This window comes from Pan troglodytes, chromosome 14 (assembly GCF_028858775.2).
Source record: "Pan troglodytes isolate AG18354 chromosome 14, NHGRI_mPanTro3-v2.0_pri, whole genome shotgun sequence".
In the NCBI taxonomy this organism is placed as follows: Eukaryota; Metazoa; Chordata; class Mammalia; order Primates; family Hominidae; genus Pan; species Pan troglodytes.
The window spans coordinates 62,949,623-63,237,980 of record NC_072412.2 but is presented as its reverse complement, the minus strand read 5'-3'; the positions used below and the strand labels follow the sequence as shown (position 1 = coordinate 63,237,980).

Here is a 288,358-nt window from a genome sequence, read left to right as displayed (position 1 = left end):
TTCAATGATTGTTCTATCACTTGCCATGCATTTTTTCCAGAGTTCCACCTGAGAAGAGCTGTATTATGATGTCAACTTGGATCTTCCCTGAAGTTCAACTACTGAATTATTTTTAACTAAAGAATATTTTAAATACATAGAAAAAACCCCAGAAAATATAAGATGGGCTGTTGCATACATTTTAAAATTATATGTGTGTCAATGCATGGGCTTCTCTGTGCATCCCCTTCTTTTACTGTTGCCTGAAGAATATTTTCTGATGAGGTCACTTTGTTTTCTTCATCCAATTGCTCAGGCAAAGATCACTCTCAAATTTTTTTGAAGCATCTCTCCTGTACCTTCCAAGCCTCCAAAACAATAATAAGAATGAAACCCCTATAATAATAGCAACTCATCTATTTGATTCACTAATGTATGTCCAGGACATAAACAATGGTGATACTAGATAAATGAATGACAGAATCATGTCTGTTTCTTTCTGGCTTCTCTCACACTTCTCAGTACAATTAAAAATTGTCTAGTTATAAAATATAATCTTTCTGACTGTTTTTGGTAGCTGAATTTTGGATCTGATTAACAAGAAGTAACATTAACTGAGTAGTCATAGTGTCCCAGGCATGGTGCTACCAGTGAACAATTTACCACTATTATCTTACTTAATTATCCCTATTCCATAGGTTAGGTACTGGTGTTATATCCGCCTGCAGAGGTTTAAACTAAATAAATTCCCTTTTTGCCTGGAGACTAGACTGCCTTTGTGGGACTAACAAATTAACGAAAGGATTAGAAATTATGGTCTAGGAGTCATGCAACTGGAGGCTACAAGGTTCTGACCCGCCCCAAATTGCTCCTGGGGATAACATCACTATTGTAAAGCCTAAAATCAGTGCTTGAGATATTTTGCACACCCTGCACTTGAGGGATCTGCTGGCATCACCCAGATTGATAAACTGGCTCATCTGATCCTGTGACGCCCAGCCAGGAAATGATTTATTGCAAAAAGACAGATTTACTCCCTAAAATTTCATCTCTGCTCATCACCTCATCAATTCCTACTCCTATCTAACTGGTCTCCCGCAACACACCAAGGTGTCCTTAAAAACCCTGGTCCCTGAGTACTAAGGAAGGCTGATTTGAGTAATAATAAAGCTCCATTCTTCTGCACACACACACACACACAAAAATAAAAAATAAAAAATAAAAAGAAAAGAGACTTAATGGGTGACTTACGTAAGGTCATAAAGCAGCACACAATTTGAAACTAGCAAGTTCAAATACAATATGATTGACTTTTAGACCTGGGTTCCCACTACACTATTCTACCACCCTAATTTGCATACAGTGTATTATTTTATTTTCATGGAGTCTGTGTGGCATCTTGAGCACTATTTTATAGATAAAGAAATGAAAGTCCAAAAGGTTAAGTAACTTGATAAAATCCAAAACGAATTGATGGTTTGGTTTGTTTTCCTATTTTTTGATTTCTACTCACACTATCTGCTTGGGTTAGTAATGGGACCCTCACAAAGTGGCTAAACATTTTTAGTCACAGGTAAGTGAATTCTGTCAACTCAGTATCACACTTCTGCTCATCTCAGTTCAGGATGATAAGATGATGCAAATTTGCCCTCGTCTGGGTAAGAGGGCACAGAAAAGTAAGACTAGAGGAATTTTACCGTTTTGAGTGCAGAACTAATTGCCTAGAAGATAGTTCTTATTTAAGGCTTCACTTAGCGCATAGGAGGCAAGAATACTGATGGAAAGAAGGGCCAAGAAAAAGAAACTGCTGGGATGTGTGCAGAAAATTATTGAAGAGAAGGAGAAACCCCAAGGAACTCAAAGGTAGGTAAGGGAAACTACTCCATCCTAGGGAGCACAGAAATTGCTTTCATTTCAGCTTGATAAAGAATGGTAAGTATATATCAGAATAAAACTCGTCCTAAATAATGGCAAAGTTCCCCTTTCACCCTGCATCACAGAACAAACTTCTCGTTCACTCTATGTTAAAATGATTTTTTTATTGTAAAGTTTTGTACTTTATAAGTTTTAAGATCTCTATTAGGACTCAGAAATAAGGACTGGGTAGATCTTATATCTAAGTAGAAAATCTGGGCTGTAGATCTCTGTGGATACTGAAAAAATGCTAATTGATGGTGGTAATTCAGATTTTGATCATCTTTTGGTGGTTGTAATGTAATCTGGAATTCTATTTCTGATACAGTTCATGCTTCTGGCTGCATATCAAAGGAAGTCTATGAGTAAGAGAGCACTAAATGATTAAAAAGGAAAGAAACTAAGCACTCTAGGCTATAGATAAAATTAAGTATTGCACATACATGAAAAGATTTCCACCCTATAATTTGAGAGTATATTTACCTTTATTTTTTATTTTATGAAATTTAATAAAATAAACTACTTTAAAAATACTAGTGTTTTGATCAAACTATGTCTACAGAATAAAATATCATGATTCATTAGTAAGTAGATTCCAAATGACTTTTTTATAACAGATTTTTTTTGCACTGCTTGTCATGAAATCAGAAATGATATAGGCAGACAAGAAGATAATGTGCTAAATAATTTTAGTTTATTTTATTTGAATAGAAGATAAGCCTTCTTTAATTCTTTTCAAAATCAAAGAGAAAATAAATATAGATTATGGAGTCCCAGTTTGGTAATACCTCCTCTGTTTGCACATCCTACCAAAAGTATTGGCTAATTATATTTTACATGAAACAACAACATAATTTCCAATGTTTTGACAAGTAGCAAATTGCACATTAGTTAGTTGTAAATAAATTTATTAGAAAGATTTGTCCTTGTTCATAGATTCTCTTTTGAAAGGGTAAATTAATTTAAGGCTCATCATTCTGAAGAAATGTATTACAATATCAAAGGAATAGTTATAAACAACAGACACCAAAGCATACCTACTAAACAGCAGAAGAAATCTGATATTGCAACAAGATGAAAGAAGAAAGTGTATGAGGTCTATGATATCAGCATGGTGCCGTCTGGTAATCAGATTTTCAGTCATGATTCATTTGGCTCGATTATTCTGCTAATAATGTTATCTGTGCTATAATATAAACATAATGCTGGTTTCCACTGAGAAATGTAAATTACAGATTGTTAAGCATTTTTTTTTCTTGAGGATTCTTTCATTGTCAATTAATCGGGGGAAATGTCAGCTTCAAGATGTAGTACTATGGTTTTTGAAGTATATTCACAACAATGAGTAAATGAGGATCCTAATATGTCTACAATGAGATTTGAATAACCTAACTAAAACAGAAAGTTTACCTGGTAACTGCCAATTTAAGTATGCAATTATTTAGCTTATGCAAAATTCTGTCATAAATATTATCTTCTCTCCGTGAGAGGATGAGTCAAAATTTGTCTGATTTTCCCGAAGGTATTTACTAATTGTTTTCCATTTGCCAGGAATTGAGTTGTCTATTTTACATGCATCTTCCCAGTTAATCGTCTAATTACCTTCAGAAGTAGGATTAATGAATCCTATGTTAAGAATGAGGAAACTGTGGCTTTGGGAAGGTAAGTAACTTACCTAACTTCCCAAGAGATAGTACACGTATAAATTTCAAATGGGAAGGAAAGGTGGATAGATGTATTCAGTTTCATTGGTTAGGTACCTCAAGAAGGAAACTCTGGCACAGAGATCAGCACATAATAAGTATATTAGGACATACTTGTGAGATCACCACCTATGGAGGAGAAGGGGAAAAAGCAAGACTGTCCAGAAAATAAATTTGGGCTAAAATTCATGCTCAAGAAGGCCTTACTTCACTCCCCAGGGATCTTTGAAGTTAGGGTAGACTTTTAGAACTTCCTAAATTTAGGAGAGGGGATCTGCCCATTATATCCTGGTATTACTTAGCCATTGGATATGGGGTGACCTGGAAAGGGGCATAGCCTGGAGCAAGCAAGGATCTTCAACCGAGGTAATTCCCAAAGAAGACTGGATGTTGAGTGGTCTCTAAAGGCAGAACTCTCCTAGAGGAGGAATAAACTTTCACTCCTGAAAAGGGATTTGAGTCTCATAAAAACTGCTGTTAAGCAGACAGAAATGTCTGCTTAAAACTCTTGTGCTGGTAATACTGTAGTTCATATTAGGAATTAATGTGTAAGGATGGGAAAATAATTGTATTAAAATGGACTGATTCTATAGTCATGACTGGAAGATAATTGCCCAGTAGTGTACTCTCTCAAGATTAGACTTTGAAATAAAGACAGTGGCTTTTATGTATTAAAAAAGTGAAAGATTGGTATAGGCAGTAAGACCTAATGGAATTCTATCTTTAAAAGTAAACATTGAGCAACTACAACTAACTACAAGTCACTGTATTTCTGCTTTTGTTACTTTCTCATTCACGAAATAATAAATGATAAGAATTGTCTTAGATTACATGTCTGAGTGAGTATATATTCATGGATTACATATAACACAAAATATTGACAAATACTTAAATTTAACTTTAATTGCAAACTATTAAAGGAAATAGTATTTTTAAATATGAAGGAAAATTTTTATGATAGTCAAACCATTATTCAATCTAAAGGAAGAAATGTATTTATAATGTATATTATACACACATACACATGCACACCTATATATAACATATATTATATATACAGTAGTTCCTTTTATCCATGGGGGATATGTTCCAAGACCTTCAGCAAATGCCTGAAACAATGGATAGTATTGAATTCTATATATATTATGTTTTTTTAAAACATACTTACCTGTTGTAAAGTTTATAAATTAGGGATAGTAAGAGAGTAATAATAATAACTAATAATAAAATAGAAAAGCTGTAACAATATACTACAATAAAAATTAGGCAAATGTGTTTTCTCTCTCTCAAAATATCTTATTGTAACGTACTAACCTATTTTAAGACAGTGGTTTATCACGGGTGGCAAACTGTGGAAGCCAAATTGTGGATTGGGAGAACTATTGTATGTGTGTGTATGGGTGTGTGTGTGTGATTAATTTCAAAGTAATAGTGTGATATTAAGGGATATAAATTTATGTAATATTGATATCTCTGATGTAATCTGTATTCTGGAAATGTCCTTAGATAATAATGACAGGTGACTAACAACAAAAATTATTTTAACTATAATGACTTATAATGGGAGGTCACAATAATAAAAAATGGTTCTTCCTGCTTGCTATTTCCAGTTCAAAATATTATATGCCCCCTATAGAAAAGCTAAAGAAAACAAATTTACCTATTGTCAAGCGATCATATTTTCAAAGTAGAATACGGGACTTGAAAATTTGAAAATATGTCCAAAAGCAAAGAGGAAATATTGTAAAACAGAGTAATGTTTTATAAATAGAAATTATAGATCACACTCCGGATAATGTAAAGTGTTTACTTTAAAATCTTAATAAATTCTTGCATTAATATATATCACACATATTTTATCTTTGCCCCAGAAATCAGCACAGTGCAATAGAACTTTCTGGCTATTGAAGCTTTAATTTTAATTTAATAATTCACATGTGAATTGTGGCTACTGTATTGGAGAACACATTTATAGATCCTTTTCTGTTTAAGATAAATGTAGACACTGTAATTGCAGTGGAAACAGGAGAGTGACTAATGTACTCAAGAAACTATTAAGTGAGTAAAGTATTGTGAGTCCTAGATTAGCCATGTTTATCTAAATTACTTCTCTTTTGGTGAGAAGGCTCATCAAGTGCGCTTTAGTGTGGCAATGCAAGAAATCATGTTATTACTTTTATTGACCACGAGGAGGCACTGATTTGATAACACACGAGGAACACCGAAAGAAAAACCACTGTGTAAAATAAACATGCCAGGTTAAAGCATCCTGACATTGATCAAGCAAGAATAAAGATAAGTAGAGCTTGTTTGACCATTCACTCTATGTTTCAGTGAATACTGTAAGTGAGCCAGAAATAAAGGCCTTAAATAACATGTGTGTTCAGACAAGCAATCCTCCTACAGTATTTCTGCTTTGAATGCTTGTCATGAACATGATAGGCAGGAAGCCATGGCAACTAGAAAGATGTAAAAGGCATCAGACAGCAAAGCTAAGCCACTCCTCGGCTATGACAATTACTATATTTGCATTTTCCTCATTTACCGAAATTAAAGCCTTTCAAATTCATTTGTGTAGCCTTTTTTTTATTAGTACCTTTTTTTTAAAAAAAAAAAAAAAAGAGCACAACCCTGGAAGACTGGGGGAAAGAAAAAAAGAAAAAAAAAGGCATATACCAATTCGGTCTTACTTTATATTCTGTTTTCACAAATAATTCCTAAAGGAAAAGAAAGCCATTGAACAAATACTATTTTAGTTGATACTAGTTTCTAAAAGTAATGCATATTTTGCACAAAATGCTATTCATAATAATAAACATTAAAATGTCTGTTAACTATAGTTTGGAATTGTTTTAATTCTTTCTTCACATAATTTAACAAATGTTGATTGGCCATAAACTCAGACTTATAAAACTAAACCTAGCAAAGAAAATAAATCAAAGATGTAGAATATTATAGAAATGTTTATCTTCTATCTCCAGTCTTTACTTTTCCCCACTCAATTCATAATTCAAAGCAACATATTGACCTACCCAACCCCTATTTTAGATAAGGCTGATTTCTGACACAGTAGAAGCCCAAATTAATTTATTTTGGAAAGATTTTGTTCTATATTATATATTATATTTGAAGATTACTACTATAGTATTCTCAGTTTAGAACAGAAATAAACGAATGGCATACAAATTAAAAACTACAATCTTTGCTCCAAATGTGAAAGGAGCCAGCTGCTGGTGTGAAGATTGTTGACCCTAGCTTTTTCATTCTTCCTTAACTGAAGGACCATTTACCATTGCCCATTGTTAATTAATTATAATTTCCTGTTCTCATCAGAAATAATAGAAATGTATCTTTGATGAAGAACTTTAATATATGATCCAATACCCTGAAAGTTTTTACCTGAGGAAGAACCCAGATTTTGTCTGTTTCAAGGGTAAATATAGTAGAGTAATTAAAATCTGATCTTTGAATTCAGTTTGCCGAGGTCTGCTACCAGCACACTTTGTTTAGTTATACTAGCTTTCCCTGTACATAATGAAGGCTCTAATCTCATCCACTTTATAAGTTTCTAGATGAGAATTCACCTGGATTGTCTGGCACACAGTAAGCCCTTGAGAAGTGTTAGCTGCTGTCTGCATCATATCCCTGTCATTATATTGTCATCATCCTCATCTTCATCAAAGTAATTTTCAGTCACTTTAGTTTATAAAAAGGGTCTCATTGACTATCTCAGTTATTTTCAGTAATTTGGCATTAGTACAATAGAAAGAAATTTATATAAGTACTTTTACAAAAAAGTAACAAAAATTGCGTACTTAAGTTTTCTAAAACATTGTGTTTATTTTTTAATGGAGTAGCATCATGTTAACAACAGAGGCCCTATGAATAGCCTGTGGTACAAACATCTTTCTTATTTTTCTCAGTTAGTTTTGCGTAAGTATTTTTCTCACTCAAATAGATTTTTTCACTCAGTGTTTGAGTTTATCTCAAACATCAAAACAGCCTTTTGGGGAAGTTTGACAAGCTTATATCTAAACATTGTTGTCTGCAAACTAGCACCATGCAGGATAAAATGTCCCCTCATAAGAACGATAAAATGTTTTTCCAGAAAATTTAAGAGGTTAATTAAAGAATGTACATTAAAAATATCATTCGGGCTGGGCATGGAGGCTAAGCCTGTAATCTCAGCACGTTGGGAGGCTGAGGAGGGCGGATCACCTGAGGTCAGGAGTTCGAGACCAGCCTGGCCAACATGGAGAAACCCCGTCTCTACTAGAAATAATAATTTAAAAAAGCCAGGAGTGGTGGTGCGTGATTGTAATTCCAGCTACTCGGGAGGCTTAGGCATGAGAATCGCTTGAACCTGGGAGGTGGAGGTTGCAGTGAGCTGAGATGGTGCCACTGCACTCCAGTCTGGGGGACACAGTGAGACTGCCTCTCAAAAAAAAAAAATACGTCATTTGTAAAATCAAGAAAGGCAGTACAGCACAGTAGCTACAAACTCAGGCTCAGGAGCTAGACTGGCTTGGCTCTATTAGCTCTCTTACTTACTGTACCAGTTAGGATAGGGTAAATTTTGCTGTACTAACAAACACATTTCAAATTTTTGTTGGATTATGATAATTCAGTTTCTTTCTCATTCATGCCTCACTTATCTTTTTGTGTTTACAAAGGGCCTCTACTCTACATATTCTTTATTCCTGACCCAGGCTGATGAAAGTTCTGCTTAACACAACAATCATGATCACAGAAGCACGTAAAACAAAGCATGATCATCAACCATGATCACAGAAGCAGGTAAAAGACAACACGATGAATTTTAAACTGGTTCTGAAAGCTTATGCACAGAAGTGACAGATACTTCTTATACTTCATTGGCTAAACAAACATTGCCATATCTGAATTCAAGAAGAAGTTGTGTAATTCTTCTGAAGGAAGAAGTCTCAAATATTTATAAAGTAAAATGCAGTCTACCAGTTTGGGTTCTATCTAGCAACAACTAGAATTCTAACAGGTGAATTTTTATCCTTTAATAATCTTATGAGTAATGTGGAAATCATTATAAAACCCAGCTCATAGTTTTGCTGTGAAGACAAAAATAAGACGATGCTTTAAAAAAATTTAAGAGATTTAGGCCGGGTGCGGTGGCTCAGGCCTACAATCCCAGCACTTTGGGAGGCCAAGGCGGGCGGATTATGAGGTCAGAAGATTAAGACCATCCTGGCTAACATGGTGAAACCCTGTCTCAACTAAAAATACAAAAAAATTAGCCGGGCGTGGTGGTGGGCGCCTGTAGTCCCAGCTACTCAGGAGGCTGAGGCAGGAGAATGGCGTGAACAGGGGAGGCGGAGCTTGCAGTGAGCCGAGATCACGCCACTGCACTCCAGCCTGGGCGAGACCCCGTCTCAAAAATAACTAACTAAATAATAATAAAAAATTAAGAGATTTATTGGCACATGACAAGTGGTTAATAAGTAGTTACTGTAATTCAGATCCCATGTGAGAAAAATCACAATTTAAAAATAATGGCTTCTAAAAATAACTAATATCTTAATAGTTATTTCACAAGGAATAACTTACATTCAGAGCATTCTTTTTAAGGTAGAATAGACTGTAGTATTGTCCTCATTCAACAATGAGAAAATTGTTTAAGATTGACTAAATCACTTGTTTAAATCATGACTCAAATATAGCTTTCTGATTCTAGACAAATGAGACATAAAATTTTGAAGGATCTCCAAATATATTGTGGACAAAAACTGAAAAAAGAGCTATCTTCTCAGAAAAAATATGTATATTCTCAAAAATTTGCTTACAATTTCAAAAGTTCACTGACTCCCCAGAATTCAGGGAGGTTAGGAAAAGGGGTTGATTAATGGGTACAAATATACAGTTTGAGAGAAGAAATAAGACCTAGTGTTTTATAGATCAATAGGGTGACTATAGTTTACAATAATCTATTGTATACTTAAAAATAGCTAGAAGAGAATGATTGAAATGTTTTTAGCATAAAGAAAAGATAAATGTTTAAAATAATGGATATATTAATTACAGGGATTTGATCTTTACAAATTATACGAATGTATTAAATTATCACATATATCCTGAAAATATTTACATCAATTATGCATCTATAAAAAAATTAAAAAGAACCTTTTTTCTAGAGTATATTATTTCTTTTTGGTGGAATCTAGTCCTACAGTCAACCTGTATTTTGGACTATGAAGAAAATAATTGCTCAATGTAGTAGTTTATGCATGTAATCCTAACTGTTTCATAGGTCAAGGTGGGAGGATCTCTTGAGGCCAGGAGTTATGTGGACAGGTCTGTAGAAGAACATTGAGGTGTCAGACCTGTGTGTGAACCTGTCTTGGATCTTTTAATAAAGCCTGGATCCAGAAGAGCCACCCAGCAGAGCACAGTCAATGTGTAAAATGTTAAGAAACACAAATGCATGTTGTTTCAAGCCAAGAAGTTTTAGAGTGGCTTATTATGCAGCAATATATAATTGAAAGATCTATTAAATATATACAACTTATACAGTATAATCTTATTTATAGGGATTTCTTAGTTATTTAAAAAATTATGCCAGGAAATAAAAAGCTTATGTTGATTGTTTAATAAGATAGCTGATTTATTTCATATTGTTGCAATATATGTATTATGGGTGGGGCACATTTTTAAACATATATAAATAATTATTTCCTAGTATTTACAGAGTTAAAAGTGTTTTAAAAAGATGCTGGCTACTAAAATAAAACCTGAAAACTATGCATATATATATATATATATATATATATATATTTTTTTTTTTTTTTAGACCGAGTAAAAGAATGGCTTTTGTATCTCTTTCATCATTCTAATCAAGTCACTCATTTACTTCAAATTCTTCCATGTCACTTTCACACGAATTCTATGGAGATTTCTGCCTACACTTCCTGTCTCATTTCCTTGTATGTATTCATTTTATTCTAGCAATATTGACTACTTCTAGCTCCTTCCACACTTAGGCTTTCACACTTCTGTGCCTGCTATAACTCCCTTTCCTTCCGTTCTTGGCTTTCTTACATTTTCCTACTTATTTTCTGCAAATGTTCTTAGATACAGTCTAGTGAGACAGACACTTTCTTAAGTCAAGAAAAGCAGATTCATTATTCATTACTTACAGATAGGCAACAAAAATAATCAGAATTCTAGGATCCATGGCCCTCCAGCCCCTTAAGGCTCAGTAAAGCTGCCCAGGGTGGATGAACTCTCCTCTGCATGAGCTTCATGTCACATGGGAGTGGAGGGACCACAAAAGCACTCTACTCTAGGTTTATATAACCTGGAAGACATTTGGATTGCTGAGCTGAAATGTTACAGAATATCCTGTTCTTGGAGGAAGAAGAACATAGCCTAAATTGATCTGGACATTTCCTCCATACCTCAAGATGTTGCAATTTCAATGCATTGTGACTAAAAATTACAAGAGAAGGAAGAGCTGGGTGAGCCAAGGACATCTAGGGACCTCTATTCCTGCAGTCTTGAAATTGTGCTTAGGCTTAATCCTATCTTTGAAGGCTTCCATGAAATCCCCTATCAAAAATTAATCATTTCATCATCCATACTTGTATTATGGACTTATTGCTGTGTAACAACATTACCACAAATAAAGTGGCTTGAAACAACCCACATTTATTGCCTCACAGTTTCTGTAAGTCTGGAGTTTGGTCATGGCTTAGCTGAGTCTCCTACTTCAGGATCACAATGTGCTGCAATCAAGGTGTTGACCAGAGCTGCATTTGTGTCTAATGCTAGCCTGGGGAAAGATCTGCTTCGAAGCACATGTGGTTGTTGGTAACACTCACTTCCTTGTCAGACTGAGAACCTCACTTTCTTTCTTGTCCAGAGATCACCCTTAGTTACTTGCCCTGTGGCCATTTGTATAAGCCAGCTCACAACAACATGGCAGTTTGCTTTGTCAAAGCCACAAAGGGAGTCTTTCAGCAAGAGAGGCATTACAGTGCTATGTTGCATTACCACTAAAGTGACAACCATCATTGCTATGGACTGAATGTTTTTGTCCGCCTCAAATTCGTGTGTTGAAATTCCAACCCCTAGTGTGGCTATTTTTGGAGACAGAGCATTTCAGAATATAGTTAATGTTAAATAAGGGCAAAAGAGTGGAACCTAATGCAATAGGATTAATGTTTTTGTAAGAACAGATACTAGAAAGTGCTCTCTCCCACCCTTGCATGTTCTTTTTCTCTTTTCTCTCTCTTTCTCCCACCCCTGCCATCCTACCCCAAGTGCATGAGCTGGTATAAGACCATGTGAGGATATAGTAAAAAGTCAGCTGCCTGTAAGCCAGGAAAAGAACCCTCACCAGAATTTGTACTGGACTCTTCAGCCTCCAGAATTGTAAAAAATAAACTTATATAACTTAAGCAACTCCATTTATAGTATTTTGTTATAACAGCCCAAGCAGACAAAGATAATCATCATCTTTGTAATATTATTTGGTTAGAAGCAAGTCACAGGTCCCACTCACACTCAAGGGGAGGGGATTTATACAAGGCATGAATACCAGGAGGTGGAAATCATGGGGGCCATCATGGGGGCCACAATAAGGTCTTGCTACTTGCTACTAGTACTCCTGTTTTTTGTTTGTTTGTTTTCCCAAGCTGGAGTGCAGTGACATAATCATAGCTCACTGCAGCCTTCTACTTCTGGGTTCAGCAATCCCCTGGCCTCAGTCTCCCAAGTATCTGGGACTACAGGTATGCTTCTCCATGCCAGGTTAATTGTTTTTAATTTCTTAGACATGATGTTTTGCTATGTTGCCCATGCTTGTCTCAAACTCCTGATCTCAAGTGATCCTTTCAATTCAGCCTCCAGATTAGCTGGGATTATAGGAACAAGCCATTGTATCAGGCCCACTACTCCTTTTTTACTTTGTGTTAATTTAGTATGCATGCATCCCGCTTCAGGGCCTACAGTAATCTTTAGAAGTATTCACATATATTTCCCCTGTATTATACTTCTTGAAACCTGGCAAGTTTGTGTCAAACAGAAGGCCCTGTTTGAAGTTGGTTATGGTCATATGACTTGTTTTGAGCAATGAAGTGTCAGTGGAAGGTATTGTGTTATTTCTGAATGAAGCTTTAAAAGCCAATCAGTGTTTTACCTTGTTCTTTCCCTTTGCTGTGGTGATCATGGAATCATTAACACAAAATGGAGCCTCTCTCAGCCTGGGTCCTTGAGCCACGATGTTGAGAAGAACCTCACTCCCAAATTCTATCGGACACATAGCATCAACAAGGAAAGTATTGGGTAAACTTATGGAATGTTAGAGATGTTTTTTAGTGCAGCATAAATCAGGTTATTCTGATACAGGGTTTTGTACATAATTTTTACTCTCGTGTCTACGGTGCTAGATTCTAAGCTCTGTTGGAATAGAAACCATGCCTGCATTGTTTACCGCATAATAACCAGTTTTAGTAAGTATTTGGCATATAGTGGGCTCTTCACTAGTATTTGTTAAATGAATCATGAAAAATGCATCTGACTCAATTTCACTAATTCTTTCACATATTGTCTCTTTTTTCCTGGAATATAGTAGATATTACATAATTTTTATTGAATTATACAATTTATCTTAATGAACTCAGCACTCTGTTAATCCTTTTCAAACATTAGCATATGGTCCCTTGACTTACACTTCAAAGTCATTTACCTTATAGTTTGTTAAGCAACTCCTTTACATGCTCATACCCAGAACACACTCATTGTTTGAATTCTTAAATGTTTAATTTCTCCTGCTGCCCTCTTCTCTTCTTCTGTACTTTAATTGAAAACATCCGATCAGCTTGATCATGACCTCTAGCTATTTAAGCTCTCCTTTGTTTAACAGTCCATTAATAATTCTTGCCACCAATTCCACCATCACCACTGCTGTGGGTTTACTCTCTTTTCTGTCTGTCATGGACATCTCAGCCAAAAAGCATAGTATCCCTCCCCTGGGTCCTTCTGTTTCTAAACTTTTGTGACTTTTATAAATTTATTATAAATGTGTGTTTCTAAAATGGCCAGTTTTTTTTCTCTTCTCCTGCTTCTGATATGTAGAATTCAATGGAGGCAACTCTTGAGTGGCATGATTAGCTTCTACATAACCTTATAGGACCTACCTTATTATATTGTGATTGGACGTTACTATGTCACCTCTTACTTTAGACGGACCTTATGAAGGAAGTTTATCTTTTTTATTCATCTATAGGATTTTTTTTGCCATAATCTAACATAGCAGGTAAACATAATCAATCAATAATGATCTATAAATAAATATTAAAAACTAAAGTGAAATAATGTTAAATAAAACCACCAATTTTTTTAGTCCTTCTTTTGATGGCTTTACATGTACAAGTTTAAAAGGTAAATCTAAGCACACTTCTTTAAAGATGCATGATATGCTGTTTTCTTTCAGTGAGTGGAACTATGTAGTGAAGAGAGAACTTTGTAATCAAGTATTCGGAACATGCTATTTAAGGACATTGCTTCACTTTATTTCTAAGGCTTCATTTTGTTTGGCATAAACCTACATAAGTTTATATATATAGGTGAATAATAAGGTGAATCTAAGTATGCTTCTTTTTAAAATTTTATTATCAATAAATGAATAAAGAAAATGTGGTATAGCTGGGCACGGTGGCTCATGCTTGTAATACCAGCACTTTGGAAGGCTGAGGAGGGCGAACTTCTTTGAGCTCAGGAGTTCGAAACCAGCCTGGGCAACATGGTGAAACCTCATCTCTACAAAAAATACAAAAATTATCCAGGTATTGGTGGCTCACACCTGTAGTCCCAGCTACTCATGAGGCTGAGGCAGGAGAATCGCTTGAGCCCAGGAAGCGGAGGTTGCAGTGAGCTGAGATCACACCACTGCACTCCAGCATGGGTGACAGAATAAGACTCTATCTCAAAAAGAAAAAAGAAAATGAAGAAGAAAATAAAATGTGGTACAAACATACAATAGAATATTATTCAACCATAAAAAGAATAAAATTCTGTCATTTGCAACAACATAGATGGAACTGGAGGACGTTAAATGAAATAAACCAGGCATAGAAATACAAATATCACATGTTCTCACTCACATGTGGGATCTATAAAAGTCAGTCTTATGATGGCAGAGAGTAATGATAGTTACTAGAGGCAAGGAAAGGTAGTGCCAGAGGAATAAAAAGGGGTTGGTTAATGTATACAAAGGTACAATCGAATGGTAGGAATGAAATCTAGTGTTTGGTAACACAATAGGGTGACTATAGTCAACAATAGTTTATGGTGTATTTCAAAATAACTACATGAGTGAATTTAGAATGTTCCAAGACAAATAAATGATAAATGTGAGGCTATGGATATCCCAATTATCCAGATTTGATCATTACACATTGTATACATGTATATAAATATCACATGTACCTGATTAAATATGTATAACTATTATGTACCCCCCAAAATACAAAATACAAATAAATTTGTACTGACATGTTAACTACTATGAAAAGACATATCTTCAGATGCTCATAATAGTTTGCTAAAGCTGGATGCAAATTTAAGCAGCAGAGGGTGAGCTACTTTTTTTTAAACTTAAGAACATATTATGACGACCTAGGTTAATATGCTTAATTAATGTGAAGTTCAGTTTTCTTTTAAATTAAATAGAAGAAAGTAATATTAAATATGCCATTCAGTTGATGTAAGGATTAAATGAGATAATATGTTTGCACATACTGTTTGCACATACTGTTAAGTCCCATGCAAACGTGAAGTAATAGAAACCAACTTTTTAACATTCTGCAGAAACCAACTGCCTCCTGAGTTTAGGTATTATTGTTATTGCCATTGTTCTAAAACCTATGTATTTTCTGCCATGTTTTCTTGTTGCTGAAGGGAAGACGCAAATACTAGATACTTAGAGTGTTTTCCCCCAAAGTTTTGAAGACCTGTGGGCAGAATTCTAAGAAAATATATACAGAAAACAAAATATGACAGGATAATTACATGCCTTCTAATACTGGCTTCAAAAATATGTCAGAAAAATAAGCTCAGGAAAATAAGCCTGTAAGTTCAAAGAGGTGGTTATTTTGATACCATATTTTGAAAAATTGTTTAGGAATAGCTCATTTGTGAGACAACGTAATCCCTCTTATGCTACAAAATCCCTGTTATTCTCTAGCAAAGGTTATAGAATTGTTACACAATGTTGTGTCAAAAGCAGTTTTATTTCTTGGAGCTCCAGAGGACTATTTTTATGTTCCTGATTATCTAAAACCCATAAAATATAATAACATATTCATTTCTAACTATCCTATATTTTCTAAGTTACAAACAAAAGCAACTATCTTTGTTTCAGGGCTAAATAAATTTTCCATGCCATATACAAGAATTTTAAAATAAAATACTAATTCAGTTGCTGATGTGATAAAATTGCAAAGTTTTATTTTGATGTATTTCATTATATCTAAGCGATAAAATCTGCTTAAGAATACAACCACCATTTCATGCTGTCAAGAATTTTGAAGAGGCTATTGTATTAAGTTCTTAATAGCTTCTTGTAAAATATGTTAAGGAAATTCAGTTTAGGCAAAAATTTGATGAGCAATATGATAAATTATATATTTTATTTATATATTTATATGTAATTCACCAGTACAAGTTCTGTAGTGATGCAGTTGTTTAAAAAAAGATCATATTCATATAATGCATTATTTCTTATAGTTTAGTTGAAAGATGAAAATATAATGTCCTCACCATATTGATATAATTCTCAGGTCCCTTGTTTACCCTTTAGGGTACTCCAAAATAACCATACTACATGCAAACCGAAAAGGTAAAGAATATTTAAAGGAAAGCATAGTAAATCACTTCTGTAGTAACCAACACTTGTGTTAGCTTACAAAATTTTATCTAAAAAGTTTAAATATATCATACTTTGTCAAAGTCTAAGTCAGCCCAATTTCCTGTGACCTTTATGGTTTTGTAGTAGCAGAACTTATACTGATGTTAGGATAGATGTCTTAACACAATGTAGATAAAATACCTCAAAAGAATAAGAAAAGAGTCAAGCACACTCATTTCTGCTTTGTCACTATCTGTGAGAGTTTAGGCAAAAATATACCTGGCCATATTTTTTCAATAACAAATGAAAGAGGTTATTTATATTCTTAATATAATTCTTGTTCTAAAATTCTATCAATATTTTGGTAAATATAAACTACGGAAAGTTTCATGGTTGTCAAAAACATACACCTAGTTTTATCTCTGTTCATTATAGTATAAGGTCATAATATGGTATATGTGTAAAGAAAAGGAATATGAAGGTAGAGACAATAGAGATAGAAGAGAAATTCACCGTTAAGGAGTCCGGGGAAAGATAGTCTTTGGCAACCAGTACACCTAACCTCAATTAGTATAATGAGTTTCAACAGATAACTAATTAACCTCTCTGAGCTTTATTTTCCTCATTTAAAAATATAGTCAATATGATGGTATATGATATGGTTTGGCTCTGTGTTCCCACCCAAACCTCATGTTGAATTATACTCCCGTGTTGCCAAAATGACCTGGTGGGAGGTGACTGGATCATGGGGGCAGATTTCCCCTTTGCTGTTCTCATGATAGTGAGTTCTTACGAGACCTGGTTGTCTAAAAGTGGGTAGCATGTCCTCCTTTGCTCTCTCCTGTCATGATGTGAAGATGTGCTTGCTTCCCCTCCACCCTTCCGCCATGAATATGTTTCCTGAGGCCTCCCCAGCCATGCCTCCTGTTTAGCCTGTGGAACGGTGAGTCAGTTAAACCTCTTCTTTTTCTTCTTCTTCCTCCTCTTCTTTTTTTTTTTTTTTTTTTTTTTTTTTTGAGACGGAATCTTGCTCTGTTGCCCAGGCTGGAGTGCAGTGGCACAATCTCGGCTCATTGCAAGCTCCACCTCCCTGGTTCATGCCATTCGCCTGCCTCAGCCTCCTGAATAGCTGAGATTACAGGCACCCACCACCACGCCTGGCTAATTTTTTATATTTTTAGTAGAGACAAGGTTTCACTGTGTTAGCCAGGATGGTCTTGATCTCCTGACCTCGTGATCTGACTGCCTTGACCACCCAAAGTGCTGGGATTACACGCGTGTAAACCTCTTTTCTTTATAAATTATCCAGTCTCAGGCAGTTCTTTATAGCAGTGTGAGAGTGGACTAATACAGTATCTATGGAGTTTTATTGAGAAAATATACATATGTGTATTTACATGTGCTAAAGATGTTGCTTCTAAGCATGTACTGTTCTCGTTTTGCTCTATTGCAGGCTAGCAATTAAAAGTTTTAGAATTTTAGTTTGGATATTATGTGATAAAATGTGGTAAATGTAGAAGGAAGGGAGTCATTTTTTATGTCATGAATGCATTAATTTTTATTTTAAAGACAAATGTTTCTAATACTTTTGTACAAAAATAACTCCTTAAATTATAGAAGTCACATAAGCTGTCCCTAGTAGATTTTTACTGTATTTGAGACTAAAATGTTGTAAGGGTCTCCTAAAGTAGGTTGTTAAATAGCAAGCTACTTCTGGATTAACTATTGAGAGAGTCAGCACCTTAAAGAATGGGATAATTACGGTTGCAAGTGACTTGAGATATGTAGACTCATTGAGCATTAATAATGACCACTGAGATAATTATTATTTCATATACTACTTCATTAGCTATAATTTGACATATAAATGAGGTATTTGAAAGATGAAAGATGGAAGTGAGTCGTGACACTGAGGTTATGTCAAAATTGAGCCTTCATGCCCTTCATTATTCCATCCTTTCAGGCACTGATCACTCTTCAGGGCTGGCATTCCCTATGCAATTTATACACTACTCTATTTTTTAGATTTATTTTTAAAAGGCCTTGCATGAAGCCACATAAATTTGGTCTCCTTAGAAGCCAGTCAGATTGAGGAGGGTAGTTAAAGGGATAAATGTCATGTGGTAAGTTTTAGAAGGCATTGTCCCTGAGAACAAATAATTTTTAAATTTATGGTTATAACCATGCTTTCCTCTGAAGGTTAGCTTTTTTCTCCCTCTCACCTTTGTAAACTCAGTCACAGTTTGCAAATATTTGCTAAGAACTGCTGTTTATGTGCAGAGTTTGGAGGGACCTTTCACCTGATCTACCACCTCAAAAACATTTGCCTTCTTGTTTACTTGACTCAAAAATGTTAAGAAAACTGGAAGGTCTACCTAAATTTCAAAAATCAAATACTAGGGTGAGGAGTGGGGCTCAAGACAATCTGTATTGTTTTTATTGACTGGGGCAAGGCATAGCATGTATATAGATTTACATTGACCATTTTCAAAAACTTTATCCATTTTTCCACCAAATCCAAACTGGCCAGTGTGGGGTTTTTAGAAAGAAATGTATAAACAAAAATCAAAGTAAAACGAAAGAGACTTGTAGGAGCAAGAACCAGCATATTTCAGGCTCTGTATCCTTAATGGGATTTTGAATAAAACTTTAAAAAGTATATGTCTGGACAATGCAAAAGGAGGGAATATGGTATCATAAGCATTTTTTTGAAATAAGCTAATTTCTGTAAGTGAAAAGATTTTAATGTTATTTTAAAAATTAATATTCATTTTCCTTTTTTGAATAAGCAAAATTTATTATTTAGTACCTATACACAACCAAATCCAATGTTGTGAGACATTATTGGGCTCTTATTTTCATTATTGTGCGAACTTGTAAATGTTATATATATATATATATATATATATATATATATATATATATATATCTTTATTATAATTCTTGGAGAATATGTGGTTTTATATAATGTTTGTTGTCCATATATTCTCAGAATTGTATATATTGGACAAATGAACAGACTTGGTGTTTTCCTTAAAGCATAATTATTATTCTGGGTAACAGCTAAATGGTAATAGCTTTTTTCTTTTTAAAAATTCATGTTTGTGATGGTGGCTTGCTGAAATATAAAAGTTTTTTATAATATTCACATGACTCTTGCTTTATTTACATATTTCTATTAGATTGTTTTATAAACTATAGTAAAAATTATTAGAGAAAGTTCTAACAGACTCATAAAATTAGACAATACATAATCACATGCATCATTGCATTCTGACTCCCACCACTGCATGGATTAGAAAACTTGGAGTCATAGTGTACTAACTGAACTTAAGTGCATAACCATTGCACTATTTCACTAGAATATAGGAAGAAAAACAATCAAGAAAGAGGAGACATAGTTAAGGTAGAAATACATTTTTTTGTATTCACTGAATACACTGACTACTTTTTCATTTTCTGTATTGACCAAGTTCCTTTCAATATTAGGAAACTTGGCAAAACCCTGTCTCTACTAAACATACAAAATTAGCCAGTCATGGTGGTGCATGCCTGTAGTCCCAGCTACTTGGGAGGCTGAGGCAGGAGAATTGCTTGAACCTGGGAGGTGGAGGTTGCAGTGAGCCGAGATTGTGCCACTGCACTCCAGTCTGGGTGACAGAGTGAGACTCCATCTCAAAAAACAAAAAACAAACAAACAAACAAAAATCTTAGGAATCTTGTTTATTCCGTTCACTAGTTGGATGAGTTTAATCTCTTTCCTGGATCCCAACCCTTTCGGTTTGACAATTCCTTCAAGTCTCAACTTAAATATAACTTTATAGGAGAGCTTTGACTGACATGTCAACCTAAATTAGATGTTTTTTAAACTCTGCCCTAATAGGTTTTCGCTACGTATCTTTTATAGCCAGAATCACCCTTATATTTGTTGAATACATAATTATCACTGTAATTATCAATGCTATTGTGCCTTAAATTTTAAGGGTTTTCATGTATCTTTAAAACAGTAAAGAACTCATGAAAGTTCCAAACACAAACAACAAATGCCAGTAAAATTATATTACTCAGTTTTCTGAGAGATAGTATGAAACCATACGTTTCTTTTTTTATCTGAAAATAGTAGTACATTCCTTTTAGAGTTAGAGGCACATCTAATTAAGTCTATGTTTAAATATAATTATTTTAAGACTTTGTGTTGTGTCTTAGGTTGTGTTCCCTCAAAGCAGACCCTAAGGCAAGGATTCCTGGGCAAATGGTTTATTAGGGAAGTGTTCCTAGGCATATCCAGTGAAGGAGTGGTGGAAGCAGGACAGAGGTGGAGAAGAAATGTAGGAAGAAGACAAGAGTGCAATCTGAGGCCAAATCTCACAGAGTGTAACTTCAGCCTGATATGTCAGGGACACTCCAGAGTGTAAATTATGATTCACTGGCTGTCTCAAACAAACTAGTGAGCTGGCCTTTCCTATAACTAACCCATCAATTCCTGGCCCAGGACTGCCAGGATTGTGCATGGAGGGGGATAAACTATTATCCCCTAAGCAATTCTGGCTATTGGGTTCTAACAGACCAATGTCAGCACACTAATCAGTTCCAGCTGTGGGTTATTGGAAGCAAAAGCAAAAGAATAGCAAAGTTCCCAGAAGGAAACCAGTGATGCTACAGTGGATCTGAAAATACCTGGGTAGAGCAACAAAAGTATTCTCTCCAACGAGGTTGACGTAACAGTTCCATTTGCAGTTATAGGTAAGAATCTAAACCATGAGAAAATAGTGATGTGCTCAAAATCATAGCCTCATAAGTACTTGAGCAGATATTGAAACATGAGCCTTCTGACTCCTTTTTTTTCATAATACCTAAAATTGTACCTTTTAGGTATTCGACTAGGTGTCATATGTCCATGCATAGGGACAAAGAACTAGGTTTATTAACGAAGCCCACCATTAAGACCAGAAGTTCTCTACATCAGACTCGAAGACTCAGTTCACTATGCTGGCTATTAATAATGTAGATCCCTGATCTGTATCTATAGTCTTGAATTCCCCAGGCTGAGAAGATAGTTGCAGAAACCACTTACTATCCCTATGGGTCTGTGGAGGGCTTCAGACTTACATCCACTTTTTTCTTCAGAATTCCTAGTTTTCACATGGTATCCTAATTCCTGTAGTTCATGCTTTCTGGTCATACATATAGGTCAAGTCAAAGAAGTTTTCAATAACTTGTGAGCTGGAAATTTCAGTAACTTTTTTTTTACTAGGCAAAATTGATATGCATTTTACTTATCCAGTGAGTAAGGAAAATCATCATGTTATTACCAAGATTAATCAAGTCTTTATTCGATCTGGCATTTGTACAAATTTACTTGAATATCAGAATATCAACCCTTACCCAAACACATCAACAAGTTTTAAATTGTGAAGTTTTAAAATGGCTACATTTGACATAGAACATTTTCTGATTATACTGACCCTTTTTTTCATCCCCTGCCCCTAGAAACCTGTAATTTTTATATTTACTATTGGTTCCAAGTTTGAAGTTAAATTTACAGGTTTCATACTATCTCTGATATCATTAGGATATACAGTTTGATTTGTATCTTTCTTTCACAAACCTTCCTGAGTTTGGCTACGACTCATTCATTTCAGTCCTATTATCATCTGCAGAATGAAGCAGGAGTGATTTACAGGGTGACTGCCAGGTTTGTGGCCTTCCTCACAGTTTTCTTGTCCCTGCTATGTGCGTATATATAGATCACATTGACACTTTTTACAAGGCTAGACATTTGTTTATTAACACGTTGTTCAGAATCTCTGTGATGCTTCCACAGTAAGATTGAATTAATTAGAATTTTTCTTTTACCATTGGCATAGAAAAAGGGTATTGGAAATTTGCTGCTGCTTTTTAATGTCCTTAAAATTATTCTCTGCTCGTTTTGGAAGGTGAAACAAAAATGAGTAAGCTAATTGTCAGGTACCTAAATTTACTCATTTTGCTTCTGCAAACCTAATAATTCAATATACTTTGGTTTTATTTACATTTGAAGAATAAGGTCTTCTGACATTTGATAGTTGTAAAATACTGTTGTTTCTAAAGTAGGATTTTAGTTATAACCATTCATTATTTAAGAGATCAATGGAAGTCAAAAGTTATTTGAAAACATCTTTATGTGCATAATTTCTTACTCTACAAAGATATAAAATATGAAATAATAACTTTGGTATGATTTAAAATAATGTGAATAGAAATAATGGTTCTTACCACAGACTTCTTAAATTCTTCATTTCAGATCAGAAAGCAACAGTATTGGATTAATACAAAAATTGAAGTGTTATATTCTCCCTAGATGTTCAAATACAGTTTTAATAATTGCTCCAAATGAATACAAAGAGATTTTTAATTCAAAAGAACAAATTAAAAATGATTAGTAATCATTTCACTTTTCTTCATTAATAAAATGTAAGAGTATATATATAAAATATCTTAGTCTATGGTAGACTAGTTCTACCTAATTTCTAAAAATAAAATGTTCAGTAATAGCAATAAGGTAAGAAGAAATAGTTGAAGTTCTTTGTTAGTTTTTGTTTGTCTTTGTCTTTTAGAGACTGAACTAAAAAAAGGAAAGATAATTACTAAATTTAACTGTATATTTATCTTCTATATGTTCTTGCTTTCTCCTGATCTGTTTTATTTAATGACTTAAAAATTTTTATTTTTAATTTTAATTTTTAATGAATTAATCAACAAATTAATTTTTTATTTAAAAAAAATGTCATATACCACATACTGTCTTGTAATATGCACATGCTGTTGAATGGCTAAGTTGGGCTAATTAACATGAGGTAATATATATTACCTCATATTGATTTTTTGGTGTGTTGCAAGAACATTTAAAATCTAAGCTCTTAGCAGCTTTCAATAGTGTAATACATTATTATTAACTATCATCACCATGGTGTACAATAGACCTCTTGAACTTCACCTATGTAGGTGAAATTTTATATCCTTTAACCAACAACTCCCCAAGCTCCTGAACCCCCAGTTCCTGGTAACCCCCATTCCACTCTCTCTGCTTCCCTGAGTTCAACTTTTAGTTTCACAGAGATAATGGGGTACTTGTCTTTCTCTGCCTAGCTTATTTCACTTAATACAAAGTTCTCCAGGTTCATCCAATTTGGTACAAATGACGGGATTTCCTTCTTTTTTAAGGATGAACAGTATTTCATTGTGTATATATTCCATATTTTCTTTATCCATTACTTGTGCACACAGGTTGATTTCATATCATAGCTATTATGAGTAATGCTGCAATAATTATGAAAGTGCAGATATCTCTTTGACATGCTGATTTCATTTTCTTTGAGTAAACACCCAGTAGTGGGATTGCTGGATAACATAGTAGTTAAATTTTAATATTTTTGAGGCCCCTCCTTGCTGTTTTCCATAATGGCTGTACTAATTTATATTCCCATCCACAGTGTGCAAGGCTTCCCTTCCTCTACATCCTTGCCAACACTTCTTTTTGTCTTTATGATAATAGCCATTCTAACAAGCATAAAGTGATAACTCATTGTGATTTTAATTTGCATTTCTTGGATTAGTGATGTTGAACATTTTTTTGACATACTTTTGGCCATTTGTATGTCTTCTTCTGAGAATGTCTATTCAGGAACTTTGTTCATGTTTTTAATTGGGTTGTTATATTACTATTGAGTTTTTTGAATTCCTTATATATTTTGGACATTAATTAACTCCTTAACAGATATGTGATTTGCAAATATTTCCCCCATTCCACAGTCTGTGTCTCCATTTTGTTGTTTTCTTTGCTGTGCAGAAGCTTTTTAGTCTATGTAATTCCATTTGTCTATTTTTTGCTTTTGTTGCCCCTGCTTTTGGCATCATCCAAAAAATCATTGCCCAGATCTATGTCATGGAGCCTATTCCCTGTGTTTTCTTCAAGTGGTTTTACAGGTTCCGGTCTTACATTTAAGTCTTTAATCCATTTTGAGTTGGTTGTGGTGTAAGATAAGGGTATAATATTATTCTTCTGCATGTGGATATTTAGTTGTTCCAACACCATTTATTAAGGAGATTGTCTTTTTCCTATTTTGGCACCTTTGTCAAAAATAAATTGGCTGTAAAGGCATGAATTTATTTCTGTGCTTTTTATTCCATTCCATTGGTTTGTCTGCTTTTATGCCAGTACCATGCTGTTTTGATTAAAATCACTTCATAAAATGCTTTGAAATCAGGGAATGTGGTGTCTCCAGCCTTGTTCTTTCTATTTAAGATTGCTTTGGTTACTTGGAATTTTTTGTGGTTCCATATACATTTTAGAGTTGTTTTTTCTATTTTTAAAAAAATGATATTGAAATATTGATAAGGATTGCATTAACTTTGCAGATTCCTTTGAGTAGCTATAACAGAATGCCACATTCTAGGTAATTTAAAAAGAAAATAAATTTGTTTCTCATAGTTCTAGAGGCTAGGAAGCCAAATATAAAAGTGCCAGTATCTGGCAAGAGCATTCTTGCCATATTATCCCATGATGAAAGGCATCACATGGTGAGAAAGCATGAGAGAGAAGGATGGAAGGGCCTGAACGCATCCCTTCATCAGAAACCCACTCCCACAATACTAATCTACTTTTTTGACAACAGATTTAATTCATTCTTGAAGGTGTCCATCTCCCAATCATCTGAACCTCTTAACACTGATCTACAGGAGATTAATTTTCCAACACCTGAACTTTGGGGGACACATTTAAATCACAGCAGGTAGTATGGATGTTTTCAGAATGTTGATTCTTACAATCCATGAAGATGGGATATCTTTTTATTTATTTGACTCTTCTATTTATTTTCAATATTTTATAGTTTTCAGTGTAGCAACCATCTCCTTGGATAAATTTATTTCCTTTTTTATTTGTAGCTATTGTAATTGGGATCGTTGCTTGATTTTATTTTCAGATTGTTGTTAGTGTAGAGAAACAGTATAGATTTTTGTATGTTTTGCATACATGATTCTATGTCCTGCAATTTTATTGAATTTGTTTTTTAGTTCTAATTATATTTGATGAGATTTTAATGGTTTTTTAAATATAAAATTATGTTGTCTGCAGACACAATTTAATTTTATCTTTTCCAATTTGGATGTCTTCTCTTTTTTTATCTTGACTAATTTCTCTGGCTAGGACTTTTAGTACAGATTGAATAGAAGGCAAGAGTGGCATATTTGTCTTGTTCCAGATCTTAGAAAAAAAGCTTTCAGCTGTTCCCCATTCAGCATGATGTTAGCTGTGAGTTTATCATATATGACCTTTAAGTCCAATGCCTTTTAAAGGCTTCTCAAAAAACCTGACTTCTAAAGTCACCTCTATATAGCAGCAGTTTTCAAATTTTGTGAACAAAAATCACTTTGGAATCTTCCTAAAAGTTTACCAGGCAGTATTCCCCAAGTTCTCATTCAACAGGTGGGAAGAGTCCCAGTGATCTATATAATTAACAATCAGTCAAAGCATTTGTATATAAGTGATCAAAAATGATACTTACTGGAATACTAAGATAGAAGCTGATAAAAATTTAGAATTCTGGGTACTATAATCTGAACATTGAGTTTTTAGCTTTTAGATCCTCTAAAGGAGGGGAAGCTAGGAGATCAGTAGGATATAAATAGAGGTGGCTCTGCCAGTCTTTGGTCTCTGAAGCAGATATCTGGGGATTTCTTCACATATCCACCCATCATAATGTTGTGTGAGCCCTTCAGATTTGCAGTGATGTAGGCAATTTTCAAGGCCTACTCCTAAATGTTGTCTCAGTTATATCTGTTTCCTTTCTTACTCTTTTGTTGACTAATTCTGGGTTGGCATTTTAGCAGATATGGCAACCAGAATAATGTCCCTCTAAAGGTGTCCATGTCCCAGTCACCTGAACCTGTGACCAAGTTACCTTCCATAGCCAAAAAACAAACAAACAAACAGCAGATGTAATTAAGGTTACAGACCTTGAGATGGTGAGATTAACCCTGGTTATCCACAGAGGTACACTCTATCACAGTATTCTGTGATAAAGAAAAAAAAAAAAACTTTTACCAACAGGGATAGAGCAAAGAGACTGAAGAAGAAAGTACTTGCTGCTTTGAAGGTGGAAGAAAGGGACCACAAGCCAAGAAATGTAAGTGGTCTCTAAAGGCTAGGAATGACCCTTATCTAATAGCCATAAGGAACGGAATGCTGTCAATGATCCAAATGAACAGGAAATAGATTCTCCCCTAAAGCCTCCAGAAAGAAACACAATTCTGCCAACACCTTGATTTTAGTCTAGATCCTTATCAGACTTCTGACCTGCAAAAAGTAGGGAATAAATTATGGTATTTTTAGCCACCTGGTTTGTGGTAATTTGTACTGCAGCAGTAGAAATATGGAAGGCAAACATATCTGTTTTTCCTTGAAATATGTTTGCGTATTTTTTTTTCTGGACAAATTTTCCAGACTAACTTCTCTTTTCATCTGATTTTACTTGATTATTTGAGGATCTAATAGGCTTTTCACAGCTTATTCCAATTCTAATATAGAATACTATGATACACTTATCTTTCAACTATTAAATGCAAGTTATTCAAAAAAGATTCTGGCCACTAAACTGGCAGCTAACAATGATTTTCTATGAAGTAATTTCAGCAATGTATTCACTAAGTTTGTTGGTGATTGTTTTTGGTGCAGGGTTCACAGTTCTGACTGCCACATAAATAAACCATGATGACTTAATTGTACAGCTCCTGTTGTCTTTCACCTTAGCGTACAAACCCATCTTCAGTATGTCGACTGTTGATTTAACATATTCCAGGCTTTGACCAGTGTTCTTATTTTGAAGTCCTCTTTGCACACATTCTTTCTTCTTGTATTCCTCTAGTTCTTCACAGAAGTCTTATTATTCTTTGCTGTAAATATTTCCCAATAGAAAACTCAGAAGGTTAATAATCTTACTCGTACTGTTGCTTAAATATGTGACCATAAATATCTGTTGAAACTTTTATGTCAGGTTTTAGAGCTCAGCATCATTAAGAAGTTACTTTTCTTAGAAGTAAATAAGACTTTACTTGTAAGATGTTGGAATAATACTATCAATTTTCTCCGGAGACAGATATAAAACAGATGGTAAGGAGGCTTTGTTTGTCCTCACTTATCAAAAATACAAGGCCTATTACTCATACTATTATAATTATTTTCAAAAACAAGTAAGTTAATCTTTCTATGGTTAAAAAAAGAAAAAGACAGTGGCTTATCACAACTTGTCAGTTTCAGGTATCTGTGTCTGTATTACACTTATCTTTCTCACAACCATAACCCAGACTGAAGGATCCACCTTTGTTTTGGATAAGATGTTCTTGTGATGCAGCTCTGGACAGAATGGTAACTTTTGAAATGTAATTCCATTTCATCCACATTTTCCTGGTCAAATCAAGTCATCTGCCAAGCTATAAGAGCAATGGACTGGGAAAGATCCCTCCCACAGAAAGCACTGAAGGTTTCAAGGCAATGGTTTGGATGTTACAAAGAAAGGAATAAATAATTTGGTACAGCAATACAATCTAGTGTCTTCATAATATGTTAAATATATTTCTATATCATGCCTTGTTTTCCCCTGTCATCTACGGGCAAGGAATGAAACACTTCTTGCTTTCTGAAATGAATAAACCCTGTGGTAACCCAGTTTATTCTTCTCTCAGATAAGGTATAAGCAAATACTTCTAATCCACTTTTCTAAATTTCTTAAAATCTATAGAGTGGGACTTACAAATATGAAATACAGCATTACATTAATGAATGCCGTTCTTAGCTATTATTAATTATTAAGATTTTCACTGTGTCCACTATGTAGATTGTTTTTGCATTTGTTGTTAATAAAATTCAAATCCCAAGTTTCGAGGACTGCTGATGGGAGTGGGGAAGGATAGAGAGAAAGTTATATCTTCATTTTATAGAGGAAGAAAGATGAGCAACTGAGCAGTGTGCAGGAAATTAAGATACATAGACATTTGGAAAAGCAGAAAACTACTATTTTTGGTTTAATAGGTATGAGAAGCTTGGGGTAAAAATACGTCATTTGGCTCTGAAGTTTAGGGTTTATCCTGAAGTCTAGTTCATTTTCTCCATCAGACTGGGAGGTCTGAAAGAGAAATATATATATATTTGTGTGTGCATGTGTGTGTGTGTGTGTGTGCGCATACGTGTGTGTGTATCAGAAAGCTGGAAATATTTCCTGATAAGGGTTTTATTTTTCCATTTTGTTTTTCTTTATTGGAACCATGAGGACAAGTACTTATGCTCTCAAAATATCCTTCATGTGCAGCCCAACCAAAATTCTTCTAATTACTACCTCACAAATATAAACAAATATATGCTGCTGTTGGGGCTCAGAAAACAGCACCCCCAAAATGAAGGCCTCAGCAGCAGCCTCAGAAGCAAGCTTTTCTCTGACCTTTACCTGCCCTCCCGTCTCTCACTCTCATTCTTCCCTGAGGCTAGCCACAGAAACTAGAATCTCTCTTCTGCAAGGCGAGTCATAGAAAACAGAATTCTTTCTCCCCAAAGCGAGTCATAAAACTTAAACCATTACTCTAATTTTCTCTCCACCTTTCTGTGTAAAAATTTTCTATAAAGAAATTATCTGATGTACCTTGTATGACTGTAGATCAAAAGACCCCCATTCCAGAGAGGGTACTGCCCCATACCCAGAAGGAAGAAACGCTGCTGAAAGAGGCCAAGAAGAATCCAGGCGGACAGGCCTCGCTGGGTTTCTCACTCAGTTCGTTCGCAACAGATCATACCCTTTCAGTCCAATCATATTTCTACATGGCTGCTTGTACTTTGTTGAACCTAAGCATAAACATGGAAAATTCCCTTTGCATTTTTGGGTCTTCTTTCTGAAGGCTCATGTGATTAGAAGTTAAACATATCTGTGTGCCTTTTCTATTATTAATTAATCTTCCTCATGTCAGTAACTTGCAGCAAAACACTAGGCCCTTGGCCCCCACACTGCACAGCTCAGAAATACTTACCAACTTCTTAATTTCTTAAATATATTATCTTTGGATTAATAAGACACATAAATAGCATCGCTGTTACATAATAAGATTATATGATGTAGACTTGTTAAGAATAAATATTTAAAATGTTATAACATTGTTCATTTGCTTGTTTTTGTTTGTATAATTTTTTATGGGAGAACAGTACTATATCAGTCTGGTATATGATTACACTATTATTTAGTGTGAAAAAAAGCATTAAAGCAAGATGACAATCCTGTCACATAATCTAATTATGAGATAGCTCTTTTTTAACCTAATAAACTTAATATTACATTAATACTCTTCAGTTACTTCCTTTACTTTAAAAAAATTCAAGAAAAGAAAAATGAAAGAGAAAAGGAAATTAAAATGAGTAAATCATACTTAAATTCACATCTCGTGATAAATATTGTAAAGAAGATAAAAAATTATTTTTGTATTTTTTGGGGATAATTCACACTCAAGTTTAAATTACATTCTAGTGACTATAAATTTGAAGCCAAAAACTGAAAATAAGTAAATAGACCAAGTGTGGTGGGCTGATTACTTGAACTCAGGAGTTTGAGACCACCCTGGACAACATGGTGAATCCCCATCTCTACCAAAAATATGAAAAAAATAGCCAGGCGTGATGGTGTGCGCCTGTGTGATCCCAGCTACTCAGGAGGTTGAAATGGGAGGATCGCTTGAGCCTGCAAGGCAGAGGTTGCAGTGAGCCAAAATTGCACCACTGTACTACAGCCCAGGTGATAGAGTAAGACCCTGTCTCAAATAAATAAATAAAGTTGAAAATAACTCCCTAAGATTTTATACCATACGGATAATATTGTCCAGGTATTCTTCTTCACTCTGAATATTTCTCTCTTCTTTTATCAACCATATATTTAGTGAGTAGTTGACTATGTGTTTTAATGATGTACAGAGGCGAAAGGTCCTGGTTTGTTCAGAAATCATAAGGAGAAGTGGTTTTAGATATTGATGAAACAAGAGTTGCCATGAGTTGTTAATTTTTGAATATGAGTGACAGATGCATAAAGGTTTATAACAATTTCCTTTCTACATTTGTATATGTTTGAAATTCTACATAATAATCTTAAAGTGGTACAGAATTGAAATAGGCTTTGCAAAAATTATGACAACATAAGAAGTCTAGCATGGCTGAAGCCATATTCCCTCTCACCCAGCAGGCTGCCTGTCCTCGCTCATTCCTGGGTATAGGCCAAGCTAACCATGAGAAGAATTTAGTTTATAATTTAACTTTGAAACAAGGATAATAGTGCCTTCCTAAAACTGACCCCCTCCTTGTTCAGGGATGGAAATTGCCTTTGTAAGACTAATGGAAGGCCACAAGATTAGGATTACGAGAAAGGCCTGAATTCTGCTAAAATGTAGACACAGTTAAATGATAAGCAGCCATTGTTCCCTAGCTTGCTTTTCTATAATCCCTTCCTATTCAGGAGTCATGTGGCCAGAGGTCACAAGATTTGTGACTTCCTCAGTGGCTCCTATAGAAAACATTACTATTGTAGAACCTGATTTGTCTTTTGAGAGGTTTTCAGACTTTTGCATGCTGGTGACTGACTGACTTCAAGCAGATCTGTGACTCATGACTCAGTTGGTCCTCTGGCCTCCATCCACAGGCTGATTTAGTGTATGAAGACCATTTTCCATATGCCTATGATTTCAATCCCAACCATTCAGCAGCACCCACTTCCTAGACTCCTGCTCACCAAATTATCCATAAAAACCTTTGCTTCTGAATTCTCAGGTAGGCTGATTTGAGTAATAAACTCCTGTCCTTCCAAGTGGCTAGACTTATATTAAACTCATTCTCTACTGCAATACCGCTGTCTCAGTGAGTTGGTTTACCTGTGTAGTAAGCAAGAAGAACCTGTCAAGTGATTACAAATTTGAGAACTCACCCAGTATTCCTCTTGCAAGGCACCTGCTGGCAGTTCAGCAGTCTCTCACTGGTACAGCAGACTTCGACAGAGTCCTGGTGGCTGCTCATTTCTCTCGAACAGAGGGCCATCTCTAGGGCTGTCCCTGCTTGTAAGGCACTGTCAACCCATAGTGGTTGTGCCCGCTTACAGTAGAGAATGGGTTCAATTGGTCTAGTGAGTATTCTAAGTGTAACCAACATTCCCTTCCTTCTCCTGATCTGGTTGGTCCCTTTTGCAGGTTCTGGTTGGCCCCACTGTTGGTTGTGTTTCCTCCCCTTTGAAGCTTCTGGTTGGCCCCTTTTGTAGCTTCTGGGTGGCTCCTTTGTGGGTTCTGGTTAGCTCTCCCTAGGTTGTGGGAAGAGTCATGGTTTGGGTAGATTTATCCTCCCTTGAAGCGAGAACAGGATTTTTTTGTTAGTTTGTTTCTGGATTTTTTGTTGTTATTGTTTGTTTGTTTTTTTGGAAGAACATGCTTTCCTTGTTTGGAATCTGGTTCTGGAAGGCCTCTGGCTTGTCTTTGATGTCTGCATTTCATTGTGTGTATTTCACTGTGTCTGATATGAGAAATTTTAATACAGTTCCCCCCATGCAGCTTGTTGGACAGAATCTTGCAAAATTGGGAGTCTGTTGCCTATGGTTTCATGAAATGAAAAAGGATGATTTTTCTTTTGTAACACAGCATGGCCCCCACAGCTATGATGCAGTGGGCAGGGTCATCAAAAGCTGCTCCATTCTTCTGGAAGCCACAAAGAGAGGAAACCCAGGAACCTGACAAGCCAGCAAAATAGTAAAAATTTCTTACCACCTAGGCTTATGTCCTCTCTCTGTGCACAAACTAGTTGAGTGGACGGTAAAAATCACTGCCTCCTCTGCAAAGTTTTGATTAATGACAGAAAGGATTTGTGTGACTAGTCTTAGGTTGTAGCAACTCTGATGTACTTTCAGTACTTTGTGCTATGAATGTTCATATTCTTTGACCCTCTTTCCTCTCAGAAATAGCCCATATTTGACTATTATCCTTTGTTTTTGTCTTTCTCCATTGTTCTTTCATAAAGAGGGGTACTATAGAATAGAACACAGGCCTAGGATTCCTATAAGCTCACTATTCAAGCCAGCCCTGCAGATTGGTCAGTTAAGAACTTTGCTGTGGGTCCCTGAAACAAAAATCAGATGAGGCTTCCCTCTTATCTTGCTTTATAACCTTGAGAGTTTGACTTTATGACCATGTGAGGGTATGCTATCTTTTATCTGGAGGGCATGAATTTTGGGGTTTATATCAAAGAGACCAGTCTGAAAGGACTGGGAGTCTGAGGACCATCAGCATATTTTTTGTTTCAAATGTCTTAAGCCCTTAAATGAGTTTTGTCTTTCCAATCCCTACAGGGCTTTTGTCATCTTTTTCTATTCTAAGCCCATTCCTGAAAATGAAGTTTTGGGGATCATGAGGATGCCTCCTCTATGCTTGCTCTAGGAATATTTCCTATTTATATGGTAAAAACTTAGAAAATTAGCATTTGGTCTTTAAAAAAGATTTTGGATTGAGTCACTATTTGAACTAAGTACACCATTAGAAGAAAAAGAATTTTAGAGATCTTTTATTCTAAACAACTGGAAAAATGGTTAAGTTAAAGAAGAGCACATAATAATGTCTTGGCTAGCCTTAAATATTATCTTGAGAGTTGAAATCCTTTGCAAAGTCAAAAAACTCCTTTAGATTCCTTCTGGGAAGAGAAATGGCAGGCATCCCAAGCTGTAGCTCAGGAGCTAAGTCTTTCACTGTGGTGGCTTGGGTTTGATTCCTGGCTTTGAGAATGAGTCCTTTCTGGTTTGATATTTGTGTGACTTTTGCCACTTATTGCCACTTACTGATTCTTTTCCCCTTCCTGGACAACTTCCAATGTCCTATCTTGAATTTTCTATTCCCTGAGCCACCTTTGTGGTAATTCTAGATCTTGCAAAAACTGCTTACTTTGGAGACATCTCTTGCAACCATGGTTAAGTCATAACCTTAGGACTTAATTGGTTTCCTGTGGGAGGTTACCTCTGATAAAGAAGTTTAAAAGCCAGAAATACTGTTTGTCTTGGCTAAAATTTGGTAATAAAATATCTGGAAAAATTTCCTTTAAGAGCTCCATTGTTAAAATCAATTTAACTGAAAAGGTTATTTAGGCTATGTATGTACGTATATTGTCTTAAAGCCTCTCCTCTCTTTCTCTGTAAAAACCTAGTCAATTGAATTCTGCCTGTTTCTCCATTTGCTTCTGTCCATCCTTCCTTCATCTTTTCACTATTGATGCCCACATGAAAGGATCTAAAATAATTTCTAACAGACTGGGACCCCCTGGGGAAAACAGAAAAAGCAGAAAAAGACTCTGTTTTGGGAGGAATCTCTGTTTTCCTCATGGAACCCCCAGAGTTCTAAGTGGGCAGATTTCTATGAAAATCTAAAACTCTGCTCTCTATTGCATTGCTTTTCCTGATGTTTTTGACTTTGAGGGGGCATTAGAAATTATATTATGAGAAAATTTTAACCTTGGTGTGTAATAAGTAGGTAAGCGATATGCTTTTAGAAATGGCTAATGGCAGTTGCTTACAGTGAGTGATTATTACTACAGGGCAATACTCTCTTCTTTGTGTGTTTATGTAAGAGAAGTGTGCTCTTGGGCACTTAGAAGGTATGGAATGAGGGATAAGACTCCAGTGGGGGATGGGCTGATTGGCTTTCTGTTGTCCACCAGAATGTCCTTGCAATAAAGTGTACTGTAAAAGCATTTTCATGTCTCATCCCATAGTGTTTCCCTCTTTTGTGATCCAGGATTCAGTATAAAAATAGGATCCTTGATTTTGGGGAATTTCTTCTGTCTTCCATCTGTGCCTGCATATTAGGCCCTAAAAATCACATGTTTTCCTGGTCCTGTTCTTTAAAGGGTTCCACCCTAAAGCCAGTAATCCAATTAAGAAACATATCTTTAAGGAAATCTCCATGTGTAAGACAGTCTGCTTTTCCTGGCTATCTAACTGAGCTTTTACTCACACCATTTTTCCTTGGTTTGAGTAAAATATAAATTCTCTATTTCATACCACTTAAGAGTTGTCCCTTTAGAAATGCAAACTCGGAGATGCCTACTGGACAATTGTTTAGGGCAGAGAACAGGTGATCAAGAGAATACTAACCAAAAATGAGGAAGAGATACTTTAGGAAATGATACATGAAGACTTTTATAAATCTACAAAATCTGCTTCTGTCTGTGTGTATGTCTATGTGATATTTCACTATAAAATGTATAGAAGAGCTCTAATTGATTGGATTTAATGAAAAGTAAGTGCTTAAACCAAATATTTTATCAGAAAAATAGAAACTCAAATGCTTTTTACTTCATATGACTTTAGTAGTGTTTTGTAAATAAAGGTGGTTTTAAAATTGGTAAAATAAAATAGAAATTTTCAGAATGTAGACATTTAGTCTGAGTTAAGTCTGACACAGTCTGCTGGATGTTTTAAGGTCATAAACTACTTCTATAACATTTTTGATAATTGTATGAATTGTCTGTTTTAGAGCCATTAGATTTTAGATAAGGCCTGGGGATATGTGCTATTAGGCAAGCCCCTTGGCTATGCTGGGAAGATTCAGACATTGTCTGCAGCTCTGTCCTTTTCCTGTGCTCTATAATCTGATATATGATTAAAATGCCTACTTACCAGTTTTTCATTAAAAATAAAAATTGCTAAGAGTAAATGTTGTAACATGTAATTTAGACTATGGGAGAAACAGTTTACATGCAAGTTGTATACAGAAAGTAGAATGTGTATTTGGTAAAAGGTTATAAGAAGGTGTGAAAATATGGTTTTTGTTAAAGGGAAAATGATTTTTAGTTTAGAAGTTTTTAAGAATTGTCTTAAGTTAAAAGAATACTAGGACAAGACTGAAGTTGTAGAAGATTTGCAAATGATTGATCTTTTAAAGGAAGTTCTCCGTATAATCGAGTTGATCAAAATTTGAAGATTTTTTAGTTTTTCTATAAATTAAACATTAAGATAAAAAACACAGTGATTCAAGGCCAGAATCTGGGCCCATGTCTCAGAATAACAGGGTTTCCTTGGAGCACTGATCTGCTCATTGACACAAAATTGTAAAGTGTTATAAATGGCTTATGGAAATCTTACCTTATGATTAAATTGATTAAAATTAGATAGATTTGTTTATAAGATTTTTTTTAAAAATTAGTCTTAATGTCAACAATGCACTAATTTATAGGTGGAATTTGGTTTTCTCTTTTGAGCAAGATTTTTGTGTAATATTGAGAGATAATAAAGATTTTTGTTTGCATTTTGAGTAAACTAAAGAAAAAATAGGAAATTAAAAAAAGGAGGGAGAAGAGAAAAATTCAGTTGGCTTCATGCTGTCTTTATTGGTCTTGTTTGGAAACCTGTTTTCTCTCTATCACAGAGTAAAAGGTTTTGCTTTTTTGAAATTTTTGAGTTGTTATTTCAGCTAAATAAATGACCTGTGATCCTATTTTCTGATATCAAGTGTTTAAAACCTTTGATATTTGACAAACCTCCCAAAATCAAAATTTCAAGTTCTAAATTTAGTCCTTTTGACCTCATTAACTTTTTTTTAGATATCAGAACCTCTGAAGTCTAAAAGAGACATATTTGGCTTATTTGGTAAGTTACAATTATACAGCAAGCATGGTCAAGTATGAAACAATGTTTGGCTTTCTTTGAGTGGTATTTGCATGAATTTGTTATTGGTATGTATTCCAGAATTGTGTGAGACTCATAATTCTGATGACTGGGTGCATGTTATCAGTAAGAATTATTATTGTTATGTTAAATTGTTGTATGCCACAAAGATGAACAGATTTCCTTGTCAATTGTGTGTTTTACCATGGCTATCTTTTGTCATTCACCATTATTATTTTACTTTAATTCCTTCCAAAAGGCAGTTTTGTGATCAGCTATAGGATTCTCATGGGTGTTCATGAATGCTGGTTTCTGATAACTTTGTAAATGGTGTCATTGGAATAGGGAGAAAAGCTTCAAAGTTACTCTTGGAGAGCTAATGTGTTCATGAGTATTGAATAGAGAAAGCATTTACTGCATGGACTGAATAGAATATTGAAATAATCTTTATAAATTTTTGCCTGAAACACCACTGATTCATTTTATTTTGCTTTTCAGAGTTAAGAAAACTTTTTTTTGTTTTGAGCAATTCAGAGTTTTTAACAATTGAATAAAGTATACTCTTGTAAACAACATTGAAAAGTTTCTCTTTACCTGATTTCTCCAGAATTTGAAAACTATTTGTAAGTACTCTAAATTTATAGCAATATCATTATTTGCATAAGTTCAACGAGGCTTTGACTGGAATGGCATGTTTTCAGATATGAGTAGACTGCTTTAAAGAATTGAGGTTGACATATAGAGCTAATAATAACCAACTGGAAAAATTGGCCTCATTTCTTGTCTATGCAGTCTCTTTGCAGAGCTCTAAGTTACTTTCTGACGGGCCCAGGAGCTCCAAGTTATTTTAGAAACTTGAGAGGAGATGAATTCACCTGATTCATACAGGTATATTCAGGCACAGATGAATTCTTGGCTGGGCTCAAGAGGCTTTTAAAAGGCCTAATCAGATACCTTATGAAAATATTCCAGCAAAGCCAATTTAGAAAAAAGAGCCTATATGGCAAGTGATTATTCTTGCTGTACTTTATGCAAATAATCTGGCCAAAAATAATGAGACTGTAATTTATTTTTCAAAGACATTGGTCCTACTATGATTTCTCTTTGGTAAAATGGGGAACCAGAGAGACAAAATATGTTTCAGGAAAAAACTATAGTATACCTCTTATTAGATTCTAGCTTTGTTCATTGTTTTTGATTCTCTACTGATGACCCCATATCTGACTGATTCTCAGTGTCATTCACCTGGATGCCTCAAGATTTTAGGTCAGTTCTACAAGGACTCCGGAAGCTAGTGCTTTCACTCCTAATGTTAGTGCCTATTATTTATCTTATGGTTTGCTGTTGACTGAAGTGCTGTGCTAAAGCTGTGAATACGAGAACTAATGTCTTTGCCATACAAACATTGGGATCTTAGCCAGGCACTTGTTAATAAACACAGACAACTCCAAAGTGGTTTTATTCTTCTCTAGATAGGCCCAACTTCAACCCCAACCATGCCCCTGCCCCTGTCATCAGGTAGAAGTTGGAGTGGTCATCAGCCTTCTACTAGCTTTATAGTTTACACCTTGAAGTATGCTCAAGCCAAAGAGGGGTTAAAGAGGGGTGACTGAAGCTGCATTTGCAAAGAATATGTCAACAGAGAAGTTTAGCATGGTAGACTTCATAATGCTTCTATCCCCACAGGCTGGCTATCTTCATTTATTCCTGGGTGTATGCCAAGTTAGCCATGGAAAAAAATTTCCTTTGTAGTTTAACTTTGAAGCAAGGATAATAATAATTGCCCCCTAAAAATGATCCCCTCCTTGTTCAGGGACCAAAGCTGTCTTTGTAAGATTAACGTAAGACCACAGATTATGATTATGAGAAGGGCCTGGACTCTGCTAAAATGTAGGCATAGTTTAATGATAAGCAGCCATTGTTCCCTAGCTTGCTTTTCTATAATCCCTTGTTGCTCAGGAATCATGTGGCTAGAGGTCACAAGATTTGTGACTTCCCCAGTTGCTCCTATAGATAACATTACTATTGTAGAACCTTAGATGGGTCCTTGAAGAGGTTTTTCAGACTTTTTTCATTCTGGCAATAGGCTGACCTCACCCAAACCCACGACTCATGATGCAAACAATCCTATATTTCCCACTCAAAGGCTAACTCAGTGCATGAGAACCATTTTCCACATCCCTGTGATTTTATCCCCAACCAATCAGCAGCATCTATTCTCTAGCCCCTGCCTGCTACATTATCTATAAAATCCTAGCCTCTGAGTTATCAGGGAAGCAGATTTGAGTAATAAATTCCTTTCATGGCACTTGGATGGCTCTGTGATTATGAAACTCTTCCTCCACTGCAATATTGCTGTCCCAGTGAATTGGTTTTATCTGTGCAGTGGGCAAGAAGAACCTATTGGTGGTTATAGAATTTATCTGTTAGCTTTTATTCTGTGCAAAGTCCAAAATTTGTTGGTTAAAGAACAACCACCAGTTATTATTGCTCATGGGTGTAGAGTCAGTCATATGAGTAGCTCTGCTGCTCTTTGGTAAGAAATAATTAAGACATCTGCCAATGCAAAAATTCCTCTGCAAAACATCCAGAAAAAAACTTCTTTATCAAACCGGCCTTAAATCAGACAAAATTGTGCATCACAGACAATCCACTAAAAGGACTAAAAAGGCAGAATAAAATCTTACTCAGTTACATAGTCAGGAAGATGAAACCCATCACATACATGTTCTCATAATAAACTATAGTCCTCACATTTGCATATTGAAGTAAGGGGACTATTTGTCATATATAGTTAGTTGTATACTCATCTCCTAATTAAAATGCTAATGACTTGCCTTTATCCAAAAGTAAAATAAACTTTAACATCTTGATGACAAGAGGTAGCTTTAACAACTTGCAAACCTAGAGCAGAAGTTAAGCTAGTTAGGCTCCCGCCCACCAGGCTCCTATTCACGACTGGCAGATAGCTGCACAGTCTTTGTTCATGATTACATTTCAAAGAGATGGCTTCTAGGTCCTTACAAAAATCATTCCTGGGTTTTAAAACTGGCAAGAGGCTTATTTAACATTTTAAAAGAGATATTTATATAAATATATATATTTCAAAGGACAGAGAAATAATTTACAAAGAAAAGTTTTCTAAGAATTGCTCTAAGAAAAGGGAGGGGTGTTTGGTTTTTTTTTTTTTTTTTTTTTTTTTTTGAGATGGAGTCTGGAGTCTTGCTCTGTCACCCAGGCTGGAGTACAGTGGCATGATCTCGGCTCACTGCAACCTCTGTCTCCTGGGTTCAAGTGATTCTTGTGCCTCAGCCTCCCGAGTAGCTGGGATTACAGGTGCCCACCACCATGCCTAACTAATTTTTGCATTTGTAGTAGAGACAGGGTTTCACCATGTTGGCCAGGCTGGTCTTGAACTCCTGAACTGAGGCTATCTGCCCACCTTGGCCTCCCAAAATGCTGGGATTACAGGTGTCAGCCACTGAGCCCAGCTGGGAGGGGTATTTTCCTCCCCTTTTTGTCTCATGGTGAATGACATGTTTTTACTTTTGATTTGTATGTATCTTCACAGGATTGAGGCCAGGTTCATCTTGATCTGGAATGGGCTGGCACCTGAGTCTGCCGTAACCTGACAGTTATGTGGACTTTGGCTCATCTAGAGAGTCTTCACCCACGTGTTTAGTGCTTAGCTTGATGTGAGATCCTAACCAGGAATGACATGTGTCACTCTTTATTTATTTGTTTAGCCCAAGGTTTCCACATAGCACTGGTGAGTTTTCAAGAACCAGTAGAAGCATTCAAAACTCCTTGAGGCTTATGTTGAGAACCAGCACAAAACATTTCACCAGCATTTTGTTGGTCAAAGCAAATCATAGTGTCAGTCTAGATTTAAGGGATAGGGAAATAGTTTCTACCTTTTGATACAAAGAGTTCATGGATGCTTGAAATTAAAAAAAATACTGTTTCTTTGTAAGAAAAATCCTAACATATAGAAAATATACAATTTTCAAATACATTCATTGTGGTAGAGAGAGTTCTTAACAGTTCATGTGGTTCTCAGATTTCTTACCTTCCCATGTGATGAGATTGAGATCATTTGCCTAATTCTGGCCAATGGACCACAATAAAGTGACATGTGTTTCTTATTCTCTGAGAGAGTCAAGATGAAGATCTGCCTCCTTCATCATTCTCTTTTCTTACTGTGGCAACTTTGGAGACCACATAGTCCAATTAGCATAAAACTTAGGAAGGCACTTTAGTTACTGTTACTGGTTTATTGCAAGGGATACAAATGAACACACAGGTAAAGAGGTACACAGGGTGAGGTCTATAAGGGTTCCAAAGAGAGAAACATCTGTCCCATAGTATCTCAGTGTGCCACACTCCTGAAATGTGGTATGTTCTTCAACTCAGAAGCTCCCTGAATAGCTTAGCAGTTTTATGGATGTTTCATTAAGTAGACATGATTGACTAAATCATGGCCATTGCTGGATTGCTGGAGCTCAATCTCCAGCCTGTTTCCCATTCCCAGAAGTTAAGGGAGTGGGGCTGAAAATGTCAAGCTTGTAATGAAGGCTAGGTCTTTCTGGAGACCAGCCCCCATTCTGCAAGTATCTAAGAGCGAGCCTTCCAAGAGTCACCTCATTACAAGAAATGATTCTTCTATCACCCTTATCGATCAGAAAATTTCAATGGCTCCAGGTGTTCTGTACCAGAAGCCTGGACAAAGACTAAAGGTCTTTATTAGACCATAGTGCTTTTTCTTTTTTTTAAGATTTGCATGAAAATTTTTCTCTAGCAATGTGTTTTCATTTTTTTGGAGATATACATAGCAGTGGAATTGTTAGTTGTATTTGATAATTCTATGTTTAACAATTTAAGGAACTACACAACTATTTTCCAAGGCTGCTATACCATTTCATAATCACAGCAGTAATGCACAATGATCCCAATTTCTTCACATTTTAACCAACACTAGTTAGTGTCTGTAGTGTCTGTCTTTTTGATTATACTAACCTAGTGATTATGAAGTAGAGTCTTGTTTTTATCTGCATTTCTCTAACAGCTAATGATGTTGAGCATCTTTTCATGAGCTTATTGGCCATTTGCATACTTTTTTGAGGAACATCTATTTGTACATTTTGCCCATTTTGTGTTGAGTTTTTAAATCTTTTGATTATTGAGTTGTAAAGTTCATTATATATTCTGCATATAAGTCTTTTTGCAGGCTTATGATTTGCAAATATTTTATTTCACTTTGTAGGCTGAGATTTTAGTTTCTCATGGGTATAGATTACAGCACAAAAGTGTTTACTTTTGGTGAAGTACAATTTATTTGTAATTTTCTTTTGCATATTTTTTCATATAGTATTAATGAAGCATTGCCCAATCCAAGGTTACAAAGATTTATTCTTATGTTTTCTTCTAGAAATTTCATATTTTTAAATATTAAAACTATGTCTATGATCTATTTTTGTATTAATTTTAGGTTATGGTGTCAGAAAGGAGTCTAATTGCATTTTTGGTATGGATGTATCATGTTGTCTCAATAACATTTGTTAGCATTAGCATTCTTATAAAAATCAATTGTAAAGTATTTGGACTCTCATTCCTAGCCTGTATATATATACAGGTTATATACATATTATATATATATATACTCATATAATGAGTGCAACACTCTCTTGATTCATTGTGCCCATATACACATCCATATGAGTGCAACACTCTGTTGATTAGTGTAGATTTTTAGTAAGCTTGAAAATGAAAAGTGTGAGTCCTCAAACTCTTTCATTTTTTCAAGATTTTTTTTGATAAATAGCTTTCTTTGAAATTCTAAATTAATTTTAAGGTCAGTGTGGGAGTTTCTGTAATTTGTGAAATGTGTGCATCAATATGGAAAGTATTGCTTTCTTAACAAAATTAAGTCTTCTGGTCCATTAAAATTGGATTATTTTCCTAATTTATTTAGATATTAATTTTCTTCAACTATATTTTGTAGTTTTCAGTGTATAAGTTTTGTGCTTTTTTTGTTAAACTTATTCTTAAGTAGGTTATTCATTTGATGCTACTGCAAATGAATTGTTTTCTTCATTTTACTTTTGGATCATTCATTTTTAGTGTATAGCAATACCACTGATTTATTTATTTTATATTATTTTCAATTATAGATGGACAAATAATAGTTGTATACATTTATGTGGTATTTGGGGATGTAATAATTTATAATTACAATGCAAAATAATTAAGTCAAAGTAATTAACATATTTATCACCTCAAATTCTTGTCTTTTTAATAATAGGAACATTTAAAATCTAAATAATTTTGAAATGTACAAGACACTATTATCTACTATATTCCTGGAACAAATTTAAAAAGCTACTAGAACCAGTAAAATAATTTGTAAAGTAAATACCATGGATTTTTATATACTGTTCTTGCATCCTGCATACTTTATAAATTCTCTTATTGATTCTAGTAGCATTTTTGTATATTCTATCAGGTTTTCTGTATAGATAGAATGTTTTCTGAAAATAGATATCTTTGATGAAAGCTGTCACTCTTTCATTAAGTATTTTGCTGTTTTTTTTTTTTGGTAGATGACTGTTTATCATGTTAAGGAATTTCCTTCTATTTCTTTCTGAAAAAAATATTTTTATCATAATCAACTATTAAATTGTAAGATGGTTTTTTCTGTAACTATTGAGATGATTATGTTTTTGTGTCTTTCATTCTGCTAATATGTAATAAATCTGTTTGAATTATCTCATTGTTATTGAGTCATTTTTAGTAGCTTATGCCTTCCTAGGAATTTATTTACTTACAAAGTTACTTAATTTATTAGCATATGTTTTTTTCTTAATAGTACCCCTTTTTAATTCTTTCTTTTTGTCTTGTAAGGTCAATAATAATGCTCTCTCTGTAATTTCTAATTTCAGTAGTATTAAAGTCCTTTTAAATTTTCTAATTTAGTAAAAAACTGTCAATTTTCTTGAACTTTTCAAAGAAGCAGATTTTGGTTTCATTAATTTTCTTGATTGTTCTTTTATTCTCCATTTCATTTGTTTCTTTTGTAATCTTTATTATTTTCATTTTTTAACTTGTTTTAAGTTTTTATTGCTGTTTTTTTCCCCCTGTGTCTCAAGGTGCAAGACTATGATAATGATTGGACATCTATCTTTTTTTTCAACTGAGGTATTTACAGCTATAAATTTTCCTCTAACTGCGGATTTAACTGCATCTCATGAATTTTGCTATGTTATATTTTCATTTTAATTCAGCTCAAAATAATTTCTCTTTTCTCTTTGATTTCTTCTTTGACCCAGTGGTCAAAGAAGTATGTTTATTTAATTTCTATATATTTGTCCAAATTTCTTTCTGCTACTGATTTCTAATTTCATTGCATACAAAGTACAATTCTTTCAAATTTATTGAGGTTCAATTATGGTCTAGAATATTGTCCATCAGAGAATATTTCATGTGCATTTCCGATGACAATACATTTAGCTTTCTTGAGGTAGAATGTTCTGTGGATGTTTGTTAGGTCTGGTTTTACAGTGTTCCTCAAGGATTCTATTCCCTTGCTTCTCTTCTCCCTAGTTGTTCTAGGCATTATTAAAAGTGAGGCATTGGATGTCTCCACTAGTATAACTGAATTGTTCATTTCTTTCCCCTTTATTTCCTCCAAGTATTTTTGTTAAATATTTTAAGCCTCTCTTTTTTGGTGTATTTATATTTATGCTTTTTATGTCTTTCTGATGGATTTATATTTTATTATACAATGCCACTAATTATTTCTCTTAACATTTTTGGTTTTAAAGTCTATTTTGTCTAACATTAGTATAGCTACTTCAGTTTTCTTGTGATTGCTATTTGCATGATCTATCTTTTCTGTTTGTTTTTTATCCTTTTACTTCCGATCTGCCTTTTTTCATCTGACACCTACAACCCAGAGAAAGCATATAGTTGAGTTTTGTTTTTTTTTAATCCAGTCTGATCATTTTTGTTTTTAATCAACTTACTTAATCCAATCACATTTAATTTTATTATTAGTATAGATTTAACTCTACCATTGTCTTTTTGTGTTTTAATTGTCTCATATCTTATTTGTTCCTCTAGTCCTCCTTTATCACTTTCTCTTGCATTAACTAAATGTTTTCTAATGTAACATTTTAATTACTTTAGTGTGTTTTCTTTCTGTTGCATTATATCTTTAGTGGTTGCCATAGGACTTACCCTATTGTCTTAATTTATCAGAATTTACTTCAGATTTATACTAAATCTAATGAGATTATAAAAATGTTACTCCTGCATAGTTCTACTTTCTTCTTTTTGTGCTATTATTGTTACACATAGTCCATTTATGTGTGTTATAAACCCTATAATACATTGTTTTAGATATCAGTTTTATAATTTGATGTCTTTTAAAGAAGCTTAGAGAAGAAAGGAGAGCAAGTATATATTTATAGTGTCTGTTACATTAAACTTATAATTTTCCATTTCTGTATCTTTTCCTTTCTTCCTGAGGATTTAGTTACCATCTGGTATCATTTCCTTACTCCAAAACAGCTTTATTTCTGCATGCTTCCTTTGAGCTCTTAGCACTAAATATGTTACATTCCTGCATGTTATAGGCCAAACACTATACTAATGTACACATTGTTTTATAAATTGTATCTTAAATAAAGATAAAGAAGGCAAAGTAATATTCATTTATACAACCTTGTATAATTACATATAATATACATATATAATTCCCTGTAAATACTTTTGCTTGTGTTCTTTGTTTTATTTGATGTAGGTTTGAACTTTTACCAGTGTTTTCATGCATTCTGCTCAAAGAACTTCCTTCAGGATTTTTTATAAGGTGGGTCTTCTAGGAATGAATTCTCTTAGTTTTTGCTTTTGGAAATGTGTTTACTTCACCTTCATTTTTGCAACATACTTCTCCTGGATATAGGATTCTTGACTTCTTGACATTATTGTTTGTAATGAGAGATCAGCTGTTAATCTTATTGTGGGTTCATTGTAAGCGATGAGTTGTTTTCCTTTGCTGCTTTCAATATTTTCTCTTTGTTTTTTAGCTTAGCAATATATTTATTATGATGTGTCTGAATGCGTCTCTTTGATTTTATTCTACTTAAAGTTAATTGAGCATCTGACATGTGTAGTTTAATCTTTTTCATCCATTTTGAAAAGAATTCAGCCATTATGCTTTAAAGTATTTTTGTCTGATTCTTTTCTCTCTTCAGTCCTTCTTACACTCCCATTACAAGTATGTTAATGTCCTAATGGTTTCTTACATTTCTTTGAGGCTGTGTTTATTTTTCCTTATTCATTTTTCTCTTTGTTCTTTAATATGTGATCACTATTGATATCTTCAAGTTTATTAATTTGCAGGACAGTTCTCTGGGTGGCCTTGGACTGACCTAATTTTCTCCTAACCCCTGTCTCCTCCTTGCTTACAATTCTACAAAATAACCATAGAATGTGCTGGGAATGCAATACCCTGAGACAGGGAGGAACTGTTTGAAACAGCCTGGGCCTTGTTCCTGTTCCCTCCTGGAGAACATAACATTTTGAGATAGATAGGAACTACAGGGACACCGGCGGCTTTCTTCCTCTTTCCTCTGGAAGCCAAGATGTTCTTCAAAACTTTTCCCAATGAGTTTCATGGCCAATGGGATATATATACAACCGCAGGTGGGATGCCTTTTGGGGTCCCTTGGCTGTGATGCAAGTGGAGCATGTGAATCAACATTCTATCTGCCCTGGGAAGCCGTCTTGATACTTGAGGGACCAACTCACAGTGGATCTTAGGCTTCTTTGTCTCTTGCTGCATATCTGTAAGTAATGAATCTATTTCATATAACTTTGTATTTGAGCGTGTTCTGTCTCACTCAAATAAGTGGGTAACAAGTGCATGGTGAATCTGCTTCACAAAATACTTTCTTCTGCCATTTCAAGTCTTCTGTTGAGCAACTGTAGTGTATTTCACCTCAATTATTATACTTTCTAACTCCAGAATTTCCATTTTTTCAATAATTTTTCATCTCTTTATCATTTTCTATTTGATGAGAAATTGTCATTATGCCTTTCTTTAGTTTTTGAAACATAGTTTTCTCCAGATTTTTTAAACATATATATAGTTACTACTTTGTAGTTTTGGTCTCTAAAGCCAACATTTAGGTTACCTCAAATGCAAACAATATTGTCTGCTCTTTGATTCCTGTCTATGGGCAACACTATCTTGTTTCTTTGCATGTCTCATGTATTTTTATTGAAAAAGAGACACTTTTTATTATGTATTTTAGCAACTCATGATATTGATATCCTTCACTCTATTGGATATCAATATCATGAGTTGGATAATATATTGTAGCAACTCTGGACACTTAGTCCTACTCCATGCTCCAGATCTTGGTGGTGGTAGTGTTATATGTATTTTTGATTGTTTATTTGTTTCAGAGCTTGGCTGGACTAAGAACAACCTGGGGTTGTCTGCCTCACTTACACTGGGGACTAGATAGAGAGAAGGCAAGGCAAGTCTTCTCATATGTACCTTCTTGGTATCTTTTGCAACATCAAACTGAGGAGGATGATCACCTCTGATCTTCCCCGCCTGGGGTGAAACTGTACCCGTAGACCGAAAGCTAGAGGAAGAGAAACCTTACTTTCTTGACAGGATCTACACAAAGCAGAGTTTCTTTTATACTCATCTAGTGGGGGAAATGGGACTGGGTGATTGCTCAAATACTATAGATTCACACTGCCCTTCTCAATATTTATTACACCTTCTTAAATACATTTTTATCCATTTCCTGTATGTTATTAGGACACTTCACATAAATTTCGAATGGTTATTTTAATAAAATGTTTATCAGTAAATGGTTGCTCAGCTTGGAAAAGGGTCTGCCAATCTCGTATCAATGCTATTCTGAATGTTCTACTACTTTACTTTCTTATATATTTATATATTATATATAATATATATGTATACAATTCAAAGGTGTCTATACTATCATTATAATTTCTTTTTCTCACTATTCTAAGTTTGCTAACTGCTATTTAAACTGCTCCTTAAATGTTATTAGTTGCTCCATGGCTTATTTAAGTTTGCTAGTCTCTGGCAAATTAATATTTTAATATAGGAAATATTACTGATTTGTAGAGTTGGTATTTAATCCACTCATTCATAGGAATTTTAGAAATTTTTATTATAGTCAATATTTTTTGGTCTTTGGCTAGGTTTTCTATACACTTTCTTTCCTTCCTTTTTTTTATTTTTATTTTTTGAGACAGAATCTCGCTCTGTTGCTCAGGATGGAATGCAGTGGCGCGGTCTTGGCTTACTGCAACCTCCGCCTCTTGGGTTCAAGCGATTGTCCTGCCTCAGTCCCCTGAGTAGCTAGGACTACAGGCATGCACCATCACACCTGGCTAATTTTTGTATTTTTAGTAGAAAATAAATACAATTTATTTATTGTATTCACCATACTGGACAGGCTGGTTGCGTACTCTTGACCTCAGGTAATTCACCAGCCTTGGTCTCCCAAAGTGCTGGTATTGCTGGTATTACAGGTGTGAGCCACCGTGCCCAGCCCACTTTCCTTCCTTTTTTGGCTTTCTTTCTTGCTTGCTTGCTTGCTCAAATTATACAAATATATAGAAAAACGATATTGTTATTTATTAAAAATATTTGGTAAAAAGTTTACATTGTCACTTGCAATATATGTCTATTTTATAAGTAATAGAAAACTCAATAAATAGAATATTATCACAACTACATATGTTAATCATTTCTAGATGTGAATGTCATATGGGAAATAAGTTTTTTAAACTTCTTTAAGAGTGTTCATATTTTAATCTATTTGAAATTAAGAAATAAGCTCCTCCAAGTCTACCTTCAGGGATCACTAACCCTCTCAGGATGTGAATGACAATTTTTTAGGAAAAAAACCATAATTTTCCTAAAGAAAAGCAAGTTGTAATTAATTAAAATGGCTAAGTTATTTGACAACTTGAAAAAGAATTTCAATTAAATTGACAAATTTTTCAGCAATATTAATTTAAAATTAAATGTAATTACTGATACATAGAAATAGAAATTTTGCCTTTGGTGACATTTTAACATAGACTGTTTATGTACTCATTACAGACATGCAATTTAACAAATGAGAATATCTGAAGCATAGAATATTAAAAAACCTAAAGTACAGTAATAAATAAGACTGTGTCCTCAATGGTCACCTCTTTCACAGACTAACCCAGAAATCTCAGTATTCCAACAAAATAGGTGTTTGTTCCTTGTTTATTTGAAAGCCTACAAAACTACTGTTTTGTAAGCCTGTGTTCCTCAAAATTACTATTTTATAAGCCTGTGTTTCTACTTGTGGTTATCTTTCCATGTTATTGTTTTAGTTCCTTTGTCTTTCATGACCCTGCTGCCCTATAGATTGGAGCCCTGTCTGTGCATCATAGAAAAAAGCATGAAGAATCATACTGGGCAGGTCTGATATCACACAAAATGTGACATATTCTATTTGTTTGTAGTCATACCTATATTCAAAAGAGGCTGGGATGTGAGTTCTAGCTGTGTGTCCTGCAGGAAAAGAAAACAGATTTGGGGAACAGTCATTCAGTCGACCACAATATGCCACCCAGTGGCCTGACCTGCAGAAGGGAAATTCCTAAGTTATTCAGAAAATATTTCTAATATTTTACTTAGGAATTTGCAATCCACCAGAGACCGAAAGACAATCACAATATTCCATTTCTGTGTTTTATGTGCTCCTGAATGCTTTACATTAAAATCATTTTCTCATTTTTTGGTAATTAATAATGAGGGGGACATAAAAATAGACAATGTGATAGCTGGAAGGCATGTTTCCTCATTTTGCAGATGTTAACAAGAAGACTTTGAGAGATAAAGTGACTTGATCACATCACAAAACTAATTAGTGGAAGATTGTAATTTTTGAAAAAATTCCTAACTGATGATAAGCAGTGAAACAATATAAGATAATGAATAGAAAATCAGATTAGTTGAAGGAAACATGGATTTTACACTGGATCTACCATAAACTTGGGGTTTGAGTGAGAATTCTTTAAGTTTCTTTTCAGATCACTCATTTTACAAACTCTGAACATAATAGTTCACTTTATGAACCACAAAAATTAAGGCAGAAAGGATTAACAGAAAGTAAAATGTATTTATGTTCTCAAAAGATACCTTCTCATATCCACCCAATTTATTCTGAACTTTTTCTCTGTGTTGATGTCTCCTGAAAGTTGAAAGTATGTTTTAAATGTGCTTCATTCCTCAGTTCTTCCATCACATTTCTCATTGTGAGTGGCCCGGATAACTCTATTCATTGCTCCTGTGATTTGGCAATGCTCAGGCTGTTGCTTTATGAAGTTGCTCCTAGAGGTGAACACTATATTGAGCAGAAGTTAATTTTAAAGCTTCTTTCTAAATGTATCAAAGATAAGCTTCTATTAAGTAACTTTTCTATTCTAAAGGTTGAATTTAAAGACAAGAAACATTTAAAATATTACATAGGAAAATATAGGCATTTAAGTTAAAATGAAACACAAGCTAAAAAACGGACACTGAAGGGATTTTACTATAAAATGTATTCAATAATGATATTTTTCTGATAGTTTTTGTACTGTTTCACATTTAGATTTTAGTATTGGCTATTTGTTCTGGCTTTGAGTAAAATCATATGGGATTAATATCTCCCTGATCTCAGGCTTATGCTTTAAAACTTGAAATTGTATTACCTCATTATTCTTGACTGGTATAATTATAAAAGTGGTTAGCAAGATTAAAATATAATCACACAATATCCCAAATAAAGGGATATTAAAATCTGCATATTGAAGAACTATCTGGCCTCTCATGTTTATTGCAGATATGGGATATGAGTTCTAGCTCATATTCACATATTCACATAAGTAAATGGATCAAGAAAATGTGGTGTGTATACACGATGGAATATTATTTTGCCATCAAAATGAATGAAATTCTGTCATTTGCAATAACATGGATGGAACTGGAGGATATTATGTTAAGTGTAATAAACCAGGCACAGAAAGACAAGTGTTGCATCTTCTCATATGTGGGAACTAAAAAAAGAAATTGATCTCATGGAGGCAGTGAATAGCATGATGGTTACCAGAGGGTTGGAAGGGTAAAGTGGGTTTCATTAATTGGTAGAAAAATACATTTGCATAGCAAGAATAAGATCTAGTGTTTGGTAACACAATAGGGCATCTATAGTTAACAATCATTTATTGTAAATTTCAAAATAACTGGAATAATAGGTTTGGAATATTGCCAACACAAAGAAATGATAAGTGTTTGAACTGATGGTTAGTTCAGTTATCAGATTTGATCATTATACATTGTATGCTTGTGTCACACGTACCCCATAAATATGTACAACTGTATTAATAAATGTTTTAATTGTGGAAAATACAATTATACTGTTCATAAAACTATCCAGTGATTTTTCTACATTGGAAATTCACCAGTTGACACTATGAACAAGACATTGCTTATATTTCTTTTAGTTCTGTCTCTATATTTTTTCAATTATTCATCCTTTTAAAATCCATTAATCACCTTATCACCTCCCTACTGCAACTTCTCTTTCATATATATCAGATCTTGCAATTTTAAATCAATATTGAAATTGCTGGCTCAGTATTACATTAATTCATTATCATCAATTATGAGTTTCACATATAAACATTTAGGTCCCACATTTTTCTATGCTCTGGTAAAATGTAAGATGAATGAAATATAATTCTTGGTGACTCAGTTTAAGATTAAAATAGACATTTAAACAGATATTTGCAATATAATGTGGTAAGTGCTATGAAAGAAACATTTATCCCTAACTACAAAAATCTGAGGCTGTCACTTGAACAATAGCTTCCTGGATGGATTGTGAGTATCTCCAGGAGAAATTAATTGATCAGGCAGACAGAAAATAAAGTTCTGTATATCAGAGAGAGGGAGCAACTAAAGCACAGGTACTAGCAGTAAATAATACATATGAGTAGGAAACTTACAAGCAATTTAGTAGAAGTGGAATCCCCAAGGTACAGTGATATGTTGGAGCTGGTTCCCACCAGTTCACAAGATCTTATTGTGTGCATCTCTTCCCAACACTGTCTCCAAGGACAGTAACTTATTAGGCTGGATATTGGCCATGATGAGAGTATTTACATCATGGAAATTGGCAAATATTACAAATCAAGGTTTCCCCCCCTCCCTCCCTCCCCGCCTCCTTCCTTCCTTCCTTTTTTCTTTCTTTTTTTTTCAATTCATTCTTCTTTTCCTTTCCTTCCTCTTGGAGAATTGGTTTACAAAAACATTTTAAAAAACATCATTGCTTTAGTAGTAAAATATTTCTAATAAAATTATACACTCAAATGTGTGCAAAAACATACGGAACTATAATTAAGCCACTGTGAGGATGGGCCTGAAAATCTCTATTACTCATAAGTATATGTGATATTCCTATGATCTAAGGATTGGAAAACATTGATAAACAGGATGAAAAGCCACTAGGGAATCAGAGTTGTAAAATGAATCTGATGGATTTGTAATGGGAATGAAAATGATGACCAGGAAACCAGTTATTCTTCATGGTTTATATTTTTTTTAAAAAAAGAAGAAGCTTTCCTCTTTTCTGGGAGCTTTCAAATTAATTGCTTGAAAAGGTTTGGAAAAGAAAAGGAACACTGCAAAATCAGATGCAGTGCCCAGGTGTTCTCATGGAGAATTTTAGAGGTTGACGCAAAGTAAATAACGTGTCTGAAGGAGAGTAACTTTTATTTTTCCCTAGGTCCTGCAAAGGGCTTTGGCATAGCATGGGGAATGGAAGCACTTATCTTCTTTATTGTATTATAATGGTGATTAGTGGATATTATTGTCAAAATCTGCAATGATTATATTCAATAGAAGGAGAATTTAGAAGAGAGGCATAGAACACCTTTAAATTATGGATACAGAAACTATCTGAGTGAACTATACAATGTATTGCTTAGGCAATGGGACAAGACTATGCTTAAGTCAGGTTGGTAAAGAGTTATCAACACTTTATAAACTATTGAGATAATGTCTATCAGTAGAACATTGCATTGTCTCACCACTTAACTTTCACAACTTTGTCTTCTTTGAACTATTTAATTTCTTATTATGATCTTGAGTGCTTGGCAGCTAGATGTATATAAAATGACATAATGGACTTTTTATGGGCTATTCAACTAGTGATCTTTGAACTCATATTGCTAAGTAGTCTGCAGAAAATAAGCCATTTTAGCACAATTTTTAAAGCAATCTGCATTTCAAACCACCGTGATAGCGTATTTTTTGGTTCTAGTAAGATATTACACATTGTTAAACTTTAAAATATGATATGAGACTCTGTCAAGTTTAGAAAGGAGCAATTATATTCCTTTCAGGTCACCAATCATAAATTTCATGATTGAGTTCTGGTATATTACCTTTCCCACACTCATTTTGGTTGTATTCTGGAAGTCTGGAAGATTCAATTTAAGTAAACTGTTAATATAAGTATAGTCTACATGAATTATTTTAAATATTAAAGCCATAGTTTCAAGAACCCTTGTATAGGTAAGCATGAGGATGTGAAGTACCAGCTGACAACTGTATTTGTCCTTAAAAATACCAAGTTTCTGAGTGTCTGTAGTAGTAGAGATGGAGATCCTATGTAGTTTGGAAAACTCTATCTCTTGGTCATCCTCTTTCAGTAAAGGGGGAAAATGAGCCAGAATGATATAACCCTAAACTCCTAGTATCTTGTAAATATCCAGGACTGGACTGGGACAAATCATGTTAAGAACTGTAAAAGTTCTGAGATCTTCCCTACTTGCAAGCTAACAAATTGTCCTGCCACTTTTTCATAAATGCTGGCAGAAAACACAGGGATCCTGCGTCAGAGACAAAAGACTTTATTACTCAGCATACCCAGCAGTATGAGCTTCAAGTTTTGCATCAGTTCCTATTGCACACTGTGATGAACAGACCTTAAGGTGGCCTCTTTTTTCCACAAAGGTTTCTATTTCCTGATGTTTATGTATTTGTGTAATCCCCTTCATTTGGGTATTGGTGACAATTATGACTTACTTGTAACAAATACGATATGGCAAAAACTATGTGATAGCACTTTTATTGTTAGATTATCATATACATGAGCAATCAGATGTCACTATTATGATTCTATTTCATTAAGTGACACTCTATCTTAGCAGTTTGGAGATTCTTCCAGTAGGCTTGACCAAAAAACAAAACAAAACAAAGCAAAACAAAACTAAGCAAAGCAAAACAAAAGGCTTGTTGGAGAATCCATATTTCAAGGAACTGCTTGTGGCCTTTAGAAACTCTTGGTACCCGGTAAATTCCAGCCAACTGCTTATAAAACCTGAGGTTCTCAGTCATACAACTACAAACAACTGCCAATAACCTGAATGAGCTTGATAACAGATTTTTCCTCAGTTAGGCCTGAGAGGAGTGGGGACAATAAAAGCATGTTGTTTTAAACAACTATATTTATGGTCATTTGTTACATGACATAGAAAACACTCTCAAGTCCCATGGGAGCAATGAAGCGGCAGACCCAGGTAGATGCTGCACACATCCTGGGTTTGTGTTGTGGCTGAAGAACTCAGACTAGGAAATTTTAATTTTATATACAGGACCATTAGAAAAATTTGCCCAAACTTTATCACTGGAGGGAAACATTAGCTTGATTATCCCAGACAGTAAACAAATTTTCTTTCTGGCTGTGAGGAAGATACTATCTTAATCCTCTAAGGCTGTTTACTATGCAAATATTCTTGCAAAAACAGTCCAGAAAAACTGCTGTCACAAGTTGCATAGAAATGCCATGGAGAGTAGTTGCCCATAGGGCAGAATTTCTTCCAGTACTCTAGGAGAATTTCCATACAGTTAGCTTTATACAGTTGTATGGAAGAGACACTGTTAAATCATATCCATGCCAAAAGTTCCAACTGGGGCTAAAAAAATGGTAGACAAATATCTGAACACATATTAGAAAATCATATGAGGTTACCTATGGTTTATCCTTTATAAAACTTTATTTACAGTCACTGTTACTAATATCATACTTAGGTAATATCATACTTTGGTGTAGAGCAAATCTGGGAGTGCACATGAACTTAAAAAATTCATACAAATACAAAGGAAGAAATAAGCCACACACTGAAAGACAAAAAAGTACTTCCTGATGTTACTTATATGTACAATCTAGAAAATGTTAAACTTACAGTAACAGATGATAAAATGGTAGTTACCAAGACCTGAGGAGTGGGAGAAAAGGGGAGATATTGCTCAAAAAGTACAAATTTTTACTTATAAGATGAATAAGTTCTGGAGATCTAATGGACTGCACAGTCACTAATAATGTATTTTATACTTGAAATTTGCTAAGAGAGTAGATCCCCATATACACATACACAAAAGGTAGCAATGTGAGGTGATGGTATGTTAACTAGCTCAATCATGGTAATAATTTCACAATGTATATGTATATCAAAATGTGTTGTATACCTTCCATATATATCATTTTGATTTGTCAATCATACCTCAACAAAGCTGAAAAAAAGATAAAGGAGAAATTTTCTGCTTTAACTGCTTTAAATATAAAGAAGACATAAATATCATTTCTTTTTTATTACTCAAAATACTGGTATTTTAGGATAAATAAACTTAAGAATCTGAAAATACTACCTAACATTAGTACAATTTAATTGATTAATTTCAAATAATACATTTGATACTATAGTTTTTTTAGTTTTTAATATTTGTAATACAGAGAATAGTGGTTTCATACATGCATGACAGGTGAACTTAAATTCTAGGGTGTTTGATTTTGAAGGCTGAAACATCAGATAAAGGAGCATTTGTTGATTGAGGATTATTAGCTCAAGATACAGCATTTAACATCCCAACAAGGGTCTCAGGAGATGATGTGAATTCTATGTAAATTACTTTTAAAAGGATGAAAAAGTGATGGCCAAAATAAGTGAGTGCTTAAGAATGGTATCACTCAACTTTTACACCAAGAAGACATTTTGAAAACATGATTATCTGGAAACTGAAGGAAGTTGCTTTATTAAAAAGTTAGAATTGTTTTCCTAGTTTCTGAATTTGAGCCACTATTTGATTCAGAACTCACTTGTTAAAGAGGATGGTAGGTCCTTTGGGAGAAAGATTCTGCAACAGCATGGGAAATGTTAAAGATAGCGATTCACCTACTTTTTGCCCAGCCATTTTAGTCAAGTTAATGTACACTGGGAAAAGAGAGATATCCAAACATTTTGAGTTATTGTGAACACTGACATCCAGAGACTAGAAGCATCAGTATGTCTCCTCTTTAAATGTGTTGCATATGTAGGTTAATTAATACCTAGATCACTGGATAATATGCAGCTCATATTAATTCCACAGACCAAACCAAATCTGCTAAGGTAAAGATAGATATACTTGATTGCTAGTGCAACCTTCACACTAAGTTCTTGGTCTATGAGGTAATAACTATTATGGTGGGAAGCCCAAATAGGAGCCCCTGAAACTGCAGTTCCCATCCTAAATAAGATAATCAGCAAAAGTATCACATTCTAGTAGAGGAAGGTAGAAACTCGCATCACTCTTAAACTAGCACCATTTGAAGTGTTGATTTCTTTCAATTGTCCATTTAATTCACCAATATTTCCTTAATAGAAACCTGGAGGGATCAACAGACACTTCTCAAAAGAAGACATTTATGCAGCCAAAAAACACATGAAAAAATGCTCATCATCACTGGCCATCAGAGAAATGCAAATCAAAACCACTATGAGATACCATCTCACACCAGTTAGAATGGCAATCATTAAAAAGTCAGGAAACAACAGGTGCTGGAGAGGATGTGGAGAAATAGGAACACTTTTACACTGTTGGTGGGACTGTAAACTAGTTCAACCATTGTGGAAGTCAGTGTGGCGATTCCTCAGGGATCTAGAACTAGAAATACCATTTGACCCAGCCATCCCATTACTGGGTATATACCCAAAGGACTATAAATCATGCTGCTATAAAGACACATGCACACATATGTTTATTGCGACACTATTCACAATAGCAAAGACTTGGAACCAACCCAAATGTCCAACAATGATAGACTGGATTAAGAAAATGTGGTACATATACACCATGGAATACTATGCAGCCATAAAAAATGATGAGTTCATGTCCTTTGTAGGGACATGGATGAAATTGGAAATCATCATTCTCAGTAAACTATCACAAGAACAAAAAACCAAACACCGCATATTCTCACTCATAGGTGGGAATTGAACAATGAGATCACATGGACACAGGAAGGGGAATATCACACTCTGGGGACTGTGGTGGGGTGGGGGGAGGGGGGAGGGATAGCATTGGGAGATATACCTAATGCTAGATGACGAGTTAGTGGGTGCAGCGCACCAGCATGGCACATGTATACATATGTAACTAACCTGCACAATGTGCACATGTACCCTAAAACTTAAAGTATAATAAAAAAAAAAAAAAGAAATGTGGAGAAAAGAAAAAAAAAAAGAAACCTGGAGGGATCCTAGAGGATGACCTCACACTACCACAAACTCAATTAGTAGCACCCCCAGTGCAGTTGCAATGGTCAGACATGGTACTTGTGCTAGAGCTGAGTTACATGGCCAAAATTCATGACAGCCATCAATAATAGCAAATATGCTATTTTTATCCATATTAAAAAGAGGCTTATAAACAGTGTTTATTAATTTGAGTGGATGTGGTATTTATTTACAGTTTTTTTCAGGTCTATGTTCACTCTTGTGTTCTTTAATATGACACTTCCAAATATTTGGAATTTTGCTATTTTTGGTATATTGGTATTTGCCCACATATGTAGATTGCCCAAAAAATAAAAGGTAAAAAATGCCATCCATTGCATAGAGGACATCTTGCTAATGGAATGGGATGAACAAAAGTACCTAACAATTTGAAGGCTTTGGTAAGACACATATTCCAGGGAGTGGAAGACAAATTCTATGAATTTTTAGGGACTATGTTATCAGTAAAATTTTTAAGGGTCTATTGACCAGAGGTTTTCCAGGATATCCACCCCATCTAAAGTAAAAGCATCCTGCATTTCCTTGCAAGCAATCCTGCAACTTGGACCAAAGAACCTGACAATTCTTATCTTATTAGGTCTATTAGTGAAGTTTATGCCAAGTGTCTGTGGGAAATATCACAAAGCAATTACTGAGGAATCTAAATCAAGGTCATTTGATTTGTAGCAGAAATATACACCTATTGAAAAACAACTCTAGTGAGCCCAGGAAAGAAGTAGCTGAATATGGAAAACGTGATATGTGTCTGGAACTGTCCATAATAAGCTGGGTTCTAAAAGATGCTCTAACTGATATAATTGGTAAAGTTCAGCAAAAATCCACCATCAGTGTGAAGTAGTATAACCAGAATTAAGTATGACCAGGAAAAAGGATGCAAACAAACTTATTGAATGGGTAGCACAGAACCCATGCCATCAACAACATAAGCATCATTGCCGCTTCCTCAGCACACATCTAAGGCTGTATTTGGAATTCCATACATTGAGCTGATGAAGCAGAAAAAAAAGCCTGAGCTGGATTCCTGGATAGTTTCTCTCAGCAAGTTAATATAAGCCAAAAATGGATAGCAGCTACACTAAAAAGCCTAATTCAAGGGTGGCCTTGAAAAACTTTATAAGAGAAGTTCTCCCAACGGGTAGACTTTCAGGCAGTACACGTGGTCTTCCACTTTGTTTGGAAGTAGTTTGAAGTTAGAATATATACTGCCTTGTGAACATGAATAATCACCTGATCTACTACTCAGGGACCTAGGTTGAGAAAAATTGGAAGCCTGGGGACAAAGAAGCTTTACATAGAAGCCTGTGAATGGACACATAGGAGTGGGGAGAAAGTGTAAAGGTTTTTGTATCATATTAACACCCACCAGAAAGCATTCATCACAAAAGGTGACACTAAACCACCAATTAAGCAAAACTGTTTTGTCACCTGTTTATTTCAGCAAGTCTCTTTCATCAGCCACCCAGTCCTGGAACCTTAGGTCTGCCACCATGACCATATTAATGGAGTGGTCATGGTGGCAGAGATGTCATTTCAATGGCCTGATAATATGGGCTCCCACTTAAAGCTAATCAAGCTATTGCAGTGCTGAGTGCTCAACCTGTCAGCAGTAGAAATGCTAAGTCTGCAACGTGGCACTAACCACTGAGGAGACAAACAAGCCACTTTGGTAAGTTGACAACATAAATCTCCTTCCACCCTTCAGGCCAGAGTTCACTCAGACAAGAATAGAGACATATTATGGACATGGATTTGGTTTTTCTGCCCACAGGACCTCAACCAACACCACTGCAGGAGAGGGCTTATAGCATATTTGATCTAATGGTATGGGATGACAAAAAATATTGCTTCCAACAATGATATGATTTTGTCTGAAAGGATATATGTGAATGAGCCATGACTCCAGGTCAACTTATTAAGTCATGTGACCTAGAAGCTGTTGTTCTGATAGAAAATTGGAATGGTATTCTGATGGCAAAGCTGAAGTGGCAACTCAGAAGTGAGACCTTAAGAGGACTGGAAACCATCTTCCAAGATGCAATATACACTTTGAAGTGAAGATATTTATATGAGTCTATGTCATCTTTAGGGGAAATTTATAGAGAAGACATCCACATGGAAAAAGACAAGCCAAAGTGACCATAATTTCCAATAGTCTCTGGAAGAATACAGACAGATGTTGCTTAAAGATGGGGATGCATTCTGATAAATATATCTTAAGACAATTTTGTCATCATGCAAACATTATACAGTACACTCACACAAACTTAGGTGGTGTAGTCTCCTACACACCTAAGATATTTAGTATAGCTTCTTACTTCTGAGCTACAAACTTGTACAGCATATTACTGTGCTGAATACTGTAGGTAATTGTAACACAATGGTAAGCAATTTGCATATCTAATCATATCTAGGTATAAAAAATGTGCATAAACATACAGTATGCACGTATAATCCCATAAGATTATAATCTTATGGGACCACCGTTGTATATGCAGTTTGTCGTTGACCAAAACATCATTATGTAGCACATGAATGTATTTACTTCCTATCCCGGAACATCTAGGCTCTATGGGATTAGAAATTTTAGTTCCCAATGGGGGAAACACTTCAGCAAGGGAAACAGCAAGTCATATTGAAATCTAGGAGACTAATCCTGTTTGGTGAGGAATTCAGCTTCAGGCTAAAATCTGGTATGATTTTTCAGACAGGCAATTAAATAGTCTGCCTATCAGGTGTCATGTGAGAAATCTGTCCCATCCACTGTAGATGTAGTGCAAGGCCACAGCCTTCCAGTGTTCTGGAGGGAGTGCTGCCAAGGACCCAGACCCCCTCCCCAGGCCAGTCATGCTTATATACATATCTGCATTCCTAGGCCAGGCACCACCATTGTAAGGGCTCTTTATTAGGCGGCCTGAGCTGAGGCTTTTTTGCTTTACCTCATCAGGAGCTCTTGACTAAGATATTTCTCCACTCTGACTCAATTCCCCTATCTGTGCTGATCCACCTGACTCTCACTGGGTTCTGTTCCATAGGGGAAAATGGAACATTGAGAAGCCAGTGCTTATTTTGTCTCTTGCTTACACAGTCAGAGCAAGTAACTAAATACTTGATGGTTACTTTAGTTTGACTCATTGTTCTAATTGAGCATCTTGACTCTTGGGTCAAGACTTCATATAAGGGACCAGAAGGCAATAAATGGAGTCACCAATCTGTCACGGATAATTGACCCAGATCATCAGCAGGAGGTGGGCCTACCGGGCACCTAGATAACTCACTGCATGTCTTTTCATACACCTTTGCCCAATTCTGAAATTGGGCAAACTGAAATTCTGAAATTGATGAGTGAATTAATCCTCCAAGGTGACCCCTTGGAGATGAAGGTCTATGTCATGCTAACAGGAAATACTACAAGACTGGCAATAGGTGCTAGCTGATGGGGAGCAGACTCCGGAATAGATAAGAGTGAAAGAAGACAAATATCTGTTGCCACATCGAGGCATTGGGGACTGTACTTTTCTTACTAACCTCCAACTTCTAAGATTCTCTTAGCTCCCCTGGGGTGAAGGAAAAAAAAAGATTCTCCATGAAGACAGGCCAATCTGATACCTGGAAGAACTGCCATCAAAATGCATATGAAATGGATCCAACATTACAAAGGGTGAACTGTAGTGGACACTATCATGTACCCTAAATTCCAGTTAAAGGAAGGAGTGAGAGTCCTGATGGGATTGGTGTTGGAAGGTGGTCCTCTACTCTCAGCTCCTTTAGGGAGTGCCTCTCCTATGGAGAGTTGGCTCTTTCAAGTCACACTGACACCACAACAGCCCATATTCAGTGATTGATCTAGGAACAATATAAGTGTCTGACTGTTTTGGTCCCAAATAGGACAATTCTGATGGTTCATTCTAGATCTGAAGATGACTATAGATTTGCTCTCAAGACTTATCCCTCTGCATAATCCAGCTTCTTTCCCCTACATTCTGTAGTCATTGATTCCAAGCACACTCACTGAGTCGGCACAGCAAACTCCAATGTGTGCCTGATGCCTGACTACCCACCTGTGCCATTACTTATTTTGAAATATGAAAAGTCTGATGACTCATAGGCTGAGAGTGTAATCTACCTTAGTCTAGTTATATTTTCTAAATTCACTTAAATGACAAATATTGAAATACTTAGATATAAGATTGATAGTGGAATTGCATTTACACTTAATACTATAACAAAATGTTTCATCTGTTTGCTTCTGAAAAATTTTGAGCTATGACTATATGAGAACATATATGAACCAATCTGAAAATAGAATTAAATATATTGCCTTGGATTATATATTTGTATAATACTCAAAGTTTCTAGTTTATCTTTTCATAAATGGCAGGTATACTTGTTTATTGAAATGATGAGTTCCAGAAATTTGCTGCAGAACAAATTAATTGCAAATGAAACATGCTTTTGCATTATTAAAATGTTATTCCACTTGGGACCAAGTTTTGCCTGTGGAAAAAAATAAACTTATACTTTACATTTTTTGGTAAATCAAATAAATACAAATTTTAGGAGATGCCGGCATGGCAACACACTTGTATTGTCACACACACAAACAACAATGAAAATGAAAACACTTATAACTGCCTTATTTGTGTCATTTTAATGATGAAACAGCCTGCAGTTCAGATATTCACAAAATAATCATAATTATATGTAATATACAACTTATTTATGTATTAAATATAATTAATCATATAAATATAATTATAATTAGAAAGTATAATTATAATTATGTTATAATTATAATTCATCATAATATGAGTCTTGGCTAATATACAAATTCCCAGGTCTCAAATTATAGACCTACTGGGAATCTGTGTCTTTAATAAGAAACCAAGGTAATTCTTATGTGGAGAAGAGGTTTCTCATTTCCCCATGGCTCCTTGCTATGACAGTCTAGAATTCCACTACTTCCATTCTCCCTTAAGATGATGTTAGTCCCAGTGCTGGGGCCTGAGTAGAAGGGTGACTCAAGGATAATGCCAAATTGTTCTTTTTTCTGTCCCCAAACTGAATTACCCACCATAGTTCACCAGTGTAAATGTGCTATATGTGCAGTAGCCTTTCCTGAAATTGGAGAATTAAAAAGAGAATTATAATTTAGGGGGAAAAGTCTTCAGAATATGTTCCAAACAGACTGCTAAAAATTGGTTCCTCACTATTACCCTTTATTCCTCAGGGTAAACTTACCAGAGGTGAGGTGAAGGAATGTGTAAATAAAACTTGTACATTTTCCTACTAATAGTAGTGCCTTATTTAAGAATTTGCTTTCCAAATGCAACAAAAGCAAAGATAAATAGATGTGACTTAACTAAACTAAAAAGCTTCTGCACAGCAAAAGAAACAATCAGCAGAGTTAACAGACAAGCCACAGAATGGGAGAAAATCTTCACAATCTAGACATTTGACAAAGGACTAATATCCAGAATCTACAAGGAACTCTAACAAATTAGAAAGAAACAAATAAACAATTCCATCAAAAATTGGGCTAAGGACATAAATAGACAATTCTCAAAAAAAGATATACAAATGGCCAAAAATCATACAGAAAAATGCTCAACATCACTAATTGTCAGGGGCAAGTCAAAACCACAATGCCATACCACCTCACTCCTGTAAGAATGACCATAATAAAAAAAAAATTAAAAATAGATGTTGGTGTGGATGTAGAGAAAAGGGAACACTTTTACACTGTTGGTGGGAATGTAAACTAGTACAACCACCATGGAATCTCCATGTGGAGATTCCTTAAAGAACTAAAAGTAGATCTACCATTTGATCCAGCAATCCCACTACTAGGTATCTACCCAGAAGAAAAGATGTTACTGTGTGAAAAAGATACTTGCATACACATGTTTATAGCAGCACAATTTGCAATTGCAAAAATATGGAACCAGCCCAAATGCCCATTAATCAATGAGTGGATAAAGAAAATGTGATATATATATATATATATTCCATTATATATATATTCCATTTTATATAGATATATTCCATTTTTTTTATATATATATATATAAAATGGAGTAATAGGCATAAAAAGGAATGAAATAATGGCACTCGCAGCAACCTGGATGGAACTGGAGACCATTATTCTAATTATTCTAAGTGAAGTAACTCAGGAATGGAAATCCAAACATCGTATGGTCTCACTCATAATAGGGACCTAAGGTATGAAGACGCAAAGGTATAAGAATGATATGATGGACTTTGGGGACTTGGGTGAAAGGGTGGGAGGGGAGTGATGGATAAAAGACTACACATTGTATACAATGTACACTGCTTGGGTGATGGGTACATCAAATCTCAGAAATCACTGCTAAAGAACTTATTCATGTAACCAAACATCACCTGTTCCTGCAAAACCAATTGAAATAAAAAATGCATTAAAAAAAGTTCAAAGTATTTGATATAAAGGTTATATGTCATAAATATTTCAGGATAAAAATATCATTTTAAATAGAATTATATTTAGTAAATTTTTATATATTCAAATTTAAAAACAACTACTCAATTTAAAGCAGCTCTATTAATTTTGAATATTAATCACCTCATTACACATATGTAAACCAGTTTTTAAGACACACATGCTAATGAAACCACACAGGCAAGAAAGACTTAGAAAATTATAAATATGTATAAAATGAACAATTACTTATTTTTTACCTCTAGCATGGTTTGATATGGCCTCTTCAGATTAAGGAAGTACAGATTTCCAATAACTAGCAAATGCCTGGGTCCTGGAGGAGAGTTACTTGGAAGCTTTAGTCATAAATTTTTTTAATATTTAAAATAAAAATAAGAATCAGGACCAGAATTGGAAGTATAGCAGAAGCATCCAACTCATTCATTACCTTTAAGTTGAATTATTAAAACAATAGATATCATTGTGATTGCAATTAAACAAAATTAGCAGCTTCCAATGCAAGTCACAGACATGAAGATGTTGCTAATAGTCTCTTTGCTGTACTCTATAGTCTATCATCTGTTTTATAATTAAAGTGAATTAAACCTTTAAAAAAAATAAAAAATGTGCTCTCCCATCTTTTCATTGCTTTCTGTCTCTACTTTCTAGAGAAACTCCCCTCTTCAATCTTCCATATTTTGATTTTTTCTCCCTAAGTTGAAAAACTTTAGGAGTTTGTCTGGACATCTACTTCATTCACTTTTGCCTACCAAGATTATTAACATACACTACAGTCTATAACAGTATATGACTCCATCTCTGTGCTATTCAAAGCTTGTAGTGTGTAGAGTAGAAAGGTACTTACACATAGACAGAGAATGTTTATCCAGTTGACTAATCATTATCTTACATGCAGCTTGTATATTTGAAGTCCTACATAAGGGTTGCAAACTAAATTTAGCTTTTTGTTTTGTTTTGTTTTGTTACGGCCATACAATTAAAATAAACACATGAATAACAGTTGTCAATCTTTTTCAGCAACAAAACGATGGAAAATTTTCTAAGAAAATGGAAATATCTTCACTCTCATTGTACAGCCATAGTGTTTGGCACACTGATGGGCACCTATTAGGAATTTGGCTGGTGAAGAAAATAATGCAGACTACACAATAAATAAGATGAATGGAGCAAAGAGATTAAAGAAGTAAAGAACAACTTCAAAAAGTCAATTTGAAGACATAATCAAGTATAGAAAATAAGAAATTTTCCTAGATGAGGGAATTTATAATCTGCAGATAGAAAGAACACGCTGTAATTATGACAAAGAATCATCAACATAGGCATGCTTCCAGGTGAAATTCACAATTAAGAAATAATCTTATGGCCAGTAAGACATAAATTGCAGGTCACCACTAAGGGGAATAAATCAAGTTAATTTAATTCTTCCACAACAATATTCAAAGGCTTTGTAACATCTACCAATATCTGAGGAGAAATATAAGTGTTACTCTAGAAATTTACACCCATCCAAATTTAATAAAAGCAGAAAAACAATGAAAATGCAAGGTATACACAAAAGGACTCCAAAGTTATAACAGCTAAGAGCTCTTCTTGAGGATGGAGGAAAGAAAATACTACTTGATAATCAAATATATACAACATAAAATTTAAAAAGTAAACAAAGAAGTTGGGATAAAGGAAGATATTACATGAAAGAATAGTGGGAACCATTTGTTTGGTTAAACATAGACGTAAAGCTAAACATCTGCAGACTGAAAGAACACACTGTTATTATGACAAAGAATAATCATATTCTCTGTGGTGCCTTATAATTATTTAATTGAATGAAAGTGCTCTAAGTTTAAAAGAAAAAATACATTAAGAAAAAAATTATAGCAAAAACATAATGCACCAGAAAAGTGCAAGAACATTTTAGTAAAAATAAGGGATTAGAGATAGATTTCACGGCAGTAGGAAAGAGAATGCTTTTATCATTTTTATTGGGTGTTAAAAGATATGATTTCATCTTTAAAGAAATATATCAGTAAGAATAGTCAATATGTTTTCTTATTTTAAATAAAGAACTTTGTTTAACCTAAACATATTTAGCTGAATAGTTGAGTATCATACTTAATGATGAACCCCTCAAAATAGTTTGATTACTGTCGGGAAAAATCCAAGCATATTGATGATCTTGAATAGTACTTAACATTGTTCTGGAAGTACTGACAAACACAATAAGACATTTTTTAAAAAAAGAAAACACACCTTAAAGGAGGAAGAAAAAATATTATTTAAGGGTATTATACCTTGAGATGCCAATAGACTCAGCTGAGAACCTACTAAAAAGAGGAACAAAATTCAGAAATTTGATCGATTTTTAACATGAACTTACAAAAAATTAACACCAGTTAAAATCAAGTAAAATAAAATATAAGAAAACATCATTCACAATAAAAACTTTAAAAAAAGTGGAATATAAAGATAAAACCTAATAAGAAATATATAGTATCTAAAGGAAAAAAATCAACTGAGAGGTAAAAAGTGCTTTAATAAATAAAGCCGTATCTTTTCCTAAGTGAAAAATAATCAAAATGTTAAGGACTCCAATGGTTGCTAATAGTGTTTCCAGTTCTCCCCAAATTAACAAATAAAAGCAATAAGTGAAGCTAACTGACAAAATATATATTATTCTTACTATGCACAAAAATTCTGATGTTAATTTAGAAGAATAATTGTGATTTTTTTAGCCAATAAAAGTGGAACACTGGTACATTAGTTTCCCATTGCTGCTGCAAAAAATTACCACTAAGTTAGGGGCTAAAACAATACAAACTTATTAGCTCACCATTCTGCAGGTCACAAGATCATATATCTCTCTGGAATGGCTATGTTCTGAAGTTTGTGTCTTTCCCCATTTCATATGTTGAAAACCCAGTCACCAATGTGGTGGTAGGAGGAGGTGGGGCCTTAGGGGTGATAATTAGATTGTAAAGACCAAACTCTCACAAATGGGCTTAGTGCCCTTATAAAATAGGTCCCAAGAGTTGTTAGTCCCACTTACCATGTGAAATGCAGTGAGAAGTTACCTATGAATCAGGAAACAGGCCCTCACCAGAGACCAAATCTGCTAATACCTTGATCGTGTACCTCCCAATCTCAAGAACTATAGGAATAAATTTCTATTGTGTACAAGCCACCCAGTTTATGGTACTTTGTTATTGAAGCACAAATGGACAAAAAACAAGGCTTAAAGGTCAAGGTATCAGCTTGGGTACATTCCTTTCTGAAGGCTCTAGATGGAAATCTGTTTTCTTGCCTTTTCCAGTTTCCAGAGGCTCTCTGCTTTCCTTGGATTATGGTCCCTTCCCTCCATCTTTAAAAAGCCAGCCATAGCTGGTTGGCTCTTCTAACATCACATTATGCTGAACCTCTCCTCTGTCCCCTTCTTCCACATTTAAGGACCCTGGTGCTTACACTGACCCAACTAGAAAGTTCAGGAAAATCTCTCTTTTTAAAATCCAGCTGATCTGCAATATTAATTTTAGATTCAAGCTTAATTCCCCTTTGCCATGTAGCCTAACATATTTACAAGTTCCATGAATTAAAGCATGCATATCCTTGGGAGGACATTATTCTATTTTCCATAACTAAGTAATTTCATTCACTGTTTCTTCATGTTTCCCCTCTACTAACTTCCCCACCCCTGCCCCCAGTTTTCCTTAGTAAGGTCAAAAAGATCATGTGTAAAACTTTATAAACTATGAAGCACTAAGATAACATATAATCAATATTCTGATTGTAGAATTGACATATTCATTTATTCCATATCAGTGATAATCGCTTCCATTTGCATTACTCCTGTAGCATATGCCAACAAGTGTATCAAGCATAGCAGCCATCAAATAAACAACTAAATATGTTTATTTTGTGGTCAGATAAATAAAAAGAGGTGTCCTAATTTGCTAGGACAATATCTCATTAAACTATACTAAACTTCCTTTCAATCAAATCAGTTACAGAAAATAAATTCAAAGTTTTTCAAATGTAATACCATGCAACTCTATCCCATTAAATAAATACATTGATCTTTGGTATATAACTGATCAACATTAATATGCAGAAATCATATTTCTCAATATATTAAGCATACCTTCTTAAAAATTAACACAGTGCAATTATTTGTAAAATAGTAAGTCAATTGGATAAATAAGTCAACATAAAAATTAAGATCCAACATATGTTAAAGCTTAAAGTTAAGAAATTTTGCATTTATGCACTTTTTATCAATAATGTGTGATAGAGAATCTTACCTAACTATATTTACATATGTCCCACAGAGATTGGTTTAATGCCTTTAAATTTTAAATAAAATGATTTCGATGGTTTAATTTCACTTCAATTCTGTTGTGTGAAAGTTATCATCTGCACATTACTCTGAAATTGATATCCTTTTCCAAAGTTAGAATGCCAGAAATATACAGACTGACTAAAGTCCTTTCTTTTTTCCAAAGAATATGTAGAAAGATGTAATCACCCAATTGTTCATCTAGCCTGCTGTTTTGAACTGCTGTCAGGTTATTCAGTAATATTAACTTACTGACACAAAGCAAGCATTTTGAAAAACAGTATGTCATATTTCTGAATGAACTCATAAAATTACATTTCTCAATTCCTCCCCCACAGAAAACAGTGAAGATATGTTGACGATAAAATGAAAAACTGCCTGAAGATCAATTTCATATTTTAGTCATTGCTTATCAAAATTCTTTTTATAACCATATAATTAGTTTTGAAGATTCCCTTGTTACATATTTCATCATTGAAGTAAAATATTGCAAAAGAGTAAAGTCTTAAAGAAAAATATTAAGAAAGAATGCAAGGAAATAAAGGAGGAAGAAAGGAAGGACAGAAAGAAGGAAGTGATGAAGGAGAAAGAAAGGGAGGAAGAAAGATGCAAACTTTTAAACTTCCTATTGCTCTAATGCTTAGTGATAAGAGTACAAGTCTCTCAAGTTTTAGAGCAGGCAATATTTCTCAAATCTCTAAAATCAAATTTTAGAAATTATTTCCTTTGGTGTGCTAAATGTTACCCAATTCCCTCAAAAAAATCAACGAGTAGAACACATACTTGTGTATCTCTATCTCTAGTTGATTTAAAAGTACTAAAAGGAATAATCCTTTTGTAAAAAACTACTTTCTTTATGGTCAGACAAAATTAACTTACATAGAACCATTGAAAAATCAATGTGATTTTAAAAGAATTCCAAGCACCAAATTGTGTGTTTCATGCTTTAACTGCTACCAAATTCAGAAAAGAGATAAATTCCTTTAGAATGGTTTATTCAAATACATTTTTTACACAAAAAAGTGAGGTTTGTCTGACATTTCTAAAAATTTGGTAGCACTTGAGTTGGTAAAGAGGAGACAGAAATGTTTTCCATGTATATGAAATGAGAAGGGCCATTCCCCTCTGGCAAAATGACAGTACAGCGCTAAACTAATTTCTTTATGATGTAGACCAATATCTTAAAATTAAATAACTGATTGAGTTTCTGGTAGGAATTGGAAGCTTTGTGTGTGTGTGTGTGTGTGTGATGGAGATCTGCAGCCATTCTCACCTTTAGTCTGCCTTATGGCATCTTTCATTCAAATTCAGGTAGAATTTCATTATAGTAAATTTCCCTTAAGGGGACAGAGGTTATATAAGATCTACTGTTTTGGTTCTATATGGAATTATTTCTGTGACTTGTTGTAATATTGCTTTTTGATTCTGTGCAATAAATAATAATATATAACAAATATTTTCTTAGCCTTTTTCCATGCCACAATATCTGTGAGGAAAAAGGATCCGACTTAGGCTGCTTAGGATGTAATTTTAAAATAATGTATCAGCAACTGCAAATGTATTAAATCAGCAACAATAAAATTGATATAGATAATTAGAAAATTACTTGGGTTTGCGTTCATCCTTGCTCATCTCAAAGGCAAAGCATCTAAAGCAAAAGAAAATTAATTTATTTTAATAATTGCCCCAGGAGGGACAGAGTCCTGCTGCCATTTACTGAAGAAAATGTATGGAAGAGGAAGGCTAAATGGCATCTATTCCCCTTTCTATAGTATAAGAAAGGAAATTTTCAATGAAGATGAATCAAATAAAAATAAGCTCTTAAATTTGTCTATTGTCCTTTGTAAATCATTTTTATTCAAGTACCTGCTTAAAAACTTGAAATTACAATAGTATATGACAAGAAGATTTTCTTCTTGGCTATAAACCTCATTTTGCAGTTTGCTTTTGCACTTTTCACAAAAGTTCTACAAACATAAAATAAACCTCAGTACCACTGATTAGATAAAATACCATTATGATGAGTATATACAAAAACAAACTAAGTCAAGTCAAAAAATAGAAATATGTTTGAACTTAGTGAAATTTTACAAAATTAATAGAGCTAGTATTAATAGTATTACTCTGGGGCAGTATTACTACCAGAGTACTACTCTAGCTAGTGTTAACCTATCCAAAAATTATATTTACAGTAAAATAATTTTCAAGAATCTTGGTCTCAGCTTTAAAACTGGAATTATGATATACACAATGCATTGTTAGAAAAAAGAAATTGCTTTCTCTCTATTTAACCTGTTCACAAAAGTTACCCTTGAAGAAATAGTTTTAATTCACATTTTTTTAAAGTAAAGGGTAAATAAATGTCAGTGTAAAAGAAACCTCTTTGCAAAGCTTAATGAAGAAAAATAGGGATTTTTATGGCTGCAAAGTGTTCTATGGTGTATATGTATCACATTTTCTTTTTCCAGTCTACCAGTGAGGGGCAATTAGGTTGATTGCATGTCTTTGCTATTGTGAATAGTGCTGCAATGAACATACAGATGCATGTGTCTATGACAGAACCGAACATACAGATGCATGTGTCTATGACAGAACCATTTATATTCCTTCGGGGTGTATACCCAGTACTGGGACTGCTGGGTCACAAGGTATTTCTGTTTTTAGGTTTTCGAGGAATCGCCACACCTCTTTTTGTTAAAATTCTCAATAAGCTAGGTATTGAAGAAACATACCTCAAGATAATAAGAGCCATCTAGACAAACCCACAGCCAACATCCTACTGAATGGGGAAAAGCTGGCAGCATTCCCCTTGGAAACTGACACAAGACAAAGATGCCCACTCTCACCACTCCTATTCAAAGTAGTATTGGAAGTCCTGGCCAGAGCATTCCGGCGAGAAAAAGAAATAAAGGGCATCCAAATAAGAAGAGAGGAAGTTAAACTATTCCTGTTTGCAGATGACATAATTCTGTATCTAGAAAATCCCACAGTCTTGGCTCAAGAGCTTCTTAAGCTGATAAACCACTTCAGCAAAGTCTCAGGAAGAAAATCTAGAACTTAAAGTATATTTTAAAAAATTTGAATGGTTACCTATGGAAAGACATCTGGTAAGTGGCAAAGCCAGGACTCCAAAGCAAGAATTCTCAATATATAGCAGCCGTGTATTTACTTATGTGTTAATTTTGTGATAAGTTCAGTTCTGTAACCTGCTAAATAAGAGATGAAAGTAAAATTGTTCTAATTTCTGCCAATAAAATATTAAGACTTTTATAATGTGTTATTTATCTCTAAGGGGCTGTGCATAGAATGTATCTTTATTGTTTACTATTCTAATTTACAAATTCGATGAATTTTTTTTTGGGGGGGGGGGAAGGGAGTCTCGCTCTGTCGCCCAGGCTGGAGTGCAGTAGCGCCATCTCGGCTCACTGCAAGCTCTCCCGCCCAGGTTCACGCCATTTTCCTGCCTCAGCCTCTCTGAGTAGCTGGGGCTACAAGCGCCCGCCACCACTCCCAGCTAATTTTTTGTATTTTTAGTAGAGACGGGGTTTCAGTGTGTTAGCCAGGATGGTCTGGATCTCCTGACCTCGTGATCCGCCCGCCTCGGCCTCCCAAAGTGCTGGGATTACAAGCGTGAGCCACAGGGCCTGGACACAAATTGGATGAATTTAAAGTAATTTTTGATTATCACATTCAAACATACTGTTATTATAAGAAAAAACAAGTAAAACCTCAAAATAATTAATGCCATTAAATACTCATCAGTTGATAAACGATTTCAATATATTCTCTTATTGCTTTACTAAATTTACTTTTCTGAGCCAGTATCAAACACGTTTAAAAGAAAAATTATATTTTCCTGTCTTTTTCCCAAACAGTAATGGGATCAGACAAAAATAACTTAGCTACACATACCAATAAATATATTACTGAAATTCAAGATGATGAGCAAACTAAACAGTTTTCTTTTTATTTCATTTTATTTTATTATACTTTAAGTTCTAGGGTACATGTGCACAACGTGCAGGCTTGTTACATATATATACATGTGCCACGTTGGTGTGCTGCACCCATTAACTCATCATTTACATGAGGTATATCTCCTAATGCTTTCCCTCCCCACTTCCCCCACCCCACAACAGGCCCCAGTGTGTGATGTTCCCCTTCCTGTGTCCAAGTGTTCTCATTGTTCAATTCCCACCTATGAGTGAGAACATGCAGTGTTTGTTTTTTTGTTCTTGTGATAGTTTGCTGAGAATGATGGTTTCCAGCTTCATCCATGTCCCTACAAAGGATACGAATTCATCTTTTTTTATGGCTGCATACTATTCCATGGTGTATATGTACCACATTTTCTTAATCCAGTCTATCATTGATGGACATTTGTGTTGGTTCCAAGTTTTTGCTATTGTGAACAGTGCCGCAATAAACATACGTGTGCATGTGCCTTTAGAGCAGCATGATTTATAATCCTTTGGGTATATACCCAGTAATGGGATGGCTGGATCAAATGGAATTTCTACTTCTAGATCCCTGAGGAATCGTCACACTGTCTTCCACAATGTTGAACTAGTTTACAGTCCCACCAACAGTGTAAAGTGTTCCTATTTCTCCACATCCTCTCTAGCACCTGTTGGTTCCTGACTTATTAATGATCGCCATTCTAACTGGTGTGAGATGGTATCTCATTGTGGTTTTGATTTGCATTTTTCTGATGGCCAGTGATGATGAGCATTTTTTCATGTGTCTGTTGGCTGCATAAATGTCTTCTTTTGAGAAGTGTCTGATCATATCCTTCACCCACTTTTTGATGGGGTTGTTTGTTTTTTTCTTGTAAATTTGTTTGAGTTCATTGTAGATTCTGGATATTAGCCCTTTGTCAGATGAGTAGGTTGCAAAAATTTTCTCCCATTCTGTAGGTTGCCTGTTCACTCTGATGGTAGTTTCTTTTGCTGTGCAGAAGCTCTTTAGTTTAATTAGATCCCATTTGTCAATTTTGGCTTTTGTTGCCATTGCTTTTGGTGTTTTAGACATGAAGTCCTTGCCCATGCCTATGTCCTGAATGGTATTGCCTGGGTTTTCTTCTAGGGTTTTTATGGTTTTAGGTCTAACATTTAAGTCTTTAATCCATTTTGAATTAATTTTTGTATAAGGTGTAAGGAAGGGATCCAGTTTCAGCTTTCTACATATGACTAGCCAGTTTTCCCAGCACCATTTATTAAATAGGGAATCCTTTCCTCATTTCTTGTTTTTGTCAGGTTTGTCAAAGATCAGATGGTTGTAGATGTGTGGTATTATTTCTGAGGGCTCTGTTCTGTTCCATTGGTCTATATCTCTGTTTTGGTACCAGTACCATGCTGTTTTGGTTACTGTAGCCTTGTAGTATAGTTTGAAGTTAGGTAGCATGATGCCTCCAGCTTTGTTCTTTTGGCTTAGGATTGTCTTAGCAATGCAGGCTCTTTTTTGATTCCATATGAACTTTAAAGTAGTTTAAAGTTCCGCATTTCCAAGACAATCCTAAGCCAAAAGAACAAGCCCATCAGGGCCCGGTGTGCGATGTTCCCCTCTCTGTGTCCATGTGTTCTCACAGTTCAACTCCCACTTAGGAGTGAGAACATACGGTGTTTGGTTTTCGGTTCCTGTGTCAGTTTGCTGAGAATGATGCCTTCCAAGTTCATCCACGTTCCTGCAAAGGACAGGAACTCATCCTTTTTTATGGCTGCCTAGTAATTCCATGGTGTATACGTTCCACAATTTTCTTATCAATACTCTGCTTCAAGATTTAGGCTTTGTTGGAGCCACCAAACCAAAGCTATAAACTCTGTCATAACCTGCCCAATTTCAACCACTTCTCCACCTTATAAGACCCATGAAAAGATGTTCTACATCGTTAGCCTTCAGGTACATGAACATAAAAACCACAATGAGATTTCAAAGCACATTCATTAGGACACTTAAAATATAAAATAGTTATAATACTAAATGCTGATAAGGATGTGGAGAAACTTCAAATCTTTTAAAAATTGCTGATGGAATGATATAGCCATTGCTGAAAATATTTTGAAAGTTTCTTATAAAACTAACCATACTACCCAGAAATGGCACTCATGGGCATTTATCTCAGAGACTTCTGTTCATATAAATACCTGTACACTGATATTCATAGCAACTTTATTTTTAATATCAAAATCTGGGAACAGTCTCATTCTTCAACAGGTGAATAATTAAACAAACTGTGGCACACACATATAGTAGGATTCCACTCATCAATACAAAGAAGGGAGCTATTCACAACTGCAAAAGTCTAATAGTCATGACAACAAGTGTAGGAACTCTCTGTACTACCTTTGCAACTTGTCTCTAAATCTAGAATGATCCCAGAATAGCAAAATTATTTCAGTGAACACAAATTAAAATATGTCTAGAGTTCTTAAGTATTTTTCAATTGTAATATCATAAATGTTTTAAGCTGAAAAACACAGTGGAAGTTGGCTAAGATTCTGCTTTTTGTAAGTGAGAAAACTGAGATACAAAGTGACGAAACAGAAAGCTGCAAAGTCACTGTTAATATTTTAATTCGTGGTAACTACCAATTATAGTATTCTAGGTGATAAATTTATTTAAAGATTATTTTAGAACAATTTTTTATCTTTGGAAACCAGGATTTATTTATAATTTTAATTATTTAGTTTTTTTCTGGTTTCCTACTTATTAATTTGGTCAAAAATATTTACTGAACACCACATTATATGCCAGCTCTTCTCTGGGCACTGAGCATATGATATCTGACTCAGCATTTTGTAAGCGAATGAGGGCTGGAAAATAGTTGTATTAAATACACAAAACATATAATTGTCACATTATTTACATAAGGAAATAACTAATAATTCTTACAAACAGTTAAGGTATCAACATTTTTCTCCAATAAAGGTGGTTTAAATAAAATGTTAGAAAATCTCATAACTTAATACAAATGATTTACCTAAGGATTTTAGAACCAAAACTGACAGGTGAAAAATAGCCTTAAGATGTCCATCAGTGAAATAATATAATTTAAGTATAAAAAAAGGAATGAACTGTTGGTACACACAACTTGGATGGTTCTCAAGGGCATTACACTAGTGAACAAAGTCCATCTGAAAATATTATATAACGTATTATTCCATTTATACAATATTCTCAATATGACAAAATTATAAAGATTGAAAGCAAATTAGTCAGACATTAGTTGGCAGGAGGAATGGGTGTGCCTATAAAGGTATAGCACGAGGGATCCTTGTGGTGATGGAACACTTCTGTATCTTGACTGTGCTTGAATTCACATGAATCTATACATGTGATAAAAGTGCATAGAATTATACACACACACACACGAGTTTTTATAAGAACTAGTGGAATCTGAATAATGTCTGTAGATAGCACCAATGTCAATTTCTGGTTTTAATATTGCACTACAGTTATCTAGATGGTACCATTAGGACAGATGGATGAAAGGTGCATGTAACCTTTCTGTCTTATTTTTACAAATTCCTGTGAACTTATTTTGTTTCAAAATAAAAAAAACAAAAACAAAAACAAACCAAAAAAATGAAAAACATACACAGTCCAGGCCACACAACCCTATAAACATTCTCCCATTATGTCTATCTGAAGCACTGCTAAGGCTCTATTTATGTGCTGTTCTTTTTTCTCATATAAATCAAATAAATTTACCATTGCTTAATCAGAATGTTATTCTGATGATCTTCTGGGTAGTTAACAACAGATACAGGAAGTATTTATTGAGTCTCTACTGTGTGCAAGGAACTGCAATGCAAAGATAAAATTAAAAAAAAAAAGACACTTCTACTTTCATGAAGCTTAGAGTCAAGGAGGAAGAGAAAGTGAAAAATGGATAAATCTACAAATAAATGAATAATTACAAAATATGTTAAGTATCATGAAATAAACAAATACAATATTTTTATTTAGAACAAGGGTTGGCAAACTCCTGTTATATTAAATAAAATTTTATTAGAACACAGCCACATTCATTAGTTTCCATATTGTCTATGGCCACTTTCATGCTATGAAAATAGAATTGAGTAATTGAAACAGAGATGTATGCCGCAAAAAGCCTAAAATTTTTACTAACTAAGGATAAAGTTGTTTTGAGTCTCAAGCAAGGCCTCAGTGCTCTTTTTCTTCTTCTTTTAGCCAGATAATCTCTGTGAAAGCCAGATACAGAGAATTTTTTTTAAATGATTTTTTTACGATTTTCTTAATTCTCACATAACACATCAAGATTTAGGTCTAGTGGTCTATTATATTGTAGAGTTTCTTCTAATTATAGCCAGACTATGAACTTTACTGCCGTATGGTAGGTAGTAGGAGGGTGTGAGAGGACAGTAATTTTTAAACGGTAGGTAGACACTCATTGGTAGATCTTAAAATCAGTTTTCTGGTCACGACTAACATTTTAAAATAGTGAAATTGACTAGGTTATAAAAGCAGAGTGCTATGTACAAAGTAAAAGAAAGATTGCTTATAATATTTTGTTTGTTTGTTTGTTTTCAGTTTGACATGCACACACACTTTTCTGGTTTACCGTTTATGGATACAAGTTTGAAAAAGTTGGAAAGTCTTTGTTTAATGAGATATGAAGCCTGCAGCTCAAAGTATTGTGGACCAATAAAAGTGACAAAAGTAAGGGTTATAATCAGTGTTCCTAACTCACTCATTCAGGCCACAGGTTGGGAGAGGGAAGAGTGGTAGGGAATATTTAATGCAGAAGGACTTTGACACCTCTTCTTTGGATTCTGTAAGGAGATCCCTTTGAAGACTTCCCCATGCAAACATCCAAGGTCATATGCCAGGGAAGGCTGAAAGCCTCTACATGTATTCTGAACACATTCACTTCTACAATGGTGTGGATTATTGTATTGCAGTGTAGTTTGGATTGGGAGGTGAGTCTAAACCAACATTCTTGTTTTCCGAAGGCCCACTCGTGACATATGAACTTACATGATGCAGAGGGAATGTTTCGGATAATTAGGAAACTGATAGGATGACTGAGTTAAAAGCAATTAGCCCATCGTGTGCAGCTACTTTGAGACTGAAAATAAATGATCACAATGTAATTATAACATCCCTTTCCCTGTCCTACAAAGCCAGATGAGAATAGTAATCTCGGAAATGACCAGTGTAAGTTGTAGGCAAGCCATGCCTATGTGAAGACCATTGTGTTTTCAGAGGCTATTAGATGAGTCAAGGACCCTACCTGATTTCTGCTGTAATGAGACTGTGTAATACGTACTCTGTGAAGCATCCAGGTTTCGTGGGCTCTAATGCATATAGAGTCTTGGAAGAAATCTTTGAGGAAAAGAATTTAAAATTGTAAATTGTTGCAAGGGGTTTATGCAGATGAGGGTCCCAGATGTTTTCTTCATGCTAAAGCCACCTTTGCAATTATTTCTAAAATACACACTGAGGAATACTTAGAAATAATGAGGCATGGATAGAGATCTAAAATACTGAGACAGTACCTGAGGTGAGCTAGTAAAAATTACCCAAAAAGAGGGTTTATTTTTCAGGCTAAACTTAACAGAGTTGACAGGATCTTATATTTTGTTTTATTTTCCTTGTACTTTATGCAGCAACAGCTTTAGAGATCAGAAGTTTTAGTAAGAAAAACATAAACCACATTTTATTTTTACATTTTTGGTATATGTAAATTTGGAAACATAGCCTATGGTATAATTAGTAAATCATAAATATTCAAGTATGCTTTGTGGACGATGGTCCAGAGTAAGAAGTGTATAGAATTGGTTGCCAATTCTATTCAATCAATATTACCCTTATCCCTTCTCTCTTTCCTATTCTTTTTGATATTAATTATTTTATTTTAACTATTTTATTGTATCCTATTGATTTGTAGACATCTACCACTATAGAGTCTGAAGTTGGCAGATACTTTCCAAGTCATCCTAGCAGCTGGGACAAAAGCTTATGACATATGGTCCTACACTGGCAAATAGGCATGAGAAATTTGATAAAGACCTTCTAGGAAAATAAAAAGACCTATTGTCAGGTGCCAACTCTCAATGTAATGCCTAAACGTGTGAAAGTCATCATGCAGTCTTAAGGGAACACACAACTAAATTCCAAGTAAGTATGCTGAGAACTGCAGGACCGAAAAAAAAAAAAAAAGTATTAAGAATCTGGGTAATTGTCACAATCTGTAATGGAATAAACAAACTATTGTATTTTAAACATTTGGATATGTAAGTTTTAGTTTTTTCATAGTTTTAGTTATTTTTACTTAGATATTCTCTTTCTTATGGTGGTAAGAAACACATAACATGAAATGTGTTTTCAACAACACTCTGTTACCCTCTTAACAAATTTTTAATTGTACATATGGTATAGTAAACAGTAAGAACAATGTTGTACAACAGATCTCTGGAACTTTTTCATCTTTCATGACAAACTTTTTATGATTGTTATATCATTCTGGTGAATTAACTCTTTTATCAATATATAACATTCTTCCTTGTCCCTTGGGACAGACAGTTTTTGACTTAAATTCTACTTTGTGTAATATAGGTTTAGCTTCCCTTGCTGTATTTTGATTACCACTGCTTAGATTATCACTATCAGCCTATGTGTGTCCTTAAATCTAAAGTGAGTGTCTTGTACAAAACATAGATGGACCTTTCAAAAAATTCATTTAGTCTCTTTTTGTCTTTCCAATGGGGAGTGTAATCCACTTAAAGTGATTAATGATAGCGAAGGACTTTGCCATTTTGTTGATGGCAAAAACATCTGTTTTGTAATTCTGTTCTCTCTCTGTTGGCATTACATATTCTGGTATATTCTAGCATGCATGCTGTTAAGAACACTTAACCAGAGGTATACCCTTTAACAAATAATCAAGTGTACAATACAATATTGATAACTATGGGCGTGGTGTCATATGACAGATATTTAGAACTTGTTTTGAATAACAAAAACTTTATACTTATGAAATAGCAACTCCTTAGGGGGAACCCTTATCCTTAGCCTCTGGCACCCAACATTGTACTTTCTGCTCCTATGAGTTTCACTGTTTTAGTTATGTCATATAAGTAGATCAGTATTTGTCCTTCTGTGACTGGCTTATTCACTTAGTGTAATGTCTTTAGGATTAATTCTATTGTATCACATTGTAGATTTTCATCATTTATAATTATGTATGTCATATTATTCAGCCATATATATGGATAGATATATCACATTTTCTTTATCTAATCACTCATTAATGAATATTTAGTTTCTTTCCACATGTTGGCTAAATATTACTGCAATGAAGATGGAAGTGCAAATATTTCTTAGAAATATTAATTTGGTTTTCTTTATTTGTATACCCAGGAGAGTAATTACTGGATCACATGACACTTCAACTTTTAATTTTTTGAGAGATCTCCCTACTCTTTTCCATAGTGACTGAACCATTTTACATTCCCCTGAACAGTGTACAAGAGCTCAAATTTTTCCATATTTGCCAACATTTATTTTTTTATAGTTAATAGATGTTTTGTTAGGATCATAGGAATAATGACATCAAATTATGGTTTTATTGTTCATTTCTCTGAGGATGAATGTTCTCATAGACATATTGGCTATTTGTATGCTTGCAGAAATGTCTCTTCAAGTCATTTACTCTTTTATTTAATACTTTTTATTTTGCCAATTAAAATTTTTTTAATATTTCTTGGTTTTATTGTTGTCTGCTATTCAGTTGAAGTTCTTTACATATTTTGACTATTAATCCCTTATCAGATAAATAGGTTTGCAAATATTATCTCCCTTTCCATAGATTGCCTTTTTATTCTTTCGATTGTTTCCTTTGCTGTGCAAAAGTTTTTTCAATTTGATGTAGTTTAAATTGTTTATTTTTGGTCTTGTGACCTGTGCTTTTGATGTCATAGCCATGAAATTCCTGCCAAGACCAATTTCATGAAATTTTCTCCAATGTTCTCTTAGAGGAGTTTTACAGTTTCAGATTATACATTCAAGTTTTTAATTCATTTTAAGTTGATTTTTGTGATTGGTGTCAGATGACAGCAATTTCAGTCTTTTGCATGTTGATATTCAGTTTTCCCAATGCCATTTATTGAAGAGACTGTACTTTCCACATTATGTATTATTGGCACTTCTACCAAATTATCAGTTGCCTGTATATGCATAAGTTTATTTCTGGAATTTTTATTTTGTTCCACTGGTCTGTATGTCTGTCTTTATGCCAGTACAATACCGTTTTGATTAATGTAACTTTGTAATACGTTTTGAAATAAAGAAACGTGAGGCCTCCTGATTTGTTCTTCTTTTTCAAGATTGTTTTGGCTATTCAAGGTCCTTTGTGGTTCTATATACATTTTAATACTTTTAAATTTGTGTAAAAAATGTCATTGGGATTTTGTTGAAGATTGCATGGAATCTGTAAATTGCTTTGGGTATTACATACTTTTTAAACAATAACAAGTCTTCCAATCCATGAACAGAAGATGTCTTTCCATTTATTCATGCCTTATTTCATTTCTTTTATCACCTTTTATAGTTTATAGTATACAAATCTTTCACCTTCTTAAGTTTATTCCAAGGCATTTTATTCTTTGGATGCTATTTTAAGTGAGATTTTTAAAATTTTTTTCAGATTGTTAGTCTTTAGTGTATTGAAATGCAGTTGACTTTTAAATGTTAATTTCCATCCTTAAATTTTGCCAAATTTTATTAGATCTAACAAGTTTTTCTGAGGGCACCTTTAGAGTTTTCTACATATCATTCATGTCGTCTACAAACAGATACTTTTACTTCTTTCTTTCCTAATTGGATGCTGCTTTTCTCTTTTTCTTACCTAATTGCTCTGGCCAGAACTTCCAGTACTATGTCAAATAGAAGTGGTGGAAGTGAGAATCCTGGAATTGTTCTGGATGTTAAAGGAAAAGCTTCCAGTTTTTCACCGTTGAGTATGATGTTAGCTGTGAGCTTGTGGTATACAGTCTTTATTATGTCAAAGTAATTTTTCTTAATTCTAGTCTGTTGAGTGATTTTATCATTAATATGTGTTTAATTTTGTCAAAAGCTTTTTCAGCATCTATTGAGATGATCATGTGATTTTTATCCTTCTTTCTGTTAATGTGGTCTATCACATTGACCGATTGTTGCATGTTGAATCACCCTTGAATCTCAAGGATGAATCCCACTTTGTCATGGTGTATGATTTATTAATGTACGATTGACTTTGGTTTGTTAGTATTTTGTTGATAATTTTTGCTTATATAAAGATATATTGGCCTGTATTTTTTTCTTTGTTGTAGCGTTTTTGTCTGGCTTTAATGTCAAGGTGATGCTGGCTTTCTTGGCCCTAAAAATGAGTTGGGAAGTGCTCCCTCCTCTTCTATTTTGTGGAAGAGTTTGAGAAAAAATTCTGTTAATAGTTTTTCTATTCTCTATTTTGTTTACTTCTGTGATTTTCTTCTTTCTGACAACTTTGGGCTCAGTTTGTTTTTTCTTTGTTTTAACTAACTCTTTCAGGTATGGAGTTAGGTTGTTTGAAATTTATCTTTAATGTAGGCATTTATTGTTATGAACTTTGTACTGCTTTTGCTGTATCTCGCTAATTTTGGCATTTTTATCTCAAGGTGTTTTCTAATGTTCTTTTTTATTTCTCCTTTTACCTAGTGGTTGTTCAAGAGTGTTTTATTTAATTTTCACATATTTATAAGTTCATCAGTTTTTAAATCTTCTATTGAGTTCTAATTTCATCTCACGAGGCTGAAAAATATGTTTGATAAAATTAAATCTTACATTTTTTAAGACTTGTTTTGTGACCTGTCATGTGATTTCTCCTGGAAAATGTTCTGTGTGCTCTTGAGAAGAATGTGCGTTCTGCTGTTGTTGGCAGAATGTTCTGTGCATTTATGCTAGGTCCACAAGGTCTACAGTGTTTTTCAAGTCTGCTCTTTCTTCACTGATTTTCTGTCTGGGTGTTCTAGCTATTATTGAAACTGCAGTACTGAAGTCTCCTAGTATTATTTCGTTGTTATCCTTTTCTCTCTTTAGTTCTGTCAATATTTGCTGTATATATTTTGTTGCCCTGATGTTGGGTACATATATACTTACAGCTTTTACATCTTGACTGATAAAATGACACTTTTATCATTATGTAGTATAATTATTTAGCTCTTGTGATAGTGTTTGACTTAAAGTCTATTTTACCTGGTATAAGTATAGCCACATCTGTGCTTTTCTTTTCCTTGACATATTGTTTTTATTTTTATTTTATTTATATTTATATATGCATATATATATATTTATTATACTTTAAGTTCTACGGTACATGTGCACAACTTGCAGGTTTGTTACATATGTATACATGTGCCGTGTTGGTGTGCTGCACCCATTAACTCATCGTTTACATTAGGTATATCTCCTAATGCTATCCCTCCCCCTCCCCCCACCTCACAACAGGCCCCAGTGTGTGATGTTCCCCTTCCTGTGTCCAAGTGTTCTCATTGTTCAATTCCCACCTATGAGTGAGAACATGCAGTGTTTGGTTTTTTGTCCTTGCCATAGTTTGCTGAGAATGATGGTTTCCAGTTTCAACCATGTCCCTACAAAGGACATGAACTTATCATTTTTTATGGCTGCATAGAATTCCCTCGTGTATATGTGCCACATTTTCTTAATCCAGTCTATCATTGTTGGACATTTGGGTTGGTTCCAAGTCGTTGCTATTGTGAGTAGTGCCGCAATAAACATACATGTGCATGTGTCTTTATGGCAGCATGATTTATATTCCTTTGGGTTCAACATACACAAATCAATAAATGTAATTCAGCATATAAACAGAACCAAAGACAAAAACCACAAGATTATCTCAATAGATGCAGAAAAAGCCTTTGACAAAATTAAACAGCCCTTCATGCTAAAAACTCTCAATAAATTAGGTATTGATGGGACGTATCTCAAAATAATAAGAGCTATTTATGACAAACCCACAGCCAATATCATACTGAATGGGCAAAAACTGGAAACATGCCCTTTGAAAACTGGCACAAGACAGGGATGCCCTCTCTCACCACTCCTATTCAACATAGTATTAGAAGTTCTGGCCAGGGCAATCAGGCAGGAGAAAGAAATAAGGGGTATTGAATTAGGAAAAGAGGAAGTCAAATTGTCCCTGTTTGCAGATGACATGATTGTATACCTGGAAAACCCCATCGTCTCAGCCCAAAATCTCCTTAAGCTGATAAGCAACTTCAGCGAAGTCTCACGATACAAAATTAATGTGCAAAAATCACAAGCATTCTTATACACCAATAACAGACAAACAGGGAGCCAAATCATGAGTGAACTCCCATTCATAATTGCTACTAAGAGAATAAAAAACCTAGGAATCCAACTTACAAGGGATGTGAAGGACCTCTTCAAGGGGAACTACAAACCACTGCTCAATGAAATAAAAGAGGACACAAACAAATGGAAGAACATTCCATGGTTATGGATAGGAAGAATCAATATTGTGAAAATGGCCATACTGCCCAAGGTAATTTATAGATTCAATGCCATCGCCATCAAGCTACCAATGACTTTCTTCACAGAATTGGAAAAAACTACTTTAAAGTTCATATGGAACCAAAAAAGAGCCCGCATTGCCAAGTCAATCCTAAGCCAAAAGAATAAAGCTGGAGGCATCACTCTACTTGACTTCAAACTGTACTACAAGGCTACAGTAATCAAAACAACATGGTACTGGTACCAAAACAGAGATATAGACCAATGGAACACAACAGAGCCCTCAGAAATAATACCACACATCTACAACCATCTGATCTTTGACAAACCTGACAAAAACAAGAAATGGGGAAAGGATTCCCCATTGACAAAAACAAGAAATGGGGAAAGGATTCCCTCTTTAACAAATGGTGCTGGGAAAACTGGCTAGTCATATGCAGAAAGCTGAAACTGGATCCCTTCCTTACACCGTATATAAAAATTAATTCAAGATGGATTAAAGACTTAAATGTTAGACCTAAAACCATAAAAACCCTAGAAGAAAACCCAGGCAATACCATTCAGGACATAGGCATGGGCAAGGACTTCATGTCTAAAACACCAAAAGCAATGGCAACAAAAGCCAAAATTGACAAATGGGATCTAATTAAACTAAAGAGCTTCTGCACAGCAAAAGAAACTACCATCAGAGTGAACAGGCAACCTACAGAATGGGAGAAAATTTTTGCAATGTATTCATCTGACAAAGGGCTAATATCCAGAATCCACAATGAACTCAAACAAATTTATAAGAAAAAAACAAACTACCCCATCAAAAAGTGGGTGAAGGAGATGAACAGACACTTCTCAAAAGAAGACATTTATGCAGCCAACAGACACATGAAAAAATGCTCATCATCACTGGCCATCAGAGAAATGCAAATCAAAACCACAATGAGATATCATCTCACACCAGTTAGAATGGTGATCATTAATAATTCAGGAACCAACAGGTTCTAGAGAGGATGTGGAGAAATAGGAACATTTTTACACTGTTGGTGGGACTGTAAACTAGTTCAACCATTGTGGAAGTCAGTGTGGCGATTCCTCAGGGATCTAGAACTGTAAATACCATTTGACCCAGCCATCCCATTACTGGGTATATACCCAAAGGAATATAAATCATCTGTGCTCTTTTGAATGTCATTTGCTTGGAAAGTTTTTTCTATTAATTCACTTTCAGCCTATGTGCAAATGTTAAGTCTCATAAAAAATATTGCTGTTTCTTTTTTTAAAAAAATCTATTTAGCTATTTTCTGTCTTTTGATGGGGGAGTTTATATTATATTTATATTTGAGGTAATTATTGATTGAAAGGGCTTTCCATTACCATTATGTTGTTTCCTACCTTTCTTACAGCTTTTTGAAAAAATCTCTTCACCTTTCTTGATGTCTTTCTTTTTATTTAATTGAATTTTTCCACCAATATGTTTTGATTCCTTTTTCTTTTCTGTATCTTCTATAGGTATTTTCTTCTTGGTTATCATGGGGCTTACATATAACATCCTATTTTTAAAACAGTCCATTTTCATCTGATAACAACTTACTTTAAGGCACATATAAAAACTTTACACTTTTCTTCCCCCTCCCCACTTTATATTATTGTTGCCACAATTTAGATTTTTTGTATTTTTAATCCATTAACATATTTTTATATAGTTATTTAGTACATTTGTCTTTCAACTTTTATTCTAGAATTAAAAGTGATTTATAACAATTTATTGCTACAGGGTGAATATATTAATAGGCATATATTTACTGTAATGAGCCTTTAAAAACGTAACTAAAACCATCAAACCATCAAAACAGTGTAATTTAAAGTACACTGTTGTTTAGGATGAGGTTAGATTTTAAAATTGAGTTTATTTCAAGCTTTTTAAAATAAAGTATTAAAGAAATAATGGTACATATGGAACTTGGTTTGGATTTAAAAAAATATAAAGGTGGGAAATGTAGTACTGAATAGTGGTGGTGATGATAATGATAGTGAACTGTTTTGTAACACTTATTTTGTGACAAGCACTTTGTAATATTAAAGCATTTATTCTCATGACAAAAAGTAATTTAAATGCCACCATTACAATATTACAGTATTCTGTGTTTGTCTAGGTTTACACTTACCAGAAATTTGTATACTTTCATATGCTTTTGCATTGCTGTATAACCTCCTTTTGTTTCAACTTGAAGAACTCCCATTCATTACCTTTTCTTTTGAGGCACGTCTAATGGTAACAAAGTCCTTTGGCCTTTTTTGCTTTATAATAATGTCTTTATCTGTACTTAATTTTTAAAGGATGGTTTTGCTTTGTGGTTGACAGGTTTTCTTTACTTTTTTTTTTTCACTTTGAATTTATCACCCTATTTCCTACTGCCTTCTAGCATGCAAGGGTTCTGCTGAGAAATTCTGTGATAATCTTGTGAAGCTTCCCTTGTATATGACAAGAAACTTTATAGGGAACATGTGCAGAACATGTGGTTTTGTTACATAGGTATGCATGTGCCATGGTGGTTTGCTGCACCCATCAACCCGTCACCTACATTAGATATTTCTCCTAATGTTATCCCTCCCCTAGCCCCCCACCCCCTGACAGGCCCCAGTGTGTGATGTTCACCTCCCTATGTCCATGTGTTCCCATTGTTCAACTCCTACTTATGAGTGAGAACATGTGGTGTTTGGTTTTCTGTTCTTGTGATAGTTTGCTGAGAATGATGGTCTCCGGCTTCATCTGTGTCCCTGCAAAGGACATAAACTCATCCTTTTTTCATGGCTGCACAGTATTCCATGGTGTATATGTGCCACATTTTCTTAATCCAGTCTATTATTGATGGAGATTTGGGTTGGTTCTAAGTCTTTGCTATTGTGAATAGTGCCACAATAAATATATGTGTGCATGTGTCTTTATAGTAGAATAATTTATAATCCTTTGGGTATATACTCAGTAATGGGATTGCTGGATCAAATGATATTTCTATTTCTAGATCCTTGAGAAATCGCCACACTGACTTCCACAATGGTTGAACTAATTTACACTCCCACCAACAGTGTAAAAGCATTCCTATTTCTCCACATCCTCTCCAGCATCTGTTGTTTCCTGACTTTTTAATGATCGCCATCCTAACTGGCATGAGATGGTATCTCATTGTGGTTTTGATTTGCGTTTCTCTAATGACCAGTGATGATGAGCATTTTTTCATGTGTCTGTTGGCTGCATAAATGTCTTCTTTTGAGAAGTGTCTGTTCATATCCTTCACCCACTTGTTGATGGGTTTGTTTTTTTCTTGTAAATTTGTTTGAGTTCTTTGTAGATTCTGGATATTAGCCCTTTGTCAGATGAGTAGATTGCAAAAATTTTCTCCCATTCTGTAGGTTGCCTGTTCACTCTGATGGTAGTTTCTTTTGCTGTGCAGAAGCTCTTTAGTTTAATTAGATCCCATTTGTCAATTTTGGCTTTTGTTGCCACTGCTTTTGGTGTTTTAGACATGAAGTCTTTTCCCATGCCTACATCCTGAATGGTATTGCTCAGGTTTTCTGCTAGGATTTGTATGGCCCTAGGTCTTAGTGGTTTAAGTCTTTGATCCATATTGAGTTGATTTTTGTATAAGGTGTAAGGAAGGGGTCCAGGTTCAGTTTTCTGCATATGGCTAGCCAGTTTTCCCAACAACATTTATTAAATAGGGAATCTTTTCACCATTTCTTGTTTGTGTCAGGTTTGTCAAAGATCAGATGGTTGTAGATGTGTGGTGTTATTTCTGCGGCCTCTGTTTTGTTCCATTGGTCTATATGTCTGTTTTGGTACCAACACCATGCTGTTTTGGTTACTATAGCTTTTAATATAGTTTGAAGTCAGGTAGCATGATGCCTCCAGCTTTTTTCTTCTTGACCAGGATTGTCTGGGCATTGCAGGCTCTTTTTTGGTTCCATATGAAGTTTAAGGTAGTTTTTTCTAATTCTGTGAAGAAAGTCAATGGTAGCTTGATGGGGACAGCACTGAATCTGTAAATTACTCTGGGCAGTATGGCCATTTTCACGATATTGATTCTCCTTATCCCTGAGCATGGAATGTTTTTCCATTTGTTTGTGTCCTCTATTATTTCGTTGAGCAGTGGTTTGTAGTTCTTCTTGAAGAGGTTCTTCTCATTCCCTGTAAGTTGTATTCCTAGGTATTTTATTCTCTTAGTAGCAATTGTGAATCCGAGTTCACTCATGATTTGGCTCTCTGTTATTGGTGTATAGGAGCGCTTGTGATTTTTGCACATCGATTTTGTATCCTGAGACTTTGCTGAAGTTGCTTATCAGCTTAAGGAGATTTTGGGCTGAGACGATGGGGTTTTCTAGGTATACAATCATGTCATCTGCAAACAGAGACAATTTGACTTCCTCTCTTCCCATCTGAATACGCTTTATTTCTTTCTCTTGCCTGATTACCCTGGCCAGAACTTCTAATACTATGTTGAATAGGAGTGGTGAGAGAGGGCTTCCTTGTCTTGTGCTGGTTTTCAAAGGGAATGTTTCCAGCTTTTACCCATTCAGTATGATATTGAATGTGGTTTTGTCATAAGTAGCTCTTATTATTTTGAGATACATTCCATTGATACCCAGTTTATTGAGAGTTTTTAGTATGAAGGGGTGTTGAATTTCGTAAAAGGCCTTTTCTGCATCTATTGAGATAATCATATGGTTTCTGTCATTGGTTCTGTTTATGTAATGGATTCAATTTATTGATTTGCATATGTTGAACCTGCCTTGCATCCCAGGTATGAAGCACACTTGATCGTGGTGGATAAGCTTTTTGATGTGCTGCTAGATTTGGTTTGCCAGTATTTTATTGAGGACTTTTGCACCTGTGTTCATAAGGGATATTTGCCTGAAATTTTCTTTTTTTTTGTTGTGTCTCTGCCAGGTTTTGGTATCAGGATGATGCTGTTCTCTTTCTCTTGTTCATCTTGGATTTTCTTTTTGTGTATACTAGCCGACTTAATGGTGGTCCATAGTTTTTTGGTTTCTTCACTCTTTCTTTTCTTTTTCTCATTGCTTCTTTTTGAGTCCATGAATTCTTTCCTCTGTTTGGTCAACTCTGCTACTGCTGAACCACTTTATATCTTCAAGGTCCTAGGCTCAAAATATCTTTATGATTTCATGTTTTTGGTTGAAGTTATCATTTTTACATGCATTGTTTTCCTGAGCTCATCAATTGTCTTTATAATCATTATTTCGAATTTGTTGTCAGGTAATTTATATACCTCTGTTTTTAAGGATTGGTTTTGGGAGATTTATTTTTCCCTTGGATTGGGCCATTTTATATATATTTTTAACTGATCCTTATAAGTTTGTTTTGAAATCTGGGAGCGGTGGTCTATGCCTGTAGTCCCAACTTCTCAAGAGACTGAGGCAACAGGATCACCTGAGCCTAAGGGTTTGAGTCCAGCCTGGGCAACATAGCTCCATCTCTGAAAATGTTGATATGCACACATTTGAAAAAAATATCTCTTCTCCCAGTCTTTATGGACTGGGTTTGTACAGCAGAAGACCTTTTACTAATTAGCCTAGCTACAAATCCCAAGGTCTTCTTAAAACTTTTCTGTGGGTATGTCTTCTTTGGTCTTGTGCATATATATTTTAACTAAAATAATTTTTTCTAGGAACTTGTAATTTCTTACTCCCTCTGGTGTAAGTCTGCTCTTCCATGTAAACTTGGAAGCAGCAGTATGCCAACCCGCTCTTTTAAAATATTTTTTTCTCAATAGCCCCTTGGAATCTAGTATATGCCAAGTTCCCGTAAGTGTCTTGGGTTGAGCTACATGGAAATTGATCTCTTAGGAAGCCCCCAAAATACTGGCCTTTTGAACATTTGCTACACCCTTCTTTTTCCCCCTGAAGGAGAAGTCACCACACTGTAAAAGCTTCTGTCTGCTGTACTGAAGATTCTATGGAGCAGTAACATGCTGAACAACTTTATTTGTCGTTGTTGCTCTCAGTGTTCTCCAGGCATCTAAAGAATGCTAGGTTATGTCAGTGCTTTGCAACAGGTTGAACAGAAGACAGTACCTTGTACAGCCCCCTCAAAAGCTCAGAACATTGGATGCATATTCTAACCTTCCACTATTCTTCTCCAGGAAAAAGCCAGGACCTGAGTTCCTCTGAATTGTGCATCTTTTTTTTCTGTGAAAGTGACTATAGCCAGAGGGTGCCACAAATTTTTCTTCTGTTTTGATACAACTAGCTTAATGTTTGTTTTTGATGCAGAAGCCTCTTATCTGGTTTTTGGATGTCTCACAAAGGAAACTGGTCTATGGATTGTTGTTGAATGTGTGTCTTCATGAAAAGAAAGAGGGCCTGGAGCTTCCTATTTTAACCATCTCGCTGATGTAACTCGAAGTATCCCTTATAGCTGAAATAGTACTATCTGGTACAGAGACTTCAGTAAATTGGAAAACCAAATATCTCCAGAATAGGTTATAGTTTTATATAAAGACAAGAAATACAATAAAGTGTTGAAGCATGAGGTTAAACAAAAAATATTTTGATACTGAGATAGCTTGACTGGAGACTCCTCTCACAATTTTGTTTTCATTTTGAACTTCCTGATGAATGCAGATAAATCTTTGGAGACTTAGCAACATGAGAAAAAAAATGTTTACCAGCTTCATAATCTCCAAGTAAATAATGTCATAGCATGTTAATTTAAAGTAAAAATGCAAATATGTTGTTCAAGTAGATAGCTTATTTTCCCCAGATAATGTACTTTGAAAAGATATTTTAGCTCAGCTGTATTTTAAGAATTTGTCTACGTGGGGAGATAATGCTCTTTCATAGATGCAACTGGTATGCTATCTGTTTTCATGCATTTTATGAAGTATCTTCTACCTTTGTTATCCTTCTTGGTCTTAAACTATCCTTTCATTGATTGTTCTACTATATTAGCACATCATAATCTTTTTATACACTAGGTTCATGATAAAATTTCTTGCCTGCACCAAATCTATATTATTCTGATTCTCTTTAGAATTCTTTTTTTTACAGTGTCTATCTACATTTTTCCTTTAAACAAGCAACAAAACACTTAACACAGTACCTAAAACATTGTTAAGATGAAATAAATGCTAGAAAATTATTACTATTATTCTTTAAAACTCTATGTCTCAAACTGAAATCTCTGTTTCAGTCAGGTAACTCTGATTGTCTCAAAAACAGACCATACTGTCATTTCTGTAACATCTTTACAGGCTTTTCTCAAGCATATACCCTGTGAATCCTTTGAGTTCACCTCAAACTCCATCTCCTTCGTGAAGCTCCCCATTTTTATTCTGCCCATCAATGAACTTTACTTCCTCTGAATTGTATCATTCATAATGTGCTTCATGGACTTGAGGTATTATATAAAGTACCACATCAGATGTTATTATTCTTATTTCAACTATATTTTCTGATTCTATATTGTAAAGATAATGTCTCATGCTTCTGTGACCCTCTCACATAAATCTATTCACAATTTAAAACATCTACATCAACTTATACAGACCATTCATTCATTTAATAAATATGTCATTCTTTTGTGTTAGGCAATGGATTGACAAACCACTACTTCTATAGTACTTAAAATTTTCCACGGACTGTTTTAAGTGTTTTGTGTTTATTAGCTCACTTTACCCTTATAAAAACTTTATCAAATAGGTGCTATTTTTATTTTACCCAAATGTAAAGTTACAGAGAGCAAAACTGAGGTAATGACAGATTATATGACTTCTCTGCATTGTACACACAGAAAATATATTGTAGAGCCAGCGGTTGAGTTCGAGTAGGAGGTCTCTGCTCTTATTACTATTCTGTACTATATCCTCAGGTGCTAAAAAATATTCATTTCATAAACTTATCTTTTCCCTCAAGGTGCTAATAATTCTATAAGGAGAGAGCCTTACATAACCAAGTAAGTGCAATACAAGTTCTTAAGTGGTAGTATAACAGTCTGTTTAAAGAAGAGGAGGGAGTAATCAATTTTACATGAAGTGGTGTGGGTGGAGCAATGCATCTTGTAGGTAATCTGATAGTTGGGCTGAGACTTGAAAGGTGATTTAGTTACTTGGCAGTTTTATAAAGGCACATAGAAAAAGATGCAGCATGTTGTGTTTGGGAAAATTTCATGTCATTTGGTATGTGGAGATAGTTGCTAACCAATATTTATTCTCTATTTCTTATTCACTTTACAGCACGGATTTTGTTTGTAAGGGCAATGTAGTCAGCCTCCCTTTTGGCTGCTTTTGTCCATATGATTAATTTCTAGTGAATGAAGTGTAAAATAAAGGGTTGTGTAGGGCTCTGATAATACCTTAGAGCAATCAATGTCTAACTTAAAGCTTAAAAAAAAAAAGAAAGATATATTTCTTTTTGGTTTAAGACACTGGTTGGGGATTCTTGTTATATGAAGTGGAACAAAATTCTAATTGATGTAGTGTGACTGAAACATATAGGGAAGGAGGAGTCCTTGTTTAGGAGAGAGATAATAACATGTATTGCACCCTATGTTAAGGAATTTGTACCTTGTACATAACCAAAGTTTTTAATCCTGGCAACATTGTAATCATCAATGAAATTAAAACAAAAACATATACCTTCAAGGTCCCACTCCAAAACAATTAAATTAATCTCTAGGGAAGGAATTTTCAACCCTGGCTACCTATTTAAATTGTGATGCTCAGGACACACCCATACTTAGTATGTCGGAATCTCTGGAGGGTGGTGGGGGCATTCAGACATCACTATTTCTAAAATTTTCCACAAGTTATTAAAATGTTCAGCCATGGGTGAGAGACACTGCTGTAAGCAATAGGTTTAAAGAGTCTCATAAGAATTTTAAGCAAGTTGAAGAGATTTAGTTTATGTCTTATCATTCTGGCTGCAGTGTAGAGGATTGATTAAGAAAAAACATGTTTTAGAATGAAAAGTACTTCTTTTCCCTAAATTGTTCAAAAGAGGTTTCCTTAGAGTAATAAAATCTAAAAATTCTATCTTAGTATGAGTTGGTGAATTTTCCCAGGCATGAAGTGATTTATCTACATATATATATATATATATATATATATATATATATATATATATAAATTTTATTGTAAGTTGGCAAGTTATAATTGTATATATTTACAAAGTGCAAAGTGATATGATGTAATTTTTGAAAGACACTAGACAAGAAATCAAGGTAACCTAGGCTTATCTCAACCATATCAATTGGGGTGCTCATGACTGCAGCTAATGGCAAAACCTATTTAAAAATGACTAACCAGTAAAGGTATTCATTATTTTACATTACAAATTCCATGGGTATGGTGCTTCAAGATTCAGTTTATTCATTCAATTAATGTTGCTGTTAAATCCATCCCTCTCACTCTTCTACCATTCATGGTGTAAGGCTAATGATTTGTTGTAGATCCAGGTGTTAGATGTAGATGGTGCTATCTGGGTGGAGAAAAAGAGAATAGCATGTCTTTTTGTTCTTTATTAAGAGAGTGGACAATTTCAGAGAAAGCCTTCCAGTCAATTTTCTCTAACATCTCATTGGTCATAATTACATTACATGACCATTCTTTAAGCAATCACACTCAAAAGGATGGATTGACACAATTGCCTGTTCTTGATTCTGTCTGCTGTCTGTGGATCTTATTGAAATTTGAGCTTAAAGTCAAGTCAAATTGTAGAAGACCCTCTAGAAAGGAATCTTGCCATGATTGCGATATGGTTCATTTGGCCCTACCAAGTTTTGTGTTGAAATTTGATCCTCAGGTTGGAGGTGGGGCTTGGTAAAAGGAGTTTGTATCATGGATGTGGATTTGTCGTGAATGGTTTGGTAAGTTCTCGCCCATGAGAACTAGTTGTTGAAAAGAGCCTGGCACCTCTTATTCTATCATTACTTTCTCCATGTGACCCGCACACACCAGTTCCTCTTCACCTTCCACCATGAATGGAAGCAGACTGAGTCCTGCAACAGAAGCAGATGCTGGAGCCATGTTTCTTGTACAGCCTGCAGAGCCATGAAGCAAATAAAACCCTTTTCTTATGAATTGCCCAGCCTCAGGTTCCCCTTTATAATAACACAAACAGACTAAGACAAATATCTATGATAAAATATACAAGCAGAAAAAATCCCAACTACAGGAGATTTAAAACATAGAAAGACAATCATAACTGAAACTGTGAATGCCTCAAAAGCAACGAGTGCATGGAGCCTCTTTATCTAGAGTCAGCCAGATGGAGAGCATGTGGAGATAGAAAGCTGAGTGGCAGGGCTTCCAGTCCTAATGTTGTCAGCACAGTGTGGTAACAGAGCACATAAGGGAGTCTATAAAGACCTACATTGACTCGGTTATTAATTATGCTGTGATCCTGAGCAAGTCACTTAACCTTTCTTGATCTCAGTTTCTTCAACATTATGATTATAATACTTTCCAGATTTCTTCATGTGATTTATTTGAAAACACATGAGGAAATTGGGTACTTACACAGTTTATCATCTGTAAATTACAATTATTATACAAGATTTTATGCATGTTTTATAGATAGATACCATAATAATAAGTACTTATAAGTAAAGGTTTATAACATCAAAATATACTCAAACTTTTATCTTTTATGTAAGTTACATTGTTATTTTAACTTGAAAAGGAGGGAAATGGCATTTATGGATTGTCTGCTATGTGGTATAGCACTAGAAACTCCAGGTATGCCACTAGAAACTTTGCTTATTTCAAGTCTATGAAATGGATCTCTAATTTATGAAGTAATTTATTATCCTTCTTTTTTTTAGAGATGATAGGAAAACTGAAACTCAAGTAAAGTTGCATAATTTGCTTAATATTACACAGATAATAAGTGGCAAAAGTTGGATTTAAACATAGCACTGACAAATTACATAGTTCATGTTCTTTTCATTTCTTTTTTTTTAAATGTGTGTATTGGGGGAGATATCTTACTACTTTAACTTACTGCTCTTATACTTTTATATATTTACATTTTTTGTACAAGAAACTTTTTTAGAATGCTAAACATGGTGCTTAATATTAATAATACAAAGCCATCATTTCTTTTCTTATACCAGTATCTATACTATTTCCAGGTAAATATACAGCTCTAACACTCAGAAGAAGGGAAGGGAAGTTTGTAGGAACAGAAGAAGATAATTTTGAAACCTCAGTTTGCAGAAGAGGAGGGCAAGTTCAGTTAATGCAGCACACAATATTGGACAACACATATACGGATAGACAGAATCAATCCAGGCAGAGATAGGCAATACCAGGACATGAGGAGTAGGAAGGTTACAAGAAAAATTTTACCATTTTTCTTTTGTGCCCATCCCTTCTTCACCTCATATCCTTCCTACTCTTTGCTCTGATTTGCATGGTATGGAGATAATAAAGGGGTATAATTCTGTCAAAGCAGGCATGCCTTATGTGGACTGCGGAGACCAGAAGATTCTCAATGCATAGAACCATCTGTTATTCATGATGTGATTCCTCATCACCTGGCATAGTATCCAGCCCACAGGAGATGGAGAAGAAATAGATGTTGAAATAAATCATTATTTCCTAATACTAGTGGTTCACATATAAATAAGCAGGTTGTGTATTAAATATAGAAATTGTGCAAAGAGTGTGTTATGACTACTGGGATTGAACAGAAACTAGTTAATGGCTTCATGCTGAATCAACATTTAGTAAATATATAATACGATCATTTCTCAGCTCTGGATTTGGGCTGATGCAAGATTACAATGATGAGTCAGAAAGACAAAATTGAACATCAGTAGGAGGAAGGGAAAGCAATAAATCTGAGATATCCAACGTAGGCAAATAATTTCCATATGTGAGGCAAAAATTTTGTAAAGAGAGTCCTAAGATTATAGCAATAAGTGAGAAATTCCAAAATTTACAAGTGTGAAAGCTAAATTGTTGTAATAGCTTTGAATCTGGAAGCAATAAGAGAAAATAGACAAAATTTGATCCAGGTTTAGTTATTGGTAGGCCATAGTATTTTTTCTTGGTGGGATGATGTTTGTGTGAGAGCTTCTTGCAAAATATCTTAGAACCCTTTCTGTAAGACACAATTTTATCAACATTAAAGCAGACCTCTTTCTTTGGATTCTTGACATTTTCCATAGTTAGGAATTTTTTTTTAAATGTTAACATCAATTTAGTTCTTACTTCCTATAATGTTTATAGGACATGAGCATCTAATGTTGTATATTTTCTTAAATGATTCATATTATTTAAAGAAAACGGTTTACACTTAGACCCTAAGTAAATGTTTGATTAACCCTTTTGGGCCCCAGTTTTTTCATCTAAAAATTAATGTGTTGACCTCATTTCTCTTAGGATTTGAAGCCTCTCTACAGTTGATAAAAGTAATGCATAATAGGATTATGATGCCCTAAGGTGTTCTGTTAAGTAATCCTTGTTGATTAAACTAGGTTGTTCTTTAACCCTAAATCCTAATCACACTAGAAATTATGTGAGTCTTGGCATAGAAAATGTTACAGTGGAAGCACTATCCTAAATTTATATTTGCATAAAAAGCAGCCTTCTGTAAAAGACTCACATTAACACAGAAGAGAATTCAGATGCCATTTTTAAATTCAAAATTAATAAAAGATTCAGCAAAATGGGTAATGAAGATTGAGCTCTGGCTCTATTTCCATAAGTTCATCTCTGACTTTTAGCTTAAGGTACAGCAACAAAACAGCAAATACTAAAGTAAGTGAATTACTTACATCTTGAAGACAATGCAGCAGTTCTAGCAATTGTAGATGGTTTGACAGTGTTGTGAGACCTCCTGTTGTCTGAGCATGAGCAGGCGGCTCCTGGTGAACACCTATAACCAGGAGCTATAGATACTTAGGGACATCAAGAGGACGGTTGTAGTTCTGCAGAGTGCATGTAGGTCCCGCTACATAAGTTAGAGTACCTAGAACAAATAAAAGTGTGGGATTTTGTTTCATAAACAGAAAAAAGTGTTTTCCTTTCTCTAGCAGTCTCTTGCTCTTTTGGGACTTCTCTCTCTCTTTTTAATTTGCAATTTGATGTGGTGTTCCTTTAGGCACAGGATACTACTCAGTGGGTGAGTGTAGACTCTCACAAGTGTCTGAGGCTCCCCCCTGACACTGTGTGGCGGGCCTTTCTGAGACTCATGTGGAAACACATGTGATTTGAAGCTCCTAGCTCCCAGCACATCCTCAATTGTCCCATTACAAAACTTACAAAACACAAATTCAAAGGTAAAAGTATTAAGAATCCCAAGACAGTAATCACAGGACATTAAAGCCCAAATATGAGGCCATCTCTCTATTTGGAGCCCTGTGTGACTGCACTTGTGGCATGCCCAATGAGGCCAGTTCTGCACACACACCCACAGTTGACAAATCCTAAGTGAGACAAAAAAGAACAGGAAGAAATGTCATTTGTAACATGGTCACCTGTAACATGGTCACCTGTAGAACGGCTTCATAAACATGCCTGCAATACTCATCTGGGGAATCCCAAAACATTTTGGAGGATTTTGATACGGCAGGAATGGAACTTCTAAAAATGAATTACTGTGTTCTGGTTACCACTGGGAAATAACTCAAGAACTTCAAAATTGTGCTTGGAAACAGATAAAATATAAATTGAAGCTAAGGTCAGAATTTATTTATCTGAAGAAACAACACTGATATCCAAAAATTAAAAAAATATTATTACTAAATAAAGATATTTGTTATCTTAGAAAGTATTTGATATTCAAAAATTTCACAAAGTGTATTGTGGTTTTTTTCTGCTGGATCACTTTTCTCCTAAACAGTATTGATATGGTTTGGCTCTGTGTCCCCACCCAAACCTCATCTCGAATTGTAATCCCCATGTGTCCCGGGAGGGAAGTGATTGGATTATGGGGGTGGTTTCCTCCATGCTGTTCTCCTGATAGTAACTGAATCTCAAGAGATCTTATGATTTTGAAAGTGGCGGATTTTCCTGTGCTCTCTCTTATTCTCCCCTGAGGTCTTGTGAAGAAGGTTTCTGCTTCCCCTTCCGCCATGACTGTAAGTTTCCTGAGGCCTCCCCAGCCATATGGAATTGTGAGTCAATTAAACATCTTTCCTTTATAAATTACCTAGTATCAGGGAAGTTTTTTATAGCACTGTGAAAACAAACTATTACAGTATAAAAAATTGGAAACGACATGCGAAATCTTAGAGTGGGGTTTAGAAAGTAATGCTACATTTTAAATGTCTCCCCTTATCACCAACTAAAATGTTAAGTATTTCTACAGTTATTACTGTTATTTTAATGAAATGAAAGGGGAAGTAAAGAGTAAGTAGTAAGTTTTACATTTTTTTTTTTTTTTTTGAGACAGAGTCTCGCTCTGTTGCCCAGGCTGGAGTGTGGTGGCGCAATCTCGGCTCACTGCAAGCTCTGCCTCCTGGGTTTGTGCCATTCTCCTGCCTCACCCTCCCAAGTAGCTGGGACAACAGGCGCCTGCCACCAAGCCCGGCTAAATTTTTGTATTTTTAGTAGAGATGGGGTTTTACCATGTTAGCCAGGATGGTCTCGATCTCCTGACCTCGTGATCCGCCTGCCTCGGCCTCCCAAAGTCCTGGGATTACAGGCGTGAGCCACCGTGCCTGGCCAGTTTTACATTTTTATATTTTTTAAATTTTACTGCATTTAAGATAACATTTTGTGTACAATTCAGCTACTTTTTCCCCATTCTTTAAGAGAGTGTGTGTGTGTGTGTGTGTGTACTTACACAGTTGGCCCTCCATATCTGCAGGTTCCACATTTGTTGATTCAACCAACCATGGATCAAAAATATTTGGAAAAAATTTGCATCTGTTCTGAACACATACAGACTTTTTTAAAACTTATCATTCCTTAAGCAATACACTGTAACAACTATTTAAATAGTATTTACACTGCTTTAGGTATTATAAGTAATCTATTATAATTTAAAGTATACAAGAAGATGTGCACAGGTTATATGCAAATACTATGCCATTTTATATTAGCAACTTGAGCATTCTTGGATTTTGATAACTGCAGAAGTTCCCGGAAACCATTCCCGACAGATACTGAGGAATGACTGTAAATATATGTGTGTATGCATATTTATTTTTTCGTTTTATATCTTAAATCATTTTCAACAATCTCTTTAGTTCATTCATTTGAGGCACTATTTTCATGTCTGTAAGTGTGTATGTGGTAAATATCCTCCCTTTAAATTATAATTGTAAAATTGATTATTTCTGTTTTTTGTATTAAAGAGAAAAAATTTTTCAAATATTTACAATTTTTAAAGAATCAACTCATATACCAATTTGAATTGTATTATTCTTTTTTTGTACATTATCTGGCTAATGCTCATTTTAATTAAGATGTGCACAATACAAGATCAGATGAGGATATAAAAAAAGAAATGTTAGTATTTGCTTTCTTCTAAAATAGGGTGTTAAAAGAGATGGTGAATAACAAATATCTATTATGTTGCTGTTGATCAAACTGTTTAATTTAGAAACTGTTTTGTCAGACTACTTAGAACTTTTCCATGCTATTAGCCTAATAACTTTTATCCTTATTAAACTTCCAAAATTTCTCATAGCAAGCAGCTTACTTTGGATGGCTTCTTTGCATTTCCAATTAATAATTATTAATTTAATTAATAACTCTTTTTAAGAAGAATCAAGTATTAAATTGCAAACAAATCATTTAAAAAAATAAAGAAACATGACATACAAGTACTACTTCTATGTAATAAGACAAAAAAAGAAAAGGAAAATTGGAGGCAAGGATGCTTTACTCTTGGGCTGTATTAGTTTTACATTGCTTCATAACATATTACTACAAATTTAGCTGCTTAAAACAGTACCTATTTATTCTCTGTCAGTTCTGTAGTTCAGAAATTCAGACATGGCATGACTACTAACTCTTCTGCTTAATTTCTTACAAGGCTGAAATTAAGGTGTCAATGCTGTGTTCTCATCTGGAGCTCAAAGTCCTCTTCCAAACTCAGGTGAATGTGGCAGACTTAATTTCCTTGCTGTGTAGACAGAGGTGCCTGTTTCCTTGCTGGATGTTAGCTGTGGGCCTTATAAGGTCCTTGAGGCTGCTCCACATTCCTTGCCATGTGACCCTCTTCATCTTCACAGCCAAGAAGAGAGAGCTTCTGTCATGTCAAATCTCTCTTATGCTTCAAATATAACTTCTAGAAGGTCCCAGTTCCTCTTAAAAGTTCACCTAAGTGAAATCCATCCAGGATTTTAAAGTGAATTATCTTGAGATCTTAATCGCCTTGGCAAAAATCCCTTCACAGCAGCATCTACATTAGTGTATGATTCAATAGCCAGTAGAAGGTAAATTATACCAGGTATAGGCGATTTGGGGGTTATCTTAGGATTCTATCTATCACAAGGACTCTGAAAAATATGCACAGATTTTATGCATTTTAAGGCATTTCTTGTCTGTTCCCAACCTTTCCTTCTTTTTTTATATACCACAAATCTCTATGCAAACTAATGCTATCCAAACTAGTTTAATTGTAAAAAGCCTTATGTTTTTCTACATTTGCCTTTTGCACATTCAATTTAATCTGCCAAAAGAACCTGATTTTCTTTTGTCTCGGTCTTTTCATCTTCTGTTTTTCATAAGGCATAAGTTCAAATTCTGACAAATCTATAATTTATTCCCTTAACATTTTCACCTAAAATGGTTATTTTTCTATTTAATTTATCTATGCGCATCACTCACTTTTAGATTTTTGCCAATATAGGTCAAGTATTTCAGAAGCAGCGTACTTTACTTTTCTAAGATAAAGAAAGGATTTGGAGGTCATTCTAGTGCTATATATTGTACATAAGTGTTATTTAATAAGAGGAAAGTTTTCAGTAGAGGATTAAAGGGACTCAAGTTAGCTTAAGTAAGGCATTAAAATACCTTCTTGTTATGACATTTTTCTTTGTTCTGATTCAAAAATACGTGACTTTTAAATATTAACAACTATTTACTCATCTGTTTAGTATTTACATCTTAATTATCAAGCAAAACAGTAGCAATTATGTATATCATTAAATGCATAGAAGATTAATAATTTGGGTTTAGTACTCTTTTTTTCACTATAATGAATTGCTCACATTTAAGTTTCTCTGCTTATTGGACACAGTATATACTGGAGAGGTCTCTTTGGAGTTAGATCTAGGTTTATATCATGGTTTAACATGTGACCTGGGCAAGTGATACAAAATGTATAAGACTCCATTCATTTGTAAAAGGGAGATAATAAATATATCTCAAAGGATTACTTTGAAGATTTGTGTGATATTTTCAAAGTGTGTGGAACAAGTAAGCAATAATTGTTTTCTTGTTTTCTTTCCTCCTTTTCACATTCCCATTAACTTGTAAAGATAGGCATTTCACATTGAGTATTGAAACTTCTATGTGGCAATATGGGAAAATATTACATGTTACCCTACTCCAAATAATATTGAAATGTGACATAGAAAAACGTATTCTGAAAGACAGAATATAAAAGCAACAAAACAGTCTATTCTAAATCCCCTAAAAGAGATGTAATCTGATTGAAGGTACTAGTACACTAAACAAATAACACAGTAGAAGACTAACAAACCAAAAATCCAAACTGAGGTGAGGGGTTTGGCTAACGGTAGCATCTTGTTCTTGAAGATTTATGTTTGAAGATATGCTAAAAATTGCAGTTTCTGCTTTAGTAAAAAACAAGGGAGAAAATACTGACTTAGAATAGTTTACACTGGTACACGTTTATTTCCTTTTCAATACTTTAAATATGTTGTAGTAATATAAACATGCTTGTTCTGTGAGTATAGATACTCTTCTCCACATGATAGTTTATTTTTTCTTGTAAGTTTATTCATTTTAATATGATATAAACAATCAGATTTTGTATGCTTGGTTAATGTGAGTCACCCTCTGAAAGATTTGTTTTTACAGAGTAATGAATTTAGGTATTCAAGATTGCAAGACTGAATTCCAAACCCTTTTGTAGACTTCATTTTGGCCTAATGATGGAACACAGAAGTGTACACGTGAGAATGAAGGGACAAAATTTGTTTTTTTATTCTATCATGTGATCACTATATCCAAAAATGACGATATAAGTTTGGTGCTTTCTACAGAGGTGGAGTAAGGCACTTCTTTATACAGTTTATAGCATTTTTTTAAAGTTATCTACTGTGTTTTAAAACTTAAGTACATTTAAAGTTTTTGTTAAGGTATTTTAAAGTATGATTAATCATTAAAGTGCTAGCAAGATAACCAGAGTTATGTACTATTTTGCCTGTAGGAGGAAACCATCTTTCTCTTCTGATCTGTTTGTTCTATAAGAAGTACTTTATAAGAGCACAGAAAGAGAGATTGTAGAAAAATCTTGAAAAATTGTTAGAAATGAATAATAATGTGTACAAAAAATGATTAATGATTAATGAATGCTGGGATTCTAAAAAGAGCTCTGGGAACAACACGGTGAACAAGAGGAACAGGACAAAGGACATAAGTAGGATAAGAAAAATGCCTACAGGGATGTGAAGAGGCTTCAACATCAATGTCTTTCTTAACACAAAGATAGAGACAAACCATGAGCTATACATTTTAAACTAAGTTTAAAGTTTTTATTCAAGTCAACAAAGTATGTATGGAATGCATATCATATATTAGAAACTATGCTAATTTATGTCAATTAAAATGAATAAAACAGTATCCCAGTATTCTAGTGGTTTACAATAGGGATAAAATTTATATGGTGATTAAAAATTACAGTTCAGGGTTATAAGGCATAATAAAATGTGATAATAGTAGCAAGGTCAGCGTACTAGGAGATCATGAAGCAGGAGCTAAAACCTACCCTCTGGGGCAGACAAGTAAAGATTCACAAAATATTAAAACCACAGCTTAAATTCAAAAATAACTTGGAGTTCACAAACTAGATAAGGCAAGAAGGACAGATTACCTGGGAGGGTAATCTGGCTTCAACATCTGTTATCCCCTCAGGAGCTGACTCTGGTCCAAATGACCTGGCTGCTACTATCTCCCTGTTTGATCTGACCACTTCATGTGCATCCATCTTGAACTTGACACATCAGTCAAACAGTGTGACCTTTCTTAATTAAGGCATACTATTCTTTGACTACATTGTCTAAATTTTTAGACTATATTATCCTAAATTTTGTTTTTTATGCCTTAGTAGAAATGAATTCATGCAGAAATTATTCATTAAATCACAGAATCCATAAACAGACAAAATATATTTAAAATGTAAGCTTACCAATTCTCACTCTTCCTGTTTGCAGAACTTACATTGCTTTATAGCATATCTGGTTTTCATTTCTAAATGACTGTGTGACCACTACAATTTTTTTTAATGTCAGGAAGTATTTCTACACATTTATAAGTTTAAGTAATGTAGTGCCATTTATCAGGAAAACTATAGAGCCATGATGCGTATCAGTTACTTAAAAATATATTGATTCCAATTTGTAAAGAGATTGACAAAACCAAATGCCTTTATCCTACCAGCAGTTACAACTGCTTATGTGCCACTTGCATTTTATTTACAAAATTGAGATTACATATATGTAGCAGAAATACTTAAGGTAAATTTCTCCTTTCTCCTCCTTGGACTTTCCGTAAATAGGTGCATAGTATTTCTTTGTAGTTTTCTGAAACTATATGAATTATAAACTTGATAAATAGTTCATTTGCATATGTCTATCTCTCATAAATTGTAGGCAGTGTCGATTCTTTTACAACTTTGTTGGTGCCTCTTATTGCTTCACTATTCATTTAAAGGAATTTTTTATAAAGAGAGAGATTACATTTAGAATACAATTGCCCTACTTGAATAAATACATGGAAAATACGTTTATTTCTGAACCAAGTATAACAGTTATTTTGAAGTATTTTGCTACTCTGAAAAGTTGATAAAATCTTAAAATTAAAAGTTATTTGTGCACAATAGATTTCTGATTATTTTTCTTCCAATGAAACCAAAATAACAACTGGAAAAGATAGGTCAATAGCTTTTATTCAGAAAAAAGAGACTATTATAATTAAGGTTAATAGGTATCAAATAGAGCTCATTTTGTGCCAGGCAATTTTCTAAGAATTTTACATTAAGACACACATGCAATATTTGGATCCTCTTTTCACAGAAGAGACACAGAGGCATAGATAATTAATGAACTCATTGATTTTGCACAACTAATAACAAACAGGGGCTCTTGAACTCAGGCAGTCTGCTTCTAGATCCCAAGTTCTTAATCACTGTACTTTCATACCTCTTAGGTATAATCAGATATGCTTTTGTGGAAGAAGTACATTCTACTCCTATCTATAATTTTCAACCATGAATCAGGAAATGTCCCCGTTCAGAACACACAAGCAACATTACTAAAGCAACTACCCTTGGCAGAAATTTGTCTTACAGCCTATAAATGATAAAAAGAGTTATTATATTTACCAAAAAGATCTTGGAAATCTTTTAGTGCAATTCTTGACCTAGGCTTTTTGATACGGAAGCAGGTAATACTACTAAAGAATCTGAAAATATTTGTAAATACATTATAGGTTACCAACATGTTAAATATGGCATTTACTAGTACTAATTAGTTCTGTGTTAGCACTTTGTGATGTCGTGCTCCCTGAGCCCTGGACTATCTCGAGTGAAAGGTGGCTAGTTCCATTAGATTTTGCTGGTGAACTGTGAGTGTACATTATTATATTTTTCTATGTATTGTACTTTAAATAAAATAAACTTTATAAAAGTAATTATTTATATTTTTCCATTGTATTTATTGCAAATGTTTATAAATTTTATCCCTCTGCTAATTTTCTTATTATTTTTTCAAACCTGTACTCTCCAAGCATCTGTCTGAATATTTACTTAAGCCAAGGAAACAGTAGCAGCTTTTGAGAAGTCTCATATGTGATATAGAATAAACACTATTGTGTAATGGAAAGACAGGATTTGGAGAATATAATCCTGGTCTATGATTTATTAGCTAGTTGTCTTGGACAAGTTATCTTACCTCTCGAAGCCTCAGGTTTTCACCAATAGAAGTGGAATTAACAATTATTTTCAATATTTTTCTCAATAAGAAAAGGTATTTAAAGCCTGGCACAGTTTAATCAATTATAGTATCAATTCTCTCCTGCACAGTTCATATTTCTAAGGAATCATTTTCATTTTTATAAATAACTTCCACCCTTTATCAATACAAATCAGGCTTAAAGAATTTCAGGGCTCCAAGGCAAAAGAAAACCTAGAAATTATTTATCTTGGCTTATTTCATATTCAGAGAGTGGTAATTGTTAGAATATTAAGTCCAAATCTTCCCCTCTCTCCAACTTGTATCCCTGGATATAATATGTGACCTCTGAGGCCAAGACAAAACAGATAAAATCATTTCCAATTATATCTAACCTGCCTTTACTGTTAATGTTTCAAATAGAAATTTTAAGAACTTGAAATCTATATTTTATTTTAATAGTAATAGTGTTCCATAATATGCAAAAATAATAAAAACTACAATTTATGCATGTTTCTCTGTAAAAGCTCATTGCAAATATTATTATTAATGCCATGAATGAATATCATTGATAGTCATTTTTTGAGAACAAGTGCCTTACTAACATGGGTGAAAGAGAGATTTAGTGACTAATAAGTCAAGGATTAGTAGTACACAACCAAAATAGGAAACGAGTTATTTGATTGATCTTGGAACTTTCCCTTTTCCTCCCACTCCATCTTTATGCTGATGGTGAACTTGCAGCTTACACTACAAAAGAAAGTGTGGACTTGATAAAGGAGTCTTAGTATTACCACTTAAAAAGAAATTGTTATCTTCTTAAAGAGAATACAGAGATCTTTGTAGAAATTGTAAGAATTCTTTTCCCATACTTCCATTTGTTTGATTCCTTCATTTTCATGACTGACAGGAAGCTGTTTACCTTGTCACTGTTGTTGTTAAGATCTTGTATTAAGAACAAAACTGGAGGCATCATGCTACCTGACTTCAAATTATACTACAAGGCATACAGTAACCAAAATAGCATGGTACTGGTACCAAAACAGAGATATAGACCAATGGAACAGAACAGAGCCCTCAGAAATAATACCACACATCTACAACCATCTGATCTTTGACAAACCGGACAAAAACAAGAAATAGGGAAAGGATTCCCTATTTAACAAATGGTGCTGGGAAAACTGGCTAGCCATATGTAGAAAGCTGAAACTGGATCCCTTCTTTACATCTTATGAAAAAATTAATTCAAGATTGATAAAAAACTTAAATGTTAGACCTAAAACCATAAAAACCCTAGAAGAAAACTTAGGCAATACCATTCAGGACATAGGCATGGGCAAGGACTTCATGTCTAAAACACCAAAAGCAATGGCAACAAAAGCCAAAATCGACAAATGGGATCTAATTAAACTAAAGAACTTTTGCACAGCAAAAGAAACTACCATCAGAGTGAACAGGCAACCTACAGAATGGGAGAAAATTTTTGCAATCTACTCATCTGACAAAGGGCTGATATCCAGAATTTACAATGAACTCAAACAAATTTACACGAAAAAAACAAACAACCCCATCAACAAGTGGGCGAAGGAGATGATCAGACAATTCTCAAAAGAAGACATTTATGCAGCCAACAGACACATGAAAAAATGCTCATCATCACTGGCCATCAGAGAAATGCAAATCAAAACCCCAATGAGATACCAACTCACACCAGTTAGAATGGCGATCAATAAAATTCAGGGAACAACAGGTGCTGGAGAGGATGTGGAGAAATAGGAACACTTTTACACTGTTGGTGGGACTGTAAACTAGTTCAACCATTGTGGAAGACAGTGTGGCGATTCCTCAGGGATCTAGAATTAGGAATACCATTTGACCCAACCATCCCATTACTGGGTATATACCCAAAGGATTATAAATCATGCTGTTATAAAGGCACATGCACACGTATATTTACTGAGGCACTATTCACAATAGCAAAGACTTGGAACCAACCCAAATGTCCATCAATGATAGACTGGATTAAGAAAATGTGGCACATATACACCGTGGAATACTATGCAGCCATAAAAAAGGATGAGTTCATGTCCTTTGTAGGGACATGGATGAAGCTGGAAACCATCATTCTCAGCAAACTATCGCAAGGACAAAAAACCAAACACTGCATGTTCTCACTCATAGGTGGGAATTGAACAATGAGAACACTTGGACAGGAACGGAACATCACACACTGGGGCCTGTTGTGGGGTGGGGGTAGTGGGGAGGGATAGCATTAGGAGATATACCTAATGTAAATGATAAGTTAATGGGTGTAGCACACCAACATGGCACATGTATACATATGTAACTAGCCTGCACGTTGTGCACATGTACCCTAGAACTTAAAGTATAATTTAAAAAAAAAAAAAAAAGGAACGAAGGATTCCCACTATGCAGATGTAAGGAAATAGTACACTGGAAGATTCACATTATATCAGGCTTATCTGGATCCTGTGGCTGATTTGAAGCCATCAGGACTTGGCTGTCTCAGTTTCTTGGCTCTGTTTTACCTTGTGCCCCATCATGCAGGTGGGGGGATGTTGCAGTGAGGTATTAACAGCTCCAGGTTTTCACTCTGTCCTCTCCAAACAATAAACTAAAAGATGTCTTTTTATTGCAATTGGCAGAGTGCTATGAAATAGGTCACATGGGGTCCTAGGCAGCAGCTTCTTGCCCTGGTTAAGGGATAGGGGATAAAATGTTCCGATTAGGTTTTTGGGTCACATGCCTACTTCCGAAGGCCAAGGGTGGGATCATTTCACGCAAACTACCTGGCTTGAGAATGAGTTAGAATGTTTCTTTCCTCAAGGAAAATGAGAGTGCTCTTATCAGATCGTGAAGGAATTAAGGTAAGGAGTAGGAAAAATGTCCATTACAACTACCTTTATTGAGTCGTTAATAAGAGCATGATGCTTGGAGAACATATAAAACTTGCTTAAAGTCACACCACCAGCAATTGCTAGAATCCTCTTCCCTCATCCCTTCTCCTTGCTCTTCAGTCCAATGTTGCCTGTACAGCCGCCCCACCACTTGTGATGAAGTTCTTTTTTTTAAATTTTTTCAAATGCTCAGATACTACAAAAATGTGAACATAGAAAATAAATAATCAGACTTCTACTTACAAGTAGAGTTTAGTAGCCAGCAAAAGAAAATCACTTCCAAAGCAACAACTAGGAAAAACCAAAGATGAATTAAAAATTAGTGTGTTTTAAAACACTGGAAGTGAAGAATACCAGATGAATGAAAACAGAGAGAAAAATGCCCTTTTAAAAGTAAGCTTGAGATTGTCAGACATTTTCTGTCCTTTGAGTCATTGGTTGCAGGCTGAGCATCAGGCTTTGTCTAGGTAAAGATAGTTTGTGGTGGAGAAATCCTATAAATTTGTGATGGCTATAGGGGCTGATGTGCTGGATTATAATCTAGAGGAATTTCAGGTTTATGCTGTTTTTTTTTTTTTTTTTCTCTGTTCTTTTCTAAGTGCTGAGATGATGATATGGAAGGCTGGAGGATTCAGCTGGACAATGAAACTGAGTTCTCCTAGTCCAATGGTGTTTAGGAGACACAATTCCATGAAGGACAGGACCTAAAACAAACATAAAAACACATCTTGTCCTGGAGACATTAGGAAAGATAAGTGGGCTAAATGTACCTAAAACTGAAACCTAGACCTGATCTTGATCAATGTCTGATTGGATTGAGGTGATAGCTGCTCTCTGTCATCTAACAGGGAAGAAAGAAAACCCTCTGAGGAGGGTCATCTGAGGAGGGCATCATCTTCAGTTTTCACGTTTCTTTTGTGTACAATGTCTAGCAAAGAATATTATATTTGAATATATAACTTTATATATTATAAAAGATTATACTTGATATTGTACAATAAATACATTATATAATTATATAAGTAAAATGTAATATAGTATAGAACATATATAATGTATATAATTGAAAGAATTAAGACAATGTCGTTTTCTTCCTTCTTCATTGACGAACTTTTCTAAGTTTCTTTCCTTGATTCCATCCTCCTGTCTTCTCAACCACTGAATATTGAAGTGCCAAACTCCCAACTTTCAATCCTCTAACCTGTCTGCTTTATTCTTCACACTCACTCTTTTGGTGATCTCATCCATTCCCACGGCATTACATACCATCCATAAATTAATCACATTCAAGTTTATATGTGTGTATATGTGTGTATACACATACACATATAAATCTGCGAACTCCACACTTGCATAGTAATGGTCTACTCAAGTTTACCATTTAGATAGCTACAGGCAAATCAACTTAATGCTTTCCTAACTAGACTCCCAATTTCCAGGCAAAACTTGTTTTTCCTACAGTTTTTATTTCAGGAAATGCAATTCCCATTTTTCAGATACCAAGATAAAAAACCTTGGAGTCAGCATTCACACATTTCTTTCTCTTACACTAAACCTAATCTAACATCAAATCCTATTTTTATATGCTAAAAATATGGTCACTTATTTCATCCGCCCTGTTCAAACCATAATTATCTCTCATTTAGAGGCTTGTTATAGCTGCGAGTGGACTGCCAGGTTACAACCTTGTTTTCCAAAAGGCTATTCTTGACATAGGGCCCAGAATGAGAAATTTTCCACAATGCTGCTTTAAATCCCACAGTAACTTCCCATCTCACTCAAAGGGAAGCTAACATCCTCACTATGCTCCACAAAGCCCTATACAATCTGTTTCTCTGTTACTTCTCTGAACTCATTGACTGTGATTGCCTCAACCATTTGCTACAGACCATGTCTATGTGCTTTGACACTTGCTGCTGCCTGTGTCTGAAACACTCATCTCACAAAAACCAGTATGGACATCTCCCCCATGTCTTTCAGGTTGTTAATCGAATGCTATATAAATGAAGCCTTTTATTATCATCATATATAAAAATGACACTCCCTATTTTATACTCTATTACTCCTTTGTGCTATTTCCTCCTAAAACCAAATGCCACTTCTCTCGCTCTCTCTTTCTCCCTATTTTTCTCTCTCTCCCTCTCACACACACACACAGATACACACACACTCTCACACACATTTTACTTATGTATTTGTCTGTTGTTTTTTACCATTACTAAAATATGACCACAGCAAGTGCAGGAAATTTTTTTTCTCCTTTATCTATTGCTATATGCCAATCACTCAGAACATGGACTGGCCACATAGTAGGTACTAAAAAATATATAGTTGAATAAACAAATATGAATGTGATTAACATTTCCTTAGCAAGCTTTGTTTATATAATCTGATTTTCTCTTTATTGAAAAAATGTTTATAATCTTGAGTTATTCAGTAACAACTCGAAGAGTATTGAATTTATTTCAGGGTAAAATAAAGACATTATTTAAATCATACTTTTGAATTGTTTGTATAATGTACCTTTGGGAAGAAAACACTCAATACTTCTCCATGAATGTATAAAATACATGCAGAATTAACTTAGGTAGGTGGTAGCAGGAAGCCAGATATCTTTGTATTAAAAATTACTGATCCTCTCATTGAATCTTACAGAGTTAGACTAGGAAGAAAATGGAAAGAACATCTGATATCCGTTATTAGATACTCAATTAACAATTGTGAGAAATAGCAATTCTCGTTCACATTTCTGTTAGTATCCTGACAGTGGTCCTGTCTGACAATGCAGCCATGGGGAGACTTGTTTTGATCAAGTCTGTTGCTTTTTCTTTCAAAGTGAACTAGATAATGCACCTGTGTAACTTCACTTCTTAATCGGATCAGCAGGATCCCATTGAAACGGAGTGTAATGCTTCTATAAGTCGAGGTTTCCATGAAATAAGTGTTCTAATCCCTTTTCTTCTTCAAAAGAAGAAACTAGATATACTCATTTTATGTCCCCTAAAGTTAGTAAAGCAGAGCAAAACTTTGAACAATATCACTTGCTGTCCTTGTATTAGACCTGGCACACACAATTTTACCAGTAAAATAATCTTTCAAAAAAATGTGCTACATTCAACTCCAAATCACAGAATTGTATAGAAAAAATTTTTAGTATAAACTATGTTCTTAAAACCTCACTAATAATTTTAGGTTGCAATTGCTTTGAAAATAATATGCTGGCAGTAAGGCTAGCCTCTGGACTAAATAATTAACGAAGCAAAATTTATCCCTTTTTTTTCCTGGCTAACTTCTGTTTTTGTACATCTCTTCCCAAAATGTTCATGTTTCTTTTTCCTTTTTCTCCCTGTATTAAAATTAGATGGTTCTAAATCAATAATTTTAAGTTAACCATTTACACACATTTGGGATATTTTCATCATTATTGTGTTTTACAATAGCATAATATGCTCTTTGTTATGCTACATTAACTATGGAGGCCATGGCAGAAAATAACAAAGTATTTTGGGGGTGAGGAAACTCTAAGGCATCTTCCTGATGTTGGTGATAGAGGAGAAAGTTTCAGAAAACAACAACAACAACAAACTACTATATTCAACCACTTTTATCCTCATGCAGAGTCATAGGTATACCTACCCCTTAATTAGGAAATGATTATAGTTTATAACTTCTTACTTGCCTTGTACATTTTTTTTTTTTTTTTTTGAGACAAGAGTCTCACTCTCACCCAGGCTGGAGTGCAATGGCATGATCTCAGCTCACTGCAACCTTCACTTTTTGAGTTCAGGAGATTCTCCTGCCTCAGGCTCCCAAGTAGCTGGGATTACAGGCATGTGCCATCACGCCCAGCTAATTTTTGTAGTTTTAGTAGAGACAGGGTTTCACCATGCTGTCAAGGCTGATCTTGAACTCCTGACCTCATGATCCGCCCACCTCAGCCTCCCAAAGTACTGGGATTACAGGCATGAGCCACCGCAGCTGGCCAGATCTTGTTTTATATATTAGTCATCAGGAAAAGTGTTAAGGATTTTGGAAAACTTAGGAAAACTTGAGTGGAAAAGAAAAAAATCTGAACATTCAACTAAGATCACAACACCCAAAAGGAGATTAAGATTCTTATTTTGTGAATAAGGGACATATTAATTTAAGTGAAAGATAAAGCTCTTACAGCATATTCTAACTTCCCAAAGCTTTAATTTCCAGAATATTCATTACTCTTTCATCAGCTTTCAACCTTCATTAATGATTAATACAATCATCTTTGTTCTTTTGCACATGACCAACTGAATTAATTTAAAAATACTCTGGATCCTTCACAAGTCAATCTTTGGCATAAAGTAACTGACCTCCTTCAGCATAATTGTTATAATTTCTGGTTTGTGTATCTCAATTCTTATAGATGCCATACATCTGTATCTTTATAGTTACGTGTTAAAAACAATGATAAAAAAACTTTTAGCATTTTAGTAACTAAAATTATCATTTTACAAAGGCAAAGATTCAGCTACAGACATTTGCTGAAACACTTTATTACCAGGATGCATTAAACGACTTCTAATTTGTGTACATTTCCAAGTTGCTTATATGTGTTTGCACCACACCAAAATACATATTTCAGTAAAAAATAAATCAGTGCATGTCACTGTCAATATTAATAAATTATTAGGAAATGTTTATGTAAAATATTTGTTTGCAGCACTTGTCATTGGGCATCTACTCTGCACTAGAAACTACGTTATGTATTGAGGCTAACAGGATGACCTGAAGAAATATGGTAACACTAGAGCCAGGCTCGTGACTAGTGATAAGTTAATAAGTGAGGAAAATTTTTACTTGTATTTTTTTCTGTTTTTGTATCTTGCCTTGAATATCATATTTTAAGAGAAAAGTAAAGGGGTGAACAGCTAAGAGGTTTAGTAATCATATATACTGTATTGGTAATATGTGTTGGATACATAATAAAATAACAGATCCCTTCTAGAAAATAACTTCAAATCTCGTTGATTCCACAATGTTTAACATAAAAATTGGTAAGACACTGAACTACATATAAATATGAGGTTTATCCAGCTTTTGCCTTCAAATAATGTATAGATCAGTAAGTAAAATACCATGATTATATAAACAGTATAAGAATTGATGTGACAAATAGCCTTAGGTATAAAAATCAAGGCTTTAGTTAAAAGCCCTCAATTATTTTATAGAATCTGAGTTAGAATAAGGATATAGATGTTAAGACATTAGAAATGTCATTAATATTTATACTTGATTACAATCATACTGGCCTTTAAGTTAAAAAAGATCTATACTTAATAAAAATATGAGAGGAATTTTATCTAAGATTAAAGTGAACAGTCACCCTACTTTAACCTTCTCTTACATGAAGCCCAGTTAAGGCAACAATATATCTTTATGGATACTGGAAAACTTTGTCCCTGTTTTGAACAAAATATTACATTTCCTTTAAAATATCCATTTTTGGTCACTGCATCTTATTTACTGTTGTAAAAAAAGTTTTCAAAAATAAGTTTTAGTTATCTATCGTAAGACATGGTCAACACAGTTAATAACAATGTATTTTTAAAAATTGTTTAAATAGGTTTTAAACATTCTAACCACAAAAAAGATAAATTGGTAATATCTCCAAGCTAATAGATGTATTAGCCTTACTGAATCTTTCTGTTATGTATGCACAGATCCAACATCACACTGTATTTCATAAATATACATGATTATTAATTGTCAATCAAAATTTTGAAAAAGTCAACATCTATTATATTTGAGATTAGTATCTTCTAATGAGCTTATCTCTTTGGAGGATTATTTACAATTCAAACTGTAACCAAATGAATACATCTTTAAAAAATTACATTATTCCTCTGAATCAATAATGGGACCTTTGGACCAATGACCATATATACACATTGCACATGAAATTAACAGAAGAAAAGGGAGGAGGTGGGGGTGAAGGAAGAGGGACACTCTTCCTGCTATGCATAACATTCTACAAAATTTCTCTTCTTGAAAACACGTAAGAATAGCATTAGAAATGTAATTACATATCATAGCTCTCTTTAGTGAGAAATAGTCAAAGGCATCTGAGTCCTAAGAAACTAGCGGGAAACAATAAATGTCACCACGAGTGGTAACATGTACATCACACATTCTCAAGACTCCAAAGAAAATAGTATAGTGTCTAAATTTTAGTCACATTTTGCATTATTAAAAGCTGTGCAAATTACAAAATGGCCAATATACAGAACTTTTGTTGCTCACTTGACAGACATTTAAAAACAGTTATAACATTGACTCTTTGAAGAATCCAGACTTGTTGATTTGTAGAATGCCCCAATAGCTGACTTTGCTTCATGTTACCTCATGATCAATTTCCCTTTAAACACCTCAGGCCAGAATACTACAATAGGTGTTTCTTTGCGCCTGTTGCTACATGACCTTAGATGGCAAATAGTGTTAGTTTATTCTGTGATATCATTAGGTTTTGTGTCCCCATCCAAGTTTCATCTTGAATTTTATCTCCCTAATCCCCATAATCCTCAAATGTCAAGGGAGAGACCAGGTGGACGTAATTTAATCATGGGGGTAATTTCTCCCATATTGTTCTCATGATAGGGAGTGAGTTCTCACAAGATCTGATGGTTTTATAAGGGAATCTTCCCTCCTTGCTTGGCACTTCTTCTTCCTGCTGCCTTGTGAAGAAGGTGTCTTGCTTCCCCTTCATCTTCCACCATGATTGTAAGCTTTTGAGGCCTCCCCAGCCTTGTGGAACTGTGAGACAATTAAACCTCTTTCTTTTAAAAATTACCCAGTCTTGGTCAGTTCTTTATAGCAATATAAAAACAGACTAATACAATTGATATGGTCTGGCTCTGCGTACCCAACCAAATCTCTCATTTTGAACAGTAATCTGAATTTTAATCCCCATGTGTTGGGGGAGGGTCCTTGTGGGAGGTGATTACATCATGGGGGTGGTTCTCCCATGCCGTTCTCACGATAGTGAGTTCTCATGAGATCTGATGATTTTATAAAGGGCTTTTCCCCACTTTGCTCTGCACTCTTTCTCTCTACTGCCACCCTGTGAAGAGGTGCCTTCTGCCATGATTGTAAGTCTCCTGAGGCCTCCCCAGCCATAAGGAACTGTGAGTCAATTAAGCCTCTTTTCTTTATAAATTACTCAGTTTTTGGTATTTCTTCATAGCAGCAATGGTTTTGTCCACATACAAAAAAAGGAGGTTTATTTTAGAATTTGTGAAAGTACAGTATAATGAGGCAAATCAAAGTCACACATAATCTCATTACCCAGATTTTACACATATCTGTTAGAATTGTTTTACTTACAGGTGACAGATATATGATCTGAATCAGCATAAGCACAGAAAAAAAATATGTGAAAATTGTGTCGGGTTTTACAGCAAGAAAGTCAGAAAATGCAGGAACTCAGCAACAGTCCAAGCCAGACATTCAAATGCAAAGAGGCCTCTCCCTATCTTTCATCCTCCTTTCCTCACATGGCTTCAGTCTGTGTCCCCTCCTGTAATTGGACAAACTCTTCTGTGATTCACAGAGCTGGAAACATTATTTTTTAGATTCAGTCACAAGAAATAAATGATTGCATCAAATCCAACGATGCCAAGAATGGGGGCTGAACTGTTTTAGATTTCAAATGCACATAGTTGGAACAATTGTCTGTATCTAAGTCAGTGTCATAGTACTGTTCTTACTTGGAGAGGCTGATGGTAACAGTGTACTTAGAGGAAAAGAACTTAGAAAAAGGTGCTGAAGGGAAAAACCTGTAAGTTCCCTCCACAAACATTCTTAACATCTTGAAGTTTTGTCGTTTCTGCTATAAGTCATGTTTTTTGTTTGTTTTTGTTTTATAGTTGAAACTCAGAAGTGATCTAGTTAATAAAAGGAAGTAATAGGATGGTATACAGAGGAAGTCTTGTTTGCTCATGCCTCCAAATTTTCTAGCACACCAATGTTTTAAAGATATCAGGAACAAAGTTTCTTTTTGTTTTTATAGAGTTTATCAAAGTTGTCAAAGGCTTAACAATATCAGGACAACTGATTAAAAAGTTGAAAATCATAAAGAACTGTTTCACTTTTATAGAAGTAGTGATTGGTATTAAGGTTTCAAAAATACTATACTTTCATATTAAGAAGTCTGGGAAAGCTAAAAATGCTAAGGAAAAAAATTATAAAGATGTATCCCTGTATTAAAAAAAGTGAATGTGTTTCAGGATTTTTATTTCAAAGGAGGAGATAAGATTTCAATTTTCAAGACTGCAAGGGATCTACTCACTATAATGCTATATAAAATGTCAGGAAACATTTAACTTTTTTTTTTAAATTAGTGTGCTATTGTTTCTTTGGTGCTTTAATTACAGGATTGCATAGCATTTAAGCAGACTGGACCTTTCTCTGATTTTTCCATATATACCATTACTTCTAGCATGTAATTTTGTACAATGATTTCTCAGAAACCCATATATGCATTTCTGCTATTCTTTTTCTGTTGATGTGTACGCACACACATGCACCACATATATACATATATGTATGTACATGTATATTCCCACAAATGTTTTTAAAAACTCATTTAAATGTATATACTCATATTATGTTCTCAATTGTTTCCCCTCCAAAATTCATATGTTGAAGTCTTCATCCCCAGTATCTCAGGATGTGTTTGGAGATAAAGTCTTTACAGAGGAAATGATTTTAAAATAAGTTCAGTAGAGTGGGCTCTAATTCAATATGAGTGGTGTCTTTATAAGAACAGGAAATCTGAACACAAACATGCACAATGGGAAGAAAGTAGGAAGACACAGGGAGACGATGGCCATCTTTAAGCCAAGAGAAGAAGCTGGGAACAAATACTTCCTTTATGACCCTCAGAAGGAACCAACCCTGTCAGCACCTTGATCTCTGACTTCTAGCCTCCAGAAGTATCAGAAAATAAATTTCAGTTTTTTAAGCTTCCCAGTCTTTTCTACTTTCTATTACGCTAAGATGTAGGCAGCCCTAGAAAACCAATACAAATCACATACCTAATTTATATTTATTTCTTTTTTTAAAAAATCAATTGAACAATTTGTCTGTCAGATGTATTTAATTGAATAATTTGTTCCTGGATATTTGTACTAAAACATACTAAAATAAAAAGTCAGAACATCATATTAGTTAACAGGAAATTGTTCTGATATATGAAGTAAAAGAGAATTGGAAGCATTATTTCCAAGTCAATCAGATCACACAAATTTGGCCAAATATGAATCCAACATATCATGACACACTCCTCTCATGGCTTTGCACTGCATTTTTCATTTCATCTTGTTAGCATTCAGTGTTTTGGGTATGCCATCACTCTCAATAGCATTCAATATTTTGGGTGTGCACGCCAAGAGATGACACAAAATGGAAGTCGGTTATTATGGCTGACTTGAACATCTTTGAAACCAAGAGGAGACTGAATGTTATTATACCAGATGGATGAAATCAGGGTAGGTTTGAAGTATTCACAATAATAGGCTGCAGTGTATCTTGAAATAAATGTCTATTGATCGAAATGAAATAAAAATTACCTCAAAATTAAACCACTAAAACGATTAAATTTGCATTTGTCCCACAGGTTTTATTACAATTGAGAAATTTGAGCTGCAGGGACAATTTTTCAATTGAAGAATCAAGAATCAATCAAAGAATTGCACCTATAAGGATAATTTGTTCAATTGTTTTTTTTGGTCATATGCCTTTTTACTGTAAATTCTCTATTGTTACCAGTTATTTTTTGCTGGTCCCAAAAGAGGAATTAAACAATAATACCGCCAGTTTTTCCTACCTTTTTATTACTGACCATGGAACCTTGAATTATGTGAGTTATGTAGTCAAAAATAACTTAAAATCTCTTTGGAAGTTATATTGATCACATGACACTTGAGAAGCAGGCTTGGCTTTATCTCAAATAAGACTCAGAGAAAGACTCTGTCACAGATAATTTTATAGATAATTCCCTTATGAGAGTTCCAATTTCTCTTCCTTCATATAACTATCATGACATATGTCTTGTAATAAACAAGTAGACTTATCAACTAAAGTGGCAAGATAGAAAGTTTTTCATGATGGCCTTTTCCAGCACCATTATGTAATGGCTTCCTGACAATCGAATTTCAGATAAAATGTGTAAAGTGCTTATGTTAGAATTATCCTAGACTTATTTACTCCAATTGTGAGTTTTTGCCTAGGCTCTGTAGCTACCCCATTGCCTCTTTTTTCAATCTCAAAACGCAACTCCTCCCAGGTCCTCATGAATTATTTGACCTCTCAGTCAGTATCCTTCCACTGAACTTTCTTTTTGCTTAGAACAGCCATGTTGGATGTCTGTTGCTAGCAAGTAAGAATGCTGACTTAATATTAGGTTGGTGCAAAAGTAATTGCGGTTTTCCCATTAAAAGTAAAGAAAGGTAAAATTGCAATTACTTTTGCATCAACCTAATAGTCGACTGCTGAAGCTGCATTTCTGGAGGTTGGGGAACTGCTACATGTGCCAAGTTTTGGACAGTCTGCTGTGGATTAAGACTTTGCACAGAATATGAATACCTTGGAAACAGGTCATAGAACTTCTACAAGGTTTCAGGGAGATTAAAAGGGGATATGGGAGGATACCAAGGAGAGACATTATCTGCTTCACAATTTTGTCTAAAATGACCTTAAGTACATAAACCAAGCAGAAATATTAAAGCAAATTGAGCACAAGGGGCAGAAAAAGCTGGAAAAAATCAGAAACAGATGGTTCTGTGAAGAAATCCCCCAACTGAGGTCATGTACCTGAGTTCAACAGACCACTGGGCAAATGACCAAATGCCAGGCAGATTGCACTGTCCTTGATAATTAAGGCTAATTAAATTGTCCTTTCATATAAGTCCAATGTTGGAGCATTTAGTATATGTTATAGATAAATCTTATTTTATTGAGAACATTTATGTAACAAATATTTACTGATCACATACTATGTGAAAATTATAGTATTTTCCCTTAAGTATTGGTTTATCAATAGCTTAGGGTAAATTTGAATTGAAAAATTATAGATTTTCTTGACCTCTGAGTATTACTAGAGATTTTTAATTCTAACACATACATATACATATACAAAGATATTGACCAAGGTAATATTTGCTATTCAGGTGTATTTTTTAAAGGTTTCTCTACATTTACAACTTAGAAACTAAATTACAGGGAATTGTATGTTCTTAAATTAACCATAGCCTCATTTGCCCATAAACATAAAATTAACCTTTTTCTAAATATTAGGGGTTTTCTTGTCTTATATACACCTGTATTTACTCCACTACATTGTTTGAGATTGCTTTTGACAGTCTGCATTCAAAATAATGGGATTAAGGTTTGTACTTTTTCACCCACAAATGCGTGTTTCCTGTCTTGTATTCATAGATAAATTTCTTGAAATGATTGTTTTCATATGCAAATTAAGTGCAATGTGTTTGCATTTCAGAAGACTGACTGATTTTCATACATTGTGTTTTATCTTTGTGGGAAATAAAATAAAACTTCATTAAAGTATTTTCATGATGAGCTTTATTAGAGATGGATTTCCCCATTTCAGGGGCATATGCATTTCTACTTCATATATGTAGCTCATATAAAAAGCTGATTATAAGAACACACTCTGGATATGCCGCATTTTTACTATAAGAACGGGAAGCTATTTTAAGAATTTGCTTATTTTTGTTTTGTTTGAGAAAATAAAAACTGCTTGTATTACTTATTTAAATTATTTATATCAATTGTCTTATGCACTAAATATAGATTGATGTTTGCTGGCACACTCAATAAATATTCAAGAAATGTTTATATATTTACTTTTAAAATAACGACTTAACTATCTTCTCTTTTTGGGCCCTTCACATCTTTGTTCTTTTGCAGAATAGTTTGACACAAGGAATCTATTAAAGTAACTCAAATAGAAAAACCTGATAAAAACTCACATATATAAAAAACACTTGGGCATATACAAGCTTTGCTTTAACTCATACAAACACACGCACATGCACATAAATAGTATTTTTCAATATAGCCAACATGCATTTATGAAATTTTGATACATGCGTTTGCTTAAGAAGACTACATTTTTTCAGCCTTTTAATGTCTTCATTCTATTCTTTTAGTAAAAGGCTTCAGATATGTTTGAGCTTTTTCTTAGGTGTGCATTCAGTATCTATCACTCAGCTGCTACTTCTGCCCATCTTACACTGAAACTGAATGTCCTCTGGAGTAATGGTTGGCTATTCTACTTGATAGTGGTTGAACATCATCATTAATCAGGCAATGCTTGCTACCCACAGGGCACACAGTACTTGCCGTGATACATTTTTTAAGGTGGTGCTCAGAAAACATAGAGGCGTGCTTCTAAATTATAAAGTGATAATTTATAAAGTTATAAATTAGCTCAAATGTTCACAAGAAAATATTTATTTTCTTGATGAATAAGGATTTTCATGAATGATTATCTGGATGAATAATTACTCTGATGAATGATTTCTCACAACTAAGCTTTTGGTGGTGACTACTCTCTGTTAACTAATTTATTTCTCAAAAATGACAAGAGAAAAGTATTTTATTATACAATTAAATCCTTCTAGTTCTTTCTTAAGATTGGTAAGTGAATGGAACACTTGTTCATGATTATAATAGTTTTAATGATTTTAAAAGGTAAAATAGTTGATTCAATCGTTTTAAAAGCAAGGTATAAGTATTTTAGAATATAATAATCTCTAATAGAAATAATGGAATTAAATACAGATCGCTGATTGGATTACATTGTTTATCACCACCCTGCTATTCCTGAAGAGGAAAGATGAAAGAATTGTAGTAGATTAAGAGCCTTCTTATTTGAATCTTTTATAGCAACTGTATATACACATACATATCCTCTCCCCACACCAACACCACAATTACAACCCCACACACAGAGTTACTGCTTCTGAAGTTTACATAGATTCTACAGAATTACAAGTTAAATCTACAGGCAAAATACTTTCTGCTTCGTGCTATTTCTGTGTAGTATGATAGGACAAATCATAAAATGTTATGGCATATCCTATTTATTCTCCTCAAACTGGGGAATCAATAAAGGTGAAGAAAAAGATTATTTATTATCTAATCTCAAATTTTACCAAAGTATTATGTAAATGTCACATAACCTGGTCTTCTAGATCTGGGCATAGCATTCAGATTTTTTTTAAGATCCCAGAACAAGCCATTTATTATAACATGACTATTTTAAGAATGGTCAGCTAATTATGTCTTTAGAAAATGCAGTCTAGGCATTATCAAACAAATCTTAAATGCATGCATAATTGATTTTAAAGAGCAAATTGATTATCAAAAGGGGAAGTTAAAATATACTTCATTGTTATTAAATGTGATTGTTTTTGTAACTGTTCTGAAACAAGGCCACATAGAAATCTCCATTTTTGTGCTCTTCTGGAGTATTTTTTTTCTGTTTTCTCCGTATAAATTCAGATAAAACTTTGGCAATAAATAAGAATCTTTTCTCACAAAAGCCAGGTTTTGCAAACAGCTTACATCTGTATAAGGAGGAATATTTTGCATATGAGATGTACATTCTTCTTTGTTCTCATTTGTAGTGAGTTGTCAAGTAAGGCTGTAATACAATTTTGAGTATTACCTCTGTGATTATGATCAAGTATGTGAAAACATCTTCAAGATAGGATGCCCATGATAATAATTGTTTCAGGTGAAGAACTGAGAAAATTATATAGATAATGTAAGCAAAATCCAGGTATCTCAGTTGCATGTTCATTTCTCTTAGACTCATTTGGTGTCTGAATTATTTGTAAGATTACAATTTTCTTACTATATATGGACAGGATTGATCTAGACTTGCTTTCATTCCTCTTTATTAATAACATTTTACTAAATTATATTTTCCCTTTTTAACAATAAATATGGGGAAAATTGTGTTTATGAAAATAATAAATTAATAACACTATTAAAAACCAAGTAATTAAGTTAAATATGTGACTGCTGTTTAGCAACCCTATGCAAGTTCCAGACTTTTCTGAGAAAAGGCTAAGAAGTTTATATTATTACCAGAAATTTGTAGTCCAGTGATGTGGACAAATGGACTACATTGAAGCCATTTAATTCATTAAATTTGAGACCAGAGCCAGATTAAACCTAAGCATCAAAAGGTGGAAGTCAAACATATTAAATCAATATATTATGTAGCCTTATGCAGTGTGGTTCCAAGCCATTAAAAATCTGTTAAATACTGAAATATAAATTATTCACTAAACAAGAAAGTTTAACTAATAGTCCACAACACATTCAAATTCAAGATCTTATGTTCTGCACCCTGCAATAGATCCTGTTGCATTTTGCTCATACAAACCTTAGCAAAAATGTGTAGATTGCAAGTATTTTTAAATATAACAGTATGCTTAAGATTTTTCCAGGTTAGTGCACTTTAAAGATTTAAATAATTACTTAAAATTAATAATTCCTCTATTTGAGAGGCCAATGCTACTAGAGCAAAACATACAATTACTAAGTGCTTCTTTTTGACCCGATGGACTAAGAAAGACCTCTGCCCCATTGGTCCACTTTATTTTCAAATATATACTTCTGTATCTTGTTTAGAATTGAGAAGAATTAAAAAACACCTAAATTGGAGCTTGCAGTGAGCCGAGATCGCACCACTGCACTCCAGCCTGGGCGACAGAGCGAGACTTCATCTTAAAAAAAATTTTTAAAAACCCAAAAAAACAAAAAACAAACAAAAAAAAGCCTAAATTATGAGATGAGTATTTTCCATATTGTCAGAAATAAAGTCATAAATGAAAAAAAAAGAAGAACCTGATGATTAAATTGAAGGATATAAATCTAACTCAATGATTATTTTAGGGGTTTTTATCCTTTTTGTTCACTGATGTATCCTCTGCACGCAGAAACGCTTCTGTAACATTGTAGAGGTTAAATAAATATTTGCTAAATGAGACCACTTTGATCTAATAGTAACTATATAAATAGATCTGCTAGCCTTCTCAATATTTTAATCAAACCCTACCTTGTTGTCTGTACACACACAGTTTCCTTCTTTGACCTCTATTTACCATCCAAACTACCATCAAGAACTACAACATAAACCAAATCACAATAACTTGGCTTGAAAGAGCCATCTATCCCCTTTCATATCCTATAAAGATAAAAGTGTGCCTATTCCTGGAATTCACAGTGGTAAATATCTTAATAAATGGGTAAAAATACTATTAAGAGTGTCCACATGATTATTGGTAAAGGACTTACCAGCATCATGGGAAAGTGAATTCTTTGGGAAATCTGAGTTAATTATTTAAACATGTTACAAGAAGTAAAGAAAGTTTAAGAGAAACTTTTGTAAGAAAACAAGACCCATAAAGTCTTATTGCTTCAAATCTCAAACCTGAATCTGATCAAATGTCTATATCCAACCAGCATTTTTTTTAACTTAGGAAATTCAAAACAAAAGAACAAGAATACCATCGGAATATCTTAAGCAAAATCCAGACTTTAGGATACACTTTGGGAAACTAACCTAAGTTCATCAATCAATAAGTTGCAATAAAGAGAAAAGAGAGAAATAGAAAGTTTATATATTAAAATCAATATCAACCAATTTTGGGGTTTAAGGAAAAATTTATTGTGTTAAATTTGTCCATTTCTGTTTCCTGTTTACTAACACTTCTTTAAGTGCTTAGAAATTAAAAAATTTCTAAAGGTAGTTTTGAGTTTATAATCCTAGAAATATATTGTTGATTTCAGATTTTTTTTTACTCCAAAAAGACTTGAGATACACTAACATCCAGATATTCTGGGATATATAGCAATATGGATCTCTAGGTTACTTCCAGTTTTCTTGGTTCAGTGTTTAACAAAGATATAAGTAATTTTATCTCTGAGAATAAACCCAAAATTTTATTGATAGTGCACTGTTTACTTGTCTGAGCCAACTAGTAAACTACATATATCAAATGTAGGCTGAATTTAAATCTAGCTCACTATAAATAAAAACTTTAGCATAATTTTGCTAAGAAATAAATATTCCTTTTCTAATTTTCACATCATAACCATGAAAAATTATTATATCTCATGAATGACAGATAACTGACAGGTAGGGTGCCCTTGTTAGATATAAACTACAATGAATCAGATGGCATCTGTCGTATTCATCAAAACGTGTGTCACTTTGATGATGTCTGATTTATTTTCTTTTGTAAGGTGAATAGCCTGACATGAACAAATTTTGATTTAATATGTGAAATGAGTCAAAAGAGAGCACAGTATATAATTTATTAATGGTATTCATTTTTATTATGTTTAAACTTGGGTTCCTATTTTCTTTTAACACTGTAATAAAAAAATAATTGTTTTAGTTCTCACGATTAAAATAGCTATGCTATGCAAAAATAGTTAACAGAAAATTACGACAAAAAATTCAACAGTAACTCAATTATTGTATTGCTCAAGGCTCATAAATACCAATGTATGTTGAAATTTATTTGTAAACATGAACGTAATATATAAAACCCATTCTGGGCTATTTTAAAGGCACATTAGAAGACATTTTTAGAATTAAGCTAACTAAAATAATATGTGAAATAAAAACAAAGTAGGCCATATTTGAAATTCAGTACCTTAAATATTTCAAATTCACTAACAATTACAGACAAATTCAACTCAATCTTCAATTTTCCAGAGTTAATTGAAGTTTAGATACGGCTTTTAGGTTGGCAACTTTAATTTTCTTTCATTCTTTGGTATTTCACAAGTTGGCCATTGCAAAGTAAAATTATTATATTAAAATATTGTATATTCAAGGTTTTCAGCATTTTTCTATTGCAAATATGAATACAAAAGGAGATGGAAGAAATCCAAGGCCACATGAAAATCCTAACTAGGCTTTTCTTGTACTTTTGGCTTTCTTTCTGAGCTATTATTTTGGATTACACTCATTTTGCTTTTCCTTTTAATTGCTAGGGGGAAAACTGCTATAAGAAAAAAAAACCTTTTGTTATTACATATTAGAACATAAAATTTATTTCACATGGGCTGGGCATGGTGGCTCACGCCGGTAATCCCAGTATTTTGGGAGGCTGAGGTTGGCAGATCACGAGGTCAAGAGATTGAGACCATCCTCACCAACATGGTGAAACCCCATCTCTACTAAAAATAACAAAAATTAGCTGGATGTGGTGGCACGTGCCTGTAGTACCAGCTACTTGGGAGGCTGAGGCAGGAGAATCACTTGAACCCAGGAGGTGGAGGTTGCAGTGAGCCGAGATCACGCCACTGCACTCCAGCCTGGTGACAGAGCGAGACTTCGTCTCAAACAAACAAACAAAGAGACAAAAAAAGGTCTTTCTAATGATGTCAACTTTAAAAGCAAATTTATGTTATTTTGATTAGAGATGTACTGAACACTAACGAAAGAAATGCGATGGTAATTGGAATAAAAAGTTCATTTATTAATAACTGATACTTTTTTCAGACTTATCAACAGAGTCTGTCATAGTAATTAAAATTCTTCACTTTGTAGTGAATTTTAAACCTTCACTTTGTAGTATTTCCACAGAACTGTAGATACTTGAAAGAGAAGAGACCATTGGATTCATCTAAAAAATGCTGTCCAATGGAAATGTAATGTTAGTCACAAAGGCAACTCACATATATCAATAAACTTTCTATAGCTACCTTAAAGTAAACATGTGCAATTAACTTTAAGAATATATTTCATGTAACTCAACAGCTAAAAATATTTTTATTTCAAAATATAATCAATGCAAAAACACTAAGATATTTTGTATTTTTGTTGTTGTTGTTGTTCTATGTCTTTCAAATCCATGGTATATTTTATAGTACATCTCCATTTGGAATAAATATTTCCCAGTGCTGATAGCTACATGTTTCTATTGCCCACCATATTGGATGGCAAAGATCTACAGCATCTCATTACCTTGATATTCAGATGTGAGAATACTTTTTTGAAGTGAGTCAGATAAAAGAAGGCTATAAATGTCATATATTTTGATAAGCACTGTTGACACTTCATATCCACCCATTTCACAGCCATAGATTCAACCAACCTTGGATCAGAAATATTTGAAAAATAAAAGCAATAAAAAATAACAATACAACAATAAAATATTTTTTAAATACAGTATAATAACTTTTATATAGTATTTACATTGTATTAGGTATTATAAGTAATCTAGTTTGTTTAAATTATACATAAATATTTGCATAGGGTATATGCAGATACAGTTTTCCTTTGAACAACATGGGTTTGAACTGGGTCAGTCCACATATACATAGATTTTTTTAAAATATAAGTTACATTGAGTATATCTTCCTCTCCTGCTTCCCCCTCCACCTCCACCTCTTGCATCTCTTCCTTCTCTGCTACCCTTGAGACAAGAAGTCCAACCCCTCTTTTTCCTCCTCCTCCTCATCACTGTGAAGGCAATAAGGATGAAGAACTTTATGATGATCTATTTTCACTTAATGAATAGCAAACATATTTTTTCTTATTTATGATTTTCTTAATAACATTTTCTTTTCTCTAACTTACTTTATTGTAAGATGTTTATATTATTGCAAGGCTTCCAGTCAAAAGTAGGCTATTTGTAGTTAAGTTTTGAGGGAGTGAAAAGTTATACACAGATTTCTGACTGTGAGAAGGGGGTGAAGTCCTGGAATCCATCCTCTCTCGATGCCAAGCGACAACTCTACTGGTCTCCATAGAGGCAACAAGGTTACTGGACACAAGTATAAACATTAGAGCCTACAGTGGCTGAGTCGACGTATTAGTTAGCATTAACTTTAGCATGTTATCTTTCCTCTTATTTGCTCACTTTACCCAACAATAAAATGAGAATAATACTAATACTTATTTCACAGAGTAGTGAATCCAAGTATATAATATTTTTAATACAATGTCTGGTACCTAGGATAATTACTGTAGGTATTCTTGTTTTACTCGACTTGCTATCTTTATGTAGATCATTTAACCTATATCACTTACTTTTATGGTTAAAAATCAGATTGGAGTAATTATTCATTGTAGAATGCATTGCTACACAATAAGCGTTTCTTGGATGAATATGTGACGGTCAAGTAAAAAAGGTGTGCATTTTCTTTTGAATATACTCTTTGTAAGTCTGAGTCTCTCACCTTCTCAGAACTATTAAAATCCAAAATCACCAACTAAAATTTTGGCTATCTCTTTGATATATTTAATATTAAATGATATAGTATCACAAGATGCTACATATTTTAATACCAAGTGTATTAGTCAGGATTCTCTAAAGAGAACCAATAGGATAGGTGTATATATAAAGGGGAGTTTATTAAGGAGTACTGACTCACATTATCACAAGGTGAGGTCCCACAATAGGCCATCTACAAGCTGGGGAGCAGGGAAGCCAGTCCAAGTCCCAAAGCTGAAGAACTTATAGTCTGATGTTCAAGGGCAGGAAGCATCTAGCACAGGAGAAAGATGTAGGCTGGGAGACTAGGCCAGTCTAGTCCTTCCTTGTTCCTCTGCCAGCTTTTATTCTGGCCTCAATGGCAGCTAATGAGATTGTGCTCACCCAGATTGAGGGTGGGTGTGCCTTTCCCAGTCCACTGACTCAAATGTTAATCTCCATTGGCAACACCCTCACAGACACACTCAGCAACAATATTTTGCATCCTTCAATCCAATCAAGTTGACACTCAGTGTGAACCATCACACCAAGCTATCCATTTTTTTCCTTCCATAGTATTTAAATCAAGTTTCTGAATATTGTCATGTAACTTTTTGGTTTTCACTGGACGAAGTGCTTCATCCTTGTTTATCCTCCACTCCATTTTACTTTATGTATGTATGTATGTATTTATTTAGAGACAGTTTCACTCTCGCCCCCCAGGCTAGAGTGCAAAGGCACGATATCAGTTAACTGCAACCTCCACCTCTCAGGTTCAAGAGATTGTCCTGCCTCAGTGTCCCAAGTAGCTGGGATTACAGGCGCCCACCATCACACCCAGCTAATTTTTTGTATTTTTAGTAGAGACAGCATTTCACCATGTTGGCCAGGCTGGTCTCAAACTCCTGACCTCAGGGGATCCACCTGCCTTGGCCTCCCTCTCCACTTCTTTTTAATCTTTATTTGTCATGCCACTTGATTCCCATAGTCATTGTGGGCTTTTTTTTTCTCTCTGAACTTCTAATCTATCTACATTTCTTTGCTACTGAAGCAGTTTAAACTGAATGGCACTTTGATGCAGTTCAACAGAATTACATAAGGAAGGCTATCACCCATGTGTCCCATGGTGTCATGAGTCTTTGCCTGCAGATCAAAGTAACAGTGAACATTTATGCATTTATTGAAGCATTAGCCAGATATTTTCGGTGGATGACTAAGGTGATCTTAGAAGAAAAAAGTCAAAATTAATAATATTCAAGTAGAAGTTCCAAAATAAAATGTACCTGAAAACTTCAGAATCTTCTTTATTTTTTGAGAGAGAGTTTGAGTGTAGAATTGGACTTTGCCAAAATTTATTTTAGAAAGATGGTATTTGTCTATTGTAAATAAAAGTGGGGAAGTGAAAATAGGAGGGGAAAATATGAAAATGGTACATGTAGACATAACAATACAGTTTTGCATTCCTAGAGAGTTTATAAATAACTCATTTCTAAATGAATCAGTATACAGAAAATATATTGTCTAAATTCATTCTTTTTTGGTCTTTCGTGATGATAAGCCCAGATTTTTCTTGCCTACTATTTTAAAAGTGATTTACTAATAAGTTCATTTTTTTGGTAATTGCTTAATTATAGCATTATTGTATTTTTAGTGCTCATAAATGCAATCAAATCTTTTTGCATTTGTGTTCCATTTACAAAATTTCCAGAGTACATACAAAGTACATATTAGTGAACTGAACTGCTTAGGCTATACAATTTCAATTAGCTGAAATCAGCCACCAAATGGTGGATAAGCTTATTGGAAAAATATATACGATGCTAAATTTTTGAAATAAAGTTGTTTTAAAATGACTTTCCTTCACTTTCAAAAAGTTGTGAATGGCAAAAGAGAATAAAAATGCCTAATGCATCAGAACTTATTATGAAAAGTATAAGGAAACTATCAGAGTTAGGCCACTAGCCTTCCTTGGTATTATTTTTAACTAATTAAAGAAGAGTATTACTTCAGTGATTCTTTGTGATCCTGTTTTGAGTCTTAAATTTTACTAAATTTATTTATACTTTTATTATCATAATGAAGCTTGCAAAAACAGAAAGTCTCATTTTTCATTGATTAAGTCCCAATAACTTGTCCAAAGTTAAGCTTTAATAACACGTAAATGCTGCTAAGAGTAAGATAATTCATTTTGTAACTGATTATTGTTAATGTCTAGTACAGAAATTACTGAATAAGGCAAGAACAAACCAGCAATCCCTAGAGGACCCACAGGCCCTCTGAAGGAAGTGGGCTGCTCCTGCAGGAACTGGGAGACACCCCAAATACTGTGAGTGCCCCAGCTGTGGAAGTGGGAAAGGGAGACCCTCCTCTTCCTAACACACACCGGCACTGGCGAAGCTAAAGGTCTGTTTGTGGGAGAAGTTACTGACTTTACCTGGAGCTGAGACAATTTAGAGAGTGGAGTGTAATACAGGGGTAGAGGAAGCTGCAGAAAGGCCCTGGGAGCTCACTGGGTTCCCAAGCAGCCCATTCCTGCCTAGCACCACAGGGATCCATCAGGAGGGTGGCCAGAGAAGCAGGAGGTAAAACTCCACAGGGAGAAGGAAATCTCTAGCTGAACTTTGTATCAGTTTGAACAGGGCAAGAAGCCTCCTGGCCAGAACCTCAAGGAGGGTGCAAATCTGCTGTGCAGACTCCACAGGCAGGGGAAGAACCAAGCCCTTTTCTTTCGCAGCTGGGAGGTGGGAGGTGGGCAGCCTCAGGCAAGTTTTCAAGCCTGTCTTGCCCTCCACCTAGAAATAGACTCAAGGTTATTGTGGTGGGGACATGGTAGGAGTGAGACTGGCTCTTTGGTATGCATGGGAGCTGAGTGAGGCCTGTGACTGCTGGATTTACCCCACTTCTATGACAACTTGATGACTCAGCAGAGGCAGCCATAATCCTCCTAGGTACACAACTCCAGTGACCTGGAAATCTCACACCCATCCCTCACAGCAGCCGCAGAAAGACCCACCCAAGGAGAGTCTGAGCTCAAACATGCCTAGCCCTGGCCCCACCTGATGGTCCTTCCCTATCCACCCTGGTGGTGGAAACAAAAGGCATATAATCTTGTGAGTTCTAGGGCCCCATCCACAGCCGGTCCCTCTCCATACTACTACAGCTTTCTGGAAAGCACCACCTGGCAAGAGGCCAGCCAGCACAAAAATAGAGCATTAAACCACCAAAGCTAAGGACCCTTACAGAGTCCATTGCACCCCCCACCACCTCCATCAGAATAAGCACTAGTATCCACAGCTGAGAGACCCATAGACGGTTCACATCACAGGACTCTATGCAGACAACTCCCAGAACCAATCCAGAGCCGGGTAGACTCACTGGGTGTCTAGACTCAGAAGAGAGACAACTGGAACAGGAATTAAAAGAAATTTAAAAAATGTGTAAGCAAAAACTCAGTTGTATGTAAGAAAAACCAATTCCCCCTGAGGAAGAGAAAGAGCTGAAGTCCTTTAAAAATTGCCTGTTTTTCTGCGGCTAGTGAGACTTATCTCTCCCTTTCCCAGGCATTGTGAAGACTGTTTCTCTAGCTGTGCAGCTGCAAGGTCACTAAACAGATAATCTCAAGTCATAAAACATGTTGTTGTTTGAAAAGTAAGAAATAATGTAATGCATGTCTTAATTGAATAACTGTCTTTGTTTCTTGCTTCTGTAATACGCTTCCCCCTGCACAAATCTCCCCCAACCCCACAAAATGCTAAAAAGGTAGCTTGACTCTTGTTCTGGGCTCAGTCCTTTGGATGTTAATCCGATTGGGTTGGTGCACCTAAATAATTAAATAATTCCTCCTCAACCCCTCAGTCTCTCTGATTCCCTAATTATCCCGCTGCACAACAATCACTGCAATTCAGCTCACAAGAAGCCACATACATAGGAAATGAAGGAGAGTACTACTACATCAAGGGAACACCCCATGGGACAAAAGAATCTGAACGACAGCCTTCAGCCCTAGATCTTCCCTCTGACAGAGCCTACCCAAATGAGAAGAACCAGAAAACCACCCCTGGTAATGAGACAAAACAAGGCTCTTGTTTTGAGCCTTGGTAATGAGACAAAACACCCTGCCCCCAAAATCACGCTAGTTCACTGGCAGTGAGTGGATCCAAAACAAGAAGTAATCCCTGATTTACAGGAGATTAGTTATTAAGCTTATCAGGGAGGGACCAGAGAAAGGCAAAGCCCAATGCAAGGAAATCCATAAAACGATACAAGAAGTGAAGGGAGAAATATTCAAGGAAATAGATAGCTTAAAGAAAAAAATCAATAAAAAATTCAGGAAACTTTGGACACACTTTTAGAAATGGGAAATGCTATGGAAAGTCTCACCAGTAGAATTGAACAAGTAGAAGAAAGAAATTCAGAGCTTGAAGACAAGGTCTTCTAATTAACCCAATCCAACAAAGATAAAGAACAAAGAATAAGAAAATATGAATAAAGCCTCTAAGAAGTCTGGGATTATGTTAAATGACTAAATCTAAGAATAATCAGTGTTCCTGAGGAAGAAGAGACTTCTAAAAGCTTGGAAAACATATTTGGGGGACTATTCGAAGAAAACTTCCCTGACTTTGCTAGAGATCTAGATATCCAAATACAAGACGCACAAGGAACACCTGGGAAATTCATCACAAAAAGATCTTCACCTAGGCACACTGTCCTCAGGTTATCCAAAGTTAAGATGAAGGAAAGAATCTTAAGAGCTGTGAAACAGAAGCACCAGGTAAACTATAAAGGAAAACCTATCAGATTAACAGCAGATTTCTCAGCAGAAACCCTACAAACTAGAAAAGATTGGGGCCGTATCTTCAGCCTATTCAGATAAAACAATTATCAGCCACAAATTTTGTATCCAGCAAAACTAAGCCTCATATATGAAAGAAAGATACAGTTGTTTTCAGACAAACAAATGCTGAGAAAATTCGCCGTTATCAACCCATCACTACAAAAACTGCTAAAAGGAGCTCTAAATCTTAAAACAAATCCTGGAAACACATCAAAACAGAACCCCTTTAAAGCATAAATTACACAAGAGCTATAAAACAAAAATACAAGTTAAAAAGCGAAAACAAAAAACAAAACAAAGTACACAGCATGATGAATGCAACAGTACCTCACATCTCAATACTAATATTAAATGTAAATGGCCAAAATGCTCCACTTATAAGATACAGAACCACAGAATGGAAAAAAACTCACAAACTACCTATCTGCTGCCTTTAGGAGACTCACTTAACACATAAGGACTCACATAAAGTTAAAGTAAAGGGGTGGTAAAAGACATTTCATGCAAATGGAGTCCTAAAGTGAATAGGGGTAACTATTCTTATATCAGAAAAAACAAACTTTAAAATAACAACAGTTAAAAGAGACAGAGGGATATTATGTAATGGTAAAAGGCCTTGTTCAACTAGAAAATATCACAATCCTAAACATATATGCACCTAACACTGGAGCTACCAAATTTATAAAACAATTACTAATAGACCTAATAAATGAGATAAACAGCAACACAATAATAGTCAGGGACTTCAATACTCCACTGACAGCACTAGACAGGTCATCAAGACAGAAAGTCAACAAATAAACAATGGATTTAAACTATACCTAGGGACAAATGGACTTAACAAATATATACAGAACATTTCATCCAACAACTGCAAAATACACATTCTATTCAACAGCACATGGAACTTTCATCAAGACAGACCAAATGATAGGCCATTAAATGAGCCTCAATAAATTTAAGAAAACTGAAAGTATATCAAGCACTCTCTCAGAGCACAGTGGAATAAAACTAGAAATCAACTCCAAAAGGAACCATCAAAACCATGCAAATACATGGAAATTAAATAACCTGTTTCTGAATGAACATTGGGTCAAAAATGAAATCAGGATGGAAATTTAAAAAATATTCAAACTGAATGACAATAATGACACAACCTATCAAAACCTCTGGGATACAGCAAAGGCAAAAGAATGATACAATGGGCTTTGGGGACTTAGGGGGAAGAGTGGGAGCGGGGAGAGGGATAAAAGACTGCAAATATGGTGCAGTGTATAGTGCTCGGGTGATGGGTGCACCAAAATCTCACAAATCACCACTAAAGAACTTATTCATGTAATCAAAAACCACTGTATCCCAATAACTGATGGAAAAATAAAAAAACATAAAAAATAAATTACTGAATAAGTAATTGAAGTCTCAGTTTATGACAACTATTGTGTTGTTGAAATTTACATGTCAACAAGCGAATAACAAGATAATGTATTTTTTAAACTTTAGGCAATATGCCTGATTTCTGAAACTCACAGTTTAATCTGCATGAACATATATTACTGTACTTATTTATTTTTTTGGACGCAAGGTCTCACTCTGTCGCCCCAGGTAGAGTGTGTGCAGTGGCATGATTTCAGATCACTGCAGCATCTACCTCCTGGGCTCAAGCAATTCTCCCACCTTACCCTCCTGAGTAACTGGGACTAACAGGTTTCCATCTCCATGCCTGGTTAATTTTTGTAATTTTTTTGTGTAGAGATGAAGTTTTACCATGTTGCCCAGGCCAGTCTCGAACTCTTGAGCTTAAGCAATCTGGCCACCTCAGCCTCCTAAAATACTAGGATAACAGGTGTGAGCCACCATACCAGGCTGGAAATTTTTGGAGTAATCTGCACTTGAAAAATATTTATTAGTATTTTAATGATTATGTCAATAATTGCAATCATCAAGATCAAGCTAATTATATTAACATAACATAAATTCAGTTAATATTTAACATATTACTGGTTGAGTATTCCTTATTCAGAAAGCTTGGCATAGAAATGTTTCAGATTTTGGAATTTTTCAGATTTTTTGAATATTTGTGTGTAAACAATGAGGTGTTGGTGCTGGAACTCAAGTGTCAACATAAAATTTATTTATGTTTTATATACACTTTATACACATAAGCAGATGATAATTGTATACAACATTTTAAATAATTTTATACATGAAACAAACTTTGTGTACCTTGAATCATCAGAAAACAAAAGTGTCAGGTGAGGAATTTCCACTTGTGGTGACATGTTGGTGCTCCAAAAAATTTGTGTTTTGTATTTTTGGATTAGGCTGCTTAACCTGAGTCTATCTAATGTTTTTTGTTATCAATATTATACCTATAGAGGGAGATTTTTTTTTCTAACAAAACAAACATGCAAGCTAGTCACCTAATTACATAATTTTCAGACTGCATCCGGTGCATGATGAATCCTTACTAATTTCAGCTTAAAGTTTAACTTACCATTTCACATTATATTCCAAACTGAAATACACTACTACTGTTCTTTTTGAAATATTTATTTATTTATTTATTCAACTTTTACTTTAGATTCAGGAGGTACATGTGTAGGTGTGTTACCTGGGTATATTGTACAATGCTGTGATTTGAGGTACGAATCATCCTGTCACCCAGGTAATGAGCATAGTACCAATCAGTTAGTCTTTCAACCCTTGCCTTATCCCTCTCTGACTCCTGTAGCAGTTCCCAGTGTCTATAGTTTCCATCTTTATTCTATGACTACCCAATATTTGGGTTCCACTTATAAATGAGAGCATGCAGTCTTTGGTTTGCTATTCTTGCATTAATTCACTTAGGATAATGACCTCCAGCTGCATCCATGATGGTGCAAGTAACATTATTTTGTTCTTTTTTATGGCTGTATAGTATTCCATGATTGTATATGTAACATATTTTATCTAATCCAGTATTAATGGGCCCCTAGATTGATTTTTTGTCTTTGCTCCTGTGAATAGCATGAATATGAACATATGAGTGCATGTTTCCTTTTGGTGTAACGATCTATTTTCTTTTGGTTATATACCTAGTAATAGGATTGCTGGGTCGAATGGTAGTTCTAAGTTTTTTGAGAAATCTTCAAACTGCTTTCCACAGTGACTGAACAAATTTACATTTCCACCAACAGTGTATAAACATTCCCGTTTATCTGCAGCCTTCCTAGAATCTGCCATTTTTTGACTTTCATGGTAGCCATTGTGACTAGTGTGAGATGGTATCTCATTGTGGTTTTGCTTTACATTTCTCTGATGATTAGCAATGTTGAGCATTTAAAAAAATGTTTGTTAGACACTTGTGTGTCTTCTTTTAAGAAGTGTCTGTTCATATTTTTTGTGCATTTATTAATGGAGTTATTTGTTTTTTGCTTGTTCAATTGTTTAAATTACTTAATGATCCTGGATATTAAACCACTGTCAAATGCATAGTTTGCAAATACTTTCTCCCATTCTGTAGGCTGTCTGTTTACTCTGTTAATAGTTTGTTTTTCTGTGCAGAACCTGTTAATTTTTATTAGGTCCCATTTATCAATTTTTGTTTTTGTTGCAACTGCTTTTGAGGACTTAGCCAAAACTTCTTTTCCAAGTCTGATGTCTAGAATGGTGTTTCCTAGATATTCTTTTAGAATTCTTATAGTTTGAGGTCTTACATTTTAATATTTATATCATCTTGAGTTCAGTTTTGTATGTGTTGAAAAGTAGGGCTCCAGCTTCATTTTCTGCATATGGCTATTCAGCTATCCCAGCACCATTTATTAATCCCCACTGATTATTTTTGTAAATTTTGTTAAAGAATAGATAGCTGTAGGTATGTGGCTTTACTTCTGGGTTCTCTATGCTGTTCCATTGATCTAGGTGTCTATTTTGTACAAGAACCATGCTGTTTTGGTTACTGTCACTTATATTATATTTTGAAGTTGGATAATATGATAACTCTGGCTTTCTTCTCTACTTAGGATTGCTTTGGCTACTTGAGCTCTTTTGATTCCACATAAATTTTAGCATAGCTTTTTTCCAATTGTGTGAAAAATGACATTAGAAGTTTGATGTGAATAGAATTGAATCTGTAAATTGCTGGGTAGTATGACCATTTTAATGATAATTATTCTTCCAACCCATGATCAAGGAACATTTTTCCATCCATGTCATCTACAATTTCTTTTAGCAGTGTTTTGTAGCTTACCTTGTAAAGATTTTTCACCTCTTCAGTTAGATGTACTCCTAGATAGTCTATTTTTTTTTGTATGGCTATTGTAAATGGAGTGCATTCTTTATTTTTCTCTCAGCTTGAAAGTTATTGGTGTATAGATATGCTACTGATTTCTGTACATTTATTTTGTATCCTGAAACCTTGCTAAAATTATCAGTTCTAATAGCTTTCTGGCATAGTTCTTAAGGTTTTCTAAGTATAGAATCATATTGCCATTGAAGAGAGATAGTTTGATTTCTTATTTTCCTATCTGGATGTCTTTTAATTCTTTCTCTTGCCTTATTATTATGGCTAGCACTTCCAGTACTATTTTGAATAGATGTAGTGAGAATGGGTATCCTTGTCTTGTTCCAGATATCAAGGGGAATGCTTCTAGTTGTTGCTCAGTCAGTGTAATGTTGACCGTGGGTCTGACATATATGATTCTTCTTATCTTACGGTATGTTCCTTCAGTACCTGGTTTGTTGAGGGTTTCTATCATGAAGGAATGCTGGATCTTATTGAAAGCTTTTTCTGCATCTATTGAGATGAACATATGATTTTTGCCTTTGATTCTGTTCACGTGGTGAATCACATTTATTGATTTGCATATGTTGAACCAAACTTGCTTTCCAAGAATGAAGCCTATGTGATCATGGTGATTTAACTTTTTGATGTTTTGTTAAATTCAGTTTGCTCGAATTTTGTTGAAGATTTTTGCATCTATGCTTATCAGGGATCAGGGATACTGGCCTGTAGTTTTCTATTTTTGTTTTTTTCTATGCCAAGTTTTGGTATAAGGGTGATGCTGGCTTCATAGAATGAGTTAAAGAGTAGTCCCTACTCCTGAATTTTTTGGAACAGTTTCAGTAGAATTGGTACTACGTCTCCATTTTACATCTGGTAGAATTCAGCAGTGAATCCATCATGTTTGGGCGTTTTTTTGGTTGGTAGATTTTTTATTACGAATTCAAATTTGAAACTCAGCATTGGTCTGTTCGGTGTTTCATTTTCTTCTGGAGTCAATCTTGGGAGATTATATGTTTCTAATAATTTATCAATTTCCACTGATTTTCTAGTTTTTGTGCATAGTGGTGTGCATAATAGTCTCTGAGAATCATTTGTATTTCTGTGGAATCAGTTGCGATGTGACCTTTGTCATTTCTGATTGTGCTACTTGGATCTTCTCTTTTTTTCTTTGTGAATCTAGCTAATGTTCTATTGATCTTGTTTATCCTTTCAAAGACTCAACATTTGGTTTTGTTGATTCTTTGTATAAATTTCTGGATCTCACTTTTCTTCAGTTCCACTTTGAGTTTATAGTTCCCCCCCCCCCCCTTTTTTTTTAACTGCTCACTTTAGGCTTAGTTTGTTCTTGTTTTTCTAGTTCCTCTGGCTGTGATATTAGAGTATTAATTTGAAATCTTTCTAACTTTATAAGGAAGGCATTTAGTGCTGTAAACTTTCCTCTTAACACTGCTTTTGCTGCATCCCAGAAATTTTAGCATGTTGTGTCTCTGTACATTTATTTCAAAGAATTTTAAAAATTTCTGCCTTGATTTTGTTGTTTACCCCAAAGTCATTCAGGTGCAACTTGTTTAATTTCTATGTCATTCCGTGGTTTGAAGAGATCTTGTGGTATTGACTTCTGTTTTTATTCCATTGTGGTCTGGGAGAATGGTTGGCATGCTTTTGATTTTTTTTAATGTATTGAGACTTGCTTTATGGCCAAACATGTGGTTAATCTTTTTTTAAATAATTATTTTATTGTTTTATTTTTAAGTTGCAGGGTACATGTGCAGGATGTGCATGTTTGTTACATAGGTAAACTTGTGCCATGGTGGTTTGTTGCACTGATCAACCCATCATCTAGGTATTTAGCCCAGCATGCATTAGCTCTTTTCCCTAATGCTCTCACTCTCAGCCCTCCTCTGACAGGCCCCATTAAGTGTTATTCCCCTCCCTGTGTCCATGTGTTCTCATTGTTCAACTCCCACTTATAAGTGAGAACATGTGGTATTCTGTTCCTGTGTTAGTTTGCTGAGAATAATGGCTTTCAGCTTCATCCATGTCCCTGCAAAGGATATGATCTCATTCCTTTTTATGGCTGCATAGTATTCCATGTTGTATATGTACCACAGTTTCTTTATCCAGTCTATCACTGATAAGAGTTTGGGTTGATTCCATATCTTTGCTATTGTGAATAGTGCTGTAATAAACATACACATACATGTATCATTATAATAGAATGATTTTTATTACTTTAGGTATATACCCAGTAATAAGATTGTTAGGTCAAATGGTATTTCTGGTTCTAAGTCTTTGAGGAATTGCTGCACTGTCTTCCACAATTGTTGAACTAATTTACACCCCCACCAATGGTGTAAAAGTGTTCCTATTTCTCTGCAACCTCGCCAGCAACTGTTGATTCTTGACTTTTTAATGATTGCCCTTCTGACTGGCGTGGGATGATATCTCATTGTGATTTTGGTTTATATTTCTCTAATGATCGGAGATGCTGAGATTTTTTTCATATGTTTGTGGCCCCATATATGTCTCTTTTTGAGAAGTGTCTGTTCACATCCTTTGTCCATTTCTTGATGGGGTTGTTTGTTTGGTCCTTGTAAATTTGCTTAATGGCTTTGTAGATCCTGGGTATTAGCTGTTTTTTAGACAGATAGACTGCAAAAATTTTGTCCCATTGTGTAGGTTGTCTGTTTGCTCTGATGATAGTTTCATTTGCTGTGCAGAAGCTCTTCAGTTTAATTAGATCCCATTTGTCAATTTTTGCTTTTGTTGCAATTGCTTTTGGCAATTTCATCATAAAGTCTTTGCCTATGCCTATGTCCTGAATGGTATTGCCTAGATTTTCTTTTAGGGTTTTTATAGTTTTGGGTTTTACATGTAAGTCTTTAATCCATCTTGAGGTAATTTTTGTGTAAGGTGTAAGGAAGGGTCCAGGTTTTATTTTCTGCGTATGGCTAGCCAGTTCTCCCAGCACCAATTATTAAATAGGGAATCCTTACCCCATTGCTTGTTTTTGTTGGGTTTGTTGAAGATCAGATGGTTGTAGATGTGGAGTTTTATTTCTGAGTTCTCGATTCTGTTCCTTTGGTCTATGTCCCTGTTTTTGTACCAGAATCATACAGTTTTGGTTACTATAGCCTTATAGTACAGTTTGAAGTCAGGAGTGTGATGCCTCCAGCATTGTTCTTTTTCTTAGGATTGTTTTGGCTATGCAAGTTCTTTTTTGATTCCATATCAATTTTAAAATTGCTTTTTCTAATTCTGTGAAGACTATCAGTGGTAGTGTAATAAGAGTAACATTGATTCTATAAATTGCTTTGGATAGTATGGCCATTTGCACAATAGTGATCCTTCTTATCCATGAGCATGGAATGTTTTCCCATCTGCTTATATCCTCTCTGATTTCCTTGAGCAGTGATTTGTAGTTATCCTTGAAGAGGTCCTTCACTTCCCTTGTTAGCTGTATTCCTAGGTATTTATTTCTCTTTGGGGCAGTTGTGAATGGGAGTTCATTCATGATTTGGCTTTCTACATGTCTGTTGTTGATGTTTAAGAATGCTTGTGATTTCAGCACATTAAGTTTGTATCCTGACACTTTGCTGAAGTTGCTTATCAGCGTAACAAACTCTTGAGCTGAGTCGAAGGGGTTTTCTAGATATAGGATCATGTCATCTGCAAAGACAATTTGACTTCCTCTCTTCCTATTTGAATACCCTTTATTTCCTTCTCTGGGCATGTGGCTAATCTTGAAGTATGTTCTGTGAGCAAGTAAGAGGAATGTACATCCTTTGCTTGATGCATGGAGTATTCTTTATATGTCTAGTAGGTCCAATTGGTCAAGTGTTGAGTTTATTCTAAAATTTCTTCTTAGTTTTATGTCTTGGTGATCTGTCTAATGCTCTCAGTGGGGTGTTGAAGTCCCCACTATTATTGTGTGGCTAAGTGTTCTCTTATCTCTAAAAGTACTTGTTTTATGAATCTGGGTGCTCCAAGGTCAGATGCAGATATATTTAGAATACTTAAGTCCTCTTGTTGAATACTTTATTATTATTTAATGCCCTTTTTAATCTTGTTTACTGCTGTTGGTATTAAGTTTGTTTAATCTGATATAAGAATGATGGCCCTTACTCTTTTTTGTTTTTCGTTTGCATGGTAGATCTTTCTCTATCCCTTTGCTTTGAGCCTATAGGTGTTTTTATGTGTAAGATGGATCTCTTGAAGGTAGCAGGTGAATGAGTCTTGTTTTTTTATACAACTTGTCACTCTGTGCCTTTTAAATTTAGGCCATTTACATTCAAGGTTAATATTGATATGTGAGGTTTCGATGCTATCATAAAGTTGTTAGCTACTTGTTTTGTAGTTTCTATTGTGTCATTGCTTTATAGGGTATGCAAGATATGTACTTATGTATGTTTTTGTGGTATCAGGTATCATTTTGTTTTCATGTATGAAACATCTTTTAGGATCTCTTCTAAGGCTATTCTTATAGTAATAAATTCCCTAAGCATTTGCTCATCTGGAAAGTATTTTATTTCTCTTTCATTTATGAAGCTTTGTTTGGTGGGAAATGAAATACTTGTTTAAAAGTTATTTTCTTTAAGAATGCTGAAAATAAGCCCCCAATTCTTTCTGGATTGCAAGGTTTCTACTGAGAAGTCTGCTGATGGGGTCCTCTTTGTATGTGATCTGACTTTCTCTAGTTGCCTTTAAGATATTTTTGGCATTGATCTTGGGCAGTCTTTTGACTATACGCCTTAGTGATGTCTCAAAGATGTGCTCTGCATTTCTAGTACTTGAATATCTAACTTTCAAGTAAGATTATGGAAGTTTTCTGAAATTAGTCCCTCAAACATGTTTTCCAGGTTGTTTGTTCGTTCTCCTTCTCTTTCAGGAATGCCAATAATTCATAGGTTTGGTCACTTTATATAATTCCACATTTCTTGCAGACTTTGTTAATTTTTAAAAATTCTTTTTTCTTTATTTTTGGCTGACTGGTTTGGTTCAAAAGAGAAGTCTTCAATCTCTCAAATTTTTTCTTATGGATGGTCTAGTCTGTTGATAAGACTTTCAACTAGATTTTGAAATTTCTAAGATGAGTTTTTCAATTCCAGAAGCTCTGATTGATTTCTTATGATATGCATCTCTTCCTTCATTTTCTGGATTTCTTTAGAAATTTATTTGTGTTTATTTTCAACTTTGTCTTGGATCTCATTGAGCATCCTTACAATCCATGTTTTGAATTCTTTATATTTCATTTCTGAGTTCAGATCAATGCTGGAGGGCTAATGCAATCCTTTGGTAGTATCACTACACTCAGATTTTTCATGGTGCAAGAATTCTCACCACTGGTTCCTTCTCATCTGGAAACACTGGCATTTCTAATTTTTGTAGTTATTTTCATGAAGGTAGAGTTTTTAAAATGTCTTTCTTTCTCTGTAATATTTTTGAATTTTTCCCCTTTTCCATTTTTCCCCATCCCTAGACGGTGCAACTCTAGAGAATGCTGAGTAGGGTCTTTTTGCTTTGTTTCTATAGCTCTATATCACTTATTTTGGCAGGTTTTATATTGGGCTGTGCAGTTTGACCTATAAGCCCATTGATGGACCTTATAGGTAACAGACAGCTGAGGCCAATGTAACCGGGTATAAAGCATGAACCTTGTTTACTGGCAGAAACTTTCTGTTGCCTCAGGTAATGGGCTGATTCATGGAATATATAGTGGTTTGAGTGCCCTACTCAGCTCCAAGGGGCCAGGCTAGGCCAGTTCACCTACAGGTCTCTTGATGGCAGACACAAGCATCAGTGCCAAGGAAGAACCCAATTGGCAGCCACCAAGTGCCCAAAGGTGTGCCTACACATGGAGCTGAAAAACCACCTCAGCTCCAAGTTCTCTGGACAGGAATGGGAGATGGCCCAAACTTCTAATTCAGAGAGAGGGCACTCCAGATGCCTGGAGATCTGCCTGGTTGTGGAGCAGAGAAAGCCTTGCTGCACCAAGATCTATGGCCAGGAAGAATGCGGCAGCTCAGGCTGATGAACCAGATAAGCGGGTATTCCAAATGCCTGGGGATCTGCATGAAGCAGAGATGGCCAATCAGCACAGAGATCTTTTTATCAATCAACATCATCACAGGGTCCATTTGCTAACATTCTCCTCTCTAAGATATGGTATGTCTTTCATGATTCCAGTAGATTCACAATTTTCTTCTTGAATTAAAGCCCACAGGGTTAATCTTTATATACTATCTTGCTGTTTCCAAGTATTTGAAACATGTTGAAAGCCTTTAATCCACCATTTATCCAAGATTATTAAAAACAAAACAAAACAAAAGATTATTAAAAGCAAAACAAAATTCTACTAATGTTTAGTATTCTGCCTTGTAGGAAATGCAATTAGTAATCCATAGTGATTAAAATACAATTATTATATAGGAGGACAATCAGAGTTTTGTTATTCTTATATGGCACCTTTGAGCATGAGTAAACATGATTTCTAATTTTTTTTTTTTTTTTTTTTTTTTTTTTTGAGACGGAGTCTCGCTCTGTCACCCAGGCTGGAGTGCAATGGCACAATCTCGGCTCACTGCAAGCTCCGCCTCCCGGGTTCACGCCATTCTCCTGCCTCAGCCTCCTGAGTAGCTGGGACTACAGGCACCTGCCACCACGCCCGGCTAATTTTTTGTATTTTTAGTAGAGACGGGGTTTCACCATGTTAGCCAGGATGGTCTCGATCTCCTGACCTCGTGATCTGCCCGCCTCTGCCTCCCAAAGTGCTGGGATTACAGACGTGAGCCACCGCGCTTTGCCGATTTATAATTTTTAAGATTATTAGTTACCAATGAATGTTTCCTCATAGTGGATGTCTTCTTGTTTTTTCTTTAAAAGTTCCCTTTAAAATTAGTAAATGGACTTGTAGTTGGCTACACACATTTCTGCAATGTTAACAAAGATAGTTTCCTACTGAGCACACTGAGGAGATAATTTTGCCCTTTGTACTTTGTGTCTATTAAACATTTATTTTAGGCTAGATGTGGAGCAATCCCAGCTACGTGAAAGGCTGAGCCAGGAGGATTGTTTGAGCCCTGTAGTTTGAGATTAGCCTGGGCAACATAGTGAAACCTTGTATCAAAATAAACAAACAAAAACAATTTTAAAAAATATTTTCCCTTAATAGTTTAACTAAACTCCTTTATTTAATACAATGAAATAAATACATGCCCTTTTTTTTTTCTCCAATTATCCATGATAATTTGTCAAAAATATGTTGAGGCATATAGTTAGCCTTAACAGATAATCCCACGAAACATTTTTGGAGACTATTTTCTCAGAATTATGTATTCTGTTGTATTAAGGGGAATGTTATTAGCAAATGTTTGTCTGGAGAACTATGCGGTAGGCACGGTTTCATGCCAATGTTGTATGGATTTTAAATATACCAAAAGTAACTATAGACGCCAACCAAAATAAGTTGAGTAAGATACGAGTTTAATTGAAAACTACAGATGACTTCTAAGTACAGATTGGATATTATTTCCCCTTTGAAGTGGCTACTGATTTGTTTGCTTGCAATAATCGTCTGCAGTCACATTTGAGAGTTGAGGGACTGCCTCCTCACAAGTAATTCAACTTGTCTCAAAATGTCTCTTCATTTTACATTTTACATTTACTTGATATTTCTTCGGCCACCTACATGGGTTAGCTAAAAGAACAAACTATTAACAACCAAGTCTCTTCTTGGTGCCATTTACACAAAATCTATGTATTTTGTTAAGGCTTATCATACTATACTTGAGCTATATTTTATGTCTGCCGTTTCCCCCCCTAAATATAAGCCCATTGACGGCAGCAATGTCTTACTCAGCTTCGTAGATTTAACACCCCAGATAGAGTCCCCCACCTAATATTTTCTTGATCAGGAATTAAAAATGACTCATTACGGCTCACGCCTGTAATCCCAGCCCTTTGGGAGGCTGAAGTGGGCGGATCACGAGGTCAGGAGATTGTGACCATCCTGGCTAACACGGTGAAACCCCGTCTCCACTAAAAATACAAAAAAAATTAGCCGGGCGTGGTGGCGGACACCTGTAGTCCCAGCTACTCGGGAGGCTGAGTCAGGAGAATGGCGTCAACCCGGGAGGCGGAACTTGCAGTGAGCCGAGATCATGTCACTGCACTCTAGCCTGGGCGACAGAGCGAGATTCCCTCTCAAAAAAAAAAAAAAAAAAAAAAAAAAAAAAAAAAAAAAAAAAAAAAAAATTTAGAAATATGGGCATTATACACAAGTCAAAGTAAGTATTTTCAAAGCTAGGCTAATTATTTTAAAAACTTAGCTATTATTTCAGAACAAATAGCATAGTTGATTTTTAAAATGAAAACTTTTCTAGAAATAAATTTACAATTCATTTCTACAGCTTACTGACTTCAATCACTCCCTTTTTATACTACTGTGATCATTGGAAGAGTTTGAAAAGTTATCATTCTTTATAGATGAAAAGCTATCACAAGTACTTTTTGCCAATTAGAGATTTGCTTCAGGAGGAAACAAATTACAAGAATTTTTATCTATCCCTAAAACTAGCTGCAACAGTTATTTCTTTATTACCTACATGGTCAGACAAAAGAGAATATTTCTTCTCAGGTGTATTTAACATTGTTCAAGTTGTGTGGTAATGAAAAAAATTTGTAATTCTGTTTGAAATAGTAACTGAAAAGTAACTTTAAAAATATGGCATTTACAAATTTTCAACCAGGACTACTACAAACTTGGTGCATTCATAGACTTTTCTGTAAAACGGTACATGGCTTTGCCTTTATAGAGATACTCATGGTGTTCCTTCAAAACTTCATACTTGCATCCACTTTTCTTTGCAAGGAAATAAACTTCATTGCTATAAAAAAAAAAAATCCGAGTAAGCATTTAATACAAAATGGAAGTCTGTGAAGAGTCCAGAATTGCTGATTTCCTCTGGAAATTCAGCAACTCGTGTTCCTTGTCTAAACTTAAAATTGGGTTTTAGACATCTGAATGTGAGGAGAAAATGGGGAAACTTGCATTATTAAAACAGTGAATTTTTATTTTTATTTTTTGTATTTTTATTAGAGACGGGGTTTCACACCATGTTAGCCAGTATGGTCGCGATCTCCTGACCTTGTGATCCGCCCGCCTTGGCCTCCCAAAGTGCTGGGATTACAGGCATGAGCTACCACGCCTGGCCATTAAAACAGTGAATTTTGAAAAAATTAATTAAAATGAATTTCAAATTAAATGGTCTTTTACATACATGTATGCATATACACTAATACACTTAGAATACACTGCTGTCAACAGATGTCAATGCTGACCGGTATAGGTGACTCTGCCTCTACATATAGGCCCTGGCACACAAAAAAACAAGATATATTCTTTGAACATATAGTCAATACACTTAAAATGATTATATTTATTTGTACCTGCTTTAAACAGTTTGTGGTTTCCAGTAATTCTTTTTTATCTTAAATTAGAAAAAAAAATTATTCACTTTAATAATTAAATGTTAAAATTAATAAGAATTCAACTTTTTGTTCTCATTTACAGTATTTTTTAACCATGTAATATTTATAACAAGTTTAGGATCTGCATATTATAAACCCAGACAGATAAAATAGATTTTCTTTCTAAATCCACCCCCTGCATCCATTGCCAAATAAATTATAATCACAGATGTATCACGCCTCATTTAGGTTTCAACCCACTTTCACTTGATTAGGAACTTGACTACAATTTTCATTTATTCTGGAATTTCTCAAAAATAGCCTTTTAAAGTTTGAATGATTTTAGAACTTCTCTTTCTTTATCCACACATTCATGCTGCATCATAAGGTGTTTTGAAGATTACCTAACAATTAATATAAAACACAAGGCACGCGATATGACATTAGTAAATGGTAGCTATTATTATTATTGTTGCTGTTGTTATCTACCTCATCACAACATGCCAGGTAATGCCAGCACATCAGCAAAGCTCTAATTCTCTTATCTCTACATTTTTTATCTAGATTCAAACCAGTGGTTACATTCTTTGCAAGCTCTGTATCTGTTTTCTTAGCTTCAAAACTTTTACTGCCTTTCTCACAGAATTGGAGCTTAAATAACAATTATATCAATAGTAAAACATTAATACTGATAGGCATTGTGTTCAGTACTTTTTATGTACCTCATCTCATTTAATCTCCACAACTTTGTGCTACAGGTATTATTAGCTCTGTTTTACAGAGAAAATATAAGGGCTCAGAGTAGTTCAATAACTTGCCTAAGCCAGTATAGCTTGTAAACTGTTGATTCAGAATTCAATCCCAGCTATGTTTCACTTCCAAGGCAAAAACCTTAAATACCCTGTGGCATAATTGTGAAAAAAAAAAAAAAAAAAGAGTTTCAGGTAGACCAATTCCTGTGCAGCAACACCTAATTAATGTTTTCTAGAAAATTACAATCTCTTAAATGGTAATATCTACATAATTCAGCTATTAATCTTTTACCCAGTGCAGAGAATTAAACACCTTATAAGCATGTAAGCATTGTATGAACTATTGAGCACAGAGTCTAAAAATTGAAGGTAAAAATTCAGATTTCTTGGTGATAATTTCTTGATATTTCTAATAAGTCTGAGTTTCGGAAGAACTCTCAATTTAATTGGACCCTTTCTTTAAGTGGAGATATTTAAAGTTAAATGTTGAGCTTCTGAATAGAAAATGCTTTTAAAGCAAAATGGCCTTTATTCTTTCTTTGCTATGACAGAAACCATCTTCTTAAAAAACTGAACACAAATGCAATGTGATATTTGTACATCATGGCAGGAGAAGCCTAAAGTTTTATAATTACTTAAGTTCTATGTATCATCGGACACCATGACATCATGTTATTAGTAGAAATGATGTGTTCCTAGTGGTATAATTGAGGGATTTCATTTTTGCAAGGTAATGCAACTGCCTCAATGACCTATTTCATTATAACTTGACAATTTGAAGTGTTAAAAATTTGAGAATTTTGCCTAGGTCCTGATGGCTAAAGCATATATGATGCCTTATAATATTTAAAAGGACTATGCTCTTAGCAATACTTACCAAGAGGGAGGATAGATGGACAAAACCAAAGTGCAAGCTAAATAGTAAGTCACTGAATACATAATTACTCAAATAAGTGAATAATAAAAGTAGTTATAATTTTATATGATATTATATCTTATAATGTGCTTTCAAAAATATTCAGACACTTTTCTAACAATTATGGAGTAATTATATTTGGGAAGCATGAGGTTATTAAAATGAACATGATAAGCTCCTTTTATTCAAAAATGTTATGGTAATAGAAAATACAGAAAAGTAGGTGATTTTAATACATTTCCTAGCACACTATCTCACACATAATAAAAAGTAATGCTTCTGCATTGAAGAAAGAGTGAATAATGAGCATAGCATAATTGAGTAATATTGACTAAAGTGGTATGATTAATAATGCTAACAACAACAATAATAATAACTAAATATAGAAATAAGCTTGGCAGCTGACATTTATTGAAGGATTACTATCTACAGGACACTGTGCTGACACTTTACTTGTGCTGTTTCTTTTAGTTCTTACAGCAGCCATATGATGTAAAACAGAAGTAGTTACATAATTTGCAAGGCCCAATGCAAAATGAAAATGTGGGGCCTTTTATTCAAAAACTACTAATTTTAAAATAGCAAAAGGTAAGCATTAAGCCAAAGGCAAGAGCCTCCTAAATATGGGGCCCTATGCAACTATTTATCTTACATGCACATGAAGCCATTAAAATCATAACTATCCTCCATGTAATAGTTCAGGAAATAAAATACGCATTTATTGGAAATGCTTGCTCATATATTTTTCTAAATGTTTGTAAACCACTGCTTTATGACAATATTCTTGCTATAGTATGTAGCATAACTTAAAATGGATAAGACTGGATTCAAAGGCCAATTCAGAGGCTGTTGAATTAATTCAAGCTGGTGATGATTATCTAATTGGTTCACATGGAAAATTAGAGTTATAACACTAATATTGATGCCCTAGTATATGCCTTTTCAATAATGAGATTATAAAGCCCTGGCCAGGCGCAGTGGGTCACTCCTGTAATCCCAGCACTTTGGGAGGCCGAAGTGGGTGGATCATTTGAGGTCAGGAGTTCGAGAACAGCTCAGCCAACGTAGTGAAACCCCGTCTTTACTAACAATACAAAAATTAGCTGGGCGTGGTGGCGCCCGCCTGTAATCCCAGCTACTTGGGAGGCTGAGGCAGAGAATTGCTTGAACCTGGAGGCAGAGGTTGCAGTGAGCTGAGGTTGCACCACTGCACACCAGCCTGGGCGACAAGAGCAAAATTCTGTCTCAAAAACAAAACAAAACAAAACAAAAACCCTCAATAGTACCTTTTCAAGGCTATTCTAGGACTTTTTATTTGTAATGTCCTAAGCCTAAGTATTCTTGTACCATTTCTCTCAGAGGAGAGTTATTATAAAAATATTTTACACTGTTCTAAGTAGTGTAATATTTGAATATTGCTCAAAGAATGAAATCTGCCAAAATTATCAAGCTTTTGGTGTTAGAACTTCAGCTTGAATGAACTGTACTTCTAAGCCCAGTTAGTGCAGTAATGTTACTTATCTAGGACACCAGTAATATCATAAGCCCCTCAACTTTCCATACTCATGCCACCATCACAATCCTGTTTGTGTTACATGATCCTGCTCCAGGTGATTTCTTTCATTGCTGAACTCCTTCACACCCTTTATATTTTATTTCATTGAAATTGTCTTCCATTTAAAATACAGCACCTGGACTTTCGGCTAAACACAGAAGATGATATCAGCTTCCTATAAAAAACAAAGCACACTAAAAGACTAAAATACCTGAGCTAGATATTAGAAACAAACATACCCAAAAGAACAAAGAAGAGAAGAGACAACTGAATATCAAAATTTTAAAGCATAAATGTCAATAAATTATGCCAAAAGAAAAACAAGAGATAAGTGGTCGCTGACAGAGCACGTGAAACTGAAACCTAAGTGTTGGCAGAGGGGAAGCCCATGAGGACCAAGTCAGTCTCTCACGCAGAACCTGCACGTGTGTGTGGAGTGGCGGCACCAGGAACTCAGAGTGTGGGAGTGAGGGGAAGTTCTGAAAGAGAATGATCTGTGAAAAAGCAACCCCACTCAAATCCACCTTGAAGGAGAGAAGACTTTTATGCTCTTGAGGTATAAAATCAGAGACTGTAGATCAGTAACTTCAGAACCTACTGAAAGGCTTGGTAGGTTCTGAAAGTGTGGTAGGTTCTGAAGTTACTGATCTATAGTGTCTCGATTTTATGCCACAAGAACATCAAAGTCTTCTCTTCTACAAGGGAAGGACCATAAAAGTCTTCTCCTAATGGGCTAAAGGTGGAGAGATTAAGTCAAATTCTCCATATTAAATAACAGTGGCAGCCCCTTGCCACACATTTGGCTCCCAGTGCATATATATATATGCTTATAAGCTTAGGGCAAGAGCAAGCTGAATTCCACTCTGGAGGCAATACAAGACCAATGACAGATTAAGAGAAAGATTTACAAGTATTGATATTTGGAGGCCATTCCCCAATCTTCTACATTGAATTTCATTCATTCACAATTCTTACCAGGCTCACAGAACTTCCAGAGAGTACACTAATGCCTCATAGTTTACTATGAAAGTACAACTAAGAATTGTGACACATTTGAGAAAGTAAATATCAAATAAAAGTGGACATAAATAAAACAGATACAAAGTAGAAGGCAGAAGAAATTTAATTCTAACAGCAAGAATAACAATAAACAATCAGATAATAGAAAAGGTGTTTTTAATTGAAATTTGCTAGAATATAAAAATACATAAACATAAATAGTGAAAAACCATTTTGGAAAATCATCAAGAAAGCAAAATAGTTATATAAATTAATAAAATAATAAATTATTACAAAACCTAATGATCAATTGTTGGAAAGCCTGGTGGGGAGGAAATTGTGAAATAAATGATGTAAGAATAATTTTCAAAGTTGAGAGACATGAAATGTTCAATTCAAAGATCACACTGAGTACCTGGATAAAGAATTTTAAAATTCCCATGTTAACATATCAATAATGACTATATTGATATGTCAAAGCACTTGAGAAAAATTAACAATCTTAAAAACTTTCAGAGAGAGAGAAAGTATACACAGACAAAATCATGTTAAATAATGGTGTTACTTTATTAAAGTAACCCTGGAAATTAGAAGTCATTGAAGAAACCCTTCAAATCCAAAGAACATGTATTTCCAATATAATAGTTTATATTTTTTCCATTTGATAAATCAAGTATAAGCATAGAATAAAGACATTTCTACAAATGCCCTCTCAACAATGTTGCCTCTCATGCCTCCTTTCTCTAAAAGCTACTTGGGTAATGTTACTTCAACAAATAAACAAACAAAATCTAGCAAATAAAACAAGAAGAAGAAATACATCCTGGGAATGGCAAGAACTCTCCAGCATAATGGGCCTGGAAATCCATCTGAAAAATCACTACAGATTGCTAGAGAATGGGTGCTTAGGAGGAGACAGAATTCCCTACTATCACAAACACCAAAAAGAAAGAAAAAATCTATTACTTCATATGCGTCCAACAAGGGGTTTTACTATTACTCTGAACAACTTTGAAGAAAAGTAACAATTAGTGTCTAGAGAATCAAGCAAATGAAAAATAATAGCATACATTACATTAAAAAAAAAGTTGAACAATGAAGGTAACATTACTATTGAGACTCACCTGTCTGTCTGTTCTTACCCTCTCTTACCATCATTGCCTTAGTTTATCTGTCTTCCCTACTATGACATTTGTATTGTGAATAGTTTTCTTACTGTCATTATTCCTTTTCTCTAATCTATTCTTCAGCTTGCAATTAGAATGATTTTAAAAATAAAATTTGAAAACTGGTTAAATTACTCAGAGAGGAAACAGTTTCACATAACATATGGTAATTACCAAATGTGAATGTTTTAGCTTAAGTAAAGGGGACAACTTGAAAAATAAGTTTAGAGATATGGCAATAAAACTTTAAATTATTCTTTATGAGTTTTGATTCAATCTGCGAGAAGTTAGCTGATTAAATAAGGTCTTGGAACAGAGAAGAGGTAGGAAAGCAGAGCTTAAAAAGCCCAAACTGTTTGTAATACAAAGGTATATTTTAGTAACAGATATTTGTTTGGTGATGCTTATAATTGTTTAGAAGCAAAATGGGAAGAACATTGGTTAACTCAAGACTGGTGGAAATACGAAAACATAGGGAAAGAAAGCATTTAAGAATGAAAAACGTTATGATTGTGACACAGATTATAATATTGCTAATTTTTGGATGTTTCAAAAGGTCAAGAAGTAAAAGATATTAGAAAAAAAGAATGAAAAACAAACTTGGATGTTGTGATAAATTTGACATACAGTGTTATAAAGAGGAAGGAGTCAATTATTCTTTTGTGTGGTATTATTTAAGAGAAAGTTTTTCTCCACGAAAAAAGCTTTTTATTTACAAAAGAAAAAAAAGACATAAAATTGAAGCTATCCCACTGTCAAATTCAAATTTTTTTAACTTCTTGTATAGGCTGCATCACCAGGTTCTATTGTTAATGAGAAAAGAGAATGAAAAAAAAATAAAGCTAGCTGAGTACTTGTTATTCATTCATTTACTCAGTTATTCACTAAATAATTAATTGGAGATTTTGATAAGACAATAGAAGGATTATTTGAAAAATAAAGGAAATAAGAGCTTACACATTTATGGAAGGATATATCTAACAAACAATACAAATTTACAGGTAGGGTTCCCTTCGTGACTAGTAATAGCTCATCACTAGAAATTGATCTGACTGTAGCCAAATTTATCTAAGGAAATTGTTATAATTTTGGTCTAGATAGCATTTCTCTTCAGCTGATACTCTAGTCTGAGGTCCATGCTATTTGGGCTCACTTCTTTTTTCAGGGAACCTCTTGCAAAGATTGTCTTGATGCTGCATATCACACCAATTTGTTTCCCACCAATGCCAGTTTTTAAATATCTGTATATAGTTATTAAAAAATTTATTTCTCAAAGTAGTTTTTACTTTTTACTCTCTGAGAACTCTGATTTCTGCCTCCATGTTGTGCTCCTGTGTTCAAGTATGGGTTTTAAACAGTGGTTTTCTTTGGATACAAGTTAAAAATAATCCTTCCCTCACAAAGAAGCCAGTAATGACATTATAGTTTTTAAGCATCGCTATTAAACATACAATTTGTTTTTAATGATTATCACTTTTCAGCTAATAGCTCACAGGCTACATAATATGAGTTATGTCAACTCTACCCAAGTAACTGACAGAGAGAGTTCTTCTCTTCTAATTAAATTGCTTTAACCACTGATTATGTTTCTTCACATGAATACCTTTTAGACTGCTTTCTGGTCATACACAAGATTTAAAATCCCTCAGAAACTTAATATTTTTCCTTCTTTCTCCTTACCTGTCTCCTGGGAAACTTTGTGAAAACTTTAGCCTGAATGGGAAGAGTTTATGTTTATATTAGCACATGCTAGTCCTCACAGCAGAAAACTTTGCTTGCTTTTGTTAATTGAATTCCATTCTTTGTTATGATTTATAATATGCCAGTGTTTCTAAGAATTATAGAATATACAAAAAGACTTATGACAACTTTCTGACATCCCCTTTTTAATTGATTTTTATGAGTACTAGTGTATAGTGTATACATGAGGTACATGTCATATTTTAATGTGTACATAGTGTATATATATATATATATATATATATATTTATGGGATACATGAGATATCACCTGAATATAGTAATTTTCTTTCTTTTGGGTATACACTCAGCAATGGGATTACTGGATCATATGATGGTTTAAGTTTTAGTTTTTTGAGAAACCTTCATATAAGTCTCCATAGTGGTTGTACTATTTACTTTCCCACCAACAGTGTACAAAAATTTTCTTTTATCTACATCCTTGCCAGCTTGTGTTGCTGCCTGTCTTTTGAATAAAAGCCATTTTAACTGGGTTGAGATGATATCTCATTGTAGTCTCGGTTCATATTTCTCTGATGATCAATGATGATCATGTTTTCATACAACTGTTTGTCATTTGTATGTCTTCTTTTGAGAAATGTCTATTCAGAAATTTTACCTATTTTTAAACTGGATTATTAGAATTTTTTCTTATTGCGTTGTTTGGGCTTCTTATATATTCTGGTTATTAATCCCTTGTCATATGGGTAGTTTGCAAATATTTTCTTCCATTCTGTGGGTTGTATCTTCAGTTTGTTGATTGTTTACATTGCTATGCAGAACCTTTTTAACATGATATGATCCAATTTGTCCATTTTTGCTCTGGTTGTCTGTGCTTGTAGGATATACTCAAGAAATATTGCCCAGACCAATGTCCTGGGGAGTTTCTCCAATGTTTTCTTATAGTACTTTTATAGTTTGAGGTATTGAAGTTTTTAATTCATTTTTTTTTTTTAGTAAGTGAAGAGATAGGGGTCTAGTTTCATTCTTCTGCATATGAACATCCAGTTTTTTTTAGTGCCATTTAATTAAGAGACTCTCTTTTTCACAATTATGTTCTTAGCACCTTTTTCTAAAATGAATTCACTGTAGATGTATTTTCCATTCTGTTACATTGGTTTATGTGTCTGTTTTTATGCCAGTACCTTGCTGTTTTGGTTAAAATAGATCTGTAGCATAATTTGAAGTCAGGTAACGTGATTCCTCTGGTTTGTACATTTTGCTCAGGATGGCTTTGGCTACTCTGGGTCTTTTGTGGTTCCACATGAATTTTAGGATTGTTTTTTCTATTTCTGTGAAGAATGTTGTTGTTTTTTTGTCAGGGATTTCATTGAATCTATAGATTGCTTTGGGTAGTATGCACATTTTAACAATATTGATGATTCTAATCCATGAACATGGAATATCTTTCCATTTTTTGTGTGTGTCCTTTTCAATTTCTTTCATCAATGTTTTATAGTTTTTATTGTAGACATCTTTTACTTCTTTGGTCAACTTTACCAGCGGGTGTTTTATTTTATTCATAGCTATTGTCCATGGGATTATTTTCTTGATTCCTTTTTCACATTGTTCACTGTGGTCATACAGAATTGCTACTGATATTTATACATTGATTTTGTATCCGGCAACTTTGCAGAATTTGTCCTAATACCTTTTTGGTAGGGTGTTTAGGTTTTTCCAAGTATAAGTTATATCATCTGTAAACAAAGATAATTTGACTTCTTCCTTTCCAATTTGGATGCCCTTTCTTCCTCTTTTCTGATTGCTCTACCTAGAAATTTCAGTACTATGTTAAATAACATAAATGAAAGTGGTGATCCTTGTCTTATTCCAGATCTTAGAGGAAAGGGTTTCAGTTTTTCCTCATTGAGTATGATACTAGTTGTAGATCTGTCATATAGGGCATTTATTGTGTTGAGGTAAGTTCATTCTATACTGAGATTTTTGAGGATTTTTACAATAAAGCGATGTTGAAATTTATCCAATGAATTTTCAGCATCAACTGATATTATCATATGGTTTTGTCCTTTATTCCATTGACAGGATGTATCACATCACTGGAGTATTTTGTTGAACCACCCTTGCATCCCTGGGATAAATACCGTTTGATAATAATGAGTCTTCTTTTTAATCAGTTGTTGAATTTTATTTGCAGGTATTATTTTGAGCATTTTTGAGTCCGTGTTTATATGTAATATTGACCTGGAGTTTTCTTTTTTTAAATTTGTCTTTGTTTGATTAATCCTTTCATCATTTATGATCATATTCTTTGTTTCTTTTTTTAGTTTTTGTCTTGAAATTTATTTTCTCTAATGTAAGTATAGCTCTCTTGCTCCTTGTTTAGTTTCCATTTGCATGGAATATCCTTTTTCATTATTTTATTTTCAATGTATGTTTGTGTTTATAGGCGAAGTGTTTCTTGAAGGCAACTGATCATTAAGGTCTTTTTTTTTTAATGTATTCAGCCAGTCTATGTGTTTTGATTGGAGACTTTAGTCCATTTACATTCAGTTATTATCGATAAGTAAGGACTTAATCCTGCCATTTTGTTATTAGTTTTCTTGTGATTTTTTGGTATTGTCTTCCTTAGTTCCTTCCATCCTGTTTTCCTTATACTGAAGTTAATTTTTCTTTTGTTGTATTATAATTTCTTGCTTTTTACTTTTTTTTGTGTACTTGTATATTTTTTATTTGAGGTTACCATGAGGCTTGCCAATAACATCTTATAACCTGTTATTTTGAATTTATGACAACAGTTAATAACAAACTAGCAAAGAGCCACTTAAAAAACTATACACTTTAACTTTATCCCTTTTGCTTTTTAACTTTTCATTGTTTTTATTTATGTCTAATTGCACTATGTCTTAAAAAGTTGTTGTAGTTATTGTTTTTGACAGGTTTACCTTTTAGCTGTTCTAATCAAGATATAAGTAGTTTACACACGAGAATTACATTGTTGTAATATTTTTGTGCTTGTCTGTATACTTACTAATACCCATGAGTTTTGTACATTCACATGGTTTCCTACTGCTCATTAACATCCTTTTTTTCAGAATAAACTTTCTTTAGCATTTCTTGTAGGACAGGTCTAATGTAAATAAAATTCCTCAGCTTTTGACTGTCTGGGAAAGTTTTTATTTCTCCTTTATGTTTGAAGACTATTTTATTATTTTATTGTATTATGCTCTCCTGGCCTGTAAAGTTTCCACTGAGAAGTCGACTGCCAGATGTGTTGGTGCTCTTTTGTATGTTTTGTTTTGTTTTTTTTGCATTTGTTTTATTTATTTATTTATTATTATACTTTAAGTTTTAGGGTACATGTGCACAACGTGCAGGTTAGTTACATATGTATACATGTGCCATGCTGGTGCGCTGCATCCACTAACTCATCATCTAGCATTAGGTATATCTATGCTATCCCTCCCCCTTATCCCCACCCCACAACAGTCCCCAGAGTGTGATGTTCCCCTTCTTGTGTCCATGTGTTCTCATTGTTCAATTCCCACTTATGAGTGAGAATATGCGGTGTTTGGTTTTTTGTTCTTGCGATAGTTTACTGAGAATGATGATTTCCAATTTCACCCATGTCCCTACAAAGGACATGAACTCATCATTTTTTATGGCTGCATAGTATTCCATGGTGTATATGTGCCACATTTTCTTAATCCAGTCTATCATTGTTGGACATTTGGGTTGGTTCCAAGTCTTTGCTATTGTGAATAATGCCGCAATAAACACACGTGTGCATGTGTCTTTATAGCAGCATGATTTATAGTCCTTTGGGTATATACCCAGTAATGGGATGGCTGGGTCAAATGGTATTTCTAGTTCTAGATCCCTTAGGAATCGCCACACTGACTTCCACAATGGTTGAACTAGTTTACAGTCCCACCAACAGTGTGAAAGTGTTCCTATTTCTCCACATCCTCTCCAGCACCTGTTGTATGTATTTTTTTTTTCTCTTTGTGTTTTAAGGATACATTCTTTATCTTTGATTTTTGGGAATTTGATGAATAACTATCTTGGGATAGTGTCTTTTGTGTTAAATCTACTTGGCATTGTATGATCATCTTCTGTTTGGATATTGATATCTTTCTCCAGGTTTGGAAAGTTATCTGTTATTATCCCTTTGAATAAAATTTCCACCTCAATCGCTGTCTCTATTTCCTCTTTAAAGCCCATAACCCTTAGATTTAATCTCTTGAGGGTATTTCCAAATCTTGTAGGCACGCTTCATTTTTTGAAGTTTTTTCTTTTGTATCCTCTGAATGTGTATATTCAAATAGTATTCTTCAAGCTCACTAAATCTGTCTTCTGCTTGGTCATTTCTGGTGTTAAGGGACTCTGATGCATTATTCAGTATGACAATTGAATTTTTCAGTTCCAGAATTTCTGCTTTATTTTTAAATATTATTTTAATCTCTTTGTCACATTTATCTGGTAGGATTCTAAGTTCCTTCTCTGAGTTATTTTGAATTTCACTGAGCTTTTTAAAAACAGCTATTTTGAATTCTCTGTATGAAAGGTCACATATCTCTGTCTATCTTGGATAAGGAACTGGTGCCTTCTTTAGTTCACTTGGTGAGGTCTTATTTTCCTACATGGTGTTGATCCCTGTGTATGTTCATCAATGTCTGGGCATTAAGGAGTTAATGTATTTCTTGTAGTCTTCACAGTCTGGGCTTGTTTATACCTCTCCTTTTTGGGACGGCTTTCCAAATATTCATAGGATTTTGAGTGCTGTGATTTATTTCCTTGGTCACTGCAGCCATATCTGCATTAGAGTGCACTCCAAGGCCAGTAACACTGTGATTCTTACAGACTCATGGAGGTACTGCTTTTGCGGTCTTGGTTAAGATCACAGAAAATTCCCTTGATTTCCAAGAAGGGGCTCTTGATCTCTTCCCTTACTTTTCCCCTAGGAGAGAAAGTCTCTCTCTCCTTGCTGAGCTGCATGGAGCTGTGGGAGGGATGACATAATCACCCCTGTGGCCACCACCACTGGGACTGTGGTGGATCAGAACTGAAGCCATTACAGCCCTGAGTCTCACTCAAGAGGTGTGGCGCCAACTGCCTGGCTACTGTTGATGTTCACTCAAGGCCCAAGGGCTCAACAGTCAGCAGGTGGTGAATCCAGCCAGGCTTGTGTTCTTCCTTTCAGTGTGTCAAGCTCCCCTCTGGCCCAGGGCAGGTCCAGAAATGCCATATAGGAGCCATGACCTGGTGTTAGGAACCTAAGGAATCTACTTAGAGCTCTATTCTACTGTGGCTGAGCTTGCACCCAAGCTGCAAAAGTCCTTCCCACTTGTCCCTTTCATTTTCTCACACAGAAGGCCATGGTGGCCATGGCCACCACTGCTCTAGGTCCACAGTGAGTACTGTCTGGCTATCGCTGATGTTCATTTAAGGCACAAAGGTTTTTCAGTCAACTGTGGTTAATGCTACCAGGCCTGGGTCTCTGTGGCCTAGGCTTCCCTCCAAGTTTATTTAGGCCCCCAGAGTGCTTTAGCCTGTGGTGATAGGTTCAGGCAGAATTCAGGCTCTGATCACTAGGATGGATGATTCTTCCCTGGATAGAACTGGTCAAAATGCTCCCTCTGTGTGTACTGGCTGAATTCTCCCTCTGTTGCTTTCCACTGTGACAGGGCAGCACTGAATTACAATGAAAGTCTCACAATCCCTGCACTGTCCCTCCCCCAAGCACACTGACTCTCTCTCTGCCACCAGGCTGCTGCTAGGGCATAGGGAAGGGTGGTGTCAGCAATTCAAACCATCTTTTCTACTTTCTTTAGTGCTTCTTTCCTTGACATAATTTTAAAACCAGGTACTGATATTGCTCACCTGATTTTTGTTTTTTCCTGAAGGTGCATTTTTGTAGTTGTTCAATTTGGTGTTTCTGCAGAGGATTCCTTTTGGCTATCTTGCTCCATCTCCTTTCACATTCCTTTTGTTAATGTGTGGTTTCAACTATAAAATTCACACTTTACAGAGAACTAATTTTTTTTTTTCAGTGACTGAGATAACCATTATCATGGTAACACAGAGATGTTACTGCTAATGTGATGGACGTTATGACTTTACTGATGTATTATTTAAAATATGGCATCTGTCTAAAGTACACAGAAAATTAATGCTACATTTTGTGGCTTCTCTTGGTTTATTTGTTCCTCTCCTAAATTTTTCAATACCTTATTCCTTAGATTTTCTTAATCTTAACAATATAATCTGCCAGACAGTTGCGAGAAAACCGAGAAACTGAATTTTCCTTGTTACTTGTTTTCTTCAATTCTAATGCCCCAGGGCATAAACCCACCCAAAAGAAGCTTAAGAGAAGGCTCTGAGCTAAAGTATAAAAGGCTAAATTGCCCCTCTGGGTTAGAATGTGCTTCCAGAAAATATGTTTTCTTGACATCTGTAGATCTCACTGATGAGCTAAGGAAGAAGATCTCCCAAGAGACACCCGGCAGAAAAACCACTCTGAGAGAATCAACTTCTATCATCCTGATTGACAGAGTGGGGCAGCTCTTCCCTGAAGTCTGCAATGCTACAATTTAGATCTTAGCAAACAACTGATAAATAATTTTTTCCCTCTTTTAGTTTTTTATTTTCTACTCATTCTTCATTTGGGTGCAATTGTAACAGAATTTGCTAAACTCTGCATTTGATTTCTGAAGTGGATTTTAATTATTCTGTCATAAACTTGCAATGGAGTATCAGGCAGGTGATATATCTCAGTTCATTGTCTTGGTTTCCTAGGCAATTGGCTGAAATGACAAATTATGAAAAATGGCTACACTAAGCTGAAAAAGTACATTAACACAGTCATTTCTACAACAAGAGTATAATTGATGTTATAAAAATTTACTATAACACAAACAATTGCTTTATAGTGGGACTCTATAAATTTCTAATTTGCCTAAAATAATCTAAACATATTTATTCATATAAAATAGCAATTATATGAATAAAAGATGAAATAGGGCATCAGTAAGAAAACTTGTTTTGCTAGTGTATGGATGATTTTAGGATGAAAAACTGAGAAATAAATGAAAAGACACAAAGTTAATGAATTAGTATTCAAGGGTATGTGCTAAAAAGTTTTACATATGCCATCTATATTAGCCAGGTTCTCTAGAGAGACAGAACTATAGGATAGATGTATATATAAAGGGGAGTTTATTAAGGAGTATTGACTCACACGAGGGTGACTCCTACTATAGGCCGTCTACAAGCTGAGGAGCAAGGAAGTCAGTCTGAGTCCCAAAACCTCAGAAGTAAGGAAGCTGACAGCGAAGCCTTCAGTCTATGGCCGGAGGCCCAAGAGCCTGAGGCCCAAGGCAAACAACTGGTGTAAGCCCAAGAGTCCAAAAGCTGAAGAATTTGGAGTTTGATGTTCGAAGGTGGGAAGTATCCAGTATGGGAGAAAGGTGAAGGCCAGAAGACTCAGTAAGTCTGCTCATTCCACCTTCTGCCTGTTTTTTCTAGCTGTGCTGGCAGCCAAGGGGATGGTGCCCACCCAGACTGAGGGTGGGTCTGCCTCTCCCAGTCCACTGATTCAAATGGTAGTCTCCTCTAGCAACAACCTCAAGATACACCCAGGAAAATTACTTTGCATCCCTCAAGCCAGTCAAGTTGACATTTAATATTAACCATCACACCATCTTAGTCAATCTTCAAAAACACACTATGTAACTGATATAAATTTTAAAGGAGAAGGACACACCTTAGCCCAGGTGAGTGCTTCCAAAGAAAGGGGAAATGCACAACAGTTTTTAGAAAATGATGCTGTTGCTGCATATGAATTATGTTTTCATTTCCTATTGTCTTGAATATGGCAAAGAGGAAAATCAGGTGACAAATTGCTAGTTAGTGAGCAACTGAGTCATTCAATTTAATGTGGGAACTGTGAAGGTGAATGAATGATTATATCAAAACTCTTCTAAATTATCATAATCATGGGAGGGGGCCAACTCACAAGTTTTGAAGACCGTTTATTAAATTGATAATAGGTAGACATCAAGTAGTAATACATAGCTTTAAAATGAGACCATTAGCAAATTGAGATCCCTTTATTTAATATATTAAAAATTCTTCTGTGGGGAAGAATATCATATATGTGTAATTTGGCTTACACTTCAAACAACAATTTTATTTGCGTTTATGTGGGCCATGTGAAAGCAGCAGCGCTGGAGCCTTATGTAATAATGACATCTTCGGCTGGGCGTGGTGGGTGGCTCATGCCTGTAATCCCAGCACTTTGGGAGGCCGAGGTGGGCGGATCACGAGGTCAGGAGATCGAGACCATCCTGGCTAACATGGTGAAACCCCATCTCTACTAAAAATACAAAAAATTAGCTGGGCATGGTGGCAGGCGCCTGTACTCTCAGCTACTTGGGAGGCTGAGGCAGGAGAATGGCGTGAACCCAGGAGGCGGAGCTTGCAGTGAGCCGAGATCCCGCCACTGCACTCCAGCCTGGGCGACAGAGTGAGACTCCGTCTCAAAAAAAAAAAGATAATAATCACATCTTCAATAGCACCTCCACACTACATGCATTCAATTCTGAGTTTCTTCTTGAGGGATCTTCATTTTGTCTCTACAAATAAAAATTGAATGCATTTTTGCCAAACATGCATTGGGAGAGTTATTTTCATGGCTACATATTACAAATAGTTTGAACATTTTAGATCTTATTATTACATGAAGGTTTGGGCAGGTGTGCATAACTTAAATCTGTAGACAATTATTGCCAAAAACATGTCTTTTTGTCTTAAAAAGTGTACATTTAATAGTCTGGATTGGGAACCCAGAAAATGGTTTCAAAACAATGATGTTCTTAGTAATCTATAAATAGAGAATTTTGTGGAAGAAATTTTGTTTCTAAAATCCAACATTGATATTCTTTTTAAAAGATTGTAAGTTGAAATGTTACAAGAAATTTATTACCACATTCTTGTCTTTCTTCTACCTGTTCGCTTACTTGAAGCTATAAACTACTAAAAAATATATATTACAGAGTACCTGCTGTATTATAAGGATTACACTACTTGTTATTTTTTAGCAATAAAAATATATGTCTATATATTTAAGGCTAAAAAACGGACTATGATGAACTTTCAATATTTCCATTTCTTTAAATACCACCAACAAATCCAAGGAAGATATTTACATATAGAAAATATCATTTTTACACACGTCCATGTGAAGAGACAACCAAACAGGCTTTGTGTGAGCAATAAAGCTTTTTAGTCACCTGGGTGCAGGTGGGCTGAGTCCGAAAAGAGAGTCAGCAAAGGGTGGTGGGATTATCATTAGTTCTTACCGGTTTGGGATAGGCAATGTAGTTGGGAGAAATTCTTTGCAGGCAGGGGGTGGATCTCACAAAATACATTCTTACGGGCAGGGAGAATATTGCAAAGTACCTTCTTAAGGGCGGGGGAGGATATTACAAAGTACCTTCTCAAGGGTGGGGAGGGTGTATCTTACAAAGTACATTTACAAGGGCAGGGGAATAACACAAAGTACATTATCTCAAGGGCAGTGAGGGTTTATTGTCACAAAGTCCATTGATCAGTTAGGGTGGGGCAGGAACAGATCACAATGGTGGAATGTCATCTTTTGTGGTTCTTCAGTTGCTCCAGGCCATCTGGATGTATACGTGCAGGTCACAGGGGTTATGAGGGCTTAGCTTGGGCTCAGAGGCCTGACAATCATATGTTTTGTTTTCCAGTTTATTTATTCTGCTTTCGTGATGATTTTTGGGGGCCTTCAATAATCTGAGTCTCTAAGTATCCACAGGATATAATCATATTTAGAAATTCATAAAAATTGACAATGGGAATAGACTCTTTATTGTATGGAATCCTGTGCACTCTCTATTGCTTGGCTGAAACCACCTAACAATTAGCACAATGAGAGAATCAAATACTTGGGAAAATGTTTTTTTAAAAAATGTATAAACTACATAAATACTAGATTACCTTTTGTCTTATTAATGTGATGATATGAAATGTGTTTTATATGAAGTCATCTCACCATTACACACCCACACACACACACACACACAACTTACCAATTTCTACAAAAATATGCATTCATCTTAGGCTCATGTAATTTAAATATGGGCATAAAATAACAAGCAGTAAAGTCCAAATGAAGTAGAACTTTTTTAGCATATAGATGGCTGCTATATAGTAGGCATGTTATAGGGGTAAAAACAAAAAAATTGAGAAAAGTATATTGAAAGATTTATATCTCAAGACATCAATATATACCTCCCAAATCAAAAATAATTATATTCCTGTAGAAAATGTAACATTTCACCATTCAAAATCAGTTACATATTCTGTCTTGGTAATTAATCAATGAAAAAATATATTGGTCTTCTAGTAAAACACTATTTGAAACACTGATGACTTCACAATGGAGAAAATCATTTAGACAAGACATATTGATGCCTTCAAAAACAATGCAGGTATTGTACAGGGCATTTAGCCTTTAAGATTTTAAAAATGGTAAATTTGAAGGGTTTATCAACAATACCATCACAGTGTTTTCATGATAAATAATTACATCAAATAATATTTCTTTTTTTAATATACTAGTAATTATACCTAAGAAGTAAAACTTATATTCTGTTGTTGATTATCAAGATATTTAAAAAATGTATTTCTTCCTTGGAAATTTATTTTACCTAATTTGTAGTAATTTTATTTATTCTAAATGATTTTACATTGTTTTAGAAACTAAATCAGATACAGAAAAACATATTCATTAATTTTGATAATTTTTCTTTTAAATGTGTAGAGGAAAACCTGCATGAAACTGAGTAAGTAGAGGTTGTGTCTTCTTTAATTTTTTTCCTAAGTCTCTAGAGGCATTTACTGAAAAAATACTTTTGATTTGGTTTTGCAGGAACAGAATTTTATTTGTTAAAATGTGGCCAATCATAAGAATAATGTGTGCATTACCTTCTTAATTAAAAAATGGCTTTATTCCTTTTAGGAATTTTTGAAGTGTTTCCTGTCTAGAAATTTAGGGAGAAATTATAAGTATTTATTTTCTAGAAATGTCTATTGCAAAAATGCAAGCAACTTTTATATGAAGTATATTATTAGGTATATTTTTTATTTTAGCTTTTTTCCCATAATCAATAACATTGAAATAATTTTAATAGTAAGCTTTTTAATTGTAAAACATCCTTTTTTTTTACAGATGGGGTTTTGCTATCTTGCTCAGGCTAGACTTGATTTCTTTGGCTCTAGTGATGATCCTTTGGCTTCAGCCTCCCAAGTAACTCAGACTACAGGTGTTTGCCACCATGCCCAGCTAAAGTCCCCTTTTGAATTAAACATTGGGGGAAACGGTGAACCTTATGTGTTTGGAATATTTTTTTGACAAGAAGGATATTTTAATTCATTCCCTTTTTTTGAAATTACATATTTTGGAACATTTTTCCTTCCTCCTTCTGAAAAATGCTTGTGTGTGCCATGAAATAAATATTTTGTTGACTCAGTTTTGTACCTGGAACACAAAGCCCTCATAAAAACATGTTGAAACGAGGGAAAACATATACCAACACTAAGAAAATTTTATGACTGGAAGAAAATATATAGAAAAACTTGATTTCTTAATGTCAATATAATATTCGTAAAAGAAAATGACTAACAAAAATGTACATGGTATTAATGCAACCTTTACGAAATTGTATTGAGTATATTTACATCTTCATTCATTTTAGAAGTGGATAAGAAGAATCACATTATCTTATTTTCACATTATAATTTTAAGTTTAAATATTTTTAGTAACGAGTATAGAGAAAAACGAACATCACCTTTTAAAAGACAAATGAATCTGTTTTTTTGTGTAAGAATGTGGGCCCTTAACTTAATGTAAAGTTATAGGTATTTGTGTTAAACTTTAGTATGTCTTTTTAAACTCTATGACATTTAGTAAATACATGTTTTAAACTCATTCTTCAGATTGAGTTACGGCAGTAGAGAAAAGATGTGCACCATTAGCTTTTGTGATATTTTTACAAGCAGCACTAAATTAAAATAGTATAATTTAGAACTGAAGAAATTTGAGATATGTATTACAGAAAATACTTAATATTGTTAACATTTTATTTAATCATCTCAGCTAATTTTTATCATGTTGAATAACCTAAAATCATAAGCTTAAAAAAGTCAATTATATTTTCAAATAATTTTTGAAAGTATTTTTTAAAATGTGAAGATAATAATATCATCAAAATTCTTAATAAAATTTTAAGATTAACTTAAAGGACATTTGGGGAGAAAGGCATTAAAGGATATCATTTATATCCCATACCGTGCTTTGTTTGGAAATATGTAGGCCATTGATCATAGCTACTTCAATTTTACCTAATTACTAATTTTAGAAATAAAAAAACATTGAGTTGAAATGTATAATTTTCTTGTATAGATAAATATATCTTATATTAATTTTTTTTTTTGAGATGGAGTCTTGCTCTGTTGCCCAGGCTGGAGTGCAGTGGCATAATCTCGGCTCACTGCAATCTCCACCTCCTGGGTTCAAGCAATTCCGCTGCCTCAGCCTCCCAAGTAGCTGGGACTACAGGCACATGCCACTATGCTCGGCAAATTTTGGTATTTTTAGTAGAGATGGGGTTTTGCTATGTTGGCCAGGCTGATATTGAACTTCTGACTTTGAGTGATTTGCCCACTTCAGCCTCCCAAAGTGTTGGGATTACATAGGTGAGCCACCACGCCTGGCCCTTCTATTACTTTCTTACAGAGTATTACTGTGTGTTTGGGCGGGGCGGGGGGAAGAAAAGAAAAAAATTAAGAAGAAAATAAATATAAGAGAAAAATACATTTATTAAGTTTAATAAATTTTCTGTTATATGTGTAGGGGAATACCTGCATAAATCTGAATAAATAGAGGTTGCGTCTTCTGCTATTTTTGCTAAGTCTCTAGAGGATGTAATATAAATTTCCATCAGAATCCCAAAGGCTTTATTAAGCAGTGGTGACATAAAATGAAAGGGAGAAAATACCAGAAAGTACACAAATATAAACTAATATTATCAAGCTGGTAAATGCAAATATGCTATTCAGTACAAAGTGAAGCAAATAGGATAGAGAATAAACAACTTTGTACAAAGAGATTTCCTTGAGTAAATGACATCATATATTTCTTTAAAGAAAAAATATAAAGTAATTGGGTAAATAATTTTCAAAAAGCCAGTTCTGGACAGAGGGAAAGAAGAGTATATCTGCTTTATTTCATGCATACAATAAATACATACATATGTATGCATAAAATAAAGTTTTATTGTAGGAACATTAAAAATAAGAACTGCAAAGGTAGACAGGGTCACCATTAGAAAGAGTATTAATTCGAGAATGAACAGCTTAAACAGCATCTTTTAGATTATAGAAAAAAATTAATAGTTTAAAAATGTGGAAAGAGAAGATTCAATTTGTATTTGCTAATGTGTCACTTGAAGGTGTATCAGTAGAAAATGAGACTGGAAGAAAGAAGTCCAGGTCTTTAATAATGGTTGAGCTCACAAGAATGAGGGCCTGAATTACATTGTAATACTAGGGTCAGAAATTAAAATTGACAAGTCTTGATGATTGATTAGATGAAGTAGTAATGAGAAAAATAATCTATGTAGAAAGATCACCAAGTGAAAAAGAAAAAATACTGAATGGCAGAAATTGAGAATGAAGGGTTGAAAGATTGAAGAAGAATCCAGAAAAAAGTGATCTTTCAGAAATTATGGAACTAGAAAAAAGATTTCACACAGAATAATGGCAACCATCAAACAAAGATACAGGAAATTTATAAAAGAGCATTTTAAAATAAATGTAGCATATAATTATTGATGATTTATTCAGTTTAATTATATTTAAATGGTCTGATTGCAATGACATGAATGGGGGCTAAAAAGCTTTTGAAAAATAATGCTTAAAAGATTCTAAAATTTATTGAAAACACCAGCATACAGATCCAAGAAGTTCTACAAAGGTCAAGCAGAATAAATATGAAGAAAACCACATCTAGGCTGGCCACGGTGGCTCATGTCTATGATCCCAGCACTTTGGGAGGCCAAGGCGGGTGGATCACCTGAGGTCAGGAGTTGGAGACCAGCCTGACCAATATGGTGAAACCCTATCTCTACTAAAAATACAAAAATTTGCTGGGCTTGGTGGTGCTTGCCCGTAATTCCAGCTACTTGGGAGCCTGAGGCAGGAGAATCATTTGAACCCGGGAGGCAGAGGTTGCGGTGAGCCAAGACCATGCCACTACATTCCAGCCTGGGTGACAGTCGAGACTCCGTGTCAAAAAAAAAAAAAGCCACATCTGATATATTACAGTTAAAATACTAAAAATCAAGTAGAAAAAAATATTTTGAAAGTAGCCAGAGGAGAAAATAAGGGCATTACATACAGGAGGACCATGATATGAAAACATGACTTCTCAGCAAAACAAAGGAGACTTAAAGAAAACGGAACACTATTTTAAAACTGCTTTTTAAAAGAGTCAGCCCATAATTCTTTATGTAGCAAAGGTAGCTTTTAAATCATAAGGCAAAGCAAAAACATGCAAACATATATAAAAATTCAATGAATTTCTAGCCATTAGACCTACGCTATAGAAAATATTAAAGATGTCTTCAATATGATGGGGAATAACATAAAATAGAGCCCCAGTTCTATAATAAGAAATGAATATCACCAAAAGTAGTAAATATTGGAGTATGTAAAAATATTTTTCACTCTTCTCAAATTTATTACAAGACAAATGACTATTTAATGTAAAAATTGTTTAGACAAATATAACAGGAATAAATGAGAAGTTTCTCAAGCTGATAAATAGTATCAGAAACTCCTAAAGATATCCTTATACTTAATTGTGAAACAGTAAATGCTTTTATTCTAAGCTTGAGGTAAAGGCTTTGTTGCTAATTCTTGAATGCTATATTAAACATTACACGAGGTAGACTGTGTATGTAACAGAGAAAGAAAAAAATTGGCATAAATATCAGGAAAAATAAGTAATTATTTAACCCTTCTGAGGGGATTTTTGTTTATGATATAAGGTAGGAGTCTAATTTCATTCTTTTGCATGTGGATATTCAGTTTTTCCAACATCGTTTGTTGAAGAGACTATCCTTACCTCATTGTGTGTTCTTGTCATCCTTGCTGAACATCAGCTGACTGCACATGTTTGAATAATACTGTGTGTTTAATACTGTTTTAATTGCTGTAGATTTGTAACATGTTTGAGGCTATAAAACTCCTTAAAAAATAATAGGTGAAAATGTTATCGACATTGGTTTTGGCAATGATTTCTTGGGTGTGACACCAAAAGCCCAGGCAACAAAACCAAAAATAAACAAATGAGATTTTATCAAACTGAAAAGCTTCTGCACAGTAAAGAAAACAACCAAGCAAAGTGAAGAGGAAACCTATGGAATAAGAAAATATATTTGCAAAACATCTGTCTGTTAAGGGATTAGTATCCAAAATATAGAAATGTCTCTTACAACTTGATAGCAAGAAAACAAACACCCCAATTAAAAAATTGAGCAAAGGACCACCATAGACATCCCCCCAACCAAACAGCACATTTAAATGGCCACCAAATATATGAAAGGTTGTTCAACATCATTACTAATCAGGAAAATGCAGATCAAAGCCACAGTGAAATATTACCTCATACCTAGGAGGGAGAAGTGCTGGTGAGGTTGTGAACAAATGGGAACGTTTATACACTGGTGGGTGGGAATGAAGAATGGTGTAGCCAATATGAAATACAGAATGAAAGTTCCTCAGAAAATAAAAAAAGTAGAACTACTATATGATTTAGCAATATCGCTTCTAGGTATGTATTAAAAAGAATTGAAATCAGGATCCTGAAGAGATATCTGCATTCTCTCATTCACTGCAGCATTACTCAAAAAAGTCAAGATATGGAAACATCCTAAATGTCTATTGTCAGATGGACAGAGAAAATGTGCCATATAAACATAATGAAGTATTATTCAGTCTTAAAAATTAAGGAAATCATTCAGTCTACAACAACATGGATTAAATTAGAGGTCATCAAGTTAAATAAGCCAGTAACAGAAGAACAGATACTGCATGATTTCACTTATATGAGGTATCTAAAATAATCAAACTATTACAATAGACACAGAAAATAGTGAGTGCCGGGGCTGGTGAGAACAGGGAATTGAGAATTGTTACTCGATGGGTATAAAGTTTCAGTTATGCCAGGTTAATAAATTCTAGAGATCTGTACAATATAGTATTCATAGTTAACAATACAGTATTGTGCACTTTAAAATATATTAAGGGGATGGAACTCATGTAAAATGTTGTTACCACTAAAACAACAAAATAAACAAAAACACATGTACACACGTAGAAGAACACAAAGATATATTTGAATGTTTTGGATATGTTTAGTATCTTGATTGTAGTGATAGCAACATGGGTGTGTGTGCATGCCTAAACTCACCAAAATGAATATATTAAATATGTGCAATTTTTATGTATCAATTATACTTCAATAAATCAAAAAAGAAAAGAATAAGTAATGTTGCTATCAGCAGATGATATACATAGTTGTGTACATCATATGTAAAATCTTAAGTAATTTAGCACAAAATATTAAAACAAGAAGTGAACTTAGTGTTCTTGCTGAACATAGGGCCAATATACCACTTGCAATCATTATATTCCAGTAGCAAGGAAATAAAAAGAAAGATGTAAAAGTTGTACCATTTCCAATAATACCAAAATATTTAGGAACAAATTTAAGAAATGATATTTAACAATACTACACTGAAAATATTAAATATTGCTGAGAGAAATTAAAGAGAATCTATACAAATGAAGAAATACATCATGTCAATATATTCAAAAACCTCATTTTAGTTTTTAATTCTCCTAATATTAATTCATAGATTCAATGTGATGCAATCAAACCCCAAAAAAACTTTTATGTTTTAACTGAACAATTAATCTTTTTATATGGAAAAGGATAGGACCAACAATAAATGGAATTGTGTTAAAGACTTAACTACCTGATATTAATACTCATTTTATTTTAACTTTAGTAATGGAAACAGTGCAGTATTGTTGTGAAAACATATAAATGGATCAATGAAACAGAGCAGAGTGTCAAAAAGCAGACTGACATATACATAATATGTTATGCAGGATAATGGTTCCCCAAGAGTTCCACATCCTAATCCCCCAAACCTATGAAAATGTTATCTCTAAGGAAAAGAGAATTCAGGTTGCAGACTGAATTAAAATTCCGAGTCAGTTGACTTTAAAATAGGGAGATTATTCCAGATCATCTAGGTGGGCCCAATATAATCACAATGCTTCTTAAAAGTGGAAGAAGAAAACAGAAGACAGAGAGAAAAGTGACTATTGAAGGCAAGAGCATTGGCCTGCCCCTGCTGGCTTTGAAGGTGGAGAATGTGGTCTTGACACAAACAATGTGATTGGTCTCCAAAAGCCAAAAAAGCAGGAAGCAGTTTTTCCTCTACAGCCTTCAAAAAGAATCACAACTCTGACAACAGTTGATTTTGCCTAGGAAGACCCATGTTTGGTCCTATCTGCATAATTCTATGATATCAATTTGTGTTGTTTTCAGCCATTAAGTTTATGGCATTTTGCTATAGCACCAATAGAAAATCAATACAAATTTTCCCTTAACTTTCTACAAAGGTGCAAAGTTAATTGTATGAGGAAATGAAAGTTTTTCAAAAAATGGTCTTATAATAACTGGGCAAAAAAAAGGCCAACAAACAAACAAACAAAAACCAAAGATTTATGAACCCAACCTCGTATCTCACAAAAAATTAAATGAGCACAGCAATTACATTATCATAGCTGTAAAGCCAAAGCCAAGTCATATTGACTTTTCTTTTGCTTTCTCTTACTACATCTATTCTAAAATCTAAAACCATATAGCTTTTAGAATAAACGATAGCATATTTTTGCTACCTTCAGGTGAGCAAATGTCTTAGATTCTATGTGCAAAGAACCATCTGACAGAACTCTGATATATTAATAACTAAACACAAACAGTCCAATGAAACAATAAGCCAGAGGCTTAAAGAGACATTTAACAAAAGAAAATTTTCAGATGACCAAAAACACACAGAAGCTGTTAAGCACCATTAGTCCTCAGGGAAATGAATCTTAAAACAATGATGGGATGTCACTTAACATTCTTCATTTTGACTAAATTAAACCAATATTGGTGAGAATTCGGGACAACTCAAAATCTTATAGATTTCTGGTGGGACTGTTAAGTGATACATTCTTTAAAATGGTAGGTGCAGCAAACCACTATGGCACATGTATACCTGTGTAACAAACCTGCATGTTCTGCACATGTATCCCGGAACTTAAAGTAAAATAAACAAACAAACAACAACAACAAAACAGTTTTGCAGTTTTTTATGAAGTTGAACATACACATATCCTAAGAGCCAGTTATTTCAATCTTATTTATCAAAGAGAAATAAAAACATATTTCTGCAAAAAGACTTGTACATGAATAATCATAGCAACTTTATTCATTTACACCCTCAAATTTAAACAATCTGAATACTCATAAATAGGAAAATGCATACATAAGTAATTCTACGTTCATAGAATACTAGCCAGCAGTGAAAAAATAATGAACTACTAATTTATAAAAACAATAAGAATATCTAAAAAACTGTGTTAAGCAAAAGAAGCTAAAGTTGCACATTGTATATTATTTCATTTATGTTATAAAGTTCAAAATTAGATAAAACTAATCTATGAAAATACAACACAGACAAGCCTGTGCCCAGGGACTGTGGATTGCCTAGAAAAAGGAATATTACGGGGTGCTATAACTACTCTATATTTTGCATGAGGCAGTGATCATTTAAGTGTATACATTTAACAAAATTCATGACTTGTACACTTAAGGTTTGTGTGATTTATTCATGTAAGTTTTATGCAACTAAAGTAATGCTGGAATGTATGGAATAGATTGAAAGAGACAGAGTAGAAGCAATGTAGAGGGTATAAGGCTATTACAGTGATTCAGGTGATAGATGATAATTAGTTGCTCCAATCAGGGATAAAATTCCATAGCTGACAAAATTATTTTGCCTTTGCTTAAATTTTAGGTAAAACCAACATTACCACCTGAGAGATTGGTTATAGAAAGTGGTGAGAAGATAAGTCATTATCACTCAAAGGTTTTTGCCTTAGTGACCGAAAAACTGAAGTTGCCACGAACTGAAATTTGAAAGTTCATAAAAAAGACAAATATGGATGAAACAAAAAAATCAGTTTAATTTTTAAAATGTGTTTAGTTTGAGATATCCACTAGATACTTAAGAGAAGATGTCAAGAAGGCAGTTGGGTATATGGATCAGAGGCTCAAGACAGAGAACTAGGAGGGCAGAAGTACATAGCTAGTATATAACACCACAACACTGGTTGTGTTAACAGAGTGGTAAATAGAAGAGAAGACAAGACCTGAACCCTGGGGTTTTCAAGTTCTTAGGAGTGAGGGATACCAGGAGGAACTTACCAAAAAAAAAAAAAAAAAAAAGAAAAAAGAAAAAAAAAAAAAGAAGAAAGTGAGTGAGTAGTAATACAGGAAATAAAAAAAAAATGTTAGGAAGGAGAGGTGATCAATTATGTCAAAACTAATGGTGGGTCAAGTAAGATGAGAATAACTTACACTGGATTTAACGATATGTTAATTTTTTGTCTTGAAAATAGTTTCAAAGATGTTTTCTGAATAGAAGTCTGTTGTACTGATTTTAAGAAGTAATAAATAAATTTGGTACCGTAAATATGGAAACTTACTTAAGAATTTCTCCTGTATGGGAGAGCATCGCACAGTTAGATGAAGGGGAAGGGTGGGTGTTCAGTCAATTTAAAAATTAATGTGAGAAATAAATTCTTTATTCCATTCTGTCTGGAATAATTCAGTAGAATCTAAAAAAATTTAATGTAAGAGGAAAAAAAGGTTGGTGGAGTGATGTCCTTGAATACATAAAAGGAGACAGGATTTAATGCATGTATAGGGGGATAGCTTTAGGTGAGAGCATGAATGTGTCATCTGTGTTAAGAGTCAGGTAATCAAAATGTGTGCTGTTGCTGCTGGTAAGAGGGTGTATGTGAAGACTGGAATTCTTAGATGTTCCTTTCTATTTATTTATTTTTTTTGTCTCCAGTAAGGTTAGATGTTTATTTTATGTTTTTATTGAACTAAGAAGCAAAATTATCTGAGTGGAGTAAATTTAGGCAAGGATGTGCTAGAGTCTGGGGAGGAAAGAGGTATGAAATAGTGTTCTAGGATCCTGGGACAATGAAAGGGCCATGGATATGGAATTAGAAATGCTCACTTGGCAACATCAAGAGCTCACTTAAAGTCTGTTGTCAGGAATTAAACGTGAAGCTTACTGTAATCCTTGACATTTATGGACACAGGACTGGGTATGGAGAGTTGGATAGATGCAAGACAATGCTTTTTGTTTTTATTTTAAGAGTATTAAAAAAGTGCCATTGAGCATACAATGTAAGCAAGAGAGTAATTAGACAAATTAGGTATTTATTTATTTAACAGTTATTTATCAGTTGCCTTTTGTTTGCCAAACACTATCTAAGGACACTGGGATACATAGAGCAGTCAAAATGTAGACACCTAACCTTATTGGACATAAAAAGTAAAATGAAATAAATAAATTATACAGTATGCTAGAAGATAGTATGCTAGAAGATGAAATGCACTATTAAATAAAAGATAAATAAAAATTAGACTATAATAAGGAGGAATTAAAATGCAGGATGGGAAGATTTGTTAAATAGATCAGTCAAGTAGGACTAATTGAGAAGATGAGGCCTGGGGAGAAAAACAAAACAAAACAAAAGACCAGAACAGGTGAGCCATTTAGTTAAGTGAATATTTGAGGAACAGGTGAGAAAAAGGCAGTTATATATTAAAGGCCTTAAAGGAGGAATACGCCTGTCATGTTTGGAAAATAGCATAGCAGTCATTGCGACTGAAAAGTGTGAGAAAAGATAGTGTAATAGGAGGGAAGTGAGTCATTTAGCTTACATTTTAGAGTGATTTCTATTGCAAGGTGAGAAATAGAATAAATCACGAGTGAAAAACAATGAAATGGTTATTGGATCACAGATTGGAGGTCTTGATGGACCTGAGAATTGTTGGAAATACTGGGAAGAGTAAACTTGAAAATTAGGAAGAGGTAGTCAGAGAGAAGTATGCAGGCAATTTAATTTACACAAATATAATACAAGATCATACAAAGTCTTTAGTGTAAGATCTGGGGAACAAGTGGTTGAAATCGATTTTATATTATCATTGGTGGCGAGAAGTGGATGTAATGCAAAGGCCAGATTATTTCTCTTTCTTTTTAAATTATTTCTCTTTCTTTTAAAAAATATGTAAATTGGTATAATCATGCCTGAATGAAATGAATTGCTCAGAGTTGAGGAGTAAATAGGGTTTGTTAAATGACAATCAAGATCCTAAGTTATATATATAAATCAGCATCAAAGTTGGAATTCTTAAAGGGAGACTGTCTTAAAGCAGCAATGAGAAGCCAGTGATGAGGAGAAGAAACATTTGAACAAGAACATTCATAGTGCCTTAAGATGAGCTATACCCAGTGTTATATAAACATACATCAGAGGTATCTATGGTGCAATGTATTAGTTAGAAATGTAGGGCTCCCTGGAAGGATTGATGCTTAAGCTGAGACATTAAGCGTAATTCAGATCTAGAGAAGCAAAGAGAAACCATAATACAGTAAAAGGTAAAGAAAGGTATAGAAAGAAGTAAACAAAAAGGTCTTAAAGAGAAATAAAGTAACGAAGGAAAGTCAATGGCAAAGAATGAATTTGCAAGTTTGATGGAGTTTAGGTGACAAAAGGATTTTTGAATCCGAAAGATATTTTTGGGACATATAAGATTCTGGATTTTTTGCTAAAAGTAATATAAAGACATTGGTGAGTAAGTAGGAAAGAAATGTGATAAGATTTGCATTTCACAATAAATTACTCTAAATATGGAGAGGAGTCTGAATTAGAAGAGCAGTTTTTAAGCAGAACACCCTTAGCAGACAATTGAGTGACAGTGGAATTCAGTCAGGTAGAGAGTCTGCAGATAAATAGCATATATAGATAGCAGGTAAGAGATTGGGACTACTGACTGGAAAATGTTTAAATTATGAGCCACAGGGAGAGAAGTGAAGGGGTGGCTGAGAGATAGGAAAACATAGAGAGGTTCATGAGAAGGAAAGTTTAATATTAATGTCAAAATGTAGGAATGATAAAAGCACTTGAGTGATTAAAGTAGAAGAGACCAGATTACCTAAGTGACTTCAGAGAAATAAAATCTTAGGGTGACAGCAAAGAACATGGAGAAAGATGCTGAACAAAGTGCACAGAAAAAGGAAAGAAGATGTAGGGGTTATAAAGCAGGTAGGCCATAATACTGAAGAGACTATAATAACTTTCTTGATGCGTTGTGGAAGACGCAGAGCCAAGTGGAAAATCTTCAATAAAAGCAATAGGTTAGCTTGTCAGTTGGAAATCAACAGGAACTAATGGAGATAGAAGGTGGGCCTCACAAAATATCTAAAAACATAAAGAATTTTTTGATATTTTTTTTTAATAAAAATATAAAGTAGTAGTGTCATTTAGGAGCATAGAGGTCCAATCCTAACTCTTCACACTTAAGTATGTTGAACAATGAAGAAAAAACAGATTTCATTAAAAGTGTTATTTTTCAATAAGGTTCAAAGTGTAAAAGTAAGGTTTAATAAAATAAAAGAGAAATAAGGTTTAAGAGTGCTTGGGAGAGTCTTTTCTAGTATGGGCCAGGCAAAATGGCTCTCACAAAGAAGGGTGAGGTTAAAAAGAAGCGTTCTTCTGCCATCAACAAGAGAATGATCAGAAGATACTCATAAACGCACTTGTGGAGTGGGGTTCAAGAAGCATGTTCCTTGACAACTCAGAGAGATCCAGAAATTTTTCATGAAGAAGATGGAAATGCCAGATGTACTACTGACACCAGGCTCAACAAAGCTGTTTGAGCCAAAGAAATAAGGAATGTCCCATACCATATTCATGAGCGATTGTCCAAAATATAACAAAGATAATAATTTATTAAACAAACTTTATACATTGGTTAACTATGCACATTGAAAAATCTACATATAGTCAACGTGAACAAGGAATAGCTGCTCATTATCACAGCATATTAGGAAAGCATACACACACAGTGAGTGCAAGGGAGAGTGCTGTCACATAAATGAGGTTTTAGAAGTCACAGTAGAAAGTCTAGAAAGGGAGGAGAACCCTTGAAGACTGAATTTGGAATTAATTTGGATAAGGCACTATGGAAATAACTTTGAAGAAAAATAACCAAATGATTCTATATAGTGCATGGTGAAAAGGAAAATTAGGAAATATGGTATATATTTTGCTTTCACAAGTTTGTAAGACAGTTATTTTTCAATGGAAATATTTATTTAGTTAAGTCACTTTAACATCTAGCTTTAAGATATGTTGAGTGGAGATCTTTAATTAACATTGTTTATGATCCTGAAATTTTCTTATTAGGATTTCTTTTGGGTCATATATTCAGCTTAACTCAAATAGCTTTTTATTCATGTTTGCTGAATCCATTATATTTAATGAAAAGCTACTTCTTATTTTAATGTATAAAATAGCAATACCTCTTTATAACTTCTGTTCAAGGTTAGATCTGAACTAAACTGGTCATAGATTTTTTTAAAGAGAGAATAGCAAGATAAATGTGTCTTATAAATCTATCTGAAGGGGTTTTGCCAAGTGCTTTCATTTATTAATCTTGCTCTAGTGATGAAGTAGTTTGTATTTATAAATTACAGTGAACATGCCATTTTTAAATTCATGCTTTAAATTTTGACTATATTTTGCTAGTGAGCATGTCTTTATTGGGACACTGCTACATGTGTAACAATGTACTAAGGGCTTTTGGAGACTAATAAACACATATACTCTCTAAAAGCTTAAAGCTTTGTTAGAGATGCATGGCCCATACAATGCATCAGGTAAAAAACAATATGAATTATGAAATGTTAGTCATGTGCTACAGATTATATGCCACTATTACAAAACAGTATACTATGGTTTGAGTGTCCTCTCCAAAATTCATGTTGAAACTTAATCTCAACTGTGACAATATTAAAAGTTGAACCCATTCATTGATTCATGGATTAAAGGCTTCATGAGTTAATGGGTTATCATGGGAATGGCATTAGCACCTTTATAAAAGGATGAGATACCTGAGCTAGCATGCTTAGCCCCCTCACCATAGGATGCCCTGTGCCATCTCAGAGCTCTGTGGAGAACCAACCAGCAAGAAGGCTCTCACCAGATGTAGCCCTTCCCTCTAATGAGAATTTCATTTCTCATTAGTCACCCAGCTTCAAGTATTTTGTTGTCAACAGAAAACAGACTAAAACACAGTGAAAACAAAATCATAATCAAGTAAGGTATTAGGAAGAACTAATTGGGAATGATTTTTATCACTGTGATTTGCAGCTCTTTTGAAAATTAGTGTCTCATATTTATAATGAATGCTTTTTGTCTTCACAATAGTTGTAATAGAATTCTTTAGCTATTAACACAACTCCTGTGATGAAATCAGGTGAATAAACTTTCTTAAAGAGTGCCAATAAAAAAGATTTGAGCTTATTCCTAAGCTCTATTTTATCAGCTTTTTTGCTTTTGGGAATTTCATTTTGTGTGAAAATAGAAATAATAATTAGTGTAAATATGAGGATTAGTTATAGGCACTGTTATTAAATGTATGTTAACTAAACCATTGCTGAGAATACAAAGATGTGATTCTCATCTCCAGAGTTTGATTAGATAGAAATACTTTGCATCGTTATTTGTCTTCCATGTGTTTGCACTGCTTAATAGCTGTAGGGAACAGACTACATAGCTGCTTAGAGAACTCAACAGTGGGAATTATTCTACTGCAAACTCTGAGCTGTTACCTTTTTATTTGGTTTTATTCATGAACACCTGTTGTAAGTATATGTTACCTGCACTGTTGCTGCTAAAAATACGGAGCACCATATGTGAAATATATGGGAAAGAATAAAAGAATGGTGAACAAATGGGAACACTAAAATGGTGGTATTATTTCTGCAGTTTCTTCCAAGTTTCCAAGAAAGGAGAGAAAAGAATGATAATTCAATACTGATTATATACACCAAAGCATGTTGTGTCTGTCCCCAAACAATACTGTTAACAAATGTAGGAACAATAGAAATAATTATACATCTGAGGTGAATTTATACCAGAAAAAAAGTCACACACCAATAAAGTCCATTTCTTAAATAAGTTTTGTATTTTCTTACAAAACGTCATTCTTTAAGTTATTGCTTTACTTTTATGTTGGTGCGTAACTTCTAGTAAGCTCAAGGTGGGTTTTTTTCCACAAAGGGAAAGATTCTCTCCTTTTCTGAACTAAAATCCAAATTTTGATGTCTTTATCAAATGTTTTCATACCTCATGGTAAAGTTCAGTAACAACCTGTACCTGGTCTACTAGTTTAGGGTTCAGTAAGCCCAAGGAACAGGTGAGCTGATTGCTAATCGGCCACTGGTAGCTCTTTGTTTCAGCAGGAATTTGCTTCATAGTGGCCCACATGTACAACAACCTTCATTTGGTGATGAAGAGACCTCTAAAACCATACTTTCTCTTGCTAAGGCACATGCCTTTTCTCTGGAGTCTTATTTTCTTTATCCAGGACTGTATAATAGAAGTGCAATACAATAGATGGGAGAAATGTCTTTCTTGTGTGGTCCTTAATGACCTCAGAAACTACTTAGCCTGACCACATTTTGGTGGATGCTAGAGATCTTTCCCACCCAGCAACACACTGGCTGGGTTTATCCTGAAAGGGTAATTTAAAACCTTCCACTAAAGTGTTTGGTCTATCTCTGGAAATATAGGAACAAGCTGTAAGTGCTCTTCTTAGTCCTATCTACATTGTGTAATTTTGTGCAATAACCCTTTGCCATATTTGACCTTAGCAGTTCTCCTTTCAACCACTGCCATTATATTCATTGAAGAAATTCTGTATTTAGTATATAATTATCTCCATAGAATAACCCTTCCCGATATTGTGTTTTAATATATTTTTATGTTCTTAGCTTTTTTTTAATGAAAACCATCTTGTGTTTACTTAATTTGAGTTGCAAATAGGACAATCTCAGTTACATGTCAGTATCTAACCTAAAACTACATCTCAAATACTCTTCTTTGTATTCTTTCTTTGTTCCTTCACTCTGACATAACACAATTGGAAATATCTTCCTTTCTTAAGAAAAATACTGCAGTTTTTATACAGATAAAGATTCAGTTATATCACAGTATTATGTCTAGCTCCTTTTAAAGCCATATTGTATCATATAATTTTGTTTACATTTGTGAAATTATGTGATTGCTGTATATTTTATGTATAATTAAAATATTATTTTATTTCTTAGATTTTGTGCTTTAAAATCAGGTTGTATGTCTGTAATAATCACTTTCAATAGAACCAAATGCAGCTGTTTGTACAAAAATGCAATATTTAAATATAGAGTTAATTTGTCCATATTGTGTTCTTTATATGTTCTTGTAAAGTATATAATTCAATTTATATTTTATTTTTATATAAAGAACCGTAAATAAAGGAAGTATAAAGGAAAATAATAAAAATGTTGAAGTATGTGGTTTCTGAATCCCAGTGACTGAATTATTATTTTGTCTCAGCCTTTATACCCTCTGAAGTTAAAAGTAGATTATTTTTAAGAGAAAAACAATTATTCATAGTTGAGCTCAGTACCTTTATGGCACCCCCTTGGTTGCAGTGTTCTGAAAATAAATGTAATTGAAGGGAGGGAAAATAAATTCATGCCACAAGACCTGTGATCTTTTACAGTCAGTATTGTTTTTTTGTGCCAGTATTATTATAGTGTAGGAAAAAGACTGATAAAATATACCCATACAATTTCAGTGTGGTAATTCAATTTCAATATAAGAAATGAATCTAATAAAAAGAAAGGTCAAGAAAGCATCTTATCTCAATAATTAACAATATATTTGAAAGAGCTAGCTCAGAGAAAATTCATAAAATTAGTGAAGTTTGGCTTAGGAGCTTTTCAAAACCTCGGTTCTTCTCACTACATCTTCCCAGCTGTCCACTGACATCTTCAGGTCCTTCTGTCCAGGACCGTTGTTATGGGTTTGACCAGACAGTTTGACTTGACTGTGGAACGGTCTGGGGGGTGGGTCCCAGGAGTCTCCAGACAATACTTCCAGGGTATACATTAATTCAAAACTATTTTTACAATACTCAGATTGTTTGGTGTTTTTTAAAGTCAACATGATGTGATAACAGTATAATAGGTTGAAATCAGAGCTTATATGACAATTTATTTGTCTTCTTTAATCCAGACATAAAGAAATTTACAAAAATGTAAAGCAGTGACACTCTTATCTTTTTTTTGAAAAAATATTTTTTCATTAAAAATATGGCATTTATGTTTATATATGGGCTTGTTATTGCCATTTTAAGATTAGTACATAAATATTTACAAACTTATTAGTTTTAATATCGAATATTAAATATAAATAGCTATATACCACATAAGCAAAAGCTTGTGTTGGGAACCTTTATAAGTTTTAAGGGTCCAAACAACTCCTAAACAAATTTAAGAATTGATATGCTAGTCTAAAATACTGAGTGATGTCAAGTAGGACACTAAGTGAATATTTCAGGTAATAAATTTGCATTTTATAGGAGCCTCCTGGATATTTATACTTTATTCCAAAGTAATAAAGATAAGTATGATTAAGTAATTTGTGGCAAGCTATTAAAGCAGATTTTATCGTGGAGATGGGAGAGTAGTACGGCCAGGGAAGACAATACATGGTCTATAGAGGAATCTACCTACTTGTTCCAGAGCTGGCAGATGTGGGTTTGTCTCAGACTCCAAATGCATCTTGAGGAATGCTACCATGAGATAGGCTTTGCACTTTAAAAGTGGAGCAGGTAGCAGATGGAACCCCATGTGTTTAAAACCATTTTCTGAAATTGTGAATGTTTTTTCTGTTCTGAAAGGATCATTATAATTACATGTACTATTTTGGTTAGTTCTATGGAGGAAAAAGTTCCAAGTATGTCAAAGAAGCTTGATCTAATTTTATTTATTTAGTTATTAAAACATGATAGCCTTCCCAAGATACCTGAATAATTGAATTTTATTAAGCAATTACAATGTTTATGTCTGATTAATTTTCTTTTGAACTAAAATAGTGTATCAATAAAATGTAAAACATCAATATCCAGCTTACTTATGTGGAGTCTGTGTTGAAAATCAAACTGATTATTTTTTGGAAGCTTAATAAAAATGGCCTTTGAACTGCTCAGATGGGAAAAAGTCTAAATACAATATAAACAGCAAAAATGTTAGATGGAAAAACTAAAAAAAAAATCTGTTAAATGGTCTATTTATAAAAATACTGTAACTGTTGATATTTTATTTTAAATTTGGCTAAAATTTTTTGCTCAATATTTTTATTTATTTTAGTATATTTTGCAAATATTGCACATAGACTGCCGATATATTTTGCTTGGTTAATTTGGTCCAAATTTTTAAACTAAAAAACTGAAGATACTTTATAACTTTTATGAGTATATGCATATATATATATAATTATATATTATATATATTTATATAATTATATATAATTATATATGTATAATTATATATTATATATATATATTATATATATTTTATATATATATATATATATGTCTCCATAAAACATATAAATAGGCTGGGCGCGGTGGCTCACGCTTGTAATCCTAGCACTTTGGGAGGCCAAGATGGGTGGATCAACTGAGGTCGGGAGTTCGAGACCAGCCTGACCAATATGGAGAAACCCCATCTCTACTCAAAGTACAAAAAAAAAAAAAAAAAAATTAGCCAGGCATGGTGGCGCATACCTGTAATCCCAGCTACTCATGGGGCTGAAGCAGGAGAATCACTTGAACCTGCGAGGCAGAGGTTGCAGTGAGCTGAGATCACACCATTGTACTCCAGCCTGGGCAACAAGAGTGAAACTTCATCTCAAATATATATATGTATATATACGTGTGTGTATATATGTATATATGTGTATATATATGTATATATATAAATAAATAATGTATCCTAAATTCTTTAAAGAATAAAAGAAAATATTCTAGGCAATTTTGTCAAACATTTGTTAAGATAAACAGTGTTCCTATGGAATTTCATAAGGATTTAGCCAAAAAACATTTTTGTAAAATAAGCCTGGGAAGTATTGCATACTTCTCTTTCGCAGATTTAAGATACATGTGATTATTATACATTGTGTTCTTATATCAACATATCTCATATGTCCCATAAATACATAAACTTACTATGTACACACAAAAATTAAAAAGCAAAATTAGCAAAATTCATTTTAGCTTTTTAAATGCACAGACATATTCCAATAAAAGAAAATGGGTATTTTCTCTATATATATGCCATTTAAACACAAAATCACTTGTTTTGGAATGTTAATAAATAATTGCAAATTTAGTGCTTTGAAAAAAACTGATCTGAAAGTGTTCTTTGAGATTATCTCAGTTACTTATAAGTTGCGGAAAAGTTGAATTTACCATTTTTGAATTTCTTCTTGTCTGATGTAGAACAATACATTTTTATCTCATTTAAGTAAAATTAATTCTATAAGTGTTTTGTGAATAAATTTTATCTAGACAAATATAAAATATTTCATATATCAAAAATATAGTAACTGCATTATGAAAATATTAAGTTATAGTTCTCAGGACTTTTCATGCTTTCTACGTATCTTTTCATGATTTCTACGTACCTTCTGTCCCTATTGGTTCAGATACAGAATCCATTTACTCTGATAAATATACTCTACATATAGTTCTTTTTAAAACCTGAAATATTACTACTTTTTTGGTATATTATCTCTTAGAGAATGTTTTATTGAGTAGTTGTAAAAGATTCTAAGTGATTTATGATTTTGTGTGGATAATTAGTGGAGAAAGTTGACATGAGACTCATTTATATTGAGTACTATTATCCCACTCAGTATCTTGGTTAAGTATTAATCTGTTAGCCACTAACATGTAACACAGAGTCAGAGGAAGCTAGTAAATCCCTCATCTTATTGGCCCAAAATGAAATATATTTCAAAGAAAGAAAGAAACGCATTTTGACAAACTATAAAATTAAAGAAACTGATATCATACATTTGCAATTCTCCAAGTTGGAATTCAAGAGAAAGCTTGCTTAATTAAATGAATTTGCAGTCCAGCAAATGTCTTGTTCACTTTGTATGCAGTGAGCTTACCAAATTTAATTATTAGTTTATATAGCTGTTTTTCAAACTTGTTAGAATTTTCAAACACTGAATTGCACAATACTGCAGCCATTCAGCCACATGTGGCTGCTGACCAATTGTAATAGGGCTAGTCCAAATTGAGATGCACTCTAAGTGTAAAATATACATTAGATTTTAAAGACAGTAAGATAAAATGATTAAAACATTTTAAGATGAGATGTATTTTGGATATATTGCATTAAGTAAAGTATCTTATCAAGTTAATTTCATCTCCTTCATTTTATTTTTTAAATGTCATTACTAGATATTTAATGTGCTTCTTGTTATAGAAGCACATTAAATAACTTTGCTGTAATAGATAATTGTGTAATCTGTGCATAAGGAAAGTTTTACCACTTCTTTTCCAATCTGTATGCCTTTTTAAAAAAACTTTCCTTATTACACTTCTAAGAGCCAAAGTAGACAGTTAAATGAAAATAGAGAAACAGGAAACATTCTTATTTGCTTCTTTATCTCAGAAAAAAAAAAAAAAACACCTTTTGGTATTTCACTATTGCATAAGAGAAGATACACCAGAGAACCATTAGGAAATGCACACACACACACACACACACACACACACACACACACACAGACATATGTACATATATATAGAGAGAGAGCGAGCGACATTGATATTTTAAGGAATTGTCTCAAGTGATTATGGGTCTAGGAAGTCTGAAATTCTAGGGCAAGCCAGCAGGCTGGAAATTCAGGTAAGATTTAATACTGAAGCCTTGAGGCCAATTCCTTGCTTTGGGAAACCTCTGTCATAGTTCCTAAGAATTTCAACTAATTGAATGAGACCCACCCATATTATGGAGTGTAAGTAGTCTGCTTCACTCAAAGTCTACTGATTTAAATGTTAATTACATATGATAAATACCTTCACACTTATATCTAGAATGGTATTGAGCAAACAACTGTAAACCATAGTCTAGCCAAGTTGACATATAAAATTGACCATTAGAGTATTTAAATATGATATTAGATGCTGTTTATATTTTGTTATCATATTGAACAAGCTTCTTTTATATTTGCCTAGTTTTCTAAGACATCTAACATGTTTCGTATCTTTTTCACATTATTTTACTGCCTCTGTTAGAATAAACTTATTTATGGTATTTTATTCTACAAATATGGCAAATTTGATTGAGTGGTATTTGAATCATAAACCAGCCTTGAATTCCTGGGATAAGCCCTGTCTTAGTCAGCTTGGGCTTCTGTAACAAAGTGCTATAGACTAACTTAAACAGCAGACATTTATTTCTCACATATTTGGGGCCTGGGAAGTCAAAGACGAAGGTGTTGGCAGATTTGACTTCTGGTAAGAGCCTTCTTCCTGGCTTGTAGACAGCCTTCTTGCTTTTAGTCCATTCTGACAATCTTTGCCATTTGATTGAAATATAGATTACTTAGAATATATAAGTATATTTCTTATGCAGTCTTATACTTTTTTTGCTTATGTAAGTATATTAAATAAAATATATCTTTGCCATTTGATTGAAATACATATTACTTAGAATATATATTTATATACTGTATAAATTATTCTATATTAAATGTTATATAGATTATAGAAATTTATATAATTATAATTAGATTATATAAATTTATATAATCCATATAACATATAAGTAATAAATATTTCAATTAAGTAGCAAAGATATATTTTATTTAAATTTAACGTAATTATTGTTATAGTTGAGTTAGTTACATTATTTGGCAAGTTAATCTCTATCGGTCACGTTTTTTTCTTTCTATGTCTCTTCTTTCCTGTTAACACCTTGGTTAATGTATTATTTTAATTATTACATTCCAGTTATTCTATAGTGTTGCTATATTTCCTGGCAACCTTTTTTATTTTATTATTTTATTGGTTGCTTTCAATGATTTATATATGCATTCTTAATTTATCATCAACAGATAGTCAGAATGGCTATATAAATACTAGACAGAATAGACTTTAATATAAGAAATTTATAAGATCTTTTAAAATAATGAGGGCCGACTCATCAAACAGGTCTAACAATTCCAAAAAAAAAAAATGCACCTAAGAATACAGCCAATACATGAAACAAAAACTGGCAAAATAAAAGGAAGATATGGCCATTAAACAATAATAGTTGGACACTTAACTACTCCATTTTCAATAATGGATACAATACCTAGGTAAGCAGATCAACAAGGAATTAGAAGACCTGGATGACACTATAAACCAAATCTCCTAACAGACATCTATGGACCACTTTTTGAACAAGAGAAGATGACACTTTTTTTTCTCATCAAGCACAAATGGACATTTGCCAGGATAGACGACAAAACAAGCCTACACAAGGTTAGGTTAAGGAATTCCATTCTTACAGAGAATCTTCTCTGAAAACAGTGGGATTAAATTAGAAATCAAGGCAGAAGAAATTTTGGAAAATTTATAATTATATGGAAATTCATCAGAATATTTCTTAAAAAACCCATGGGGCAGAAAATAACTCACAAGAAAAAACTTAGAAAATACAGTGAGATGAAAGGAAAAAAAAGCATAACACACCAAGACTTGTTGGATACAGCTAAAGTAGTAAATACCTATATTTAAGAAGAAAAAGAATGACCTCAAATTAGCAAGCCAAATTTTCCCTTTAAAAAAGAAAACAGAGAGGAAACTACACCCAATCAAGAAGCTTTTTTGATAAGATCAACCACTTTGACAAATTTTAAGCTATACTGACTAAGAAAAAAATGAGAGTAAATGAAAATAAAGTCAAGAATAAAAATGGGGCCATTACTGGAAACTTTACAGAAATTAAGAGGATTATAAGAGAACAATATTCGCAATTGCAAACCAAACAAATTAAATAATTTAGATAAAATGGACCTATTTCTAGAAACAAAAAAAATACCAAATTGAACACAAAAAGACATAGGAAATCTTAACAGACCTATAATAAATAAAGTGATTAAATTGGTAATCAAAAACTTCTTAGAAAAGGATAAGACGGCTTCACTCTTGAATTTTAGCAAATCTTTAGAGAATAACTAACATCCATCATATTCATACTCTTTCAAAAGTATATAAGAGGAATAAACTTCCAAGCTCTTCTGTGAGGCCAACATTACTCTGATACCAAAGTCAGAAAAATATACCAGAAACTAAGAAAACTACAGACCAATATATTTTTTAATGAATGTAGTCACAAAATACTCAGCAACAGCCACAGCAACACCACCACCACCGACAACAAATCTAGCAAGATGAATTCAACAGCACATTAAAAGTGCTACACACCATGACCAAGTGGATTTACCCTAAGAATGTAAAGTTGGTTGAACATAAGAAAATGAATCAATGTACTGTATCACATTAAGAGAATAAAGTAAGGCAGGAGACCCATGATTATTTTAATAAATGCTGAAAAACTATTTGAAAAAAATCAACATCTTTTTATCATTAAAACACTAATCAAACTAGAAATAGATGGAAACTTTCTTAATAAAGGGCATATATAAAACTTTCATAGCTAACATAATTTTTAATGGTTTAAGACTGAAAGCTAAGAGCAAGTACAATACAAGGATTCCTGCTTTCATTCCTGCTATTCATTGTGCTGGAAGTCTTAGCAGAGCAATGAGGCACAAATAAAAAGGCATCAAAATTGAAAGGATGATGTAAAACTCTCTATGTGTAGACGACATGATTGTGTATACCGTAAAACCTACAGAGTATGCACACAAAAAACCTGCTAGAGCTAATAAACAAATTCAGTAAAGTTACAGGGTACAAAATCAAAACATAAAAGTCAGTTGTGTTTTGCTACACCTGCAATGGATGATCTGAAAAGTAAATTAAGAAAACAATTCCACATACAACAGAGTCCAGAGGATTTAAAACAAAAGAAAACAAAACAAAATACCTCTTACAAATAAATTTAATCAATATGCTGAAATACCACTAAAACCTACAAAAATTTGTTAAAATAAATTAAAGAAAACACAAATAAATGGAAAGATATTCCATATTCATGGACTGGAGAATTTAATATGTTAAGATGCCAGTATTCTCCAAGGCAATCTAGAGATTCAGTGCAACTATTATTCAAATTCCAATGGCCCTTTGTCAGGGATAGAATAGACACCCCAAAAATGTATATGAAACTTCAAGGGGCCCCAAATGGCCAAAATAAAATTGAAAAGGGAAAACATGAAGGCAAACTCACACTTCTTAATTTCAAAATGTATTTTAAAGTTAAATAATAAAAATCATGTGACTCTAGAATGAGAATAGATACATTAACCAATGAAATAGAATTGAATCCAAATATAAATCCAAACATTTAAAGCCAATTGGTTTTCAACAGTAGTGCCAATACTATTAAATAGGGAAAGAATTTTCTCTTCAACCAATGGTGTTTGAGACTACTGAATAACAACATGCAAAATAAAGTTCAATACCTATCTCACACTGCATACAAAAATTAACTTAAAATGCACTAACAATCTAAATATAAGAACTAAAATTATCAAACTTTTATAAGGAAACATAAGGTAAATTTTCATGACCTCAGATTTGGCAATGAATTCTTAGATTGACACCAAAAATGTGAATAACAAAATTAGACTTTGTAAAGATTAAAAATTTTTTTATCAAAAATACAAAAACATGGCCTAAAGAATGAGAGCTATTTTCAAATCATATATCTAAAGTGATTAATATCCAGATTATAGGAAAAAACCCCACAAAGCTCTTACAATTAAGCAGCAAAAAGACAAACAACCCAATTAAAAATGGTCAAAGGGCTTGAACAGATATTTTTTCCAAGAAGATGCAAATAGACAACAAGAACATAAAAAGATGGCCAACATGATTGATCCTTAAGGATATTTAAATCAAAACCACAAAGTTACCACTTAATACTCACAGGATGGCTTTAATTTAAAAAAAAAAAGGAAAATAACAATTGGAGAAGGTGCAGAGAAATATTAATCCTTATATCTTGATGGTGTATTAGTCTGTTCTCAGGCTGCTAATAAAGACATATCTGAGACTGGGTTATTTATTTATTTATTTATTTATTTATTTATTTATTTTGGGGAACAGAGTCTCGCTCTGTCACCAGGCTGGAGTGCAATGGTGCAATCTCAGCTCACTGCAACCTCCACCTCCTGGGTTCAAGCGATTCCCCTGACTCAGCCTCCCCAGTAGCTGGGATTTCAGGTGTGTGCCACCATGCCCAGCTAATTTTTGTATTTTTAGTAGAGACAGGGTTTCAACATGTTGGCCAGGCTGGTCTCGAACTCCTGACCTCAATTGATCTGCCTGCCTTGGCCTCCCAAAGTGCTAGAATTACAGGCGTGGGCCACTGCGCCAGGCCAAGACTGGGTAATTTATAAAGGAAAGAATTTAATGGACTCACAGTTCCACATGGCTGGAAAGGCATCACAATCTTGTCAGAAGAGAAAGGAAGGGCAAAGAAACATCTTACATGGCTGCAATCAAGTGGGCATGTGCAGGGGAACTCCCCTCTATAAAATCATCAGATTTCATGAGACTTATTCACTATCATGAGAACAGCATGGAGGTAACCACCCCCATGATTCAATTACTTCCCACCATTTCCCTCCCATGACACGTTAGGATTATTACAATTCAAGGTGAGATTTGGTTGGGGACACAGAGCCAAATATTAAGTGTTTTAGCCACTATGGAAAATAGTTTGGTGTTTCTCAAAAAGTTAATAATGGAATTACTGTATAAGCCAGCAATTCCATTCCTATGCATATACCCAAGAGAAATGAAACATATGTCCTCACAGGAACTTATACAAAAATATTTATAGCACTATTACTTATAATAACCAAAATGTAGAAACAACCTACGTGCCCATTAACAGATGAATGGATAAACAAATTGTAATATATAAATACAGTAAAACGTTATTCTATGAAAAAGGAATAAAGTACCAATACATAATACCATGGGTATAAAACTTTGAAATATTGTGCTGTGTGAAAGAAGCCAGACACAAAAGGTCATATATTGTATGATTCTTTAATATGATATGTAAAAAATAGGCAAACTCATAAAAATTAAAAGCAGATTAGAGTTTAGCAGGAGGAGGGGGTGAGTTTGGGGGATGAGGATGACTACCTAAATGGTATGCCCTGTTTTTATGAGGTGATGAAAAACTTTTGAAACTATAGAGAGCTGGTGATTGCACAACATTGTGAATACACTAAATTATAATGAATTGTGTAGCTTAAAATGGTTAATTGTATATTATGATAGTCACCTCCAATTTTGAAAGTCATGCATAATTTTCTTAATACATCTCTGTCAAAATAAAATGTAACTAAAACCTGCTACTTAAATTTCCAAGAGTTTAGTATATGTGTTTCAAATCAGAGTGTAATATAATATTTTACCATTCACATAATATTTTTTTCTAAATAAAGCATCTAGTATTTTACTCTTATTAATGATATAAATTTACATAACTGATTTTTTCAGTTTTGGAACTATTAGATATTTTATTAACCTATATATCAGGAGGCAACCTTTACTGATCTGGTTACAGGATATAAGTCTAACCTTAAAATAGCATTACTTATAATGTAACTAGAGCACTATTTTTCTTGCCAAATTTCACACCGTGTTTCAATATATTTTATGTGACATACATCTTACTCAAACTTATTGGAGTCAGTGCTTAAAATAATAACAGAATGTTTCATACATGATAAAATGAATGTAGAATAGGTAATAAAAACTAGATGTGTGCTTATTAATTGTATAGTTTAGTCTAAAGTACAATAAAATTCTAAAAAATATTGGTGGTGGTGTTTGTGCTTTTGAGTTCAGCAAACTAGAGTTTAACAGATATATATATATATATATTAAGTATTCTAGTTATGAATTATTTTGTAAGATTCTCTTTTATTCATTACTTAGAAGATTTAGAAACTAATGATGCACTGTACTAAAACTGCCTTTCTCTTTTTGTCATAAAAAGACACTCTAAAACCAGTAATTATAATTTACTTTGAGTTTGTATTTCAACTTAACTGACATTTATTTTTATTCTCGAATTGTACATAAAGTCACTGGGGGAGAAAATAGGTTAATGCATTTAGTATGCCTGTATTATAGGAATGAAATACTATTGCTTCAGTCATGATGTTTGTCTACAACGTAATCAGTGATATCCTTAATGGGGTTATAATGCATATTGTGGATTCATTCTTTTGTTTTACGATATATTTCTGGCAAGATTGAGCTAAAAATAGAGTTAGTTTTACTGTGTCAGTCATATATGATAAAGGACACCCAACTTAAAGTACTTTTAAGAAATACATATGTGTGTATGTATGTATATTATACATGTGTATGTACACATAAACTTACATATATATATATACATATATACACACACACACATATATATAGCCTCATATATATATATAGCCTCATGCCATCAAAAAGTCCAAGGATTGTTTTGGCTTTGGAAATATTTGGATCTATGGGCTGAGAAAATTCACTGGGAATCAACCTATCAATCAGTCAAGCCAATCCATGGCTTAGCATATCACTCTTGGACATGATTCCCAGGCGAGTCCTGAGCAAATACCCATCAACGACTTCAGGATTCTACCCCATTATTTTGGAAACTTCAGTGGAAAAAGTAAACCTTTTCTCAGTATCTCAGTATTTCAAGTAACAGTTCCTGTAAGGTTCTTCTTGGTTTGGCTTACTTCTCTTAAGGTTCTTGGCTATCCCTAAATCACTGTGGTCAATCACTTGATATTCTAATGAGCCATGCCTGCATCATGTGCTCTAGGAATTTAGATGTGAGTCAGTTCTATCAGCACCACAAAAACTGAATGAAAACGGAGCATTCACCAGAGAAAAATCAAGGGACTTCACCAAACAAAAGGAGTATAGATAATAGACAGGCGAAAAAATTTATGTCCATATTATTTAATAATAACTGTTGTGATCTTTATGCAGAAGAAAAACTGCCTCCCTCATATAAATCAAATTGTTGACATTATAACTTAATTTGTACACATGCATATTAAAAAGAAAATTCTATAAGGAATGTACATTTCTACAGAAACATATCTCAAGTTCTGCATGTGCTGCATTTACATCTTAGAAAGTAAAGCCTTCTGTGTAACTGAGTCAACAATTCTGATTCAATCAATGTTGAAAGAAGAATAGAGGTTGCTCATTTTGAAGATTTGTATAATACTTTGATTTCAATAATAATTAGAAAAAAGATCAACTAGCAGCCACTCTACGATGAATAGTGTATCAAATAATCAGAAAGTCAGCATATTGCTCATGAATACTCACAAGCATATATTTTTAAGAAATCGATTTATTACCCATCAAAAAAAGTTATGACTACTATAGTCTCAAAGTAGCATGAGGAATGTTGTCAGTAAGCTTGAATAGAAAACAATGATACAACCTAAAATATACTCTTATTTCTCTACTTGAAACATCTTTAATTCTATTCAATTTCTTTAAAATATTTCTAATTTTTCAAAAAATGTTGATCCCCAATCTCAGTTCTAGGAAGGATTTACCATTAGAATTCAGTAGTTTATTTTTAATCAGTATGTGCTGAATATCTTAGCATGAGCTTAAAAAAAGTAAAGCTGAGTAATATACAACAAACTTGGCTATCAAATTGCTCACAGTCCACTAATATTTATCAAGACAAAAGAGCACTGAAAAATATGTATTGAGAAAATATACATGAGAAAGTAAAGGATTCTATATTTGGATGGGCCAAAGAAACAATATAAACAAGTATTACTTAAAAAGTGTTTTCATAATAAACATAGAAGTATATCCGTTAAAGGAGAAAGCATTACATGAAAGAGGAATATTGTAAAAAATTGCACATATAAGGTATAAGGCATTTGTGTACAGATAAGGCATTTCAATGAAATTGATTTATTTAGTGTCTATAGGAGTCACTCAAAATTTCTGGGAAGGGAAGCTATTGCCAGGCTTTTAGGACTCTGCTTAATTATCCAATGGACTTGGATTTTAACCCATTAACTAGCACTCTTCAAATATTTTTATCTGAGGAAATTTTTACATTCTTGTAAAGACTGATAAGTCCAAAGAGCTTTAGTTGAGTTGGATAATTTAGGTGAATAGTATCTATAGAGAAATTAAAATGGACAAACTGTTAAAATATTTATTTAATGTTATGTAACTGAGTTATACAGATCTTCCACATATTGACACATTTTAATATAGAACAAAATTAACATTTATTAATTGCTAATCTTTTCTGTGAAGTCTTTATTGAGAAGTTATGACAGATAAAAATTTTTCAATATTTTAATTTTCACTTTACATATTTTAGTATTGTTATTAGATACTGCCATTTGTTTTCATAGGAGTGACTGACTTTCTTGGTTCGTTTTCAAGAAAATATCTGTCAAACACCCAAGTATGAAAAGTCTAGCTGTCTGCGAGTCTTTAGAATAAAAATAGTGATCAATGAAAAAGTAGCTAATTCAATGCAGAAAGCAAATAATCACTCGTGTTTTCCCAAAAACAACTGTCATATGGTATGCAGCAGCAGTTCTTTATGTTTTCTTCCATTTTGTTCCTCAAAGAATAATGTAAAAAGATGTATTTAAGGGTATAGATTTAATAAAACTAATGTTTTGTACTGTTTTAATCAAGGGCATTCTTAAACGAAACAATAAAATAGTAATTTAAAAAATAATTCTCAGTGTGCGGCAGTAAATAATAAAATGATTTTCAGAACTGTTTGGTGCTACTGGCTTAATTTGTGCCAAGGGGCAAGAAATTTTACCCAGTGTCATTTTTGCACTATTAATGCAAATTTCCACATAGTGACAAAGGAAAAAAAAGTTAATATAATTATGAATATATTTTGATCCCACAGACCTCCTGAAAATGTCTTGCAAATTCCTAGGGACTGTGGGTCACATTTTGGGAACTGTTGTCTTAAGTAATTAGAAGAAACAGAAAATTCAAAGCTGACATTTATGAAATCCAAATACCTGCCAGGGATAGTACTTATAGGTTTTAAAATTTTACTGTATATGATGACTTTCTTATATTTGGATTCTACAGATTTAATTAATTTCACCCCAAATTGAACATGATTGGAGGGAAGCAAGGTCCACAGTTCTCAGTTAAGTGGCTTACGCCTGTAATCCCAGCACTTTGAGAGGCCGAGGCAGAACGATCACTTGAGCTCAGGAGTTTCAGACCAGCCTGAGCAACATTGTGAGACCCCCACCTCTACTAAAAATAGAAAAATATAGCTGAGTGTGGTGGCATATGCCTGCAGTCCCAGCTGCAGGTAGGAAGTTGAGGCAAGAGGATCCCTTGAGCTCAGGAGTTCGAGGTTGCAATGAGCTCAGAAGTTTGAGGTAGCAATGAGCTATAATCACACCACTGCACCCCAGTGTGGGTGAAAAAAAATCGATTATTTGATATTTCAGGTTAAGAGGCAACAGGAGGCTGAAATGGATCATAATGACAATTACAAAAAGCAAAGACAGTGATTATTTTAGAAATTAACAAAAACTGATAATTGATTTAATGGAGGGATTGAGCCAAAGTACAGTGTTCATTCATCCCTCAGGTATCACATTTTTTGACCAAGTTAGACATGATGTTTTTACTTGAGGCAAAGTTGGCTGCCCAAAGATGTATTGAGTTAATTTAAGACAATGTGTGACTATATATTTCACGTGCTTTTTAAAAACATGTTGATGTGATGGTACTTGTATAGAACAATGGTCAAGTAGAGATATAGAATGAAATAGAATGAACAATAAGAAATATTCTTGAGAAAGCAAGGGAGCTATAGAACAAATTCAGGCATCAGCCATACAGATGAACTAACTGGAGACTATCGGGATTCCTCCTCTAGCTGTGTGTATTATAGTCCTAGTGTCTGAAGCCTTCATCTGTGTTCCCCACTATCCAACACACTGTGTGATATGGAGTAAATAAGCAAACAAATAAAAAGCATCTAAGGACAAAGCAAAGAACAAAACTCCAGAGAAGGTAATATTTTTGGAGATGGCAGAGCAAGCACATAATGAATGGCGAAGGTAACATCCCAGGAATAGTATGAAATAGTCTCATAATAACTTGCTTCTAGAAATAATTTTAAAAATTATGCAGGCAGTATTATAAATGAATGGTGAAGGGATACTTTGTATGCTAATGTTAGGAAAATTAACGAGTAATTAAAATAATTTAGTTTCACACACTATAAAACAATACATAACAGTCAAAATAAAGTGTTAATGTTAACAACACAAACAATCCAACAGAAAAAACATAGAGGTAAATATTTACCCACTGCTGTGCAAGGATTTTGTAAGCATAAAAAATGAAAAAAATAGAAAAATAATTAGTGTGACAAAATAAAAATTAAAATATGCAAAAAAAAGAAAGAAGACAGGAAAAATGCTAGCAACAAAGATAAAATATCAGCAATCTTATGGAGATATAATTTTTAAGACATAAACATGTAATTCCTTGCTTTTACCTACTCCTACTTTTATTCCTTGCACCATGAAAAAGTGTGAAAGAGAACACATAAGAATGTGCTACAAGAAAAACATCTCTTCCTAGTTGCCACAATGGAAAGAAAAGTTGTGTTTATTGTAAGACTGATTATTAGAGCCACATTCTATCTTAAACTCTTTACATTCACGTTCTCATTAAATTACTATTTTCAAAAATTAAAAAATGGAGAAATAAAGACAGTAATATCTGAGGTAAAATCTTTGTTAGTAAATATGTTTGAATTAAAGCTCAAGAGAATTTTTTTTTTCCAACTGTAAAATGTTGAAAATTGACACCACTCAGTGTGAGCGGGTGAAAGAAACATTCCAATTTATTTCTCTTATAAGGGTAAATTAGTGTCATTTTTATTTTTAATTATTTATGTTTACACTAAATGCATAATAAATATTGGCACTTTATATTTATTATAAAAACATAAATAATATTGATCAGAGACAGAGATGGTGAAGAGCTAAAATTAGCACTTAGGAAGAAAAGGGAAAATAAATGTTCAAAAAGCCCATGTAATCAGTCAACATTGTCAAATGCTATGTATGTGTGGAGACAGGAGAGTTTCAAGTACTGAGTTTGTGGTCATTAGTGACATTTCACATCTCCATATTACCAGTTTTTTATGTTATATATACAATATCATAGTGAGAGAATGAGCAAGACAGAGAGAGAGAGAGAAAGAGAAACTCAAGCAATAAAGAGTAAGCACTTTCCTCACTTAAAATTCCTTACCGTCTTCTGCTATAGAAAATTGGAGGATATTTCTCTGTAATATTCAAGGTGATGCTTAACCATCTCTCTGTTCATAACTTATCCTCTTCAATAGTTTGCTATATTAATTTTCCTCCTGAGTAATTTTGGTATCATTATATTTCTGCTTATTTCACATGTCAGTGTTTATAATTGAATGCTTAATGCTATCTCTGAGTATGAATTTGTTAAAATAATAGGCACCATATACCTGATGAATATGAATTGAAGTAATGATAAATATTTCTCCAATAGACATAAAAATGTCAACTTTGAATATCTCTAATGCTTTTCTTTTAATATATTAAACTATAATGATGTGAATAAGAGACCTATGTACAATAATGTTAAATTTTCACACACTTTCTATATTTTCTCATCTTTCCTGCTTTTCTCTTTCTCTCTTACTACCTCTACAAAACATAAGTCACAAATTTAACATATTTGTTATCAGTAAGGATACTAACAGGGAAGCAATTCTAGAAAAGGATAATAAAATAACTACAGTTCCAGTAATTCATCAAGTAAAATAAATAGTTCTCTATAGGTAATTAAGAATGATCAGCTGGATCCTCCATCTGCTCTGGGAGCATGAATTCCCTGCTCTCCAAGAAAATAGTTGTTTTTCTTTTACCCCTCCAGGAACCTACATTTTATCAAATGTAAGGTAAAATTAGCAGAATTTGAAAATCCCTGATAAATTTTACATATTCATCTTCCATCATACACATTCTATGATCATAACTAATTAAATATCTGCTTATATTGGCACTTAATTACCTTGTGTAACATACAGATACACAATAACAGTTTGTCAGCACATGAATGTATGTTACATATGAGCATTTTTCCATTTTTCAAAATCAAAAAACTATTCCAAGATATCATCATATTTCTCCTACCTGAAATACCCAATTTCCCCCTTTGTTATCTTCTAGCTATGGTATCTAGCTATTACAATACCATAACCAGAAAATAACATGGGGAAAAATCTATGTAACCATTGCTTTATTAATGAGTGTTTAAACACCAAAAGCTCAATCATGAAAAACATCAATAAAATGGACTTCATTAATTTTGACAAATATACTATCCTAATGTAACATGTTCATAATAGGGAAACCTGGATGTGAGATATACTAGATCTCTATTATTAATATATTGCATTTTTGATAAATCTAGAACTGTAATGAAATAAAACATTTATTTGAAAGAAACTCAGAGGAATATTTTAAAATGTAAATAATTGAGAAAATTATTTACTAAAATCCTGTAGTTCACTATGTTTAAAATAAATAGCCCAATAATATGACTTGTAGGATCTTTTAACATGGTTAACAACATCCTGAATGACATATTCTTCATCAATCACTGTCCTAGCCTCATCTTGAACCACCCTTTCCCTTAATGTGTATCATGATCCTACCTCTCTGTTCTTTCAGTACCACGGTTTGTAGCTGGATTGTTTATTCATTGGGATCCCCTGGAAGTCATATGTGCCACTTCTAGACCTGGCCCATAACCCTTCTAAATGCCTCTTCTTTTCATTTCTGCCTTCTAGCTAAATAGAATGGAAATTATAATGACAACTTTGGAATCCACCAGTTGACAATGGTAGAGATCGAGTTCCTGAATAATTGTGTGAAGTAGGCCTTGACTGACCTGAAATGTTACTTGAAAAACAAGTTAATTTCTTATACTCTAAATCACTAAATGTTGGGAATTAATTTGTTATTTTAGCTTAGTCTTTCAAAACTGACACAGGATTGTAGTGAGGATTAAATTATATAATACATAATGAAGTTCATGGAACAACGACTGGCACATAGTAAGCACTCACTCATAGCTTTTTTTATTCATATTATTTTTAATTGATAAATTACAGCAGTGTACATTTATGGGGTACAGTGTTATCTTTTGATATATGTATACAACGTGAAATGATTAAATGAAGCTAGTTAGTATCTATTATCTCACATCTTTTTTTGTAGTGACACATTTGAAATTTACATGCTTAGTTATTTTGAAATACACAATACATCATTATTGACTACAGTAACCTTGCTATGCAATAGATCTCAAAGTTTTATTCCTTCTGTTTAACTGGAACTTTGTAGCCTTTGACAAACATCTCCTATTCCCATCCTTCCCACTCCCCCAGTCTCTGGTAATCACTATTATTTCTACTACTATGAGTTCAACATTTTTAGATTTCAGAAATAAGTTCCACCATGTGGCACTTGTTTTTCTGTATCTGGCTTGTGTCACTTAATATAATGTCCTCCAGGTTCATCCGTGTTGTCATAAATTACAGGATTTTATTCTTTATAATGGTTGAATAGAATTCCATTATATACACAATGCCAGGTTGGTCTGGACAATGATGTCTCAGATAGGACCCCAAAAGCACAAGGAAACACAAGTTAAAATAAACAAATGGGATTACATCAAACTAAAAACTTCTGCACAGCAAAGAAAACAATTAACAAAATCAAGAGACAACTCTTAGAGTGGTCGAAAATATTTCAAACTATCTGATGAGGAATACATAAAAGATTCAAACAACCTAGTAACCAGAAAATAATCTGATTTCAAAATAAGAGAAAGATATAAGGAGGATGTACAAATGGCCAATGTGTTCATGAACAAGTGCTCAACATCACTAATCATCAGGGAATTGCAAATTAAAACCAGAATGAGATATAATTCATAACTCTTGTTATCTGATTTTTAAATGTGCACTTACTTTAGTTATCGTTATCTGCATTGTACATGATTATATTTTAAGTCTAAAGTATAAAATCTGATATATTTTAAAGTCTAGGCTGCAGAATTTGTATCTGATTTATCCTCTAATTTTCTACAATACCATTCTCATGCCTTTTATGGTTAAGGTCCTTAACATATGACAGGAGCTAAGATGGCTTGTACTGATGTTCTTAAATTTGAAATGTGCCATGAACTATGTATTATTTATAAGAATTTTCTTAAACTTTGACTTCCTTGTTAATGCATAATTTAAAATAACAATATTAATAATTTGCGAACATTTAATTTTATTCCAGGACATTTTTCTTTATATTTTTAGACTACAGAGTTTTTAGGGCAGAATAGGATATTGTATATATTGAGGTATTAAGTTTTCCAAATGTATGAAACTAACATACAGAAATATATTCTGAAATATTTTTATTACTTTTGCTGTTGTTGTTACCTGATCTAAATAAATGTTTTCTTAAAAAACTTATTTTTTATTATGTTGGCAAAGGATAGGCATGGTGTTATGGATGAAGGCAAGTATGAGCCTGACCTCAACTCTGAGGCTTAAAAAAATTCTACACAGAATTAGGAAATATTGTGTAGCTGCATTATTTAAGGAGTAGAAACAATTCTTCTTGTTGTAACCTAATGATCATGCCAATGTGAACTGTTTAAAGTGTTTCCCTAAACATCTGTTAATTGTTATGTATACAAGTCTATAGAGAGCAAAACAGAGAAAAGCTGCTGCTGTAATGAGGTTAGCATCAGAATCAGTAAAAAAATCATTGCATCATCAATAATGATCTTAATTAGACTTTTCTTTAGGTTGTATCCAGGTGTAAGAATTCCAGTAAAACATTATTAATTCTTTGTTTTAGAAATATGGACATGTACTTCAAATTTTCTGCTTGCACTACCTATGGAAAAAAATAGTGGAGAAAGCAATTTCATAACATGAAAATGGGGCTGTCTCTTTAATAAGATTTAAGTTCTATTTTGCTCATAACAGAAGGTTTAAATTCTAGAAATAGCACAATATATTTTTTATTGTATCAGTAAGGTAAAAAGACAGAAATATTTTATTGATAGCCATGTTCATACATTTTGCTCAATTTTATTGTTTTAATTAAAATATTTTTGTACTATTAATAAATATTCTAATAAACAAAAGAATGAATGTGTGAATATTTAGAAATTCATGAAATGAGACAAATATCACTTTTATTTGTAAATCTTTCTTGTATCAAAATCATGTATTATGTTTTCTATATATGATTATTTCCTTCTAAAGCTAAGTATTATTTTAAGTAGTTTTCTTTTTTAATATAATCCCATATAAAATAATTGTATTTAACAAATATTTATATAATGCTTACTACGTGTCTTGTGATATTCTGAAATCATTTAATCCTCATAGAAACTCTATGAGATGTTACTCTTATTCCATTTAAGTGAGAAAACCGAGAGGGAGAATTTAGATAACTGGCTCAAAATTATTGAGCTAGTAATTGTCACAGTAGAGAACTGAATCATGTCTAAATTTAAATTCTAAAGTTTATTTGATTAACCACTATATTCCAATTTTAAACAAATACTAGCTCTAAAAATTATTTTCATTTCCCAGAAGACTGACCTTCCTAGTGGGGCTTATCTTACTTATAGTGAATTTTTTTAAATAGAAATCTTCTAACAGTAATATTTACATACTTTTCTTTTATCATCAACTACTTCATGAGTATGCTGTTGCATAAATATAAATGTTATATTGATTGTAAGCATATTTAATATCTGGGGTAATAATTATATACATAAAATATTACTTTTGGTAATATTAAGCATTACTTTAAAAACATATTTTAAAATATACTCTTTAAATCAGCCATTTAATTTTATCATTCTGAAGTTGACCAAAATGAATAAAATTAGAAATACATTAACAGTATTAGATGAAGAAATATGTTTTTAGTAATAAAATCCTTTTTATTATATTTTATTTTAAAATTATTTTTTAATTTCTCATTTCATTTCATGCTTTTGATCTGTCTTATAATTAAATTTTCAAAAAGCCACATAGTCAATAAATAAAATATATATTTATGTGATTACAGAAAAAATGTTGGATGTCACCAAAAAATCAAATGAAGTTTGATCACCAATTATTGCCATATTTCAGGTTTGAAAATATATTGAAGGATACACAGTAAAGCTGGTAGAGGTTCACTGAAAATGAGAAATGACACAGTTTAAAAGGTTAAAGTTAGAAAGTAGAAATATCAGGAATCAGAATGGTGGCATGATGAGAACTGGGCAAAGCAAGAATAATGACTCAAATCTTATAGGGCTGTTTCTCAATCTCTGTAAGTCACTTAAGGTATCACCATTGCTATTATCACTATTTTTGCCGTCAAGAGCAGTACTCTCATTATCATCACCACCACCACCAACATTAAAAATAAAGAACAGCATATTTTAGACAGAAATATTGCATACAATGAGAGGAAGATAAATTTGAATGGCAAAATTCCAACTTTTCAAACAGACCCTCACTTTGAGTAATTTTCCAAAAGTTGAATGTACTAAGTCATCTTCCTCTTAACTGAGTAATGGGAATAAACCCAAGAGTATGAACTTGGGTTTGAGATTAAGGAATATGCGTTAAATATTAGCATAGTAATTATTCACGAAATTGAAAATCCATTAAAATAAAATGATTGTGCCAAGAGAAGAATGAATAAGAAAGGTGATTGCATTCATGAAAAAATTGGAAAGGTATTTTTCAAGCAGAAAAAGGTAGATGATAGTGCAGAATTTCAGCTATTTTAGAGTGTAACAGAGTTAAAATGTATTTGCCCTTCTTTGACTTAACTCTTGGCTATACAGCTCTGCTACGTAAATAATATATATCTTACAGTAAAGTCTAGCATGATTTGGGGTAATCTCTTAAGGGTAGGAACAAACTCATCAAGATGGATTATTAAAGCAGTTTGAACCTATTCATAAAATATGTTTTATAGACAGAAAACATTAAGGGTATTTCCCTTTGGCAATCTTTGTGGAGCTGGTTCTGTGCTGCTTGTGGAAACTGTGAAATGAAGAAACCATCTATGCTAGTTGTGGGGGATGGGCATCTTGGCTCATTTAATCTGGGGTATGTTATATTTTGTGATTAAGGGTATGAAGGGAGGAGAAATATGCATTCAACTATGTCTAGTATTTTATATTCAAACATCATTAAATATTTCACTATTTTAATGAAATAATAAATGGTCACAACACACATCTAAGGCAAGTTGTATTTTTGGCGATGATTTTTTATTTGATTCTAAGACCTGTAGGTAAGATGCAGAACTCTTATCTTGTTCATGGTCTGCAGATTTGTAATGAAACCAGACTCTAACTTCCCTACGATAGGAGTGGGAGGTGGACAGTTTCTTCTCTGGGATAGCAAATTCCAGAAGCATTCTTGGAGAATTTGTGGATTTTTCTTATTTCAGCACTAAACAGTCAAAGGGAAACTTAGTTTTTTCCTAAATGACATCCATGAATGTGACTCCTTGTCTTATAAAACCCTGTATATCTCAGGCCAAATAATTTTTTACCTTTACAAATAGGTGAGAAAAGAAATATAATTGTTGCACTGCCTCAGTTACTTTGAATTTCAGTTTAAACTCAATTGAAAAATTAATTAACTTTTTTGATGAATGTTGATGTCTGTGAAAATTCTGAGCCTACTTGGATTCTCTTAATATTATTACTGTTCTTTAGAATTTACCAGAAACTTCAAACCATCACCTTTCCTAAAGTTGATTTCTACAGAACAAGCAAAGAGGAGACTTAGTATTTTTACCCTAGCCCTGAGAAAGAAATTATTACTTGATATGGAGAAAGATCACTAAATGATTTAAACTTTTAATTTCAAATTGTAAGTTACTAGTGTTATATTATAAAAATTTAAAGAAAGATGTTCTGGTTAGTAGAATTTCCACGAGAATAGATTCACAAGTCACTACAAACCATTCACATATGATTCATGAGAAGATTTGACTGTGGCTACTGAGAGTTATTGCAAGGACCTAGATATTGTGATGAAATGGTAACAGGTTGTGGATTGAGAGGTATATGCTATTTTCTTTTAAGTTTATTTTATTTTGCAGAAGCAGATATTCAAAAGAAAAAAAAATGACAAGTTTTAAGAGATTGAAGAAAGCAGTGATCTAGCTAGGCATGTAGTTACAAAAAAAACAGATTCCAGGAAAGAGTACAGGTTATACTCTTTAAGTAATCTTCAAATAGCTAATACAATTGTATTTTTCTTGATTTGTAACATTGTTTATATTTATTATATTACAGTTTTCAGGTAGTTGAAATAACATATGTGATTTTTATTTAACAATGAATATTTTATTCAAGTAAGAAAATGTTCTCTATGTGTTATGCCAAAATGTTTACTGCATTTTCAATAATAAAATAGAGCATTTTCTATAATGTTTTAACTCCATTTTCAAATTCATGTATTAGTTTTTAAGAGAATACAATAAAGTGATTTTTTAAAATTAAAAGTTGCATCATCATAAAAGCTATAAAGGACTTTATATGCACATTTTCTGCTAGTAAATAATATTTCTCTAATAGTAATTGAGTCGTATAGGAAGATAGGATGTTGCACCATGCAAATTCTACCCTTTTGAAAAGTTGAAGGCATACTCAGATTTTAAAAAGTTGTTACTGTATTATAATAAACAGATGGAAGATTAAGAATAAGTGGAAACAATGGAATTTAAATGACTTTTTAAAAATTGACCAGCTTTCTGGTTACAGTCTTCAGATAATTATTGCATTTCCTGAGATAATAACTGCAAGGCTGCTTTGTAAGGTAAAAGTTCAACATTTCAAAAATTAAAGTGATTCAAAGGTTATGATAAACATACAAAAATCAAAATTCATGATGGCCATATTGTAATATTTCCTGAACAGTAACAGACAAATGGAACATTGACTTTTGGTTTCTTATTTGATTTTAGAATAATAACGATGATGATGATAATAATAATATAAAAATAATATTTATTGAAAAATACAATTTTGGGTATGTGAATTAAGTAATATCACATTTTTATTGTGAAAATAAATATATTTTAAGAATATGTTCATAGAATACATATGATAGATAACTAAAAATTCATAATAGATTTAAAATGTTATATTGGAAAAACACTATATATGGAGATATGGGGCTAGGTGTGTGAAATCAGCAATAATACAATAAATTCTTATCAGGTCAAAGGTCAAAGCTCTTTGTAAAAAGGGTTGTTTATTTTGTACCCCAAGTTCTCAATATGTTTTAGATAACCATGTAAAACAAACAATTACCATCAATTTTGTGTATATCTGGTTGTATTTATATAATTAAGCATTTGAAGTAGCAAAACTCATTTACTTATATTTGAATAAATCTTGTAAGTTCCAAGCAAAATATCACTTTAAAAAACATTCTCCTAAGAAAAGGATAGGATAATATATCTAGAAATTTTTGTGTCTACCAATAATTATACAAATCATTAAGAAGTTTCTACAGTCACAGATTCGAATGCAGCAATATTTAATGCCATGATGAAAATGTAAAATATTTGCAGTGTTATTGTTTATAAATTATTATCAATGAGATTTAGACATGTATTTTTTTATGAATTATTCTTATCTTGGCACCAAAAAAGCCATTACTCTATGGGTTTTAATCTAACCTCACAGTTATTTATTGAAATTATTAATTTTATAACTAAAGGTTAGTGGAAATCAATAAACAAATCTTCATTATATAACTCATAAAACACAAAATCATTAAAATGTTTACATTAATACATTTTTAGAGTTCTTTCTAAGCTTACTATAAATTTTTCTAAAAATGAGTTGAAATGCAGGAGAATATGTTTAAAACAACTATTACTTAAATATAGTATGCTTCAAATTGGCCTATTCTATGTAATTATTACCAAATAGGTCTTTGATATATTTCAGAGGTATGTTAATTCTTAAGTTATTTGATTTTATTAATCATCCATTGTCTTGATCTATTTTTAAACTGATTGTCTTTTATATTGGACATCAGAGATAATGCTATGAATTATTACCACAATATTACAAACCAATGCTTCGCAAAGTGTGGCTAAACATAAAAAGAAAGCAGAGGGTAATGAAGGATCTAAAATATTCAGAATAGTGTATACTGAACTGACAAATTGTTAAACATTCATGGTTCTGAAACACCAATCTTTTATCTGCAAAATTTCTATAATTCTTAAATACTGAATTTCTCTCACATTTTCAGTGCTAAAATTAGCTCTCAGAAATTGTTAGACACTGGAAATTGACTTACTCTTTCATTTGATTGGACAATTTAGTATACTGCTGAAGAGTGGGAATTTTTCTTAATTATTTTCAACAAATATTTGCTGTGCACCTTACATTGCGTATGTTTTACTAGGAAACAATGATTCAAAGATGAGGAAGACAGCGGTCATACCCCCAGCAATTCACTTTCAGTCATACACACAGGCTATCCAATAGAAATGATATAAAAAGCATACCACTAACACAAAGGATTGGGTAAGATATTAAGGGAAATCAGAATCTTCATGGAATACGTAATGATTATTTTGCATTTTATAGGATGAATGTGGAGGAATGTATGTCAGGTAGAGAAGAAGATTAATGCCTTTCTAGAGAAGAGCAAAAAAGTGTCAAAAAATATGAGACAGTAAGCTGCTCTGGGAGCTTCAGTTAGTTGGTAGCTCCAGAGTATGATGCAGAACATCTGGGAAGGAAGTAATCAGAAGTCAGAGTACAAATATTTCATTACATGAAAAGAAATAAATTCGCATTTACTTCAGAAAATATATGGTTGTGTATATGTGTGCGTGTGTGTGCATGCATGTGTGTTATCAATTTTGTATAAAAGAGCTATTGTAGTTACTTTAATATTCAAAAGGGATTACTTAACCTTTAATATTAAGGGAGTCTGGACCTTTTATTGGAAGACACCAATCATTACGTACAGATCTACAGACCCATGGCCTCCGTTCCCTACAATCCGTTACACATTTAGTTTTCTTTTTTATGTATTACACACTATTTTACTTTTATTTTCATTTCAACAGTTTTGGGGAAACAGATGGTGTTCAGTTGCATGGAAAAGTTCTTAAGTGGTGATTTCTGGGAATGGTGCACCCATCACCCAAGCAGTGTACACTGTACCCAATGTGTAGTCTTTTATCCCTCATCCTCCTCCCACCTTTCCCCCCGAGTCTCCAAAGTCCATTATATTGTTCTTATGCCTTCATGTCCTTATAGCTTAGCTCCCACTTATAAGTGAGAACATACGACATGTGGTTTTCCATTCCTGAGTTACTTCACTTAGAATAATGATCTCCAACTCCATCCAGGTTGCTGCAAATGTAAATGCTATTATTTCCTTCCTTTGTGTGGTTGAGTAGTATTCTATGGTGTGTGCTTGTGTGTGTGCATGTGTGTGTGTGTGTTTGTGTGTATTTATTTAGTTATATAATTTCACATTTTCTTTACCCACTTGTTGGTTGGTTGACCAGTTTCTTGCTAGTGATTCTCAGTTGAGAGACACAATTGATTTCTTATTGTAGAATAATTCTCTTCTGCTGTTCGTTTTTTCATTTGTTGATTCTTCACTTGGCCAGGCTTAGTGTTTTTTTTAAGGGAAATGCTTATTGTAAATAATGAACAAATTTAGATCCCTGGGGGAAGAAGCGAAAGCCACCAAAGTATAATCGTATTATCAAATTCCATGCTTTACCACTCACAGCTGTTTTATTCCTTGGTCATGTTGTTTCTATATAGAGATTTAATATTGCTTTTTTAATTGTAAGAGATAACAACATGTATAAAGAGTGGGTATATTTAATGAGACCTTAGTTATCAATCAAATCAGATAACAAATTAATGTTACTAAAATATTAGGAGTAAAAGTTACTAAAGACACCATAGCTTGTGTAACTTTTGAAAAAATTACTTGAAAAAAAACCAGAATCTATAATAAAATATACTAACAAGCAGAAAAGCATTTAACTCTCTCATTTTTAATGTTACCGGATCATTTTATAATAAGGATTCTGAAACCATTTAGAGAAAGCACTCATAAAATTATATAGGGTTTTTAAAGTTGAAATCCTAAAACTTTTGACTTCCTGTCACACTTGAAAAGTTATTTTTCCTGTTCCTTTCTCTTTCTCTCCTTCTTGTATTCCCTTCCTTTTCCTTTTCTTTCTCTTCCAAAAAAAAAAAAAAAAAAAAATCAAGTCCTGGCACACGGTAGACATTTAGTGTAAGTTCTTGAATGAATGACAATATGTCATTATCCTGTTGCTGTAGAATTATTTTTATTAGCATGTATTATGAATCTGACAAAACAGAGTAAGAAAAGAAAAAGGAGATTGTTGCATCACGAAGAGCCCTGAGTTTGCATAGAATAGATATTCAAAAAATGTAGAACTCAAGAAATATAATATTGTCATGTCATTATACATAATTATACAAATTTTTAGTTGCTCAAAATATTAAACAGGCATTCATTGATGGAAAACAAATATTTGCATGTCTTAGTGAATATAACTTCAATAAGTTGTTTTAAATAGTTTAGTAAAATAGATAATGGGCCATTGCTCCTTTTGATATTTAGCTCTTGTAAGTTTGTTTTTTAATACAGTATATTTTAATACAAGCTCCCAGATAGGGAAATATGTCTATATATACTATTTTATTATGTTCAGTAGGTAGTCACCATCAATTTTTCGACACTGTATTTAGTCTTAATGACTCTTCAAATATAAAATCTAATAGACTCTCCAGTGATTTTTATAAAAATCTAGAGCACTTCTGTTTATATCTTTATAGTTGTATTTTATGACAGTATTTTATATTATTTACTTATTTTTAAACAATATTACTTTTACAGGAAAATTGATAGGAAGGTACAGGGAATTCCCTATTATTCCCCTTTCCTCCCCCTCCCCTCGATTTCTCCTACTATTTAAATCTTGTATTAGAATGATACATGTTATGACTGATGAACCAACATTGATACATTATGATTAACTACCGTTATCCTCAACATTAGGGTTCACTCTTTGTGTTGTACATTCAATAGGATTTTACAAACATCTTGTAACTTGTGTCCATCATTACACAATCATACAGGATCATTTCACTGCCCTAAATACTCCATGCTCCAACTATTTATCCTTGCCTTCCCCACTATGAACCTCTGGCTACCAATGATCATTTTATTGTCTCCATAGTTTTGCCTTTCCCAGAAAGCTGTATAATTGAATTTATACAGTATAAAGCTTTTTCATATTGGCATCGTTCACTTAGCAATATATTTTTAAGGTTCTTCATCTCTTTTCCTAGCTTGATAGCTTATTTCTCCTTATGGCTGAATAATTCTCCATTGTATGGATGTGCCACAATTTATTTATCCATCTTGGCTGCTTCTAGGTTTTGACAGTTATGAGTAAAATTGCTATAAACATTCATGTGAAGGTTTTTCAAATCATTTGTGTAAATAACTATGATTGTGATTGTTAGATTGTGTGGTTTAGCTTTGAAAGAAACTCAGTCAGTTGCCTGTTCACTCTCATGGTAGTTTCTTTTGCTGTACAGAAGCTCTTTAGTTTAACTAGATCCCATTTGTCAATTTTGGCTTTTGTTGCCATTGCTTTTGGTGTTTTAGACATGAAGTCCTTGCCCATGCCTATGTCCTGAATGGTATTGCCTAGGTTTTCTTCTACGGTTTTTATGGTTTTAGGTCTAACGTTTAAGTCTTTAATCAATCTTAAATTGATTTTTGTATAAGGTGTAAGGAAGGGATCCAGTTTCAGCTTTCTACATATGGCTAGCCAGTTTTCCCAGCACCATTTATTAAATAGGGAATCCTTTCCCCATTGCTTGTTTTTCTCAGGTTTGTCAAAGATCAGATAGTTGTAGATATGTGGCGTTATTTCTGAGGGCTCTGTTCTGTTCCGTTGATCTATATCTGTTTTGGTACCAGTACCATGCTGTTTTGGTTACTGTAGCCTTGTAGTATAGTTTGAAGTCAGGTAGTGTGATGCCTCCAGCTTTGTTCTTTTGGCTTAGGATTGACTTGGTGATGTGGGCTCTTTTTTGGTTCCATATGAACTTTAAAGTAGTTTTTTCCAATTCTGTGAAGAAAGGCGTTGGTAGCTTGATGGGGATGGCATTGAATCTGTAAATTACCTCGGGCAGTATGGCCATTTTCATGATATTAATTCTTCCTACCCATGAGCATGGAATGTTCTTCCATTTGTTTGTATCCTCTTTTATTTCCTTGAGCAGTGGTTTGTAGTTCTCCTTGAAGAGGTCTTTCACATCCCTTGTAAGTTGGATTCCTAGGTATTTTATTCTCTTTGAAGCAATTGTGAATGGGAGTTCACTCATGATTTGGCTCTCTGTTTGTCTGTTGTTGGTGTATAAGAATGCTTGTGATTTTTGTACATTGATTTTGTATCCTGAGACTTTGCTGAAGTTGCTTATCAGCTTAAGGTGATTTTGGGCTGAGACTATGGGGTTTTCTAGATATACAATCATGTCGTCTGCAAACAGGGACAATTTGACTTCCTCTTTTCCTAACTGAATACCCTTTATTTCCTTCTCCTGCCTAATTGCCCTGGCCAGAACTTCCAACACTATGTTGAATAGGAGTGGTGAGAGAGGGCATCCCTGTCTTGTGCCAGTTTTCAAAGGGAATGTTTCCAGTTTTTGCCCATTCAGTATGATATTGGCTGTGGGTTTGTCATAGATAGCTCTTATTATTTTGAAATATGTCCCATCAATACCTAATTTATTGAGAGTTTTTAGCATGAAGGGTTGTTGAATTTTGTCAAAGGCCTTTTCTGCATCTATTGAGATAATCATGTGGTTTTTGTCTTTGGCTCTGTTTATATGCTGGATTACATTTATTGATTTGCGTATATTGAACCAGCCTTGCATCCCAGGGATGAAGCCCACTTGATCATGGTGGATAAGCTTTTTGATGTGCTGCTGGATTCGTTTTGCCAGTATTTTATTGAGGATTTTTGCATCGATGTTCATCAAGGATATTGGTCTAAAATTCTCTTTTTTGGTTGTGTCTCTGCCCGGCTTTGGTATCAGAATGATGCTGGCCTCATAAAATGAGTTAGGGAGGATTCCCTCTTTTTCTATTGATTGGAATAGTTTCAGAAGGAATGGTACCAGTTCCTCCTTGTACCTCGGGTAGAATTCGGCTGTGAATCCATCTGGTCCTGGACTCTTTTTGGTTGGTAAGGTATTGATTATTGCCACAATTTCAGATCCTGTTATTGGTCTATTCAGAGATTCAACTTCTTCCTGGTTTCGTCTTGGGAGAGTGTATGTGTCGAGGAATTTATCCATTTCTTCTAGATTTTCTAGTTTATTTGCATAGAGGTGTTTGTAGTATTCTCTGATGCTAGTTTATATTTCTGTGGGATCGGTGGTGATATCCCCTTTATCATTTTTTATTGCGTCTATTTGATTCTTCTCTCTTTTTTTCTTTATTAGTCTTGCTAGCGGTCTATTTTGTTGATCCTTTCAAAAACCAGCTCCTGGATTCATTAATTTTTTTGAAGGGTTTTTTGTGTCTCTATTTCCTTTGGTTCTGCTCTGATTTTAGTTACTTCTTGCCTTCTGCTAGCTTTTGAATGTGTTTGCTCTTGCTTTTCTAGTTCTTTTAATTGTGATGTTAGGGTGTCAATTTTGGATCTTTCCTGCTTTCTCTTGTGGGCATTTAGTGCTATAAATGTCCCTCTACACACTGCTTTGAATGTGTCCCAGAGATTCTGGTATGTTGTGTTTTTATTCTCGTTGGTTTCAAAGAACATCTTTATTTCTGCCTTCATTTCGTTATGTACCCAGTAGTCATTCAGGAGCAGGTTGTTCAGTTTCCATGTAGTTGAGCGGTTTTGAGTGAGATTCTTAATCCTGAGTTCTAGTTTGATTGCACTGTGGTCTGAGAGATAGTTTGTTATAATATCTGTTCTTTTACATTTGCTGAGGAGAGCTTTACTTCCAACTATGTGGTCAATTTTGGAATAGGTGTGGTGTGGTGCTAAAAAAAATCTATATTCTGTTGATTTGGGGTGGAGACTTCTATAGATGTCTCTTAGGTCTGCTTGGTGCACAGCTGAGTTCAATTCCTGGGGAATCCTTCCCAACCTACTCATCTGACAAAGGGCTAATATCCAGAATCTACAATGAACTCAAACAAATTTACAAGAAAAAAACAAACAACCCCATCAAAAAGTGGGCAAAGGACATGAACAGACACTTCTCAAAAGAAGACATTTATGCAGCTAAAAAACACATGAAAAAATGCTCATCATCACTGGCCATCAGAGAAATGCAAATCAAAACCACAAGGAGATACCATCTCACACCAGTTAGAATGGCAATCATTAAAAAGTCAGGAAACAACAGGTGCTGGAGAGGATGTGGAGAAATAGGAACACTTTTACACTGTTGGTGGGACTGTAAACTAGTTCAACCATTGTGGAAGTCAGTGTGGCGATTCCTCAGGGATCTAGAACTAGAAATACCATTTGACCCAGCCATCCCATTACTGGGTATATACCCAAAGGACTATAAATCATGCTGCTATAAAGACACATGCACACGTATGTTTATTGCAGCACTATTCACAACAGCAAAGACTTGGAACCAACCCAAATGTCCAACAATGATAGACTGGATTAAGAAAATGTGGCACATATACACCATGGAATACTATGCAGCCATAAAAAATGATGAGTTCATTTCCTTTGTAGGGACATGGATGAAATTGGAAATCATCATTCTCAGTAAACTATTGCAAGAACAAAAAACCAAACACCGCATATTCTCACTCATAGGTGGGAATTGAACAATGAGATCACATGGACACAGGAAGGGGAACATCACACTCTGGGGACTGTTGTGGGGTGGGAGTAGGGGGGAGGGATAGCATTGGGAGATATACCTAATGCTAGATGACGAGTTAGTGGGTGCAGCGCACCAGCATGGCACATGTATACATATGTAACTAACCTGCACAATGTGCACATGTACCCTAAAACTTAAAGTATAATAATAAAAGAAAAAAAAAGAATATGTACAAAATAAATTCAGAGCAAAGATACACATAAATAGAACGAAGATAAGAGACTATGTAAAAAATTTGAATGCAGATATGCCGATAGAAAAAATTATAGTTATTCAGATTGGACTATAAATTAGCTTTTAACTTGTTGAAAACCAAAGTAAAATGAAATCAGTAACTGGATTCCTGTTATTTAATAAAGAAATATATATCAGTTTACATAGAAAAAAAAACTGGGAAAATCTGAGTCATATCACTGGGTTGTATGGTTGCCAATATCCTGCTTGTTGCAATATTACACTCCAGTTTTGCAAAATGTAACCATATTGGGGGGAAATGGGCAACATGCATAAAGGATCCCTTTGTGTATTATTTCTTACCATTGCATGTGAATCTACAATATCTCAATAAAAATTTCAAATAAAAAAAAAAAAAGAAAGAAACTCAGTCTTCCAAAGCGGATTTGTCAATTTTCATTCCCACCAGCAACGGATAAGAACACCTGTTGCTTCACGTTCTCGTCTCCAGTATCTATTGTCTTTCCTTCCTTCCTTCCTTCCTTCCTTCCTTCCTTCCTTCCTTCCTTCCTTCCTTTCCTTTCCTTCCTTTCTTCCATTTTTTGGCTTTTCTATCTCTCTATATTCAATTGACCTTTCTATAAAACTGTCTCCTGTTTGTAATCCATGACAACACTTCATTTTGCCCTACAGAGACTACTTCTAGTTCTCTTTAATGCAATGCCTTCCCTCTGAGATCTCATATATATATATATATATATATATATTCATTCCTCAGTATGTCATCATAGGTACTCTTCTTCACTCCTCGTAAACGATTCCTGAGAAAGTGCATATACAAAAATGACTTCACCTAATGCTAACACAGACTCATAAATAATCTGTAGTGGATGTCTTTATTTGACACTTTTACTCAAACTTTACATGTAATTATCAAATGCATCATATTAGATTATCCATCAAACTTATGTCTTGATTATGATTATGGCACTGTTTCCTTCTGTCAGAAACAAGCCAGGAACACACTTGCAAACTGGCAACAATTCTTATGCTTCTTTCTTCATCTCTTGCATCTGATCACTAAATAAGACATGCGGATGCAACCTTTTAATTATCTTTTTTTGTGTGTGTCCCATTCTCTCCATTGTTGCTTGTATCATTCCAGTAATATTTTAGGTCATATTTATGCTTTACTCAATTGGTTCCTCATGGTCTTCAAAATAAAATCACATCTAAGTATGCCCTATGTTGTCATATTTAATATATTCCTTATAATCTTTATTTCCTAGCATTGCATCTTATATTTCAGAGACACAGATGAACGTGTAACTTTTCAAATGGACTCTTAAATTTTTCTTTGCATATTGTTCCTACATCCTAGAATAACCTTCCTTGTTTGTTCATTCGGCTACTCTAACAAAGCACCATAAACTAGGTGGCTTATAAACACAGAAATTTGTTTCTCACAGTTCAGGAGGCTGGAAAGTTCAGTATCAAGGCAAGATTCCATGTCTAGAACCTGCTTTCTGGTTCACAGATGATAACGTCTATCTGTGCCCTCATGTGGTTAAGAGGCAAGGCAGCTTCCCAAGGCCTCTTTTATATGGACAATAATCCCATTCAAAGAGGACTCCACCCACATGACCTAATTATATTCCAAAAGCCCTACTTTTAATACCATCACTTTGGTGATTCAATTTCAACTTATGACTTTTTGTGGGGACACAAACAATCAGACTCTAACACCTTCTGTATTTACTGCAAAAGTACCAAAATCTTTATTTCTACAACAATTTATGCAAGCATTGTTTATTTTATCAAGTCTACCCTAACTCTCCTAAAATAGTTATCTAGCATTTACACTGTATTTTTCTGACCTTGTATTGTTGCATAAGAATTTATGACATGTTGTTTATCTGTCTCTTTACCATGTTGTAAACACTTGAAGGCAAAGATCATGTTTTCTCAACGATGTAGATACCAAACAGCCCAATTTTTTGTTGAATGAGTGAAAGTAAGTGACATAATACCAAGTGGCCTGAGAGATTTGATTTAGTCAATGTCACAAAATAATTTTAGCTTTAGGGCAGTTTAGCTTATTGCATTTTTATCTTGTAAAGAAAAATAAAGAAAAATGCATGCAATTAGAAAGAAATACTTTGGAAGGTTTTGCCCTTTTCTTGTTTGAAAGGGCAAAGATGATATGTACTTCATACAACCTGTGAAAGAGAAAATATTTCTTTCATGGACAGAGAAAAATATGACTGTTGTTTTCTTACAAAAAAAGAAAAAGGAAAGTGAGAAAAAAATACATTGTTGGACTAGTATGAGTACATAGAAGTCTTAGAGGAGAAAACTTGAGACAAAATAATTATACATTATTTTAAATAAACTAGACAGAAGTTAAATGCAGTGATTCAAAATAAGTGTATAATTTCAAAAATTATTTATATGAGAGTTATATTTTTCAGTGAGTGGTGCTCTGGCACAAATATATAAAACCAAATATACACTAAAATGAAACATAGATTGTGAATTTTTTTGCTTTAGTTTTGTTTATGGTTTTGTATCAACTTTGCAACATATTTAAATTCTTTTACCTAGGCTATTAACACATCACAATAAATTAAAAGATACTTTTAAATTAGCAGGCTTATACCGAAATTTTGATTCTATATGGATGGCAATTCTATTTAAAGTTTGCTAAATGTACCTTTTATTGCAGTGTGTTGTGATAAATTAATTCTGAATGTGCTAATAAATAAAACAGATATTGCCCTTGCAGGGTAGGAGGCACATAAAGAAGAACAAAAATACAATTTTATATGTTAGATCTCCAGTGAAAAATGATCTGCCAAGTACTAAGTTCTATTGCCCCTGGGACTAAGTTCAACTACCCCAAGGGAAAACATACGTATTTTATCTAGTTTTAAGAAGACATAGTTTTTCTAAATAATATAGAGAACTGGAAGAAAAAAAAAACAACTTGTGTTAGTTTGTTTTAGAGTTATACCTCCCTTAAGTATCCCGAAAAAAAATGGTTTATGTTTTAAATTTGACCATAAATTGAACTTGGAATGTTTTAATATTCTAGGGAAGTTGGTTGCTTATACAAAATATATGTCAATTTTAAAGGTCAATCAATCTGGGTAATTTTGGTGGTGTACATTTATATACATACATACATAACACAACCGTCTATGTGTAGGATATCCTCTTACGTGCTGGTAGTAAGTTCTAATTATCTTTTAGAGATTGGCAAACTGTTTTGGTAAAGGGTCAAATAATAAATCTCTTAGACTTTGTGGGCCATTTGATCTGTGTGACAATCACTAACCCCTGCTGGGGCAGCATGAGAGATGCCATAAATAGTATATAAAAAATGAGTGTGACTGCCTTCTAATAAAATTTTATTTACAATAACAGGTGGTGGAAGGTATAGTTTGCTGACCCTTGGTACACATTGCCAAGTCTCCCTTGGAGTGGGAAAAAATATCACTCTCAGTTGAGAATTACTGTTAAAAAATGACCAGGGCCACTATGGTCATGAAAACATACTACATTGTATTCTGTGTATTTAAAATAGTCTATGTTTAACATAGTATGTATTTTAAAGGTACATCCTCTGACTAAAGGTGCAAAGAGTTTACGGAATCAAAACGTCAGGATATAAGCCCTATGAAGACATGAAATCTTTAATTAGTATTCATCATTCTACCCTCAGTACTTAGCATGGTGCCTGGCATTGAATGAGCTCCCATATCAACAATCATTGGTTGAATAAGTGAGGGGAGAAAAGTTTCTAAAAATAACTAAACTATTATATAGAGGTATATGCCAGTTATCGTCTGTGTCTTTTAAACACACTTTTATATGCCCTTAGACCTTACAAATCACATTTGCCTTGGTTCAATATCTCCCTGTTAAGTTTATGCCAATGATGGCTGATATACAGAGACCAGAATACTGAAGGAGAAAGAAGAGATATGTCATATCTTTTTTATTTTCTGTTCCTGTGAATATTGCCTTTGCAAAGATGTTTCATCTGGCAGTGGCACTTTGTTTCATTAGAAGTTTCCACAACACTCTTGAAAGTGGACCACAGACTCCACTACAGAGGCATCTTGTCAGACATCTGAGTTCCAGCTTGAAGGCCTCCTCCTCCAGGCTTCTTAAGATTTAAACATTGAAACCTCTTTTTTTCCTTCATCCTTCAATTCCTGGTGTCAGGAATGTTGTAGGTACTTGGTAAATATTTATTAAAGAACAAATGTAGCTGCTTCCCTACCTAAGGAAATGTCTTCTTGTACTTTTTTTTGTATTTTCAATTATTTTAGTAACTATTAACAAATTTTTATGTTAAATTATTTTTGCTAAAGTAATGCTGTGATTTCTACACCCAGACTGAACTCTGAAGATTGAAGTGACAGCACAAATATGCTCAGGGAAACAAAAACATCAATGCCAGGAGAGTTCAAATGATTCAATTAAAAAGATGATTTTTAATTTTTTCTTCAAAAATTTACAGATATTTGTCAGACTAACCATGTAAGCCATAAGGGCATCTGAGGGAAAGGAAAATGAGGCTCCTAAGCAAAAACACTCAAGGAAGAAATAATCTGGCAAATTTAGAGAATATGACAATGGTATGTTAGTTGGATGGGAGAAGTTAGTGTGAGCTCAAGAGTGTTGGGAGTACATAACATTAGAGAGTCTGAAGTAGCAATCATTTATTCAGTCAGTGTGCTAGTTTTATGGAGTAAATAAAATAGAAAATGTCCCTAAAGACACAGCATTTTCAGTCTGCTGTGAAAGACTGACATTAAATAACTGATTTTACAAATATGTGTAAGATTAAAAATCCTTAAAAAGGAATAAAAAATCAGAAAAATGTGATGACGAATTCACAAGAAAGCTAATTTAAAGAGTGTAAAGGAAGTCATTTTTGACAATGTGACATTTAAACTAAGACCCAAATATGAAAGAATTGGCCAGAATTAGGTGAGGAGGAGGAGAAGGAAGGGAGTTTACTTTCTGACTTTGGGCTATATCCTGTGGCTTGGCTGAGAGATGGAGTAGGGAGGTTGCACAGTCATAGTTGTGTTTTGAAAAGGTTATCTTGGGAGTAGAAAGGATAAATTCAAATGAACCAGTTTGTGCTCAAAAACCACGTTGTAGGTAATTGATGATGAGAGATTTTGCAACATAGGCAGGTAAGATGGGAAGCCTATGAGTGCAATTCTGGAGATTCTGGAGTAATGACGAGAATGTGGGAGATGAGGAAGGAGAAAAATAGTTTCAACAACTAAGTTTCGAATTTGGTGGTGGCACTAAATAATGCTACTCATCAAGATTAGAAGTATAAGTGAATACAGGATAAAGTGCCTATTTTCAAAGTTAGAGATACGTCCATTACATAAAATTAGTCATTTATTTATATTCAATTTGACATCTTTGCTGTGTTCTGTTAGCTTCAGTTTTAACGGCAGAGGGAGGTGTTTTAAAATCTCTAAATGTGGTTATGGATTGTATATTTTTATTTGGAATTCTCATAGTAGAAGCTTTATGTAACTTCATTCTTTGCTTTTAGTTACATATGAACTTAGAATCATTGCATCCAATTAATCCAAAATCCATTCACCAGCTAATCTCACTAATTTTATTTTCTATTATTTTAAAAATCCCTCTCTAGTAGTCTACTTGAGCCACTGTCCTCTTTGTTGTTCATGGGATATGTCTAGCTCCTTGTTTAGACCCTGTGCAAATACTTCTCTCCCGTCTTTCTAAACACTGTTTATCATCCATGACTTTCTGGAAGTGTCTTTTCAAATGTCAACTTATTGCAGAAATCTTTTCTCTGAAAACCTTATAGAAAATAGCATTTCACTACACCAAAATCCATTCACTTGGCATGTTTTACTTTATTATCTAGCTGTTATCAATGATTTATTTGTTTATTGTTTGTTGATCCTCATTAGAGTGTGAGCTTTATGACAACCAGAACTTAGTCTGTTTATTCTCTATTGTATTCCTGGTGTCTGGCATGTTGTACATACTTAGTAAATATTTATTAAAGAACAAATGTGAATGAAATATTTTAACACTATCCAATAGCTCTCTTTAAGTGTATTAATAGGTTTTGTTTAAAATATATTTTGTATCATATTAAAGTAACCAACTGGGTGTATTTTGCAATCCAAGAGTCATTTTGTAATGCCTGGTGACATTTTTGCTTGCCAACACTTGGAGCTGGGGTGGTGCTATAGGTATCTCGTGCATAGAGATCTGGGATACTGCTAAACAAGCTACAAGGATACCACCCCAAAACAAATAATTATTCAGTCCAAAATATCAATAGTACCACCGTTGACAATCCCTGATATAGCTAATACTACTTTCATTTTGATTAGAAATTTTTGTATAGTTTTACATTATTTTACTTTCACTCCTTTGCTATTTTATGATTTGATTGTAACTTTTAAAATAATTCCTAGATTTTTATTTTTATATTATAATTGAAAGTTATTCCTTTTACATTCATTTGATATATTTGGACTATGTTTTATATGCTAATTATTTCCTTTTTGTTTTTTATTTTCTGCATTTTTTTAATAAAGAGATTTTTTAGAGATTTTACTTTGTATCAAATTACAATATACAGACAAAAATGCACATAAGTGTACAACTTATTACATTTCCACAAATTGAACGCACGCATATGCCCAGCCCTCAGATAAAGAAACAGAATATCAAAGGGCCACAGGAAAACTTGTTTCTTGCCCACTAAAGGTTCACTGAAAGATCAACTGAAAAAAAAAAAGATTAATAGGAGAAAAGACACACAAATTTCTTAACATGCCTGAGAGCCATACAACATATCAGAACTCCAAGAAATGGCCAGATAGTTGACATTTTTATACCATCTTGAAGTTACAGAAAGAATGGGGGTTGGGAGCAGAGTCAAATACAAGTTATGATAGTAAATCGGGTTGTAGGGGCAGGATAGGATATGGGAGGAAGAGAAGAGGAGGCTTGGCTAGGAAACGTGGTCTTGTTATATAGATAACATGTTACAGGTAGCAACACTCAGAGAAAATGGATGGTAAGTGTTTTTGTCAGACCTTTAAAGATGATAGACTCAGATATTTTCTAGATCCAGACAGGGAAGGGCCTCAGAGGAAGCCCGGCTACTTCAATGCAGGTTCCCTACAGATGCAAATCTCTCCCACAAAAGACAGCTCTGCAGGGCTACTTCTGTTTGCAGACCCTCTGAACAGGCATCTTATGAAAGAAGTATACTCTGGGGTGAAATATTTTGGCTTCCTTCATCGCTATCACTCCAGAAGCCCCATCATGCTTCCTTCCAGTCTTTAGACACAAGAGGAACTACATTTCAGGTTTCTAGCAGCACAGATGAGATTTGTTGTTGTTTGTACTTTAGATGAATAGATATATAAGGTATGTATCCTTCAAGGTCTGTTTTCTCTTAAATATTATGATTGTGAAAGTCATCTTTATTTTTCCACGTGGTCGTAAGTTGTCTGTTCCTGTTGCTGTATTGTATTTCACTTGTGAATATACTCCTGTTTACTTATTCAGTCTATGATTGCTGGGTGTGATGGCTAGTTTTAGGTGTTGACTGGATAAAGAAATGTCTAGAGAGCTAGTAAAGCATTATTTACCCGTGAAGGTGTTCCTGGAAGAGACCAGCCTGTGAGTCAGTGGACTGAGTGGGTAAGATCCGCTTTGGCTGCGACCCCAGATTGAACAAAAAGGCAGAGATGGGAAGAATTCTTGTTCTCTCTCTTCCAGAGCTGGGAAGGCCTTCTTCTTCTGCCTTTGGGTATCAGAACTCCAGGTTCTCTGGCTTTTGGACTCTGGGACTCACACCAAAGCCCCACTCTTCCACTCCCCACATTCCTCCAACTTCTACCCTGCTCTATGGCCTTTCACCTTGGACTTAGAGTGATACCATAAACCTCTGATTCTGAGGCTTTTGAACTTGAACTGAGCCATGCTACAGGTTTCCCTGGTTCTCCAGCTTTTAGGAGCATATTGTGGGACTACTCAGCTTCCATAATCATGTGAACTAATTTCCTTAATAAACCTCCTCTTATCTATCTATCTATCTATCTATCTATCATCTATCCATCCATCCATCCACCCACCCATCCATCCATCCATCATCCATCTGTCCTAGGTTCTTTGGAGAACCCTGAATAATACAGTAGGTATTAGAGTAGTTAACACTTTGAGGTTATTATGAACAGTACTGCTACAACTCGAGTATGTATTATTTGATAAACCTATGTCCACATTTAATATAAGGATAGTTCTTGGGGTGAAACACAGGTCACCCCTTATCTGTGAGGGATATGTTAGATGCCTCCAGTGGATGTCTGAAACCAGGGATAGCACTTAATCCTATATATATTATTTTTTCTCCTATATGTAACTACTTATGATAAAATTTATCAATTAGGCACAGTACTTTTGAATTTTGTGGCCATTATTAAGTAAAAGGTAATTGAATACAAACACTGTGATATTGTGAAAGCTAGTCTGATAATGAGACAGCTACTAAGTGACTCAGGATTCACCAGTGGGTAACACGGACATGTGGATATGCTGAACAAATGAATGATTCACGTCTCAGCTGGCAAACAGCAGAGCATCATGAGATGTCATTACAATACTCAGAATGGGGTGTAACTTGCCACATAAATTATTTACTTTTGGAAGTTTCCATCGAATGTATTTGGACTGTGGTCGACCGCAGGTCACTAAAAGTTTGGAAAATAAAACTGTAGATAAAGGAAGACTACTGTATTGTCAAGTAACTTTCCAAAGTGGTTATATAAATGTTTAATGGCATACAGACACAGTATGCAAATGGGTTGTACAAATGACAAACAGTATACAGAATTCTAGGTGCTCCATATTCTGACTAACATTTGGCATTTTTCATTTTTTTTTACATTTTATACATTCTGGTGTTTAGATTTATGTTACAATTGGCATTGCTGATGCCTAATGAAGTCAATACTTGCAGATATATTGTCTATTTTAATAATATTTCCTTTTATCCAGATTAATATAACAATTAAATTTAATTTTTAAATTTTATTTATTTAAATTTCAACTTTTTATAGATACAGAAGGTACATGTGCAGACTTGTTGCATGGGAATATTGCATGATGCTGAGCTTTGGGGTATGGATCCTGTCACCTAGCTTGTGAATATAGTACCTGGTAGGTAGTTTTTTTAACCCACACCCTCCCTCATTTCACCCTCTAATAGTCCAGACGGTCTATTTTTCCCATTTTTATGCCTATGTGTAGTCACTATTTAACTCTCTCTTATGAGTGAGAACATCTTGTATTTGGTTTTCTATTCCTTTGTTAATTTGCTTAGGGTCATAGCCTTCAACTCCATCCATGTTGCTGCAAAGAATGTGATTTCATTCTTTTTTATGGCTGCATAGTATTTTATAATATTTAATGTGAAATATTTCTCTTTCTACTATTGGGATGTGTAATTTTTTCTAATCAATTTATTGACATGTTTTATATATTCTTGTAACCATCCAACGGATTTATCTTGTCCACTGCCCAAAAAAGCCAATGCACTGAGAACTGCAGGTTTTTGAAATAGAGAAAACATTTAATAAATGTAGAGGCAGCTAAATGGGAGAAAAGAGATTATTACTCAAATCAGCCTCCCTGAAATTTCAGAGACTAGGATGTTTGAAGGATAATTTGGCATGCAGTGAGTTAAGGAATGTGAAATGCTGATTGGCTGGATGAGGGATGAAATCATAGGGGCCATCAGAGCTGTCTTTTTGCTGTCTCCTGTTCCTGGGTGGGATTGCAGAACTAGTTGAGCCGGTTTACTGGTCTGGGTGATGTCAGCTGGCCCATGAGAATGCAGTGTCTGGAAAATATCTTGAACATCAGTCTTGGGTTTTACAATAGTAATGTTAACTGTAAGAGCAAGTGGGGAGGTTAGAAAACTTGTGGCCTCTGGCTGCATGACTCCTGACCTACAATTTCTAATCTTGTGGCTAATTTGCTAGCTTTACAAAGTGCTCTGGTCCCCAGGCAAGGAGGGGGGTTGTTTAGGGAAGGGGCTGTTATCTTTGTTTCAGAGGTAAACTATAAACTAAATTCTTCCTTTGGTTAGCTCAGCCTACACCTAGGATTGAAGAAGGGCAGCTTGGAAGTTAAAGACAAGATGGAGTCAGTTAGGTCAGATCTCTTTCACTGTCATAATTTTTGTATGTTTTCTCACTGTCATAATTTTTGCAAAGGCAGCTTCATTCTGAGTTTATCAAATATGTGTATTGTGAATGTCTTCTTTCTGTCTCTGAGTTGCCAATGAATTGGTTTTTAATTATTTATCCTATTTTTTTGGTTTAGAGTATATGCATTCGATTTAAATTACTTTAATGATTACCCTTAAAATTTTAATATACATAGAATTCTATAGTCAATAATTTTCTCTACACTGTTCTCAAAGGATATATGTTGTATATCCGTTCACTCACCTCATGAAAGTTATGCTATTTTTCCTAGCATTTTATTTATATCTTTGGTATTTTAGCCCTACAAATTAGACATTAGTATATCATTACTTTATATATTCAATGTTACCTAAAATTCACCCACATATTGAATATTTTCTTGTTTCAATTCTTCTATGTTAAATTTGCTTTTTTCTAAACTATCTTTTAGAACATTTAATCTCAAATTTACCATATATAAGAATAAACTGGAGGGCTTAATAAAACACAGATTGTTGGGCACCAGCCTACAGTTCTGATTCAGTAGGTCTGGAGTTAAGTCTGTTAATTTGCATTTCTAACGAGTTCCCAGGAGATGCAGATCCTGTTGATTTGGAGATCATATTTTGAGAACCACTGCTTTAGAAATTCTTTCAGTGAGAATCTGTTGATGGTAAATGTTCTGAGATGTGGTTACTTGCTTTTTTCTTTTACTTATAATTGTCTTCTGTGCCTAGCACAGTTCCCGATGCAATGTAGGCACTCAAATTTAAATATTAATTAAATGCTGAAACTGATGTATGATGTAAAATTGATTTTTAAGTATAAAGTCCTCACAAAATAAGTGATTGGGCTTTTTAAATTCCTTGTGAGGTTATAACATTAAACTTAAGCCACAAAATATATGTCCAATATACTGAAAACAGTTCTTTATGAATTTGCCTTAAAGAGACAATGCATTCTAAGGAAACATATAGATGCTTTCTCATTCTGCACAGAATTACTTAAATGTTTCATTTTTTCCTTATGTTTATCTTAAAATCGCTTCTTGGTAATATTTTACATCAGTTATATTATAGAATTCAGAATGGTTAAAAGGTGGGAACAGATGCAAGGTCAATTTCTGGAGGCAGTGATAAATGGTGGAAACAGAACATGATCAACATCAGAGTAGAATATATAAATAATGTAGGTATTTTTATGGATTGCTTTCACTAAAAACTAATTTAATTCTATATTAAGAACTACAGAGTTTATTTTATAAGTAGGATTTGCAGAACATTTCTAAAAATGTTTTACATACATCATAAAAAATTATGCTTGCAGGGTGTTTTTTTTTCTTTGGTGTGTAAATATTCCCTGAACTTCAAAATTTTAAAATCCAAGTATATTAGGATCAAGGACAGAAAGAAATTTGAAAAGAGAAATAATGACACAATGAGATTTTCTTTTTAAAGATTTTTCTTATTAGAGTTACAGGTCAGGACTTTATGGATTTTAAGAATCTTCTGGAGGGGCACAGTGGCTCACGTCTGTAATTCCAGCAGTTTGGGAGGCTGAAACAGGAGGATCACTTGAGGCCAAGAGTTCAAAATCACCCTGGGCAAGACCCCGTATTTACAAAGAATTAAAAAATAAGCCAGGCACAGTGGTGTGCACCTGTAGTCCAAGCTAATAAGGAGGCTGAGAAAAGATCACCTGAGCCTGGGAGGTCAAGGTCACAAGTGAGCCAACATCACGCTACTTCACTCCAGCCTGGGAGACGGAGCAAGACTCTGTCTCTCCCTCTAAAAAAAGAATCTTCTATTAGATTATTAACAAGTACCCGATTCAGAAACTATTGAAGAGAGAATAATTTTACCAAACCTCTTATCCTATTGTAATTTAGATATGTTCATGTAGTTATAGGCCAATTATCTATGTAGACTTTCTTTATCGCTATCACATGATAATTATTTTACTATCTACTGAAATTTCTACATATTACATTGTTGTTATTCTTAATCAAATTAATTTTAAGTTCATTGCATTTGAATATAATCATAATTATTAAAATTGCTATACATCACTTACAATTTACTAATGTGTTATGAAATTTTGTATAGTTATAGAGTAACTATTTTATACTTTAGAAGAAAGAATTTAAAAATAACATAGCAATTTTTTTCTCATTTGTCATGGAAAACTATTTAGCAGCTAGTTAACAATATGTAATGAACAGAAAAGATGAAGTCATTCTGAATATTGCTGGAGTATTTAAACAGAATTTATAAGAACACAGATAATGATAGTAGGATGAAGCGACTAATATAATGTGAGATTCAAGAATTCAATGGCAAAAAGAAATGGTAGAAAAAATTATGTGCCTTGTGTTTCTAACCGAACAGAATTAAAGATTTAAGCCTGTCAGAAAGTCAGATATAATGCAGATAATAATAAGTATAAAATGGACCATTTAATGAATTTTACTCAATAGTTAATTCTTATTTTATCAGTATTTGTTTTGTACTGATATATTAACAAGAATTATTAGAAGAATTTATGGAGTTCATAAATTTACAAAGACTTTAGCTCTTTTGTTATTTTCACTTAAAGTTTTTTATTTCACTTGATAATTAGATCTTATTATGGCATCATTAACTGTTGCAATTTTTTTCTTTTTTTTTTAATGTTTTAAGACTATTCTCACCAAAATATATGCTAACCCTAAAGCAGTCAATACAACTTTGAATCTAACTATTGAAAAGTTTGAGATTATAGTTGTGGATTTTTATATTCAAAAAATTATTTTATTTCATTGTTTTTTATGTGTCTCTAACAAATGCAGTGGTTATCGGCCTACCCAATAGTTGTTTTTGCTTTGTATTATACCCTTAGAATAGTCATTCAGATAAAGGCTTTAATAACATATTGTCTTCTTCCTTCACCTCCTCATCTTCCTCTTCTTTGTCTCTCCTTCCTTCTGTTTGATTAATACTTCAGTTTGGATTTTTCTATTGACCTGACATATAGAGGCTATGTATGCAATCACCTCATATATAAAGTAGTCTTCACCCAAATTTACATAGGTAAGAGGAGTATAGGAGAATCCATAGTGAATTAGAAAGTGAATAATCTCTTTGTTGGTATAGTTTATATTAAAAATCACACCTCTATAATTTAGTTTGTCAGATAAAATTTGGTAGTACCAAAACAAAAAACGGATTTATGAAAGAAACCTACTGTGGTTAAAACATACTGTGATAATTTACTTTTTACAATTTTCTCCTTTTTGAATTGGTACATAATTGTACATACATATAGGGCAGAGTGTGAAATTTCAATACATGCATATGATATATAATGTTCAAATTAGGGTAATTTGCATATCTATCACCTCAAATATTTATCCTTTCTTTATAATAAGAATATTCAAAATTTTCTTTTCTATTTTGAAATATCCAAAATATCATTATTAACTGTGGTCACCCTACTGCACAATGAAACACTATAACTTATTCCTCCCAAGTGTGACTTGGTACTCAATGACAAACCTTTCTACATTCCTCCTCTCCCCCATTTCCTCACCAGCACATGGTAACCACTGTACTATTGTCTATTTCTAGGAGATCAACCTTTTTAGATTCCACATATGAATGAGATCATGCAGTATTTATCTTTCTGTCCCTGGCTTATTTCGCTTAACATAAAGTCATCCAAGCTCATCCATGTTGCCACAAATAACAGGATTTCATCCTTTTTTTAAATGCTGAGTGGCATTTCAATGTGTACTTATACCACATTATCTTTATACATTCATCTGTTGATGGACATTCAGGTTGACTATCCTGGCTATTGTGAATAATACTGCAATGAACACAGTAGAGAAGATATCTCCTTGAAATATTGAATATTGATTTCATATGCCTTCATTATATACCCACTAACAGGATTGCTGGATCTTATGGTTGTTCTAGGTTTAAGTGTTTTAGAAACTTCCATAATATTTTCCATAATGGTTGTACTAGTTTACATCCCTCCCAACAGTGTATGGTTTTCTCTTTCTTCACATTCTCACCAGCATTGCATTTGTTATTTCTTGTCAGTTTGAAAATAGCCATTCTAACTGGGGTGAGACAGTAGTTCATTGTGGTTTTGATTTGCATTTTCCTTGTGATTAGAGATAATAGAACATTTTCTCATATACTTGTTGGCTGGTTGTATGTCTTTTTTTGAGATACGTCTATTCAGATCTTTGGTCCATTTCTAAGACAGATGATGATGATGATGATGATGATGATGATGATGATGATGATAATTGCTACTGGGTTGTTTGAGTTTCTTATATATTCTTGACATTAACATCTTGTCAGGTGCATAGTTTGTCAATATTTTCTCCCATTCTGTAGTTTGTCTCTTTGCTATGTTGATTGCTTCCTTTGCTATGTGGAAGATTTTTAGTTTGATGTAGTCCCATTTGTTTGTTTTTGTTGCCTATGCTTTTGATGTTTTATCCAAAAATTCCTTGCCCAGACCAATGCCATGAAGAGATTCCCCTACATTTTCTTATAGTGGTTTTATAGTTTCAAGTTTCACATTTAAGCCTAATCCATTTTGAGTCATTTTGAGTTGATTTTTGCAACTGGAGAGAGATCAAGGTCTAGTTTCATTCTTCTGCGTGTGGATACTGAGTTTCCCATAGTCATTTATTAAAGAGACTCTTTTTTATTCCCAATGTGTGTTTTCGGCACCTTTGTTGAAGATCAGTTGGCTGTAAGTGCATGGACTTATTTCTGTAATAATTTACTCTTTAAAATGTCACTTATATTTCTTAATAGACATTGATGATTAATACAGTTCTATTAGGTACACCTTTGCTGAATCCTTACTGTCTAATAGGCATTTTGGTAGGCACACATGATATAAAAATTAAATAAGATATATTACTTCAAAGAGTTTATATTTCAGTGAGGGAGAGTCAGACAAAGATATAAGCAAAATGTCCTATTCAGTCCATGAATATGTTCCAAGGGCTTCCCTCTCAAAAGTCCCTTTCTTGATCGTACATCAATCTATGTGGTCTATTCTCTTTCTATAGAACCTAATTTAAGTGTCTTGAAGCAGCTAGCTTAACTTCACTTTACACTTTGTTATCTCTCACTTTGGACTTTCAGGTTGACTGTCCTGGCTATTGTGAATAATACTGCAATGAACATGATAGAGGAGATATCTCCTTGAAATATTGATTTCATATGCCTTGATTATATACCCAGTAATAGGATTGCTGGATCTTATGGTTGTTCTATGTTAAATAACCTCTTTAATCAACGACACGACGTTTTTCCCCTACATTGTTCTTAAAGTGGTAATAATAAAATCACTAATAACATAGTAATTGCCAAAGTCAATAGCCATGTTTTGACCTTTATCTTCATGGACATTTTGCAGTGTTCCATCATAGTTAATGATTCCCTTCTTTCAGACACCTTTTCCTTTGTTACCTTCCTGTTATTGTACCTGCCTAGCTCTCTTTTCATGCGTATGAAAATTCTCATTCAGTCTCCTTCATAGGACACCTTTTCTCTGCCTTTTCCTCATATTTTGGTATTGTGAGTTTCATCCTGAGTTCACAGTTCTTAATAATTCTGTATACCATAACTATGTGAATTTGCCTACTCAAATGGATGCAAGTTCCACATAAATAATAAAAAATTCAAAATCTTTGCCTCTGACCAGACTTCTCTTTCAGATTTTAAGTACGACTTCAGTTAAATATCTACATGTATTGCTAATAGCGATCTCTATCTAGCTCAACATATTCCAAATTCATATTTCCTTCTTAATCTTAGCCCATTTCCCTATTATTTATCTCAGTGGCATCAAGTTTTTAATCTGATCATTGAAGCTGGAAATCAAAAACCATCTCTAAGCTACAATATCCTTTTTAAAAAAATCATCAAGCTATGCCTTGTTATTCACTGAATGTTTCTACATATTTCAAGTCACTCCTGACAGAAACATTAATATCCATCTTGACCACTAAAACTCTTCAATATAAACATATTCTTGTTTCTTCATATTTATCCTCTGTGCTCTTGTCTATTTAAAATGCAAACTTGACGATATACGTGATAAAACCTTTTTTTTGCATAAAAGCCTTTTTCTCTGTACATTTAACACTATAGAATCCACATTCCTAACTATAAAGTTAACAATTATATGAACGTCTCTTCACTCTTCAGCCTCATATTTTGCCATTTCCAATCACACAGTGTTTTAGGAGAAAAACTCTATGCAAATTGTGTCTTCCCTTTGCTCTCACACCACAACAACAATCAACACAGAAGACTTCTATGACCGAACATGTGTGGATTTTTCCTCACATGCCAAGCAGCAGGCATCAGCTGGATGTCCTCCCATCCATCTCTGACACCACCATTCTGGAGAAAGTGCTGGAGCTCCCACTTCAGACACTGCTCCACTTCAGACACCAGCGACAAGTCCAGGCCTCCGGAACTTCTGACCAACTGGTTTCCAGTTGGAGTTTCCATGGCCCCCTCGGGCTTAATTAATTTGCTTGACCAGCTCACAAAACTCAGGAAGACATGTTTGCAAGTTTATTATAAAGGATATTACAAAGGATACAGCTGAAAAGGTGCTTAGGGCAAGGTATGGGAGAAGAGGTGCAAAGCTTCCATGCCCTCCCTAGTGAAGTGGCTCTCCAGTAACCTGCACTGTTCAGCCATCTGGACGCTCTCTGAACCCAATCTTCTTGGGTTTTTATGGAAGCTTCCAGACATCAGCATTCCTTCCTCCAGGTTATAGGGAGGACTTTTTCTGGGGAGAGTCTTAGAACCCACAATCAGAAAGATGGGGAAAGATTAGAGTCCTGCCTTAGGGCAGGTGAATGGACTGCAGGAGAGATTCTGTTTCCTGAGGCCTGTCCCTGAAGCCTAAAAGATCCCTCATTCTAAGTAAAGACTGTAAGATGGGCTATTGGAGTTATGAACTAGGAACTGTGCACAAAGCCAGTGTATATTATAATGCCGCACAGAGACTCTGTCCTATAGTAAAACCAAATAGCTTATAGTTATACACCAAATATCTTCTTGACCCCTGGCTTTAATCCTGATGTTTTATTTGCCAGGAGTGCTTTTCTACATATTCATCTTTTGGCTTATTTCAACTCATCCATTTAGCTTCAGCAGAGGAAACAATGCAGTTCTACAGGATTTATTATCTAAATCTTTCATGGTGGGTTCAGAGACATCTTTTCATCCATTTGTTAAATCATATTTGTACAGTGATCATTGTATTTATCCCATTAAATGTTGTAACAATATTATTTACAAGACGAAAAGGGTGTAAGAGCAGAAATAGGAAATTATAGAGCTTAATTCATATTTTCAGCACAAAGCACAGATCTTCTGATAGGTTTAACAGCCATTAAATGAAAACAAACAAACAAATAAATAAGGAGCAGGGAGGCATGTAACACAGGTGAAAGAGAGCCTGGCATAGAATTAGGTCTGGGAAGACAGATTAGAGATTCACTATGCAGGATGAGGGAGCAGGAACAAAGACAGACTCAAATAAGAGAAAGACCATGGCCAATTTTGGTATCTGGAGATACTCAATAGAACTGATGTTTAGAATATAACTTAGGAGCTAGAATTAAAGGAGATGAAGCAGCAAATAAAAGCAGAAGCAATGTCATGTAAGGCCTAGCATAACATTTTGAGATGTTACCCTTTTAATATTGAAATATTACAAAGAAACAACAACAAAAAAGACAACAAATTGAAATTGGACAGGGGTCTCTCCATTCACTAAGTCTGTATTTGAGTATATCTCAATTTAAAATAAGTCATTTTGTTGAATGTTAATAAATCACATGATTAAAAAAAAAGTAGACATGGTAAGAAGAGGGATGATTTACTAATACTCAAGGAGTGTAACTGACCTGAAGACAACAATGGAAAAGAATTCTTGCTAGGTTGAGAGGATTAAATATGCTTTTCATGTTGCTAAATATTAAGAGTGCATTAAAAAGTTTTTGGAGAATATATTAATTCTATTTTGGACATACTGAGTTTGACTTGCTTGGAACATGCAGATTGGTAACAAAGATGAGAGTCAGCAAAATAATCTGGGTTGGAAATTGAAATTTGAGGTGTCAAAGCAGACAGATGGATGGATGAATAGATAGAGAGAGAGAGAGAGGGAGTAAATTCACGAGAGTAAATGAAAGTACCCAAGGAGTATCTATCAGTGGGATTGAAAGAGCTAAGAATGGATTTCTTGATGACGCCAATATTTAAAAGACAAAAGATTAAATGTAGAAAATAGGTCAAACATGCAGAAAATAACAAAGAAATTGTGCTCAAGGTCCTCTCAGTGATGAATGGTGTTTATATTTTCTGCTCCTTGAGCACTCACCTCTCGAGTGCAATAGTCAGTGGAGGTCATGATTTAAAAAAATAAAATTGTTATAGCCCAATTCAGATGGGCTATAAAATCTGAATTATAACATAATTCAGATGTTATATTATATAATTTATATTATATAATATAAATCTTATATTTATATTATACGATTATATTATATAATATAATCGTATAATATTTATATTATATAATATAAATTAAATAAATTATATAATACATGTTATATAATATTTATAACAATTCAGCTGTTACAAATGTAAATATTTTATATAATTTAAAAACATTATACAAAAACTAAAGAGTTTTTTTTTAACTTACAAATGCAGAAAGAAGAGTGTTAGTTACACCAACCAACCTCTCCACTGAGAACTATAAAAGCTAGATAAAATATATTTAAATTATTCTAAGTGATGATGTCAAAAGATACTAAGGCAGAGAGAAATTGTGGATTCAATCTTCAAAAAAAAGGAAAGCCCGGTGGAGTGACTCATTAATTTGACTTTACCCTCAAAGTAAAGTGAAATTTCTAAAAGCTGCAGCCAAAAGTTCAAAAAGATAAACAGAACTTTTGGAAAATAAAGCTGGAGTAGAAGATACATAAATAATTAAGAGTTTTAGTCTCACCAAGAAAGAATTTTACTAAACATAATAGGCTAACCAACTGATAGCATATGAATAGCTACAACTTGGGAACAGGAGCACACCTTTTAGAAATGCATACCTACATGGCCAAAAAGACACATAGAAGAATACCCATAGCAGCATTATTTACAATAGTTCCAAACTGGAACAAGCCCAGTGGCCATTAAATTTGATGTATTCACACAATACACAAGTTTGATCTATTCACACAATAAAATGCTGGGCAAAACACAGCTATATGCAAACACCAAGATTTACTTTATTTGTACATATTGGAGAAGTAACACATGTCATAAGTCATGTTTAGTTTTATGAACTTTAGAACCTAGCAAAACTAATCTAGAGTGTTAGATGACAAGATAGATACTACCTTTGTGTTAACTTGATCCAGATAGTGATTACATGAGTCTATTTACTTTGTACACTTTTTGTGAGTGCGTTATTCTTTAATAATACAAAGTATATTACAATTATACATTTTAGGCTCATTTTCCATAAACTATTGGTTTTACTACTTGATGTCATATGTATCCTTGTCTTTATATATATATTGCTCAAAAATTTCTTGAGCAATACCCCACAAGCACAGACAACCAAAGCAAAAATGAACAAACGGGATCACATCAAGTTACAAAGCTTCTGCACAGAAAAGGATAAACAAAGTGAAGAGACAACCCACAGAATGGGAGAAAATATTTGCAAACTATTTGCTGGCAAGTGATTAATAACCAGAATATATAAGGAGGCCAAACAACTCTACAGGAAAACAATTAATAATCCAATAAAAAAAAGGCCAGAAGATTTGAATAGGCATTACTCAACAGAAGACATACAAATAGCAAACAGGCATGTGAAAAGGTGCTCAATAGCACTGATGATCAGAAAAATGCAAATCAAAACTACAATGAGATATCATCTCTCCCCACTTATAATGGCTTATATCCAAAGGACAAGTCATAGCAAATGCTGGCAAGGATGTGGAGAAAAGGGAACCCTTGTACACTGTTGGTGGGAATGTAAATTAGTACAACAGCTATGGAGAACAGTTTGGAGGTTCCTCAAAAAAACTAAAAATAGAACTACCATATGATCCAGCAAACCTACTGCTGGGTACATATCCCAAAAGAAAGGAAAGCAGTATATCAAAGAGATCGGTACTCCTATGTTTGTTGCAGCACTGTTTACAATAGCTAAGATTTGGAAGCAATCTAAGTGTCCATCAACAGATAAAAGGATAAAGAAAATGTTATATATATATATGTGTGTGTGTGTTAATATATATACACATATATATTATATATGTGTATATATATTAACACACACACATATATATTATATATGTGTATATATATTAACACACACACATATATATGTGTTAACATATATATACACATATATAATATATATATGTGTATATATATATACATACATACATACATATATATATGTGTATATATATATACACACACACACACACACAAGGAGTACTATTCAGCCATAAAAAGTAATGAGATCCTGTCATTTGAAACAACATAGATGGAACAGGAGATAATTATGTTAAATGAAATAAGCCAGGCACAGAATGACAAACATTTGCATGTTCTCACTTATTTGTGGCATCTAAAATCAAAATAATTGAACTCATAGACTTAGTAAGTTGAAGTATAGTTATCAGATGCTGGGAATTTTAGATGGAAGTTGGGGGGAAGGTGGGGAAGTTAATGGGTATAAAAAATTAGAATGAATAATATATGCGATTTAATTGCACAACAGGGTGACTAATCAATAATAATTGTACATTTTAAAATAACTAAAAGTGTGTAATTTGATGTTCATAAGACAAAAGATAAATGCTTGGGGGAATGAATAAAAAACAAAAAACAAATTTAATATCCAAGCCTGAATGTAAAAGTGATTTCATAACTCCAAAGCTTATCCCCCTTACCAAATATTAGGATTAAGCAAGTCACTATGTACTGGAGTGACCAGGTCCTCTTAATCACTGCCAGGGATTCCTAGCCAGTCTTATTACAATGCTGGGTACTCGGAACCCACTGTTGGAAGGATGAGCTGAGGACAGACCAGTGACCTCAACTCTGTTGCATCTGTGCACTGGGCCTCCACAACACCTACACATAATCCAGCAGCCCCACAGCAGGGGGCCCAGGTCAGGGCCCACAGGCCATGTGCTTTTCCTGCTTTCTCATTGCAATCTCACTGCAAATTTCAGAGTCTTTTTTGCTTCTAAAGTTGTCTGTCCCCTCACCCCCCAAAAAGAACTGCATGTTGAACAGGTGGCAGAAACCTAACATGTCCAAACTCAATTGCTAATATTCTCAATAATCCTCTCCATCTTATAATCTTCCTCATTATAATAAATCAAATCTCATTGTGTCAGGTAAGTAGATAAAAAACCATTATTTTTTCTCATATATTATCTTATGACTCTTCCCTTAGTATAATTTCAAGCTACACTGACTTTCTCGCTGTTTCCAAAACAGGCCAATGACCCCCTGTCTTCGGGATCTTTGCATTTCCTATTTCCTCTTTTCTTATCCTAGATATCTTCATGACTTACTCCCTTGCCTCCTTCAGGTCTTCTCAATTTCAAATGACACTTAATCTGTTAGACTGTTCCTGGACACAAGTTTAAACTATAGCGAATTCTCCCACACTTCCTATCCCCTTCTCCTGTTTCAGTTATTTTCTCAACATGTACCACTATTTAACATTCTATGTACTGTATTTGTTTATTGTCTGTCTTTTTACTGGAATTGGAATGTAGACTACATGAAAGATCTTTTTTCTTATAATCCATAATATATGTCTACTGTTTACAATAGTGCATGGCACATGAAATATGGTTAATAAATATTTACTGAATAAAATATATTGACCTTAATGATTCTATTCTTTCATTTTGCTTGTTCCCCAGTCCCCTTTTGTGTTCTAAACTTTTTTCATTGTTCATCTATATAATTTTTCTTTTTTGCCTTCTTCATTAGAGGAAAGCATTAAAAACTCCTTAGTGGTGGTACTATATTGTATTCAAATTATCTTCTTTTTAAAATTAGGTTAAGGTGCCTAGTTCAAGGAGATTATTGTTTGCTCATGTGTCAATTTTCACAATAAGATATTTTTAATCATATGAATCCTTTCTATAGAATTAGATGTATTCAATCCATTGCCTGTATATGCTTAATAAATGTTGTTTTATGAGTAAACAATAGAAAATTTTAATAATATTTTCATTTTCCCCAAATTTATAAGAGAACATAGAATCATTACTCTTCTCCTTTATTATAAATACTGCTCAAATATTTGGAGTTACTTGCATCTATTTTTCCCATATTTAATTTCTTATACCTTTGAACATAAATTAAACCTTAAAACTTAAATCATGTTTGCTCTTCTCTTTATTCCTTCTTCTTGAATAGTTCTGCTGATGAGGTTTTTACAAACTGCTTATAGCATACGGGGCCTCAATAGTTACTTCATGTACTGATAATAGGAAATTCTCCTTAATATCCAACATGTGTTTATTTATAATATTAATATTTACAATACAATAACAGCAGCAAAATGTAGAATATATTTGGTTCTAGTTCAGAGTTACACATACAAATTGTTCCAAAATGCACCATAAACGGAAGGCTGAGTTCATTTTTAAAAAGCTTAATGGTGAAAGACTTGAGTTAGAATTGAAGGAAGCATGAGAGGCATAAATGGGATGCTTCAATGGGGCAGAGCAGGGATGAATTAATTGGACATTCACATTCATAATGGAGAATTAACACAGGTCAAAAAGTATTATGTTTCAGAGAAGAAAGAGTAAAATCTAGACAGTTATTATTGCTTTATGGACACCAATTCTTGACCTGTGGGCTAGAGCACATGCTATTATTTCTTTCTGAATTATAGTGAGGTTAGAATGTATGCATAATGAATCATGAGGAGTCTTTTTAACAATTTTTAAATACATCTAAATAACAAGAAGTACAAATTTACTAAAGAATATGTTCCATCATTAAAGACTCTTGTAGAACAATCCTATGTGGATTATATTTAAGACAACTGTAATTTGTTGAAATTAATCCTCTCATTCAGGGGAGATGAAAGCTGTTATATAAAGGTCCTTTTTTCTGTTTAATTAGTCCTTGTTCCAAATCCTCCACATAGCCCTGAAAAATCTATTTGTACGTTAGTAAAATCCAATAAAATTAAGGGGTGAAGATGAGGGATTGGAGGAACTAAAACCTGTAAAGAATAGGCATTAGGAGAGTAGATAATAGAGTCATGGATCTTTCTAAAAGTCACTGTGTTTTGGTGTAGAGGATGCTTTGGAGAGGAATTGGTATACAACCAGTCCTGACTCAGTTTCAGGTTAAGGGTGATAGATATGTGCTTATACAGCTATTGATTAAGCCTTTTAAAAAGTATGATGTTAATAATTTTTGTTAACACTTCCCTTATCTTTCACCTTTTAAAACATGTAGCTAAATTACAAACTCCTTGGACATAAGGGTGATAATGCATGCTAACTTTTTTCTTTTGTCATTCATAATGGAGCACGTATCATCAATAGCAGAAGCTAAATATCTCATGAATCATGAATGCTACACTAGATGGCCCTGAATCTTAATTTAAAGCAGATACTAAGCATTTATCCTTTCATCCTACAGAATTAAAATTTGTAAAGAAGAACAGTATTTGGAAATCATTCTTGTATTTTACATTTCTTACATTATCAGATCTTACAGGTAAAGTTTCCCAGGAACCAGAAGCCATCCTCTAGAGAACTGGCTGCAGCCACTTTTATAAATTTTACTTCTCCTGGGGAAGTACAATATAATGCAATGCATTACTCTATGAGATTTGTTGTAAAGAGCATTTAGAATTTTCAAGATAAGTTTTTATTCCAGACACATCTTCATAAGCCCTTCCACTTTTCCAAGGGCAAAGAATGCCTTGTATTTATGATGTTTTTGCATGCTTTAGAACTCAGCTGTAAGAAATATATTTCTTTTCAAGGAAAAAGCAAAAGAAGAGCGTGTTTAGAAAATACACTGAATAAATGCAGCAGCAAAACATTACACCAAGGACTCCATGTCCGAGAAAGAGGGAATGAGAGAGGAGGCAGAGAGAGACACAGAGACACAGAAAGAGAGAGAGACAAAGAGAGAAAGAAGAAAACAGATATCTGTGCTGAAAATACTAAAGATTAATTTAAAGTTGTATACATGAAATTTTCTAAGAGAATAGATCCTAAGTACTCTCATTACAAAAGAAGTGGTAAATGTGAGGTGATGGATATGTTATTCAGCTTGATTGTATTAATCATTTACATTGTATATCAAAGCATTACCTTGCTTACTTCAAATAAATACAATTTGTATATGTCAATTATACCTCACAAAGCTGGGAGGAAATTTAAAAAGACGATATCTCTCTCCCAAGACAGAGTAAGAACTGTACCTTTTGGATAAAAGCATAGACTTTATAGGATTAAATATATATATAGGTTTCTCAAAAGGAAAATATTTCTCTATATCTTGATTCAAACAATTTCTAAATTTCAAGCATAGAAAGCGTTTGTCTCTGTGCCATCGCCACTGAATATTCATTTTCTGGTAATGTTCAACAAAAACCAACTAGAAGAACAAAAGCTATCTACATCTTGACCACAATTACGATCTCATAATTCTAATACAATTTCTTTACATTTTGTGTAAACTAATTAAACTAAAGAGCTGCTGCACAGCAAAAGAAACTACCATCAGAGTGAACAGGCAAACTACAAAATGGGAGAAAATTTTCGCAACCTACTCATCTGACAAAGGGCTAATATCCAGAATCTACAATGAACTCAAACAAATTTACAAGAAAAAAACAAACAACCCCATCAAAAAGTGGGCAAAGGACATGAACAGACACTTCTCAAAAGAAGACATTTATGCAGCCAAAAAACACATGAAAAAATGCTCACCATCACTGGCTATCAGAGAAATGCAAATCAAAACCACAATCAGATACCATCTCACACCAGTTAGAATGGCAATCATTAAAAAATCAGGAAACAACAGGTGCTGGAGAGGATGTGGAGAAATAGGAACACTTTTACACTGTTGGTGGGACTGTAAACTAGTTCAATCACTGTGGAAGTCAGTGTGGCGATTCCTCAGGGATCTAGAACTAGAAATACCATTTGACCCAGCCATCCCATTACTGGGTATATACCCAAAGGACTATAAATCATGCTGCTATAAAGACACATGCACACGTATGTTTATTGTGGAACTATTCACAATAGCAAAGACTTGGAACCAACCCAAATGTCCAACAATGATAGACTGGATTAAGAAAATGTGGCACATATACACCATGGAATACTATGCAGCCATAAAAAATGATGAGTTCATGTCCTTTGTAGGGACATGGATGAAATTGGAAATCATCATTCTCAGTAAACTATTGCAAGAACAAAAAACCAAACACCGCATATTCTTACTCATAAGTGGGAATTGAACAATGAGAACACATGGACACAGGAAGGGGAACATCACACTCTGGGGACTGTTGTGGGGTGGGGGGAGGGGGGAGGGATAGCTTTAGGAGATACACCTAATGCTAAATGAGGAGTTAATGGGTGCAGCACACCAGCATGGCACATGTATACATATGTAACTAAGCTGCACATTGTGCACATGTACCCTAAAACTTAAAGTATAATAATAATAAAAGAAAAGAAAAGAAAAATGGTAAATAAATAGAACACCAGTTAAAAAAATTAAAACAAAAACGTAAAGTTCATTTGGAAATCTGTTATCTATAAATATAACCAGTTATTTTTTAAGTAAAATAACATGTAATTTTTAAAGTGTCTAACAGCTTCTCCAATCTAGTTTGTCTTCCACGTGGTCCAAATATAACAAAACACATTGTATTATATCTTAAATGAATATTTACAAAACTCCAGTGGTGAGTCAAGTTAAAGTATGAGTGAAGAATCCTGGGAATGGTACAGTTTGCATGAGGGAATGAACAGATTACAGAGCGAAACTTTATTAGAAGGCAATTTTGTCCAGAAGGAGGCTTGAGCTAAAAAACCTGCTTGTTTTTCAAGTCGTCTCCAATGTCACTGAAATTTGCCATAAATATTTACAAGCCTCTTTAGGCTTCTAGTTGCTCTTGAGAGCAACATTTGTGAACTTGAGAACATGGAGAAGTTCAATTGTCACAGAAGAGAAAAATCATTGAATTATTCTACAAATGGCATCAGTTTATTAGGACTTTAACTATTGGAAAGAAAGTGATTGAGGGCTAACATGACAGGTTTTAAACCACTAGTTAAAAATATTAAAGTTAGAACTTCCTAGTCTGGTTCTGATATTAACCAAATTTATGTTTAAGAAGTTAAAGGAATTGTTGCAGTATTTTCTTGGCACCCAAAGGTAGAGTCAAAAAGCGTAGGCAAGATGTTACAAGCATTGATAATCACTGTCTTTTGGAAGGTGATGGATAATAGAAAGTTGAGCAGAATTAATATAATGTTGAAATTAAAGTTCATTACTTGATATGAGAAAATGTATAAAACTCTGATTACTACATATATTTATTAAGCACTTTTTAATATTTGTATATGCACTATCGAACACTCGTAGCTCTAATATAGGTTCCATCGTGGCATTTTTTAATCAAGTGTTTGCACAAACAATGATAATGAAAACGACCATTTAGAGGATACCAACCACATGCAAATAACTGCATTAGATACTTTTCTTATTTTGAATTCTCACAATTATCTGAGTGGAGTATCTGAATCTCCACTTAATAGATGATGAAGCCAAGTCTCAGACCGCTTAACTTACTCAATTTTGTAAAACCAAAGAGTGACTAAAAAGCTCTCTAAACTTATGTTGGTATGAATCCAAAACCTATTCTTTGTATACAAAAGAGCATTGTTTTATAAATAAACAAACAAGTACATCTGTCTTTATTTGCTTTCTACTTTATGGCAAGGATAGGCATGGGAAGCTACTTACAATATGTTTCCTCCTGGTTATACAACAAAATATTTACTTTTATTTACATTCTAGCAACCTCTCATTTGCTGCCCTCTCATATTGGTCTAAGCCTCTGTGAGGAAAATAACTGTTAAGTTGCATTTACTTAAGTGTTTGCTACCACAGAAATATTGTCATGTCTACTTGAGGCTGTAGCAATGCATTGATAAGAAAGCAAGCCAGAACAAAATCAAAAAACTTAGTAATTCATTTGTTTTGTCATATTTCTATAGTTTACATTTTCACACTGCAATACAACTGTTTAGTATCTTTTCTTTATAGTTCCTATGTGAACTTGATTATCCACATGTTCTTGCAGCATGTGGAAGCCAAAACACATCCATGTTAGGTGACCACCTAACATCACGAGAGGATTTGGAGAATTTAGAGCTCAAGGCACATGTATTTCACCAAGTAGAAGATATTCAAGATGGTTATGTAAAGGTAGACTTACAACTTGAAAGAAAATGCACTGCAGTATATGGGGTTATGTTCTTAACATAGCTAAAGGCCATAGCTGATACCTAGTGACATAATTTCACACTATCAGTAGAAGAGGACAAAATGATATTGACATTTTAAAAATACTTAAGGTCAAAAATAAAAAAAAAGATATCTGAGATGTCATTATTTTAGAGACAATCTTTAATATTTTCTAGCAAGACCATCCAAACTGAATTATCTTTTAACACCTAAACATTGTAATACCTACAAGCAAAATCTAAATTAATAAGTTTATAATTGAATATCATAATTAAAAAGCAGTATATAAAGAGGTATAAAATATGACATGGTTTTAGATAAAAATACCTTCTAAATAATATAATAAACTAACTTAAAATGTTTAAAGAAAATAGCTAAACCAAATGATAGCCTGGTGGCATAAAGTAACTTAACAATTAAAACATAGCTTTAATATAAAATTTTAATATGATTTTATCATTTCCATCATTTAAAATGAGTTGAAAACATCAGAAATATCTATTTTATTTCTGAAAATTTAATTTTACATTTTTATTTCAGGCAATGCTGTTTATACAATAAATAAAAATGAAGTATTTATTGCCGTAGGCAATTCATTCTGTGGTGGATAAAATATGTACTTCCTGATATGGGGCCTGAGGCCCTGCATGATCTTAGCCCTCTTGGTAGTTCCAGTTTCATTTTCTATTATGGATCAGGTTATATGTTTAAATAGCAAGCATTCTGCTAGACTATACCAAAAAATTATACTTTCACCTACCTGTTTTTTCTCTCTGTTACACCATGTTAATAGCAATTCAATAAATTTCTACCCTGTCTTGCAATTGGTGTCTTCTGGCTTTTGAGGGCAAAGCATTCTTTATTTATATCTTTTTTTTTTCCAAGTATAAACTATAGTTTCTGCTTCAGTGTGAGGGCATCATAAAATTTTTGTAATATTTGCATTCTGTGATGCTGCAGGATATTCTGGAAAATTCTGAAATGCCATTGTTTGGGAGAAAAATAGTCTTTAAATGACCCCTACCAACAATCTTTTTTTTTTTTTTTTTTTTTTTACAATGAGCAATTTCACTAAAAAAAATTCCAGGAAAGTGCCTCTATATTTGCATTACAGGAACCTGCTAAACTCCTGAAGTTGAATCAAAACTATGTACATATAAGTATCTGTATTTAGAAAGGTATTTAATAGTTTTTATCAGATTCTAAAAAGGGTTGTTATACAAAATAGTTCCAAAAGCCATGGACACATTTCCCTGATGATTTATAATGTCTGCTGAATTACCTGATGTCACATATATTATAATTCTCACCTCTCCAATCCTTCTACCTATAAATAGCTTAGAGTCTTAAATCCCTACAACAAATGATTAGCAAATTTTTAAGTTAGATAATTAAGTAAATAAGGCAGAAAAGAGGAAAAATATTAAAAGTAAAATATGAGCATGTTGTTAATGATACGAAAGGGTTGTTCCTATAAATAATGGGTATGGCTTTCTCTGTTTACTGAACTCTGTTTTATAAAATTAATCCCTCTAAATGAGAATTTTATAAGATGAAAGATAGAATAATGCTACAAATTTATAAAATTTCTTTGGCAATTAGTGAATTTAATCAATACGTTTGTTTTCTCTTACCTGTGCTAAACAGAATAAGAAAGTTTAGAACTTATCCCATTAAAACATTAAAATTTTTTGAAGCATCATGTTTGTTAAAAAGTGAACTTCAGAGATAGATAAAGAAAACAGCAGCAATAAGTGTGCCCGTAACTACTGTGTTCATGTACTCTTGTTAATCTATATGATCAATATTGTTTGCAAATTAGTTTATACTATTTCTGTTATTGAAAGGATATAATTTATCTGAATCTTATTTTTAAAATGAAGTATGAGAATAACATAATTGTTACTTCTACAAAACTGTCAACTTATTTAAAAAGACTTAGTAAAAACATGTTTCTAAAATCATTTGTATTTACCTTGATGAGAAAAATTCAAGTATAAATATTAACGGGAATTATAAAATCCTAGAATTGCTTTTCCTTCCATTCTACAAAGAGTTAACCAAGATGTTGTGTATGCCTTTACAATTCTCAAACATTTTTTGATGCCACTAATATATAAGTCCACATCTGCCAAAATATACTTTTTTTATAACTGTCCACGTTTGAACAAGTGTCTGATATTCCATGTGTAAGTTTTTACCTTGCTTTTTATAACTATCATGTTTATAGGCTTATAAATAAATATTGAAACCATAATTTTTGTTTATTTTGGTTACAGTGTTTACTTTTAAAAATATGCCAATCAGCATTAACCATCCTTCTATCCATTAATTTGCATTTCTTTCATATATTATTGTTTTATGATAATCTCTGTAAAATTTCTGAAAACATTTTGCTAGATTCATTCAAGCCTCTTCTCTTCAAAGCAATACAAGCACACTGTTACATTTAAATATTCCAGACCTACTTTGTTGGTTGTAGGTATGTAACTTTGTTTCTGAGATCTCTATTCTGTTCCATTGACCCTTTTTTTTTTTTTTTTTTTGAAACACAGTATTACTCTATGGCCCAGGCTGGAGCGCAGTGACAGGATCTCAGCTCACTGCAACCTCTGCCTCATGGGTTCAAGCAATTCTCCTGCCTCAGCCTCCTGAGTAGCTGGGATTAAAGATGCACACCACCACACCTGGATAATTTTTGTATTTCCAGTAGAGATGGAGTTTTACCATGTTGGCCTGGCTGGTCTCGAACTCTTGATCTTAGGTGATCCACCCACCTCGGCCCCCCAAAGCATATCTTTATTTTTATACCAGTACCACACTGCTTTGTTTACTGCAGCACTGTAGTATAATTTGAAGTCAGGCAATGTAATGCCTCTGCTTTTGTTCTTTTGCTCAGAATTGCTTTTACTATTTGAGCTCTTTTTTGGTTTTAGGTGAATTTTAGGATTTTTTTTTTCAATTCTGTAAAGAATGATGATGGTAGTTTGAAAGGGCATAGCACTGAATCTGTAGGTTGCTTTGAGCAGTATGGTCATTTTAAGGATATTGACTCTGCTGATCCATGAGCATAGATGTTTTCTATTTGTTTATGTCAGTTATGATTTCTTTCATCAGTGTTCAGAGGTCTCATAACTCCTTGGTTAAATATATTTCTAGGTGGTGTTGTTGCCAATATCAACATATATATATATGTGTGTGTGTGTGTGTGTATAGGTATACATATATACATATATGAGTGTGTATATATACATATATATATACACACACCTATGTATATATACACACACACACACACACACACCATGGGATACTACTCAGCCATAACAAAGAATGAAATCATGCCTTTTGCAGCAACACGAATAGAACTGGAGACCATTATCTTTAGTGAAATGACTCAGAAACAGAAGATCAAAAACAGCATGTTCTCAATTATAAGTCGGAACTAAACAATGAGTACACATGGACATACAGAGTAGAAAAATAGACATTGGAAAGTCCAGAAAGTGGAAGGGTGGGAGGCAGGTTAGGGATGAAATACTAGCTTTCCGATATAATGTACACTATTCTGGTGATGGGTACACTAAAAGCCCAGACTTTACCACTATGCAAAAAATCTGTGTAATGTAACTGCACTTGTACCCTAAATCCACAGAAATAAAAAAATTAACTAAAAGTAAACATTACACGTTTATAACAAAGTGTGACAATTTTCTGTCTATTCCTTTTTAATAATAATTTCTATTCCATTAAGGAAAACATTTTTATATTTTAAATTTATTCTTCCAATATTTATTCAATGTTAATGAATTTTAAATTCTACTAGTTTGTGCTTTTCTCTCCTATTTTAAATATAACGTACTGCATTTCTCCTTATTCTATTGTGCAAACCCATGCCTAAATTCTAACAAAAATTTAACACAATTTTTGGATAATACTCAATGTCAATATATTTATGTATATATTGTGTACAACTGGGCCATTATAGTATATGACTTTCTGTCAAAATTTTAAATCTTTCTGAATTATCTGAGGCTTGTTTTTCTATGCTGTCTCTCTAACTGAACTCTGTCCTGACAAACTTTAAACAGTTAATTGCATCATGTAATCTATTAATTTTTTTTTTTTTTTTTTTTTTTTGCTAGAAACCTCACTCTCAAAGCCTCTGAATTCTTGCTCTAACTTTGGCTCAGTGTTAAGTATTCCTACTACACATATCTTATTGTGGGACTTTCCTTAACTCTCCACTGTCAGGGTTTATTTCACTTCTCTCCTGTGTTGGATGCCCTGTTTTCTTCATTTCCATGCCCTTCATTGACTTTTACCTCCTCATTTCAATAGTTCATGTCATCCTGTTTCTGGAAAAATTTTTGGAAAATGTTATATGTAATGTATAAACTTTATATGATGTAGTATAATATTTAATAATATATTTTACTACTTCTACTTTTGAATAAAGTTTAGAATTCTAAATTAGAAATACTTTTTTACCTCAGAATGGCTCCATTGTCTCATTTTCCTTGGATCTGGAAACTTATTTACTTAGATTTAGAGAATTTTTTTCTCCAGTAGTTATTTTAAAATAGCTTTTTTATAATTTTAAATAATTATTTTTGAATAATTCAGGGATTCAAAAAGTTATAAAATAGTATAGCAAATAAACATTTACCCAAGAAAAGATATTATGCAAAAATATTGTAGCTGTACTGCTATGCCATAATGAGGTTGCTGATGAAAGAGTATGTCTCTCATTGATGAAATCAGACATTGCTAAATTGCTCTTATTTTCCTAATTTGGCATATGAGGGTTGCTTTCGTTCTACATTCCTCCAAACACTTAATTTTGCTAGATATGAAAATTCTCCCAATATCAAGAGCAGAGATCATGTTCCATTGCTGTCTTAATTTGCATTTTTCTGATTGAGTTAGAACATCATTTACTATGTTTCATGCTCTTTCCTCTCTGCTGTGCAGCACTTTTAGTGTCCTCATATTAATAGAGCCAAACTCAGCTTCTAGATGTGAGGCACAGATGACATTGATGTCTGCCCCATTGACATTTAGAATATTTTCTTCATTTCTGCTATGCACAAATTCATTTTGTTTCTTTAGCTCAGTTATGTGTTTGGGGCACAGAAAAATATACATACACATGAACAAATATACATACATTTATACATATATATACATACACTCATATTACATATACATAAATTTCTGTCATTTTTCAGTTGTAAGCCATGTTGAATCAAGTATGTATTTTTTCAATAAATTAGTCAAATACAGATTTAAATATTTATTTTTATTTGATTAAAAATCAAATTATAAGTATTTGAATTTATAAAAGTTGAAGCTATCTAGTATAATTTATCAACGTTTTAAATCACCTAAAATTATTTTGATTTTCTCACCGGTAATATCTATTAATTCATAAAATTAGAGTTGCCATGTTTAGCTAATGAAAACACAGGATACCAGTTAAAATGGAATTTCAGCTAAACAATTTTTATTTAGTGTAAACATTTTCTAACTGTGCCCAAATTTAACTGGGCACATTTATCCTGTATATTTCGTGGCAAAGTTAACTAAATCTTATTCATAGTAAATTTTTTGACAAATATTGCAAACATGTTTTTAACAGTTTCTTGAATATTTCTTCTCTGGTGGATTTTTCTTCTCTCCTATTATTTTCTAGTTTAGTAAAATCAGCAATTCAAAGGGAAACGTATGCTTTTGAGTGTCAACAGCCATCCCAGATTATTACAACGTGTGACTGCAATGAGAGTAGTATCATGTGATGCCTAGGAGATTGCTGGGCTGAATTTCGTCCTCAATATTTAGTAACTTTGTGAATGTAGGCATACTACATAACCTCTCTGTGCCTTAGCTTCTTCTTATGGAAGTGAATTAGTATATGTATTAAATATAAAATACATGGCTCAAAAACAGTGTCTCAGCCAGGCTTGGTGGTGTGAGACTGTAATCCCTGCTACCCGGCAGGCTGAAGTGAGAGGATTGCTTGAGTCAAAGGGGTTAAGTCCACCCTAGTCCACATAGCAAAACTCCATCTCTTAAAAAAAAAAAAGTAAATAAATAGTATTTAGTGCATAAATAAATATTACTCTAGTATTAGCTATTTTTACGTTCTCTAGATATTATTTTTTTAAGTCTACAAATAGGTACATATTTTTAAAATCATTAGAATGAGAATAGGAATCACTTGGTGATTCTTGGCTTGCCAGCTTAAATATAATACATGAGAGGGCACTGTGACAAGCCATCAGATTATCAATTTATGATTCCTAGAATAAGAAAGTTTGCAAGCAGCATATTATTGGAGAGAGACTTATTATGAGCCCAACTGATATTCGTCTGTGATAGGATGACTTTGTATCTGGATACAGAAACACCAAAATATAACCAATAAAATCTTCCATTTTATATTGAGATTTTATCTTCTATCATATTTTCATAAATGGTTAAGAGCATACAGTTGAAATTGAAATATTATTCTGTCAGATTCACTGCCTAGAGAATACCTTTCAGAGGTTCCTTGCCAGTAGCTCACTGACAAGTCAAAAGACTGGTATCATTTAATTGCTGTACTCCCTTCTGGATTCATTTTTACAATATCACTTAAGCCCACATAATACCTTAACTGGTGAAATTCACGACTACTTAGGCGCAAAGTTTGGGAAACACCAGTCTCCAGTAAGTTTTGTTGGAAAAAAATCTGAGTTTTAATTGAACCACACAATGAATATTGATGAGATATGCAGAGTTGTCATTCGGAAAGCTAGCTACAGTAAACCCTGTGCAATTTTCCTACAGGTATGAAACAGAGAACACAGACAAAAACTCACAATGTTGTTGAAAACCAGGACAGATATCAACGTATGTTCAAAATGTAACAGAAATTTTTACTGTGAATCAAATGCAGCTAGAGAAAATGGGTAATGACATTTCCAACCTGTATTTTCTCTCTGGTTCTGTCTTTTTGTTTTGTTTTGGTTGCATTTTGTTTGGGTTTGATTTCCCAAATCTACAGATAGGATCTCCCATAAAACAAAAAAAGAAAATGCCAACGTATGCTGATGAAAAAGGCTTATGTTTTTCTGGGCAAAAATTAACCTTAGAAAAGCTGAGTTGCTGTTATTTGGTGCAGGCTGCTAGGTGAAGGTGGTACCTCCTCTTCCCTTTTTGTATTTTCTGAATGATACACAAAAAAATTATTGGATGAGCTACTAGACTAGCTATTGCCCTAATCCAATATCCACAGACACTATCACAGTACATTTACAATCACTACCCCTATTTGAGTTGCTTATCTGTAGGCAGGCTCTTCTCCTATTTCTCAGCATGTATTGTGATAACATTTAAAGATTGATATTCTATCTTAATTAAAATAAAAGGAAATATATTTGAGGGAAAGTTCCAACTAGGCAGAATCTGCTTATAACTGGCTCAGAAGAGAAATAAATAAATAAATAAAATTCAGTACGATCCTGAAATTAAGTGTAGACAGTGAGAATAGAATAAATATTTTGACATTTGTTTCCCCAAAGCTTTCTTTTCTAGTACAGAAAGTAAAATATGTGATTTATGATCTAAATATGTAGTATAAAATATGAAGCTAATAAATAATGCAATAATCAATCACTCTTCTATATTGTATATTCTACTCTTTCCTTTCTATTTATTTATAATATTGGTGGCTGCTCATCCAATCTCATTTTCTCACTGTTGTTCTTGTCCCCATTGTTCTTGCTTTTGATCTCCATGAGTATTTTTTTTAATTTTATGTTTTAAGGGGTACAAAATAATGTTTTGATTTATTAATACAATCTCGAATCATTAAATGAAACTGATTAACATATCCACCACCTTAAATATTTATGACTTTTTGTTGTGACAAAATTTGAAATTTACTCTCTTAGCAATTTTGAAATGTACAAATATCTTGTTATCTACCACATTCTCCATGTGGTACAATAGATCTCATAGAAAAAAGTCCTTATTTCTTTCGGTCTAATTGAGGCTTTGGGCCTTTTGACCCTTATCTTCCCTTTCCCCCATACCCCTCCAGCCTCTGGTAAACACTTAGAAAGTTTAACATATCAGATCTATGTATTTGCAATTCACATTAATTTTTCAGACTCCTATTGATAAATATTGGCCTGTTTGTGGTCTAGGATTATCTAGTTTTTTGGGAAATAAGCAATGGATCAACCTTTTCACCTAAGTGACAAAATTCTTCCATTCATAAACTTTCAGTTTTGGATTTATTTTATTTTGTTATTTTTTAAAAAACACATAATTGTTATGAACACAAATTTATGAGATTTGTACATTTTATATTTTACCTTTTTGTAAAACAAAACCATACTTATGTAGTTACAAGGGTTAGTTTTGAAAATTTCTATTTTTTTCTAATAATATTTTTGCCTTTTTTGTAATATATAATAGAAAAAATTATGTTTTTCTGGGCAAAATTGCAAAGTGAATTATATAAAATAATATCTGATAATACTTCTTTCATACAGTACAGGACTTTTATACAGTCTCTTTTTTCAGCAAATCCTTTTATACAGAATGGGACTTAAGATGATCAAGTGTTATCTGTGAATGTGAATAATCAGGCTCTTCTATAATGAAGGTAAGATACGAAACAAATATGTGTGTGTGCATATGTGTGTGTGTGCATGTGCGTACATACACACGCACTTAGAATGCTTGCTTAATTTTAGATCACCCTTTCACAAATTCATCAGGTTCTCTGAGAGATACTATTTTTTAATATCTATTCAAGACAATTTAACATAAATAACTTTGAAATGAACAAATTGTTCTTCAAATACGTCACTGAAAAGCTTTAAGAGTTTTGCAACACCATCTAAAAACAAGTGTAGCCACTGAAGACTAAAAATGTAATGACAAAATAATATCTATCTATGTCTCCTCTCTTCTTCTGAAATAATAAAGTAATGATTATGTATTTGGCAAACACGTGCAGAAATGTTTCAAAAAGGACATTTGAAAATAACAAAAGGTCTACATAAAGTTTATAACGGAGAAAAATATTTGCAGAAATGCTATAATTTACTTCGCAATACTGTATAAAAGTTTTTCAAACTTTCTAATTTTTGTTGTTAGCTCTCCATCTTTCCAGTTGTGTGATAATTGGCTGGTTATTGATTGAAACTTTCAAATCTTAGTTTCTGCTTGTGAATGATGAAAAGTAATAACGGAAATTACTTCATAAATGTGATTTAAAGTGAACTGAGCAAAAAGAACTGAGCAAATTTCTGACTTGTAAATTATCCAGTATATGCTTATGTTTACTTTTTAGCTTTTTATTCTTTTATTTTAAATCAACTATTATTTTAAGTTCTGGGGTACATGTGCAGGTTTGTTACATAGGTAAACATATGCCATGGTGGTCTGCAGCACAGATCAACTCATCACGCAGTTTTAAGCCCAGCACCTATTAGCTGTTTTTCCTGATGCACTCCCTCCCTTTCCCCTGACAGGCCCCAGTGTGTGTTGTTCCCCTGCCATGTGTCCATGTGTTCTCATCCTTCAGCTCCCACTTGTAAGTGAGAACATGCAGTGTTTGGTTTTCTGTTTCTGCATTAGTTTGCTAAGAATAATGGCTTCCAGCTCCATCCATGTCCCTGCAAAGACATGATTGTGTTCCTTTTTATGGCTGCATAGTATTCCATGGTGTATATGTACCACATTTTCTTTATCCAGTCTATCACTGATGGGCATTTAGGTCGATTCCATGTCTTTGCTATTGTGAATAGTGGAGCCATGAACTTATGCATGGATGTATCTTTATAACAGAATGATTTATATTCCTTTGGGTATATAGCCAGTAATGGGATTGCTGGGTCAAATGGTATTTCTGCTTCTAGATCTTTGAGTAATTCCCATACTGTCTTCCACAATGGTTGAACTAATTTACATTCCCACCAACAATGCAGAAGCATACCTTTTTCTCCGCAACCTCACCAGCATCTATTGTTTCCTGACTTTTTAATAATCACCATTCTGACTGGCATGAGGCGGTATCCCATTGTCGTTTTGACTTAGATTTCTCTAATAAGCAGTGATTTTGAGATTTTTTTTCATATGTTTCTTAGCCACGTGAATGTCTTCTTTCGAAAAGTGTCTGTGCATAACCTTTGCCCACTTTTTAATGGGGTTGTTAGTTTTTTCCTTGTAAATTTGTTTAAGTTCCCTGTAGACTCTGGGTATTAGACCTTTGTCAGATAGATTGCAAAAATTTTCTCCCATTCTGCAGCTTTTCTGTTCACTCTGATGATAGTTTCTTTTGCTGTGCAGAAGATTTTTAGTTTATTTAGACCCAATTGGTTACATTTTTGCTTTTGTTACAATACCTTTTGGTATTTTAGTAATGAAATCTCTGCCAATGTCTATGTCCTGAATGGTATTGCCTAGATTTTCTTCTAGGGTTTTTATAGTTTTGGATTTTACATTTAAGTCTTTAATCTATCTTGAGTTAATTTTTGTATAAGGTATAAGGAAGGGGTCCAGGTTTTATTTTCTGCATATGGCTAACCAGTTCTCCCAGCACCATTTATTAAATAGGGAGTCTTTTCCTCATTGCTTTTGTCAGGTTTGTCAAAGAACAGATGGTTGTAGGTACAGTCTTATTTCTGAGTTCACTATTCTCTTCCGTTGGGCTATGCGTCTGTTTTCATACCAGTATCATGCTGTTTTGGTTACTGTAGCCTTGTAGTACAGATTGAAGTCAGGGAGCATGACTTCTCCAGTGTGGTTCCTTTTGCTTAGGATTGTCCTGGCTATTCAGGCTCTTTTTTGGTTCCATATGAATTTTAAAGTAGTTTTTTTTTTCTCTAATTCTGTGAAGAATGTCATTGGTAGTTTAATGGGAATAGCGTTGAATCTATAAATTACTTTGGGCAGTATGGCCATTTTCATGATATTGATTCTTCCCACCCATGAAATAAAAAATATAATTGAGTCCCATCATCATATCATGAAAATGGCTTTAAGAGAAAACTAGTAGCTGGGCACAGTGGCTCATGCCTGTAATCCCATCACTTTAGAAGGCTGAGATGGGCAGATCACTTGAGGTCTGGAGTTCAAGACCAGCCTGGCCAACATGTAGAAACCCTGTCTCTACTAAAAATACAAAAAAAATTAGCTCAGCATGGTGGCAGCCACCTGTAGTCCTAGCTACACAGGAGGCTGAGACAGGAGAATTGCTTGAACCCAGGAGGTGGAGGTTACAGTAAGCTGCGATCTCACCACTGCACTCCAGCCTGGGTGACAAACAAACAACAAACAAAGAAGAGAAAACTAGTTAGATGAATATTATTGCTTCCTATTTTCAACCAGTAAATAGTTGCCACTGATAAATTGACAGCCATGAGTCTATCAAGAATCCTCTTGATATATTATATACTACAACATGACTGTTCACAGGGGAAAATTATAGGAAACAACGTATGTGTACTTCTTGATTTCATGATATAAGACAAGCACAAAAGCACCACTCATGCCACTGAAAACAATGGACCATGAACCCTTGAAAAATCTTTGCCTCCTTCATCACGAGCAATGTTCCTTCAGCAGTCAAAAATGCCTGTGTACTCAAGACCAGCCTGGCCAATATGGTGAAACCCTGTCTCTACTGAAAATACAAAATTAGCTGGCCTTGGTGGCTCACGCCTGTAATCCCAGCTACTCAGGAGGCTGAGGCAAGAGAATCGCCTGAAGCTGGGAGGTGGAAGTTGCAGTAAGCTGAGATTGTGCCACTGCACTCCAGCCTGGGCGACAGAGACTCCATCTAAAAAAAAAAAAAAAAAAAAAAAATGCCTTTTTTTGTTTTTTGTTTTTAGACTCCATCTAAAAAAAAAAAAAAAAAAAAGCCTGACTGCATCAACATTTAGCAGTGAACAGTGTCAAATGGATAGGAATTCAACCCTGCAATGACAATGACAGGCTGTGTGTAATCATTCAGCTGATGATGATGTAGTACTCTTGGAATCTGGAAGCATTCCCTTTGCAGTGTCACAGATACTGAAGTAGGCAGCTGGGTAGATGCTAATACCCTGCACAGACATGGTAAAGCCTTGGTGCAGGCCCTTAATCCTATTAGATTTGTAGATCTTAACCAGACAGTCACCAAGGCTTCTGAATTCCCTTTCAGCTCCAGCTTCACCCACATCCACTGGTAGACTGGTACAGACAAAATCAAGAGGGTACACAAAACACAAGGATGTGGCCCCAGCGCACTGCCTGATGCCAGGTTCCTTGCAACATAGTGCCGAAAGTGGGTCCTCTTGTCCACACTACCCAGGAAGATCTGCTAGTACTTATTTCGAAGGCAAAGTTGAGAGCCCCTGGGTGGGGAAGTATCTGATGACATTGGCCAGGTTACCACGCCAGAAGGACAGGACTCTCTCCTCCTTGGGAATACAGACCACACAGTCTATAATGTGCTTGTACTGCTTATCTGTGGTAATTTCCTTGGTGGTATGCTGCACCTGCAGCAGCAGCTTGAGCCACTCGATAGGTGCTCCTGCTGCCTTAGAGATGGCTGTGACCACCCCACCTGCCAGAAGTCCCTGTTGAAGGACACAGCATCATCTGTCATGTTGAAAGGAAAGGGGAGGTAGGCTGCTGCGAGATGGGATTGGGCCAGGAACTCTTTAATTTCAGGGCTGGGGGGCCTCATGTTATTTCAGAGCGTAAGCTTGCTATTTATGGGACACATCTAAGAGTTTCCAGAAAAAATTATGGGACTGCAAGTCTCCCGAAATATTAACATTTGTAGTATTAATATATTATCTTTTTCCCTTTTAAGTTGTGGTAATAAAATATGGTCCTTAAAAGCCTGCCTTTTTGATATTTGTTGTGACATGTTTGATTGCCTAACATATGACCAATTTTATTTAAGGATTCTTTTGTATTTAAAAAGTATGTGTATTCTGAAGTTGCCTCATGCTATTCTAAATATATTGATAAGATCAAGCTTGTGAATTTTTCTGTTCAAAACTTTTGAACGTTTTCTACTTTTCTCTGATATTAAAACTTTTGAAAGAATTCAGTTAAAATTTTCTGTTTTGTTTATTTGGAAATCTCTTCTTACGTTCTACCAGCTTCTTTTATTTTCCTTTTAGCAAAAAAAAAAAAAAAAAAAACACATCAAAACTGTGTTTTTACATGTACACAAGTTTAAAATCATGGTATTTCTCTTTTTTTCCACTTGAAGTTACGTACTTATACCTGGTAATAATTTTTCATGTTAAGTATCTATTTTCCTAATATTAATATGACTTCAGTTTTTTTGTTTGTATTTATCTAAAATTTTACTTCTAATCCTTCCTTGTATGTGTGAGCTTTATATGAATCTCATGTAAATAACTGTATTTCTTATAGCTAATCTTGCAGACTTTATTTTGTTGGTTTTATTTGCTCCTTTTTATTTATTGTAACTAGTCATAAAATTGGGTTATTTCTACAATATTATTTCTGCTTTCTATAAGTCTTGATATTTTGCTTCTTTTTCTTGCCTTTCTTGCCTTATTTCATACTGATTGAGATATATTGTTTTCTTCATTTTATTTTTTTCTCTCTATTCTTTTGGAGATTACATCCTGAATTTCTGTCGTTTTAGTCCTTTGGAGATTTTAAGATGACTATTAAATTTATCAAAGTCTAAAATTAATCAATAATCACCCTATTCTTAAATTACTACTAGAGTTTATGGGACTGCTTCAAAAGCTTTCTCTTCATATATTTGCTATTATTGTGCAGCATTTTAGCTATATTTCTCTTTTTTGTCCTACTTACTAAATATTGTTTTTGTCATTATTTTTTAAGGACAATGTTTTAAATTTATTCATACATTTCTTTTCTGTAGATTCTCTCTGGCATTATTCTTTTTCTTTGAGAAATGCTATAACTAAGGTTTTGCATGTAATGTATGACTTCACTTCTTGTTTGTTGCAAAATGAGTTTAGTTTTTCTTATTCTTGAAAGGTAATTTTAATTAGTATACAACTTATCTGAACTTTGGATGTATCCTAACTGTTTCCATTGTTTTGATGACAATTCAACAAACTTATATTGACTTCTATTGTTCTCCTCAACTGGTAATCTGTCTTCTTCATATATCATCTTTTAGTTTTTTTCTTTGTTGAACCTCAGTTTCAATACAGTATCTAGAGATATATTTATTTTAATTTACTTCTACTTTAGATATTTTGGGCTTTGAATCTGAGAATTGGTTCTAGAAATTTCAGTTTCAGAAAAATCTCACCTAATATTGCTTACCATTCTTTTTATTTTGTAATTCCCAGTTTTAAAAGTAACCACCCTATCCTTGATGCTTCTTATACTCTCTTTTATATTTTTATATTATTGTATCTCTATGCTGTAGTATGGAAGCTTTCCTGAATTCTGTTTTCCAATTATTCATTTTCTCCATTGTCTATAATTGTCATTAACCCTCCTATTGAGCAACTATTAATTATTATACATTTCAGTTCTAGGAGGGCCTTTTGTTCTTCATTTTAGAATTTCCCCAATATTCTAATATAGACTGTGTTTATGGATTTGATTCTGTAGTTCTCTTTTTTTGTCAATTCTTGTTCATGCTGATTTACTTCTTCATGAATTTGGGATTTTTTATTATGTGCTATGTCTTGCAATTTTATTTTTGTGGCCTGGCCTAAAGGGTATTCTTCTAGATTCGATTTGCTTACTTCTGCTATGTTCCTGAAGACAAACTAAATTATTGGCATATGGATTTCAGTGCTAGAGATGCAGAATGAATACTGGGCCTGTTACACACACAATCATTAGTAATTCTCAGAAGAAACATTTAATTTCTATTTTCTGCTCTATCTGCAGGTAACCAGACTGAAGAGTCTCATTTGCCTGTATTTTAATCACTTGGGATATTAAGTTAGGGGTCTTGGTTTTTAATATGAAAATCCATAGGGCTTTACACTTTTTGAGGTTCAAGCTTTGTCTCCTGTAATTTGCCACGTAGTCCTTAGAAATGCGTGCCTTAAAACACAGGAATTAGCAGATGTCTCTAAGGCAAATGCTTATTTGTTTCTCTGAATTAGTGCTACCCAATAGCACAAATTGTAATTACTTTGTAATTTCTCTCAATTTCTTATCATCTCAGTCCTATATTTAAAACATTTAAATATACATGCATATATGTGTATATGTATGTATGTGTGTATATATATATGTGTGTGTGTGTCTATATACCATCACTTTTGCGATTCTATGCTAAGAAGGTTTTTTTTTTTTTTTTTTTTTTTGAGATGGAGTCACACACTGTTGCTCAGGCTGGAGTGCAGTGGCACGATCTCGGCTTACTGCCACCTCCGCCTCCCAGGTTCAAGCAATTCTCCTGCCTCAACCTACCAAATAGCTGGGATTACAGGCGCCCGCCACCACGCCCAGCTAATTTTTTGTATTTTTAGTAGAGACAGGGTTTCACTTTGTTGACATTCCCACAAAAAACACAAGTAAATAAATACACCATGTAAAACAATTCTAGATTATCAATATATGCTCTTTAAAAATACGAATTTAGAAATCACTAGCTTAATAAAGCAAAACAAAACAAAATGAAACAAACACGTTAAAGCTTAAATTAAATAAAAACGTAAACCACGCATAGCAGAAAGTAAAAATAACAAGTATATTGCACATTACAATGTAGTTTAATAGATTTGAATATTTGATGAAATAAAACATTTTATAAGACTAAATCAATTATTAAACAATATCTTAATAATCTTAATAAACAATAAATAGGTTAATAAATAATTTTCTTCAACATACAATTGATGCAGAATATTTTCTTTACCTTTTCTTGGGACTCGTGACAGAGGTACCTCATTTACTCAGCCTGCCCCTGTCTACCCGTTGCAGCAGGGAGCCTGCGAGCAAATGAGTGCAGTAACCTGAGCGAGTGCTTTGGGGAACTGGCAGGAACAAACCCCATTTACTCAGCTCGCCAAGCTCAACCCCTTGTTGGAGGGAGCACATAAGTGAGGGAGTGTGCGATCTGACTGACCATTTTTGGGTGCTGGCAGGTGCAAACTCAGTGTGGGCCATGCGGCAATGACCTTGTGGGGGTTCCTGCGACCCCTGAAGCCACAGAAGTCACGTTACAATGATCTTTCTGCTCTGCCCTCCGCAGATGGCTTAAGTGTTAATAGCTCAGTGAGAGGGCAAAGAGCCAATGTGAAAGCCTTCTTTTGGGTATCAGCACTCACGGCTCTCTACCTCTTGTCCTGCGTCTAGGAAAAATGAGTTTGCACGAACAAATTGAAGGATGGCGAACGTGGAGGATTTTATTGAACTATTAAAGTGGCTCTCCGTGGGTAGGGGAGCTAAAAAGGCGATGGGACAGGCAGGTAATCTTCCCAAGTCTAGCAGTCTCTGGCTAGACACTTCTCTATCAAGCCATCCCTCTGAAGTCAAGTTGCTTCTTTCTAATGTCCAGCTGCTTCTCTGCTTCTCTCCAACTGAGTCTGGGGTCTTTATAGGCACAGGATGAAGGATGGGGCAGGCCATGTGTAGTTTAGGAAAAGACAATATTTGAGCAGGAAAACAGGGATAGAAGTTCTCGCTTTGGACCATGGGTTTCAGGCTTTTCGGCTTGACAATGGGGTTTTGCCAGAGACCCGACCCTGTCTGCCTAGAATTTCTCTGCCTCCTGTCACTATCACAATAACCAATTAGGTAATATAAAAAATTGATTTATAGAAATATCAATATGAGAATATTAGGAAGAAAACTTCTCTGCCTATGTAAATAAAATTTGTATCTCCGATTGAAGAACTTTTTAAAAGAAAATGGAGAGATGTGTTTGCCCAAAGAGCAGTTATTTCTCTAGTTCACCACCTCTGGTGTATATTTGCATGTCACTCACCAAAGTGTGAGTAATAATTTGTGGGTGCTGTGGTTTATCATGATTCTTATTTTTTTCTATATTCCAAATGTTTATCTCGGGTATTCCTTTCACATTAAAAATATTTCCAACTAAACAATCAAGCAACTGTCACTTACCAACAGAGCTAATACCTAAATAATTTAGAAAATTGTTTTAAATATTTTTTCTTAATATCTAAGGGAGGAAGCATAATTTTTTCTATATTAATATAGTTTTTAGTTTGCTTCTTTTTATTTTGAATCATATGTTATCATAACAATGAGTACATTGTCTCTTAATTAATATACTTTATTCTTTCCTTGCAAATGTAATGAACAATTATTTACATTTGCTTGAGTCTTTCTTTTTTTCTACTCCATAGGTCACTTTATTTGAGCTATTGTTGAATACCACTATTTTCCCTCCATAGAGTTCCTAAAACATGGGTGCCAGGCCACACACATGCCTTCTTCTTGAAAACAGACTAATTTTGAAGGGGTGTGTAAATTACCTTAAAAAATGTGTAACGGTATTCTAAATTTCTAAGCTGCATTTCTACTTTAATTTGCCTTTCATTGATTTCTTTAAAAAACACTGAATTGTTTGGTAATACAAATACAAAAATTCTTATATTTAAGTTTGTAGTTTAATTTCTGACTTCTCACAATTGAGAATAACTATATTCTTCTAACAAAAATGATTTTTAAAGAAAAGTGTAAGGACCATTTTTTAACCCTGAAAGACATTTAAAAAGTAATACAATGGAGATATTTGTTAATACTTATTTACACAATAACCCAATATTTTTCTAAGTTAAAAAAATAAATCTATGTGCATTGAGTCTTTTGAAACAGTAGAAAATAATACAGAGGAAAATAATTACTCATGATGATCTCTCTACTTGAAGTAGTTTGTAAGCATAGTTACACACTTTCCCAGTCAATTCTTTTCTATATTTTTGGGTACATTTTTCCTGTACTTTTAAAATAATTTAAAATTTTTTTACACTTGTTACTTTTTTTCTGTACTTTTCCTGTATATTTTTACTTTTAGAACACTGAGCTAATTATATTTATAAGGCTTTGAAAACTCTCATTTTCCTTTGGTAGATATCATATTTTGAATAATTGTCTTATTCTTTTTTCTTTCCTCCACTGTCCACAAAGGGAATCTAGATTTGTCCCATGCTCCACACTTTTGATATTGCTAAACAACAAAGACAGCTAAGGGATTTGGAAACAACTCTGATTGGGGGTTAGGGGTTAGAGAGATTAAATGAGAGGGAGAGACAGAGAGTGAGGAGAACAGAAAAAGAGAAAAGGAGAGAGAAGAAGAAAAAGGAGAAAGAAGTGGGGAAAGAGGAGGAAGAGGAAGAGAAATTAGGTTGAAAATGGGCTTCCTGAGGACTGTACTTCGGCTCAGAGAAACAATAGGTTAATATATTTGAAATGTTTGCAGAAAATAACTCAATCAACATGGCTTTGAAGATGAAATGTTAGAAACACTGGAAATCTTCAATGATCCATTTGCTTGTGAAAATATAGAAATTGAATTGTAGCTTCCACTGTTTGCTGTAAATAAATTTTCTTGACTATTTTAATTTGATGCATGGCAAACTTTGTGTGACTTTTCTTTGAACCCCCACATTCTCTTTTTTTTTTAACCTATGTTTTAGAGTTAAGAAAGCACACACAAATGACTTTTGTACTTGGAACCTTTCACAGGTCTTCACCTGTTCAGTGCAAAACTTCGTCATCCACAGCACCATGCTTTGCAATTCTTAACCATGCACATAGTGATCTCCTGGTTCTTATATTGGGTAATTAATAAATAATTAATTACTACACCCACATTTTTTAGTGACATGCTTAAAATATAATTGATGCTGAAGGGGCAATTACGAGCGTGTCTTAGAAGACATGTAGTTTTATGATTTATTTGTTTAAAATTCAATCCTTGGAACTTTTCTATTTTGGGGGTTACTTTTTTATTTTTATCACTATTAAAATAACTTCAGTCAATTTTATTTTATTTTATTTTTTTGAGACAGAGTCTTGCACTGTTGCCAGGCTGGAGTGCAGTGGTGCGATCTCGGCTCACTCTAACCTCTGCCTCTGAGGTTCGAGCCATTCTCCTGCCTCAGCCTCCCGAGTAGCTGTGCCTATAGGCGCCTGCCACCATGCCTGGCTAATTTTCGTATTTTTAGTAGAGACGGGGTTTCACCATGTTGGCTATAATGGTGTACATCCTCTTGATCTCGTGATTGGCCTGCCTCGGCCTCCCAAAGTGCTGGGATTACAGGCATGAGCCACCGTGCCCAGACAACTTCAGTCATATTTTTGAAAACTGACTATTTGTATTAATATCATTAAGATTTTTAGAATGTTTTTGAAGTAATTTTTTCTTATTTTAAAAATAAATATAAAGATACTATTAAAATATTTCACTACTCAAATATTTACTTCAAAACACAAGCATCATATGTTAGGAAAAAGTGAAGGAAAAAGCTGGGAAGTATATTGTAATGATGAGTTTTAGTCCTGAATTGTGCAAAAATCCAGCATCTATTTTAACTAAATAAGTTTTTTTGTAATCAAATAATCTTCTGTATCATTATATTAATGCATTATTACTAAATATGTTTTTATTGTTTTAAAAACCTCTAGAAATTAGTTAAATATTTATAACTCATATAGCAGCATAAATTTCAACATAGCATAAATCATAGAAATAAATCAAACTGTTAACACTATACATCTATGTGCTGGCAGTATATTTTTAGAAATACACAAATATATCTACATAATAAATAGCATTATATATAAATATTTTCAAAAAATTTTAATATACAAATAAATCATTGTATGGAAGAATTTTTAAGACATATTTTCTTAATCTTCTTCTTCTTCAAAAAATTAGTTTCTACCTTTAGTCGTAAGTGTACTGTTTCATCCAAGACAGAAAATCACCTTTCTAATTTTACATATTTCTCATTTTAAGTTATACTTAGACTTTTAATTTCCATATCTTAAACATTGATGTATAAAGGTTTTAGATTTGTGTTCCTAATCTAGAAATTGAATTGATTGAAACCTTAACGTGTTTATATTATGTTATATCATATCATATTATACTATAGTTACCACATCTTCACACTAATTCTGATTCTTTGCATGTATTTCTAATATATAATAAATTTTTCATTACTTATAATGTATATCAATTAAAAATTTATATAAATGTTTCATTACTTATAATTTATATAAATGTAATTACATGTATTTATGTTCTTGAAAAAACTAACCAATTGGTTGTTTAAAGATATTTTTTATCTTCCTTAAAAAGGAAGAAAATTCCGTTTATTATGTAACACTGTGGTAATGGTAATTATTTCTCCACTAACAACAGATGAAATGACAAGAGACATTTCATTCTCTGCCACAGAAGAGCGATTTCAGAAAACCATATGTTTGACAGTTCCTCATCTTATTCTTATTATAGCCTCACAAGTACGAAGTAGGTGTTACATATATAGTAGGTGCACAAACGCTTTAAAATAAAATAAATTGATATTGAGCCTGTATTTTGAGAGCCATAGTCATGGAATAAGGGAAAGTAGCGTGTAGTTTCCTTCTGTATTCACTTTTTCATTATTGATAGATAAATAAGATAGAAAACAAATGTATACATATTCAATATATCAAGTGGTAAAGGGTGATGTTTAGAAAAGTGAATCAGGACAAAGGGAGAAAGCTTGATAAAAGGCTTTTACATATGTGCCTTACGAATGTGTGTGTGTGTTTATATATGTATAGATGATATATTATTTAATATTACTATGATGTCTCTATTATAAAAATAGCTTTTGTGTCTTTATGCTATCCTCTTATCCCTTCTAATTCCCATTTGGGAAGAGGTCAAGCATTCGTTTGAGAAATAGCCAATGGTTCTAAATTTCTAACCTGCTATGAAGCATTCAGATTCTGAAAACTTGAAATCTCACCCAAAGGTGTAGTTTAAGGGTAATAGTTGGATTTATATGCTTTTGGATTTCTTCTGAATGTATCACCAAGGCATAATACACTTTACTAAGGCCTGTAATGCTTCCAAATACTGGTGTTATGTGTAGCTTCAGGTCATATTTTCTATTACAGGAGATATGAGAGTATAAAAATTGCATTGCATAGTGCATCAATAAAAGAACACTGTGAGCTTTATCTTATCTTACAGAAATTTCCAATTTGAAATATGCATTTTGTTGTGAAAATGCTTTAAAAGTTCACAGTACTTTCTGGCTTTACTGTCTGAGTTATACCCAAGCCATTTTAATGTAGGCTTTTGTTCTGGTTGAAGATCTATGAACCAAACTGGTGCTCTGCTAAAGGGGAAACAGAGGGGAGTAGGGCCAAGAGCACACTGCTGCTGATAAACCAAAAGCAACTCTTGAAAGCATTCTGGTAAGAGATACAATGAAAGAGTATACCAATTTTCACTGTAATACTGTTTTTCCAAGAAGAAAACAATAAAATAATTTATTATAAAATCTCCTAGCTTACTTCCTCAGATGCCAACTTTTAAAGAAAATTTCTATCAGTATTGTCAAAACAGCATAGCATATTCTATGGGGCTATTTACTTCACATTGAGAAGAACACTAAAAAGAATGCAAAACATCTGTTTTATTTTTTTCTTACCTCTTATCAGTACCAGCTTGGAAATAATTTTATCTATTCTTTAGTTTCTTGCTGTTGCCTCTATACAACCTATTGGAATGATATTAATTCTAGTTGATAGCATATTGTTTTTCCTGGGTCATGCAAAGGTCTCCATCAGTAAGACAGATGTTTGTTGAAATATTAATGAAAATAACCCTAGAGATTATTTCATTTTACCTAATAAGATAAATTGAATTATAAATGAATCCAAAAATAATTAGTGAAATATAATACTATTAGGAGGAAATAAAAATAAGCTAATAGGAAACAAAAGGAATATTTCAGTGTTGTCTTTATGTGAAATCAGTGTTACAGCCTCAAAGCAAGAACATATTAGACATATTTAGTAAATAAACTAATCCCATGGCATAATCAGAAATTCGTAGGATCTATTTACTCTTACAATGCCTGGAGTATCAGTCACAGGAAATTAAATATACAAGTAAATGTGCAAACAAATTAATTTATTAATTTCTTCAGACATGTACATGGCTTTAATATGTTACGGTGACCTAGAATTTGAAAAAGTGAATAAATCTCTTCAAGATTCTAATTTTTATACTGCATATATAATTTTAATTCAATTCCATAACTTATGTGCATTTTTTTAGATTATATTCTACTCAAATGCCCAAAACTATATCACTCTGGAAATATTACATACACGCTTGCTATTTGCTGTTTAGAATCTATATAGTTTACACTAAACATTTGCTTCTTCTTGTCAGAATATTCCAGTCCTGGATTCTTTTTAGCCTTTATCACAGAAAATATTTATGTTTATAAAAAGGGACAAACAATTAAGTAAAGCAGTATATATGTGAAACATTTGGATTTAATACCACTGAAACAATTAACCAACATGCTATTTTCAATTGCTTGTTTGCATTACTTCCTACTTCTATAGGCATAGCCCATCTTTAAATCTCTAGCAACAAGCATACAAAAGTATAAAAGTAATATGAACCATCACTGCCTGCAAGTCAGCAATAAATAGATCAGCATTTAATTGAAGAATGTGCATTCTAATTCTTTCACTGAGTGACTTTGGGAAAGTAATAGCATTAGTTTTATTTTCTTAAATATTTTCTTTAAATATTTTCTTAAATTTCTTAAAACAATAATACAATATAATCAAGGATTAAATTTAAACTCAGCACACAGACTGGCACAGGGAAAGCATTCAGAAAAGGTGAATTAGTCATCATCACTCCTTCATTACAAAAGTAACAGCTATATACTGATGTGCCCCTTCCAAAATGTGTATATTGAAGCCCTAACCTCCAAGGGGATGGTATTTGTCTATATATCCTATAAGGAGGTAATTAAGGTTAAATGAGGTCAGAATGGTGGGGTCCTAATATATTGATAATAGAACTGGTGTCCTTATAACAATAGATACCAGACAGCTTGTTCCTTCTCTCTTCCTGTGTCCACAATGTAGGTCATGTGTGCACACAGCAAAATGGCAGCTGCCTACAAGCAGCTCACTGAAAACTGACTGTGCTGGGATCCTGATCTCAGACTTCCAGCATTGAAAAGTATGAGAAAATAAATGTTTGTTGTTGATATCATCCATCTATGGCGTTTGTTAGGGTAACCTGAGCAGCCTGAGACAGTAATGCAAAGAACACATAAGCAATATTGTGTGCTCAGTTATTTTTCAACGAAGAGAGATTTGTATTGTTACTTTTTTGACCTATCAAAGAAAACAAGCTATAAGGATGTATTCATCAAGACTTTACAACTACTATTACATGTGTAGTTCTTGGCCCTGACTCTGGACAAGTGATGCTACCATGTCCTGGGGTGAATTTAAACTAGGTTTTAGGATTCTGAACTAATCAGCAAAATTAAACCATGTATTTAAACAACCACCTAAGGGAATATACTGGAACTGATAGTTGAAGTTTTAATGAATCTCTAAATAACAGGCCTCTTTACTGTCCTTGCTTGGAATTAATTGAGAATTAAACACAGAAGTCAGACAGATGGAGACCAAACTGTCAGCTTTCGTGCCGATAAAAAATAATCAAAGGGGTAAAGGACATGGCTTAGATACACAGCCAAATGGACTTGAAAACCCCTCCTAGAATTGGGCCAACTTGTTTACCCAGTCATTAGGAAAACAGAAAAACTGCAGGCTACTCCATCAGTGCATGACCAATAAGCTCACCACAGGTTGAGAAAGCAGGCCAGCACCCATCTGTTTGTAAGGTCGACTTGCTCCAAAGGGGAGTGTTCTTCCAAACTCATGAGTCAGATAACTCATTACTTCTACCATGGGAAGATACAAGTGAAAAGCCTAGAAAGGGAGGGTGCAAGGAGTATTCCTCCAGCTAAAAATTCCCCCTAGAGAAACCTGAGTGGGGATGATTGTTTTCCTTAAGGACAATATCGTGTGGTGGGGAGGATGCACTTAAACTTGGAGAGATTGTGTCTGCCTGGCTCACTCTACAAGTGCTCTGCTCATTTGAAGCTTCACCTGCTCTTAGAAGTTCCTTAATTCTGCTTCTATTTCCCTCTTCCTAATTGTGGTTAAGCGACTCCTCGAAACAAGTATTTATCTTCATCATCCAGGCTGACAGTGTTTTACATGACTATTCCATTCTTGTATTGAAACTCTTTGTGGACAGAGACTGTGGCAGTCTCTTCTATTGACTAGTGCAGTGCCTAGTACGTAGGCACTAAATAAATGTCTGTTGAATATAATCTGGTGTTTTATTAAACTACCTTTTCTTTAAAAAATACTAAGCAGAGATTAAGAACATGTGGAGTTTGGATGACATTCAATAAAATGTTCATTACCTAAATTTTTTTTGTAGTGCAATGTGGATTTCATGACTGCCACTGACTCTGCCTCAGCTCAAGGTTTGGCTGTTTAATTCTGTCATAAACATTGTCCTGTGTGCTGCATGAGTCACACAGTCTTAGACATTTCAAGTACATTTTTTTTTCTTTCTGACCAATCTATGAAAGCAAATATGGCAGGTGAAGAATGAAGTATGACTGAGTTAATGCTTCAGTAATAAACTAGCCCATCAGCGTCTTTAGTCCAAGAGGCAAACAGAATTTTTAACCCTCTCAAGAATTGTTAGTGATATTTGAAATTTGTTACGTAAAAGTTTGTATGTAACCTTTTAAATAAATCTGAATTCAATACACAATTTGGGAAGAAATGTTAATGTTGTCAAGGTCAGAAATAGCAGCAGGTGAAATTACAAAATTCTTTAGAATAATGCTTTTCTTTTACATTATCTTGAGAGTAGGACACTGGATCTTACACTTTAATAGTCTCATCTGAAGTGGTTTAATATAATTTACTAGCACCTACAACTATAAAGAGTCACAGCTAACATTAAAGGTATCCTTTTCAGGCTAATTATTCACCTTTTTTTAAATCTTGCTTCTCATCTTAATGTATAATTATGATAATTTTACTCAGAGTGGGGCCAGCCTCTATACAAATTCAGATTTTGAGCAGGGTCAACAATTATATTTCCTTTTCTCAGTTTAGTTTATTCTATTAGTTCCTGAAGAAAACATATGAATGTTGTTTTAAAATTTAATCTTTTTGGGAGAAAATAATAAGGATAACACGATTTACCTAATTTTTATTTCCACATTTTTCCAGTCATTTTCTCCAAGAAAAAAAAAATGTCACTACCTATTAGGATAATAAAGCATAAGCATAAATAATTTATTATATTTTCAGGGTGGATTTTAATATTTATAACCAAACACTTATATGTTAAAGTTTGATAAATATATATCACATAAGGAAAAATAATATTGTGATTTTGAGATGTATTCAGACTAAGATTTGCCATTTTTCCACATTGAAAACATGCTAATATACTACTTTCCTCAGCTTTCAATTTCTTTAGAGCCCTGAGAATGAGATTATAGAGGTAAATTGGGTTGTCCAAGATCAGTATGCTTGTATATTAAGTACCTAAAATATAGGATATAAATGCCATAAAATTATTGGGTGTTTTACAAAATAAAGTAACCCACAATTGAACAGAGATATAAGCTTTTTCAGAGCAGGAGTTTTCCATTAATTTATGGTATATCCTTATGCTGAACAGAAGTCTTGGCAGTTAAAAAGTGCTCAACAAATATCTGTTTGGTTAAATCTCACTAATTTTAAGCATATAATACCGAAAATTTGTGTACAACGTACAAGTTGTATGCTGATTAGCATTTTCTATGTAATTTTCAGTGAAGTACTCCAATGGAAAAACAATTATCCCAAAATACAGTAAAATCATATGCAAGAACACTAGACTTGCTTCAAATAGCACACCACGTACAAAAAATACAGAGGAAAAATCACATATGTGTATGGGTGTATATGCACTCTTTACTTACTGGGTCTAAGAATCTTTTGATATGAAAGGTGAAGAGCAGAAACAAAATTATCTCTGACTAAAACAAATCAACCACGAAAGTATCACTTTTAAGACAACTGGATATAGAAAATAAGAAAATCACAGAATCTTGGACTTGTAAGGAAACTGAGAATGCAGTCTCTCTATTTGTCATCATTCATTGCATAATGTGTGAGGACTGAAGCCTCTGGGTGCATCGCCAACCAATTTAAGCGGCGTCTGGAGTCTGTCAGTGTCTGTCTACGGTCAGCTTTACCAAGTGAAGTGGCATGCTATAACCATTGGATAAATTAGGATGGCAACACCTGAAACCCTTAGTCAATCTTAACAGTACTCAGAGAGACACAGACATTCTGTGACTCCTGATGTAGTGCAACAAGAAGTACACATCATTGCCCATTAAATTAGCCGTGCCAATAAATCAAAACTGATCTTACCAAGCCTCCTGCTCTAAAAGTTTAAAAGGAATACAAGGAAAAGAGGACCGCATTAAGTCACATCATAGAGAAGCAGTTAACCAAATCCAGCATGTGGAGAATTCATTAGAACAGATATCCTGAATCCTTTATTAAATATATTTCCAGGAAAAAGAAATAGAAGCGGGAACCTATATATTTTAAAAAGGGAATGAGCGACAAACATATATGAGCATTGTTTGATAGGGATTCCAGCAAACCAACAGTAAAATCACACTTAGGAGACAAGTGGAGAAATTTGAATTCTGGCTGGATGTTTAATGATATCAATAAACTACTGTTATATTTCTTAAGAGTGATAAATTAACTGTTCTTACATTTTAAAATTAGAACATTTTCTTGAGAGTACATAGTCAAATATTTACAGGCATGATTTTCTACCCTTATAATCTTAAAAAATTATTCAATATTTTATTTGCTTCAGAGACTATTTTTATTTGTCATTGTTGCAAATCTTTTCATATCCAGATGTTCACTAAGGCTGGCAGGTAATCTTAACTACAGTTAGAAGTTGGCTACGGTGTTGCTAATGGGCATCATAAGATGATTTGACTAGAGCCAATGATTCAAAGATTTTAAATATGTTTTTTAAGTTATTGCCAGATTAGTGGTAAATATTCTATTTATTTTTAAATTGAAGAAATAATTTGATAGTCTTTTTTTTTAACAGGGGTTGGGGAAGGAATCTCTGTGAGAGCTTTTAGCTCTGAACTCTCATCAAAATCTTTAGGAGTGTTCAGCACTTTCTTTGTACAGGTTGAAATGTGACCTCCATTAATTATCAGACAATAAAATTCAAGCAGTGAAATAATGCAGCTACATTACTCAAGGATAAATTAACTAAGTTGTGAATTTTATATCCTGTGTGGGTGGTAAGCAAAAATTTGAGGAATAATAGCAAGAGCTCATGATTTAGATTATGTCTCTCACATCAGAGATCACATGTTAAATATACTATTTAGAGGTAAAAATGCCATTCAAACCCAGGTACTTATGTAATTGTGGGTGCTTTTCTAACTCAGTATATATTTAACAGGATAAAATTAATATCGATTTCAAGCCAGTCATAGTTCATGGAAGGGCAAATCCTTATCACTTTGTATTTAATTATCATTTCTGAATTCTTCGAGCCCTTTGTTCTGCTTCTTTTTTGTGGCGAAATGTCCCTAATAATTATCATGTCTGTCTGATGATTTTCTTAAAAATGAAAAAGAGCTAAGGCACAAAGGTAAACTTTATTATTGTTCTAGTAAAAGTTTTATGAGGTCAATAATAAAAGAATTAGATAAAATTAGGATTTAATGACTTCAACAATCCTTTCAATTTTTTCATTTTTTTTAGGTATCACAATTACTATAGTTTTTGGAGTGAGCAATTCTCTTTATGGGAGTGTAGCACAGGGTAAAAGGGGCCATTACAGTCATGATAGACAGGTGCTTGCTCTGCAATCCACTGTGTTCAATTTACAGTGTTATTAAATTTTCTGAAGTCTCAGTGGCCTTATTTGTCACATAAGTGTAAAAATGATTTCATAATACTTTTGTAAGAAGTAAATAACTTCTTGTGTGTAACGTATCTAGCGAGTGGTTTCTGTCCTGTATTATAATAGGTAAGAGACAGTACCTGCATTTGAGTCCTCATTCTGACATAGATTTTTCATAGCTTTGCAACAGTTGAAAAATATGCCTCTGCCTCAGTTTCCTTACATATAAAATGAGGATAATAATTGTACATACTTTCTGGAGTTGTGATAACATTAACTGAGTTAATACAAGTAAAATGCTTAAAATAGTGTCCAAAACATAGTCATAATCAGGAAACACAAATTATTATTATTATAGGTATTGGCAATCAATAAATGTTTCTTTTCATCTAATTTCCCTTGTCTTAAAAAATAAAAGTTTTGAAAACAAGAAATGATCACCAGTAGTGCATCCTCTACTTTTCTAGTTTAGTGCCAGCAAATGCCACTAGTAAGTCAAAAAAAAAAAAAGAGAGAAAAGAAAAAGAAAGCTATATTCCTGAACAACAAGATTGAATGTATAGGGTTTTCCTAGAATAAATTATTTTCACTTTAAATATAAGTACTTCAGTTATTTTTGCATTTTTCAATATTGGGGGTTAGGCATATCAGCATATTTTTTGAAAATTTTTGGTAAGTATTATAATAATCTCTAACTGTAATATAAGCGAATGATTGTCTCAAGTGAACCCATCAATTACATTCTGTGCTTTGTGTCAAAGACAACTTGGATCTAGATGAAAGTATTGTACCAAGAAGTGCATTTATTATAAAGAGAATTGGCGGTAGCATAAACAGCTTTAAATGGCCCTATGCTGTGGAAACCCTCGAAACTCCCCCATAAAGCAGCTGGTTCAACTTGGGAAGAGGCTGGCTGCATCAGCAACTGGCTGTAATTCTACTGTGAAGACCTATCCATTTAGAGAGGCTTCCAAACCACCTGTGAAGTCTTATAGAATTACATTTCCAATAGCTGATGAAATATTCATAAGATACTGCTGGAAACAATGGCTATTTCTTGAAATTACTATTCTAGATATGGCCACACATAATTACTAAAATAAATACAATCATTGCTATTCTATTTCATCAATATGTAGTTTTCCTTATAAGTGCATTTCTTTTGAAATATGATGAGTTAATTCAAGGACAAATAAATAAGTGTAATCAGTGCAGGATGGTCTTATCCATTTACCTTTTAAAACTATGTTAAAATAATGTAGAAAAATGAAAGAAATTATAGAGAAAAAGTGGACAGATTTTCTGACAAAAAATACATGCTTAACACATTGAAAACAGAAGCAAACATATTGGGAAAGTATATGAAGTCATAATAACATTTAAAATATAAACATGAAAAAAGCAGCCAAGACATCCCTGAGGTATGCTTTAGCCTAAAATGCACAGCCTTCACCTTACGGTCCCTGCTCACCTCTCAATCCTCATCCTTCCTCACATCCTTCTTCTCATGTTCTGTGTTAGCCATGCATGATTCCTTGGAAGCACCATGTTCCTGATCCTCTGGAGCTGAACACATTACTTTTGAAATTGAGTGCAAAAACAATCCTACCTCACCACTAAGTTCCATCCCTTCACCAAGCAGTTTTGAAATAACTTCATCCAGGCCTCTGAGAAATGAGATATCTGACTCTCTCTTTGCTCTTATCATATTCAGCACTCAATCACAGTACTCTGTGATTGCTTTTAATTACCTGTTGACCTCCCCTCCACAGTTAGAGACAATGCTTATATATTAACAGTGACCAATGCAGAGCACTCAGTAATTGTGAAAAAAAAAAATCAAAATCTCTATTTAAAAAATGGGCCAAGAATGTTGACAGTTTCCAGAAAAAGAATACAGACTGAAAAAATAGCAAACAGAAACTTAGAAACCCGTTCCAGCTCACCAAAGTAACATAAATAAAACAACATATAAATAATATTATAAACATATAACATTTTGCCAATTAAAATAACACTTTAAAATTATAATATTAAACATTTGCCAATTAAAATAAACATTTTAAAAATTATAATATTAAAAATAAAATATTCAAAGAAATGGGCCTTGTCATACCATGTGAAAGAGAGTACAAATTATTACAGTCCCTTTTCAAAAAAAACGGAGCAAATGTGACACAATACTTTTTATTACTAGAAAATAACCTGGAATTCAGGAATAGCATTTAAAAAAGAAAGATATTAAATCTAAAATAATATGAAGTAGAGATTTAGAATCATTTTTATTGTCGCCTTACATTAAAATGGTTATTAAAACTAAGGTATATCTACCAAATAAATATCTTTAATTTTTTAAAATTAAGTTTTGTAGAGATAATTTTTAATGCTACAATAATAGAAAAATTATGGTATATTTATATTATGTGATCAGACATGTACAAGTAGTGAAAGGAGCAAAAAATCTGTGGAAATGAATTTCAAATATACACCAAAATTTGTAAAATGTTGCATCAACTGACATGTTCCTCTCCCATTCCAATCAGTTCACAACTGACATCCCTCTGACTGGAGAAAATCCTCACTGAATAAGAAGGCTAGGAACACTGGCTCTGGAGAAAGAGAGCTTGGGCTTGAGAACTAGCTATGACACTTACTTGTCACAGGATCTTCAGTGATTGACTTAACCTAAATATTTCTTGGTCTCCTTATCAGTAAAATCATGATGCTACCAATCCCTGACTTAGCTGCCTTTTTTTCAACTATTATTTTAATTTCTGGGGTACATGTGCAGGTTTGTTATATAGGTAAACTTGTGTCATGGGGGTTTGTTGTACAGATTATTTCATCACCCAGGTATTAAACCTAGTACCCATTAGTTATTTTTTCTTATCCTCTCCCTCTTCCTACCCTCCACCCTCCCAAACTCCCCAGTGTGTCTTGTTCCCCTCTGTGTGTCCATGTGTTCTCATCATTTAGCTCCCACTTACAAGTGAGAACATGCAGTATTTGGTCCTCTGTTAGTATGCTATGGATAATGGCCTCCAGCTCTAACCATGACCCTGCAAAGGACATGACCTTAGCTGCCTTAAAATGTTAGGAGGTTTAAATGCCTTGATACCTTCAAAATACATACAAAAATATTGCATACAGAGCATGTATTTAAGTGATATTATTGCCATTATTATGGTTTTATATTATTATAAATATTTCTTAAAAGTTTTTGTTACTGTCTGGCTTGGGAAATTTCCCTGCTTAGGTGATTTTAATAGTGCCTTTTACTTCTCCTATCACTGCATTTACAACAGTTTAGTATTCTAAATTCAATAAGGGCATAGTCTGGGTCTGCCTTGTTCATTGTTACATCTCTAGTGTGAAGAAAATTTCCTGATACGTGGGAGACTTAATAAATAGTTGCTGAATTAAATAATTAATGTTAGAACCTAACATAAAACCTTTATCCTTTTATTAACATTCCCTTAATCCCAGGAGGTTTTCCTCATCCTCATCATCAAACTTGACTCTATTTCTTGATGTGGTTTACTTTCCACAAAATGACAATTTCTTTTGCAGAGGGCCTGTTTTCAAAACAAATGTAGCGAAATAACTTTTTCTATATCCATGAAGTAAAACCTCATTGAAATCATAAGCTACGTGACAGCAGAGGATTTGTCTTGTTTTCTTTGTATTGTCTCATGAATCCTCTATAAATAGTTTACATATAATAAATTTTTTAAAGTGTTAAATATTAAAACAGCATCTCATAAGAAAAGTGTCTATCTTTAAACTAGAACCCATTTGTAATTATATTTTCTCATATCTAAATGCATACATTTATAAAAATGACGTCTGTGGCTGTAATGTCTTTCTTCTGGTTCAATTAAACATTGGAAATCTTCAATAATAACATACACATTTGACTTGAGATAGAATATGAGTGGTTTTGTAACCTGGTTGTTTTTATGAAAATAGTTACTGAAAACACTCCCTAACTATCCAACTAGCCATCTTTTTTTTTTTAATGGAGACCATTATTAGGTTAAATAAATTCACAAAGTATTTGGTCAAAACTTTATTATGAGGCATGTGGTTAACTGACGATGTGCTTTATCTGCTGTCACTTTATATGTTGATGTTAATTACAACCCAGAGTTTACAGCATATTTTTATATTTAAATTATTCCAATTCTAGGCTATTTCCTTTCAATAAATTTTAATCACTTGTTGGTACTTTTCATAAAGTATCACATAGAATAATACAAAAAAATTGGAAAGATTTCAGTAAGATTTGCAGTTTAAACTATGTGTTCGGCAGACATCTTAAAGAGGTACTATTTCAAATCATATTAACATAGTGACTATTATACAATATATTAGCATAAGGAATGGGCACATGTAAAGCTGGAGAAAGTGTGTAAATTTTTAACATTTGAACATGTGGCCAACTTACAAGAACAACTTAAACCTTTATGACATCTTATCATTCTGAGACAGTTCCTGGTCTTTTACAATGACATCAAAATTAAAATTTAATTTTTTTCTGCAGAGTTAATAATTAGCCAATGTCAGGGAAGAAAAATAGTGAGAATTCATCCATTTTTATTGCTGTTTTGAAAAGGGAAGGGGAAATACTCCTTCTGTCATGGGCCACTGAATATTGCTATGTGATGGTGCTAAAATAGCTGTAAATATGGAAGTGAGTATCTCTCCATACCACTGCTGGTCCTATTTTAGGAATTTAGGAAAATATATTAGATCTTTCTTCACAAAGTGAGAAGTTATGGAATCTGTATACATCCAAATGTTAACTCAGTGTCCGAACTTCTCTTCACTCTAACATCAAAATTTTAAATATTAAATACCACAGTAAATAATCAAATTTCTCATATCCAAATGTGTACTACTTGATAAATTAATGTACTTAGCATACAAATCTCTAGGATGATTTGAATGAATAGATTAATTACTTCTAGTAACATATTTGGCTTGTTGGATGACATCCAATGACAGTATGTGTCCTCAATATTGTAAAATAATGGGGAAGTTGAGCTCAGACTTCTTTATTTGCTGTTTGTGCTAGCCCTCTACATATTGAAGTACCATTTAAAGACCCTTAGCAATAATAAGGTCAGTTCCCAACTTACTCCTAGCCCATTTCTCTACTTTATTATTCTTGTGACCAATTTGTTGCTCCCTGAAACTTTCATCTCCCCACAATCTTGAAGACTTGCTCCATACTCCTGTTTCTAATAACTTCCTCTAGGCCCCCTTTTTTTTTCTTTTTGTTCTCTGCAGGCTTAATTCCTAATGTATCTACCACAGATCTTCTGTTAACTGGGACGTTCGCATATCCCCTTCGCTTTTATAATTCTTGAAACTTTATACGCCGCTAAACTAAGTTCCTCAGAATACTCATCATTGAATACTCTTCTCTCTTTAACACGTCTTAAAAAAACTATAATGAATGTTAATACAAATTAATGTTTCATAAAACTATTATATATAGATATCTTATACATTGCCAAAACAGTATTTACGGCATTTATTTATAACGCAACTTTAATACTATCAGGGACAAATTTTCCTCAAGGTTTTCTCTCTCTCTTAGATGATATGGTAGGCTGAAAGATGACTCATGGAAAAATACCCATGTCTTAATTCAGGAGCCTGTTAATATGTTACTTTGCATGGCAAAGGGACTTTACAAATGTGATTTAATTATGGGCTTTCAGATAAGTAGACTACCTTGATTTATACAAGTATACCACAGTAGTCAGTTTCCCAACGGAGCCTGCCTGAAACCCTAACCTTGACCAAAACAATGATCATAACTGATGAGAGAGCCTGAAGCAGGACACCTACCCATCTAAACAATCTCAGGATTCCTGACCACAGAAACTATACGATAGTAAATGTACTTTATTTTAAGCTGTTAAGTTTGTGGTTATACTTTAAATAGCAATTAATAACTAATAAATGTAGGGATAGAATAATTCAATGAAGGAAATAGTTTGTAATTTTCCCATAACTTTCAGTTTCCTTTCAAATTTTTTGGCTTAGCAGTCAAGAATGAATTTTCCTCCACCTCTGTTTCCAAATTTGCTATATTAATTTTGAAGTATTTTCAATTATCAGAAAGCACAGTTATTTCATGCCTCTGTGCTTTCATATATTTTGTTTTAGAAAAGCTTTTAGAAAAACACTATGCCTTTATCTAAATGGTTAACTTCTATTTAGTGTCCAATATGTACCACAAGCCTTCTATTTCTGAGAATACTTCTCTGACTACCCAGACCTACTGAAAAATTCATGTTCTGTGTTGACAGCACAGGCAAATTCTTTGTTATAGCACTAATTCTACTGTATACAAATAGTTTACACATCTTTCTCCTACATTCATCTGTAACATATTTAGGGTAATAGCCACATCTTAACCAACTTCATCCCCTGTGAATGTCCTAACAACAAATTACAGATTAAACAAATTTTTGATATAGAGACAAGCAACAGCGTTCAGTAGTAAGACTCCAATAATTTAGTTTTGAAGAAATACTTCCAAAAAGGAACATTTCTTCTCAAATGTACTTGCCACTCTTTGTCAGTTCCTTTTTCGGGAATGCTATCCTTTCTGAATGAAATTCATTAGTTTTGTGCTTTGATTTTTTTTTCTGATATCTTATTGTAAACATTATCAAACAAGGAAAGGTTGAAAGTATTTTATAGTGCATACTCATACAACCAACACCTAGATCCTACTGTTAATTTTTCACATCTATCCATGTATCCACACCTGCCATTTACCCCCTGAATCCATATTATTTTTGATACATTGCAAATAAACTACAGGCATTGGGATAGTTTCTGCTGAATATGTCAGTGTGAATGTAATTAATTTGTGTTACCACTCTTTGTTTAGTCAGTACTTTTGAGGAAAAACATATATACAATAAAATGTGTATTAAAATATTCACTTAAATGCATATTAAAATACTATTAAAATATAAAATACTGCCAGCCAGGTGCAGTGGCTCACGCCTGTAATCCCAGCACTTTGGGAGGCTGAGGTGGGCAGATCACAAGGTCAGGAGATCGAGACCATCCTGGCTAAAACAGTGAAACCCCGTCTCTACTAAAAATATAAAGAATTAGCTGGGCGTGGTGGCAGGCGCCTGTAGTCCCAGCTACTCAGGAGGCTGAGGCAGGAGAATGGCTTGAACCCGGGAGGCGGAGCTTGCAGTGAGCCGAGATCGTGCCTCTGCACTCCAGCCTGGGCGACAGAGCAAAACTCCATCTCAAAACAAAAAAACAAACAAACAAAATACATACATACATATATATATATATAATACTGCCAACACACTAAAATGTTTTTCTATATCTTTTTTCAGTCAGTTCCCTCCCCTTACCCTGGAAGCAAACATTGCTTTATAATTTTTTCTACCATACACTAGTTTTGCTTGTGCTACACCTTCATATAAATATAACACAACCTGTACTCTTTTCTGTTAGACTTCTTTTACTTAGCATAATGACTTTGAAATTCATCTAAGTTACTGTGTACATAAGCAATTTATTTATTTTCATCTTGAGTGATATATCATTTTATGTATATACTACAGTTTACCAATTATCCAATTTATCAATTACACTTGTCTTGAACTGGGTTTTGCTCATTATGAATATATCTCCTATGAAAACTCATGTGAAAGTATTTTTGTGGAGATTTCATTTTTTCTTGGGTAAATACACAGCTATGATCGTGCTAGGTCATAGAGTAGGTATATATTTAGTTTATTAGAAAGGCTACATCTTTTCCTAAGGTTGCCCCATTTTACAGTCTCCAGATGAAATTATCAATGTTACAGTTGCTTCACATCCTCCTATTTTTGCAAACATTTTGTATTACCATTTTTTTAAGTTATTCTGTTGGGGAGGGTATCTCATGGTGGTTTTAATATGTGTTTCTCTAGTATTAATATAGTTGTTTGTTTTAATATGTTTATTGGATGTTCATATATTTTACTATGTGAAACATCTGTTTAAAACTTCTGCCTTTTTATTTCTTTTAAATTCAGTTGCAGAAGTACATTATACAGCCTTTACATAGCTCTCTGTCAGATGCATATTCTATAAATGCCTTCTTTCAGTGTTTTACTTTACATTATTTTAATGGTGTTTTCTGATGTACAGATATTTTTAATGAAAACAAATTTGGCTTTTTTATTGTTGTTTTCTGTGTCTGAAGAAAATACTGCCTTCTCCTAAGTCACAACATATTTTCCTATTTTTTATATCTTTATAGTTTTATTTCTATGTTTAAGTTTATGACCTATCTTGAGCTAATTTTTATGTTTAGAATGAGGTAGGGGTCAAGTTTCATGTTTTTCCTTAATAATATACATACATTCTAGCTATATTGTTTGAAAATTCTTTCCCCAGTATGTTACTTTTTTTTTTGGAAAATCATGTGTATTCACTCATTTTTAATATACACTTAAAATATCATCTTCTGGGATGTATTTATACAACATGCCCAAAATATCTTAGCTGTGGATTTCTGTGTTTTCATAGGGTGTTGCCCATCTCTAGTATATCTCTGATTAATATCCATTATATTATTTTTAACATAAGTATTTCATTCACTAGAAAATCATCTCCACGCAGGGAGAAAAAATTCTTGTTAATTTTGTTGTAGCCATAATATATAATTCTAATTTTGCACAACACAGACATGCATTTTATTTTGAATAAATGAATGGAGAAATGGTAAGTAAAAGTCCTGTTTTATCCATTGGGATTTAAATATACTAATCATTTACAAGAGAATTTTTGTATCTTTATTCTTAAAAATAAGGAATATGTGTAAATACCTATTAGGTGGAAGTCAATTGTATCATAACAAAATAAGTATGTACAACCTTGCATGTTCTTTACAGCTTCTTTTGGAAATTAAATAAAAATGAATTAAAATAAATGAAGAATGTTCAATAATAGCATATGTTCAAAACTTGCTAATTTGACAGACATAAAGTTATGTACTGATAATACAGATACATCATCCTTGCAAAAGGTCATGATCTAGTAAACTATATGTTTTTCTTGGGGTTTAGTATTTTTATTTAATTAACCATAAGTTTCAAATAAGTCACTGGCTTTTTGAGAAAGTGTTTATTTTTCACCACTTGCTTATTTATTCAGAGTATAATTTTTTTCTTTTACATAATATTGCTTGCTGTTTACGGGGACTAAAAGTGTGATATATAATAAAGTGATAAGTACAAAAATGGTGAGTCCTCAATATTGGGCACAATGTTAATACAAAGAAAATGAAACCACATCATGTTTCTCCTTTTACTATGTTCCTGATGGCTTGTAAATAGCAATTTCATCATTTTGACTATAGGTAACATTCACATTTTTATCAAGCGGCATTTGTTTCTTTCTTATATGAGGAGTAATTACTTGTTATGTAACTGATGAATTTGAAAGAAAGGACCTGAACATATATGATTTAATTATTTCAGCCTGTTTCAAATGTCTACCTAAAAAACAAAATCAATGCTTTTGAAGGTTTTGTTGTTATTACTGTTACTTTTGTGCCTACTAGGACAGACTCTGTAGGTAGAGTCAGACTTCATTACCTTGGGAAGATCAGTGATAAGCTCAGTTTAGAGTGTGATGGAGGGATTAGTTATCCTGTTCAAAACCACATTCTCCAAACTACCTTTGCTAGTCATTAAATGGACATATTTATTGACCTTTATCTCATTTCGATACATGTTTCTAATATGATTTCTAATTCAGAGGAAAGGGCCACCAGAGTACTTTCAACAAGCCCTGCAAGACAAGAAATATAATTAATAAGATTTTTAAGGAAGCATTAAAAAATACTAATACTAATGTGCCCCATACTGAGGACTCGCCATTTTTGTACTTACTGCTTTATTATATATCACATTTCAGCCCCCAGAAAGAGCAAACAATATTATGTAAAAAGAAAAGATTATACTCTGAATAACTTAAGTATGTTGAAGAACTAACCAGGTAACTTAGGATATAGTTAGTGAGTAACATTAGATTTATTTTTAATTTTAATCAATACCTAGGTTATATTATAAACATATGAGAGTCTGAGAGTTCTTGCTGAAATTCACAACAGAGGTATATAAATGTTCTCCTCATGTTGTTCTTTATTGATTTCTCAATCTGTTTTACAAGTTAGGTGAGCGCCTACACACAGGTTTTCTATGCATGCAACTTGGATGGAAATGTTTCCATTGATTTTGTATTATAATTACAAGTAAATATGAGCATATTCTAGATCAACGGGGTAAGAATTTAATGCTGGACATGATATACAATTTTAAATACATCTATTGGAGGTTTGTTTTCATCCCTTTGATGTCATGTGATCAACTGATATGATATTGAATTTTGTTTATTTGGTTTTGTTTCTTTGCTTGATCTTTAAAAGTATTTAAATACATTATTTTAATTGAAAAATAATAGTTGTACATAATTATGATGTATTGATATACATATACATTGCAGCAAGAGCAAATCAAGCTAATTAACATATCCATCACCTCACCTACATATTATGTTTTGTGGTGAGTATGGTAGAAATCTACGTGTAGCAATTTTGAAATATAAAATACATTGTTAATTATGGTAATCATGCTGTACTCTAAAATGTATTTTCTACCTAGTAGAACTTTGTGCCTTTTGACCAGCATCTCCTCTTTCCCTACTCCCTGCCCACCTAGTCTCTGGTCACCATATTCTATTTTCTGCTTTTATGAGTTCAACATTTTGAGTAAAGTCATGCAGGATTTGTCTTTCTGCGCCTGGCTTATTTCACATACCAGAATGTCTTTCGGGTTCACCCATGTTGTTGGAATGACAGAATTTATTTTTTAAAAGTTGTGTGTATATATACATTTTCTTTATCTGTTTACTCACTGATGTTCATTTTGGTTTCCATATCTTGGCTATTGTGAAAAATGCTGAAATAAACATAGCAGTGTTTTCTTGAATTTGACTGCAGCATTTTAAAGATCTATGCATCTGTAAGATCTATAGATCTATACACATGAGAGTTCTTAAAAATAGTTTAAAATAAATCTGTACATTATTCAAGTTTGAGAAACACTGTTCTAGAAATTATAACGTACTCCTTCCAATCATCAAATTTTATTAATAAAATTGTTTTTTTTATTTTTTAGAGGTAACTAATGTCTAATCTTTCCATCTCAATTGGAATGTATTAGGATATAGTATCATTATAATTTCTCTTCATGCTTTTACATAGAAGACACACTTATATAATGATATAATGTTCATTTGTTAGTTTGAATGACAACTTCTGCAAAACTGTCACCCTCTCTCCACACAGCCACTGATGAAATAGAAGGAAAAAAATCCACAATGGTTTTTATATGATTTTACTTTGTTAAAAGGGATTCATTCTACAAATGCAATACATAAATTATAAAGAATCTTCCCACAATTGCCTCTGATGGTGAAAGCTTTTTGTATATGTGTGTAAACAAAGGATGGTAGGATTTTAAAATAGATAAAATATTACTATATAGTTATACAACAGATTTTTAATACTCCCAAACTCCTATCCTATCAGACTTGAAATGACCTAGCATTAATACGAAATAACTTTGAAATATATTTTAATCACTATGATTTTACTTTTACACTCTATATTTTTATACTGCCTAAAATCAACTTTTTATTTCATTGTTTGAATATCTTTAAGCCAAACTGATTTTATTTTCTAAGAAAAATATTTAGACAAAGTTATCAAAGGACATTGATATTTTTCCGCTGACTGACAATCTGCATAACAGTTGCTCAGAGAGCTTTTCTTACTCCCAATTTTACAACTGCCAATCCATGAGGAAATCAACCCAAATAGGTTAATTTATCACTGCTGTTTTCAATAGAAGTTAGATACCCTCCATTTGTTGAGCTTACATTGCTTTCTGAAACTAGGATTTTAAGACTTTTTTCATATAGTGACTTATAAAAAAGCCTGAATAAGAAGTAAGAAAATTAAAGTTGATTCCATATAGCAAATAAACTACAAAATACTTTTAAAACACAAAAAAATGCTGAGAAGCTTATCAACAAAGAAAAGAACCAGATATTTCTTACCTATTTACATAATGGACATCTGTAAGCTTTGGTCTTGCTATTGAGAGGTGACAACCTGCTAGCAGCCCTCGCTCCCTCTCTGCACCTCCTCAGGCTGCGGTGTCCACTCTGGCCACTCTTCAGGAGCCCTTCAGCCGGCCGCTGGACTGTGGAAGCCCCTCTCTGGGCTGGCTGAGGCCGGAGCCGGCTCCCTCTGCTTGCCAGGAGGTTTGGAGAGAGAGGCGCGGGTGGAACCTGGGCCGCGCGCTGGCGCTCGCTGGCCAGCACGAGTTCCCGGTGGGTGCGGGCTCGGCTGGCCCCGCATTCCGAGCAGGCAGCTGACAATGCTGGCCCCAGCCAGTGAGAAGCTTAGCACCTGGGCCAGCAGCTGCGGAGGGTGCGCTGGGTCCGCCAGCACTTCCGGCCTGCCGGCGCAGCGCTCTAATTCTCGCCGGGCCTCAGCCGCTTCCCCGCGGGACGGGCTTGGGACCTGCAGCCCGCCATGCCTGAGCAAACCCCCACTCCCTCCCGCGCGCGCCGGAGCCTCCCTGACGGGCGCCGCCCCCTGCTTCACAGCGCCGGGCCCCATTGACCGCCCAAGGGCTGAGGAGTGCGGGCTCGCGGCGCGGGACTGGCGGAAAGCTCCGCCCGCGATCCCGGCGGGAAGCTCCGCCCGCGATCCCCGTGCAGGATCCGCTAGGCAAATCTAGCTGGGCTCCTGAGTCGGGTGGGGCCTTGGAGAACATTTATGAATAGCTGGAGGATTGTATATGCTCCAATCAGCACTCTGTGTCTAGCTCCGGGTTTGTGGATGCACCAATCAGCATTCTGTATCTAGCTAATCTGGTGGGGACTTGAAGAACTTTTATGCCTAGCTGGAGGATTGCAAATGCACTAATCAGCACTCTGTATCTAGGTCGGGGTTTGTGGATGCACCAATCAGCACTCTGTATCTAGCTAGTCTGGTGGGGACTTGGAGAACTTTTATGTCTAGCTAAAGGATTGTAAATGCACCAATCAGCACTCTGTGTCTAGCTCAAGGTGCGTAAACACACCAGTCAGTACCTTGTGTCTAGCTCAAGGTTTGTAAATGCACCAATCAGTGCTCTGTGTCTAGCTAATCTAGAGGGGACTTGGAGAACTTTTGGGTCTAGCTAAACGATTGTAAATGCACCAATCAGCATTCTGTGTCTAGCTAAAGGTTTGTAAAAGCACCAATCAGTGCTCTGTGTCTAGCTAATCTAGTGGGGACTTGGCAAACTTTTGTGTCTGGCTAGAGGATTGTAAATGCACCAATCAACACTCTGTGTCTAGCTCAGGGATTGTAAATGCACCAATCAGCACCCTGTCAAAACGGACCAATCAGGTCTCTGTAAAATGGACCAATCAGCTCTCTGTAAAATGGACCAATCAGCAGGATGTAGGTGGGCCAGATAAGGGAATAAAAGCAGTGGCAACCGGCTTGGGTTGCTTTCCATGTTGTGGAAGTTTTGTTTTTTTGCTCTTGGTAGTGAATCTTGCTGCTGCTCACTCTTTGGGTTTGGACTGCCTTCATGAGCTGTAACACTCACTGTGAAGGTCTGCCGCTTCACTCCTGAAGTCAGTGAGACCACGAACCCACCGGAAGGAAGAAACTCTGGACGCATCTGAATATCTAAAGGAACAAACTCTGGACACACCGTCTTTAAGAACTGTAACACTCACCGCGAGGGTCCGTGGCTTCATTCTTGAAGTCAGTGAGACCAAGAACCCACCAATTCCGGACCCACTATTAGTAAATATAAGGCGTTTAAAATCACTTACATTTAAAAAACAAGAAGAGTTTACTCAGATGAAACTTTTTATATTAAAAAGGAGTTTTTACTTGAACTATGCTTAGAAATGTTATACCTCTAAATAAGCTTCTACTCAAATGAAACATACAATATAAACTATTTTTTAAAAACAGTTTTCATTTTAATATGGGAAAGACTTCTTTTTCCTTAAGGAAGATTTCTGGGCCGGGCGCAGTGGCTCACACCTGTAATCCCAGCACTTTGGGAGGCTGAAGTGGGTGGATCACCTGAGGTCGGGAGTTCGAGAACAGCCTGAGCAACATGGAGAAACCCCGTCTCTACTAAAAAATACAAAGTTAGCTGGGCGTGGTGGCATATGCCTGTAATCCCAGCTACTCAGGAGGCTGAGGCTGGAGAATAGCTTGAACCCGGGAGGCAGAGGTGAAGGTGAGCTGAGATTGCTCCATTGCTCTCCAGCCTGGGCAACAAGAGCGAAACTCCATCTCAAAAAAAAAAAAAAAAGAAAAAGACTTCCTTTTACTTATTAGTATTTGACTTAAAGAAAAGAATAACATTGAATATTCATAAAGTTTGGAATTTTACATTCTACGTATTTATCTTCAAGTATCCCATCTAAATACTATATAATATTTGAATATCTTTGTTATATCCACAAATAATCATTCTTAATTTGATTAGATCTACAGGGACAAGTATGTAACCTATATTCTCAGGAAGTTTGCTGATGTTTGAACAATTCTGTTGGACAAAAGGTTACTCTTGAGTCTCTTGTAGCTTTCCTCCATTAATTCGTGTTCTAGCCTCTGAATCCTTACCAAAAAAATTTAATAAAGTGCCTTCCATATGATAGCCTTTAGTATAAATGTAGACTACTATCAAAAATCCTTAGTTTTACCATCTCTGTGTCTTTGAACCATGCTATATAGCTCTTGGTTTTCATTTTAGTTTTGTTTTATCTCACTTTGTAATTTTATGGCCTTTTAGAATTGCTTACTAGAACTGAATTCAGTTTTGTAGGACAAGGAAACATACAATGGTGTGATTTATGTTGCTTAATTCTCCGTGAACTACCTGAAATTATATACAAGCTAGTATATTCATGAACATTTCTTCCGGGGAAAAATAAGTAACTTGAATCAGGCTCCAAAACTTCATAAGCTCACCAAATCTGCCCAATTATCAAGAAAGTAATCACTAGCTTTTAGATACTCGAATAGTCAAAAAGAAAGGTAACTATGAACATATTTGCTTTCATAAATCCTACATTATCAACATAACATTTTTAAAGGAAATTAGAATTTAAAAATTATTTGTACATATACAGCTAATCCTAATTATTGGGAAATTCCATATTTGCTATTTAAAGTGTATTTGTGACCCCAAAGTCAATACTCATGGTGCTTTCACTTCATGTCATTTATGGACTTGAGCAGAGAAGTGAAAATTTGCATCATCCAATATTCAGGTTTGCATTTGAGGCTGAACAAGATGATGTCCTGTCTTTTTGTTTCAGCTCTCTTACCTAGAATAAACTATTATATGTATGCGTGTGTGTGTGTATATATATATATACACACACACGCACACATATAGGAAATAACATTCTTAAACAATTATCACACATTATTTTACCTCCTTTTTTTCAGTGATTGCTGTTTCGGAACAAAGCATAATACCTTGACGTGATTTCTGTGAAATCTTAGCCCATTGTATCAGTGTACCAAAAACTTTTTAGAACAAAAACTTATATCTCCTATTGTATGTTTATTCAATTGATTAAAAGCCCATGTAAATATTGTGGCCATATATTCTAGTCATGTTTTTAAAATGTCATGAAAAATATCAGTTTGTCTGAAATGTAAACCATTTATTTCAAAACTGTTTGTTGACATTCTATTTGAAAGTATTTTGCCATTGATTTTGAGGATACAATGACAAATTGACAAATAATGCCAGGAGGTTTGTTTTTGTTTGTTTGGTTGGTTGGTTGGTTTTTAATCAGAGTATTTTGCAGAGAAGTTGAATGAATTAGGTAGGAAGAGATGCATCATTGTATAATGGAAAAAAAGGGAGTATATATTTTATAGTCAGAAAACCAAATTCAAGTGCCCGTTGTGTAACTTACTAGCTGTATGATTTTGGTCAAATTAATTTAATGTTTATGAGCTTCAGGTTTTTCAGTTATATAATGAGAAAAATAAAATCTCCCTACCACAGCTATAGTCAGGATCAAATGAGCTCATAAAGGGAGAAAGTGTGTAAAGTACTAGCCAAATATAACTACTGTATTTTTTATTTCCATAGAATATTAAGATTTTTATGTTTTATTATATATTTAAAGTGAAAAACATGTTTATAAATATGCATATACATAGTGAAATAAAATGTTTTTAAAATATGCACCTACATAGTGAAATGATTCCTATAGTTATGAAAATTAATATGGCCATTATGTCATGCAGTTACCTCACTTCTTTTTGTGTCAAGAGCACAAAATATCTACTCTTTCAGCAAAAATTTGGAATACAATCAATATTATTAACTATAGTATTCAAGTTGTACATTAGATTCCTAAGGTTATTTATCCTACATATCTGAAACTTTTTACCCTTGAGCAAAAATATCCTCATTTCATCTTTCATTTTCCCACCCCAATAACCAACATTTCATTTTCTATCTCTGTGAATTTCTCCTTTTTATCTTTTTCTTTTTTAAAAAACATTCCACTTATAAGTGAGATCGTGCATTATTTTTCTTTCTGTGCCTCATTTAACATGTCTTCCAGATTCATCTGTATTTTTTTTTAAATGGCATGCTGTCCTTTTTCAGGCAGAGTAATATTCTTTTGCATATATGTACCACAGTTTCTTTGTGCATTCATCCATCAACAGACACTTTTAGTCAGTTGTTTCCATAGCTTGGCTAATGCAAATAGTGCTGCAATAAACAGGGGACTGCAAATATCTTCAGGAGGTGGTGATTTCATTTCCTTTGGGTATATACCCAGAAGTGGACTGTTGAATCATATAGCAGTTTGATTTGTACTTTTAGAGGAAACTCAATGCTGTTTCTATAATAACGGCACCATTTCACATTTCCACCAACTTTGTAGAGTTCCAATTTCTCCATATGCTTGCCAACACTTATTTTGTGTTTTTGATAATAGCTTTCCTTCACAGGTATGAGGTGATATGTGACTGTGGTTATGACTTGCATTTCCCTGGTAATTAGTGATACTGAACGTCTTTTTATATACCTGTGAGCCAATTATATGTCTTTGGAGAAATGTCCATTCGAATTCTTTGCACATCTTAAAAGTTGGTGTACTGTGTTTTTTCTTTACTGAGCCATAAGAGTTCCTTATAATTTTAACTCTTTATCAAATATATTGTTTGCAAGAATTTTCTTGCAATCTGTAAGCTGCCTTTTCACTCTGATGATTGTTTGCTTTGTTGTCCAGAAGCCTCCTTAGTTTGATGAAGTCTCATTCATTTATTTTTGGCTTTGTAGTATGAGCTGTTGGTGCAATATCTAAAAAATCATTGCCAAGGCCAATGTCAAAGAACTTTTCTCCTGTATTTTCTTCTAAGAGTTGTATAGCTTCAGGTCTTACAGTTAGGTCTTCTATTAAATTCGATTTGATTTTTGTGTACGATGTAAGATATGGGTCCAATTTAATTGTTTTGCATATATAAATCAATTTTTCTCAGTGTCATTTATTCAAGAGAGACTCTCCTTTCTTCATTGTGTCTTCTAATTGTCAATCATTAGTTGTTCATATTTGCTTCAGTTTATGTCTGGGCTCAGTATTCTATTCCATTGGTCTTTGTGCCTATTTTTATGCCAGCAAAATACTCTTTTGATTGCAATAGCTTTGTAACATAATTTGAAATCAGAAAATGTGATGCCTACAATTTTGTTTTATTTTCCTCAGAATCACTCTGTCTATCAGGGTCTTTTGTGGTTCCACAGAAATTTTAGATTTTCTTTACTATTTTTACGAAGAATGCTGTTGTAATTTTGGTGAGAATTGAATTGAATTTTGTTATTGCTTTGGGTACTATAAACAATTTAACATCTTTTTTCAATTCGTAAACATGGGAAATTTTATTTATTTGTGTCTTCAATTATTTTCATTCTAACTGTATAGTTTTCAGTGTATAGATTTATAGATTTTTCAGTTCAGTTAAATTATAAGTATTTTTCATCTATTGTAAATGAGTGTGCTTTATTTTTATTTTTTGAGTAAGTCCTTATTTATGCAAAAAAATGCAATTAATTTTTGTAAGTTGATCCTGCAACTTTACTGAATTTACTTGTTGGTTCTAACAGTTTTGCTATTAACTGTTTGCAGTTTTCTTTTTTTTTTTTTTTTATGGAGTCTCACTCTGTTACCAGGCTGGAGTGCAGTGGCGCCATCTTGGCTCACTGCAGCCTCTGCCTCCCGGGTTCAAGCAATTCTCCTGCCTCAGCCTCCCAAATAGCTGGGACTACAGGTGCACACCACCATGCCCAGCTCATTTTTGTATTTTTAGTAGAGATAGGGTTTCACCATGTTGGCCAGGATGGTCTTGATCTCTTGACCTTGTGATCTGCCTGCCTTGGCCTCCCAAAGTTGTTGGATTACAGGCATGAACCACTGTGCCCAGCCTGGAGTTTTCTATATATGGAATTATGTCATCAGCAAGTAAAGATAATTTTATATTTGTTCGCCTTCTTTTTTGTTTGTTTATTTGTTTGATGGCTCTTGCTTGTACTTCCAGTACTGTGTTGAATAAAAGTGATGAGAGTGGGTGTCCTTGCCTTGTACTGGATTGTAGAAGAAAAGCTTTCAGTTTTTCCTCATTGATTTTGATGTTAGCTGTAAGATTTTCGTAAGTGGTCTTTATTATGTTGGGAACATTTCCTTCTGTACCTAAATATTGATACTTTTTGTAAAGAAACAGTGCTGCACTTTATCAAATGCCTTCTCTGCATTTAGATTATCATGTAATTTTTCTCTTTCATTTTGTTAATGTGATGTATCACATTGTTTATTTGCATACGTTAAATCAGCTCTGCATGCCTGGGATAAATTCCACTTGGTCATACTGTAGAATTATTTTGACGTATTGTTGAATTTGGTTTGCTAGTACTTTATTGAGGATATTTGCAGCTATGTTCATCGGAAATACTGGCCTATAATTTTCATATCTTGCAATGTCTTTGTCTGGCTTTGGTGTTGTATTAATGCAATGCTGGCCTCATTAAATGTGGTTAGAATTATTTTCTCTAGCTCTGTGTTTTAGAAGAGTTTAAAAAGGATTGGTATCAATTCTTTTCTGAATGTTTGGTGAAATTTAGTGGTAAAAGTATCTGGTCATGTGCTTTTCTTTGTTGAGAGGTTTCTAATGACCAGTGCAATCTCTGTGTTTGTTGTTGGTCTCTTCAGGCTTTCTATTTCTTCCTGAGGCAATCTCAACGAGTTTGTATTTTTCTAAGAATTTATTAATTTTATCTAGTTTATTCAATTTGTTGTCATGTAACTGTTTGTGATAGTCCCTTATGATGATTTTTATTTCTTAGGCATCCATTGCAATGTCTCCACTTACATTTTCTGTTTTATTTGTTTTAGTCTCCTCTCGGTTTTACTTAGTCTAGCTTATGATTTGTCATTTTGTTTATTTAGAAAAACAATTTTAGTTTTATTGATTTTTTTGCCCTAAAGTTTTTCTATTTTTTATTTATTTCTGTTCTGATCTTCGTTATTTCCCTCCTTCTGCTAACTTTGGCTTTACTTTGTTTTTCTTTACTAAGTTCTTGAATGTGTGATATTGGGCTACTTGAGATCTTTCTTCTTTTTTAAGTTTTTAAAGGGTATTGCTGTAAATCTCACTCTTAAAATTCCTTTTGCTATATCTCACAGGTTTTGGCATATTTTGTTTTCATTGTCATTTGTCTCAAAACATTTTTTATTTCTCTTTTCATTTCTCCTTTGACCCATTGGTCGTTTGTGTACCTGTTGTTTAATTTCCACATAGTTGTTAATTTTCCAAAATTTCTCCTGTTATTAATTTCTAGTTTTATAACATTGTGGTTGAAAACAATGCATGATATGATTCCGATTTTCTTAAATATGTTAAGACTTGTTTTGTGGCCTAATATATGAACTATGTTGAAGAATATTTCATATGCATTAGAGAAGAATGTGTATTCTGCTGCTATTAGATTAAATATTATATATATGTGTGTGTGTTAAGTCTATTTAGTCTAAAGTGTGGTTCAAGTCCAATATTTTCTGCCTGGTTTATCAATCCACTGTTGAAATTCAAGCATTACTATTTATTTTAAAAAGGCAAGTTTACACATATCTTGAATATATTAAAATCATGTTTTTAAAGATAGAGATGTAATTTTGTGTTAGTATCAGAAAGGTTATGTCGACTTAGATAATTACATATGGTTAAAAATAGTGATGTATCTATTACTAGAGACAGCATAGGAGATACAACCTTGATTGGAAAAACAAATTCCCAAGTTTTATTTTGGACACCGAGAGTTTAGTTCTTCCATAAAGGAAAGGAAAATAATATAATGGTATGTTGGAATATTTAGGGTTTCATTTATAACATTATGGGTATTATGTTCATCTTTGTTAATAATTTTATGGGCCATAGAGTGAGTATAAGTTTTAAAATTGAGTTATATAAAGATAAATCTGGGAAGTGTGTAGGATGGACTAAAATGATAGGATACTCATGGATAGAAAATAAAATATATTAGTTCAAGAATGAGGGAACTCTATACTGCATTAAAATGGTGGTAAAAAATGAAAATGAGATTTTAAAAAATTCAAAAGATTTTATCTTTAAATTTTCTTCACTTTATTTAAAATTAGAAAACTAATTCATGCATATTTTAACAATTAAAATTTAACACAGAATGTAGAGATGTGAAGTTAATTTTCTTCCTTGTTTCTTCCTCAAACACACACATACACACAGATATACACTTGACACTGTCTCATGTCCTCGAGGTAATCAATTTTTGACCACCTAGTGTAAAACTTTATATTCTATTATTTCTATATAAGTAAAGATATAAAGACATTTGTGTCCATATATTGAGGATTATTTGTCTTTTTTCAATAGAGAATTATACTATATACATCAATGTTTTAGATTACTTCATTAGAGCTTGGTAATGGATTTGATAATAGATGACTTGAGAGAAGAAAATAGATTAAGAATAATAGGAATTTTTGGCCTATGTAGGTAAAAATAGATGCTTGCAGATAAAAGAAAAAGTGTGAGAAAGAAGTAGTTTTTGGTAGGAAGGGGTAGTTTGACAATACATAATCATTTTAGTATGTGTTCTTAAAATACATGATTCAAATTAATATAATGGGTACATTAAGAATATTATCTTCATATGTTTGTCTTCAGAAAAACCAATACAAGGTTTTAAGCCTCATTTATTTTATTTACTCAGCATTTATTTAACAATCTC

At 33.9% G+C, this 288,358-nt stretch overlaps 1 protein-coding gene and 1 pseudogene across 1 annotated transcript; both read right to left on the bottom strand.

Moving 5' to 3' along the window:
* Positions 1 to 94,165: 94,165 nt before the first annotated feature.
* On the bottom strand, positions 94,166 to 279,818 carry LOC129136834 (myosin IC heavy chain-like). The gene is made up of 2 exons (XM_054665342.2): positions 279,096 to 279,818; positions 94,166 to 96,181 (listed from the first exon to the last, which is right to left on the bottom strand). The coding sequence occupies exon 1, from the start codon at positions 279,661 to 279,663 to the stop codon at positions 279,226 to 279,228; it is 438 nt and encodes a 145-aa protein (XP_054521317.1). The 5' UTR covers positions 279,664 to 279,818; the 3' UTR covers positions 94,166 to 96,181; positions 279,096 to 279,225.
* On the bottom strand, positions 250,373 to 251,605 carry LOC100610465 (ADP/ATP translocase 2-like; annotated as a pseudogene).
* Positions 279,819 to 288,358: the final 8,540 nt, after the last annotated feature.

Excerpts from the sequence above, each read along its gene's own strand:
- LOC129136834 (XM_054665342.2), bottom strand. The coding sequence starts at position 279,663 with ATGGGGCCCGGCGCTGTGAAGCAGGGGGCGGCGCCCGTCAGGGAGGCT.